The 288,358-nt window shown below is 36.1% G+C and overlaps 11 protein-coding genes and 3 non-coding genes across 19 annotated transcripts in view; 7 read left to right on the top strand and 7 right to left on the bottom strand.

Annotated features, from left to right (window-relative positions):
• Positions 1–3,178, top strand: part of LOC106056524 (uncharacterized) — a 118,341-nt gene extending 115,163 nt beyond the window's left edge. The window contains exon 15 of the mRNA XM_056006713.1: positions 815–3,178. Within this exon, the coding sequence (XP_055862688.1) occupies positions 815–1,317 (503 nt within the window). The 3' untranslated portion in view covers positions 1,318–3,178. The remainder of the gene's footprint in view (positions 1–814) is intronic.
• Positions 3,179–7,760: 4,582 nt separating this feature from the next.
• LOC106076670 (A disintegrin and metalloproteinase with thrombospondin motifs 7-like) lies at positions 7,761–25,388 on the bottom strand. Of its 2 annotated transcripts, none has more exons than XM_056006880.1 (16): positions 25,187–25,388; positions 24,345–24,547; positions 23,018–23,113; positions 22,777–22,897; positions 21,697–21,956; positions 21,401–21,478; positions 20,055–20,212; positions 19,532–19,581; positions 17,084–17,195; positions 16,226–16,396; positions 14,989–15,127; positions 13,321–13,449; positions 11,818–11,869; positions 11,022–11,174; positions 9,308–9,454; positions 7,761–8,646 (listed from the first exon to the last, which is right to left on the bottom strand). In XM_056006880.1, exons 1-16 carry the CDS (start codon positions 25,278–25,280, stop codon positions 7,916–7,918), a joined length of 2,694 nt encoding a protein of 897 aa, XP_055862855.1. In that variant the 5' UTR covers positions 25,281–25,388; the 3' UTR covers positions 7,761–7,915. The 2 variants fall into 2 exon arrangements, with proteins under 2 accessions (XP_055862855.1, XP_055862856.1); XM_056006881.1 differs by having other exon boundaries at positions 23,018–23,110.
• Positions 25,389–54,669: 29,281 nt separating this feature from the next.
• LOC106062356 (uncharacterized) lies at positions 54,670–179,558 on the top strand. The gene is made up of 9 exons (XM_056007082.1): positions 54,670–54,795; positions 59,203–59,252; positions 60,849–60,919; positions 62,397–63,289; positions 65,056–65,158; positions 65,652–65,739; positions 66,942–67,155; positions 68,337–70,754; positions 177,545–179,558. The coding sequence occupies exons 1-8, from the start codon at positions 54,710–54,712 to the stop codon at positions 70,363–70,365; spliced, it is 3,534 nt and encodes a 1,177-aa protein (XP_055863057.1). The 5' UTR covers positions 54,670–54,709; the 3' UTR covers positions 70,366–70,754; positions 177,545–179,558.
• On the top strand, positions 76,425–79,856 carry LOC106062352 (uncharacterized). Of its 2 annotated transcripts, none has more exons than XM_056007086.1 (3): positions 76,425–76,536; positions 78,278–78,713; positions 79,511–79,856. In XM_056007086.1, the coding sequence occupies exons 2-3, from the start codon at positions 78,294–78,296 to the stop codon at positions 79,838–79,840; spliced, it is 750 nt and encodes a 249-aa protein (XP_055863061.1). In that variant the 5' UTR covers positions 76,425–76,536; positions 78,278–78,293; the 3' UTR covers positions 79,841–79,856. The 2 variants fall into 2 exon arrangements, with proteins under 2 accessions (XP_055863061.1, XP_055863060.1); XM_056007085.1 differs by having other exon boundaries at positions 76,425–76,545; positions 78,228–78,713.
• Positions 95,587–108,730, top strand: LOC106069290 (uncharacterized). 3 transcript variants are annotated; one of them, XM_056007089.1, is made up of 3 exons: positions 95,587–95,735; positions 105,180–105,657; positions 106,496–108,730. In XM_056007089.1, exons 2-3 carry the CDS (start codon positions 105,190–105,192, stop codon positions 106,709–106,711), a joined length of 684 nt encoding a protein of 227 aa, XP_055863064.1. In that variant the 5' UTR covers positions 95,587–95,735; positions 105,180–105,189; the 3' UTR covers positions 106,712–108,730. The 3 variants fall into 3 exon arrangements, with proteins under 3 accessions (XP_055863064.1, XP_055863063.1, XP_055863062.1); XM_056007088.1 differs by lacking the exon at positions 95,587–95,735 and adding an exon at positions 104,519–104,662; XM_056007087.1 differs by lacking the exon at positions 95,587–95,735 and adding an exon at positions 104,562–104,687.
• On the bottom strand, positions 109,578–115,605 carry LOC106069289 (uncharacterized). The gene is made up of 2 exons (XM_013228908.2): positions 115,406–115,605; positions 109,578–111,752 (listed from the first exon to the last, which is right to left on the bottom strand). Exons 1-2 carry the CDS (start codon positions 115,440–115,442, stop codon positions 111,118–111,120), a joined length of 672 nt encoding a protein of 223 aa, XP_013084362.2. The 5' UTR covers positions 115,443–115,605; the 3' UTR covers positions 109,578–111,117.
• LOC106069286 (uncharacterized) lies at positions 117,656–123,075 on the bottom strand. The gene is made up of 2 exons (XM_013228906.2): positions 122,855–123,075; positions 117,656–119,652 (listed from the first exon to the last, which is right to left on the bottom strand). The coding sequence occupies exons 1-2, from the start codon at positions 122,889–122,891 to the stop codon at positions 117,923–117,925; spliced, it is 1,767 nt and encodes a 588-aa protein (XP_013084360.2). The 5' UTR covers positions 122,892–123,075; the 3' UTR covers positions 117,656–117,922.
• On the bottom strand, positions 127,579–131,718 carry LOC106069285 (uncharacterized). The gene is made up of 2 exons (XM_056007084.1): positions 131,540–131,718; positions 127,579–130,034 (listed from the first exon to the last, which is right to left on the bottom strand). The coding sequence occupies exon 2, from the start codon at positions 129,097–129,099 to the stop codon at positions 127,807–127,809; it is 1,293 nt and encodes a 430-aa protein (XP_055863059.1). The 5' UTR covers positions 129,100–130,034; positions 131,540–131,718; the 3' UTR covers positions 127,579–127,806.
• Positions 133,955–137,143, bottom strand: LOC106069287 (uncharacterized). Its single transcript, XM_013228907.2, has 2 exons — positions 136,941–137,143; positions 133,955–136,035 (listed from the first exon to the last, which is right to left on the bottom strand). The coding sequence occupies exons 1-2, from the start codon at positions 136,969–136,971 to the stop codon at positions 134,309–134,311; spliced, it is 1,758 nt and encodes a 585-aa protein (XP_013084361.2). The 5' UTR covers positions 136,972–137,143; the 3' UTR covers positions 133,955–134,308.
• On the bottom strand, positions 140,422–146,160 carry LOC129922171 (uncharacterized). The gene is made up of 2 exons (XM_056007083.1): positions 146,017–146,160; positions 140,422–142,617 (listed from the first exon to the last, which is right to left on the bottom strand). The coding sequence occupies exons 1-2, from the start codon at positions 146,048–146,050 to the stop codon at positions 140,888–140,890; spliced, it is 1,764 nt and encodes a 587-aa protein (XP_055863058.1). The 5' UTR covers positions 146,051–146,160; the 3' UTR covers positions 140,422–140,887.
• Positions 179,559–180,006: 448 nt separating the features above from the next.
• Positions 180,007–257,634, top strand: LOC106061575 (uncharacterized). 2 transcript variants are annotated; one of them, XM_056006536.1, is made up of 6 exons: positions 180,007–180,422; positions 227,737–229,321; positions 230,340–230,492; positions 234,719–234,859; positions 236,374–236,499; positions 249,807–257,634. In XM_056006536.1, exons 2-6 carry the CDS (start codon positions 228,272–228,274, stop codon positions 249,990–249,992), a joined length of 1,656 nt encoding a protein of 551 aa, XP_055862511.1. In that variant the 5' UTR covers positions 180,007–180,422; positions 227,737–228,271; the 3' UTR covers positions 249,993–257,634. The 2 variants fall into 2 exon arrangements, with proteins under 2 accessions (XP_055862511.1, XP_055862510.1); XM_056006535.1 differs by having other exon boundaries at positions 180,007–180,795.
• Trnat-ugu (transfer RNA threonine (anticodon UGU)) lies at positions 236,700–236,772 on the bottom strand. The gene has a single exon. It is a non-coding gene; the product is annotated as a tRNA-Thr (tRNA).
• Trnat-ugu (transfer RNA threonine (anticodon UGU)) lies at positions 239,604–239,676 on the top strand. Its single transcript has one exon. It is a non-coding gene; the product is annotated as a tRNA-Thr (tRNA).
• Positions 240,609–240,681, top strand: Trnat-ugu (transfer RNA threonine (anticodon UGU)). Its single transcript has one exon. It is a non-coding gene; the product is annotated as a tRNA-Thr (tRNA).
• Positions 257,635–288,358: the final 30,724 nt, after the last annotated feature.

The following is a 288,358-nucleotide window of genomic DNA, read 5'->3' as shown; positions in this document are numbered from 1 at the left end:
TGCTATGAGGAAATGGGGTGGCGATACAATACGTGTATGACTCTTTCTTGTAAATGTTTTACATGTTTCGGATGTTCCTTTAGAGTTGAAGTCCAAACCTCCCGCAGACGACGGGGGATGGCAGCGGGCATGGTATGAACCTAGGACCATAAAGAAGTCCAAACGACAGTCCAGCGCGTATAACGCACGACCAGGCAGCCATCTCGGAAGACAGTGAATGCGCCTAGATGAGTCATGGTTTTAGTTTCATCTTGAGACTGGGTGGAATCTGGAACGGCAGAGTTTGTCCCAGCTCGTGAAATGTGACTGCATCTTTTTTAGGGCCAGCTGATAGGACAGCTTTCTTTTTCTTGACTAAGGCAACTTCGTTTCTTTTGCTCTCGGCCAGGTTTTTACCAGTACACTGTCTGTCTCCGTGCTGTCTGATCCTATGCTATTCCCTCCCATATACTTTGATGCAGTTCTCATGTCTCGCTTGCAGACGTCTCTGTAAGTTAATCTCTGGACAAAATAAACAATGTCAAGGACGCCATATTAAAAGATCACCGTTGCCATCTAAATTATGCAAATTATCTTGTGCTACAAGGCGAATAGGTTAAAAATGTTAGCTTACAGTGATCACCTTAATTGTGCACAGAAATTAATATATGCTCCATTATAATACATTATTTATTAATACTTCCTTATTATATACACCGGATACAAAAAAAAACATGTCTATTTATAGATTTGCTGTTATGTATAAAAAATGCTTAATTGAAATGTAAAAACTATTGCATTATGTCCAATAATCGATGTTTCCCCCTACTTTTAGGTCACGTGGATGAGTTCCTCTGTTGGATGTACATCGACTCTCAAACGGTGATCGTCATCAGGACCTCCTCCTGCAACAAGCAGACCGCTGACGGGATTCTCAAAAGGGAGGACAAGTACCTCCCCCACCTGCACTGGCTCCTGCGGCTAGACACGGGGGACCCGGATATCAGGGACGAGTGCCAAAGGCTGCACCACGATCAGGAGGTCAGGTGGCAGGAGCAGCTCTGGAGCGAGGTCTACACCACCTCGGGGGAGGGCGACAGGAGATCCAACTCGAGAAACTCCAGTCAGGGCGCCCTGTACGGACATTTAGGCGCCATGTTTCTTTCACTATGCATAACAGTATCAGTGTTCCAAGTTGTAGATATTTTATTGACTTCTATTCAGGGTGTACATTTCTATAGGAAAACATTGACTGCTTGTTTAAGAACAACTCTAGGCAAGACCACATTACATCTACATTTTATAAATAAATTTTGGCCCGGAAGGATTCATTGCTAGCATTAGATGTCTTATGCACCTCTGAGGTCAACAATCTAGTAATGTGGACAACAATAAATCGAATTTGTGCAAGTCCAGATACTGCACGCTCATCAGCGCTGGCACTGTAGAATTTCGCACAATCACAATTCGAGTTAAGAAAGGACTTTCTCGTTCTGGCAAATGAGCTTTACTTGTATGACGCTAAAGCAATTGCATGCTCACTATAGACTTCCAACATATACTCGTAATTTCTATTATTAGAATGGGCTTATGAGGCTAACTGAGAAAGTGGACGATTGCCCTTCTCGCCAAATTTGAAATGAAGATAAAAAATATACAGATCTATAAATAGCACTACGCAAGGAGAAAAACTCTGGAGTTGACAGTAGTGCCTTGATTATTTAAAACTTGAAATTATGAATCAAAGTCGACTGTTATCTACATCTTTATTCAAAAGTACAGTAGCTGACACTAACTTATCTCCCTTTAATAGTTGTAAACAAATTATTTTAAAATGTGTTTACTTCTAGACGTCAATGAATATTATTGTCACTATAAGTTGAATAATGCTGGCGTTATGTTCTTTGTCTAGAAGTTCTGGAAGCTCCATGAATACTATTGTCACTATAATAAGTTGGATAATGCTGGCGTTATGTTCTTTGTCTGTCTAGAAGTCCTAGAAGTTTCATTCTTAGAACACTTTGACATCTATAAGGCGCTAGGTGTTTCATGAGTGCAAATAGCCAGGAGGAGATCGCTAGAGCTTAAAAGCTCAACTCACTAATAATAATCATCTCATTGAGATTTGTTAATATCTATTGAAATACTATTCATAATATCAATAGCATCAACATTTCAGTATTTTTTAAAATAATGATCAACTTGCGATTCGTACTTTTTATATACATTTGTATCTAATAGTGCTAACTAAAAAATGTCAATACATGATTTATTTCCCTTGTTGTTGTTTATTTTTCAATACCATAATGTAGCTGTTAATGCCAGTGTATGCTGGAACTAGGAGTGTAAGGAAATATAGCATATTCTCGGAGATGGACAGCTGCCTGGTCGAGTGGCCTGCGCTCCGGACAATCAACATGATGGACCCGGGTCCGAACCTGGGAAAAGTTTGAGCTGGAACCTAATATTTTCAGTTCTGAACACCCTTAAGAAACCTTTCAAAAAATTTGTAAAGACACATGAAAATTAAAGAAGGCTATTGAAAAGTTTTGAAGTCAGTATTAGTGCTATGATATTTTTATGATTGATGCAGCCTTGTTGTCATCCCGGTACCACATGCAATACATATGTTGTTGTGCTTTTTCATACTTTTTAAACATGGCAAAAACAAAGGGGGGAGGGGGGCTGTTGAGATAAAACTGTAACGTGAATTGTCACGTGATTGTGATCATGTGATGGGCATATCAATGTCAGTGACGGAAAGTTGGTGACATGCTTTGTCGGCTTTTAATGATTTAAGCCCGTGGAGTCTGGGAGCGCATGAGGCGCCCTGACCGCACTTCCCCGTGGTGGAGGCTGTCCAGGCCTGAGCAAGCTATTATAGCACAGTGCAGGACAGGCCACTGTCCTGTTGGCTCATATTTCTCGCGGTTATGGCCAAATTTCGATTCACGGTGCCCTCGCTGCGGGGAAGAAGAGGAAACCGTGCCTCATATTATGTTTGACTGCCCCAGACTTGCTGATCTCCGTCTCGACAGGTCTGGGAAACCCAAAATTCTCGACCTGTATGGCGACATTCATGCACTACGCAAGACAGCAGGGTTTCTGTCCAGGGCTTTTGCAAGAGAAGATTTGAGCCTCTCAAGCCCTCACTCTAATGGAGTTTGATGATGATGATGATGAATGATTTAAGCATAAAGGGGAGGTCGGTGCCCCCCTTGCAACCTGAAATCTGTTGAACCGCTGGGCGCCACTAAAGATCTGCGGACTAACTCACTCCATTCTTATTCCAACCTTTTCTAAGCCATCGTCCTGTAAAGGCTGTTCTCTTCCTATCTTCTCTTCACTTTCCTGGTAATGAGCTCTGGTTACACTCTTTCTCCATCTTTTCTGTGGCCTTCCTCGGGTGTGTATCTTCTAGCAGTAATGGTCTAAGCACTCACAACCTCAGCTACCTTCAACCTCTGACCTTAATAACTGGTGGATATATTTAACAATACACTTTGCACATAATTGTCTTGTGCAATATCTGTTAATGCATATCTATAACTTATTAATGTTTCGTTTTCAAGTCAAGCAGCCATACCCTGGATGTTCGAGGGTCACAATTGTGTCAGGTTTGAACCCTGCCCCTTGCTCTCTCCCCGCCACCCGTCGTGAGGTTTGGGCTTGGATGTAATTAGGGCTGAAGGAACATCTGGAAAATTTAAAACACCTGTCTGTACATTTGAAATGTATATTCTTTAAGGCTTCAATGCATATCGGTGTGAGTTCCGGTTGTGTTGGCTAATAAACTCAACTGTCTTGTAAATAGTCCAAGCAAAAATAAGTGTGTTGTTGATTTTTTAAAAACCTTCTAATGTTAATGACAACATAAGCGGAATATGTCTAATTCCTGAATATTGCAATCCTTGTTTCGTCCTACACAACAAAAGAAAATGTTGGTCTATTCTGGTTTTCTCTAGTTATAATGTTTTGTTTTGGTGTAATGCACTAATTGTAAGACAAATCCCTAATTAGTATTATTATTTTACTTCTAAATATTGCAATCTTTGTTTTGCCCTGCACGATGAAGGAAATTGTTGGTTTATGTCTTTAGCAATGTTGTGTATATAATATGTGTGTCTCATTAATCTGTGAAATTGTATCCCCCTTATATAGACTTTTATCCGGTGTAGATTTATTTGAGAAGTTTTCAGCACGGTCAGTGTTGTTGTTGTTATTTTGTAAGTAGCTGTTTGTTCAGAATGTAAAGCTCAGCTGATATACTTTTGTTTCTGTGTGACTCCAGCTTTAGTTTGTGTTCTATCCTTTCCAAATGCTCCAGTGTCTTTGTGGCATAGAAAAACTTTTATTTTCTTTTGCGACTTCTAAGAGCTTTTGGTGGGCTAAGGGGAGTAACCTATTATTTGATGTAACGTAGCAATAACATTTTTTTTTTTATAGGGAATCCGAAAAAGAATGTGTGCCAGTGTGTCGTTAAAAATTAACAAAATGTCCTTTTTTTCTAAATTATTTTAGACAAATAGCTAACCAGTGGACGTGTATTTAGACACATTCGTAATAGCTCGTCCAACGGCTCATAGGATGATACTTTATAGACAAATGCCAGACAGTATGTTTCTTGCAATACTCAAATTAGGCCTACGATCTGTGCAAAGTTTACTTCTAGTAGATACATGTTGGATAAGCGTTTTCTATTCCTCCCCTTTTGATTTAGTTTACACAACTTATATCAACTCACTCTGTCTGTCTGGTAAAAAGTTTGTACACGTAATTTCTCCCACACTAAATCTCGGATCAAGCTGAAATTTTGCACAATTATTTCTTTTACCTGACAGCACAAGAATCAATTTTAAAAAAAGTTAATTAATTATTGGTAATAAGTTTTTTTTGTTGGGTATCTCGAACAAAGGAGAGAAATTGTACTTTTTTTCTGAAATGGTGGTATAAGCTGAATTAATCCCCTTTACAGGTCATCGTCTGAGTCTTAGTGAACACAGACCTGAAAAATAGGACGAGACTATAGAAACAATCTTCCATGTTCATAAGCTCTCCACTTGCAGAGTGGTTACCGAGTTGGCTTGAGAAGCCTTGAGCCATGAGTTCAAATTCAGGTCGTTCCGTTTTTATTTTTTTATAAATGCTTTTTTATTAGTCTAGATCTAATAATAATAATAATAAGGCTAGTCTTCTCGAGTCCGAAGATTAGTGAGGAATGCAGTATTTCCCGTGGCTGCGCAGTCCCAGCTGTGACCTACATATTTTGCCACATCCAGAGCAAGCATAACCATTGTTCAAAGGTGGTCGATTTAGATTTTCTTTTCGCCGTCTGCGTTTGTCCTCAGTAGCAGATTTTCTTTTGGTCCCAAATGTGTATCCCGCGGCCTTCGTAAGTTGATTGATTTTTTATTTGAGGCACATCGGCACAATTTAGGCCATGTCGTGCCTGCAGTCCCTTAAGGACTACTCTCTCTCTAAACAACAATGGCCAGATTCTATACAGTCATATAATTAAAATCAAGGTCTATTCACAGTTAAAATAGTAAAGGTAGTAAAAATTTAAATATTTGGTAAAAATCTAATGTAAATAGTGCATGTTCACAAATTCAGAAATCAGATCTTCGTAGATAGCCCCACTTCCCGAATAAAGCCCAGTACCTTCCCAGGGTCGACATTATTAAATAGTGTTTTTAGATTAGTGGCTCTAAAATATTTCGTCCTGACATCCTGGTATCTGGGGCAATCAACGAGGATATGTTCCACGGTGAGGCGAGAGTCACAGTACTCGCAAAGTGGGGGCTCCTCTCTCTTCAGTACGAAAGAGTGCGTGATGTAGGTGTGGCCAATCCTAAGTCTGGACATGGTTGTGCTACCACGCCTTGTCAGACCCTTAGATGTGGGCCCGGCCTTCGTAAGTGACCTCCAGCTGTCTCGTTCTGAGGCCGCATGCAACCAGGTGCTCTCTTCTATGTCAGCCAAGGAAAGTTGACGCCTAAGCTGGTCTTTGAAGCGTTTCCGCGGGGCGCCTCTGTTACGTCGACCACCTTTTAGCTTACAAAACAAAAAAAAGACTGCCTTTGGCATACGTTCGTCTCCCATACTGTCCATACCGGCGTTCGCAAGGACATCGCTGTTTGTAGCGCGGTCTTGCCACCGAATGTCTAGTCTAGATCTATTACAAATTTGAATTATACGAATGATCCAAACGATTAAGCTCAATATAAGCTTTGTTTTTTCTTGTTTTGAGTGTAAGCTACTTAAACAATGTTTTAGTTGGCATGTAGCCTGTAGTCTTAAAATCAGCCTGTAATTTCTGCACAATGAATGTGATACAAATGATGTATTTTTAAGTACAAATCTGCCACGATCTTTTATTTATCATGTGTATAAAGTCTAAGACTTATTTGCGTATGTATTTTCCCCTGTGGCTCTTCAACTGTTACCCTAACCTACCTTTTTTTTCCAACTGTCATCCTACTCTGTGATATAGTCAAGTGCAACCATGAAACTTGTTTTCTAGGATTGCAGTTCTTCATACATCAACACATCTTATATTCTACACCTACTATGTTAACTATGCACTATATGTATGTGTGTGTGTGTGTGTGTGTGCTATCACTACAGAGTGCAGGGTGAACTTGAAATGTTTGGTGTGAAATACAGTTTTTTTTCCTCTCAAGTTTTACTAATAAATAAAAATAATAAAATTTCTATTAAGCAACTTTTTGTGTTTTTGTTTATATATATATAACCCTTTTCAATTCAAATTTGGCATAAAATACTAAAGCAGTTTTTTTTCTTTAGAAATATAATAAGAACATCTTGTAGTTATTGTCTAAAGCACATTTAAACCAAAGTCATGAAGGGGGCAGGGAAGAGGACCTAAGATATGATAAAGAAGCTAATTGTCAGCTTACTCATCGTCAAATTCAATTTGAGTCAGGGCTTGAGAGGCTCAAATCCTCTCTTGCTAAAGCCCTGGACAGAAACCCTGCTGTTTTGTGTAGTGCATACATGTCACCATACAGGTCGAGAATTTTTGGTTCTGTTGAGATGGAGATCAGCTAGTCTGGGGAAGTCAAACAGAATATGAGACACGGTTTCCTCTTCTTTCCCGCAGCGGGAGCACTGTGAGTCAAATTTTGGCCAGAGCCTGTCCTGCACTGTGCTATAATAGCTTGCTCAGGCTAGAAGAGCTCGTTTAGTGTATGCGAATCTTTGAATAAGAAAACACTCACTGTGTCTCTAGTGTCTCACTGTGTCCCTAGTGTCAGTGATTAATGACTACAATCTTATGATTAAGTGCAACGTGAGGCCATGTCTAGAAGAGATTGATAGTACCTACATTATATTATATTATAATAAGCTTGTACAAAGTCATTTATCCTGACCTATTACAGGCTAAAAATGCTCCTTCTTTCCTGGTGCTATAAGAGAATAGAATGGGTTGCCTGAATCAGCCCGGAAAACCAACGATTTGGCAGAGTTGATTAACAAGCATGACTAGATTGCAACAGGGGGGCATGGGTAGGATGTAGACGTAACCACCATCTCTTTTGAAGTCAGATCTGCAACTTTTAAGATAAAAGACAGAGAAGAATCAAGAAAGACTGTTGGCAGATCAAGTGTGGTGCCCCACCATCTCAATGGACTAAAGAATATATTCACGTGAAGGTTAGGTGAACTTAAGGACACAACATTACTGTAAGACTTAACCTAACTTTAACAATAACAAACAATAACAATAAGTAAAATAGAAAAAAAAAAACTACACTGAAGATAAATGTAATATTTTATCTCTAACAAACAATTACTTTCAGCCATCTATAAAAGTGTGCTACACTTTCTAAACATTCAAAACATGTATTAACATTAACATAATAGCATTCAATAGTGTTGAGGGAAGTAGAAGCTCCTACGGATGAATGGTTTATTAACCCTTGCATAATGTCTCCAATAAAACATGGTTTCGAAGATGCTCCTCCAGCAACGCTCGCTGCTGGCTCAAGTATTGATCGAGGAGGTTCTTCTGGTGTTGGAAGTAGTGCCGCAGCAGGTGCTTCAGGAGGGCCTGATGGTGTGGCAGTGTGTACTCCTGGTGCAGGAGGTCATGATGAAGGAGGCGCTCCATAGTTTGCTGTTGCTTAAGGAGGTGATGCTGGGTCTGCTGCTTTTGTTGAAAGAGGTACTGCCTTAACTGGGCATTGGCTTTGGATGGTGGACTTGTGGTGGTTTTGTGGTTCCAAAGTGTTGGCCCTGCATTCCCTTGCAGTGTTGTCTTTACTGTGCTTGTTGCCCACTGCACAGATTTCAAAGAGTTGGATAATGTGGTAGATGCTGGAGCTTGAGTTGTTGCATCAGGTATAAGAGTATTTACATGAGTTGTATGTCCCTGCTGGGCAGTCAAATGGGGAACGGATTCTTTTAAGTCTGAAGATGTTCCAGGCGCTGTTGTTGTTGAGGCAGCTGTTGTGGCTTCCATTGCCACTTCACTGGCTAATTTGCCTGTCAGAGCCGATGTCACAGATGAACTGCCGGATGATTCAGTAGTTACCTCTGAATTTTCTTGAACACTGCATGTCCCACAACAGTCTTTGAGATATTCCAAGTCATTCTTGCAATCAGCCTTCTTACAATTACCTACTTGGTCTCCATATTCACAGCCTGGTAACAGAAACAAAACAACGGATGTAAGTTTCATTTTGTTCATTACTATTTCACTACTCTGTTATGATTAATTCTCAATAGCTTATTCCCCTTTTGTTATCAGAAAAATGTTAATGTATGATTAAAGAGTCTCATCTGATCCTAACAGATATCACTGTGGATTTATCATTGGCTTTGATGCTTTTATATTTGAAGTATTAAAAATTAAATTATGGCTTTTATATAGCGCTACTTTCATGCTTATAGCATGCTCAGAGCGCTTTGGTCCAATCTAATTTGTGGACCAGTGGGGGAGGGGGTATCTGGGAGTAGGTTTTTCTATGCTGCCTTTAGGCCCTCAGTAAACACAACTCTGCTCGAGTCGGGTGTCGAACCTCAAGCCACCCTTCATAGGTAACCAAGCCATTTTCAAGCGTACTGGATTCAAACGTAAAACATAAATTCGCATTAAAATTACTTATTTCTATAAATTGCTGAATATCAGGATTACAGCACTGAAACAAATCACTAACCTTTATAAGACTTTCAATAATGAAACTGTTGAGTCTTTTACCTCCAACCAACCTCATCCCCTCCCAGACTCTCCTATGTTGAGGATACATATCATTATATCATTGCTAATTATCAAGTAGGTTGTAATGATGCTGATTGTACACACCTGGGAGATGGGTTCTGACCGCACGGCAAGACTCACAGCAATGCTTCTGGATTTGAGCATTGTAGCAGAAGTAGGATGCAAAACGGATGGCTTCTGGGCATCGCATGCCATTAAGATTCATATTTGGGTTGTCTTTCCCACATAAATCTTGAAAGTGTATGAAAAAAATATTTCTGTTAACTTTTTTACATAGCTTATATCAACTCACTCTGAATGTCTGGTAAAAAGTTTGTACATGTTATTTCTCCCACATCCATTCTCGGATCAAGTTGAAAAAAAAAAAAAATATTCATTGGTATAGACAAGACGTGAATGAATAAAAAGAATTAACCAATTAGTTAATTAATTACTAGTAAATTATTATTTTGTTTGGCACCAACAAAGGAAATTAATCCATCAGTATTTACAGATATGGCTTAATAAATTAGGTTGGGCCTCCTTATATAGTTGTACAGGTAATTTCTTCCTCACCCATTTTTGGATCAATTGGAAACTTTCCACAAATATTTATTGAACCTAACAAAACAAGAATGGTTTTAAAAAATGAACCGATCAGTCAATTAATTATTAGTAATTAATTATTTTGTGTGGTCATGTCAAATAAGGGAAATAACTAGTACATTATTGAGAGATATAGTTGTAAGTGCAGAGTTCTTCTCCTTAGATAAGCTTTGCCTTTTAAAAAAAGGATAAAAAAAAAAAAAAATTTACTTCTTATTATTATTTCATTCTACTTTGTGTTACAAGCATATTTCTAACCTTGGTAATCTTGTGACACTGTACTTAAATCTTTATTGTGCACTTGATAAATCATTTTGTTACAGATATTCCCATGTTCACATGAAAAACTTACTCAAGTTTACTAGAAAAAAAAATTATTTATTTTTTTCAGTGCTACATTTGTTATGACCTCTAGCTAGTGTCATAATAATAAAAGAAAAGATTAAGATTAACTTGGATTATTAATTTAATTTTTAGCATTTAAAAAATTTTGAACAGACAAATAATACCAAATCTTTATTAGTGTAAAGTAATGGATGGCTGCCTGGTCGTGCGGTTTGCACGCTGGACTGTCGTTCGGACTTATCGATGGTCCCGGGTTCAAACCCTGCCCGCTCCCATCCCCCGTCGTCCTGCGGGAGGTTTGGACTAGGAAGTAATTATCTTCAACTCTGAAGGAACATCCGAAATAAGTAAAAACATTAAACAAACAAAAACAAAACAAATAATTGCAGTTAACTGAAACAGCTATAAAAATTACCTCTAGCAGAAATAGCTACATTTAGCTCAAGGTCATGAAGACATAAAGATATAAAAAAAAAACAACTTATGAGTTATATCTAAATGTTACTATCAGAAGAATTAAAAAGAAAAACAAAAATAAAACCAAAAAAACAAAAACAAATGGTAGTGGTATTGCTACGATAATAAAGTTATAAAATAGAAATAAGAAAAAGAAATAAAAATGCAACTGATTTATGTTGAAAATCCAATTTATCAAAATTTAATTCATACTTTAGTTTGGTTTTCAGCTTTTTTTTTTAATTTAAATTATCTATCTTAAATTCATACTTTAGTTTGGTTTTCAGCTTTTTTTTTTTAATTTAAATTATCTATCTTAATTTTTTCATTAAAAAAGTTTTCCCCCCTCCTTTTTTTTGTGTGTGTCTGTCTCCAGTTACTTTTAACTGAGCACCATTTCCCTTGCACATACCAGGATTTGATTTATTGATGGCTTGGCAAGAGGCACAGCAGTAAGTAGCAACATCTTCATCTTCAAAGCAGTAGTATGGAGAGTCAGAGACTATCTGGGAACAGCTCTTGTTGTTGAAGTTGTAGCGTTGGTCGTCACCAAACATGCAGGTTTCTAAGAAGAAGACGATACATGATAAAGTAGCAACCTAAGATATAAGTTACCTAGTTGGCAGCTGTAATTTAACTTTGGGACTTCAAACATAATTCTGATAAGAAAAAAATATAAAAATAAAAAATATATAATGTTTTCCCTTTCGGGGGCGCTAAAAAAAAAAAAAGAAAAAAAAAAGCCTGGGTTTGGAGGCTGTAAATAAAAATGGCTTGCGCAAAGAAAGTTTGTGATTCGATACTCAGGTGCTCTCCCTTTTTTTAAATTTATACATTGTTTTCTCAAGCTATATCCAAAATACTCCCAGACTAATTATATATAAGGTTTGTCTTCCAGTCCAAAGATTAGTGAAGAATACAGTATTTCCCGTGGCTGCGCAGCCCCAGCTGTGACCTACATATTTTGCCACATCCAGGGCAAGCATAGCTATTGTACGCAGGTGGTTGATTTAGATTTCCTTTTTGTTGTCTGCGTTTGTCATTGGTAGATTTTCTTTTGGTCTCAAATGTGTATCCCGGGGCCTTCGTGAGTGACCTCCAGCTGTCTCGTTCCGATGCCCAGACTAATTAATGATAGTAGAAAGGATGTGAAGAAACTGATTTTGTGATGAAAGATAATGCACTAACAAAAAGAACATGAAGCTTACCATTGAGGACTGGGGCCAGTGGATGTGTCACACACTCACCCATCATACACACCTGGAACAAAAAATTAAAGATACTTGTAATTTTTAAATTAACATGGATCATTTATAATGTAAGACTCTTGTAACTTTGTGATTATTTCTACTATTATAAGAATCCTATTTACATTTGATGCTTTTAAAAGATTTATCTCTGTTATGATTGTTAGTTTTAATTTGTACTCAACATATGATATACATGACAAAAAAACTTATGGGAACAAACTAATTTGCCATTTTCACTTCCTGGTCTTTATTTTATTTTGTTTCTTGGCCCACAATTCCATATTTCTAGGGTTAGTATGAGATAGTTCAAAAAAATTACAATAAACTTGGTGAGGATAGATGAATTTTAAAGGATGTACAATGGAACCTCGGCTAGCAAAACGAATAATAGCCAATTATTGCATTAAAAATTAGCACCAGATACCGGAGACAGCCACTAGCCCCATTTAAAAACTTCAGATGTTAGCATGGAGATGCATTCCCATTCTAAGCTGTAATTCCAACTCTTTCCCCACACCATCACAGTGCATTCATAATGGTAAGTTTTGTATATTTACTAAATGTTATGTTTAAATGCTTTCTTTAACGTTTATACATTTAACTCCATTTTTGTTACTATATATATTTATATATATATCTATCTTTATCTCTCACCCTCTCTCTCTCTCTATATATATATATATATACATTGTTAAAACAGATGCAAAATAGAGCAATGATATTTTTAATAAACAATTACTCTTAAATAGGTAAATCCATTAGTAAAAAAAAAATATTTTTACCTAAATTTAAAGACTCTCCTGGACAGAAGACTAAAAAGTAAAGTAGCAATAATAAATAAAACACTGAACCATAATTTACAAAAAAAAAATCTAAACCTAGCAAAACCTATTCAAAAAGACAGAAAGATAAAAGCAATTTTCTTATTTTATTTACTAGGACAAATTTGTACAAGTGCTCCTTCTTCTCCAGTGCTATTGGAGCATGGAATGTGTTGCGCATTTTAACATGCATGACTAGATTGACACATGGATAAACGTGTATCTTCTCTTTTGAAGTAACGTCTGTAATTTAAAAAGTCAAACCAAGTATTAGGTTTTTATCAAAATAAATTTTTACAAATCAAACAAATACATAATACTAAAATGTTATTTAACCTTGTATAGGCCAATATATGGGACCCCTCAACTATTATCATTTAAAATAAATACCTATATGACCAGTTACTTTTTTAAATTGGTAAGTCAACAGTCAACAGGATGGAAGCCAATTAGATATATTTCCTTTTTTTTCTAATGGAGAAAACTGTTTCGGATACTAAACATTTTGGAAACTTACCAAATTACCAGAATGTATTGTGCTCATTAGCCAAGGTTCCACTGTACTTCAAAGTTTAATTCACTCAATTAATAGATATACAGAAAAAGATTGGTAAGAAGCAAGTTGTTTCTAACCCTTTACCTTTCCATTTCCACATACAGTGCCCTGGGCCGGTAAGGTATTGTAACAAGAGTCTCGCACCGGATCATAGCAAAACATTTGTGTGCAAATCTTGGCTGACTCTATGAATAGGTCATAAGACTTGATGCCCTGGAGGAAAAAAGAGAATAAGACAATTAGTAAAAAATGTTTTTCTTATCCGAGAACTAACTGACAGTCAAGTTAGAAACATTTGAGTCTCTCTTTTAAATATCAGATTTCAGTTCCTCAGGTTTTCATCAGGCACTTACCGTTATTGCATGCATTTTTATCATCATGCTTACTATATTTTCTTCCATTACTATTTGCTATATAGTTAATGCAAATCAACTCGCATCTCTGTTGAAACATCTTATTTAAATAGTGTTTCCTTGTTTCTTTGCAGAGTTGGCACTAACCATTACACATTTAAATTATTTTTGATGAAGCCATCATTACAATAACCAAAATATAAAAATTCATGGATTGCACAATTCAAGAAAAATGTATGCTATTATATGCAAGCACTGTACTTACATTGGATTGAATTCCAACTTTTAAAAAATATTTTTTTCCCAAGATAATCAAAAAAACAGTCCATCATGAAACTTAAACCAACTCATGAAGAACTCCAGTAATGTTAGACAACTCTGTCAAATGATTTTCTAGACTTACAACACTGTTAAGTCTTAACAGGCTTACCTTTTCTTTTTAGTACATTTTGAATTGCTAGAACTTTTCCAAAAGCTTATGAAAATAAACTAAAACAACAAAGGAAGTAACAATCATAAGACAAATTTCCTCGAGGATAATAATAATAATTATTTGTTTTATATTAGTAAGAAATGTTTTTTAAATATGTCTTAGGAGGTATATGGTCAATGAATGTAATTTTTAAAAGTATGTAATATTTAAAAGTATGTCTTAGGAGGGTATATGGTCAATGAATGTAATTTTTTAAAGTATGTAATATTTAAAAGTATGTCTTAGGAGGGTATATGGTCAATGAATGTAATTTTTTAAAGTATGTCTTAGGAGGGTATACGGTCAATGAATGTAATTTTTAAAAGTATGTCTTAGGAGGGTATATGGTCAATGAATGTAATATTTAAAAGTATGTCTTAGGAGGGTATATGGTCAATGAATGTAATATTTAAAAGTATGTCTTAGGAGGGTATATGGTCAATGAATGTAATATTTAAAAGTATGTCTTAGGAGGGTATATGGTCAATGAATGTAATATTTAAAAGTATGTCTTAGGAGGGTATATGGTCAATGAATGTAATATTTAAAAGTATGTCTTAGGAGGGTATATGGTCAATGAATGTAATATTTAAAAGTATGTCTTAGGAGGGTATATGGTCAATGAATGTAATATTTAAAAGTATGTCTTAGGAGGGTATATGGTCAATGAATGTAATATTTAAAAGTATGTCTTAGGAGGGTATATGGTCAATGAATGTAATATTTAAAAGTATGTCTTAGGAGGGTATATGGTCAATGAATGTAATATTTAAAAGTATGTCTTAGGAGGGTATATGGTCAATGAATGTAATATTTAAAAGTATGTCTTAGGAGGGTATATGGTCAATGAATGTAATATTTAAAAGTATGTCTTAGGAGGTTATATGGTCAATGAATGTATTCTGGTAAGCCTTTTCTATTTCTTACTGGACAGAGATATGATAAGTTCCCATAAATCATCTTGCACTGGTTGTCAGGTGAGTATTTCAAGCCAGGTAAGTTCTGATCAGACTTGTTAAGATGATCTTCTGCTTGCAGTCGCTCCAATAAACATTTCTTACCTGCACTGTAGATAAAAATATATTTTATAAGTATACTCAATACTACTGTAGCACTATAGATAGAAACATATTCTATAAGTATAATCAATATTGCTGTAGCACTGTAAATAGAAACATATTTTATAAGTATAAGGATGGCTGCCAGGTCGTGCGGTTTGTGCGCTGGACTGTCGTTCAGATTTATTGATGGACCAGGGTTCAAACCCTGCCTGCAACCATCCCCCGTTGTCCTGCGGGAGGTTTGGACTAGGAAGTAATTATCTTCAAATTTGAAGGAACATCCGAAACATGTAAAACAAACAAACAAAACTCAATACTACTGTAGATAAAACATTTTTACAAACAGATGCTAACCATCCTTTCCCTCTTATGATAGCAAGAACATTTATAATTTTAAATAGAGCTCACAAATATGTACAGAAGTGAACATCTTAAAACTTAATATTTGTAATTTTTGTTAATCTATCTTCGAATATTATGTGTCACTTGGTGACTACCTGGACCTCAGAATTGTACATTCTTACAGCTCATGTCAAAACTGCTTATTGAGCATACAAGTTTTTCTGAACTTAGCAATGTATTAAGGGCAACAGATTTATCTGTAATAGCTATCATTTCAAAAGAAGAATCTATAAAGACAAGAACTTTGAGCAAGAATGGCAACTACCACATTAACTTTGAAAAACTCTAGATCATTTAAAACAAACACATTTTAGTCACTAACAGGAAGATTGGATGTTTGGTGCTGAGTGGTAAACTGCTTGGCTTCCTAACCGGAGGATCCTGGTTTCGAATCCTGGTGAAGACTAGCATTTTAGGCAGCTTGTTGTACCCAGTGCTACAACCAGTCAGAACATGTGATGCAGATAATCCCAAACTGTATCAGCAGCTACCATTCCTTTCGACATATCAGCTGCACAGAAAGGGAAGAACTGCTGATTGGGCCACTTAAAAAAGTTCTGACGAAAGCTAATCCAAAGGGTTTCATTTCATTTAGATGAGACCATCCAAAGTCACTTCCCGACTGAGGAAGACCATATAGATTTTAGGTACATCTTCAGTGCTTCAGTCAAATGTTATCACAGGGTAATACATTATTTTACCTGGTATTTGACAAAGATGTGATATAGTCTATGATATACTTCTCACTGCATTCTGAAAATCTCCAAGGGTTCAGTTCTGTTGTGTTAGTGGCAGGTATTAGAGTTGTTGCCATGATGTAACGAGCAGATGAGTCACAGCTATTGCCGTACCCATCATGCTTTGCAGAAAGACTGAAAAAAAAAATTCAAGTAATTACAAAATAAAATTTCAATTAGCGAGTACTACAAGCTCAGAAATATTTGTAAATTGTTAATGGAAAATTCTTATTGTAATGAACCAATAAGTTACAAGTTGTGCTAACTTACACACTTGATGTGAAAGTTGTTCTTTATCTTATTTTATAGATAACAGACATTACTTCAAAAGAGAAGATAATTATGTCCTAAGCATTTCATGCGTCAATCTAGTCATACATGTTACTTAAACGCTGCTAAGTTGTTGCTTTTTCTAACTGATTCAGGCAATCCATTCCATTTTGTAATGGCACTAGTGTACAATTTTGTCCTAGCATATGAAATAAGAGATGTGCCTCTATCTTTTTTGTTTTTCTATTTTTTTTTTTTTCATGTTATAAGTTAATTATTAATGATGTTTGTAAAATGCATGCAAAATTCAAGTATTTACAAAATAAAATGTTTACAAGCGTCTGCAGGCTACAAACACAAAAATATTTGCATAACTTTTAATGGAAAATTCTTAACGTTGGAACACTTTTGTTGTATGAACCAGTAATATGACAGTTGTTATTTATTTTTTGAGGTAATATGTTATTAATTATTGAAGTGTATTGTTATAATTTTATCAAAGAGAAGGAGATTTCATTTAAAGGAATAGAATGATGGAAATTGTTGACCTACACATGACCTAGTTCATGAGCAGCAATGTGTACACTATTGAGGCCCATGGTATCTTCAACCACAGAGGTACTGTAGCCATTTTCATCACACAAGTTACTCTCATAAGCCCTGCCTGTAGAGGAAAATAAAATTCAGAAAGAAAAGAAAATACTAGCAAAATTTAGACTTCATTGGCAACAACTAAAGAACATTTGGGCAATATTCTAGTAGATAAAATAAGTCAGGGAAATGTCAAACTTTCCACAGATAGATATCCTACATTGAAACAAAGTACTCCTTTCACATCTTGAGATCTATAGGGCAGATGATGTTAGGCCATCTGTTTTTATGACTGACGGTTAATGAGGGTGTCACGTGATCAGCACAACAGCCAACCGCCTTTACTTTCCCCATCTAAACTAAGGTTCCCATAGAGCTGGGTGGACTTAGAGGTGTCATCAAAATCTTGAAATTCAAAATCCCAGTCTTCCCCAAAATTTGAACCTGTGATTTCTCAGTTGAGAAGCAAACACTTTACCACTCATCCCCCTCTCCTCAGATATCCTAAATGCATAACGTATTTCTAGGTCTAAGGCTATAGTATCAGATCAGGTGGACCAAATAGTCTTTAGACTATTTATTAAAATTATATTGAAGATTATCGTTACCTTTCTTACATCTAATAAATTTTATTTGAAAATTATGTGTTGGATATGTCTTAAATACAGAATTCAGATTAGCACTCATTTGCAGGTGAAAGTGGTACTTGTAAACAAAGTACAGTTTATTCATGAACAATTTTTTCTAAACTTTAATGTAGTACAGTAGAACGTTATTTATCCAGACATCAGTTTTCATGTTAAATAGTCAGACAGCCTTTTTTTTTTGGTTTTACTGTATGGCATCTAAATGGTATTACTAATATGCAGTGAAAGATCAGCCATTATTTCTTTCAATAATGTTAGGCTCTGCACCCCTGAATGTTTTACTTGAATTTTATATTTGCATACAGTGTGATGCCCCCATATGAATATTCTATATTTTTCATATTTTTGTGACATAAACTGTTTATAATATTCTCCATTCAGTTATCCAGATGATCAATTATCCTGACAGACCATGTTCCCAATTAATCAGGATAATCGATGTTCTACTGTATACGGAAATGACAGCAAGGTGAAATGACAGCAAGGTGAAACGACAAAGCGTATGATTTAGAAGCAGGCAGCACAAACTGTGATGATATCTAAACCTCCTAATCTAACAAGTCAACTGACTATGGACAGGTTAAAAGGTAATTAAACAAAAATAATGCTTCTAATTTGAGCCTATCTATTTCTCTGACTTCATACTGGCTAAAGTATACCAATACCATAAACAACTAGATGTCCTCTCATTATGAATCTCAGAAATGGGAACATAAAGCATGAATAAATTTAGCTTCTTGTAGTTTGCCTGTCAATAGCATGATATATAATAACAAGGGATATAGATTAAACTAGTTCTAGTCTCCTGAATTGATAGCACTAAGTATTAAAAACAAAAAGTCATTCAACTTTTAAGTATATAAGACCATCATTGTTTATGACTATTGAAATTCAGGAAATGAAAGATACTCCCAAGATGGTGAAAAAACAAACTTAGAATACAAAGATAGAATGTAGAATCCACAACAGTTCAAGATCTAAATCTCAAATTAATATCGAATTACTGTTTTTTAAGCAAAAAAGAATAGTCCATAGCAGACAACAAGAAGGGAAACAAACGCTAAGCTAACACATATTTTTAAAAAATTGTCCTTAAACTACTCTTGCCAAAATGTAATCAACTTTTAAGGTGAACATTAGCTTCACTATCAACTTTATGTACACAGAAACTGAGATTGTGGTCATCTTTAAGTACATAGAAGCTGAGATTGTGCAAATCTTTGTGTATACAGCAAAGGAGATTGCATGCATCTGAAATCACAGAGGAAGGGCTAAGCTCCATGGGTACTCTGGTAGTCACCTATGTACAATCTCCTGGTAGTCACCTAAGTACAATCTCCTGGTAGTCACCTATGAACAACCTCCTGGTAGTCACCTATGTACAATCTCCTGGTAGTCACCTATGAACAATCTCCTGGTAGTCACCTATGTACAATCTCCTGGTAGTCACCTATGTACAATCTCCTGGTAGTCACCTATGAACAATCTCCTGGTAGTCACCTATGTACAATCTCCTGGTAGTCACCTATGAACAATCTCCTGGTAGTCACCTATGAACAATCTCCTGGTAGTCACCTATGTACAATCTCCTGGTAGTCACCTATGAACAATCTCCTGGTAGTCACCTATGTACAATCTCCTGGTAGTCACCTATGTACAATCTCTGTGCATTTTTCTAAAACTTCTTAAGCTAAAACTGACAGAACAAATATCATAAAAATGTTTAAAAGATTGTTATGACTGGTCTAACTTGCTTACGAACCTGCATTTGCCTTTGAAACACCATTTAACTCTTGGCTTGTTAGGTCATACCTGAAACAAAGTGTTCGTATTTTAGTTTCAAATTTTGATTCAGATTTTTTTGTTTAAATACAATTATAAGAGAATTTTTTTTTAAATTGGTCCAAAGAAATTGAAATTCAGTTTGATTACAATTGTCCACCTCAACTCTACTACTGTAGCAATAACAATATAGACCAAAAAAACATGTACACAACAGAGAAAAAAGCAACAGACACACAAACACAACCAGCAATTTATGAATTGGGCTTGTATGTATTTCTTGGTGATGAGGAATAACCTTAAATCTCTCAGTTCTAGCCCAAATATAGATTTATTAATTTAGTTATTAACGCTAGTGTAGAGAATAAGTCCGTCCAGCTGGTACAATCATCATGATAATCTTTTAAATGAGTGACCAATAAAGATAATATTTTATAAAAGATATAATGCTTAAAACATTTCAAATAATGTAGATTGTCAGCAGTCAGTCCTATCAAACTGACCCAGTGAAGAGCATGACATGGTCACTGGGAAATACAGCCACTGAGCCAGGACCAACAACATATTCCCTCAAGGCATCCAGGGCATCATCATTGTCCACTGTGTTCAACGGAGTGTCCGGCACTTGATACTGTTCAGTGAAATTTGAACTTTCTTTTGTCTTGAGAAGAAAAGGAAAAAAAATAATACGGCAATATACACCTCATTTATAAAAGCATAAGAGTGTAACTAGCAATACAGACATTAATACCTTTTAATGAATTTTTTTTTAGATGTTTCTAAATATTGGCAATAAGTATTTCAAGTTGATTATCTCACTTTAAAATAAAAATTGATCTCATTTACTTTTTTGAAAAATCATTTTTAATTTTTATTTTAGTGCTTTTCAGTGCGCTTCGGTCCAAACTCTTCAGTGGACCAGATGGTATGCGATCTGGACTGTCATTCGGTGGTCACCAAGGTTCCAGGTTCAAACCCTGTTGACTTCCATCTCCAATCGTCCTGCAGGAGATTTGGGCTATCATGTAATCTTCAGAATCTGAAGGAACATCCGAAACATTGAACAAAATAAACAAAACAAACATCTTGTTTCTCAGTTTGTGCCTCTTTAGCTTCTAATTTTGTATTCAAGAAAACATGATCTTACAGTTGTCTAGAAGTAATCTGCAAGGAGTGATCTTTTGACAGAAATGCAGCCTATGATCATTAATCACAGCTCCAAAACAAAAATGAAGAAAGGACACTTAACAAGTTAAAAGTCTTTGGATATGAATGAGTTCCTTAACCAATGTTTACCCCTTGGGGCCAATGTCTTAAGAAATTTTATTTTTTTCATTTTCTTAATAAGAACACATAATTTAAAAGAATAATTCTCTCTCTAAAAAAAGAGGTTTTAGTTATTTAAAAGTGACATTCAATATTGAGTGTATTAAAGTAAAAATTACTAAATGTTAGAGCCAAATGATGTGCATGGCAGTTTTTACCATACTTACATCATTCATGCATCCTATATTATATATATATATATATATATATATATATGATGCATGAATGATGTAAGTATATTTATAATTTTATAAAATGTCTTCATAATTTCAATGCGTCTGTCATGTAAATTGTAAATTAGATGCAATAAAGGTTAATTGGTTTTTCATTTATAGCAATGGGTCAAAAAGATGTAAGAACACTGAAGAGCATTCTTCTTTAGAGAGTGTTACGTGACATATGATGAGTGTTACGTGACATATGATGAGTGTTACGTGACATATGATGAGTGAGTGTTACGTGACATATGATGAGTGTTACATGACATATGCCTAACTAGCCTCAGAGACATTAATTACCTTACCTCAGCAACTATAATTTTCATAAGATAAACACGAATCCGGAAATCAGCATGTTTAATATCTTGATATAACATATCCAACTGTTAGAATGGAAAGAACTAGACTGAAGGTTTCATGGAGTAGTCTTTCTTTAAAAAAAAAACTAACTAAAAGTGAATTACAAAATAGTTAATAGTTGTTTTTATTAATTAAAAATTTAATTAGCAAATAAATTAGTTAATAACTTCACAATTCATTTTCCATTACATAAAGAAAACCTAAATGAAATAACAGAGATAAATTAAGAATAGTTACTTACACCACTTATAATAAAACTGTAGTATTCCTTAATATTAAGCAATGCCAAGGATCTGTTTCCTCCAGCGTTATGATAGAATCTCAAGTACGCCTTGTAGTCAACAATCACCACAGTGTCAATACTGTAGTCAGTGGATGCTTGCCTTGGTCTTCTGTGCTTGTCCCTTCTGTCACCATCGGACTGAGTAGAAGAATGACTTAGATGCTGTCTATTACTCCTGATTACCTTGACATCATGGTCTGGCCTGATACGGTTGTTATCTTTGAATAATTTTGGATGTAGATAATTATTAATATTATTTATTTTTAATAAATATTGTGTTTTTTTAAGAGTTTAATACAAATTTAAAAAAAAAAAGAAAAAATCTATTACATAAATGTTATGATATTAAACCAAGGGTTTGTATATAAAATAAAAAATTACACACACACACCCCACCATCAAGACATAATGAGCCCACATGTTTTGATCCCAAGTGCATGAATGTCTGTTCCAGCTAAAACCAAGTACCCATAAATGTTTGATTGAACTGAGAATCCCCAGTGCAGACCTGACAGCATAAATAAATATCCTGCTGCCTCCATTAGAACTTTATAGGTTTAATTTTTTTATTAAAATCATGAAATAAAGTGTTAACACCATAGAAGTAAGTGTTTACGAGGCTTCTTAAAAGTATGTATTTTAAAAAAATTAACAAATTGATGTATTTTTAATGTTTTTTTTTTATATAATTTTAATTCTTATATACATATTTTTACAAAATTTTATTTTGCATAGAATTATCTTTCTTTGCTTAATAAGTTATATGACTTTTAAAAAACAAAAAAAGTTGATATTGGGCTAATAGCAAAGTTTTGACAAGCCTGTTTAGTGTTATCTCAAAAAATAATAAAGCTAAAAATTATAAGATTTTTTTCTTTTTAAATAGATCAAAGAACGTGGACTTTACAGTAAGAAAATACAAATTGTGAAGAAAATTGTTGCAAATCATAAGTGTTGCACCACGATTCTGTGTGTATGTTAGAGGACGATGAAGAAAACATGGTTCAAATATACAAGCTACAAAACAAAAAGACCTACCAGTTTTTTTAATATTCAAAGGATATTTTAAAACATATTGATCAAATGAAGATGTTGGACTTCTTGCAGCAAAAGCCTTTTCAAGTGTATACTGAATACCATCCATAACAAACTGCCCCATCTGTTGTGGAAAATTATTGTTTTGTTTTTTAAATTTTGATATGAGATTCAATGGGTACATTAGTAGAACTGAGAAATTACTGTTGATTATTCAATAATAAGACAAAATACAAAGTCTTACAAATGTTAAATGCTGCCCAGGTTTTGATGTATCGTCATACCTTGTGACCTGCATAGCTGCATTATGCTCTAAGTCTTGATAAAAAGCAATCATCTGCTGATACAGTAAAAAAATGCAATTGTTTAACTAAACAATAGATACCTAAGGCGTATCTTTAAAATAAGGTGGCAAGATAAGATAACCAATGAGGAAGTGCTACAAAGAGAAGGGTGCTAGGACATCCGCTCTGTTATCAGCAGCAGACGCCTTGGCTGGCTTGGCCACGATCGTAGAATGCCAGTAGGTCGACTTCCACAGGACATCCAGTATGGCGATCTAATAGAAGGCAGGAGAGCTGCTGGTCGCCCACTTTTACGTTATACGGATGTATGCAAACGCGACATGAAGCTCTTCAAAATCGACACTGGCAGCTGGGAAGAGATGGCACTGGATAGATCCACATGGAGAGAGAACATAAAGGAAGGGTCACGGATTGAAGATGTCATACACAACAGAAGCAGAAAGAAGGGTGAAAATGCAACGGCGCCTGGTGATTATATATGCCCAACCTGCAATCGCAGCTGTGTTATCAAGGATTGGCCTCTTTAGTCACACAATAAGTTGCAAAGGGAAAAGATAGTCTCTTGAGACGTAAAATGCCACAGACCGGTATAAGGATTTATTGACACTAAAGAAAAAGTAGATTAACATTAGACGCAAGAGATCAATGTTCAAAATATTTATTTTAGTATTCTGTAAAAACATTTTGAATGGATTCTAGTTAGTATTTCATAATCAAATTGACCATAACAATCCAAAATCCCTTCCTACCTGGAAGAAATGAAAAAATTAGAATAAATGAGAAATGGAGCAGCTCTCACCCAAATTTCAAGAAAAAAAGATGCATATTACAAGCTTTCCCGACATGACCAACTTATAGTATTTCGTCACAGAACTGAACACAATAGAATTTGGCAACACACGTTTCAGAAGCTAAATTCAGGGATTAGTGAGATTTGCCCTTGTGGAGCAAGAGAATGCTGACCATGTCTTTCAAGGCTTCATACTCTATCAGAGGCCCAAGCAAGACACTGGCCCCAAAACCCCCATAGGATGAAAACTATGGAAAGCTGCCAGATCTGGAAACCACTAACCAGTTCAATGCAGTTATAGGGCTGCTTGTCTGAACCACAACACATACATGAAAATAAAGAAGAAGAAAATTGACAATGTAATGAAATATGCTCGCAAATAAAGTAAAAGGCTATTATTTTCTTTTTCTGGTATATAGTCTATAAAGGGAAAACACAAATTGTGTACTTTAGTCATAATTTATACACACCCCTACCTGTAAATTATCAAGATTAGCTTTAGTATGAACAATCATGCCATAATCATCAACACTGAGAGTCAATACAGGCAGGTCATTTTGAATGTGCGAAACTCTGGAAAGATGCAGTTCTGTTGAAACTTTTGAGCTCATTACTTTAAGGTCCACAATCTCTGGCATGTCCTTGACATTGGACCATTGACACTTGTATTTCAAGATAACTAAGGATAAATGTAAACATTATCATTATTTTATAAATGCATTTTTGAATATAGATCTAGTTTAAATTTACTTTTATAAAACTGTACATTTTTTAAAATACAAAACCATAGATCTATATAGATAGATTTATTTATATTGGTCTTAGGTGACCTTTTGAATATTTGTCCTTCAACCCCCAAGTGAGTCATGACCCACAGGTTCAAGGTTGAGAACCCCTGGTCTAAGATACTCATCTAGATTAAAAACATTAGGCCTATATAAACTATATTGAGTTTAGAATAGATCTAGATTCAGCTAGATGTATCTTATCTTATTATCTTGAAATTTTCTCACTTATAATATAATAATAAATTAGATCCAGACTGTAAAGTAACACATTAAATCTTTATAATTATACTTATAGAGATCATTATATATGATTATCTATTCTAATTATTATTATTAATTATTATAGATCTAATATTTAAATATTTATAGTAACAGACAGTAGCCTGAGAAGACCTAAATAGTAAATTATCAATAGATCTAGAATCTTGCTCTAAACGTAGCATTTTATTTGTATTATGATAATTGTTATTTTATTAGATCTAGATCTAGTAGAAGCTTAGATCTAGACTATATAGCTCTAGAGTGCCTACCTTTCATCGACTCTCCAAAAGATAACAAATCAAAAATAAAAAGGACGAAGAGGCAAATCAGTCTCAGTAATGCCAGGTTTTTTACAGAATTCATTTGTAAATTTAGATCTCCTTTCAAAGCGATCAACAAACAGTATTTTTGAACAAGCGTGCCGAAATGAGAAATGTGGCACAGAAATAAATGTATAACGTTGCCGTACAACTGTACTCACATTTGAAAACATCCTGCCCCGTATCTTCTGAGAAAGCACAAGCAACTTCTACGTACTTACATTTAGCGTTATCTTTATCACGGGCAATAACCTGTGCCTTGTAAACAAAAGATTTTGAGGAAAGGGGAGGAAATTTTCGGAGGTTCTTAAGTAGCCTACCTTGTCGGGATACTGTAGTAGCTGTTTACACGGCTTCATGTGGTGTTACATGTATGTGTATTTATGTTTATGTATTGTGTGTGTATGTTTGTTTGTTTAATTGTAGTCTCTCTTGTTCTACTGTTCAGTATGTTCAGGTGCTCGCATGTTTTTCTCAAGTCTGTTATTAGTGTGGATTAAAGTCTCATGTTAGGTGTTTTTTTTTTTTTCACTTTCTTGTCGTGTCAATAAAATGAGTAGTAACTTAAAAAGCAGTGTTGTTTCTACAGCCTAATTGATAATATAACATGGCAGCGGTGGGATGCCATATTTAAGTTTTCTTATGGCAGTTTCTGCCCTAGTGTTCTCTGGGCGATCAACTTTGCAGTAGTTACTGTAGTAGTCCACAAACACAAGATAGTCTTTGCTGCCAAGCATGGGCGTAGCCAGGGGGGGTTTTGGGGGTTCAACCCCCCCCCCCGAAATGAAATCCCCCCCCCCGAAGGGGGGGAGTCGGAATTTAGTGATTGTTTTTTTGCTTTGATTTTGTTTATTTTAAGTGAGATTTTAATACTAAACCATCACTTGCCCCAGCACCAGCACAACCAATGGGGTTTTGAGTTTAAAACCGCCTACCAGGGGGGTTCGAGTTTAAAAACCCCTACCGGGGGGGGGGTTGAGTTTAAAACCCCTACCAGAGGGGTTCGAGTTAAAAAAAAAACTACTAGGGGTTTTGAGTTTAAAACCCCCTACCAGGGGTTTTGAGTTTTAAACCCCCTACCTGCAAACGAAAATCCCCTAATTGCAAGAGCACAGTTAAGGAAGATTTTGATTTTAAAACCCCGTCTAAAATTTACGATAAACCCCCTCTTTAATATAAAAAAAAGCAGCTAATTACTCACTCAAAATGTTATGAGCGTGGCTAAATTGTTTTGACTCAGTTTTGAGTTTAAACCCCACTTCAGCAGGGTTTGAAGGTAAAAAAAATATCTCTTTAATAATAAAAACAAAGCAAATTATACACTAAAAATGTTATGAGTGTAGTCAAAGGGGTTTTGAGTTTAAACTCCCCTCCAGTGGGGTTTGAGGATAAATTTTAATACATCTTCAGTGTAAGAAAAAAAGCAAATTACGCACTCAAAATGCTATGAACGTTGCCGAAAGGGGTATTGAGTTTAAATCCCCATTCAGATGGGTTTGGTGCTAAAAATACATCTTCAATATAAAAAAAAAAGCAAATTAAAAACTAAAATTATTTCAGCGTAGCCAAGCCAATCGGGGGTTTTGAATTTAAACCCTTCTTCTACAGATGGCTTTTTTTTAAAGTTTAAAACCCCTCCAGATGGTTTTGAGTTTAAGATCCCCCTACAGAGCATTTTGAGGTTGAAAAACCCCAACAGAAGATTTTGACGTTAAAACTTCTCTTTTCGATATAAAATCTAAAGCAAACTACAGTCACTTAATTCCAAGAGCGTATTCAAGAGAGGTTACACATTTTTACCAGTGGCAGGGCTCCATTAATAAACTGCAGTGAATAGTCATCTACCGAAATCGAAAAAAAACACTAAATGTAGCTCAACAAAAATGGCTAAGACAGATTTTAGGAGTCAGTTTTAGAGATCGGGTCTAAATCAAGGAAATCCTATGCCGAACTGGGAGTCGACCCCTTAGTAAAATTGTGACAGGGCGTCGCATGAGGTTTGCGGGACATGTTCTCCGACAAAATAAATTACGCATAATAAGAGTTGCGATGACATCCTAGTACAACTTGGCGCCACACATTCATGGAGGTCCTCGAAGCAGGTGGGAAGAGGCTTCAGAAATTACCAGTGACAGATTTTTGTGGAAACAGCTTGACGGCAAATGCGCCGAACGGCGCGGCAGGGTCTTAGTCAGTAAAAATAGCACATACATTTTTGAAATAAGACTTTTTAAAAGCAGGAAAATGCACTGTAGATACCTCAGAATATGCATTTTGTTGACATTCTATGCCAGAAATAGTGCTTGGCGGCGGGGCTCTGCCCCGCTCTAGGGTGAGCTCCTAGAGCTCCCCCAGAGCCCCTTGCTGGCAATGGAGGGGAGTCAATAATTTTTTCACTAACTCCAGGAAGAACAATAGGGCACAATAAACGTGTTCCAAAAGAATGAAGGGTCAGAATGTAATAAAGATTATGAACACACACACACATACATATATACAAATATTTTTTTTCGCGAGGGGGGGGGGGCGGGGGGGGGGGAGAAAAAATCCCCCCTAAACCCCCCCCCCCGAAAAAAAATCCTGGCTACGCCCATGCTGCCAAGTGTGAATAGATCGACACCAACCTTTTCCAAGGGGTGTGTGGGAACTTCATGATTTATTAAAGTCTCTTTCTGTTGATTGGGTTGAAAAGCTTGACATATAATATCGCATGTTGAAATATAATGCTTTATGTCACCGGTCATTCCTGGCCAGAATAAACTCTCACGAGCTCTTTTTAGACATCCTTCAATGCCTGAGTGTGTAGAAGGAACTTCTCTTTTCATTTCTAATCGTAGTAACTAGGGCACTACTACTCTTTCACCTTTGAATATAAGCCGCTCTTTATCTGACATTTCGTCTCTGAAATTATAACAAGGCGTTAGTCGATATGATAGAAGATGCTTGCCTTCTGGTCAGCCTTGATTAATTGTGATTAGAAGTTTTTGGAGCGTCCTATTTTTCTCGGTTTCTTCCTTTAATCTACGTAGTCTTTCTTCCCCTATTGATAGGAAACTGGCCAAATTTATGAACTCAAACTCTCCTTGACTGTTTAAATCCATCACACAGATTAAACATAATAAAAAACATAGCAGGAACATCCTGGGGAGCTGAAAAGAAAACTTTAAGACAGTTATACACTGTATACGTCAGATCTGTAATGGATAATTGTCTCTCCATACAAGTAGCTGCCAACAAAACCTAGACTTGCTTCTAATTAGTGGAGGTATGAGACCTACTCCCACAGCAGCCTGTGAAATAGACTCCAATATTGAACTTCTTAAGTTAAGGCGCAACAAAGTAGCATTAGAAGCTATTGAGAGATACAGAAGGTTGGAGGACGGTCATCCTAATAAACTACTAAAACAGAGAAATAGGAAAAACAACCAAAAAAAGCAAAGGACTCTGATCCAACTAGCCCTAAAACACCACCTACCCAATAACAGAAAAAAATACCAGATTTTCAAACATAACGCCCGGACCTACAAACAACCAACCATCAAAACAAATTTACTAAATAACAGCTTAACAAAGGAATCAAATCCAATGGAGCTCAAAGTAGGCTTGAAACAATTGAAAGCTATAAAAAAAACAGCTATCCATATATATACAGACGGATCGGCTTTCTAAGCCACCATCAATGCTGGTCTGGGTGCCTTCCTGGTCTTCCCTAAAAATAAACACTTTGAAATAAGTGCACCCTGTGCCGATTACTGCTCAAGCTTTCAAGCCGAAATTGAGGCAATTACCATAGCACTCCAGACAGTGGAAAACAAATTATATGAAGGAGTGCAACCACCATCAGATATTGTTGTCTTTACAGACTCCCAATCTATTCTGCAAGCACTTAACAGCAGAACCTAAAACAGCCCAAGAGAGTTGACTAATTGTGATAATCCACCAGATGATATCAAAATTAAATATCAACATCACACTACAGTGGATCCCTGGACACATTGGCATATTGGGAAATGAAAAGGCAGATAAGCTATCAAATGCAGGTTCATCTATGGAACAACCAGATGAACCATCGATACGTTCAAACGACAGTCCAGGGCGCAAACCGCACGACCAGGCAGTTGCGGCCTGGGAGCCTTTATATTGGATATTACTAAGGTGACCAGATATGTGGGGAACGAAGCGGGACACATATGTCAATCATGGACGTAGAAGAAACAGGCTTAGATTTTTCAAGCAATATTTCATTCAACTTAGACGTTAGTACAATCCATCACAATGTACAATCACACAATTTACACACAATTGCGTGTTCATACACACAATGATTGAAATAATTCCAAGCTTTCTCTAAAGTTTTTCCAAGATAGATCATCTTTCTGTGCGATCCATTTGAAAGTATTGACCTGTCGAATAAGTCACTTCTCACAGCGTACGTAAACTTGTGCGATTGTCGCTGCTACATCTCACTTTTGTAATCAACACGCGCCATTCAAAATAATAAGTCGTATGCGTATTTCTTTGGGGGGGGGGGGACATTTTCATGCTTCTTTTCGTGCGTTTCTGGCCCAATTTGTCGATGGAAGAAGATACTTCAAGAGCACTGACATTTTCTTTGCGATTGTATATGCATGGTAGGTGGTGTCAAATTTGAATAAAGTGTTACTATGACGCTTTTTATGTTATAAATTGGACCTTATAAGATGTATATCGTTTTCGAGAAAGGCGTCTACATCAAGATCGACTCAATATGTTGTTGTTGGGGTGTTTTTTTTTCGTTGAGAGGATGTATTAGTGTTTTAGCTAACACGATTCTATTCAATTTGTATAAGTCAGAACCATATAGAATACAGAACTAAATACCTAAAGTTGATGGCATGTTACGTCCTCTACACCCACCCACAAGCTATTATGTATTATCCCCCTTTTAGATATATTGTATGAAGAGGTATGCCCAAACCAAGATGGCTGAATAAAGAATCTTTTATATATGTTTAAATTATGAAAGTGTTTGTTGTTTCAATTCAGATGTTTATTTTAATACTTAAGACCTGTCGAATTCATCCTGGGTGTCCTGAACACGAAGGTGATCTCAAGAAGATAGCGTCCGTCACAGACGCGTGTGCGTTAGGTTTTCATGTCTGCTATTCTCTAAGCATTTAATTTAGGCTTACTTACAATATAAGTCTTTATGTAATGTTTTAAAAATAGTGTAGCTTACTTTTATGAAAAGAAAAGCTACTTGCATATAAAAAATAACGGTTTGCTTATAGAAAAAAAAAAAGAATCCTTTGCACCTGAACCATGCAAGATATCATTTTAAAAAAGTTTTTGATATCTAAACGTGACAGACGGATGGACAGACAGAAGTTCTATGTCATTCTACGGGCAGGTATGTGTTAATCTAGTTCATGTTAATTATCCTTTCTTTTCTTGGCAACAGAATATATCAAAAAATATATTTTAAAAATATATAAAAAATATATATAAATATTTTTTTAAAAATATATACAATTATATATATATATATATATATATATATATATATATATATATATAATATATAAGAAAATAGAGAAGGATTTAAAGTAAACAGTAGCATGTGTGTAAAGTGAAGTAACCCTTTCAGGGGCACGTCAAGATATAGTCTGTTTCTATGCCAGACGGTTAACGAGGGTGTCATATTGCCAGAATATATCTACCAACCACTTTTCTGTCTCCATATAATGTCAGATTCCCATTCGAGTTTGGCTGACTCAAGAGTTTAGCTATGGGTCAAAACATAGCAAAACAAAAAGAATGACAACAGATTAGCCTTTGCTTGTGATTTAAAAAAAAAATTATTCTCCTACACACGCATTACTTTATCAGCTCAGCTATAAGCTAATCAGCCATCTAAACAGCTGACATGTCTTGGAGGCAAGTGGAGTTATCTTTAAAAAAAAAAACAATAACAAGCGAAGGCATCGTTAACATATCTTTCTGGCATGCGGCATAACTCTACTGCAAGGATTTAACTCCCTTATTCAACCTTGCCCCTCCCCCAAAACAAAAGGGTTGTCTTCAGAGGCGTATTAGTGAGCATAAGTGGCGCCAGGGGCACGGCACTTTATCGGTGTCCCCTTTCTGACACACACTTTTCCTGAAACAACACATAGTAATATAGGGTTATACATAGAATGCAATCAATATTAAGATTAAAATACAAATAATCGAATGTATTACCTAGTTCAGAATGTGTACAATAAAGGCCTTTGCTTGTATTACAAATTGCAACTACCTAACTTTAAAGCAACTTTATTGCACCCCCACCCCCAATTTTCCATGAACAGCACATTGAAATATAGACTTTTAAATTATTATTACATACTTTTTATTTATTTCAAATAACCTTAGAATGTATTACCCCCTCCCCCCAAAAGTGACGCCCGGAGCATTGTGCCCCCTTGGCTTTATCTCACTACGCCTCTTCACTGTTTCTTTGTTGTTGTTCAGATTCACGTTTAACGCTTTTGTTAAAAACTATTTTTTTTTTAATGAAATGGTGATGCTGTGCCAGAATCAATTGCAACGAATATTAGCCTGCATTTATGATATGTTTATACAAAATCATCTCCATAGACGTGAATAATGTATGACTATCAGATGATAGGCCTACAACTGTAAAAAAAAACAACAAAAAACTTTGATCTTTACTAAAAGTTGTATTTAACAACTATCAAATCATTTTTTAAATGTCATGGAAACGCAAAAAAGTATTCTTACCTATCAGTACAAATTAAACATAAATGTATATCCTCATCTGGGATCCACACAAAAAATTAATTGTTACGCTTAGAATAAACATAGAAAGACTTTAAAGTAAAGTTACGTGTGTTAAGAAATCTGATAGCAATTTGTTCCTTGTGATAAAAGATTACTCGCCTATGCTCCTATATTAGCGTGCCTGGAGCTATTGTCTAAGATGAGGGAATGAAACTCGAATAGCACATTCGACAGCAGCCCTTTGAAAACTAAAAAAATATGGAAGACAATGGCTAAACCCTCGGCACGAAAATCAGACTGATGCGTTCCATGGTCATGGCCACATTTGTATATGCTTGTGAGTCTTGGACGCTGACTGCAGAGCTAGAGAGAAGGATCATAGCAATGGAATTGAGATGCTACTGAAAGATCCAAGGTATCACATTCAAAGCCCGCATCACCAGCCAAGAAATTAGAGACAGGGTTACTGCAGTGATCGGACCCCATGATGATCGTAAAAAAACGCAAGCTTACAATCTATAGCAGTGGTTCCCAAACTTTTTTGTCTCGTAGACCCCTTGCCATGTTTTCTGGTTTTCGGTAGACCCCCTGCTTAACTTATATTGCATTTATGCAGATTCATAAACTCGTTTTTAAAACTTATTTCTAACTGTAGTGTAGTGAGTCGAAGAGTGAAAAAGAAATTCAAAGATGCAGTAAAAGTTACATTCCTCGTCCCATATGCTAGGACAAATTTGTACAAATACTCCTTCTTCCCTAGTGCTATTAGAGCATGGAAAGGGTTGCCTGAGCTAGCCAGGAAAACCAGTGACTTGGCAGAGTTTAAGTCATTGGTTAATATGCATGACTAACTGCATGACGCGTAGGACGTAATCATCTTCTTTTTTGAAGTAACGTCTGTATTATATAAGATAAGATAAGAGATCTATCTTTTTTTTGACTGATAAAATTTAAATTTAAACCAAAAAAAAAAAAAAAAATAAATATGTATTGCTGGAATCACCAAACACACTAGAAATGTTTTTTTTTTTTTTTTTTGCATGTTCGTCATCCGTTATTACGGTTATTATGTTTCATATAGAATTTTTTTGTTCTATGAAGTAGTCCTTCAAACATTAAATATTAATTAATTAATCAATTTGCCTTAAATATCATTTTAAACGTTTTCGAAAAGAGCAGCTTCTAGTGTGTTTCTTGATTTTTCACATCTGGCTCAAATATTGGGCCCGCGGAGTTGTTTTCACTAACATGAGAAGGGTCAAAGACGAGTTACTGGTGCCTAAATCAGTAAGCTTTGGCACAAGGGACTCATTAGCCTTGACTTGCAGCCCACCAAGCCAAAGGAATACAGAATTCAATCCTCTGCTGCTTTGCAGCTATACCCAAACATGGGAAAGGTTTCGTTGGTCAGCCCTGGGGATAAATATGGAGGAAAGACCATTAGGCAGTTTGCAGCTTTAAGGCTCATCCCAACGATGTGCCCTTGAACTATAGTGTTTCTTAAAGAAATTTGTTGCATAATAACATATTTACGTTTATGTAAAACAATTTTTAAAACTACTTCAATGGCTGGTAAAATCAATGTTTTATCTACAGTGTTTTCCATATTTGGCTATAGGTAAAGAGATCTTATCATAGACACTCACAAATCACCATCTTTTCTATAGAAGAAAGATTGTGTGGGTTTATTCTGAACTTTATTTTTGAGTTTTTGAAATTTTTTATCACCATTATTTTTTTACGAGGGTAGCATCGTCTCAAATAATCCTCCAGTGTAATTGGTTTCATATGGTCATAAAAAGGCACTTAGACATCCGCTTATTTAACCAAGGAAATAAATAATCTATGATGTAAAATCTAGATTTCTTTTTGTTAAACATTAGTTACATGTAGACAAAAGTAACTATTTAGATATGTATTGAAATTAAATACAACAATTTTACATTTCAATAGCAGGACAAATATTTATAACTAAATTACAAATTAGTTATACCTGCTTGAAATAGTTACATTAACGGAGTGTGAAAATTAAAGTTATAACTTGCTTAAATGAAATCCACCACCGTAGACCCCCATGGACATCTCATAGACCCCCACTTTACTTTTTCACTTTCATGGACCCCTTGGAGGTCTTCGTAGACCCCTGGGGGTCTATATAGACCACTTTGGGAATCACTGATCTATAGCCATATTACAAGATCTTCGGAATCGAAGGCAAAAACAGCCATATTATCATTATACAAAAATTATGTCAAATAATTTGCAGTGATTACACACAAAAATTATCTCATTGTCATGACTTTCTTTCAAATCCTAAGAATAGTCCCCTTTTAAATTTTTGAATATTAGGGCCTACTGTTTTTAGGTTTAATTGTAATTTTTTTTTTAAACATTAATATTGCTGAATTCACTAGAAAAAGAAATTAAGCTCATGGAAACCTTGTGCCTCCTGCAGTCTGACAATATTAAAAATTTCAAGCTTTAAATTAGCCAAAGCAAGGCGAATAGGTCTCTAGTCGCTACATCCAGTCTATTTCTTCACTAAGTTTATTAAGCACTAAATCTAGTTTAACCATGTATGTTGATGGAAACACTTAAAACAATTCCATTTTCGACCACCGTTTTTTAATTTTATTGAAACATTTAAATGGAGCCACATCTCTTAATTGTGCCTGCAGGAGCGTAGCTAGGAATTTTCCATCGTTTGGGGGGCCCTGCATTTTGCGTTTAATTACTTTAACTCATTTAGGTCCCCCCACTTCAAGTGGGGACCAGGGTGATTTTTTCAAATTATCCCCCACCATAGCTACGCCACTGTGTACATCCTATCTTTACATTCTTTTTTACTGAAGATAATTTTGTAAATCTATTTCTTCCTGCAACTCAATTTGAACATCAGTAACAGATGTTTAATAATTATGTCATTTATATATATATTTTTATTTTTTTTAGAAGCGAATCGTAATTTCTTCTTAGAGCATTGTTATGTTAATTGCATAGATTAAATTTTATTATAGCTTAATTAGGGATAATCTTTATTGTTTTTCAATACTGTAGTTTAAAAAAAAATTCATTAGTGATTTTTTTTGTTAATAATGCTCTTTTTGTTCAGATGCAGCTCAATGGCTTAGTATGAGATTTATAACCTTTTACATAGGCCTACTATCACACTGATGATTTAGATCTAGCAATAGAATTATTTGACATAATTGTTTGGAAATTATAATGAATAATTGAATCAGTGCATTATCTCTATATACATCTAGCTATAATGTCAACATATTTATAAAGTAATGGACATGTTATATTACATTTTTGGTAATGTACTATATAAGAGTTGCATGCTCTGATCATTCATTCTTAAATCAAAGTTACACACACAATTAACGATTTTTTTTAAAAATCTTTTATTCATGAAATAATTAACCAACACAAAAGACAAATATAACAGTACAAACAAGATATCAAGACAGCATTTTCATTGAATTCGTAGCATTCTTTAGAACAGTGTTTCTCAAACTTTTTTGTCTGGCGGCACAGTAAAAAAACTACAAAAATTTCGCGGCACTCCACGAAAAGCAACAGTTGTTTTAAAAAAAAAGAAAACAATATTTTACCCGTTTTTAAGTATTACATTTAATGTGAAGGGTGTGCCTCTTTTTGAGAGCAAATGCGATCTAATCCAGGCTCCAGAGTTGACAAACAAACTCGCATTTCATCGTCTATTGTAAGAAATCTCTCTCTTTTATTAGATTTGATTTCAGTCAGTGCTGAAAATCTAAACTCACAAAACCATGAAGATGCAAATGGAAGAATTATTTTGATTGCTTTTAAACTGATTGCAGGATATAACTTGTTGATTGAAATCCAAAACACATCCAGGCTTTTCCCGGCAAAACTTGACTTAAGAACTGCATCGTTTTGTTTTTTAATCTATGAGCTGCTCTTCTTCTTCAGTTGTAAGATTTGTAGCTTCATTGTTTCCAAATGGAAAGCTGACCCATCCATTCTCATTACTTCCAACTGTTGCAAAGTAATGCTGCAATGCAGGTGTGTCAAAGTGTCCAGAATTTCGGGGGTGATTTCTTTATTTTAAGCACATTCATTGTAAGTAGGAAAGCAGTCAAGGACTCCTTTCGAGATCTTACTTAGCCACAAAGACAATTTTTCACCAAATGTCTTCAGTTTTGAAGATGCAGTGATGATGGTTTCTGATGGTCCTTGAAGAATAAAAATCAATGAATTTAATTTGTCAAATAAATCAGAGAGAAATGTCACCTTAACCCACTAGATCTCGTCATGAATAGAAAATCCAAAGTCTTTTTTTTTTAATGAAATCAGCTCAGCCTTGAGTTGGACGACGCGCTTTAATACTTTTCCCCTGGATAGCCAACGAATGTTGGAGTGATACAGCATCATATAGGAGACATTTGTAGTCTGAATCCATTGCTTCACAAAGCTCTGAGAAAAGTCGGGATGCAAGCGGTCGAGATTAGATGAAGTTTACAACTTCAATCACTTGATCCAGAGCAGACATCAAATCTTTCGATAAAGATTTGAAGGCAAGAGCTTCTTTGTGGATCATGCAGTGAACAACTAATACATTTGGATTTTCTTGACGCACAAGAGTGACGAATCCCTTTCTATTTCCCTGCATGGAAGGACAGCCATCGGTGCAAACGCTGACAGTTTTTCCACTGTAGTTTGAATAGCAAAATGTTTTCGTTCACCACTTTGAAAATATCTTCGCCTTTGGTCGTAGTTGGTAAGTCTTTTCAAAATAATAATTCGTTGACACATTTTTCATCCTTTATGAACCGAATAAAAGCTAGCAGCTGGGCCTTGCCGCTAACATCAGTGGATTCAACTTGAAGAGACCACAGCAGAGACACTTCATCGTCAGTCACGTCGAAGTGTTCGCAGATTTGATCTTGTAAATCTGACGATAAGTCTTCAATTCTGCGCGAGATAGTATCATTTGACAAAGGAACGTTTTTAACTTTTTCGGAGGCATTGGGTCCAAGGATAGTTTCAACAACTATTGCTAAAGCTGGTGCAATGACTGATTCAGCTTCTGTGTGTGCTTTCTTGCGTTTTGCTAATAATTGAGCAGCCTTATAACTTGCAATCAATCCCTTTTCTGGCAGCTTTTGGTACTTTGTAAGTTTCTTAGCTTGTTTATTTTGTTGAGCGTTGATGTTTTCAATGTATTTCTTCGGTTGCGCTTTTACAGCTGGATATTTTGTTTCCAAGTGTCTCTTCAATTTGCTTGGAACAAGCGCCTCATTCGACAGAGTTGCATTGCAGATCAGACAGAATGACAATGGAGAATCTTCAGGTCCAGAAGATATGAAACCATATCCGATGTACGCAATCTTCTTTGTACCTTCGTTTGGTTCCTTGCTTTTCATTGAACGCTTTAGCAGTTTCATTCTTGCTCTCCATGGATAACAATGAATAATGCTTATTGATAATTTGTTATTATTAGCATACACTTAACAAATTTACATAAAACACATCGCTTATTATTATCGTTACCAATTCAAGAACTGCTGTGCGTCTGCTAAGGCGGCCAACTTTTAGTCATTATAATAATATAACCTGAAGAGCTAACAGCCCTTTCCGTCACTATGGAGCGATCCACTACTATTGCTGGTCGTTGTAAGTGAGAATGTCATCGCAACGTAAAATAAACATTTACTAGTAGCCATGCCTGCGTAACGCTGCACGTGTGGCGTTCTGAAAACTCCCGCGGCACAGCTGCAAATCTTCTGCGGCACACTAGTGTGCCGCGGCACACAGTTTGAGAAACACTGCTTTAGAAGCTGACTTCAAGACTGGTGACAATAATTTATATTTTGACTTTCATGCAGAAGCTGGAACAAACAAACAAACAAAAAAATATTATAGTCATGTAACAAAACTATATATATACCTTCAAGCTGTATTAATAATAAAAAAAACCTAACAATTAAACATTAGAAGACCTTACATTTATCTATGTGGACATACTATTTAACGATTATATTTCCACCCCTTGATGATAAATGGTGCTAAAAAATTAGGTAATTGCTTCTAAACCCTATTAAGCAACACAAAAATTAATGGTATTTCAAAATTTGGAGTTCAATCTTCTCCTTAAATTAAATGTTATGAACTGGTGTCAGCAAATGTGGCACTGGTATTTGACTATGCTAAAAGTGCAATGGAAGACTAGATCTAGCTAGGCTTCAATTCATTCCATACTATATTTTGTCCAATTTATTTATATTACCTTTATCACAGGCTCTTAATAATACAACTATATTTTGTTGTAATTATAGTTCAATGGTAATTTTTAAAATAAGTTGGCTAAAAAGTTATTCTAGAATTAAAATAAACAATGATCACAGTGAAACTTCAAAATTAGGATAGCTTTTATTTATTTACATTTAATTAATTCCATCCCATTAACAATTTTCTTTCAGATTGCTGATCAGTAATCTAAAAGCAAAATTTAATTCTTCTTACCTTCTTGAGCAGGCTTGCTTATGAAAAGATGATGAACAGCATCTGTACTGCATGCATAGGTTATATTAACCTAAAAGATTAATGTCAACTTCCCTTAAAGAAAAATGTGTCGATCTGATAAAAAAAAAAAGCCCACAAAATGTTTAAAGAATGCAAACAAAAATAATATTACAATAGAGGCATAACACAAAATGTTTAAGGTATGGTATAGAAGAAGGATTGTTGCTATATAATGACATTAGGTCAAAAACAATTCTATGTAGGCCCTATTTTCATTGTATAAATGTTCATTATAATTTATTATGCACACAAACTCTGATAGGCTTACTAATTACATATTTAACATATGTGGATCATATTATGATATAATCTAGGTAGTAATTTACTGCTGTTTTTCTCAACTTCTTTCATCAAATTTTGGTGCTTAAATTGTATATACGGTATATATATATATATGATTTCAGGGTTTGTAAAATTTGGAAATTCAGGTTTCAGGGTTTACTTGGTCTCATGGGTGGCACCCCTGGAAATAATAGAGCTGTAGAGCTCAAGACTATAAAATACTGACCGTAAATACGGATAGCTATGTAGATTGAATAAACAACTAGGAATATACACTATTATTAGCAGTAGTTTTGAATAGGGGGAGGAGAGAATATTATATTATATAATTAATAGATATATTCTTATTAATTACATTTAAATTACAATAATTGCAGAAAAAATAGTGGATCTAGATGTGGCATTTGTATTTGATATATACTAGGACTAGGTATAGATTTTTTGGATTAAAATTTAATTTAATGTGCTGTCAACATGTAATATTTCTAAGTTCTAACCATCTTCTGAGTAGAACACAAAATATAGAGCACAAATGTGAATAACGAGAAATAATTTAAATTAGTACTGTTAAACATAATGTAGTCTCAATGTAGAAGGCACCCAAAGCCACATGTTTGTATCATCAAAGATTGCATAACCATGCTTGAGAACACTCAAGCTTTGACTACAGCAAAAATATGAAAAATTTATTTTATTCAATGTTCAATGTTAAATGTTAAATGTATGTGGAAAAAAGATTTTTTTTCTCATGAAGGAATGGTGCACTTCTTTTCCCACGCTTAAAATTAAAATCCTAGAAAAATTATCAAAATTATTAAAGATGAACAATACAAAATTTGTGATGTCAATTTAAAGTAAAAAAAACAACAACAACAAAATTTCTAGATTACTAGTCATAAATCAGATAATCAATGAGAAACTGAAACTAATTTGAACATTTTTAACTACAACTACAAAAGTTTTAAATAAATTCTTACATGAAGATTTTTACTACAACCTATGTAATTTCCTGCAGATTTCTTGTTTTGATTCATGCAAAACTATCCTGTAAATATTAAGCTAATAAATTACTTATGTATTTAGCCAGTCAGCCAAGACTGTTGCCCAGGGTGTGGGATTCGAGGAGCCATACATGAGCTAGTTAGTTGAGAAATGTAGGTGAATGACTATTCTTAAGTTGAAAGAATATGGCTGTCATTCACCTTACTCACTTAACCTACACCCCAGGTTAGAAGTTAGTAAAAACAAGTCCGTCCGCGTCGATTTGCAGTGGCATTTTATCCCATACGGTAGAAATCACTTTCTGCGAGTCACATTTGCTTCTAATTTCACTCAAAGCTCACAACCAAAACCAAAACTCAATCATAACCCAACATTCAATCCTAACCTCTGACTATCAGACAAGGCAAAATCTAAACAATCCATTTACCATTTCTCGTGGTCAGTCAGAATTAGTAACATTAATAACATGCAGAAAAAAAACATGCACAATAATAATTTCTTTTAGCAGAGAATTCTGAAAAAAAAAATCACATTTTTTTATCTGGTGTAAAAGAATATTCAAAAATATTTTCTATTATATCTAGAAAGCTGAAAAATAGATGAATTGTCATAATTGCAATTATGTGAATTGAAAGTTCCATTATATCTGAAAAATAAAATACACAAATATTTTAAAAAATAAATAAGTTATGGCTTTTATATAGCGCTACTTTCATGCTTATAGCCTGCTCAGAGTGCAATGGTCCAATCTCATTTGTAGACCAGTTAAAGAGGGGTATCTGGGAGAAGGTTTTCTGTGCTGCCTTTTAGACGCTCAGTAAACACAATTCTGCTTGAATCAGGAGTCGTGTGTCAAACCTCGAGCCGCCTTCATAGGTAGCCAAGCCAAGCAAAGTTCAAGCGTACTTAGCCTCTCGACCATGTTTCCGCACGCTATTACGAAGTGACACTATGCTAAACAAATGAAATAAATCAAGAAGTTGTTGACACTTCTACAGAAGTTAGATGTATCTTTCTTTTTATGCTTGTGTGTTTTAAAGGAGAAAAAGTTGTTCATTAACTTTTAGGAAGAACATTTTTACATTTCTAAGAAAAAATATGCAAAGGTAAACAGGAACAAATGTATAATGTATGATCCCTTTCAGTGATTATATGAACACATAACCAATTGTCTCATAAGTCTTATGTTGTACATTAGATATAATTATATAAGAAGATACATGACACCAATTACAAAAAAACTTGTTCCTTTGACAATTAAACCATTGAACAATATGTAACATTTTTGTCCATTTCGCATGTTATGTTAAAGAGAAACTGGGGTATCAAAGTATATCTTGGGTGCTATTGTACAATTGTTTGCTCAAATCATGTACTGTTTTATGTAATGCACTATTGTAAAAAAATATTTCCTCACGGATAATAAAGATTATTATTATTATAAAACTACATTTTTATACCCACAGAAACAAGATTTCACAATCATAATGCATCTCTCTCTTGTATGTAGCAACACAGAAAAGCAAACTAAATATTTTCTCACAGGAACACTAAAAGATGGTAAAGATACTACTTAGAAGTGATAGTACATTAAGAGGAAAGGGATTGTATAAAACTATAAAATTAGTGTAAGATCAAAAGGACTAAATGACCCAATGCTGGATCTTGTTATAAATAATTACTAGCATTGTCATACAAGAGGAGGTCCAGAAGTTTAGCGTTTTAAAATCAAAGTTCACGTGTTTTCTTTGGTGTTAATTGGATGCACTCATTTTGTTGATGTAGTGCAACATTTATCTTAAAACACGTATTAGCAAGTGATGTAATAAAAAGCTTCCGATTCAACAATGTGTTGTGTTTGTTTAATCAGACATGCTGCAGTAGTCAACAAAGCACATGATGTAAAACACCCAAAAAAATGCAAAAATAGTCCATTTTAGCATTTCAACTCAATTACCACATGAATGTTGTGTGCTTTAATGCAAAAAGAGTTATGTGCATAGCTCAGAGTAAATATTTAATCACACATGCCCCAATAGTCAACAAAGCACATAATATACAACGGTTAATAAAATCGCAAAATAATATTGTAAAGTTAAGCATTTCAAAAGGCATTATTACCTAATAAATGATGGGTGATTTAATGCAAAATGAGTTATTTGCACAGCCCAGTGTGAATGATTAATGACACATGCCCCAGTGATCAACAAAACACATGATACCAGTATACAAAGGTAAATGAAAATGCAAAAAATATGGTTCAGTTTAGCATTTCAAAACTTATTATTGCCAAATGAATATGTGATTTAATGTTTAATCACAAATGCTCTTCTTTTCTTTTCTGCCTTGATAGAGAACAACATCGGACAGATAAGTTAACTTAAGACTATTTTGTGTTATTTGTTTATTATTTTTTGTTTGTTTTGTAGCTGATGAAAGCCTCGTGGCCCAAACGTCCTTTGTTTTACTTGGTCCGGCAGGGTTACATATATGCATGTTTTTCGTATTTTCTATACAGTCGTTTACCCCTGCAGCAGTAAATCTTTGTTTTTTTGAGTCTTTAAACAACATTAGACATAGAAAGACTGGGCAGACAGCAAAAAAAAATGTATCAGACCACAGACCAAATGCAGGTCACACCTGAGGTCTATGTAAGTGAAATACTGTACTTTTACTCTAGCTCGATGTACGTTTTAGTTGATCAAAAGAAGCATACAACCAAATTGACAAATTGAATTTATTTTATAGAGTTCAATAAACAAAACGGTAGGCATAACTGTGTTTAAGGTGAAGCTTCAATACAAAAGATGTAATGCAAGAGTTTCATATCTTCACTACATGTATACAAAAGTTCACTGCAGTCAATCACTGGTCAAAAGAACAAAGAACCCAATCTCATGGGTTGGTGCAAGTTTGAATTTATTATGTCATTTTAAATCAAAGTAAATAGTCATTTGTATGTCTTTTATATAATGTATGGAAAGTATGGTACAGTAGAGGTGCAACATGTACCCCAGGAGTTACAAACATAGTGGTATTCTCACAAAGTATTTCAATGCAAAAGTAGTAGACAAGAAAATTGTTTTAATGCAAAGGGAGGTAACATAACTGTTGTATGAGTTTCAATGTAAAGGGAGGCAACAAGAACTAATGCATTTTCAATACAATACTCAAACTGTACGTTTTCAATGCAAAGGGCAGAAACAAAAATTACTGTACATGTTTTTTGATGTAAAGGGAGGTAACAGAAAGTATTGTATGTTTCAATGCAAAAGATGTTAACAAAAAGTTTTATTGTGAACGGAGATATCAAAACTTACAATGCAAAGGACAGCAGAAACTGTTTCAATGCTAAGGGAGGTAACAAAAAACAACTGTGATTCATAGCAAAGCAAGGTATAAAATTTTTCAATGCAAAACAGAAAACTACTATACGTTTTTCAATATAAAACTATGCACTTCAATGCAAGGGGAAATACTGAACATATGAAATGCAAATGAAAGTAAAACAAAAATACTCTAATTTTTTAAACAAAGTCCCCGGAGAGGTGAAATAGGGGTTTCCATTTTTCTATATAAAATTGCATATCAAAGACATTTAAGCGCAATAAAATCAAAGGCATTATAACAAAGAAGTATAGTCAAAACTTGATACAATCAAGATGCACAAACTATCTTTCTCTCTGTCTAAATAAATAATAAAATAGATGTGAAGTAGGTTCAGCTGTGTGGGGTGTGTATGTGTCCAAGTATAAGTGCCTGGGAAAAAACATAATAAGGTAGGTAGAGAAAAAGAGAAAACCCAGAAATTTAGTTCATGTTTTTGCTTCCTTTATTGCCCTAGTTGATACAATTGAACATTGGAAAAATAATGAAAGTATTTAAAAAAAATATAGATGAGCCAAGATACGAATGGACAATGCAGTGTCTCACATCTTTATTAGCCTTGTGAAGTTAAGAAAGCAAGAAGAATAAAAAGTCATCCATTCTCAAACAAAAAGAGCCCAGTGAGCCAGAGAGTGTACCCCATTAAACGAAATATCAACATTTTTTAACAAGTAAAGGCAAATAAAATAAAATAATGTAATGATTGTTGTGCAGGTGTACAATAAGTACAATCGAAGTCTTTTAGAAAGTTCACCAAAAATGCATCACTCTGAAACCATTTTAACCAAGAATTATAAATCCCTTTAAGATAAATTTCGCTAAGTGATAATTAGACCAAAAAAAAAGCCTAAAAATAGGAACTAAAAGAGGGAGCACAAATGTCCTAGTGGTAAACAGAATGATTTTAAAAAATATGTCAAGGAGATTACAGAAACAATGAGGTCCAGAGTAAAGTAAAAGTAGATTTTCAAATTACATTTTTGAAGTAACGTCTGTAATCAAAGTTTATACTGGCAGTTATGTGGAATACTTTTATCGTACAGGTAGTTAACAGAACACAAGCTACCCACAAGTCAACCAGATCAGAAAACAAGCAGTTTAATTTAGTGGACATTTTAAATTAACATAACACATTCATGGCTATGCTAGTTCATGATATCTAAAATGTAAGTAAACTCCAATATCTAGGAGTCTCTTTAATCAGCAAACTCTCCTGGGAAGACCATGCTGAAACTTTAGCAAAGTCAGCAAAGATCACCAATCTTTTAGTGTTAGAAACAAAACCAGTTAACTGGTGCAATATGCAATCAATTGGAAATAAAGAATTGGCTTATAGCTTGGACAGATTTAGAACTACAACACTACCTTTTCTGGATACATTTTTATTACAAAAGCAATCTTCCTGTCTCAAAGTAGAAAAAATGTTAACTGCAACAATTGTATAACAACTTTTAGATCTAATGTCACACTTGCTTTGCTCACTGACTAGGAAACTGTAACAAAATCCAAAAGAATTACACGTCCCAATGCATTACTCGTCTGACTGAATTCCATATGTAACGTTAGAAATATTCATTTAATCATGAAGATAATTAAAATCACATGAAGTCTGGAGTGAACATTTGAAAATAATGAGTATGAATTTTAATTACTATATTAGAGTAATCATATAGTATTGGTATTATATATATATATAGTGTATGCTTTTTTATGTAGTTTTATAGTTTAATAATTCTATATTGGATATATCTTCATACATGGCACTGGAGTATACACAAAATATTGAATCTCTAGATCTACATTTTATTCTCTGATGGGAATATAGTTTTACAAATTAACATTTTTCTGTGATAAAAAGTTGAATGTATGACTTTGGCTTGTGAGACTACTACCAGTTCTCAAAGTATAACAAGTCCCAGGATACACACTAGACACATATTAGGTCTACAATTTTAATAATTTTAAGATGGGAATGAATCATGCCATTTATAATATCCTATGCTTAAAAAACAAGTAACTTACTGAATATATAGGAAGCTTGCTTTCTTGAGACTTGTTCACCCATTATTTTTGTTTCCACAGGTACTGGTTCCTCCATCAAGCACCAAAGTATCAGCAGCATCTTTACTCTGTTGTAGGGCTGCTGTTGGCTTAACCAATATCCTAGACCAGTGTTTCCCAATCTTTTGACCTATATGTACCCCTTCTAGAATTTTCTTAACATTAAGTACCCCTCACCCCCCAAAAATGCATGTTTTTTGTAGGCCTGCATACACTAAATTATAACTATTACAATTAAGTATTCAATTAGTTTATTTTTGCAAGCTTCAGAGACACATTGAATGTTTTCGTTAAAAAAAGGAAATCTAGTTTTTATGTTGAAAAAGTGTGTGTGTCTACGGAAGGTTTTAACATCCCTATTTCCTGATCTTTGTAGAAATTTATCTAAAATAGTACCTCATTTAAGTTTGTAATAAGTTAAAATTGATAAAAAAAAGTATTTAAAAATTATATTTCATTCAAATTTATAAACTGAACCTAAATAGGTAGGGCATACTTATAAAAAATCAGCTCAGTTAATTATATGTAACTCATACCCCCTTCAAACTCTTACCATACCCCTGGGGCAACGTATATCCCACTTTGGGAAACACTGTCCAATACAAAAAATTGTTTTACTTACCAAATGTGTAGCAGGCTTTTGACTTTTGTCGTAGGGCTGCTGTGACAGTTTCTTTAACCAAATACCTTCAATTTTTTGAGTCAGCACCTCTTCTTAGCTTCAACGTGTTGAACAACTAAAGAAATTTAGGAAAAGAAAATGTTCAAGAATGTACAATAAAAAATTGAAATGTTTTAAAAAAGAAATATCAGACCTTGTGATCTATGGAGCAGATGACGTAAAGGTCATCTGTTTTTATGGGCACAATGACTAACTAGTGTCAGATACCCATTAAAACTAGGGGACTCAGAGGTGTCCTAAAGAACCTAAAAAAGAGAGAATCCCAGTCTTCACCCAGGTTCCAATGTGAAATGTCTTAACTCTCAGCCACCTCACCTCTGAAATGTTTTAGAATAATTCATTTTAGTTTTGAAACAGGTGATATTTTGAATTAATTCATACTTTATATTCATTTCTTATTAGTCATTAAAAAAAACAAACTACTGTAGGGTTCTAACCAATGGCATTTGCTTTATTAGTGCAAAGGTCTGTCAACTTCACCACCCAGCAATTGTTTACTTGGTGCGAAATATTAGCTAAAAGACATTTTGCCAACCAAAATCTAACTTTAAATTCAAATCTATCAAGAAAGTGTAACTAATTAAAATTGTAAAAAAAAAAAACAAGATCAGCTAAAAAAAAGGCTCTGTATGCAGAGTAACAGGAACAACTACTTAAGTTCCATTAAGTAGCTAAGAAATTTAATTTAAATAACTACTTACAAAAAAAAATTGCAAGGGATGTCCAGCATTAAACTTCTAGTTAAGGGTTTCTGTAAGTCTTGCCAAAATTTCTTGCAAGGGAATTCCATCATCAGGCAAGGGATTTCTGTAAATTTTTGTTCTTTCTTCCACACAAATACATCAGCTGAAAATAAAACAGGGACAGTATGCAGACTAACAGAAACAAAAAAAATTGTTCTAGATTATTAATATCTTAAAAATTTAATTTGAAAAACTACTTGCCAAAATATATAGCAAGGGATTTCCAGCATTGGCTACCAAGGTAGAAGTTTCTGTAAGTCTTGCCAAAATTTCTTGCAAGGGATTTCCATCATCACATTTCTAGCTTCTGGCAAGGGGATTTCTGTAAATCTTTGTTCTTTCTTCCACACAAATACATCAGCTGAAAATAAAAAAAGGGACTGTATGCAGACTAACAGAAACAAAAATGTTGATCTAGATTATTAATATCTTATAAATTTAATTTGAAAAACTACTTGCCAAAATATATAGCATGGGATTTCCAGCATTGGTTACCAAGGTAGAGGTTTCTGTTAGTCTTGCCAAAATTTTTAACATATTCTAAATTATTTAAAAAAAACTACTTTCCAAAATCTGTTGCAAGGGATTTCTGTATGTCTATTTTATGAGTATAGTTCCACTGACAAATACATCAGCTGAAAAAAAAAAGAAAACTATGCCAAGCAACATTAGAAAAAATAATTCAAGTTTTAAAATAATTTAATTGAAAAACTACTTTTTGCATACATTCTCTAACATTCCACAGAATGTAAAAAGCTGAAAAAGAAAATTAGCTTAATGTGGATTTACATTCGAATTTTTCATTTTAGAAAGTTGACTATATTATTGACTTTCAATGTCATTTGCTAAAAATAACCCCAAAAATCCTGCTGTTTACTGCCAAATCTAGTTCCTACGACTTGAGGCATCTAATATTTTTAAATACTTAAGTACTTACTAAAGATATTTTTAATTTAGTTTTGTGTCTCTCAGCTTCAATTTCTGCAATAAGATAAAGAAACAATCATTGTATTTGTCCAAACAAATGGACTTTACTTTGACTACAATTGTTCACCAAAAATTGGAACACATACACACAGAAATTGAGGTATATACAATGTTACAGTAATGTAAACAAAATTAAGCTCATTTTAAGTTATCTAATAATTTTGAAAAAAATACTTGCCAAATATATTTGGTTTGTGAATTCTACACCTACTGAACTTGATTCCAGAGACACCTAAGTATACAAAAGCTGCTTAAAAAAATGCATGTTATCCATTTAAAATCAGACTTGCCAATAATACTTTGTTATATATGCTGCATCTCTTTAACTTGGATTCCCACAGATTCCCAGACACTTTTCAAAGGCAACTTCAAAGTTGTACATCAACTGAAACAAAAATTACAAGGGAACTGCGCAAGTATACAAAGCAACAAAATATTTAAATTTTTATATCTATTTCTTTTTATTTAAAAAAAAAACCTGTTCACTGCACCTGTAGATCAAAGCAGGAGTTGATTGAGGCATTCCTATTTAATTCCAACAACATTTCTAATTAACATCAATATTTGATATGCTTAGTGGCCTGAAATAGCATTTCATTACAAAAGAAATAATGCAATAAAAAGATAAAAGAGTTGTTAGTGGCTTTCCTATTTTAGGAACATTTTAAATTAACATTTGGTATACATTAAAAAGTATCATGATACCATTTGATTACTAAGACTATAATACTATTTATAAATAGAAAACAAAGTGAACTAAGTTGATATAGATGTTGCAAACAATTGTAGTACATATATCAAGTAACCATGAAGTGTTTCAAGCACCTAATGTTTGTATCAAATATAAAAAGGTATTTTGTGATAAAGTAAAATAAAAGCAATAAAGTAAATAGAAGAACCAAGTACAAGTTAATTTTGGCTTTGTGAAACATCACAGTAAATGTATATTTCATTGCATTTGGTTATAAAGGAAACATCACGCAATAAACTTAAATGCAAATAAACAATGCATTAAATAAGAGAAATTAAGTAAGAGTTTATATTTGATGGATGTGTTTCAACCATCTAGTATTTTTTATACACGCTTCAACCACCTAATATTTGATATGTGTTAGAACTTCAACCATCCAATATTTGATATGCTTAGTGGCCTGAAAATAGCATTTAATTACAAAAGAAATAATGCAATAAAAAGATAAAAGTAAGAGTTGTTAGTGGCTTTCCTATTTTAGGAACATTTTTAATTAACATTTGGTATACATTAAAAAAGTATAATGAAAGTATTTGATTACTAAGACTATAATACTATTTATAAATAGAAAAGAAAGTGAACTAAGTTGATATAGGTATTGCAAACAATTGTAGAACACATAAATAGCAAGTAAATATCAAGTGTTTCAAGCACCTAATGTCTGTATAAATATAAAGAATAAAATATAAATAAAGGTAGTGTGTAATTAAGTATAGAGGCAATAAAGTAGATAGAAGAACCAAGCATGAGTTGAATGTCTATATTTCATGTGTATTTGTCTAAAACATCTCTTGAATTATAAATAAATATAAATGTATAATAAATGTTAAAAGCAATTAATTACAAAATATAAAAATGCAATAATAAGGAGATAAATGAAAACCCAAGACAAGTAAGAGTTGAGGTGCTTTGAGAACACAGACACAATTTTAAAGATAAATAAAAATGTATTGCAATAGAGAAATGTTTAAATCTGCCCTAAGAGGATCAAATTGAATGTTAGTTTATGTACATACATCATTTCATTGTTTTTGAATGAAATGTTGAATTTCACTGAAACACACAACACACATCATGCCAATGCCCAAGTGTGCATCTAAAGGTTAAAGTTGTGAAATTGATTATTAGCCTAAGTTAAAAATTACATTTAGAATTTTAAATTTACATTTGTAATTGTAAACTTACACTACTGTCAATACTCCTCAGCTTGCTGAGCACATTCATGATCGTTTCATGTTCTAGTCTCTACTAGATCTAGAGATTTCAGACTCTAGACATCTATCTAGATGAGATCTAGATTCTAGATCTAGTACAATTTCTTGTGTCTGTCAGTGTAGTGTTCCAACTCATCTTATCTTATCTTATATAATACAGACGTTACTTCAAAAAAAAAGATGATTACGTCCTATGCGTCATGCATTTAGTCATGCATATTAACCAATGACTTAAATTCTGCCAAGTCACTGGTTTTCCTGGCTAGCTCAGGCAACCCATTCCATGCTCTAATAGCACTAGGGAAGAAGGAGTATTTGTACAAATTTGTCCTAGCATATGGGACGAGGAATGTGCCTTTATCTTTGTGTCTTTCAGAGTATTTTATTAAATTTTGTTTTTGTATTTGAAGATTATGGTTCAGTGTTTTATGTATTATTGCTACTTTACTTTTGAGCCTTCTGTCCTGAAGGCTTTCTAAATTTAGTGATTTTACTAAAGGTGCTACTCTAGTCAAATGTGAATATTCGTTTGTTATGAATCGCACTGCTCTATTTTGTGTCTGTTCTAGTTTCTTAATGTTTTCTTGAGTTGAGGGGTCCCAAACAGAGGATGCATATTCTATTATTGGCCTAACCAAGGTTAAATAACATTTTAGTTTTATGTTCTTATTTGATTTATAGAAATTTCTTTTAATAAATCCTAATGCTTTGTTTGATTTTTTTGTAGTTTCATCAATATGTGGATTCCATGACAGTTTTTCATTTATTATAACACCTAGGTATTTTGCGTTTTTAGTCTGTGTTACTGGTTTGCCATGAATAAGATAAGTGGAATTAATTTATTTTAGTTTTTTTGTTACTCTTAACAACTGACATTTTTCTGGGTGGAAAGACATGCTCCAATTTGATTCCCATTTCTGTAATTCATCTAATTCTCTTTGTAAAATATCTGTGTCTTGTGTTGTTTTTATTGTTCTATATATTATGCAATCGTCTGCAAATAATCTGACTTTTGTTCCTGAACTAATGCAATTTGGTAAATCATTTATGTAAATTAAAAATAGTAGTGGACCCAAGACTGTTCCTTGAGGTACACCTCAGACACAAGGGAAGATCTTAGCGAGCTTCGAGGACCTTGATGGGCTTGACTTGTGACAAATGATCCTAATCCTACGTTTGAGAGTATGATTACTTTAGTATTTATCAGACTAGAATACGCACCTAAACCCTAAGGGCCTAGCCCTAACCTAGGCTTAAACTACTTTAACTTAACTTAAACTAAAGGCTTAAAAGACGAATGTAAAGAAATGTTTTTTTATGCTGCATTAATGTAAAATATACTAGAAACCTGTTTCTGCGTATCTAGTCAGGTAAACCAATTCCAATGTTTATAACTAGATTCTAGATCTGCATTTTCTATTTGTGTACAAAAATGAAATAATAGATAGAGTAAATTCCAGTAGATCAAGACTTCGAATACTTTAAAAAAGCGATTTGCACGGACTTTTCAGACAAGAGTTATGGAACTTTTCATTTCCTTCCTAAGTTATTTTTTCACTTCTCAATTTTCTTTGTGACTTAGGCCTAGATATAGCATATAGACCTAGATATAGATAATAGAATGAAAGTCTATTAGTTGAATCTTAATTTAAAATTCTAATCCATTCGATGAAAATGTTTACTAGTCTACTTAACTTTATTATAAATTCTAGCTTAAGAGGGAGATTTATTCAATTAATCAGTTATGAATGAATAATAATAAATAAGTAGGCTTACTTCATTGATAACGATTTAATGTCTAAATTCTTAATAAGCATAGGGTTAGCTTTACGCCTATCGGAAATTATTTCTTTATCTTGACTTATAATATTTTAAGACACAATTTTCTTGTTTAAAAAAAAAAATCCCTCGATGTAGAAAGCTGTAGCGCTGTGGGTCCGTGAAAATGTAATAACTTCGAGCGGCAAGAGAATTTCGAGATCACGTGACCTGTTTTTGTTTTTGTTTGTTTTTACATGTTTCGGATGTTCCTTCAGAGTTGAAGATAGTTTACTTCCTAGTCCAAACCTCCCGCAGGACGACGGGGGATGGGAGCGGGCAGGGTTTCAACCCTCGACCGTCGATAAATCCAAACGACAGTCCAGCGCGCAAACCGCACGACCAGGCAGCCAGCCTGTTGTAAGATCTGCTCAGGTTGGCTATTTATATTGATATTATAATCAAAAAGATGTCTAGTAGTGTCAGTACACATCAACATAGGCCTACACACTTACACACATTGACGTATTTAATAAAAAAAAAAAGAAAGGAAATAAAAAACTAAAAATAATTTGTTGCCGTTGTCAGTCTGTCGCACACATTAGACTATAGTTCCATGATTAGACAACACACTACCGTAGGCCAATGCCGAAGCAAGCTATGTGCGGGTGTTGCGGGCCGCACGGGCCATCAGATGGTGGGAGCATCAATCTGAGGACACACTTTCTTAGTAAAACTACACATTGCAATAGTTTGAAATCTCTTAAGGTAACCCAATTTTACACATTTTTTTAAAAGCATTGCATGTTGTAACTTCACTGTTCAGTGCACTGGTTATGAAAAAGTTTATGATAGTGGTTTTTTAAATTACTAATTAGTAATGGTCAAATCTATATAGTGGACCAGTGGAGGGAGGGGTATCTGGGAGAAGGTTTTCCAACCACTCAGAAAACACAACAATGATAGAGTCGGGATTTGAACTCAAGTCCCGTTGTAATGTGGTAAAGGCGTAGCCAAGCGGTTTTAGCCTCTCAGTCACACATCACTTGCTTGGAGGGAACATGAAGTTTGTCTGTGACTAACAACACTAATGACAACAATGCTAGAGATTTAAATAAGCAAGAGGAGAAAATGTGGAGATATTATCTGTAGAGAATCTTAGACATCGTGCGTTTTCTCTAAAAGCAGAATCTGAACGAGTTGAAGAAGAATTGGCAGTAGAAAATCAAGAAATATCCTGGGGTGAAATCACTATCCAATTAAGATCCATTGCTGAAAGACCGAAGACGTACATGTCTCAACAAAATTAAAACGAATTTATTGTAATATAAGTGTTCACAAAGACTAAAATAAGATCATACAGAAAGTTTAAATAGCAAAGATTTCTAGATTATTTTCAACAGTACACTTAACATCTAAGAATCTGGATCAAAATTTTATGGTACATTGGCATGCTGGGCTCAAAGACGTATTGGCCACAAGAAAAAAAAAATGCCAGGCGAAAAAAGATGAAGATATATTTTCTATCAACAAACAAGAAGAGCTAATGATGGAAATATCTTCCTTGGACCGTATTGTCATGAAATAATAACCCCATAAGAACAACGTCATGATAAATTTAAATTTTAGTCGCCTTTATTGAATCAATCTCGATGGTTATCCCAGCGACTTGACAAAAATGAATTTTGTCTGGGGGATTAGTGTCATTGTCGCAGTTTCTCTAGAAGTCTCCGAACTTCCAAAACAAGAATCTATTGAGCTTTAAAGTTAAAAATAAATAAATAAATATGTAGGCTAAGTCCCAGAATATTGCCATCTTAATTCATATATATATATATGGCTTGTCTTCGAGTCCGAAGATTAATGAGGAATACAGTGTTTCCCGTGGCTGCGCAGCCCCAGCTGTGACCTACATATCTTGCCATATCCAGGGCAAGCATAACCATTGTTCGCAGGTGGTCGATTTAGATTTTCTTTTCGTCGTCTGCGTTTGTCCTCGGCAGCAGATTTTCTTTTGGTCTCAAATGTGTATCCCGCTTCCTTCGTGAGTGACCTCCAGCTGTCTCGTTCCGACGCCGCATGCAGCCAGGTGCTCTCTTCTATGTCAGCCAGGGAAAGTTGACGCCTAAGCTGGTATTGAAGCGTTTCCGTGGGGCGCCTCTGTTACGTCGACCACCTTTTAGCTCACCAAAAAAGACTGCCTTTGGCATACGTTCGTCTCCCATACGGGATACGTGCCCTGCCCAGCGTAGCTGTCGGACCATAAGAAGTCCCTCTATACTGTCCATACCGGCGTTCGCAAGGACATCGCTGTTTTTTGTGTGGTCCTGCCACCGTATGTCCATGATGGAGCGCAAGCATCTTTGGTGAAAGCGCTCAAGAAGTCTTATTTGTTTTTTATATAGTGTCCATGTCTCAGAGCCATATAGAAGGGTTGAGAAAACCCCCGCCTGGTAGACATTGATTTTTTTAGACATCAGTTTAAGTTTCTCATTTAAAGATATTTAAGTAAGCTACCCCAGCATTAGTTTGGATAAATCTGTGATTGGGATCTTATTTAAACTTAAAGGGTTCCAATACTCATGCAGTCGGGAATATCCAAGTGAAGAAAGACTTCAAAACTTAAAAGAGCGTACTAGACATATTAAAAAGCAGTGCGTAGCGAGTTGATAGGCCTAATTATTCAAATTAGCAAATAGGATAAACTGTTTTTAGTGAACAAGTTATATTATGTTATACAATTTTTTTGGTTATTCGGGCTCTCTACGGTCGTCTCGACCAAAGTTTGAGAACCTCTGTTTTAAAAACACCTCTGATGCTTTCAGCCACTTTCAGGCATTATTCTTACATAAAATGCCTAGGTAATAAGGTATGCTAGAGAACGCAGGATTTCGAACTTTGCCGGCAACATATTTATGAATTATATTTTATAGGTCGATAGCATGGTCGATAGTCCAAAGTGGTACTCTCCTTAAGTGAAAATAAAAATTGTAGATCAAGTAGATCTTTTATTTTCTATGTAAATGTCTAACCGCAGACGTAAAATTCTAGAAAGCTAGACTAGTCTATAGAATACTATTACTATACTACTATAGTATGTGTATAGATATAGAAATATAGATCTAGTCCATCTAGATCTAGACAGTCACAAAGTGATCATCATAACATGTCCAGCCATATAGTCATGTAATCTAATACCTCCATATTGATATTGTATTTCTCCATTAGTAGGCCCTTATACTATAAATAGTATAATAATTTTATAGATTAGCAATGGCAATGATTGGTGACGAGACATTCTCTATGATAAGTGACAGCACAGATGGCTCATCGCCTTTGCTGTTTTCTGCTTTGTGCAGGTAACCCGAAACTAAAAATACACTAGATCTAAAGTAGTTTATGCTATTCGAACACCTTTAGGCCAAAATTTCAAAGCATGACTTTGACAGAGCATTATTTGACAATGGTTTGACATAGAAAAGAAAATGAAGTACCTTGCCTTAGGCTTGGCTTAGTACCAAATTTAAATATTCTTTAGTATAATGAGAATATGGATGACTACTTGTAATTGTAATTTTACCCCTTACCTATATTTGTTATTAGGCCTATATTTAAGGTCAAAGAGGCCTTGTGTTTTCATTTAATTCAAACAAATTTGACACATTATTTGATTCCAAACACCATATAATTTATTTCAAACAGTCTATATTTTGGCATCAATAAACTCAGATTTTAATTCTATATTAATATTAACTAAATTTTAAGATTCCCAGGCATAGCCCCTCACATGAAATCATTAAGATATTTTCAAACTATGCATAAATAAGAACAGTGGCGTAGCTAGGGTTAGGATGCCCAGTGCGGCAGCTCGTGATGATGCCCCCCCACCACCCCCCCAAAAAAAAACAAAACGAAATAAAACAGAGAAAAGTTATTGAAGTAATATGTAGGTCAGTGTTCAAGTACTGCTTGTGTATTCAGTTTTCAAGTACTGCTTGTAGTGTATTCATTGTTCAAGTACTGCTTGTGTATTCATTGTTCAAGTACTGCTTGTGTATTCATTGTTCAAGTACTGCTTGTGTATTCAGTGTTCAAGTTTTGCTTTTTGGCACACAAAAAAAATCATTTTAACAAAAAGATATCTGAAATAAATCCTACGTGCTATCTTGCTCACAAAACTATCAATAATTTTATCGAAATACATTTTTTTACATCAATTGACAAATTACTGAGTTGCACATTTTTCATCGTTGATCGCAATTGATTCCATGTGAGGATTCAATAGTTGGGATGGCGACAAAAATTCATGTTTATTTACTACATTATGATATTTTTCATATTGGGTGATTTCTTGAATTATCCCGTCCAAGGAAGAATAAATTTCCATCCGCAGCTCATTGTTGTGTCTTACTACAGAATTTTCATCTTTTTCGCCTCTCATCTTTTTCTTGTGGCCGATATGTGTTTGAGGTCTGATAATCTCCAGATCTGTGCACATGCTTTTAAATAAAGGTAACACTGGCTCCAGAAATGTCTTCCTGACTATTAGTTAAGAATGTGTTTAATGTTTACCGTTTCAGTATGCAGTCTCAAATCGACAATCTTTTGTTTTTGAAGGTAGAATTTCTTTGTCCATTATTTTAGATAATACAGAAATCAAAACCCCAGGGTAAGAACATAAATGTAGGCTGCATAGTAACTAACAAACCGCCTGCTTCAGATGTAGAAAAAGATTTTTCATCTGTGCTAGTCAATGTTTCTTGAGTTTCTATAATTTTTGAAAATTAAACTTTAACCATCTTGACAGCTTCTCCTCTGGCGCTCCAGTTGGTTTTAACTAAGTGTTTAAGGCTAGTTCCTGTTATTTTGTTGAGGATGTCCTAGAGGTGTGCTGAAGTTGATAAAAGGGTGTGTAAACGGTCTAGTGTACATAAAAATGATACTGAATTGATTACAGGTTCAGCAACCCGAATTCCTGCCAAACTCTGAGAATGGTTCAAGCAGACAAGGAATTAAGATGATGTCAATGAAAGAATTAGTAAACCGTCTTTATCCAAGACAACGTAGCCTTAAACATTTGGGAAATTATCTAGAAATATTACCCAATATTACAATAAGGTTCGTTTAGCAGTTTTGGGGAAATTTATATATTCGGACTGAATGCAGTTTGATTCGAACTACATGTTCTCTTAGGAGTGGATCTTACTTGGATAGTAATTTCACAAGCTCACAGAAATTACCTAGATTTTGTATTTGCAATTCTTCTTCAACTTGTTCGCGATGCAGATTGAGTGCCAGATTCTGTTTTGATAGAAAAGGAATGATATCTAAAATTCTCTCAGGTAGTAATATCAGATTTGTACCCTTTAGACCCTTTGATCCATACCGTCAACCTTTTCAACCAGAGATGACAAGTATTTTCTATATCTAGAGTGTGCCTCAGGAGAAAATGGGCATACATATGCAAAAGTATGTCACCTTAAGAAAATTTAACAAATATAATAAATTTGATACAACCTGGTCTACAGCCTACATTTAATTTAAGAAAAAACATTGGAGATGAAGAAAGTAGCAAAATAAACTTAATTTGTAGTTAACTTTTCAAATACAGTAGTTTGTGTTTTTTTTTTTTCATATATGTACAATGTGTTTTTTTACTGAGAGAGTTTATCCTTAGTTTGATGCCCTGTGCGGCTCGCACCACCCACACATTGCTAGCTATGCCACTGAATAAGAACACAAAAAATAAAAATATGAACTCACTTATTCTGTGTGTTGAATGTTTGTGTCTTTTGTTTAGTCATTTAATAAATTTCTAATGTCTGGATTAAATAAACTACTCTAGATCTAGTAAGTTATCTTATCTTATATAATACAGACGTTACTTCAAAAAAGAAGATGATTACGTCCTACGCGTCATGCATTTAGTCATGCATATTAACCAATGACTTAAATTCTGCCAAGTCACTGGTTTTCCTGGCTAGCTCAGGCAACCCATTCCATGCTCTAATAGCACTAGGGAAGAAGGAGTATTTGTACAAATTTGTCCTAGCATATGGGACGAGGAATTTGCCTTTATCTTTGTGTCTTTCAGAGTATTTTATTAAATTTTGTTTTTGTATTTGAAGATTATGGTTCAGTGTTTTATGTATGATTGCTACTTTACTTTTGAGCCTTCTGTCCTGAAGGCTTTCTAAATTTTGTGATTTTACTAAAGGTGTTACTCTAGTCAAATGTGAATATTCGTTTGTTATGAATCGCACTGCTCTATTTTGTGTCTGTTCTAGTTTCTTAATGTTTTCTTGAGTTGAGGGGTCCCAAACAGAGGATGCATATTCTATTATTGGCCTAACCAAGGTTAAGTTACTAAGATTAATTTTGAAATAAACTTTTATCTATATCTAATCAATCTAATCTAGATCTAGAGTCTAGATATTGAGAACAAAGACAGAGTTAAAAAGTTAGTCATGAAAGTATTGGACTCCTTCAGCTGTAGACTGTAGAATCAAGAAGGACAATGGATGGATGGATAGTGTTTGCACTATGACTAAGACTAATGCCACTAAGTGGTGACTAAGATGATTTACTAGAAATAATTCTTCATCTGAGAGGAAAGGGCTATTTGATAAAATAGTTTTACAGCCTACAATTTACTGACATCTTTTAACAAATTTGTTACAGTGTAATCCTAGTTTCCAAAGTCTTATTCTAATGTCCTCTTTGTGAATGGGTTGCCTGAATCAGCCAGGAAAACCAATGACTTAGCAGAGCTTAAGTCATTAATTAAAATGCATGTCTAGATTGACACATAAGACGTAAATATCTTCTTTTTTGAAGTAATGTCTGTAATATATAAGATTAGATAAATAAGAATCTTTGTCCTTATTTGGGTGTGCATGGTAACCCTAGATGATAATGAAGCATGCTTTTCAAATTAAAATTTTTATAAAATTCTAGTTATAAATATATTGATAGTCTTAACAAGTTTTTGCTGTAAATATCAATAACACAATTATTACACTTGTATTTCATACTAACTATTTTTCTCGTTAAATGAGTCCATTAGGTATTTATAAATGCTAGCTTAATAAACACGACACAGTTTGCCTTCAACCATTCAAGGTTTACTGCTCATGACCATTTATTAGCAGAAAAATGCTAACATTCATCCTGTTACATAGTTTTAAAATAAACTATGTCAGTTCATAACGAATTAAAAAAATAGAAGAGTAAGATGATATCATATGTATGTCACAAAATTATTACTATATTAAAGTATTACTATATAATATTGTAATAACCTAAGGAAGGCAACTCAACAATATAGATGTTTATTTATATGGGGACATCACAAATACATAGAATAACCTCTGCCTTGAGCACAGCAAGTTCTAGACTTGGGTAGAACCTTGTTCTCCTCTTTCTAATGTAAACATCCTTCCTAGTCTAATCTCTAAAAGTGGGCACCTTCTGCTCTATCTTGGATGGTGTGCATGGCAAGGTTAAAACAATATCATAAGTAGGCTTTTTAAAACTGCATCAAGGATAAGTAGAGCATAGTGATTGGGGGAGATGGAAGTATATTACCCCCGTGAATAGCAGAAAAAACTGTATCACATGAATTAAAATTTTCTATAACTTGGTGCTCAACTGGTAGATTGCCTCTGACACCAAATGTCTAGTTTAGTCTAGAATCTTGATAGTGATAATTTATTTTAGTATTGTCTTGCAAGTTTAAGCAAATATCTTTTTTTTTCTCTCATAAGGAAAGCAGCCAATGCGTGGAGAAAAGGTTCTCAAGGCTCATTGTGTGAAGGTATTTTTTTTTTTTACTTTAAACTCAGTAGTGTATATGACTTCTTGAAATGATTAATACTGATTGTTTGATGTCTGTGGAGTGGTTAAGCACTTGGCTTCTGAACCTTTGGTCCTGGGTTCAAATCTATGTGAAGACTGGGATTTTGATCTTCATGATTTTTAGGAGCGCCTCTGAGACCACCCAACTTTAATGGGTACCTGACTTAAGTTGTGGAAAGTAAAGGCGGTTGGTCGTTGTGCTGGCCTCATGACAACCTGCTCATTTTATGTAATCTATACTGATGATCAGATTGGTAAAGTATATTTATCTAATCTTATATATTACAGACATTACTTCAAAAAAAGAAGATAATTATATCCTACGTTCTTAGGTTATTATAGTTAAGTTTATAATTACAAAAATTTCTTTTTATTGTATTTCTATATTGATAATCATATTTTAAAGTACATTTTCTTTAGTTATTATAGTTAAGTTTATAAACTGCAGAATTTTTTATAATAATTTATTTGTATTGTTTTGTTAACTTTATAAAGGAATTATATTGTTATAATGCTATTTTTTGGAATCAGGATAACATCATTTGAACCTTACCACCTTACATTGCGAAGGTGCGGTTGCTGAGTGGTAAAGTGCTTCGTTTCGGAAGCACTTGGGCCGGGGTTCATATCCTGGTTGAAGACTAGTATCTTTAATTTCGGGATCTTCAGGCACCTCTGAGTCCACCCTGTTCTAATAGGTACCTGACATTAGTTGGGGAAAAGTAAAGGTGGTTGGTTATTGTACTGGCCACAGGACACCCTTGTTAACAATAGGCCACGAAACAGATGACCTTTACATCATCTGCCTTATAGACCACAAGGTCTGTAACAGGAACTTTACTTTTTTTTTTTTTACCTTAAATTGCATACTGTCATACTTATTTTACACATTTTTATTTACAGATGAAAACTGTGACTATCTTTCATAAAATGTTAACAATTTTTTTAATTAAAGTTTCTAAATTATTAAAAGATAAAAAATTAAGGCATCACAAAACTTTTTTTTTAATTGTCAGAATTTTCAGATTCTCTTGCCAATACTTGACACATTTGAAATAAAATTGCTTGACCTTTTAAACAATTACTTTATTTTATTTTTGCTTTTCTGCCAAAAAGGTAAATAACCAGAACAATTGTAAAGAATGCTCAGCTCCTCTGAGTTTATTCACCCAACATGAGTATTTTTCTATAAATCTTTATCACATACGACCATTGCAAGTGTTATAATAAAATTCAGATAGTGTGCATTAACAAAAAAATGTGTTGTTGACTATAGAGGTGGAGGTTTGAATTGAGATAAGAAATTTATTTATTTATTTAATTTAATTTGGTCTCTCAAAGATATGCACACACTTTGCAGGTATTTATGGGTAATAAGTAAGCCTAAATTCAATAGTTTTTTTTTTTTTTTTCTAATCTAGAGTAACTACCAACAACACGATAAAGTCTTTTTTATTTTTTATTTATCATTTTGTCTTAAACGATTGTAGTTCTGTATATAATGTAAAATTCTATTATTCAAAAATAATTTTTTTGTGTTATCTTTACATTGTAGGAAATTTGTCACCAGTGATTCCTTCCCAGAGCTTTGAAAGGACCAGTGTAGATGAAAATGTCATCACCACTGTAAGTCTCGTTTAGGTTTCAACTTCTATAGTTTTATTACGTTTTATTTAGAAGTTGATTTATTGCTTATAACCAAATAAGCTTATAAGCAAATAACCTAAAACAAAAATGTAAAATCTGTTCATTTAATTAAATGTAGACCATTGTGGTGCCACCTCTTTCTTGTTGACTAGTTCCCTCAACTCCTTCCTGTCCTTTCTGTAGGTTTCTTGATGTTCTCTTTTTCAGTTTCTTTTAGAAGACTTTTCTTTTTTTTTTTTGCTGCCTATACCATTTTAGATAATGTTTTAGATTGCATTGTTTAAAAAATATGCTGTACCTCCATCTACAAGACCTAGTTTTAGATTGCATTGTTTAAAGAATATGCTGTACCTCCATCTACAAGACCTAGTTTTAGATTGCATTGTTTAAAAAATATGCTGTACCTCCCACCTACAAGACCTAGTTTTAGATTGCATTGTTTAAAAAATATGCTGTACCTCCACCTACAAGACCTAGTTTTAGATTGCATTGTTTAAAGAATATGCTGCACCTCCACCTACAAGACCTAGTTTTAGATTGCATTGTTTAAAAAATAAGCTGCACCTCCACCTACAAGACCTAGTTTTAGATTGCATTGTTTAAAAAATATGCTGTACCTCCACCTACAAGACCTAGTTTTAGATTGCATTGTTTAAAAAATATGCTGTACCTCCCACCTACAAGACCTAGTTTTAGATTGCATTGTTTAAAAAATATGCTGTACCTCCACCTACAAGACCTAGTTTTAGATTGCATTGTTTAAAGAATATGCTGCACCTCCACCTACAAGACCTAGTTTTAGATTGCATTGTTTAAAAAATATGCTGCACCTCCACCTACAAGACCTAGTTTTAGATTGCATTGTTTAAAAAATATGCTGTACCTCCACCTACAAGACCTAGTTTTAGATTGCATTGTTTAAAGAATATGCTGTACCTCCACCTACAAGACCTAGTTTTAGATTGCATTGTTTAAAAAATATGCTGTATTTCCACCTACAAGACCTAGTTTTAGATTGCATTGTTTAAAGAATATAAAGAGGACCCCACATGTAAGACCAAATCTACTATTGAATCTGTCTCCATATATAAAAGTTCCAGTCATTAATGGTGATACTGTACATCTCCAGAAACGGATTGAGCAAACTTTCCTAGCTTTGTGCTTAATTTGTAGGATTGGCAGGGATGCCTTAAATATCATTAGTAATCTTTTCAATAATTAGAAAAAAAACAACAAAAAAACCCTCATATTTTAAATGATTTAAGTAAGAAAATTGTCTAGATTTAGTTGTGAACAAGAATATTTTAGTTCTGGCATTTGTCTCCCCTATATTTAACATTTGCATCTATCATGATAGAACAGCCTACTCATTCTGTCCATTAGCTGACTTAGTTTAATGCACTACTCTTTCTTAATGACAAAATAGCTTTGTACTTAATACATATTTCTTTTCTAGAATGTTCCATCTGAAAGCTCATCTTCACAACTCCTAATCACATATGACAGCCAGGCAGACCTGTTTGATTCACAGAAATCCTCTGACCACACTGACCAACTAAATAAAAAAATGAAGCTATCAGAGGATTCACAGTTTACCAAGGAGCCTTTGATTCATATTGGCTCTCAATCACCTGGGAAACTTAAAACAAATACAGTTCACAGTGTCGGTGGTTCTCAATCACCTGGGAAACTTAAAACAAATACAGCTCACAGTGTCAGTGGTTCTCAATCAGTAGAGTATGATAAGCTGCTTGTAGAGTTTCCGACTTGTACACAAAGCTATCAGGCTTTACCAGATAGTCGTAAATCATTACAGCCCATCAAATTAGATGATGATGCAGTCAGTATGTTTTCAACCAGTACTATTCCCCCAGTGCAAGACACATATTGCCCATCTGGTCAAGTTTTATTATTTTCTCCCATCCAATCAGGCCACAATTTGTCACATGTACCGCAACCAAAGAATGTTCATCCATGCAATATCCAAAATTCTTCATCATCATCATCGGACATCACAAATCCAAGTATGACCTCAAGAAATGTATGCCATGATGGGTCAGTCCATCCCTCAGTGGGGATGGCAGCTCAAGACATAACACAATCACTCCATGATGTCAGCAACAATTTCATCCAGCCAAAGTGCCAGTCTGGCGTTATGGTACACTCCTCTTGTAAGAACAAGGTGGACCTTCCCAGTGGTGATAATTCTAGCATGAAAGAATTGAACAACTCATTACACAGAAACCCGGAGAAAAGTTCTGCCAGTATTGTTAAAAGCACAAAGAGATCTGCTGATATTGTTGCAACTGCTGTGTCAGCTGCAGTCAAAATGGTAAATGGTGAGAAAAGGTTAGTTTTATTTAAGCCATTTATACATTTTTATTATCAGGATACTATGATTTAGAACTTTGCTGACAATATTTATTATATACAGATTTTGATTCCTAGTTTATATTTGTAGCTCATTTTATCGGCCTTGTATGTAGTTAAGTTTTCTGCACATTATCTGTTGAAAACATCTCCATACATTTTCAAACATATTTCTGAGTAAAAATGTGCACTTATCATTTGCAGTTGTGCTCATATAAAAATTACCTCCCTTAGACCATCTGCTTTTACAATATTGATAAGCTAATACACTTGATAGTCCAACACTTCATAATCCTTAATCACATTACTAGCATAAATTCATATAATTTATATACATTTATACAGTAGTATGTAAATTTTTAGAATATAGGTAGTCTTAAATTGTAATTTAGTACAGCGAGAGCCAAAATCATATGTTTTGTATTTTTAGATCAATAATTGTTTTTTTTTTTTTATTTTGTCTGTTTTTTTCTTATACCCTAAAAAGTCTAAGAGAATATATTAAACATCATACATAGAACTTTTGTGACATAAACAAAGCATTCTTTGAAGTACAGATAACCTTTGCTAATACAACAACTTTAGGCAATCCAATACCCCAGGGTCCTGTAGTCGTCGACTATCAAGAAAACTGTGTAATGTATATATAAATAAAGTTGTTTTCAGAGAGTGAATTCTTAGCATCATGAGAAGTTAAACCTGATGACCCAATAGTCATTTGCATACTGAGGATTTTAGTATTGGTGAAGAACTAGAGATCCTCTTGTTAAAAATGGAATAATTTAATTTTTTCATGTTGAAATTAATAAAAAGAAAAACACACAATGTACTTCCTGTAATAACACCCACAATTTAATTTAAATTCAAGAATAAAGGCAATTTAGTAGACTTCACATGAAGTTTGAGAATTATAGACTCATTCAACTTATCTGAGCCCTGATGCAAGCCAGACTCATCTTTTTATAGTATTTCCAAACTCTAAAATTGAGAGTTGTTAAAGTTTCCGATACTGGAAAGAATTATCTCCCTTACAGTATTTATTCTTCTGTGTATGGCTTGAAGCTGCCAGAAGTCAAATGTCTGAAAAATGTTCTGTTTACATTTCTCCGGCAACATTGACATGTATATATGGCTCCTTCTGTCTTTAAACTTTAAACAAAAAGTCCTGGCAAACTCCTGGAATTTCATATTGACTTTGGTGTAGAAACCCTGTTAAAGACATCGAGGACATGGATACGCCCAGATAAATTCATAGCTTTAGTTTCTTCTTGAGTTGGGGGTAGAATCTGGTGTGACAATCAAGCCCATTGTGAAGCGGCATAGTTTGCCACAGTTTTTAAATGTGAATGTACCTATTTTAGGGCTTTTGTAAGGCCACTTTATTTCTTTTGCCCTTGGCAAGGTTTATATCATGGGTCCAGTCTAGGAGAGGGTAACTCTGACCCCAAACCCCTGCTGCCTTGCAATACTAAAGCTTCAGGAGACAAACTTGAGGAGAAATCATGTAAAGCCCATTTGAAGTTGAGAGTATCAACTATGATATTCCCTCCAGCAACTTCTGCCTTCAAGTTAGTGCCAAATGTAATTGACAGTAGACAAAGATATATAAATGAAAGAATAAGTTAGTTTTAGTACACAATCAATGTGTTAGTTTGTCAATCTTTTTGGTTTGTCTCAGAACTAAGCTTGTTGAAACTCAGTTCTTAAATTGCAAAGACATTGTAAATCTTTTTGGTTTGTCTCAGAACTAAGGTTGTTGAAACTCAGTTCTTAAATTGCAGAGACGATGGGAAGAGGTCAAAGAATGACTCACTTCAGAAAGAGAAAGTATTGCTGAAATCCTCGCAGGTAATCTATTTGTGTAAATATAATATTATTGTAAATCCTTTGTGTTGCTTATTAATTAAACTTATTAATCAACAATAAGAATGGCCACCTTAGATATAACGTTTCATTACTAAAGAACTTATTAAAACAATGAACTAAGTAAGTAAAAGAAATAAATTATTTTAAGACTAATTTTAGTAAAGTGATAATTTTAATGACATTACTACTTGTATTGCTATGTATTAGATTGTACAGACAGGTGCAGATAATGGAAAGCAAAATTTAATTGACACCTGGCTGAAAGTGGCTTTGCCTGCATTACTTTCTGAAAAATATGCAGGTCATCTGAAATACTGCACTCATCCTTAATCATCTGAAGACAATGCTTATTATTATTATTATTAGATTCTATAGATTTAATAGTAAAATATTGCAGTTATGTGTGTCTCTTTTGATATTTTGATTATGAATATTAATTATGTATATTAATTTCCAGTGAATTCTCTTCTCTCAGGTTCATCAAACAGAGGTGGATACACTGAACAGATTAATTAATCTGTATAAAACAACCCTAGAGAAGATTCCAGAGAAAAAGCCTACTGGTAAGTTCCAACATCTTTTAAGTCTAAACATGGCTGCTCATATGTAATTTTAGAAAATAGAAAAATTTTATTCTTTGGATGCTCAAGAGAAATGTTCCCATCAGAAATCGCTACATTAATGGTAGTTCTATTTTTGGGATTACATTCATAAACGCAATAACTTCCATTACATTCCATGAACATTGCTGCCATTTGTTTATTTGGCATCTATGAAAAGACAAGCAGTTCCCAAGCTTTTTTGGGAATGTGGGCCATTTCTATTTTGATATGTGTATCGGCTGCATCTCCAAAAAATATGGATTCCAGTAGAAAAGAACCAGGCCTCAGAAGCTACATTACGAACTCTGCGGGTAAGTTTAGTGTGACCAAATTGCACTATCCCAGGGGCAGATATGCCTGGGGGTTGGGCATAGTTTGGGTGTCACCAAAAAAGACCGCTTTGTTGTTGCATAACATAATATTGGAACAGTAATATATTTTTCCTATTGCATTTATTTTTTGGTATTGTTGAAATGAATTCTTGTCCCAGAGCTTTAAAGTAACAGTTGGTTGTAGATAGTGAAACATTTAACACTTTACTGTATAGTTTCTACTTCCACTTAGTATTGTGATGAGACACATTATTTATTCTGAAATACTGTGTGGTCCAAAAGAAGGTGGATAGTATGTTGTTAAGTATCAGTCCTATTATAAAAATTATTCGTGCTATAAATGTTATCAATGACTGTTTTGCCATAAATGTTATTTACTGTTCACTTTACTGTTGGACCACCCTGTATAGTTTACTTTATTTGGAAATAATATGTTTATGTTGTGCTAAATCTTATTCTTAAGAAAAAGAACAACGTTGTGTGCAAGTTTTCCAATACTCTGTTTATGTACTCAGGGCAGCCTTAGGCATAGGCAAACTAGGCAGCTGCCTATGACCTCCAATGGGGGATGGTGGTGCACAGGACTATAAAAAATTTTTTTAGAGATGAAATAGGGAAACTTGTGCCCAATGTTATTTTTGGAGCCTGACTAGGTTTTAAATTAAGGGTGTAATTTTATTTTTTCGTTTTTTTTTTTTTTTTTTTTTCATGAATTGGGGGCTGCCAAATTCACTTTGTTTAGAGCCTCCAATTATCTAAGGCCGACCCTGAAATACTTTACTTACATAGTATAGAAAAAATTATTGCTGATGCATTTGATATTTTTGCTAGATAAACTTCTAGATAAACTACAGCATATCACAGAGAAGCTTATTCAAAGTCACAAGGAGGAGAAGATCAAATTGAAATCTTTCCACACAAGATCTGGTCACATAGACAGTACTAAAAGGGCCAGTAAAAGATATGAGACCCTGGTAAAGCAGTTGGAGGAGAGACAAGCTCTGCTGCATGCAGCTCAGTCACATCATCAGGAGCTTCTCTGCAGGTAAAAGCTGAACAAATTACTTTTAAGTTGCCCCCTTCATCTCTCTTATTTGTCTAGATATATGATTTTTCTTCAATTTATTAATATGGGGCAAGGCCTATAAGTTTCTTTTCTTTACAAAAGTACTTGAACATGGATGAATACCAGAGTGAAGGTCTTTCTAAGAAGGCTTATATTAAACTAAAAAAAAATTGCTTTCAAATCTGTATGATAAATCTCTGAAAACATCTGTTTTGAACTCTACAAATTTTTGTCATGGGCTTAGAAATAGTAATTTTTTCAAAGAACAATATATTTAGAATTTTTTTTCCAGCTCTTTCAAAAACAAAGTATATCATTCTTGGTTAATATTTCAATGGTGTAAATATCATTTGATGGGAACAATTCTTACTCTCTTTCACATAACTAAATGTCCTTTATTCAAAATTTTTTTCTCTGCACTTTCAGCTATTTAAGAAATGCTAATTTAGAAAAGTCTCAATGAAGAAGAGCTGTTTTTTTTTTGTTTTTTTTGGGGGGGGGGGGGGGGGGGAAAGCAGCAGCATTGATGTTTCTATCATATAAATATAATATAAATATTAGGGATTAAGACTTACAGACTGTTTATTGTTTTGAAGTTCAGAAATATTTTTGATACCATTTAATGCAGATTGAAATGTAATTTAGCAAGATACATAACACTGAACCATTACTTACCAATACAAAAAATCGTGTGAGAATATTCAGAGAGACACAAAACAAAAGGCATGTTTCTTATTTTATATTCTAAAATAACATTCATACCATATTTTCAAGTTGAACAGTCAAAATATCTGAGTTTTGAGTTATTTATGGTGTTTAATGCAAATTAATATATTCTTGCAAAAGTAAAACTCTATTAGCACCATTATAGGGCTGTCACTGAAATCATAAATGCAACAATGTAGAATTCTAAACTAGTATATGGTAAACCATGAAAGTTGATTGTGTCTCTTTTCTTTTCAACCCAGTTACTGATAAATGTTGTGTAGTGAATATAATAGTTTAATAGTGTACACCATAACAATACTTATCTTGAATATCCATACTTATGTGTAGACCATTACAAACTTTAACTAGAATATACATACATATGTGCAGACCATAGCAATACTTATCATGAATATCCAGGAAATCATTATTGTAAAATTTTTTGACCCTAGGATATCATCACTTGAAGACAAAGAAAAGCCACAACGGAGTATTGATATTCAGCTTGCAAGCAGAGAAAACATAGATGAAAGCCTAAAAGACATAACTACAAAAAATGATTCTTTTGGAGCTAAAGAAACAGGTTGTTATATATCCAGCAGTCGTTTGTTTAATTCAGCAATGAAACAACCTGCCCTTCAATCGTTTAGAGCATCACAGTCTTGTTCTACTGGAGTAGCTTCAGTACAGCTAAGTTCAGAAGAGCAAGAGATTCATTGCCTTAAAACTAGTCAGAATGTAGTAGATCAAAACTCTCATGACCAACACTGTCACACTGGCTCACTGCATGCAGAAGTATCTCTGTCATTACCCATGAGCACAGTAACCTCACAGACAGATACAGTAGTCTCTTCAAACAGTGCAGTGGATGAAACTCAATTGGACTTGGTCAAATTAAGTAATTCTGACTCTGTGTTGGTTAAAGACCATTGTTATAACAAAACGGAAGTTGTAGCGGATTCTTTGAATTTATGCTTAGCAGGGGGCGTACATAAAGGTATGCAGACGCAAATGACACAGACATGTGACCTGGAGCTTTTCGACAGCTGCAGTGAAGGCTCCTTACCTAGAATTGCTGGGATCAGTTCAGTGGTAGAAAATAAAGGATTGAATTCAATGCCAGGCTTGTCACAGCTTCAAGCTGGTGTTGTAATGCCTGAGATAGACCATGGTATGCAGAAGCTCTGCAAAGAAAAACATGTAGGTGAAGTGTGTGATGTTCATGTGAATGAAGTTGAGACTGCTTTAATTGATGATGTGGTCAATGCAGATCTCAGCTGTGACATGGTGGGCAGTAGGCATAGACATGAAACAGAACCATATAAACTAAATGAAATGCACTTGGAAAGTCTCGCACTAGGATCTGAACTGGAGTGCTCAACGCTAGGGAAACACATCTCACACATTGAAGAAGACAAAAGTAAGAACCAACCTTCAGCTGTCCTTAGCTGCATGAATTATCAGACTGGTACCACCCAGGAGGTCAACATCAATGCCGCTGATAAAATCAAAGGAGATGTTATAACACCAAACAAAAGTGTTAATCGCCCTCCCTCTCTCTGTTCTACCAACAGCAGCAGCGTATTCCCAGTCTCTTCCAAAGAAATAAAGAGAAGGATTGAGAGTAGGGTAGCTAATTTGAACAAGTCAGTTTCATTGCCACTATCTCTGAATCTTACAAACCCCACAGACAGGTCAGCCCAGCGGATTATACCCAAACCTCTTCTGCCAGATAATCATGTGACTGATAATTCCAGCAAAATTTATCATACAAAGAAAATGGCCATGAAAAATGTAGATCTCCAAAGCTCAAGCGACCATACTTTCTTGACACCCAGCTTCTCACCACAGTGTAAAACACAACAGTTAGAGGTTTCTCGTCTCACTGACCGCACAATGACCCATTCACAGCGACCAGTCACCTTAACTAGTGTATTGGCCAGTAAAACCACAGTGAAAGAAAAGCCTTGCAGAAAGAAGGGAAGGCCTAAAAAGTGTGACCTGCTCAAGGGAGACAATATGTGCTCTTCTAAAAAGAGTAAAAAAAACTTACAAATAAGTATTAGAGAGTATTTTCCAATAGTTAATGAAGATTCCTCAGTTCAATGTGCTGATACGTTTTTAAGTAAAAACAGTGTTCATAATGAACTGCTTGTTTTAGGTAAAAACAGTGAACAGAAGGATCCAGTCGGTCCATTTCAGTTTACTGATCGTAAAAAAACAGATATTCCTAAATCTTTAGATGCATCTGAACAAGCCTGTAACAGTGTAAGTTTTGATTCTGGACGAGATACTGAGGTACAAACATCACTAGCTACAGTTGGTCCAATATCTACCATAAAATCTATTCAAACCATAGCATTGATAGCGGACTCTGAAGTGACTAATACATCCCAAGACTTTCCTGACGCATTCTGGGAAGAAAGTTTCGCTGACATCTCTATGTCAAAAGCTTTCTGGGACAGCGTGGACGTGTGGTGAACAACAGATGTTATTAACTGGTGTTTCAGTTGTAATGTCTCTTATTATATGTGAAAAGTTTGTCTGTTTTTTTTCTTGGCACAGTCTGCAAAACAGCTCACAGCTCAGTAGCAAAAAGCTGGCTAGAAGAAGAAGACGACTTTGTGGGAAGTTGAAATTCTATTCTAAAGAGCTGAAGATAGTACTGAGAGCAGAAATGAATTGTTTTGACTGTTATATAAGTTGAAACTGACTTGAACCCTACATCTTGTGTTATGAGAGACAAAAAGACTACATCTTCTACACATAAAATAGTGTGTTTCAAAAACAGCTGATATGTGAAATGTGTTTTTTTTTCCTGATGTTGTTTATTCTGAAGCAATGGAGAAGAAGGATTATAATTCTCAGTGGTGAGTACAGATTTTGGTTTGAAACTTTTGGCAACATTTTCTCTTTCATACTTTTTGTTTTTTCTTCACCTTCACCCCCCCCCTTTCACCTATCCCTTTGTCTGTTTGGACTGTTGGGGGGCACCACACAAGATCTCTTGAGCGTCTTTCCCTATTCCTACCTGTCTTGAATAGAATCTCTTTCAATACAAGCCACTTCATTCTTTTATGTTGTCTTTCCATCGCTTTTTTTTTAATCATTATACTATATTAAAAACTAAGGCATTTAATACTGTTTGTAAAACAAGATAATATAGGACAGTGTTTCCCAAACTGTATTCTGCGAGGCCTGAATAAATGTTGCACGATCTACAGGAACAATTAACTAGTAAACCACGACATGAATTTATCTCTCTAAAAACAAATAAGCAGTGTTCCGCTAAATACTCAAAATTAGCAAAGTGTTCCCTTAAGGAAAAAGTTTAGCAAACACTATCTAGAAACATTTTAGGACATAATATTTTTTTCAAGGAATATATTTTAAACAATAATAAAAACTCACAAATGCAGAACAGTAACAAAATAAATTTGTTCACTCTATTGCTCAAACAAAAGTATAGCCAAAAATGAATTATCAATTTGATTTCATTTATCTTTCAAATAGTAAAAAAACAATGGTTCTTTTCAGCTAATTAGCATAGCTGTTGGTGGGGGTAGGACAGTATCACAAAATGCAAATATTTCCATGGGTAATTGTTGGTTAAGTGTATATCAAATTTTTTCTTTACCTAAGTGACTATTGTTAGTGTCCACAAAAGAATTGATACATATACATTTACTATTTTCATTGTTTGAAAAATTGAGGATCAAAGTTCTAATTATATTATTTATCATGAATGTCTGGATAGAGAGCTATGCAAGACCAACTTACTTGGTTGTCTGTTGTTAGACTTCGTCATGTGTAGATAACACATTCTCAATCCTTGAGGTAGTATATCGTTGAATCAGGTCTTTTGCTTTTTATAACTAGCTAATCCGATTTACCAGATTGAACTGTGTAATAGGATTTATTTTGGGACACATGCATTTGGTTTAAATAAGGGGCTAGTCCTATTAACCGGTTTCATCTGTATAGCAGGATTTGTCATTTGTGGATTTGTTTAAGTTGCTGGTCCGATTAACCAATGATCCCATTAACTGGATTCCACTGTATAATATGATTTTTTTTTGGCATTTATGAATTCGGGCTGATTGTGTGATTAACAGGTGGTCCTATTAACTGGAATCAACTGTTATTTTTCACTCTCATGACAAGTATAAAATGTTTTTTGTCCAATCACATTTCTCAAACATTTCAGAAGCACTGAATTTTGGAAGTGTATTAGTTATGTTTCAGAAATTGGAATTGTATCGGATTTTTAAATACGCAACAACATCTCTATTTCTTCTGTTTTGTTTTAAATATTCTGAAAATGTATTAGTCTTTTAGTCTGTTAGTGTTTTCAATCTAGTACTGTCAAACGATTGGGCTGTATTAATTTTAAAATGGGGATTTTAATGTCTTTACAGTCTGTAGTAGATTTTGATCGGAAATGAGAATAGTGTTCATCTTCGACTCGTAAGTCGGAGATGATATTGGTAGAAAGCATGGCTTGCATCCATCCATCCCAGGGGCGCTACAGCCCATGGAGGGCTCTGGCCTGCTTCAGCACATCCTTCCATTCAGACCTCTCCTGGGCCTTTCGTCTCCACGCCCTAACCCCAAGCTGCTGATCTGCTTCCACATCGTCAATCCGTCGCTCTTTTGCTCTTAAGTAAATGGTGGGTGCTATAAAATGCCCTGTTGCCTCCTGCTATTCTTTCCTTTATTTCTTTTAGTAGGTCATTTTTTAAATTAATAGTACTTCCTAGATATTTGAAAGTTTGGACGTTTTCAAATTCGTGGTCTTTGATTTTGATATGTTGTCTCTCTGTTTGATTGTCTCCTTGTCATTGCGATGTACTTGGTTTTACTGCATGGCTTGCACAGCAGTAAAATATTTAACTTTTTTATTAATTTCTTTTTTATAAATTAACACTGTCAGATTTTTATGTTTCTAACTGTTAAGAGAATGTATGCTTTACTTGATTTCGTTTTGGAGGAAAATTGCATCCTTTAGAAGCAAAACTATGAACTGAATATCCACTTTCTAAACGCTACACACTTTGTCTCTTAGTCATCTATAGCTAAAAGTGCTTTGTATTTGGTCTGGGCTCTACACCACATGCATGTATTCTTTTCCCTTTCCTCTCGGTGTCCTGCGTGTTTTTGTTTAAATTACGTTTTGTTTCACCAGGCCTTGTTCAATGGGAACATTCAGTGTTTGTTTTCCATTTACTGTCTTCCCATGTACTAGATGTAGTTACAGATTTACTTTGCGATGATCGTTGTAAGACCGTCAGAGATGTACGAGCTGAAAACACAGCAAATAACTCGATACCTAGACCACATAGCAGGGTAAGCTCATTTAGCAAGCGTCCAGCAAAAGGAAAACGTGTCTTCCTTCCGTCAGGCATTGTCCTAAAGTGTACTTTGTTTATATAAACATTAGGATATTATTTAGCAACGGAATTCCACCATTACTATCTCCTAGTTTAAACAAACAGACTCACCTATCATTGATGTCTTGTTATGCATACACAACCTAAAGGAATGGGCAGGACAGAGATGACTCGTGACAACTTCCTTCATAAACAGTGGTTTTCGTATTGGATGTTCCTTTATACTTTTTACAAACCTTATATAATCTCACTCTGTCTGGTAAAATGCTTGTACACGTTATTTCTCACATACTCATTCTCGGATAAGTTGAAACTTTGCGCAATTATTCATTGGAATGGAAAAAACATGAATAAAAAAAATATAAATTAATTACTGGTCATTATTTTGATTGGCTAACCAATAAGAGTAATTATTTCTTCAGTATTCACAGATATGGCTAAATATGTAGTGTTTTGTCTCTTTAGATAAGTGCACCTCGTTATTTCTACCACACCCATTCTCGGATCAAGTGGAACGTTTAAAGAATTTTTTTAAACTGTACTAACAAAACATACATCAATTAAAAAATTAACCAAATAGTCAATCAATTATTGGCAATTGATTATTTTGTTTGATAGTGATTAATGGAAATAACTTTTACATTATTGGGAGAGATAATAGTTGTAATTTTGGAGTTCTTCCCCTTAGATGACCTTTGTTTTTTTTTAAAAAGGATTCAAAAAAACATTGCTTGTTCTTTATTTGGGCGCAGCTGTCTGGGAACACTAGAAATATGTGAGACATTGTTCGCTGTTATGAAATTAAAACAAAAGGGTGGGGGGCATCTAGTGATGCTTTCAAACCTACGCTCTCGAGCTGTGGTTCTTGGGATTGGTAGCCCGGGACTCAATGAAGTCCTAGAATCCACCTCTCAGATAATTCGTTGTTGAAACTACAGATATGGCCTACACGTGATTCTTATCAGAATCTGCCCCATAGACCGCAATGGGAAACTTCTCTTTACGGTGGCAGTAGTTTCTAGGCTTAGCGCCCCCCCCTCCCCCTTTCATCGCACTTACATCTAGCCGAGAGGTAAGAAGCAAATGAGACATCAGTCGAGACCTCATTGCCTCTGGGATCTATCTTGGTTCTTTCTTGATAGTAATAATAATTTAATGTATAGAGCGCTGTTAACAAACCAAATGTAGGCTGACGGCGCTGAGAGAACATTACGAACATAAACACGAGTATTTAGACTAAGGCCAAGGGATAGTTTTTAATTACGTTTTGAAGGCTAATACTTGAAAGTAAACAAGAAACAACAGACCCAGGCTTAAAAGTGCTCGAGACACTCCAGAGATAAAAAAAAAACATACAGTAAAAAATGCGTAGATATCAGTGCGGACACATTGTTAGTAAAGAAATATCACATTATTGTTTTAGATATAATTCTTGACTTTACTCCGATAATATTAAAACATATTTAATACGTTTTGTGCCATGTGACTAAATGAACAACTATAGATGACGACTATTGTTTTGTTTGTTTAAAGGAGCTCGAGACTATTATTGGAGATCTTCGTATTTGGCGGTGAATTCTAAATATAGAGCTTTTTTTTTTAGTGTGTCCGATGTACAGAATATAGGAATTGCTGATACTTGTAAAGGTTTACGATCAATTTTGTACTTTTTTTTATTTAAGCACTTTAAATTCCCATTTCTTTAGCCCTCTTTCGGTTGTAGCGCAAGCTGATTTTTCCACGTCTCCTTATGTCAAAAGTAAAGTTTCCCTTTCAGGAATTGTGATCTATAGGGCAGTCATCAGTTTCTTTGGCCAACGGTTAACGAGCAGGGTGTCACGTGCCAGCGAAACGACCGACCGCCTTTACTTATCCCAACTAAAGTCAGGTACCTATTAATGTTGGGGGGTGGACTCCGGGGAGATGGGGGGGGGGGGCTGAAAATTCCGAAGTTCAAAATACCGGTCATTATGTAAATGTGAAAATCCGCCAATCATTTTGATTGAATGTAGTCTTGAATTGCTATGTTGTTGTCTTTAAATTTTACATCGGCACCTACAGAGATGTGCCTATTCAATATTATAGTATGTAAAGAAACTTCATTGGAGCTAATTAGAGTTATCAGTCCTCATTGAAATGCACAGGCATTGCCAGACATCATTTAGGAAAGCGATTCTCAAACTAGACTGCGAAAAAGGGGGGGGGGGCGACTTCCCGACAACGTTAGGGGGGGGGCACGTTTTTTTTTAAAGAATGATAAAAAATGTTTTCTTTTCATTGTAGTTATCAAAAATAAAATTCCGAAGATTAAGCACGGATGCAGTATCGCATTGTCGCATATTGACCAGGCTTCAACAACTAATGTAAATATACAATCTACCATCTTCTTACTGTCGCTTAACTTTCATTTTCAACTATGAGTAATTTTAAGAAATCTTTGTGTGTATATATATATATATATATATATATGCATCGAGTCAATGTAAGCCTATTATAAAATCACATGGTACGGTGTGCTAAAAGACAATTAGTAATTAATTATGACATAAAAACTTCTAAATGGGGCCAATATTTCATCCATTAGAAAAATAATTTATGATACTTTTGAACATAATGCCAAAGGTGTAAAGTATATTCTACTAGTATATTTACCTTCTTACAGTATGGTTTTCTTGTAAAAAGTTCACAATAGCAATAAATAATATTATAATAACTATCTAAGAAGTTCATTATATAAAAGACAATTGTTTCAAAAGTCAATTTCTTAAAAAACAAAGTGCTTAGTTCACTTATTGCTTAGCACAAAAATAAAATATGTTCTTCTTACAAACTTTTTTTTAAACAACTATTTTGTAGCGCAACTTTAATGTTTTATATATTATGCTCTATTGTCCATTCTCATTTAAGGACCTGTTGGGAAAAAGGGGGCGGGGGGGGGGGTTCTGCGAGTAGGGTTTTCCATGCTGCCTTTCTACCTTGAGGCGCTCAGTAAATACAACTCTGGTCGAGTCCCACTTATAAAGTTATTGTTATTGTCACTTCTTTAGTATGAGATCTAGTACTAGTGAAAACGCTGTGTCATTGTCCTATTACGTTTGAGATCCTTTTAAACACACTGTATCAGTGTATTCTTTAATATGGTTCTTTTTGTAACGCTACACTTTGTAAACACTAAGTGTCTTAACGCGTTATAGGAGCTTTTGCTGTAAATGTAAAGAGCTCATTGATAGTTCTTCTTTTGTAGGAGTTACAGTTTTCCGACGTTATTATGGTTTGTCAATTATCTTTGTTTTGTTTTGTTAGTTCGTATTTACTTTTTTTTTATTGGGGGCGCGGTGGCCGAGTGGTTAAGCGCTTGGCTTCCGAACCTTGGGGACTTGGGTTCTATTCTCGGTGAAAAATGGGATTTTAAAGGCGGTTGGTCGTTGTGCTGGCCACATGACACTTAACCGTTGGCCAAAGAAAAAGATGACCGTAACATCATCTGTCCTATAGATCGCATGTCTGAAGGGATAACGTTTTTTTTTTCCTTTCATTTTCTAATTTGTAAGACTGAAGTTATCTAGTTGTGTTTCGAATGTGTGTATACTGTTTCTCTCGACTGTCTCATTCCTCTACATTCCATGACTTAGCGGTGCATGTTATCTTCGTCTTTCTGAAGCATGCAATATGATAGTTTTACATTCTCGATTGCGCAGTGAAAGGAAATCAATGATAGGAAATACAAGTTACAACACTACACTCGAGACACATCATTGGTAGAGTTTTCTCAAGCCTCACTCTTTTCACACATTACTTACGCATCTTGTATCATTGTCCAGATTAAGAACAAGACTCACACTTTTTAATTATCACCTTAACTAAATAAATCCCACTCACTCACCCTACTGCGACACTGCGCCCACTTTTATGAAACTGAATCATATCCTCTGTACATGTCCCATTTTAATCCACCCTAGGCAGCCCCTACTACCACAGCATCCCAGTATAACCAACACTCTGTATGGCAGTGCTTAACAACAGAAAAACAAAATAAGCACGCTATTTTTCCTTGACACGAACTTGCAGCTCAGCAGCCAAAAGCTTGGCTAGAAGTATCATTGCCCAGACACAATGTTGTTAAAGAAGCTTTAAATCGTGTCTAAAAGCTTATGACCCGCGGCTTGTAGTTTGGGTCTGTGACAACAAGTACATTTCTGATGATTTGAAATGTAGGATAGCATTTGATTTTTTTTTTTGTCCAAATGCATAAACAAAAATAATTGAATGTTAGTGATTTGTCTAATTTAATTACGCTGTTGGAACCAGGTCAGCAAACACCTTTAGTCTGTTGATAAAGAATAAGTTAATACGAAATAGTTTATATTTGTTATTTACCTACTATGTGTGACTTTTTGTTGAAGATAGCTGCTCATCGCAAAGCAATACTGCGTAGTTGTAGGATCAGATACCAGGTAGAGTTCCAAGCAATGAAAACAATAAACTAATGCCTGAACTGATAAGTCGAGACACACTGGCCAGCAGTGATAAACGTTATCAATTGTTACTACTAGCTTACACTTTTTTTGTCAACTAAGTCACAAGTCACAACACTTAGACCATAGTGGCATAGGTAAAACAAACACATTTATTATAATTTATGTCGAGCTGAAATTTTGGCACATAGCCGTACAGTTGCTTAGTTAAGCTGATAGAGCGTCTTGCTAATAACGCAAATGTGGCGGGTTCAATCTCTATACTGGACATTTAGGTTTCTTTTTCTTTCAATCACAAATATGAACGTTTTTTGATAACTGTATTATTTGAACATAAAGTAGGAATTTATTTTTTATGTTTAAAATTATACTTGAATTTTGTATTGTCTCGTAATATTTCAATGTCCTGACAATTTCTTTGTTTCAACTTTTTAAAACACCTCGTTTCTCTTCGTTTTTTTTTCTTCTAATGTTACAGAGTAGATCAACAATGGTTCTCATTTTCACTTCACTTTTGGTTTTCATAAGTCTAACCTCTGCTGAGATGACCGTCCCTCGACGTCCACTTGGGTTCGTTTACAAAGATGGCCAACCCACCGCTTCAGTTAGACTAGCTTCCTTTCTTGACCTGACATGTCCGGACTCTCTGGAAGCATTTAAAATCTTACTCCAGGTGGCCGACTCCTTCAGTGACCGCAGTGTCCAGCTGCGCTTGTATCTCTTCCCTCTACCTTATCACACCAACAGCCATCTTCTGTCTAAGGCTGCGCGCTTCCTTGACGACTTCACGAAGGTGTCTCCTTCCAATGCTACCGTTTTTGACTGGATCCAGCTTGTGTTCAGCAACATGAGATATCTGAGCACCAGGGCTACATCCAACAGCACCGAGGTTCAGGTTGTGGACTATGTGACGTCTCTTGCCCAGTCACTTTTCCCCGTATCTACAGAGCAGTTTAAACAAGGAGTAAGTATACTCAAAATATAGTCGATACAAACTAAAGGAGGACTGTTTTTTAAGTCTAAGTTCAATTCGGGGTTACAAAATTATAATTGATATCTATTGAATTGGAAATCAAAACTTGATAATAATGACTATATCTGTATTGAGCAAAATGCGCCGGCAGAAGTACTCCAGCGTATTATGTAATTTAACCAGTTTTTATTTATTTGTATATGACTCCACGCTACTCTAAAAATAAAGTTTTGGTCTAAGCCTCCCAGTTTCTGCTGTTCTACAGTACTAGGGTATTTATCCACTTATCACCTTATAGTGATTAGGCCTCAACACTGACGTGCTACGTCGCAACATGTGGGCTGTGGAGACCAGCAAGTCGTTGCCACGTCGTACAGACTTGTAACGTGACAATGAGCTATTGGTCTAAACTGCAAGCATGTTGCGGACGTTGCAGGCCAGAGTTCAGGCCTTTTATGACGATTGGTCTCTGTTTAACTCTACATAAGACTCGTCAATAACATGACTTAAACCTTAAAGGAAGTAGTGTATGAGGAAAATGTACCTTTTTCTCCTGGCTTTTCTTGGTGCCTCGGCGGCCTGGTCGTGTGATATGCGCTTGGTACTTTTATCACGATGGTCACGAGTTCGAACCCTACTTGATGCAATCCACTGCTGTCCTGCAGGAGGTTTGGGTTACGAGGTTTGAAAGTCCATTCTGACCCTTTCTGTACATCGCTCCGCTATTTCCAACAGGAACCTAATTGCTCACGGTTTCACAGTACAGTAATTGTGTTTCTTGCCCACAGATCTACAACGCCAGTATAGACGGAATGACCAGGCTGGAATGGAAGTACGGCGCTACGCGTGGCGTCTACGCCACCCCAATGTTCACCATCAATGACGTATTTGTCAATGGGGACGCGTGGAACGTGTCCGAGTGGACTGCACGAGTGGACAACCTGTTGCAGGACAGTGTACACAGCGGCTGTGGAGCGAGGCTTGGGGCTGCTACTGTTGTGAACCTGTTGAACATTTTTGGAGATCCCTTCGGAGCGCTCAGTGGCTTAAGTCATATACATCTAGCAGTCTTTATCACTGCGTTACAATGTCTGTTGTCATACATGAGTAGGAATTAAATGACCCTGCTAATAGGATACTTGTCATCTTTATTATTGTTCATTTTGCACTAATACAAGTTGTGTTCATTTTTTTTTTATGAATAAACCGTCTCGTATAAATTAGTTACGTTCCTCTAATCATATTCTTGTGTTAATCGTGCTTGCTAATTGGGTAAACTCTTCTAATTCTTATGTTTTCCTAGCTGATTCAGGAATCCCATTCCCTGCTGTAATGATACAAAGGAAGATGGAAGGGGGATATGTACCAATTTGTCCTAGATATGGAATAAGAAATGGCTAGTCACATCTTCTAAACATTACCATTTTTTTAAAATGTCGCCGCAGCTCTTTCACTTACTCAATAATTTTTAAATTAATAGTTGATTATTAACATAAAAAATTTTACAAAAATTCTAATAACACAATCTTCTTGGTGTTGTCAACAAAGTTTTTCTTATGGAATATATAATAGAAATATATTTGTAGCCGAACATAATTTACAATTACATTTTCATAATTATTGCTGTAGCAATGAATTTTGTTTTTGAGGTGTGACGTAAGCAGAAGAGAATCACCTACTTCTGACATCACCATTAAATCACCTACTTCTGACATCACCATTAAATCACCTACTTCTGACATCACCATTAAATCACCTACTTCTGACATCACCATTAAAAGCCATCCATGCCAAGTTTAATTGTTCATTGTGGCATTTCAGTGTGACTAGACCTTTCCGCTGGCTCGGACACCCCGTGGTTACTTCGTTAACGTGGATACATAGTACAAAGGAGACGTCGTGTTTACTCAGATGACTGAAATGAAGTTTGCAAGTCTTTCCAAAAGCGTTCCCACTCATCACACCTGCTCTACCTTTTTTTTTTGCAAACACTTGTAGTGATCTTTGATGACTAGGAATGAAATTTGGGATGTTTCTTTGGTCTCATAATCTGTATAATTAGTTATTAGTTGAAAGTGATTGTTATCACGATTAAATAAAACAGTATCTAATACTGATTTTTACATGATGTAACATTGACTGGGCCTTGTGAACACATTGAATAAAGGCAGGGAACTGTCCATACGCATTACGATACCTTATAACTATACTATTTTGCTTGTTAAAAGTATTAATTTCTCTCTCTCTCTTTGTCTGGAAGTAGAAATAAAAACTGAGATATTTCGACCTAAATATCCCGAGGTTTTAAACCTTAGTCTTCACCAGGATTTAAACCTGTGACATCTTGCTTTAGAAGCCAATGGCTTAACCTCATAGCCACCTCGCCACCTATAAAAAAAAATGAGCTGCTTTGTGACTTCTGACATCATTTATATCTAGGTCAGGTTCAAAAATATCAATCGTGACGTATTTACGTTAGTAAGTGACAAGAAACTGTGACAGGGAATTAACTGTGAAATAATTGAAGAGTTTAATTTTGACATTGAACCCTTTTCTTAGATTAAAGCTTAAAGCAATATTGTCTTATAGAGATATGTGCCGGTGAAGAGGGGGAGACGCCTTAAAACAAGTTCACTCTTATTTTAACATGCGGTATCGTGACTTGCCACAAAAAGTGAGTCGCTAATTGGAAAGTGCATGAAAGATGTGTAAAAAAAGAAACGTGGCCCTCGCCACGTCTATACAAAACATGTTAACAAGTCTTCACTATGCACATGTCCCTTATTCTTTCTACGATTAGGGGCACCAAACGCGATCCGTCTACCGTCTTTCCCATCGCTCTCTGTTATCTGCCAGGATTAGATTGCCGCTCTTTGACAGGGCCGTGCAATTCATGTCTTCACATCGCTTCTTTTGTCTGCCTCTCCTTCTTTGACCCGGGGATGTTACCTGCAGAAGTGTCCTCGCTAACCCCGTGAATCTCGTACTATGGCTGTACCGAAGCCATTCGTTATAGAAAAGCCTGAAGACTGACCTGAAACGTGACAACCTGTTGACAGTTTAGACTAATAGCTCGTTGCCACGTCCGTACTAAACCAATAGCTCGTTGCCACGTCTTACAGACCTGTGACGTGGCAACCAGCTATTGGTCTAAACTGCCCACATGTTGTGACGTTTCAGGTCAGTGTTCAGGCCTTGTATAACGACTGGTCTCGGCTGTAACACGTCCTATCTTGCATTTGTCGACAACGGTCAGATGATTTGAAGTGCGGTAATCGAAAATCAAGACATTAACAATAGCTTCCTAATTAGGGTTATACAAACGTGAAGATCTACATTGGAAGAAAAAAAAAATCACATCTACCCCGTTTCACCAGTTAAAACTGAATCATTCGCTACTCCACGACACTTTCAGCAGTGTTGACTGTAAAGATGAGAATAAAGAGGTTTGCAAGTCTGCGCCCAATTTAAAAATGTTCTTGTAATTTACACAATGTGGCCTGCTAGTATCAGTTTAAGTAGCAACAGCACACCGCACGTTGTGAGACTATGTCAACGCTTCTTCTTGTCTGTCGCTGCGCTTACATTTTGTATTTAGCTACTGGGTTCAACGTGTAAGGCCTTAACCTTGTGTGTGATCAGTTTCGACTTTGTAAAACATTTTATTCAGTAACTCACTAATTACGGTTATCAAATATGTCTTTATATATAATTTATAGCGTATTTTTTGTTTTTGGTTTCATAAGTCTATTAGACAACATGATAATTGCTTTTGGATGCATTTAAAAAAAAATCAATAGAGATCAGTCGCTCTGCACATTTACTTTATGTGTTGAATTAAATGTGTTCAAAAGACAATGACCTTTTAACACAAGCAGGTGAGAAAATCGAAATAGAGCTCAATACGTTTGGCCTAAGCACCTGACGTAAGGTAGCAAGTTGTTTTTATTTCTTTTGTTAAATGTGTGCACCGGTTGTGATTTTATTTTCTATACATTCAATTTTTTTTTCTTATATATAAAATGTGAGTCTCTCCTTAAGATCTGGAGTAATTTAAAGGTTTTATCAGAACTGTAAGAATAGATGTCTGTGTTAAGGGCGTGTCTTAATCACAATGCACTGTTAAAGGAACTCGGCCTATCTTATCTTATATAATACAGACGTTACTTCAAAAAAGAAGATGATTACGTACTACGCGTCATACCTAGAAAAAGATTATATATCCTAGTACGTATAGGCCGAGTTCCACTAACTGTGTATTGTGTATGTCAGTGATGCCCAACCTAATTCGACTCCCGGGCCATTTTAATTAGCGACACTCGTGTCGCGGGCCGCGTCCACAAATATGTACACAAAAAACGAAATAAAATTGGCTTGAAACTCCTTAGAAATCCGTAGATCTAGTACTTACATTAAATAATGGGATATTTGAAAATTTTATCCTTTATCTTTTTAAACATTCCCATCCATCCTCCAATCTCTAGGCGTAGTTTAGCAACCTTTTATTCGCGGCACAAACCAAGAATGCCGCCATATTTGTTTCATAGTACCGATTATATGTTGTTCTTTTTTAAAAAAAAAAACAGCCCACATTTTATTTACAAATTGAATACGTTGGCTTATTATCATGTTCCAATAGAAAGTAAAGATTCGTTCATTTTTACCTTAGATTCTTTATAAGTTCTAATTCATAAAGGCACAAATTTTAAAGGTCTTGGTACCAATCCATCAGGGAAAAATTGAGGGCCCTAACGTAGGTAAAAATAATATACTTTTTTGTTATTGGAAAAAAAAGGACGGGGGGATTTTCTACACTTTAAGCCGATATTTCGGCGGGCCTGATGGGACTACGTCGCGGGACGGATCTCGCCCGCGGGCCGTATTCTGAGTATCACTGGTGTGTGTTATTGTGTTTATTCAAAGTGAACTATTACGTTGTATCATAATCCAACAGCTCCGTGTAGTCATTTGATTTCTGATTTGAATGGAGCAGACACTGGCATGTTTAGACTTCCTATTGACTTTGTGTTATGATAGGGAATATCCAATATTGCGGGTCAGTTTTTGGTAGGATCTTAAACGTGACAGAAAACACAAAGAAAATGACGTGTTTTTTTTTTACTAACATGCTTAATCAAACACGCACACACAATACAATAAAAGTTCCATTAATTTATAGCTTTTATATAGCGCTACTTTTACGCTTTGTTGATGGTCTATTTTGTTGATGAGTATATATATGTTAATGGTGCATGCGAGTCCATATGACACAACAACAGAATGAATCAAGAATATACTTAATAACGCAGGCTGATAACTTCAACAATTTAATAAACAATAAAAAGGGCACAGTCCTCTGTCGTCGCTAGCCTAGCGTCGTCCTCTAAGGCGTCTTGTCCGTTATTCTTCTTGTTCATAATCCTACTCTGTTCTTACTCGTCACATTACTTAGGAAAAACCCGATTCACATCAACTTCTACGCATCTTGTGTCATTACATATTTCCTCCCCCCTTTATCAAAAAAAAAAAATTTTGTCAATTTTTTTTTTTCAGTCTAAAACACTATCCCTACTGTCATGTCTGTACAATTTATATGGCCAAAATTTTGGGGAAAGACAAAACAAACATATATCTTGATCTTGATGGACATCATAATGTTTCCCATCTTCATCAGTTCCCTGGTAAAATTGTCCATGTTCCTATGTCACAAAGTTCACACTGTAGTTGAATGTTGACACCAAGAAAACAATACAGTTCCAATACAGTTATTGGTAAGAAAATATCCGGTATATAGTGTTCTAATCATCACTCATGTCATTGACGATGAAATAGTATAGTACAGTGTAATAGTTTCACCAACCAATAGTATTAAGTCCATCAAGACATGTATACAGTCCCCATACGACGATGCCTTTGTCGATTCCACAGACATAAAACAGTTTTTCAGAGTAAATACACATGTATATAGTCCACATACGAAGATACCTTTGCTGACTCCATAGGCATAAATCAGAGTTTTTCAGAGTAAATACTGTCATTGGCTATATGTTCATGGCTGGTCGCCTCACATCACACCAAACTTTTCCTGTCAGACAAAATGTAATATTTGTGTCAAAACAGCTTTCCAAATTATTCTACTTAACTTTTTTGTTGGGTACCAATAAGTATATTTTCTCTCCACTTACCATTTCCAAACTGACCTAGCCTTTTACTAATGGATGATAATGATTATATAAAAAAATAATGACTGTAGATGATCATACTTACTTTAATTTACACCTTTGACTTCAATTATTGAAATTTTATAGTTATCTCCCTTGATTTAATAAAATTCCCAAGTTATATTTTACTGAGTTATCTTCCTTTAAAGGAAATAAAATATATAGTCCATATATAAACAACTTATTCATACCCATTGACTAAAACATATACATATATATACATGCATAAACAAATCAAAATGAATAATCATTATTTACAACAGTTTATCTCACGGTAACTCTTGACAACATGTCAGCTACAATATTAATTTCTCCCCTAATAGCCTCCAATTGAAAATTATATTCTTGTAAAATTAGAAACCACCTGTATAATCTACCATTTTTAATACTTTTTTCTTGCATAAACTTTAGAGGCCTGTGATCAGATAACAATATGAATTTGTTTCCCAGTAAATAGCTTTCCAACTTAGTTACAACCCAAACAACAGCTAAAGCCTCCTTCTCTATGACACTGTATCTCTTCTCAGTATCAGATAATTTCCTACTTACATAAATTATTGGGTGTAATTTATCATACTGTTGCATCAAACAACCTCCTATAGCACTACCAGAAGCATCAGTAGTGACATAGAATATTTTAGAAACATCTGGTAATCTCAATATCAAATTTGTAGAAAAAATATGCTTAACTTTCTCTATAGCTTCTACACACTTTCTATTACAAGTCACTTTTCTAGGCTGTCCTTTCTTTAATAACTGGTTTAATGGATCAACTATCTCTGCTAAATTTGGTATGTATTTTCTATAATAGTTTATCATCCCTAGTATTGATTTAATCTGTTTTTGTGTTGTTGGTATTTCTATTTCTAATATCTTCTTTACATTATCTTCAATGGGACTGATAGTATTATTTTTAACTCTATGTCCTAAAAATGTGATTTCTTCTAAGCCTATCTCTACCTTTTCTGCTTGAACTGTTAGACCATTTTGTTTAATTAACTCAAAAATCTCCCTAATTCCTTTTAAATGTTCTTTCCAATCCTCATGAAAAATGCATATATCATCTAAGTAACAGATTACATTTTTTCTATGACCTATAACTGATATCATCATCCTATTAAAGGTAGCTGGAGCATTTATAAGCCCAAAGCTCATAAAGTTCCATTGGAATATTCCATAAGGAGTGATAAATGCAGTATAAGGTTTAGCTCTATTGGTTAAAGGAATTTGCCAATATCCTTTTGTCAGATCCAATTTTGTAAATACTTTAGCATTGGACAATTTGTGTAATATGTCATCAATGTTAGGCATAGGGTAAGGATCAAATTCAGTTATCTTATTTAACTGTCTATAATCTATGCATAACCTTATATCCCCATTCTTTTTCTTTGCTATAACTATTGGTGAAGCATAAGCTGAATTGGATGGTTCTATTATTCCTAGTTTTAATAAGCTGTCTATTTCATCTTTAACTTTTCCCTGTAAGTGTAATGGAATCCTATAAGGCTTCATGAAAATAGGTTTGTCACTATTTAACTTTATGTCATGCTTTATGATATTTGTTTTTCCTGGCAAACTGGAAAAAATTTCTTTAAAATCACTGATTACATTTATTATGTCTTTTGTTTTTTCTGGAGATAAATTTTCTAGATTCAGTTTTTCCCATGTTTGGTTATCTTTAGTTTCTAGTATAGGAATATTTTTAATATCATTTTCATTAGTTTCCTCATTGATTAAAACAATTAAACATTCATCTACCTGATTTTCATTTTCCACAGTTTCTGTATCTAACTTTTGAGTTTGATTTTCATTGTTTACTTCTGTATCCAAATTTTGAAATTGATTTTCATTTCTCTCATTGTACAACTTCAAATTATTTATATGATATGTTTTTATTTTTCCATTCATATTAATCTTATAGTTTACTTCACTTGTTTTATTTGTAACAACAAATGGACCCTTCCACTGTTTTCCTAATTTGTTTTTTAAGTCAATTACCAAAAGTAATACCTTGTCTCCTACCTCCAATGTTCTTAATTTTCTTTTTTCATTTAAGTTCTCATGTACTGTTTCTTTATATTTCATGTTATTCTCAAAAGCTTCCGCCCATATTTGTTTTAAATCTAATGCTGTTTCATTGTCATTTTCCTTTTCTATTTTATTTAAGATCAAACTTTCTTTAAAAATTTGTATTTCATCTCTAGGTTTCCTTCCATGTACTAACTCATATGGTGAAAATTGAGTTGCCTCATGAATATTATTTCTAATAGAAAATAGAACAAAATTAATATAGTGATCCCAGTTTTTCTGATTATTTTCTACAATTTTAGCTAAGGATCTTTTTATAACACTGTTTAGGCGTTCACAAAGCCCGTTGGCTTCCGGGTGGAATGGCGATGATTTAATGTGTTCTATACCATATTTTAATGTCCATCTTTTAAATAACTCAGATGTAAACATAGAAGCATTGTCTGATAGTAATGTTTTTGGTATCCCATGTCTGACTATGAACTTTTGATCTAAAGCATTAATAATATTTTCTGTGTCTATATTGGATAATACCACTGCTTCAGGATATCTACTGAACATGTCTACTATTGTCAATATGTACTTATTATTATGTTCTGTTTTAGTTAAAGGTCCTATGATGTCTATTGCTATTTTTTGAAATGGTTTATTTGGTTCATCCATTGACTGTAATGGAGCTTTACCTAATTTACCCTTAAGTCCCCTTCTTTGACACATATCACATGATCTTATGTATTTTGATATAGTTCCTTTCATTTTAGGCCAAAATACTTGAGTTGCTAAATTTCTAAAACATTTCTTTATACCCCTATGTCCACTTAAATTACTGTCATGTGACAGAATCATGACATCCTTCCAATACTTTTGTGGTAAGACTAATTGTTTTATTTCTCTATCATTTATTTTTGTTTTCCTAAATAGTATTCCTTCTTCTATGACATATTTCTCCATTGGGTTATTATTTCTCCTATCACTAATTCTGTCATATGTTTTCCCAATGATGTTATCTTGTTTCTGTTCTTGAGCCAATTTGTTTATTCCTTTCAATTCTTCTGTTTTCATTTCTTCAGTTCCATCTTTCTGTTTTTCTGCTTGCGTTTCATCTTGTTTTTGACCTTGTATTTCAACCTCTTTCTCTTTATCTTCTTCACCATTAACTATTTCATCATTCACATCAATAAATTCCTGAGTTTCTTGTTTTGGCTTGTTCTTAGATCTGGTTATTACCATATTACTAATGTAATTTTCTGTTTCAGTATTCCTATTCTGCTGTAACCTTTCATATTTCTTTTCCCATGCTTCAATTTCCTGTCTTGAACATTCCTTCAAACCCGTTAGGTTTCCAATTAACATATCATGTCTCATGTTAGGCATGGCTACTCCCTCACAATGGCCAGTGTAAAAAGGTGTCTCAATAAACACTTTAAATACTTTAAATTCCTTTATACTGCCATCTGCCAACTCCACTTTCCTTGTATATCCCCTATAATATTGCGCCTCAATGAGATCAGCCCGAACCACGAGTGTGTTACAGCCACTATCTCGGATTGCCTTTATTGGAACATTGTTAATAAAAGCTGGGTAGAAAGCAAAATTGTTTTTATTTTCCCTAACAAAAAACACTCTGTCAGAATCTCTATTTTTATATTCCCTGCTTTTACTCCTATTGTATGTGTTATTATTGTAATTGTTGTTGTAATTGCTGTACCTATTCCTACTGTCTGCTCTGTAATTATTTCTACTATCTGTCCTATTGTAATTATGTGTACTACTTGATCTATTATAATTATTCCTACTGTTTGACCTGTTTTGTGTTCCCCTGCATCTCATAGCCATATGTCCTTTTTTCCCACATCTATAACATGTAACATCCCTGTTGTTTGACCTATCTCTACTATTGCTATATCTAAAATGTTGGCTATCCCTACTTCTATTTCTACTTCTTTCATTGTTTTCCTGTGTATATCCCACTAGATCAATATTCTTTTTATCTTTACATGAAAAAAGGTTGTTGGGATAGGCATTTTTATATGTTCTTATTATCTCAGTAACATCATCCAAAACTTTGGGATTCCTTTCTTTGATAAATGATTGTAATTGCGGGTCACACTTAGCTACAAAATTATCAAGTAATATAAAATTTTTTAATCCCTCAAAGGTACTGTCAATCTTCTCAAATCCCAGCCATTTATTAAAATAGTCTTTTTCCAAATTTATAGTGGTTTGTGGTTCTATCTGATTGGAAGGTGTGTTTTCAAAATATTTTTTTCTGAATGTGCTGGCATTGTGTCCATATGCATTCAGCAATTCCTTTTTTAAAATTTGGTAGCTATTTTGTACAGTATGATTATGGTTTTGACAAATTGTAAGAGCTTGCCCTTGTACAAAGTCTAACAAAATTTGAGACCACTCTTCCTCCCTTATATTGCAATTAACCATTTTAATTTCATATCTCTTTAGGTAGTCTGAAATACAATCTCTAGCCTCCTGAAAGGGTTGTAGTTTTTTCCTCAACCAATGGTTGTTATCACTTGAAATATTAGTGTTGTTTGTGTGATTATTACTATTATTGGTTTCAATGTGATTGTCTGGGGCATTGGTAGTATTAGTATTAGATCTATCATTAGTATTATTGCTATTAACTTTTTGTTTATTTTGTTCAGCTTCAATTCTCAATTTCTCAAGATCATATTGTAATTTCCTATCTGCTTCTTCTTTTATTAATTGTGCATCTAGTTTATTCTTTTCCATTTCTATCTTATCTATTCTATCTCTCTCTATTGTCACCATTTGCTGTACATAGCTAGTTAGGTCCTTTCCTTTAAGTTCTAGCTGTTTAGCCTCAGCAATAATTTGCTGGCGAAAAGTCTCCATATAATCAAAGTTTGGAGCTGTTGCCATTATGCTTATTTTATTTTAAACAATGTCTCAATATAGTTTTGATATGACCTCCCTATTGGCCTAAATATCACAATTTAGTTTTCACAAAAACTTTCTTTCAAATACTTCTTGTAATATATATATATATATTTATATATTTAAATACCTTTGCTCAATGTTATATCAACAAATATTACCTCAGTGGACTTACTCACAGCCACAATACTTGAATACAACTCCAAATTTTATATCACCTTAATTCAGTGGACTTACTTTAGGCCACATAAACAAATATCAATACCTCAATACTTAATTCAATGGACTTACTTCTTGCCAATAAATACCCCTAGGACTATTCTAGTCACTAGTCTAGATTCAATACAACTTCAATACAACTTCAAATAGATAAATCAATATTATACCTCCAACAGTAAATCACAATCCAGTGATACTGACAAAAAATTTTATTCTGACCAATTAGACTGTGTTTAAACACATCTATAAAATAATGTCAACCGATTAATCGGGGCAAAAGATCTATATATAAATAATTACTCCTTAGACTCAGTTGTCTTCAGGATAAAATAGATCAAAGGCTCTCATAGGTATAACAATTTAGTTACTACCTGGAAACAATCTAGAATTTATAATCTAGATTAAACGTGGCTTACCTTATCTACTTAAGATAAAATTACTAATATATAATAAGAATAATGTAAAATAAACGTAATAAGACACAAAAAAATAAATCTATTCTAATGAGATGAGACTTTTTAGAGGAAGTATACACTGAAAGAGACAAATAAAGATGACTTCACCTGACTTCTAAAAAAAAATAAAATGTACGTGGATACGAACAAAACAAGACAATCTAAACAATCATCGAGACTTTATTAAATGGAGCAGGTCCACTTTCTAATGTGTCCTATAATGACGCCCTTATCAGGCAACCTGCTCTTAACAAAGATCTACTGTCCCTAATAGACTTAATTTAATAATAATGGAGAGAAAAAATAAACTTATCTTTAGTTAGATCCCCTTTGTTCAGTCCACGGAGCTACAACGGTCAGTTCCACACAAGTTCCCCACTGTCTTTGTCTTAGGCAAGGCAAGGTGTGCTCCCACAATGGCTACTCGACAGGCAGTACTGAGTTAGGCCAATCTCTCCTGTTGCTGCCACAGTATGGTACGGTTCTCAGATAAAGTCCTCTGGTCAGGTTCCAAGGTTCCGGTTCCACTTGATGATCTGTTGGTGCTGGCTTCTGTCTTCAGGTCAGGAACATAAGTCAATATTGAGACAAGCTGGTGGTGCTGTCTCAAGAGAGGTAAAAAAAATGACACAGTCCAACTCTCTCTTTTGATGAATATAAATTAGTCAACTTTACAAGTTGAATAGATGGTCACGCAGTGTGGTAGTAGGGTATACCATCACTCGTGTGTAGATTAGATTGTAAGCTCAGCAACACTGCAACAGTCAATTAATAGCTTGAAAAACAAACCTGACAAGGTGACTCCAACGGTCAGCTTGTAGATACTAGATATGTAGACTCAGATGACTTTCCGTACTCACAATAAACAGATAAACCTGACAAAATGAGGTATCTTCACTCTTGAGGTATATATATTTAGATAGAGGTATACTGACGACGGACTGCCCTAGATCACTTACACGGACGAAATAGTTCTGGATTCAGACACAATATAGTCAATATAGATCTATATATAGATCCAGGTTCAATCTAAAAATATCTAACCTGGCTGACAAAGCTAGACGCTGGTAACGGTTTCGAATTTTCTCTAATAGAAAGTCTAGATCCACTGGAACAAAGATGCCAAAATCCAGCTGCAGTCCAGATAATTAGCACAGACGTAGGGTAGATCTAGTAGAAATAAACGAATGTTAATCCAGTACTTCTCCAGTGTACTTCGCCAAGTGTAGAATTGTAGATAGATATATCCAGAACACGAAGTTAACTAGATCGTAGATCAAAATGACGCCCTGGCCGTCGTGGGTCGCCACATCTGTTGATGGTCTATTTTGTTGATGAGTATATATATGTTAATGGTGCATGCGAGTCCATATGACACAACAACAGAATGAATCAAGAATATACTTAATAACGCAGGCTGATAACTTCAACAATTTAATAAACAATAAAAAGGGCACAGTCCTCTGTCGTCGCTAGCCTAGCGTCGTCCTCTAAGGCGTCTTGTCCGTTATTCTTCTTGTTCATAATCCTACTCTGTTCTTACTCGTCACATTACTTAGGAAAAACCCGATTCACATCAACTTCTACGCATCTTGTGTCATTACAGCTTATAGCATGCTCAGAGCGCTATGGTCCAATCTCAGTTGTGGACCAGTTAGGGAAAGGGGATATCTAGGTTTTTCATGCTGCCTTTAGGTGCTCAGTAAACACAACTCTGCTCTAATAGGGTGTCGAACCTCAATCCCCCCTTTTCATAGGTAGCCTAGCCAGGTTCAAGCGTACTTGATTCAAACGTAAAACTTAAATTCCCATTAATTTTTTTCCCACTTTTTTTTTCTCTTACGTATTGTTTTGAGCATAGTTTCCGATTTCCGGCTTATTAGCTTTTCGTTTTGTTTCAATTTTCGTTTTCAAAGTTTGGTTTTCTTTAATTCCCTTGAGCATTGATAGCATTATCGTTCAATGACTCTTTTATTTCCTTTTTTTTTGTCACGGTATCGAAAGTGGTAATTTTATTACGTAATTACCCCATGCTAGAATATCTGTACCGTACGTCCATCCAATCAACCCAATGTCTGAAATACGTATACATTTACACCAGTGGTCTTCAACCTTTTTTGGCCTACAGCCCCCTTTTCGAATTTTTGGCCTACAGCGCCCCCCTCTAAGAAAAACAGTTATAAAGAAGCGTGAGAAAGCAAGTTTGTACAAAATATCATCTATCTATTAATTCTTATGCTGTCAATAACACTTATCCCGCTTGGGAGACGACGCATGCCAAAGGCGATTGTTGTGAACTCCTTGGCCTATGACTGACGAGCTTTGAGGAGGACTGAGTTACAGAGGTGCCCCCCTCCCCCGTGAGCGCTGTAAAGATTTATTCAGGCGCCATTTCGCTCTCACTGGCATAGAGGAAAGTACCTGGCAGCATTCTCTGGCAGCAGATAGCCTCTGAGAGAAACAGTTCGAGAGCTCTTACAAAAACTGCTGGACAAACATTTGATACTCAAAGAAAAGCCAGCATACAACGGCTTTGTCTGCATTTAGATTCGGGAAAATATGTAGGTCGCAGTTGGGTTTCCGTAGTTATGTGAAACACTGGACTCAGCCGTAATCTTCGGAATTAAAGGCAAAAAACAGCCAATATTATCATTATGCAAAAATTATGTCAAATAATTTGCAGTGATTACACACAAAAATTAATTGTAAAGACTTTCTTTCAAATCCTAAGAATAGTCTCCGTTTGAAGTTTTGAATATTAGGGCCTACTGTTTTTAGGTTTAATTGTAAATTTAGTTTTAATTTTAATATAAATATTATTATTGCTGAATTCACTACAAAATGAAATTAAGCTAATGGTAACCTTGTGCCTCTGTAGTCTGACAATATTAGAAATTTCAAGCTTTAAATTAGTAAACGCAAGGCGAAGGTCTCCTCTAGTTGCTACATTCAGTCTATTTCTTTGCTTATTCATTAACTTTGTTACGCACTAAATCTAGGTTAACCATGTATGTTGATGGTTAAGCTAAAACATAATTCCATTTTCGACCAAAGTTTGGAATTTTACTGAAACATTTAAATGCAGCCACATCTCTGTTGTGCCTCTAGGGGCGTAGCTAAGAATTTCCATCGTTTGGGGGCCAGGGGGCTTGACATCTTTGGAGGCCTATGCATTTTGCGCAATATTTAATTTAATTAATTAAAAAAGCAATAATTTGCCCCCCCCCCTTTTAAATGGGAGCCCGGGGGATTGTCAAATTTCCCCCCACCCTAGCTACGCCACTGTGTGCCTCCTATGTTTACATTCTTTTTTTACTGAAGACATGATTTTGTAAATTTATTTTTTCATGCAACTCAATTTGAACGTCAGTAACAGATGTTTAATAATTGTCATTTATAGGCCTATATATTTTTTTTTTATTTTAGAAGCGAATCTTAATTTCTTCATAGAGCATTGTTATGTGAATTGCATAGATATCGGTGTCCTTCATTTGTCAACAAACAGGTTATGTGTAAAACTCTTTAAAATAGATTTAATATCTCGATAAAAGAGAAAATGAGACTATCAATAAAAGTCAATCTCTTTCCTAGCAGTCGGAGGTTCGTTTCATTCATTTGTGTTAGATGCCTTCCATGTAAAACATTTTTTTTAGCCTGCTTTAAGTCATCGCCAATCGTTGAATCTTCCCGTTTCTAAAAAAAAAAATTATTTAAGAGCTTAAAAAACGAGCCATAACCATTTACAAACCCCTTTCGAAATCCAGCGAACTTCAGTTTACAACAAGAGTCTAACACCTTTTTCATCATCACTTGTTTCATAAAACTGTTGAAAGATGCGCTTATTTTCGGCATGGGTTTGTATTTTATTTACAGTTTTATAATTAGATTCCAATAGAAATGAAATTGCGGGCTAAACTTTTATTGTGTATCACAACTCACAATGTGAATAGTGAATAGATTTGTTCTTTATTCTATATTACCTAATAAGTCATTGTAGCGTCCAACCACTGATGGTTTTCTATATGTCCTCATAAGCTACATAACTAGACAATTTTGAAATAATATTTCATCTCTAACAGTAAAAAAGTCTTTATGTGTTACACATGTTTTAAAATAAATTTAGATTTAGTCAATTTTTCAACAACATCATGTGAATTTTTAAAAAGCTATGCATTTTTCTAAGAAGCCACTAAAACATATCCTGCTTTGCTGTTTTTAATATTGTTTTAATTGTAGATTTTTATAATTGTTCATGAGTAATCTTATATTATTTTTGGATATCGCAATATGTTCGTGAAGCCGACTTGGTTTCATAACCTCATCTGAAAATGCCATCAAAGTAGAACTTACTATTCTTCTAGTGGCAATTCCCTAAATCTCAAGGAAATATTACATGACATACCAGTGAGTTTTCGTAACATTTTATCAATGTTTTTTGTTTAAAAAAGTAAAATTATTCTATTAAATGTTACCTGTAATGTTTTTTGCAATTAACATTTACATATTAATATATCAACATATGTAGATTAAATAAACTATAACCTAAAAGGCGTATTACCTACTTTGTTTCTCAAATCTTAAACGTTTATATGCGCGAGATCCATGGACAATAAATAATCTTCAATCATAACAAAACTGTAAGAATTTAAAAAATTGAAAATGGGATTCCCGAACTCAATTTCTAACGCTGTTCCTATTCTTAAATTAGAAGCAAGTTAATTATAATTTGTCTATATTTAGTTTAATGTTGAAGAATTTTAAAATTTGTTTTGTTTCAGAGCACCTTTGGTTTCTTTTTTCCGCCTTTATGCCCAGCGCCCCCTTACCGCCCCATTTTGTGCCCAGCGCCCCCCTACCGCCCCTTTGGCTCTCAGCGCCCCCCAAAATCTTGAAAACGCCCCCTAGGGGGCGATATCGCCCCCGTTGAAGACCACTGATTTACACTGTGGTTAGACGTGGTTGACGGCCATTTTGACGATGGGAGTTAATCAGGATTTGTATTGTCTAAGCCACTCGCTGACATTTACGAGAGCACACCGACACACTTGTAAAGGGGAAGTTGTTTTTTTAATATACAATTCACTCTGTGTAGTGCTTAGTTTTGTATTACTCTACTTCTGGGTGTGAGTCGTGTGCTATTTGGGATATACTGAGTCATGATTGTTGAACTCTAGGTCTGTACATTTTGTTTATAAATTAAAAGACATGTAGTAATCAGTACTTTCATTCCATCGTATATCACATGCATGGGAGACGCTCTCTTTGAAGGTAGTAATAAGACTCGATTGGCTAAATACTATATGTACATATAACTGCTCACGCACCGTTGCCATTGTAATGTTATAAGGTACCCTTGCGACTAGTAGGGGAGATGTGTTTGTTTTTATTCCCAACGAGGATGTCATGTGACAAGCACAGCGTATTGTCAGGTACCAGTTAGAGCTTGGGTACTCTGGCCCCTGGGGCATCCTAAAAATCACAAGCTCAAAATCCCTGTCCTCACCATCATGTTTTGAACTCAAGACAGAAGCCCAACGCTCTACCACCTGGCCACCTTGTCCTACATCGTAATGTTATGCTCAAATATGATGTTACCCGATATCAATATTACGGCTATTTACTCTCCACACGCAAGCATTGTTGTATAGCAGAGGCGTTGTGAGGGGAAGGGTGTCAAGGGGACACGATGCCCCGGGCGTCACCTTTAGGGGGGGGGGTGTCACACGCAGTCTATATTCCTATTTGATGTTCATGGAAAAATTGGGGGGGGGGGCAAATGTTTACCTTGCCACAGGCATACGTTTTACTCACTACGCCTCTGTTTTATAGTGAAATAATTTGTAATATTTCGATGATGGACAAGACCGATAAATCTTGCATAAATCTTTACTATGGTTGAACATCTCAGACCCAGACAAGAAAACACTACATAGATGTTGTGAACACAGTCTTACGACGTTTCACAACAAAAACATTATCAATGATTTCACTATATTACATCACAGCGATACAAATTTACTTCTAGACTAGCGATGAGTTTAACTTTGTTATCCGCGAAGTTTGTTTCTCTCTCTCTCTTTTTCTCTCTCGCATTGTCGTGTTTACGGACAATTTCAATACATTCCAGCGCTCGTAGGGCCGGCCTTACACATAGGCAAACTAGGCAACTGCCTAAGATTTCGATATACGGGGGCCTCGCACAGGATTCGTAAAAACTTTTTAGAGAAGAAATAGCGAAACTTGCCCTCAATGTTATCGTTGGAGTCCACTGTGTTCTTGATAAAATTGCATCACTTGGATCCCAACCCTTCCCACACCCTAACTAAGCAAGCTCCTATTTGGCAGTGGCTTTTATTTAATCATCAAAAAACCGCTTGACCTTTTCTGACACCGCACACTGGTCGTTGAGAGGTCTCCAAACTCTTCTTTCAGATGTTATTAATCTTTAAAACATTGACTCCCCTTTGTTCATCAAAATTATCTCTTTCTATAGACCTAGCCATGTAGGCCAGCGAAGTAAGAAAATTGTAAAAAAAAATACTTAAACAACTAATATTAATCGTAGTAATAGCAATTAGTTTGGACCAGTCATATGATTTAATTTAATAGATCTTGACTAAACAATACTAAATCTGTTCGATTACAAAATTTTTTTTACCAATCGTATTTGTTTGGCTCAATTTCATGCTTTTAGCTTTCTTAATGCTCTATGATCCTATCACTTGTCTGGAACGGGTGGAAAGGTATCTGCTAATGAGAATAAATGGTTTTATAGTTACTATTGTTAGTTTCAAACTTTTCTCTCTACAACGTATAATGGGGACTAATTCAACTTATACCACCTTGTCAGTCAAGTACTATTTCTTTCCCTTGTTCGAGATACCAAAGCAAAAAATAACGTGTACAGACTTTTTACCTGATAGACAGAGTGGTTGATATAAGCTTTGTTAAGATCAACATCAATCTACATGGCTAACTGAAATGTGTTTGTTCATCTTCTCGCTTGCGTCTCATTACAGCTCCCCATTTAGTCGGCCATATTGATTCACTTCACCCGCATTGTCGACACGACTTCATCAACTTGTTTCACTCAGGGCTCCACCTGCTTAGTACTCTCTTATGATACCTGCGAGGCTTCCCCCCTGTACAACAGACTAATGACAATGTCATTTCTGCATTTCCTCCTCTCTTGTATATAAGATATGGGTTTCCGCGTGTGTGTGTTGATGTCGGTCTTTCTGCTATGTGTATATTTGGAAAGAATGTCATCTTGAGCTCTCTGTATTATAAAAACAAAATACTATTTATGCATTTTTAGCGGCCCCCGAAAGGGGAAAAGACGCTATTAGTTTTGTGCGAAATGTCTGTCCGTCTGTCCGTCTGACCGTCTGTCCGTCCGTCCCGTTTAGATCTCGTAAACTAGAAAAGATATTGAAAATACGACATCACAATATTTTAGACCATTCAAAGTTCTGATGCAACGGCTACTTTTTTTTTTCTGAAAGCGAAAAATCTAATTTTTAAAATCAGTTATGCAAGCAGTTTTTTAAAGAGAAAAAGCTAATTAGTATGCATTATAAGTTAGACCTAATTTAAAATGAATAGTAATCTTATAAACTTCATTTTTATGAACATATTTTTTATTGATGATAAAGCTAAAACTGAATAGCGCGAATTCTGAGGTTTTTTTTTTAAATAAGAGAAAAAAAAATATCTTTCGTATTTGTTTAACTCTATATGACCGTATTTGATTTGTCTCGCTTGCTAATGCATATGTACCGTACTAGTCTATTCTATCGTATTAAAAAAATTACATAGATATCTATATAAAAAAAAGAAAAAAAAAGAACAATGTTTTAACCATAATTGTTGTGAAAACATGGAATTCACAGTTTTGTCTTATGTTTTTATGGCAATATAATCTTATAAAAAAAGACTTATATAACAAAAAAAAAAAAGGATTCGAATAAAAGATTGAGCCTTTTCAAAACAATTGGATCAATTATAAGACATCAGTTAGGCCAAGGGAGGCTGAACGGTAAAGCGCTTGGCTTCCGAACTGGGGGTCCGGGTTCAAATCCTGGTGAAGACTGGGATTTTCAACTTTGGAATCTTTGGGCGCCTCTGAGTCCACTCAGCTCTAATGGGTACCTGACATTAGTTGGGGAAAAGTATAGGCGGTTGCTGGTTGTGCTGGCTACATGACACCCTCGCTAATCGTAGGCCACAAAAACAGATGAACTTTACATCATCTGTCCTATAGACCACAAGGTCTAAAAGGGGAACTAGTTAGGCCAGGTTCACATCTAACTTTACATTCACTTTCACCTATACTTTGATCTGCGGGACCGTTGGGGCACTACACAAGATCTGTTAACCTTCTTTCTCCATTCTTATCTCTCATTTGTCTTTGATATAATTTCATTTGCATGTTCTTTCTGAAAATATTGAAGCCTGCCTGGATGGACCTTTTCGGGGGCCGATTTTGAGTTTGTGTTTCCACACAAACTGTCTTTTGTAACCTTGTTATCTTATAAGTTACAGACGTGACTTCAAAAAGAGAAAATAATGACTTCCTACGCGCATTCTTGTGTCAATCTAGTCATGCGTGTTAATTTGAGACTTAAACTCTGCTAAATCGTTGATTTTCCTAGCTGATTCAGGCAACCCATTCCATTAAACTCTGCTAAATCGTTGATTTGCCTAACTCATTCAGGCAACCCATTCCATTAAACTCTGCTAAATGGTTGGTTTTCCTGGCTGATTCAGGCAACCCATTCCATCCTCTAATAGCACTAGGGGAAAAGGAGCACTTGTACGATTTTGTCCTAGCATGTGAAATAAGAAAGATGCTTTTATTTTGTGTGTGTGTGTATTTCTGTGTATGTTATTAGGCTGTGATGTTGTGTTTGCAAATTATGGTTCAGTGTTTTGTGTATTATTGCTACTTTAGTTCTTTAGCATTATACGACTACATTTTGAACTGCTTTGCAGAATGAGCTATCTATGTCAAATATTATCAAGCCATGACTAGGCATTTTAATAGATAGTCCTTCTTCACACGGGGTCAACTTGTTAAGTTTGTTTAATTGGCGACGGCGTTAAATTAGCGTGTTTAAGAGTGCTTCTCAAAACTGTTGGTATCGAGATACATTTACAGTCGTGTCAGCCTACCCCCTTCTTTTTTTGTACAATACCTATACTAACTCTGTCTGTCTGTCTGTCTGGGAGGATTATTTTACACGTTTTATCTCTCTTTTCCCGTTCTCGGATCAAGTTGTTTTTCAGTTGTTCATAGTCGAAGACAATACGTGAATCATACAAAAAAAATGAGCCAATCGGTTAATTAATTAGTGATTAATTAATTGATATTATATAGAAAAGGGGAGATAAACATTGAAGTATTTTGAGATACGGCATTTATTGTGCTGGGTTTTCTCTTTTATAAGCTTTTTTTTTTTTTCTCTTATTTGACACAACTTGAAATTTGATGTTTTTAGTCAGGTCACGAGACTTTTATGGAGTGATGTAATTTTCTCTTGTTTCTTCTGTTTAATCTATCAAAGTCGCTTTCATTGACCCTTCAAACCGCTAGAGTGATGCAAGTGTTGTGTCTGTAGGTGTTAAGTCTATATACAGGCACAGAACCTGAATACTACCTTTCCATAGCTTCTAATGCCTGTTTCTCTTGGTGCCATAACACGTGCGAAGATATTTGATGTGGACAAATAGCACATAAACACTTGCTTTTTAAGTACATAAGCTTCAAATGGTAAACTTTATGGGTAAGGTTGTCATTGCCGGAATTTGTTAGGGATATAAGCACTCCACTACCTATAAAATGCTTCCAATGGCATGCATCTCAAATAGCCTCTAACAAGCAGTCCAACTCCTGGTCTTCTCGTGTGGCTCAGATATTGGCCCAGCGGAACTGTTCATCACTAACATCAAAGCGGGTAAAGGTGAATAAACAAGAGTAGAAGGGCTCGTAAGCCTTGGCTGGCTATCCACCTAGGAGGAGGAAAACTCTTGAATTCAAGCATCTGCTGCCTTGCTGCTATACCCAAACATGAGAAAAACTTTGGGAGTCAACCTTGAATAAAAATTAGGAGCCGAAGAACCTTAGGCAGCTTGCAGCATACAGTTGGCACAGCCTGCGCTGCAGCTGATCTTAAACTGTATCGGCACTTGCCGATCCTTTGGATAGATCAGCTGCGTGGAGAGGGAGGATCTGCTATGTGAGCGACATTGTTCCGTCCACAGCCACTGCCCAGGCATTAAATCAATCTAATTCCCATGAGATGTTCCATAGTCGTTTCGCGACTGAATGAGGCCATACAATATAAACATTTAAGAAAATATCGTCTAATAACAGATGATTGCCAATTAGCACGATTTTTCTTCAGTTCATTATAAAATTGTGTTAGAATTAATAGCTGTATTTAAACCAAAATCTTTAAAAATAATTATACACTAATCATGTCTTCTTTTATGAGATATCGATCAGAGAGAAAAGTGATTGGGAATAATATCGGTATGTCTAAGGGAAAAACAACGTATTTCAGTGGGCACCACACGAGAACCTCTGACACAAAGTTGTCCGTCTGTTTTCTTGTCTCAGTTCTCTTACTTGTAATTTTTATCTTTACACACAAAAAAGTAGTAATAATGAATAGAATGAAATAATAACAATTTAAAAATTAAGTGATTGTAGATATAAGTTTGTTAACCTTTGTTTTTTTGTGTTATTTTCTTCAAGACAACTTCAGATGACGCAATATGTTATCTAGCGACAATCTAGCCTATTTCTTTTGATTCTTTATCTTTTCGTGCTTCCTGTATTTTGGTAGACTACTTGTCACTTCTAGATCTAGGGTCAGCGCGGCTTGTCGTCTCTTGGTTCAAAGTAGAATGTGTGGCCGAGGTGGTATAAACCGCTTTGGCTATTTAACCGAGAAGGCTAGGGTTCGACTCGGGCAACACCCCCACCCCCTCCCTAGAGCAAGCATGTTCACAAAGTGACACCGCGATTGCCCATATGGCTCCCCTACTCAAGGACTACTTACCTTTTTAGACCAACAACCAATAGTGCTGTCATTGGTGTCCTTTAACAGTGCGATCCTATGTATCGAACTCTTTACAAAATAGCTCTGTCCCTATCTTCTCGTGGGCTTCCCCTCTTTCACTTTTTATTCCGCTGCTTTTCACTTTATTTATTCTTACTTTTTGATCGGTTTGTCTGTTTCTCCATTTTCTCTGTAACTGTTTACGCTGTGAACTTTAAAAAAAACAAAACAACTTTTGTTCAACAAATCAACATTTAACCAACACCCACTGATAATTTATATATATATATATATATATATATATATATATATATATATATATAAACAACCTAGCTTTATTTTGGAGGTTCTATGCTAAGAAGTCGCGAAAACCCCTCTACTAGAAATTAGTGATACTATTTAGATGGTTGGATAAATGCGTATTGGAAATTCTCACGATAAAACTAAACGATGTCTAGGACGCTCTGTTGAAATTTATTTTTTGTCTACCAAATAAAAGGTACTCGTGGAGTATGATTCTGTATTGCTAAATAGTGCAGAAAAAGAACCCTATGCTTTAAAACTAAAACAACATAGGCTATTAACTCTTCCGTTATTTTATACACCGGATACACCACATGGCTAGCTATTTATGTTGTTGTTTTCATTCCGCCATAAATGAACATCTCTAATAGTGTACAAGAGGATACCTACGCTTTACTGAGTAGTTGATACCGCGTTGATCTAAACCGGTGATGCCCAAACTACGGCCCGCGGGCCAGATATGGCCCGCGACGTGGTTTGGACCGGCCCTCCAAAATATCGGCACAAAATGTAGGGAAAAAAAGGTAGCCTTTTCTTTGATGGATTTCATTCTAATCTATTTTCTTGTAATATTCATGTTAATTTTCTTTTCTATAAGAACACAAGGTTTTTTTTTTTTTCAGCAACAAGAATTGACAGTTGTTTGAGAGTCTTAGACAATACCGCGGCTAGCTCTCATATGTGTAATACAGCGCATCTTTTCTGCATCATTTTGGTTCGTGTACTTTTGACATCAACATGATTGGTGCCGTGACGTTAATGCAATGGGAGAGCTGAAGAAGCGAAAATTGGATACTGAAACTTACAGGAAAAGTGGACAGATCTTTTTTTTTTGTTGGTGGAACATAATTAGCCAACATGTTTGATCTGTAAAATGTGACTGTTTTTAAGGAACATAGCATAAAAGGCATTATAAAACAAACCATTACAAAAATATGGTGGCATTGTTGGTTGAGTCGCCAAGAAAAGATCGCAAAGTTACGTCTAGAGTTAAGCGATTGACGAAAATATTTACCAAGAAGTCAAGGAATGAGTATACTGTAATGGAGGCTACAGAGTTGCTCACATTAACAAGAGAAATGAAGCACAAAAAAGTAATGGAATAAAATCGGCCTAAAAAAAAAATGAAGCTGTGCCGCCTTTCTAGCATGACAATAGCAAAACGTGTCGAGTAGACGATGTTGGTGAAAATCTCCATTCAAAACTAAATGACAGAGCAGCAGATTTCGAAATCATTACTATTGCCGCTGGAACTGATTGACTTACAAATCCAGATTTCGAACAATAAGGACAATAGATTTCTATGCCAGGTTGTCTACATAAGCCTTGCACATTTGCGAAACAAATTGATTTTATGATCACAATGTTTACAAGTACTTAGTAGTAGTGGCCCGCGACACGAGTGCTAGAAATTAAAATGGCCCCCGCAGGCCGTGTAAGGTTGAGCATCACTGATCTAAACTGTTCAAGTTTAAACTACGTGCTACATCAACTCAATTAACCAGCAATCTTAATTATCCCTAGCACCTTAAACACGACACTCTTTAATGCTGTGTGATATTTATTTATCAATATTTCTTTTGTAATAATGTGTTGCCGGGGACTAAGGGGGAACAAAACAGGCCATTTTCTGACTTGTTCGCCTCATTGAAAGCGTTGATAGCTTTCAAGGACATGAAGTTTTAAAACAACATTCTTCGAGTCATTCTGAGTATCTTATTAAATTTTCTTTTTGTATTTGAGGAATATGGTTCAGTGTTTTATGTATAATTGCTACTTTACTTTTAAGTCGTCTATTCTGAAGGCTTTTTAAATTTAGTGATTTTTACTAAAGGTGTTACTCTAGTCAAATGTGAATATTCGTTTGTAGTGAGTTAGATTTTGTTTTAAAAATATCATTACTGAACATTTATTTTATTTTATATCAAGTTGATTTTGTCTTTATTATAATAAAAGTTATAATTAGTACTGTTCACAAAGAAGTTACTCAAGTTGTTTCAAGTTTCATTAGTTAAGAGACAATTCAGTTAAGACAGCGGTTCTCAACCTTTTAGGCTCGGCGACCCCTTTTTACACCCCCCCCCCCCCACTCTGCCGCGACCCCCCCCCCTCCAGCACACACACACAGCTATAGAAGAATGGACAAAAACAATCCATTTTTCGATGGTCTTAGGCGACCCCTGGGAAATCGTCAATCGACCCCCAAATGGTCGCGACCCACAGGTTGAGAACCCCTGAGTTAAGATTTAATGCGACTACAGTTTAGTTGTCTGGTTTGGTGCTAGAAGTCAACGACCGTCAGCAGCACCAGTCATAAGTACACTCTCATTAAAGACTTTTTTTAAAATTTGATTATCGACCTGTATGGTGACATGTATGCACTACGCAAGACAGCAGGGCTAATGAAAGAGAGGATTTGAGCCTTTCAAGCCCTCACTCAAATGGAGTTTGATGATGATGATTTGAAAAAAGGATGAACTAAAGAGAAAAACGAGATTTCGGTCGAAAAATTCGTGAATTTATGTTTCCAGTTAGGAGAACCCCCTAGCGACGTTTAGAAGCTGTAACTAACTAAAAGTAGCCCGAAGAACGAATGGCAGTTAGAGAAAGATAACCAAGACACTACCTTCTCGCATGATCTCCCTTGCGTTGTATTTAAGTAGGATCTCGTGATGACATTATTTCAAAAGGTTCATTCATAAACTCTGGGATTATCCTCTAGGTCTGTCTTGGTAAGTTGCAACTCGGAGGGTAACGGTACGTAATAAACGGTATTACAAATCTATTGTTTATAAACTGAATCAATTTAGAATAAAATTATTAAGTAAACTCAGAAAATCATTTCTTTGAATAACATTTACTATTTCAGTAGCGGTACTGCTACACCACTAGATATCATTGACAATATCCAGTCATGATACTTTAGGGAAATAAAAGTTTTTCTCTCTGGAAATGTGCAGTATGATACATCTATGATAGGAAGGATACTTTCAACACTAACATAGTTGTATGAAAGAGATGTATTCAATGTTGAATGTTTTATTTTAAACAAATATTCCGTACAGGTAAAATCAAAATAGATTTGCATTCATTCACTAACGTAAAACAAACGACTGGCAGGAGTGGGAAATATTGGTTGCTCGCTTCTACTAGAAAACTAATGGTATCCGATAGAGATTATGATGTATATTTTGCAAGCTATTTAAAATCACTAGTTACTATTCGTAGTCTTATCCCTTAATTTCTTAGAAACTCTGCCATGAAGATCTTCATTGCCACTCTGCTGGTTGCTTACGCCACTGCGCAGTTAAGCATCCCTCGCCAGGAGCTTGGATTCGTCTACAAAGATGGACGCTCTAGCGCCTCGGTAAAACTGGCTTCCTACATAGACCTGACCTGCCCTGACTCCCAAGCGGCCTTCCCCACCTTGCTACAGGTGGCCGACTCCTTCAGCGGCGAGGACGTCCAGCTGAAGTTTTACTTGTTCTCACTGCCTTACCACCGCAACAGCCATCTCATCTCCAAGGCCACCCGCTTCCTGGACGGCTTCGCCAAGAACTCTACTGCCAACGCCACCGTCTTTGATTGGATCAAAGCCATCTACAACAACATCGACTCCCTGACCACAACGGCCACATTGAACAGCACCGAGATTCAGGTGTTTGACTTTCTGACCAACCTCGCCAAGACGCTCTTCCCAGTCAGTGCTGACCAGTTTAAAAAAGGGGTAAGCTTAGTTGTATTTATGTTCAGCTTTACTAGACCAGGCTGGGAAACCATCAGAGGGGCCTTCACTACCACTCAAAAATAAGCATACAATGTTTTGTTTGTAAAATGTTTTACATGTTTCGGATGTTCCTTCAGAGTTGAAGATAGTTTACTTCCTAGTCCAAACCTCCCGCAGGACGACGGGGGATGGGAGCGGGCAGGGTTTGAACCCTCGACCGTCGATAAATCCGAACGACAGTCCAGCGCGCAAACCGCACGACCAGGCAGCCATAGCATATATAAAATAATTAGATGGAAATGCTGGGTCGTCCTAATTCTACATAAAAGTATATTGTCAAATTTATCGTGCATGTGAAAGAAAACCTTCACTATTGGAATCTTTTTTTAAATTTAAAGGATACTTAATTATTTATAGCTATAAAAAAAAAAAGAAAGACATTGAAAGAAAGATCAAAATCTAGTATATCTTTAATTATTAATTTTTAAAGCCCGTATCATTTTAGAGCACTATGTCTCTTTCTCTTATTCGCTCGCTCCCTTTCTATCTTTTTCTCTTTCTCTTTTCTCTCTCTTTGTCTATCTTTTTCTTTCTCTTTCTATCTCTCTCTCATTCTCTCACACCCTTTTTCTCTTTCTTTTCTCTCTATTTTTCTCTCTTTCTCCCTGTCTTTCTCTTCCCTACTCTCTCTTTCTTTCTCTCTCTCTCTCTCTATCTCACTCTCTCTCAGAGGTAATTGTATCGTGTTCAGTTAAAAATCAATGTCCAAATGTTGACTTCAACTTGTTCATTTCACGTCGACATTTAACTATAAACATATGAACGGATCCTCTCCCAGGCTTACAGCGCTGACATTGACAGTGTCACTAGGCTGGAGTGGAAGTACGGCTGCACCAGGGGCGTCTACGGCACCCCTTTGTTCACCGTCAACGATGTCTTCGTGAACGCCGACCCAACATGGCCGGCCTCCAAGTGGATCGAGCTCATTAAAAGTGTGTTGCCTAGCAACAGGTCTAGCGCGCAACAGTTGCTGATTGGACGGAATCTCAAATAAACCCTACAATTAAAAATTTGACTGTAATTTATTATTATGTTTTTATGTTAATTCTATTAATTTTAATTAATGCATGAGGGATACACTGTGAAAAAAAGAATGACATGCATTTTTTTTGTTTCAATAAATATTTGTGATGGTTTTACAATTTCAAGTGTTCAGTAATTGTCGTTAAGTCATTGAGGTACTTCATCCATTTTATATTATTCTCATCCTATTAAATTTTGTTTTATTTCTTTAGGAAGTAACTTCCTGCATCCCGTTTTTTTTTTTAAATCAGGGGGAGATACTCTTACGCATGCGGCTCTTCACTTGGTAGTTATCTTCCTCCAAGAAAGAACGTTTGTAAATTATAAGACGTTTTAGAGTTAATAAGTTAACTCTTTCTCTCCGTCAATATTTTCCACGCTCCGACGGAATTATTCATTTTTCTCTTTTGTGTTTTACAACGTTGTCATGATTAAACTTCAATTAGTTTTTTGTCTGGAATAGGGAAATCATAGACATAAATAAATATAGACTGGAAGTAGGAAGTTATTTTTATTTGGGGGAAGTCAAATATGTTTTATGTACTCTATCTATGTGAAAAAAAAATGGCGGCAATTGAGCTATAAATTCTAGGACTAACATTTCAGCCAATATATAATTATGATCTTTAGTTTTGAAAAGTACAAAACTGCCATATTCCCAATATTTTGCATTTGTTTCATAATCATAGACATAGGCAAATATATATAGGTTTGTGATGTGGATCTATGTTTGTTGACATGGCTTCTTTATTAATGTATGGCGGTCGTCTTATCGATTCAAATTGTTAGAATTAGTTTTTAGTCTAAAAAGTCAAAGAAAATGAGCAGAACGTGCTCTAATGATCGTAGTACGATAGGCCAAGGATAAATTCTAAAGGTTGAAAAAAAAAATGAATATTATACACAGTAACTTTCAGTTTCAGTAAGTCAGAATAATTCAGTATCACTCAAATCACTGTGACTGTGACTAATTTAATATTGATAGATCTAAATCTAAAAAATATGACTAATATTTGTAATAACTAGGTCTAATACTTTTCATACTTTTTACTACTAACTATTAAACTAGTCAGTCTATCATCTATGCATGCAGACTATAGACTAGATCTAGTATAAGTCTAGATTATAGATCTAGTGACAATCTAGTCCTAGACTATTTATATACTAACTATAGACTAGACTATATATACAGATTACAAGTATAGTTTATAGTATAGTAGTATAGTACTAGTAGTAAGTAGTATTTTTTTACTATAGTATTTATATAGACTAGATCTAAATCTAGTATTTAAAACTATTTATAATTATTTTAATTATAGATTTGGTAGGCACGTTTAGAGATATAATAATACAGAAGGGGTTCTATCAATTATATAGGTTATGGCTGAAAAAAAAACTATAAATACTTTTAATTTTACACTGCTCATAACTGCTGTAAAACTCATACAAACTTATCTTTTCCCAAATGTTTCCCATAATAATTTTTACTTTATCGTCCAGTCTATATATATATGTCTATGAGGGAAATGCTATATTAGCTACATAAGTATAGAAAAATGCATGTTCTTTTTATTTTTTTTTAGCACAAATTTAAGTTTATAAACTAAAAATGTATTTTTTAATGGGGGTCAAATCAGCGTTGTCATCTTCAGTTAGGAGAGAAAGAGTTAATATAGTGTGTTTGTCATCCGCTATGATCATTGCAAGTTGATGCTTGTTTGCACCGCAGCGTTACGATATGGACAAGGGAAGTAAGACGGAAATTTTTAGAACACATAGCTCATGCATGATTGTCTTTCTTTTGATGTCACAACAAAATGATTATCTTGACTCACGATTGGCAGAGTTAAGGGAAGGTAGAGGAGTTGTTTTGGTTTTAAAAAAAATATTGTGTATATTATTCTGTTGCATTTTTAAATGCCTTTTTTATAATGATGAATATAAATATAATGTATACTTTGAGACACAATAAATTATTTTGAGACCTCAATTAGCTTGTTCCAGTTAATACATTATTAAAATGTATAAAGCGGGGTTAATAAACAAAACGTAGGCTGAATGTTGTATAAGAAAATAATGGACTTATACGCAATAGATCAATGGCAAACTAGTGTACATCTGCAAAGACAGCTCCTGTGATAATCCTATATCAGCCTCTCCAGAGTTGAACTCTAGCCCTTGCTAACAATCAAGGCATCTCACTAAGCTTCCTAACGTGAGAGCCTTAAGCTCTTGACAAACTGTTTGGACTGTTCTCAACTCGTGAACAGCGTGTGTGACTTTTGTAAAACAAATGAAGAGGTAATGTGCATACACATTATTAAGGTATGAGAGATGAAAAAGTCTACTTTATTTGAGGCGTTAAAACGCTAGGGCGCTGACATTAACAATGTATTAGCAATTAGCATAGTAAAAGTGAAACTCATCGTGCTTCTTCTCACAGTTTAGCCTTAAAGTGAAATCATCAAACAGGAAAGACTACAGAACTGATTCAGTCCCAGTGACTCCTAATTGCGGGTTACTTGTTTGCTCATGTAAGACTAATACAATTTCAAATATGTTGATGTAGATGTATTCAACTGTCTTATAAACAAAAGGTAAAAAGAGCCTTCTTAAAGCCAACGTTGTGCGCTGGTAAAGAGATATGGAGTTTCTTTTTCCAAGAAAAATGTTAGCCATGTTGTATCCCAAGCCGTCGTATCAACTCGTATGTCCCACTTGGTGACTTAACTATTCCCACTTTTATGCGTGGCAGAATTGTTATAGATAGCAAAGAAAACTCCAGAACTGTTTGATGAAATAACTATACCCACTTGGAAGCGTTGCAGATTTTTTAAAATAAGAAAGTCAACTAAAAGCTCGTCGATAAAATACTTCATCTTGAATCAGTTTAAACTACAGACTTTGGAAATTTGGTTTAAACCTAGATTACGAGTATTACAAGCCGACAGAAAAGCGAATAAATGTTATTCATTTAAATAAATTCTCATTTGATTTTTTGTAATTTAATTATAATTAGAAATATAGACCTATATTAGACAAAAAAAATAATATTTAGCAATGCATATGAGATAGTTGCATTTTTATTACGATTGTTATGACGTTTACCAAAAGCCTCAACATTTTGCTCTTTAACAATTTTTGTCGATTTCTCTGATTACTACCTCCACTTCAATACATTTGTTAGCTCATAATTATAAATAAGTTTTACAGATCTCGTTAGAAAGTCGACACATCGTACACTTTGTTAGGCCCCTAACCCTAAATATCCACGAACTCACACATAAAAAAAATCGAGGAGTTGCATCACATGACTTAATCATCGTCAGGATCGAAATCTGGCTCATTTACCAACCGTAAACTAAAAACATCATTGTACTTATGCATCAACACTGTCGCAAAGTTACACGCCTTTTCTTCCTGGTACATGTAATCCGTTCTCCAGAACAAACCAAGAACTCCATGAAGACCAACATTCTCCAAGGGAGTATTTGAAAAAACGTAAAGAATGTCCCTGTAGATGAAGGCACCACGTAGAGCACTTTGAATAGACCACAGACGTTGAATGAATATAAAGTCAATGCTGTCATCTTGTTTTCTCAACACTTGGCTTAACGATCCATCTCTTTGTAGGATAAAGTAATTTGTTTCATTTCTAAAACCAACCAAATTTTTAGCTGACCCTTCAAGATGTCCGCAGTCAGTCCATTTATGTTCAGGTACGTCTAAAGAAATCACTGCCGACTTTTCATCAGAGTCAGTGGAACAGAAAATCAAGATACTTTTGTCAAAGTCTAAAGCACTCTCTGGAGTTCTCATCATGTCAGGGAACTTGATCTCGCTGTGAAGAACTGGAGTCTCTCTCGGCGACACACATTTGACGCTTCTGCTTGTGCCGTCTATGGCGTAGATAAAGCTTCCTTTGGAGATGACAATGAAGTCTTTATTTGGAAGATCTATAACAAATTTCCATTTTCGGTTTCTAAACACAAATATCAAACTTTCGTTATCTGTGCTGGTTATAACATACAGTTCATTGTCAAAGACTGTAACATTTTCTATTTGAGTATGTAAGGGACATCTGGGAAGTCTCTCCCAGGTCACTATTTCACTGGTTTCAAGATACGTAATACTGACTTGATTATTGTCAGCTAATACACCCACAAGCTCGATATCACTAAAGCTTCTAGGATATGCGAATGAAGGCCAGTATCCATGAGTATTTCTGTCTAGCTTGTAGTTGATGGCCTCAGTTATAACGAGTTTCGCTTCTTTGTCTTTCTGACACAACTGATGTTTGGAGAGCTCTCGAAGACATTCAATGCTCGCTAACCCATACCTTGAGGCTCTTAACAGCTGAGAGAGCTCAGAAGTGTTTTAATTTAACTCATTCTCTTCCTTGCATGGCACATTACAGTCCACTTTTTTTTTCGGACACTGCTGGCCATCCTCGCTTGCCCCAGAACTTCCTTCTTGTTTTTCAGCCCATAGGAAAATGGACCTTAAAACAATGTCCTCACTTTCCACTTGTATACAATCATCTTTAATTATGCTAAGAAAGTCTTTGAAAGATAAAATACAGTAGAGATGCATTTCATCATCTTTTATATACAGACGTTGCAGAAAGAGTCTAGTTTGCAAGACGACGGCATGTGACTGATAGAGATAGGCCATCCCATAAATTGTCTCAATATTGTTCGCGCACATTATCCGGCCAACCTTTTTCTCAAAGATTGCTATAAGTTCGGGAATCTGCAGATCTATAACAGTCTTCCAGAGTTCTAAAATGATTGCATGTGTCCACATGTGGTTGAAATCATCACAGAAAAACTGTGTAGTGTCCAGGAACTCAGTAAAAGTATTGACTGAAAAATTGATTATGCGCGTCTCCTTGGGCTCGCGCTCAATCCTTTTGTTACAAAAGTAGTATATGGCCGAAGTGATTGGTTCATTTTCATTTAAGTTTAATTTTCTTCCTTCTAATTGAACTTCAAGGTTCGTTTGGAGGCTTTCTGAAGAATCAAAAATTTTAAGAAAAAAAAGATAAACATAGAAAATACTTTTAAACAAGAAAATAAAAAAAAACTTGAAAAAAAAAAAAAAGTTTTATATTAAGTTAGTTGCAGTGGCGTAGCTAGGGTATATAATGCCCTGTGCGGCGGCAGCTCGTCATGATGCCCCAACCCGCCCCAAAAAATAAAACGGCGAAAAATATTTTTTTTCCGAACTAATGTGATTTCATTGTTCAAGTATTGCTAATATTCAAAGCAAACAAAAAATCAATTTCACTTTCAATAATTTTATCGAGATATATTTGTTTCCATCAATAGGCAAATTAGGGAGTCGCAATTTTTAAATCGCTGATCTCAATTAATTCTTGATCAACTTAAGTCTGAGAAAATTTCGATCGCATATTATCGCTACACTTACCGCCATTGTTAGAAATATGCCAATAAAGACAGTATTTAGAACTGCATCATCTAGCCAAAATTCATCTAGTTTTGAGATGTCATGTGTCAAAATAACTGACAAATATTTGGCTCGAAATCAATATTACAATAAATTTGTTTTGTATCTGTGGGGACATGTGCGTATTCGGGCTGGAACTAGCTTGGCTCACAACACGTTTTCTCAGAGATATTCATTTCACAAACTCCTAGAAATTAGTTAGATTCTGACTTAGCAATTCTTCTTCAACTTATTTATAAGCTCTAGATCTAGATGAAACAAGCGTAGTTGTAACCACATGTATCGTGTGCTCCAGAAGAAAATGAGCGTGCCAAATTGCGTTGCCTTGAACGATTTAAACAAATCTAGTAAATTTGATACAAGCTGGTCTACAACTTACAATTAATTGAAGAAAGAATATACAAGATTAACGAAGTAGCAAAATAATTCAATTTTTCTTAACATTTCAAATATAAAAGTTTGGTTTGTTCATGTATGTATAACATGTTGTTTTTACTGAGAAAGTTTATCCTTAGTTTGATGCCCCTTAACATTTGATGCCTTGTGCGGCCCGCACCTCCCGCACATGACTAGCTACGCCTCTTGGTAGTTGTATCAATAAGTTTGGATTAGTCATGTACTTAAATTTGCAATAGATCTAGACTGACAATAATGCATGTGTGCGATCAGAAATATTTTAAGCAATAGTTTTTGTTTAGCGCAATGTCATGCTTTTAGCTTTCTCACTACACTATATGTCCGGACCAGTTGTGAAATGAGGGTGGGAATGGGGAAGAAAGAAGAGGGTCTCTAGGTAAAGTTAGCGTGATAGCTTATTAAATACCTTCATTTACACAAACTTTTAAGACCTGAACTCGAACTCAAAGGCTCAAGCCTCCTCAAGCTAACACTTAAACCACTATGCCAGCGCATACGAATCGCTTATGAAAATAGAAGGTTTTATAGTTGTCTATTGTTAGCTTCCAACTTGAAGTCGGCGACCTACAAAAGTGGGATAATTCAACTTACACCACCACATCATTTAAGTACAATTTCTTTTCGTCGTCAGCTAGCAAACAAACTAATTAACAACCAATAGTAAAATGACTAATTTTTATTGATTATTGTTTTGTAAAGTACACGAAATAATTGTGCGAAATTTCAGCTTGGTCCGAGATCAGGTGTGGGAACAATAACGACCGCCGGCGGTCTATTTAAGTTTTCTTTCCGTCTTCTGCGCATGTCTTCTATAAGGGCTTCCCTTTGGGTTTCCAAAGTTTGCCCCTCAGCCTTTGTGAGAGCTCTCCAACTGTCTCTATCAGAGACCAACTGCTTCCAGCTACTTTCCTCCATGCCATTGAAGGCGAAATGACGTCGGAGTTTATCTTAATAGTGCTTACGAGAAAGACCTTTGTTATGTTGTCCTCCTGGCACGCGGTCGTCTCCCATTCGGGATAAGTGTTCGACGCAGCACAGATGTCACAAGGTAATAGGTGCTTTTATACTGTCTCACCTTACATAGCGTCATTACATGAAACTTTATTGCATAAAAGCACAAAGGCATGTTCTATAATGAAAGAATGACGTCGAATTTCATAGCTTCAATTCTATACTGTTTACACTTCTTGTTAGCGTTTATATTCTATTTACATAAAAAAAAAACGGAACAACATATTATTGATCATGTGTTTTTGCAACGTTTAAGCACGGAAATTAAATGTAATATAAGTTAGAAGAGCAAACAAACATTCGTTGGCATTGATTTTTTTAAAATAAAAACATATAGAACTATTTATTATAGATGCTTAAAACTATCGAGATGTTTCGGAAGGAACATTAAAGGTACTATCAAATTTTCAATAGCCTTTAGTGTTCTTTTTTTTTTTTATCTAAACGTGACAGACAGACCTACCAACAGTCAAAACGCACAAAAAAGCGTCCTTTATCCTGATGAAGCCACTAAACAAAAAATAAATAAAATCTGATTTTTTAAAACTTATGTATTGTTTTAGAATTGGTGTATTTTTTTTAATGAAAAAATCGCCTCTATAATTAATTATATAAACTAAACGGTTTGCTTTTAGAAAACCAAAAGTAGCCGTTGCACCTAAACTTTGCTAGCCGCATCGCTTGGTGAAATAATATTTTTCATTTCTTTTTTAGTTTTTTTTTTTAGATTTGAATGGGACAGACGGACATTTTGCACAAACCTAATAGCGGCTTTTCCCTTTACGGGGGCCGCTAAAAATAATGCACTTCTTTATTTTGCACCAATTCTAGAAAGGTAAAGATAAAAAATACACACACACAAAAAACAAACAACAGATCCTGTTTTTTTTATAATAAAAAAAAATGAATGTATTTTTTTTTAAATTAAACATGTAGCATAGGGAAAGGAAAAGAAAAAAAATGTAATAGTGGCAGCAATTGAGGGATACAATGATTCAGGGGCAAGGGAAGGTTTTCAGCGTCGGGGCTCTATTTAGGCTTTTCTTTCGTCTTCTGCACCTATCTTCTCCATGGCTTTTCTTTAGGCCTCAGAGGCCTTTAACCTTTAATACGCGTGAGATAGTTTAGCATCTATTTTGTATGCACTCATTGTAAAACAGCTCAGCACTTTAAAGGTTAAGAAGGGAGACGAAACAGAAATAGCCCCGCCCCCTTCCTCAACGAAAGCGCTATAAAGATCAACTAAGGCGCCATTTCGCTCTCTCTAGCACAGAGAAAAGTAGATGGCAGGAGATGGCTTCTGAAAGAGACGGAGATCTGGACACATAGTTTAGATCTAATTTGATTTGATCTATAGACGCCTGCTGTTTTGGTCTACATTATTTTAGACTTTCCTTGGCTGACATAGAAGAGATCACCTGGTTGCAAGCGGCCTCAGAACGAGACAGCTGGAGGTCACTCATGAAGGCCGCGGGATACACATTTGAGACCAAAAGAAAATCTGCTGCCGAGGACAAACGCAGGCGACGAAAAGAAAATCTCAATCGACCACCTGCGGACAACGGTTATGCTTGTGGTTGTGGCAAAATATGTAGGACACAGCTGGAGCTTCGCAGCCACGGGAAATACTGCATTCATCACTAATCTTCGGACTCGAAGACAAGCCTTAAATATATTTTAGACTTCAATCTAAACATTAAAAAAAACTTAGTTTAAATATCGATGTCTAAGTCAAGATCAGCATCTAAGACTAAAGCTCTCAATGTACCTGTGTTGTTGACACCTCTTCTTTTTGTCCCGTCCATTTCTAGAGCTATGATGTTGATTTCTAGATTCCAAATGCAGATTTTGTTTTTTCTTATCAAAGAAGAAAAGTCTTCAAAGTAGATCTATTTAATGTTAATAGTATCTAGATCTAGATGTAAATTTAGTCTAAACAGAAACAAATCATAGTGTATTTACAAGAATATCTTCTTTAGAACAAGTGTTATACGGTGCACTAGTCTACAGAGGCTGATTATTTCTAGTGCCGCGCATAAATAAGTGGCAGATAAACCTTTTAACGGCAAGGAAAAATTTATGATATAGTTCCAATTTCAGGGTGGCTGCCTAGCCGTAAGGTATGCGGTCTGGCCTGAATGTCGTCTCCATAGTCCGGGGTTCAAACCTAACCCGTTGCCCCCCCCCCCCCCCCCACCCCCCGGCCGTCCAGGTCGAGGTTTGGGAATCTTCAACTATTTAGGCACATCCTAAACATGTATCCAAAAAATAAAATAAACTTCTTAAAAACCTCATTAATATATGCTCCATATCGGAATATCAAAGGCTACACTAGATTTTTTGTTTGTTGCTCTTTCAAGACTTAAGTATTGCATTGGTCCTCATTGGATATTTTTCATGACATATTAATCCAAGTCATTCTAATGACAAAATGTATTTGAATAAATCGTTCTTTTTTTTCTAAACGGGAAACGGATTGGTCGGGTTGTAAAAAAAAATGTTTATCTTAACCTCGATACACTTAACTGGTCAAGCGGCTGAAACTTCCTGACCCTCTTCCTCCACGACCTTCTACAAAAAAAAAATTATAATTATGGAATATATCTTGTCGATTTGTTACTGTACCAGTCAAACTTATTAACATGGCACCGATATACACGTAGAGCCAATGAATAACAGTGTGGTTCCCATGGAAACTACACTTCCCGCCATTCCCATTGCTTTTTTGATGTCCACATTAAAAATTGGCTTTGTTAGATCTCCTTTTGAACCAAGATCAATCTGAAGACTTGTTAGACAGAGTCAAGGATTTTGAAAAAAAAATCGGAAAAATAATCTCTGAAATAAACGGTGCAAATATCCAAGTGTTTTTGTTTGACTCGTATCTGGTGTTATAAAATGTCTTTAGTCAAAAAAAAAAAATTAAAATAAATAAAAATGTTTCTGTGCTATCGACGTAATGCCCATTGTTACGAGGTTTCTGAATCGCTTTTTGAAGGGCTTCTGGATGGGCTGACGTGCGCGAAGGGAACGAAGGGGCAGCACATCCATGGCATAGATATTTATTTATGTCTATGATCCATGGTTATTTTTGGATTATTCGTTTCATTATAAAAATTAAGCTGGCAAGAGAAACGAAGCAAATACAAGAAACAAAGACACAGCATTGAGAATGTAAAATGAAAGAAATTTGACATCATTGCAACCTTGGCTAGAAACAAGTTTTTAGAAACAGTTTGATAGCAACAGTTTAATACGAATAGGTTGCTACGTGTAAAAATATTTTGCTAGCAAAGTTTTTTTCGAAATATGCGGTTAAAAACAGTTCGATAGAAAAAGTTCTCTAGTAGTATAAACAGTGTGCTAGAAGTAGGTTGCTAAAAACGGGTTGTTAAAAACACTTTGCTAAAAATAGTTCGCTACTAATAGGTTGTTAGAAACATTTTGATAGAAATAGGTTGTTTGTAAAAAAAAAAACTTTTCTAGAAATTAAAACATTTTGATAGAAATTGGTTTTTAGTAGTAAAACCATTTTTCTAGAAACAATATGTTAGAAACAGATTTTTAGAAACGGCTTGTTAGAAATATTAATAATAAAAGGTAATATAAGTTAAATAAAATTTACAAAATTGTGCACAAGCATCGGACACTTATTTACTAAATGAATAGGCCTATATGCAAGCTCTCTTAGAGCGGTTATAGACTCACATTCTTGTCGTGTTGTAAGACTATGCACATCTCCCTATCTTGCAAGCACCATTCCGCCAAGAGCAAAACTGTGTCTTTTTTCCCCCACTATTAAACTGACCGTTCTTTAAGCCCTGTGTGTCGCTCTTATAGAGCCGTTACCTTATTAAAACCTTTTCTTGTCAAGTCTTTTAGAACGATTGTACCACTTGTCTAAAAAGTACAAATATATTTAATAGTTCAATGTCATGTCCGGTAACGTATAAAAAAACAACAACTCGTAATATTGACAAATATTAACCTAACAGAAAAAGAAACGCAAAGACAAAGAAATTTCTTACAATTTTGTATTTAAATTTCTTCCCATGTTGACCTGGCAAAAATCACTAGCGGTTGAATAAAATGTCTTGAAATAGTTTGCTGGTCATTTAATCTTCACTCTTGTCTTGAACCCATTACCCAGCACTCGTGGCTAAACACATTGCGGTTTGATGATTATTTTGTGAACTTCCCCGATGACTTCATTTCCTTAAAATATTTTTTTTTTGGTTCGAAACTATAAATAATTTGCTTAGAAATTCTAAAAAAAATCTTACTTTCAGTTTTCATCCTCATCTTCCATATCATGATCAGAGTCCTCTTCGAATCTTAAATCATCGTCTGTAGGCATGAAAAACTGGACAAACTTACACGCCCCTTGTTCCTGGTACCAATACTCTGTCCTACATGACAAGCCGGAGACTCCATGAAGACAAACATTCTCCAAGGGCGTATTTGAAAAGACGTACAGAATGTCTCTGTAGATGAAGGCACCACAAAGAGCACTTTGGATCGACCACAGACGTTGAATGAATATAAATTCAATGCTGTCATCTTGTTTCCTCAACACTTGGCTGATTGATCCATCTCTTTGTAGGATAAAGTAGCTTGTTTCATTTCTAAAACCAACCAAATATTTTGCTGACCCTTCAAGATGTCCACAGTCAGTCCATTTATGTTCAGGTACGTCTAAAGAAATCACTGTCGACTTTACATCAGAGTCAGTGGAACAGAAAATCAAGATACTTTTGTCAAATTCTAAAGCACTCTCTGGAGTTCTCATCATGTCGGGGAACTTGATCTCGCTGCAAAGAACTGGAGTCTCTCTCGGCGACACACATTTGACGCTGCTGCTTGTGCCGTCTATGGCGTAGATCAAGTTTCCTTTGGAGATGACAATGAAGTCTTTATTTGGAAGATCGAAAACAAAATTCCATCTCGTGTTTTTATAAACAAAGATCAAACTTTCAAAGCCCGTGCTGCTTATAACATAGAGCTCGTTGTCAAACACAGTTAAATTTGTTATTTGCGTATGTAAGGGACATCTGGGAAACCTCATCCAGCTGTCTAAGTCTGTTTTAAGGGGTTCCAGGCTTAAAACACTGACCTGATCTTTGTCAGCTAATACACCCACGAGGCAGAAAAGACCGGGGTTTCTAGGATATGCGAATGGAGGCCAGTATCCATGAGTATCTCTGTCTAGATTGTAGTTGATGGCTTTAGTTAGGATGAGCTTTGCTTCTTTGTCTTTATCACACAAATGATGTTTGGAGAGCTCTTGAAGACATTCAATGCTCGCTAACCCATACCTTGAGGCTCTTAACAGCTGAGAGAGCTCAGAAGTGTTTTCATTTAAAACGTTCTCTTCCTTGCATGGCACGTTACTGTCCAGTTTTCTTCTTTTCGGACACTGCTGGTCATCCTCGTTTGCTCCAGAACCTCCTTCTTGTTTGTCCAGTTTTTCAGCCCATAGGAAAATGGACCTCAAAACAATGTCTTCACTTCTCACTAATAGGCGATTATCTTTTATAATGCTAAGAAAGTCTTTGAATGATAAAATGGAATAGAGATGCATTTCATCTGCTGTCATAAGCAGACGTTTCAGAAAAACTTTAGCTTGGCAGACTACGCCATGTGACTGGTAGAGTTTGGCCGTCACATAGATGGTCTCAAAATATTCTCTGCAGATCACACGACCAATGTTGTTCTCACAGATTACAATAAGTTCTGGAATCTGCAGCACTCTCACAGTCTCCCAGATTTCTAAAAGGCTGTCAATACTCCAAAAGGAACGGAAGTCGGAATCGTAAACACTGATAGTGTCAAGGAACTCCTTGAACTTCTCTTCTGAAATATTGATCACGTGACTGTCCTTACGTAGGCTTTCAATCGTTGTATTTTTGGTATAAAAGTTGTAGATAGTTAACGTTAGTTGCTGGGTGAGATTCATTTTTCTTCCTTCTATTTGAACATCAAGATCAGTTTGAAGTCTGTCGCAAGAAGGACAATCTTAAAAACAACAACAACAAAAAAAAATATAGTCTTTTAAATATTTCAAAATGAGTGAAATACTAGCTCATTAACCACACAGGGAAAACTCTTAGTTTGACCGTTATAATTTTTCCGAGTGTAAAAAAAATATATTTAAATTTCGATATAGAATTAGAAAATCTTTATCTTGAACAGACCAAGTCTTTTGAGTATTTCCTCATCTACATCCTATCTCATTAAATAGTGTAATATATTAATTTCCCAGAACATTTTACGAACCATCTTCTAGTCTAAATGTAAAGGCCTATCTTTAAAATATTATAAAATCTAGTAGATTTACCTATATTCGTTTAACCTGGATATTTCTTTTTTGGAAGGTAAGGGGGGGGGGCAGGGGATGGGTCGTGGTCAAAAACCGTTCAGAGTCTTCTGGCAAAAAGTTTGTACAAGGTTACTTCTCCCACATCAAATCTTGGAGTAAGCTAAAATTTTGCACAATTATTTCTTTTACCTAAAATACACAAGAATAAAAAAAAAAGAATTACCAATTATTTTGGTAATTAATTATTTTGTTTATTATCATGAACAAGGGAAAGAAATCGAACTTAACAGATGTTCTATAGGTTGAATTATTCCCCTTGATGACTCTTGAACCACTTTATTATGAGAACGTTGTCAGTTTCTGAAATTTCTACTTTTCTAGGCCTGGTGCACTAATAGGCTTGATGGGAAAATACAGAGAATCAAAAATGTTTAGACAGAGTGAGCTAATATAAGCTTTGTAAATATTAAGTCAGCAGTGGTCCCTCCATCGACCCGGGGGATACAGAGAAAAGTAAAAGTTTTGAAAAAATACGAATCATGGTTTTAGTTTATTCACTTCGTCGCTCACGTGAACGTAACAGGATCAGCAATTTGATAGAGTACCAGGTGGCCGAGACTCGCTCGGTTAAATAATTTCTTAAGGAAGGATATATACCCGAAGTCATTTTGGGAATATTTCTGCAATTACGAAAATGAACGATCGGGTAAAGACTGTTGAGAGTTGTTTTAGTGTTCTGTTAGTTCTAACTGTAATTGTACATGGCGACTTAAACATAACGTCTCTTAAGTTCTCCTACAGTCTAGACAAATCACAGCTCACGTTGTATCTTTTTAAAACTATTGAGCTTTTATTGGCTTGGAAGAAAGTCTTTGCAGTTTAACTTCTACTCTGGTTACGTTCTTACATTTTATATTGCAATTAGTTGATTCATTATGGCTTTAGTACGAAGCATCAAGTGATGCAAAATCTCTACGTTATAGTGTAAGACAGGCACTTTGTGACAAAGTAAAATGGCGCATTTGTTCTTAATAGACTTAAATCATTGCGTTAGTTTTCTAAAGAAACGTTTCCGTTGGGCACCTCTGTCGCCAACCACATTGCCTTTGGCATATGTTCGTCTTCCATACGGGATACGTGCCCTGCCTAGCCTGACTGTCGGACTATAAGAAGCACATACCGGCTTTTGCCATCCATCCATCTCAGTGGCGCTACTGCCCATGGAGGACTCTGGCCTGCTTCAGCACATCCTTCCATTCCATCTCTCTTGGTCCTTCTGTCTCCACGCCCTAACCCCAAGTTTTTTACCGAGGTTTACAGATGAATCAAAAGAGGCTGCAGCGTACGCAAACTCGTTGACCGCAAGCTAGATATCATGTTTAGTGGGAGCAAGTAAGCCGTAGAGAAGCTGTGCTATGACCATTTCCTTTGTTTTGGTACGGGACAGTAGACTTCGAAGCTTGAACACACCGTGATACTTACCAGCAAAATAACAACAAAGCAAAATCACCTACATGTCTCTACGCTATTAAAGTGTAAACAATTTATATAGCACTTAAAACACTATAACTAATCATACATCGGGAAGTTAAATTTCATTATTTTTCTTCCATAGTTCCATAATAAATCAATCTACAATAAGATGGTGCGCAAATGTTTAATTAGGCCCATTGATTCATTATAACTTTATTCTTGTTTGCAAAGAAATGTCTTAGTGTACTGCTGTAAGCCTAGTGACGTAATCGTTTTTTCCCCCGTTTGACTTCATGGAAAATTTTCATTCATAAAACATTCTTGCCAAAATTAATTTTTCGATAACGAAACATTTTTAAACCTATATAACGGTCGAGCTCGAGTTTTCCCCTTATGACCAATGAGTTGAGAATTTTTTTCTCATTTATTTAAATATACCTTAAAATTTTATTGAAAATCGCTAGAGCCGTTTTCGAAATAAAATTTCTCTCTATATATATACAAGAATTTATCGCTTGAGAGTATAGGTATAGGATTTAATGATTTGGTACGTTACACCAATTATTTTGTTTTCTACGCGATGTCGAAGACGTTACTTTTACCCTCAATTTTGTTCATTAAATTAAAAAAAAAACTGAACTAAAGTTTTAAAGATTCGTCATTAAGTGGCAAACTATGTTCCTAGTAATTCACCGTTATCTTATCTTATAAAATGGGAGGCGCGGTGGCTGAGCGGTAAAGCGCTTGGGTCCCGGGTTCGAATCCTGGTGAAGACTGGGATTTTTATTTCGGGATCCTTGGGTGCCTCCGATTCCACCCAGCGGTGCCTCTGATTCCACCCAGCTCTAATGGATACCTGACATTAGTTAGGGAAAAGTAAAGGCGGTTGGTCGTTGTGCTGGCCGCATGATATCCTCGTTAACCGTAGGCCACATAATCAGATTACCTTTACATCATCTGCCCTATAGACCACAAGGTCTGAAAGGGGAAACTACTTTACTTTTTATCTTATAAAATTCAGACGTTACTTCAAAAAAGAAGATGATTACGTCCTACACGTATAGCATCTAGTCATGCATGTTAACCAATGACTTAAATTCTGCCAAGTCACTGGTTTTCCTGGCTGGCTCAGACAACCCATTAAATGCTCTAATAGCACTAGGGAAGAAGGAGCATTTCTTCAAATTTGTCCTAGCATATGGAACGAGGAATGTGCCTTTATCTTTGTGTCTTACTGAGTATTTTATTAAATTTTGTTAATGTATTTGAAGATTATGGTTCAATAAAAGGATTCATCTTCCAAATAGAAGATATTGCCATTATTAATCTATTTTAAAACCTTACTCTTACTAAAATATAGATCTAAATATGAAAGGATAGATCTAGCTAGATCTAGATTATCTAGATCTAAATAGTTCGACTTACCTGTAATGTTATAACTTTTTCTTCTATTCCTGTCCATTCAAGAATGATTTTGTGGATTTCTAGATTTATCTGTCTGGGGATTTTGTTGTCCTTGTTTCTTGTTAAAGAAGGAATGTAGATTTAGTTTAATGTAAACAATATCTAAATGTGATTAGTAGTCTCACCAGAAACCAGAAACCAAGCATCGGTGTCTATAACTAGGACGTCAAGTAATAGCAGACGTGCTATACAGTGCACTGTCCACAGAGTATTGATTACTTTTAGAGCCGCGCATAAATAGCTGGTGGCGCGGTCGTTAAGGTTAAGCGCATGGCTTCCGAACCTAAGGTCCTGGGTTTGAATCACTGTGCAGACTGGGATTTTGAATTTCAGGATTTTTAGGGCGCCCCTGAGTTCACCCAACTCCAATGGCTACCTGACTCTAGGTGGGGAAAGTAAAGGCGGTTGGTCGTTGTGCTGGCCACATAATATAATTAGAGATTGGAATCGAACCCAACTTTTAAAGTTCGGGTTCGGTTCAGTTCGGTCAGATTTATGTTCGACTTCGGTTCGGTTCGATGACGAGTATAGTTCGGGTTCGGTCAGGTTTAAAGTTCGAAATCGGCTCGGTTCGATGTTATGAAATTATGTAATAGCAAAATTAAGTTATAAGGTTTAATGCAATTTTATAGTTAAAACACTTTCACTTGAAGTTTTACATAAAATAAATACTTTGCAACATATAATAGACCTATGGGCAATACTCTTTTTCAATATAATGTTGCCTACATAAATTTTAAGCGTAACAATTTTTTTAATGGAGATAGTATTGAAGATGCGGCAGGTTTTCCCTCAAGTCGGCAAGGTGTTTAATTCCGGGCGGGGCTCGGCGCTAACCTTTTTCTTTTTACCTCAGTGGCGTATCAAGGGATTTGAGGACCCAGGGGGCTTGACCTTTTCAGGAGCCCCTGCATTTTGACATTGGAAACCATGGCATGATATAATGTACTTAAAAAATATATGTCTAAATTCCAATTGGTACATTACATAACTTTTATTTGCCAAAAATAATCATTAAGACTCTTTTATTGAATTATACCGTTGTTTATTGGTGAGAAAATGCACAAGTGACAAATCTTAATTCCTATCGCCACAGGTCTTTCATTAAAGGCATCTATAACATCATCCTTATCAATGTTGTCTAGTATTTTTGGCTCCACGTGAATAACAAGATTGCATGGCGGTGGCGTAATATTTAATATTTAATGTAAAAAAATAATTAGGACATTCATTTGTGGGACCTCTTATGAGGGGTCCCCGGTGTGAGAAACTTTCGAATTTGGACCCTGAATGACCTATGGTGGGCAATTTGTATTGTGTAAGGAAAGAGACATATTTTTTTTTACAAAGCTTATATCAACTCTGTCTGGTAAAATGTTTATCCTCTCGTTTCCCATTATAGGATCAAGTTAAAACTTTGCACAATTAATCATTGAACCTGACCAGACTTGAGTCAATAAAAATGTGTTCATTAATTATTTTGATTGATTTTAAAATAAGGGGAATAGATATTACTTAATGAGAAACGACCCACAGGTTGAGCACCCCTGTTGATTTCTCGACACTCAAACTTAACAGTGTAATACGATTCTTGTCACTACTGTTGTTGAGTTTTACATTTCTGAATGTTTCACATAATGAACTCTCATACTTTCAATATATTTTTACATGAAAAATAATAATGACAATGTCTTCGATTCCTAAGATTAACGATGACTACGCAAACCCACTTGCGACCTGCATATTCTTCCACATCTCATGCAGACAAAGCCGTTGCCCACTGCGGTCTGTTTAAGTTTTCTTTCCGTCCTTTGCGCCTATCTTTAATAATGGCTTTCCTTTGGGTCTCAAATGTGTTTCCCGCCGCCTTTGTGAGAGCTCTCCAACTGTCTCTTCCAGAGATGGTACAAGATAATTCTAGTCCCTATGAACACGACACTTAAATACGATTCACACTGTCTTGAATTACACAATAAACGGATCAACTTCAATCCATACCATTACTTGGTACATACTCCTATCGATATTTCTCACACGGCATCTCTCACATTAGTTACTTTACATCTTCTTCTTCGTTCTCATTGTTATGTTGGAGTGTTCAGATGAGTAGACCAATACATGAGATGAACTGCCCAGTGGTTTCCAAATCAGGGAGCTCTCCATATAGTTTTCTTTCTGTTGATGTGTTTTGGGGCCAGTGTCTTATACGGGCCTCTTGGTAAAGAGAGCAGTTTTGGAGGACGTGGTCGGCATTCTCTGGTGATACTCCACATGGGCAGATTTCACTGGTTCCAATTTTGAGCTTCCGGTACATGTGTTAGTTACTTTACTGAAACATCGGATCAACTTTCCGGTCGATTCACCAAATTCACCCATTCAGTAGTTTGTATGACCGTTACGGCACCACACATACTTTGTTGGTCGTTTTTCTCATTCCAAGATGATGACATTGTGATTCTCCATGACTGACTGCCAACGGTACACCACATAGTTTCTTGATCTAATACTTAAAACTCGATTACTTGGCTAGCTAACTTAACCCGACATTGCTACCTGCTTAGCTACCCTACTGCTACATGACTACTTAGTTAACTAAACTTCTGCTACATGTTTGCTTCGTTAACTGACTTGTTACTATATGACTGCTTTTTAAATACCTTACGCTACATGAGTACTTGGTTAACTAACTTACTGCTACATGACTACTAGGTTAACTAACTTACTGCTACATGACTACTTGGTTAACTAACTTACTGCTACATAGTTACAAGGTTAACTTCCTTACTGCTACATGAGTACTTAGTTAACTAACTTACTGCTACATGACTACTTGGTTAACTAACTTACTGCTACATGACTACTTGGTTAACTAACTTACTGCTACATAGTTACAAGGTTAACTTCCTTACTGCTACATGAGTACTTAGTTAACTAACTTACTGCTACATGGCTACTAGGTTAACTAACTTACTGCTACATGAGTACTAGGTTAACTAACTTACTGCTACATGACTACTTGGTTAACTAACTTACTGCTACATGACTACTAGGTTAACTAACTTACTGCTACATGGCTACTTGGTTAACTTCCTTACTGCTACATGATTACTAGGTTAACTAACTTACTGCTACATGACTACTTGGTTAACTAACGTACTGCTACATGACTACTAGGTTAACTTCCTTACTGCTACATGAGTACTTAGTTAACTAACTTACTGCTACATGACTACTAGGTTAACTAACTTACTGCTACATGGTTACTAGGTTAACTTCCTTACTGCTACATGAGTACTTAGTTAACTAACTTACTGCTACATGACTACTTGGTTAACTAACTTACTGCTACATGACTACTTGGTTAACTAACTTACTGCTACATAGTTACAAGGTTAACTTCCTTACTGCTACATGAGTACTTAGTTAACTAACTTACTGCTACATGACTAACTTGGTTAACTAACTTACTGCTACATGGTTACTAGGTTAACTTCCTTACTGCTACATGAGTACTTAGTTAACTAACTTACTGCTACATGACTACTAGGTTAACTAACTTACTGCTACATGGCTACTAGGTTAACTAACTTACTGCTACATGAGTACTAGGTTAACTAACTTACTGCTACATGACTACTTGGTTAACTAACTTACTGTTACATGACTACTAGGTTAACTAACTTACTGCTATATGGCTACTTGGTTAACTTCCTTACTGCTACATGATTACTAGGTTAACTAACTTACTGCTACATGACTACTTGGTTAACTTACTTACTGCTACATGACTACTAGGTTAACTTCCTTACTGCTACATGAGTACTAGGTTAACTAACTTACTGCTACATGACTACTAGGTTAACTAACTTACTGCTACATGGCTACTTGGTTAACTTCCTTACTGCTACATGAGTACTTAGTTAACTAACTTACTGCTACATGACTACTAGGTTAACTAACTTACTGCTACATGGTTACTAGGTTAACTTCCTTACTGCTACATGAGTACTTAGTTAACTAACTTACTGCTACATGACTACTTGGTTAACTAACTTACTGCTACATGGCTACTAGGTTAACTAGCTTACTGCTACATGGTTACTAGGTTAACTAACTTACTGATACATGACTACTTAGTTAACTAACTTACTGCTACATGGCTTGCTACATGACTGCCTCGTTAACTGACGTACTGCTCCATGACAACTATCCAGGACGCCTCAGAGACCACCCAAATCTAATGTTTCCCGACTTACATTGAGTAAGTAAAGACGGCTGGTCGTTGTGCTGGCCACATAATGTCATGCTACATGTTCTACTGACTCTGATGAAAGGTCGGCAGTAAGTTTGTTATGAAGTGCCAGAACATAAATGGACTCGACAATAGAAACAGACAGGCTTCCCAATATCTGTCTCCCATGGACTACAAAGTCTTGAATGGATAACTCTTATCTTGCATATATATGCAGTCTTAGTATCTATAAACACCGTTACAGGTTTTTTTGCAGAGTTTGCAACGTTATAAGAGGAACTGAATAAACAAATATTTACATATTTCATTACAAAAAACACCTGATACTAACAAACAATTACATAAAAACAAAAGCAAAGCCAACAAAAAAAAATCATTAATACATAAGAGAATGTTAAATCCACCCAAACAATTAATAGTATGAACATTAGTGGTTGAATGAAATAGCTTGTGCTAGTTTGTTAGTCATGTGATTTTCGCTGTTGCTGTCAACTCTTTACCCAGAACTTGTATGCATATTTTCGTCAGTTTCCCCTGTCGCGCCCTCCTCTTCAAATCACTTTTTTGCACATAAATAGAACAAAGGTCTACAGATCTCGTTAAAACTTTAAGAAGCTCTCATAATTGCAAAACAAAAAATCGTGTCATTGCATCGTGTGACTCAGTCATCCTCTGACTCGGAATCGTCGACACCGGAGAACTCTGGCCTCTTATATTTTGAAGGCATCAGAAAAGGCACAAAGTTGCGCACCTCTCTTTCCTGATACCAATATTCCGCCCTCCAAAACAAACCTGAAACTCCATAAAGACTTGAACTTTTCAAGGGCGTATTTGAAAAAACGTACAGAATGTCCCTGTAGATGAAGGCACCACGTAGAGCGATTTGGATAGACCACAGACGTTGAATGAAGATAAAGTCAATGCTGTCATCATGTTTCCTCAACACCTGGCTTAACGATCCATCTCTTTGTAGGATAAAGTAATTTGTTTCAATTCTAAATCCAACCAAATTTTTAGCTGACCCTTCAAGATTTCCGCAGTCAGTCCATTTATGTTCAGGTACGTCTAAAGAAAACACTGTCGACCTTTCATCAGAGTCAGCGGAACAGAAAATCAAGATACTTTTGTCAAAGTCTAAAGCACTCTCTGGATTTTTCATCATGTCAGGGAACTTGATCTCGCTGTGAAGAACTGGAGTCTCTCTAGGCGACACACATTTGACGCTTCTGCTTGTGCCGTCTATGGCGTAGATACAATTTCCTTTAGCGACAACAATGAAGTTCTTATTGGGAAGATCCAAAACAAATATATATTTTTTGTCTCTAAACACAAAGATAATACTTTCGTTGTCTGTGCTGCTTATTATATAGATTTCGTTGTCAAAGAGAGTGACATTTATTATTTGTGCATGCAAAGGACATCTGGGAAGTCTCAACCACTTCCAATAATAATTGGTTTCAGGATACAGCACACTGACTTGATCTTTGTCAGCTAATACACCCACGAAGCAGAGAAGACCGGTGTTTCTAGGATATGTGAATGGAGGATAATATCCGTGAGTATTTCTGTCTAGCTTGTAGTTGATGGCCTCAGTTATGACGAGCTTTGCTATTTCGTCTTTCTGACACAAATGATGTTTGGAGAGCTCTCGAAGACATTCAATGCTCGCTAACCCATACCTTGAGGCTCTTATTAGCTGAGAGAGCTCAAAAATGTTTTCATTTAACTCATTCTCTTCCTTGCATGGCACATTACTGTCCACTTTTCTTCTTTTTGGACTCTCATCCTCGCTTGCCCCAGAATTTCCTTCTTGGTTGTTCAGTTTTTCAGCCCATAGGAAAATTAACCTTAAAACAATGTCCTCACTTTCCACTCGTATGCGATCATCTTTTACTATGCTCAGTAAGTCACGGAACTTTAAAACACAGAATAGATGCATTTTGTCAGCTGTCATAAACAGGCGTTGCAAATAAAGTCGAGTTTCGGAGAGGACGACATGTGATTGATACAGACTGGCCCTGACGTAGAAAGTCTCAAAACAGTACGCGCTGTTAATGGTCTATTTTGTTGATAAATATATATATGTTAATGGTGCATGCGAGTCCATATGACACAACAACAGAATGAATCAAGAATATACTTAATAACGCAGGCTGATAACTTCAACAATTTAATAAACAATAAAAAGGGCACAGTCCTCTGTCGTCGCTAGCCTAGCGTCGTCCTCTTAGGCGTCTTGTCCGTTATTCTTCTTGTTCGTAATCCTACTCTGTTCTTACTCGTCACATTACTTAGGAAAGACCCGATTCACATCAACTTCTACGCATCTAGTTTAGAGAGTAGGTTAGTTTTGTTAGTTAAATATATTGTGTATAGTTTTAGCGACGGTAAAAGTAATGACGTAGTAAGACAGACTAATGACGTAGTAGACTTAGGCGAACAAGAGACCAACATGGCGTTATGTTAGAAGTAGGCTGTTTTGAATAGTAATTGAATAACAGTTAGATATAGCGACGTTTTAGAAAGACTGGACGGATTTCCCAGTGCTTAATAAAGTCCCACAACAGCGCACATTAACCGGCAAATCTTCTTGTCGACTATTACAATTAGTTCAGGAATCTGCAGAGCTACGACAGTCTCCCAGAGGTCCATTAAAATTTGAATTGTCCACAAGTAATTTGTGACTGTCCAAGTTAAATTTAATAGTGTCCAGGAACTCCACAAATGTGTCTGCTGAAACATTGATGACACGAATATCTTTGGGTTTGGCCTCAAACTTTGGATTCAAACAGAGATAGATGGCTGACTTTAGTGATTCATTGAAGTTTAATTTTCTTCCTTCTAATTGAACTTCCAGGTCAGTAAGATGACTCTTACGAATGTCGCAGGCTGCAAAATAAAATTGTATTTTATTATTCTTTTCAAATATTTTGTAAATGGGTGAAGTATATACTGAATTTACAACTATGTTGATTTGGATTTGTAAGCATATCTAGGTCTGTGTTACACAAAATTTTGCGTACATAAAAAATTTCACCCGTTTATCACGGAACACAATACCGTAATTGTCGAATTCACTGAAATAATTTGTCTGTGGTGTTATTATCCAATGTAGGCATATGTTTTGAGGGGCCAACTAACGCAGCAAAGCTGGCCTTAGCAGTACGCGGGCCCTGTACCAGCGTCATGTCAGTGCAACGAATATAAAAACGGTGGGTTGACGGTAACAAAAGATTCTCTTTATCAAGGGGGCCTGAACGAGTTCCCACTAGCCATCCCATAAGGCCGCCTCTGAGCATGATGTCATGGGACAGGTGTGGCATTTGTCCGCAGTAAAAAAAAAGGGGGCATTTTAATTATATTCTAATCTTTTTCTACTTTAATACTATTATTTCTAAATCTTATCTTACTTTCTTATACATTACAGACTTTACTTCAAAAAAAAAAAAAAAAGAAGATGATTACGTCCTACGCATTTCATTCATCTATCTAGTCATGCATGTTAATCAATGACTCAAACTCTGGTAATTCGTTGGTTTTCCTGGCTGATACAGGCAGCCCATTCCATTCTCTAATGGTACTAGGGAAGAAGAAAAACTTGTACGAATTTGTTCTAGCGTATGGAATAAGAAATGCGCCTCTATCTTTGTGTCTTTCTGAGTATTTTATTAGGTTTTGATTTTCTATTTGTAGGTTCTGGTTCAGTCTTTTATGAATTATAGCTACTTTACTTTTTATTCTTCTGTCCTGAAGTGTCTCTTAGTTTAGTGATTTTATTAATGCTGTTACTGAAATCAAATTGGAACATTCGTCTGTTATACCTCTTACTGCTCTAGTTCGTATTTGATCTAGTTTCTTTATGTTTTCATGAGTTGAGATACTGACCATGTCCAATTCGATCAGGGAAAAAAAAAGTTTTACCCGAAATGTGCCAGGTTTGTGTTTGAGTTTTTGTCACAATCCTTCAAGGGTTACTCTCCCTTCATATCACAAGAGCTAACGTTTAGGTCATTAAAAGCAAGGTCTATTAACAGATAAGATAGTAAAAATGTATTAATTTAATAAAAATCTGTTGTCAATATTGTATGTTCACATTTTTTTTGCCCTTTCACAAATCATACATACTTTTTATAGAGTCAGCAGTGCTCCCCCAATCGATTCAGTTAACTTAGTCAGTCTTAGTTAAGGGATACAGAAGACAGGAAAGGTTTGAAATGAGTATGAATTTTATTTTTGTTTTTTTGCATTCACAGCGTCTCTAGCGTTAATAATTAATGAGTAACGTGATCCATATGAAACATATTTATAACCTTATTTAAATCTATATAGATCTCAATATCTAAGTCCAGATCGATATCACAACACATTAAGTCTATATAGTAGTATTACTGTACCTTTACTGATATCATTTTTCTTAGCACTCCTGTCCATTCAAGAAAGATTTTGTAGATTTCTAGATACAGGTTTAACTGGATAGAGGTTTTCTTTTTTCTTGTTTCTAATAAATATTCAAGTAGAAAAGTTTTGTATAACTTTGTATATCGAATAAAAATTAAAAGTCATATGTCATAAAAGTCATAATAGTCTAAAAAAAGAAACAAAACAGCAATGAAGGTTTTTGCCATTAGAACAAGTGCTACACGGTGCAATGCCTACAAAGTTTGACTTTTTAGTGCCGCGCATAAATAATTGGAACATGATGTACAAACAAACAGTCAGTTTCAGATGGTCGAATGGTCGTGTAGTATATATGCTCTGGACTGTTGTCTCTTTGGTCTTTGGTTCGAACCCTGCGCGTCATTATCCATCCGTCGTCTTGCGGGAGGTTTGGGTTAGGATGTAATAATCTTCAACTTTCTCTAACTGGCATAGAAGAGAGAGCACCTGGCTGCAGATGGTTTCGGAACGAGACGGAGATCGATTACAAACGCCGTGGGGTACAAATTTGAGACCTAAAGTAAATCCACTGCCGTGTGACCGATGGTCGGCGGGAAAAGAATTTAAATCGACCACCGGCGGACAATGTGTGTGCGCTGGATGTGTCACACGTTACCTTGACCTTGACCTATCCCTTAGACTGTTGGTCCGTTGAGGCACCATGCAAGATTCGTCGACCGTAGTTCTCCATTCCTCTCTATCTTTTGCAAATGCATGACGCGTAGGACGTAATCATCTTCTTTTTTGACGTCTGTTTATATAAGATAAGATATGGCGCCCTTAAAAAAACGAGTCATTAATCTCTTAACAATGATCATCACGCAGTTAGCACAGGAAGACATTTTGTTTTCTAACAGGAAGACATTTCATGACACAAAGGAGAATCAGGCACAGCACTTTTGCTATTTGCTCTTTAGTTTCATAGTACAAATCAAGCGGATTCAGAACATGGGAACAAAGAAAAAAGTAACAAAGGCATACCGTTGAGAATGTAAAGGGCAGGGAAAAAAACAAAGTGTCAGAAACAATTTGCTAAAATCAGGTGTTGCTAGTTTGTTCTTTGTTTTACATGTTTCGGATGTTTTTTAGAGTGGGTAATCTTCTTTCTAGTCCGAACCTCTCTCATGACGAAATGGGTTTAAACCTGGGACCATCAAGACGAGCCTGGGCCACAAGCTACTTCTGTTAAAGTAGAACTTAATTATTGAAACATATTGCTAGAGGTAGAAACATTGTCCCAGAAATAGATTGTGAGAAACTGTTTGCTATTCTTCTTCTTCTTCTTCTAGCCAGCTTTATTGCTGCTGAGCTGTGAGCTCTTTTGCAGACTGTGCCAAGGAAAAATAGTGTGCTGTTTTCTTCATTTGTTCAGCAAAACTATTTGCTATAAACATTTTGTTAGAACCAGAATGATAAAAATTCTGCTATAAACACTTTTCTAGAAACATGTTGTTAGTAGTAGAAATAAGTTGTAAATAACAGTTTGCTATAAATAGGTTGTTTAAAAACTTGTTATTTAAATAAACACGCTGCTAAAAATTGTCGCATTAAAACTTACTATAAGTAATTGGTATTAAATAAAATTGTATTCCACTTTTGGACGCTAATTACTAAATTAATACATGCGAAAGCAGTGTCAATCATTCTTGTACTAATATAAGACAACATACAATTGTAGTTCACTTTGCGAGTACTCAAATCGTCATTTAGTCTCTTCCGAGCGAGAAACAATGTTTTTTTGTTCCAATACAAGAAAGTTACTTCATTAAGATCTATGTATGCTCTTAATGTTGGCTACTTCAATACTAAAATAGCCAAGCTGCCACGTAGTCAGAACAACGCCGCACGAATAGTCCTTAGAAAAACAAGACGAGATTATGCTACTTTGCTCTTGGGCACGCTCCATTGGTTTCCTGTGAAAGCGAGAATCGACTACAAGGTGACCACACTTTGTCATCAGTGTATCTATAACAAAGAAATGCCCTTGTATTTTAGCGAACTGATCACTCCATATGTCCCTCAGAGAGCCCTGCGCTCAATGGACTCCAGGCTTCTAGTGGTGCTACATTTCTCCCCTCAAAAGCTAGGTCTGCAAGCTTTTTCAGTGCACGGACCAAGGATATGGAACTCACTCCCCATTGATCTCAGACAGACAACATGCTACACTACTTTCAAGAAGAACATTAAGACTTACCTGTTTAAAACTTTTTTAGATTAGTTTGTCATTTTAGCTCTCCTATTTGTGCTAGTAATGTTATCACAGTGTTTTGTTTCTTAACAGCGCTTTATAAATAAAATTATTATTATTTGCAGTACCACAATTAAGTCTTTTAAAAAGGATTGCCCAACGTTTCGAAATAAAAAAAAAGAGATGTAATGTATACATTTTATTATCAAAATCATGCATTACTAGCTAAAATGTATCAATAAAAAAAAACCCGCAATGACCACGATATACTATGTTCAATTTTCTCTTGTTGACCAGGCAAGAGCACGAGCAAATAAAGGAAATGTCTTTAGGTAGTTTGTTAGTCATGTGATATTAACTTTTGCTATTCATTAACAAGCAATGTTGGCAACTTTAAAAAAAAATAAAAATGACAAATTTCGCTGCAACATTTTAGGCGTTTGCTGATTTTTTGTGAACTTTCCCAATTACTCTTTTATCTTTCAAACACTCTTTTGGCTTATAACTCTAGCTACGTTCTATTTATCGCATTAGAAACTTAGTCTTCGTCTTCGTCTTCCTCGGAATCTGAATCAGATTCATCTTCTGTCCTTAAAACATCATCCGTAAGAATGGAAAACTGTAGAAACGTACACGCCTCTTGTTCCTGATACCAATACTCCAACTTCCAAAACAAACCGAATGCCCCATTAAGATATAGATTCTTCGAAGGTGTATTGGAAAAGATGTAAAGAATGTCCCTGTAGATGAAGGCACCACGTAGAGCGCTTTGAATAGACCACAGACGTTGAATGAAGATAAAGTCAATGCTGTCATCTTGTTTCCTCAACACTTGGCTGATTGATCCGTCTCTTTGTAAGATAAAGTAATTTGTTTCTTTTCTGAAACCAACCAAATTTTTAGCTGAACCTTTTAGAAATACACCGTCAGTCCATTTATGCTCAGGTACGTCTAAATTAACCACTGACGACCTTTCATCAGAGTCAGTGGAACAGAAAATCAAGATACCTTTGTCAAAGTCTAAAGCACTCTCTGGATTTTTCATCATGTCAGGGAACTTGATCTCGCTGTGAAGAACTGGAGTCTCTCTCGGTGACACACATTTCACGCTGCTGCTTGTGCCGTCTATGACGTAGATCAAGTTTCCTTTTGAAATGACAATGAAGTCTTTATTTGGAAGATCCAAAACAAAATTCCATCTCGTGTTTCTATAAACAAAGATCAAACTTTCAAAGCCCGTGCTGCTTATAACATAGAGCTCGTTGTCAAACACAGTTAAATTTGTGATTTGTGTATGTAAGTGACATCTGCGAAACCTCATCCAGCTGCCAATGTCTGTTTCAATGGGTTCCAGAGTTAAAACACTGACTTGATCTTTGTCAGCTAATACACCCACGAGGCAGAAAAGACCGGAGTTTCTAGGATATGCGAATGGAGGCCAGTATCCATGAGTATTTCTGTCTAGCTTATAGTTGATGGCCTCAGTTATAACGAGTTTCGCTTCTTTGTCTCTCTCACACAAATGATGTTTGGAGAACTCTTGAAGACATTCAATGCTCGCTAACCCATACCTTGAGGCTCTTATCAGCTGAGAGAGCTCAGAAGTGTTTTCATTTAACTCATTCTCTTCCTTGCAGGGCACATTACTGTCCAGTTTTCTTCTCTTCGGACACTGCTGGTCATCCTCGTTTGCTCCAGAACCTCCTTCTTGTTTGTCCAGTTTTTCAGCCCATAGGAAAATTGACCTCAAAACAATGTCCTCACTTTTTACTCGTAAACAATCGTCTTTAATTATGCTCAGAAAGTCTCTGAAAGTTAAAATACTTAACAGACGCATTTTGTCCGCTTTTACAGACAAGTGTTTGAGAAAGCGTCGAGCTTTGTAGAGAACGGCATGCGACTGGTAACGATTGGCCCTAACATAGATGGCCTCAAAAGCGGCCTCGGTCATTCTGTGGCAAACCTTCCTCTCACAGATTGCGATTAGTTCGGGAATCTGCAGAACGAAGACAGTGTCCCAGAGTTTTAAAATGGTTTGTAGAGTCGACAGGTTATTAAGATTGCGATAGTTGGACTTGATCGTGTCCAGGAACTCTGCAAACGTTTGGGCTGAAAGATTGATGACTCGGATATCTTTGGGGTTTCTCTCAATCATTGGATTGAGAAAGTGGTAGATAGCCGAAGTCATTGTCTTAGTGAGCTCAATACGTGTTCCTTCTAATTGTATGAGCAATTCAGTCTCATGACTCTCACACGAATCACACGCTGAAATAAATAGAACAAAACATTTAGTATATATTTGTTTAAATATTTTCAAAATAAGTGAAGAACATACTATGTACATATTATACTGGTTGCAAGTATTAAAATTAATAAAAAAATGTTAAAGGAATATAGACATGTTTGACATTGATCCAAATTCAATCAAGGCCCGCAAGCCGCGAGTCATATTTGGCTTGTAATAAAAATTAGTCAAGAAATGTGGAGCAAACATTTTGAGGTTTCATTACTGTTTTTTTTTGTTTACATTTTATTGCAGATGTTAATTAAATAATAAATACAAATAAAGCACTAACTCTACGGTGAGTGGTAAAGAGCTTGGCTTCCGAACCTGAGATTGAGATTTTAATTTTGGAATTTTTAGAGCGTCCCTGAGTCCGGTTATCGCAGTGCTGGTCACATGACACGCTTCTCGTTAACCATTGGCCAAAGAAACAAAACATTTTACAAACGATAGCTACCTGCCAGCACCCTTCTTCTGAAAGAGACAGCCGGAGAGCTATCCCGAAGGCCTCGGGATACACATTTGAGAACCAATTGGATCTACTAGAATTCAGCATCACCACATCACAAGGGACTCAGTGCTTGCAAAGACCTTCCTTCAGGGAACAATACCAGGAAGAAGAAGATGAAGACAGAGGAAGCGATGGGAAGACAACATCGAAAAATGGACAGGCATGTCAGTGAACGAAACTCTATCCAAGGCAAATAACAGAGCTGAATGGAGAAACACGGTTAGCGGATCTTGTGTGGTGCCCCAACGGTCCAACAGACCAAGATATAGGTGAGGTGAGCTGTGAGAAAAGTCTAGCTTAATTTAGATTTAAAATAGTTTCCATCTTGAACTTGAAATATCAAAGTCTAAAATAAGATATACACATTGAATGTACCTGTAAGGTTGACACTTTTCGTTTTGTCCATTCAAGAATGAGAATGGTCTTTGCATCTAACTTGATTTAGATTCTCTTTTTCGTATTACTTATTACAAAAGTGTTTTGGTAGATGTGCTAAATGTAAACTAATTAAATCTAGATCTAGATATAACTGATAGTTTTAAAAGAAGCAAATCATAGATGTATTTAAAAACTATTTATAAGACTATCTTCTGATAGTGCAAGTTTTACACGGTGCGATGTCTCTCTAGTTTGACTATTTCTAGAGCTGCGCACAAGAAAGACTACTCTCACAAAGAAAACGATCTGTAGGAATCAGTGGCCGCCTGGTCGTGTTGTATGTTCTAAGGCTTGTTGTCTTGATGGGCCAGTGCCTCAAACCCTGCCCCACACCAACCCGCGCCGTTACGCTAGATGTTTGAGCTTGAATATAATAATCTTTAACTTTGAAAGAACGTCAGAAACAAAAAACAACAGACATGCGCACTTTCTTGGCTATTTCTTCTTCTTCTAGCCAGATTTTTTGGCTGCTGAGATGCAAGTTCTAGACTGTGCCAAGGAAAAATACACGGTTGTTTTCTTCAGTTGTTAAGCACTGCCGTATAGAGTGGAGCCTTCAAATATGTTCATAAAAGTGGGCCTAGTGTCTACATAGAGATGGGCGTATGACATTTATTTAGTTAAGGCGGTAATTTAAAGGTAACGTCTGTTAATAAGATACTAAGATAATGTTTCACGTTCTTAGTTCTTTGCGGTGGAGGACATCGATGCTAGACACTTTATTTGGCGTACTCGCTTCTTTGTACATAGCTCTACATGTGGCGCAGTCATTTCTTTGTACATAGCTCTACATGTGGTGCAGTCATTTATTTGTACATAGCTCTACATGTGGCGCAGTCATTTCTTTGTACATAGCTCTACCTGTGGCGCAGTCATTTCTTTGTACATAGCTCTACATGTGGCGCAGTCATTTCTTTGTACATAGCTCTACCTGTGGCGCAGTCATTTCTTTGTACATAGCTCTACCTGTGGCGCAGTCATTTCTTTGTACATAGCTCTACATGTGGCGCAGTCATTTCTTTGTACATAGCTCTACCTGTGGCGCAGTCATTTCTTTGTACATAGCTCTACATGTGGCGCAGTCATTTCTTTGTACATAGCTCTACCTGTGGCGCAGTCATTTCTTTGTACATAGCTCTACCTGTGGCGCAGTCATTTCTTTGTACATAGCTCTACATGTGGCGCAGTCATTTCTTTGTACATAGCTCTACATGTGGAGCAGTCATTTCTTTGTACATAGCTCTACATGTGGCGCAGTCATTTCTTTGTACATAGCTCTACATGTGGCGCAGTCATTTCTTTGTACATAGCTCTACATGTGGAGCAGTCATTTCTTTGTACATAGCTCTACATGTGGAGCAGTCATTTCTTTGTACATAGCTCTACATGTGGAGCAGTCATTTCTTTTTACATAGCTCTACCTGTGGAGCAGTCATTTCTTTGTACATAGCTCTACATGTGTTTCCTGTCACAACAAGGTCATTAGTACACAGAGTAATTATCTAAGGGAAAGAACTCTGTACTTACAACTATATTTCTAAATAATGTACAAGTTCTTGTGCTTATTCGATAAGAAACGAAAGAATTAATTAGAAATAATTAATGGACTGATTGGTTAATTTTTTTTATTGAATCTTTTTTTTTTAATTGAATCTTGCTTATAAGTTACAATAGATCAAAGCTTAAAGTTTCTACTTGATGCGAGAATGGGTGCGGAAGAAAGTGATTAATTATCTCATGGGACGAAAGCCAATGAATTTATCGTATCTGTGAATACTGAAGGATTAATTTCCCTTGTTGGTATCAAACAAAGTAATTAATTACCAGTAAATAAGTGGTTAATTTAATTTTATTGATTCATGTCTTGTTTATGTCGTGTAATTGAAAAGATTCAACTTATCTGAGAATGAGTGTGGGAGAAATGACGTGTACAAACCTTGTACCAGACAGGCCTGATATAAACTTTGTTAAAATGTGTAAACAAAGGAAATGATTCTAGCCACTGTTTTTGTTAGGCTAGGGTTGACATAATAGGCTCTCCTCTTTCTATCCGCCCTCTCTCTTTCTCTCATCTTTCTTTCTCTCCTCTCTTTCTTCTTTTTCTCTCCTCTCTTTCTCTTTTCTCTTTCCTTCATCTCTCTTTCGCTCGACTTTCTTTCTCCCTCATTCTTTGTTTCTCTTTATCGCTCTCTTTCTCTCTTGATGTATTGGTCAGCAAGTACTCTCCATGGAGATCGGCCACTGGCAACGTCTGCAGCCCCCTTGTGTTCGCCGCTCTGATGTCCTTCATGAAGGTGTGGCGCCAAGCTATACGAGGACGTCATTGTTTTGCGTTGACCACGTTTCGACCTCCATATCGTACCAAATCGAGCATAAAAATCTCCATTTTAATATATAGATCTAGGTGCTCGGTCTTCGGAATGTTTGTTTAAATTCCCTCTCACAAAGCTTGGAAGAATCTGTCTTTCTCCATTTCCTCAGAGGTTAGACTTACTACTCGGAAATTAACATTGACTTTATTCTTTATTAGAACACAGATCCATAAGAAGTCTCGCTGAATAAAATAAATCTCTACAGTCAATGACGTAACTGTTTTCGGATTCTCCTTTTGTGATAAGAAACGTCTTCCCTGAGAACAAAAAAAGTAGTTTTGACGCTACCGTCTGTGTGACCTTTCTTACGAGCTGAACTGACTAACTTTGCAAAGGGCTCCCGACTGGGGTGACGGTGTGCCGCGGGCACGATTCAGCGCTGGTTGCTTTCGGGCTAGAGGTTTATTAGTTTCATTATTAAAATTAAGATCGTGAACGAAACAAAACAAGAAACGAAACAATGCTTTATTTATTAGGACAAGAGGAAACGGTGATATGAGAGTGTATCATAAGGCTGGGCATTAAATTAGAAAGTCTCTCGTTTACATAGCGAATATAAGATTATGAGATTATATTACACTATTTTTATAACACTTATTTTATGATATAATAGTAACAGGGGAGGTAAAAACTTATATTTATCTAAAAAATGAGAGAGAGACCGAGAGACAGACAGACAAAGAGAGACAGAAGAGAATGAGACAGAAAGAGACAGAGAGACAGAAAGAGACAGAGAGAGGCAGAGAGAGAGAGAGACAAAGAGAGACAAAGAGTGAGACAGGAGACAGAGAGAGACAGAGAGAGACTGAGTGAGACAGAGATTGAGACAGAGAGAGAGTCTGAGAAAGACAGAGAGAGACAGGCAGAGACAGAGAGAGAGAGAGAGACAGGCAGAGACAGAGAGAGAGAGAGAGAGACAGAGAAGACAGAGAAAGAGACAGGCAGAAACAGAGAGAGAGAGACAGAAAAAGGTAAACTATAATGATTGAAGTTACCAAAGAAGTTATTAAGTGTGCTGACATTTTTTTACATTAAAAATACTAACATTTATTTCAAACTTGAATTTCATTTTATTATTTAGCGTACACTGCTTGACAAGCTGTACAACTTTTACACAACTGTTCTGTCCTAAATAAAGAAATGTTTGACTTAGCAAACAAACAAACAAAACATCCACGCAAAGACAACAGTTACAATTTGTAAGTATTGTTTGCTCAATGTGATTTTCACCATTGAATGTCGTCGTATCTTGAGCTGAATATCTATCGACTTCTCAAAGTTGTTTTCTTGTCCTGGGATGATTCCGCTCTTCCCTTCACCCACTACCGACAAGCCCTAACCTCAATTCAATATTTTAGTCTTGTGCTCATTTTCTTCCGACTATTTCTTAAAATCGTTCATACTAACTAAAAAAAAAAACGAGGTGTTGAAATCACAGTCTCTGCTGTGCCTATTTACTATTCTAATAGTCATAGAATGAATTGTATCAAAAGTTATTACAATCTCAATGCATTATGTTGATTCTTCATCCTCGGAATCGGTTTCAGATATACTATCTGCCCGGCATATGTCATTAGTGGGCATAAAAAACTGAACAAAGTTGGACGCCTCTTGTTCCTGATACCAATACTCCGTCCGCCAAAACAAGCCGGATACTCCTCGAAGACATGAATTCTCCATGGGAGTATTTGAAAATACGTACAGAATATCACTGTAGATAAAGGCGCCCCGTAAAGCGCTTTGAATCGACCACAGTCGTTTTATCATTGTAAATACAAAGTCATCATCTTGATTCCTCAGCACTTGCCTTACCGTCCCGTCACTTTGTAAGATAAAGTAATTTGTTTCATTTCTAAAACCAACCAAATTTTTAGCTGAACAATCTAGATGTCCACAGTCAGTCCATTTATGTTCTGGCACGTCTAAACAAAACACTGCAGACTTTTCATCAGAGTCAGTGGAACAGAAAATCAAGATACTTTTGTCAAAGTCTAAAGCACTCTCTGGATTTCTCATCATGTCAGGGAACTTGATCTCGCTGTGAAGAACTGGAGTCTCTCTCGGCGACACACATTTCACGCTGCTGCTTGTGCCGTCTATGACGTAAATGCCACTTCCTTTAGCCAGAACAAGTAAGTTCTTATTGGGAAGATCCAGAACAAATTTCCACTCTTTGTTTCTATAAACAAAGAGCAAACTTTCAAGGCCTGTGCTGTTTATGACATAGAGCTCGTTGTCAAACACAGTGACATTTGTTATTATATTATGAAGTGGACATCTGGGAAGTCTACTCCAATGAAATTTCATGCTTTCGAGAATTAAAAAGCTGACTTGATCTTTGTCAGCTAGTACACCTACGTGTCTGAAATACCGAGGGTTTCTGGGATACGCGTATGGAGGCCAATATCCGTGCGTGTTTCTATCTAGCTTGTAGTTGATGGCTTTAGTTATGACCAGCTTGGCTTCTTCGTCATCCTCACACATAGGATGTTTAGAGAGCTCCTCAAGACACTCAATGCTTGCTAAACCATATCTTGTGGCTCTTAACAATTGAGAGAGCTTGGAGCATTTGTCTTCCACCAGCTCGTCATCTTTGCGGGGCGCATCACTTTCCAGCTTCCTCTTTTTCCGACGTTGCTGGTCCTGGTCGTCCTCGCTTGCTTCTGAATATCCTTCTTGTTTTTCAAAATGTTCAGCCCAATGAAAGATCGACCTCAGAAGAACGTCCTCGGTGTCCACACTTATAAGATCTTCTTCTATGATGCTAAGAAAGTCTTTGAACGTTAAGATACAGTACAGATGCATTTTCTCTGCCGTTATAAACCGGTGTTGAAGAAATATTTTAATTTTGTTGAGAACTAACTTTGACTGGTAGAGTCTGGCCTTTGCACAGATTGCCTCAGCATGTTTCTCGTTAATCATCTTGCAAACTTTACTTTCGATATTTTGAATGAGATCTGCATTCTGCAAAGCTCTGGCAGCTTCCCAGAGTTCAAAAATGATGTTGATTCTCCATAATTTGTTAAAGTCGTCATAATTCCATCTGACCCTGTTCAAAAACCGTCCAAAAGTCTCGGCTGACAAGCTGATGGTCTGAACAGCTTCAGATCGTCTCTCTATCAGCTTGAGCTTCTCTCGATAAAAATGGTAGATCGAGGCGTTGAGTATTTTAGTGAACTTGAAGTTTCTTCCCTCTATTTGAACTTCTTGGTCAGTTTGGAGACTCTCACAAGATGGGCAATCTTAAACAGAAAAAAGTAGGAATAATATGACTCTCAGTATGAGATGTTACTATTGCTAATTATATGCTAAGTCTTCCCCTTTATATAAAAATGTAATATTATAAGAATGGTATATGCTCTATGGACTAACTCTTCTGAAGACAGATTGGGTCTAGAAGGTATTTGAGAGAAGGTTTCGCGCTTCCTTTAGGTACTCAGTAAACAAAACTCATCGCTTTATTTCTTTTCAATTACAGAATGTCTTAAGCAGGTGAAAGAGAGGATATATCTTGTAATAAACTTGTTTTCTCTGTTAAAATGTTTTAGATTTAAAATCGGGATTTGATCCCCAGCTCCTCAGTTTTACACTCACTGTATGACTTAAGTGATGATTACAATTCTTCTTATTATCTTGCAAACTTTTTATGGGTGTAATCTAAAACGTGTAACCCGGACACGCATTTCGAAAACGGCTCTAACGACTTTTCCTAGAAATTCAACAGTTTATGTGCATCTTTGGGAAAAAAATACTAGCTGTTTGATTATTGGTAGTGGAAACATAATTAAAGACATCTCCACACTGTAATAAAAAAACAAAAACGCGATTAATGTTGTCCCCTTAAAGCGTGACTATACCTGATTTTTTTTTCTTTAAACAAATGTCATCAATGCCAGAGAATACATTCTTTCCTACTTATGATTACTGTAAAACTGATATTTGGCATTATTTATTACCCTCGACTAAATCTGTTTCACTTGTTCAGAATGTATTAATATATTATTTCATTAGGCCCGAAGCAGTGTAGTAATTACGATTAATGTCTCTTGTTATAGAGCTCAGGACGTTGTCCCAAACTGATACCATGGCGGCTGTTTGGAAGTGCATTACGCGTAACGGGGCTATCATCACGGTGGCTCAGAGCTCAAAAACTGTCTACTGCTATTCCCCTTCCATTCCTACGTCTATTTCCATTCCATTCTTACGTCTATTCCCATTCAATTCCTACGTCTATTCCCATTCCATTCCTACGTCTATTTCCATTCCATTCCTACGTCTATTTCCCTTCCATTCCTACGTCTATTTCCATTCCATTCCTACGTCTATTTCCATTCCATTCCTACGTCTATTTCCCTTCCATTCCTACGTCTATTTCCATTCCATTCCTACGTCTATTTCCATTCCATTCCTACGTCTATTTCCCTTCCATTCCTACGTCTATTTCCATTCCATTCCTACGTCTATTTCCCTTCCATTCCTACGTCTATTTCCATTCCATTCCTACGTCTATTTCCCTTCCATTCCTACGTCTATTTCCATTCTATTCCCTACTTCTATTCCCATTCCATCCCTACATTTATTCCCATTCCATTCCTACGTCAATTTCCATTCTATTCCCTACTTCTATTTCCATTCCATCCCTACGTCTATTTCCATTCTATTCCCTACTTCTATTTCCATTCCATTCCTACGTCTATTTCCATTCTATTCCCTACTTCTATTTCCATTCCATTCCTACGTCTATTCCCATTCCATTCCTATGTCTATGCCCCTTCCATCTCTACGTCTATTTCCATTCTATTCCCACGTCTATTTCCATTCTATTCCTACGTCTATTCTCATTCCATTTCTTCGTCTATTTCACTTCCTTTCTATATTTATTCCCCTTCCATTACCTACTTATATTCCCCAGACTGCAGTTCTTCAGATGGATTGGGCTGAAATGTAAAAATCTTCATTTCTGAACTTGAGAAACTAATTTTTAAAAATCAAAGTCTAGACTTTATACTGAACGCAATCTAAACTGGACTACTAAGATATAAGAACCAAGGTCGCTGAACAGGGCCGGCTTTACACCGACTTGACCGATTTCTCCCAAATGAGCCCTCCCGGGCCCCGTAATTTAAATTTAGCAAATCACTATCATGGCTTTTAAAGATGTAGAACTTAAAGGGTTAACATATTTAGTGTATCATACGACTGAAGTAAATTTAATTAGCCACTGTCTCCTATTGCGTTTGATTTGCTTACTATGCATGCTGTATAATAAATGTTGATAAGACTATCTATGTTGGGCCCCCCCCCCATTTGTAAGGCCCGGCCCTGTCGACGCTGAGGTTTGCTGTCAGTGGCGACATCTTGTCTCACAGTGTGATCTAGGTCTAAGTAGCCTATGCAGACTAAAAGTATAGATCTACTCATGATCTACAGACATATCTAAACCTAGTCTAGATAGATCTCTGGTCATTTCTGTCGATCGAACACGTTAAGCCCTGCCGCTGCAATTTTCACGTTTGAATTCGTATAGCTCCGTAATGGTTAGTCCTAGGAAAAAAAAACTGCAAACATCTATAAACTCGTCATCCATTTGACAATACAAATAGATATGTTGTTTTGTTATGCTACGTATAGTTACTATAAAATATGATGTCAAAGAGGGTCAGTTCGATGAGGTCCAGCGCTGACATTAACGAAACCTTTCCTCCGTTTTTGTAGCTTAGTGAACACTCTCAGTGTGCTAGCGAGTTATTGTATTATTATTAGTGTATAGTTATTGTATTTAAAAAATGTTACTATTTTTAATTTTCTTTTTTTTTTATATTAATTTCTTTTTACATTAACCAAAGACAGACAGGTCAGTGTAACTTTTCCGCCCACTCTCGAATGCTTCCTTCTCTGTTTATAACGGACGCCACAGCAAGGCCATTAGACACTAATTTTACCTATACTGTGTACTGTAGCCTACCTAGGTCTAGTTGACCCAAATAAAAAAAAAACTGCTCGACCCCCCGCTTGTCTAGCCCGCCCACTCTGCTCACTGACTGTAGCCTTATTGTAACTCCCTCTACGTTTTTTTTTATTTTTTACATTTGTAGAGCATTAGTGATGAGTGGCTAAATTGTAATAAAATAGTGTAAAAAAAAAAAGGGTAGATCTAGCGTTCGTTAGTGTCATTGATAATAATAAACCAATATTAGTCAACACCCCCTATTTACTAAAAGGTTATGACATGTATGTGTTTTACGGCCTATTTAGAAGAATTTTAGATATGTCTTGTTTATTTGGTACCTAAATCTAAAAAAAAAAAAATCTCCTTCACCCCGGACCTACCCTCCTTCCGTCCTAGAAGAAAAAAAATGGCATCGTCCTACCAGTGTTCTTTGAACCCGTGTAAAACCCTTGTTTTTCAGAGTAAACGAAACTAACTGTGTCTGAACTATATAAAGAAATGAAGTATAAACAAAAACAATAAACTAGTCTCGTCAAAGCTATCAAAATAAAGGCCCTTTTTAAAACAAAGATTGTGGGGTATTCGCTAATATCAGAAAATAGGGGGTGTTTGTTAGACGGAAATGACAATATAACTTTATATATCTAGAATAATGGCTTCATGTATGTAGATTATACATTTAGATCTTTACCCTTTTTGTTGCCGCTTCTTCTTTTCTTGTCCATTTAAGAATGATTTGGTTTATTGATAACTAGCCAAACATTTTGTAATATTTCTGGGTTTTGGTCCCTGATTCTATGTTGATCTGCTAAATCTAAATCCTGTTATCTGCAGAACAAACAAAAGAGTCCAGTAAATTGATAGAACCAGTGCTATACGGTGCTTTTGTTTACATGAGAGTGACTGTTTGTAGTGCCGCGCAGAAATGTGTGCCATCAAAAGTATGAGAAGGCACTTTACAGAGACCGATGATTGAGGATGGTTGCAGTATTTCACGCGACAATTAACGGAGACCCAGTGGCGACCTGTATATTTTGCCATGGTCCGTGGTCAGTCTATGAGAAAGAAAGTGATATAATACCTACAGCTATCTGACATTTCACAATTCTCTTTTTCTGTCATCACTAAAATTATTTATAAAAAAATTTAAATAACTAAATGTATGCTTAAACATATATAGTAGGAAGCGTGGTCGAGAGGCCAAGTACGCTTGAACTTGGCTTGACTTGGCTACCTATGAAGGGAGCTCGAGGTTCGACACCTGACTCAAGCAGAGATATGTTTACTGAGCACCCAAAGGCAGCACGGAAAACCTTCTTCCAGAAACCCCCTCCCCCCACTGGTCCACAAATGAGATTAAACCATAGCTAATAAAAGCATAAAAGTAGCGCTATATAAAAGCCTCAAATTATTATTATATTTTATTATATATAGGCCTAGTTATTAAACTTTTATTAGAATTTTTTTTTAATTAGGTACCGGTACTTTGTAGTTAAAATTTGCATGTGTTCCATTAATAGGCTTACCAATTTCATAGTCATCTAAATGTCAAAGAGTGTGTAAAGTTCATTCCGGACTCTCTCAGGCTGTCTTCAAGCATGTCATGACTGGAAAAACAAGAAATAGAAAAAAGCTTAATCTAAGGGAAAGAACGCTAATTACTGCCATTTTCAGAAAATTACAGGGTTTAGCTCTTTCTGTTAAATAAAACAAAATTAATTCATTAGTACTAAATGATTAATCGATTTGTTAATTTTTGGATTGATTCGTGTATAATCATGGACAATGAATAATTATGCAACATTTTAAACTTGATCCGATAATATGAATTGGAAGAAGAAACGCGTCAAGAGTGACAATGGGATTAAATCCATACATACATCCACAGCTCTCATTAAGTAGCATTTATTCCCATTGTCAGGTTTAATGAATAATTGTGCAAAGGTTTAATTAGATCCGAGAATAAGACATAGGATGAAAAACATGTTCAAACTTTTTACCAGACAGACAAACAGAGAAGGTTGATATAAGCTTTGTAAAAAACAAATGGGGGAAACCAAAGTCTGTGACTCCATTTTTTGTCTTCCGAGATTGAAGGAGCCATATAATAGATGTCTTTGCTGCACAGAAAGCACGATGAATTGTAATTTGCCACAAGTGTATTTTCTCGCCAATAAACAAAGGTATTATTCAAGGAAAGAGGCGTATGATTAATTATGATTAATTGTTTGTTAATTTTACTTATATACTGTACCGATTGGAATTTAAACATATATTTATTAAGCACATTATCTCATGTCATGATGCCGAATGTCTAAATGCAGGGGACCCTAAAAAGGTCATGCCCCCGCGCCCTAGTTTTTATATTCTGTTTGTTTTTCATTTATAGTTGTTGTTTTTTTTAATTATGTGAGATGATGGTTCAGCGATGTCTATAACAATTTTGTTTTTTTGTTTCTTTTGGTCAACAAACAGTACATTTGAAATCCATTGTCTTATCAGTCGAAACAGGTTTATCCCAGTATAGCAAGTAATTGGTTGTGATCAGTATTTGTAGTTAGAGATCTTAATTCTTTATCTTGTGTCAAGACCTGGTGCCACTTGATTGTGGCGACATAGGTAGTAAGATTCTGACAAATCTGGAAATCCTGTCATTATGTGTTCAATTAACTCACCGATTTGGCCACATTTTAGCCATTTGTCAATATTACCTAGTCCCTCGTAGGAGGTTGGAAGAGACTAAGGTGAATGTCTGTCCCTCTCTAGAGTTCCTTGAATCAGACTAGGGGAATATCTTATCCCTCTCTAGAGTTCCTTCGATTAGACCAAATTCATTGCTTTCTGAGTTACCCTTGGTAAAAATTTGCCGTCAAAAGATTTCTGTGCAACGAATGGATTGAAGATTCAAATGGTTTTCATGCCCTCGGCCGCCCTCCCCCCTCCCAGCTATCATGGATTGATTTCATTCCTGATATGTAAAAATGTTGTCAAGCTGACCCAGCAGAGGGACACATGCAAGGGAAATAATCGAAATTAAATCACTTCATTCTCAATCTGCTCACTCTACCCGAATACAAAAAAAAAAATCAATTTCATAGCAAAGAGTTGTCTTTCTTTTTCTTAAGTTCAGTTTCTTCGTTTCTTACCAACAAACATACACGCACACACACACACACACACACACACACGCACAATTCCAGTTCATTTCTTACAAATAAATAAACTCTGAATCTGGACCTAAAATATTAATGCGATAATAGCTTTGGAATTTTTATCCCTTGGGAATACATTTTATTTTATTTTATTTTTTTACACGCGCATTTCCATAATGCATAAATTCTGCAAAGCGTTTACAAAAGCACGCGCGTGGGGATTTAGCTGAAATGTCAACAAAAACAATGTCAGTGTACTCTTCCAAACGATTCAACATCAGTTTTAAACCCAGTTTCCCGCGTAGACTCCAGGTCTTGAAAGTCTTTAACGAACCAAGATTAAGATTTTTGAAAGTTTTTTGTTTTTTTTAATTGTCGTGATGAGTCCCTGATATGTTTTAATTTGGTATCTGGTTTAGTGATTCCCTTTCACCTGTCTCTTTCGGTCCTTTGAACAACTACAAAACAAAACAGTCTACCGTTTCTTTCCACTCCTCAGTCTCTTCCATTGGCAGGCCTGCCCATTCCTTAATGTTCTCTTCTAATTTCTTCTTTAGTCTTCACCTATCCCTTTGTCTGTTGAACCGTTGGGGCATCACACAAGATCTGTTTACCGTCTTTCTCCATTCCTCCCTTTCTTTGGCCTATATAAAATTTCTTCTAATGACAGGCCCGTCCATTCTTTCGCTTTCTCTGTCTGCCTCTTCATCTTTTTCCCGGTAACTGTTCCCTGAAGAAAGGTCTTTGCAAGTGGACCTGAGGACTTTGTGATATGGACATACAATTCAAGTTTGCGTTGTTTGACAGTAGTTAGCAGGTGAACATGGGGTCCAATTGCTGTATTAATCATGTTTCTTCTCTTCTTTGTGGTGCGGTCTTTCTTTAGTTTGCCTCGCTTTCTTTGCTTTAGAACTGTCCCCCGCTTAAATGTCTTTGCGAGTCTTGCCGGTCTTTGATAAATGGGAGGAATATTAAAAGAAGATGGTGATTAGTATTTAGATATAAAGGGGAAGGGGTGCATACTCCATGGTATAAGCATTGAACTCGGCGCAATGTACTCCTTGGCTCGATACAATGTGCTTCTTGGCTCGGTGCAATGTACTCCTTGGCTCGATATAATGTTCTCCTTGGCTCGGTATAATGTTCTCCTTGGCTCGGTACAATGTACTCCTTGGCTCGGTACAATGTACTCCTTGGCTCGGTACAATGTACTCCTTGGCTCGATATAATGTGCTCCTTGGCTCGATATAATGTGCTCCTTGGCTCGATATAATGTGCTCCTTGGCTCGGTACAATGTACTCCTTGGCTCGGTACAATGTACTCCTTGGCTTGATATAATGTGCTCCTTGGCTCGGTACAATGTACTCCTTGGCTTGATACAATGTACTCCTTGGCTTGATACAATGTACTCCTTGGCTCGGTACAATGTACTCCTTGGCTTGATACAATGTACTCCTTGGCTCGATACAATGTACTCCTTGGCTCGGTACAATGTACTCCTTGGCTCGGTACAATGCACTCCTTGGCTCGATATAATGTGCTCCTTGGCTCGATATAATGTGCTCCTTGGCTCGATATAATGTGCTCCTTGGCTCGGTACAATGTACTCCTTGGCTTGATACAATGTACTCCTTGGCTTGATACAATGTACTCCTTGGCTCGGTACAATGTACTCCTTGGCTTGATACAATGTACTCCTTGGCTCGGTACAATGTACTCCTTGGCTCGGTACAATGTACTCCTTGGCTCGGTACAATGCACTCCTTGGCTCGGTGCAATGTACTCCTTAGCTCGATACACTGTGCTCCTTGGCTCGGTGCAATGTACTCCTTGGAGATTAATAGCCCGTTGCCACGTTGTTCAGACCTGTGACGTGGAAACGAGCTATTGGTCTAAACTGTCCGCTGGTTGCGACGTTGCAGGTCAGTGCTCAAGGCTCTATACTCTATAACGATTGGTCTTGCTACAGCTTCAATAAGAAATTACGTCACTATTTCTGTCACGTTGAAAGTCTGTCTCGTATGGTCGCTAACCTTTTCTAATGCATAATGAATCACTCTTCTAGACTTTTCTATTTCTCTAGGTGTGATCGATACTCCGTGTCATTTGAGATTCTATTAAGTGAAACTTTGTTTTTCTTGTTTTTTGTTTGTTTGTTGTTGTTTGTTTGTATGCTAGCCAAATATGAGGATGAGGAGGGAGGTATGAGAAATGTAGGGCATGGATTTCAACGTCGATTCGTTAAAACCTTTAATTGAAAACGTCGCTGGCTCATTCATTTTAGTGATTACATCATGGTGTGGCCTTGTCGAGATTCTTGCGCATTTTGAAAGCTTAATGGAGCTACACTCGTCGTAATTCTTTGCAAAATAAAAAATTGTTTCGTGTTTAAAGCTTAGTTTTTTTTTTTTTATTTGTGTGTGGAAACAGAAAATTTAATGCACAGTCTTGATGAATATAGGTCATGGTGACCGCGTATTTGTAACAAAATTAAGTTTGGAATTCTGGGAAAAAGTGAGTTATGTTTTTTGGGTGTAGAGCGATACTCTGCGTATCTTTGGGACAGAAAGAAGCATATCTTAATATTTGATTGTATAGATCAGTGTTTCCCAAACTTTTGACCTATGTGTACTCCTTATATAATTTTTGTAATACCCCTCGCCCCGTTCCCACCACACTTTAATTGATTAACAGAACATAATACATGGATATTTTAAAAAACAACAGCATTTTTAATAAGGTGCAACGCGTACCCCTCCAAAGTCTTCCCGTACCCCTGAGGGTACGCGTACCCCATTTTGGGAAACACTAGTATAGATCAATGATGGGCAAACGTTTCAAGAAGCGAGCACAAGTGAAAACTTTGGCCGGCCATATTTTTTTGTTTACCGGTACCTAGAAAAATACAGAAATTTAGTATTAGATTTCCTGGTGCCAAAATGAAACTAAATACGAAGCAATGGCTGTGATAACAGTTAGTCGTAATTTGGTTCAAACTTAAACGTAATTAACTATGGTAAATCTATTACATCAGTCACACACTTTTTTCAGTTGTATAAAGATGCAAGATGGAAGAATTATACTTGTTAACTCTTTTCAATTTCCGGTTTCCCGAAATTCTTCCGAGTATGCATCTTGCACTAGGTCATCTTGTTCGTATGTAGTAAAGAACAAAGTGTCTTCAGATTGCATGGAATTAAGAAACTCTTCACATTTTCTGCAAGTCCCAAAACAAAAGTACTGGATATATTTGCCTGTTTTTAGGAGATGTGTTAATGTATTATTCTGAGATTATCTTGCAGATAACAGACGTGGTTTGGCTTCTCTTTGGAACATTGTTCCCTTTATCCATGGATTATAATTCGGTTTATCTTCTGGCTATAGTTCAATGTATAATTGGAAGATAGTTTGATGTAACTTGGAAAACTAGTTCGGCATATCTTTAGAAGATAACTTGATGCCAATTTAAAATATATCAGCGCGGTTGTTGAGTGGTAAGGCGCTTTTGTTCCGAAAACAAAAGAGGTCCCGTGTTCGAATCCTGGTGAAGACTGGGATTTTTATTTCGGGATCCTTAGAGCGCCTGTGAGTCCATCCAGCCCTTATTGGTACCTGAAATTAGTTGGGGAAAACTAAAGACGGTTGCTCTTTGTGCTGACCACATGACACTCTCGTTAACCGTGGGTCATCGACAAGTACTTTTAGACCTAATCCTATTTCATTGACACGTACTAATAAGATAAGACCTAATCCTATATCATTGACAAGTACTTTAAAGAACAGAGAATCGAAAGAATCTAAATCTAAAGACAGTTTTATTTACATTAACGCCTCGGTAGTGACCGCTAAGTTGTTTTTTTTTTTTTTGGGGGGGGGGGGGAGGGGGTCTAGCATGTACTGTCAACAACATTTGCTAAGTCCACAGACACCCTTGAAGTAAAACCTACTTATGTCCAGTTTCCTGTTTCCGTTTGCGTGAGAAAGCTTCCATTTCTTGCGCTCGTCTGTTCCGGAAGTCGGGGATGGGGATGTTTCCATTAGCCTCATCCCCCCCCCAAGCTACCTTGTTAAAACAAGTAATGCACTTCTTTTTCTTTTTTTCAGTGCATCAATATACTCAACAGACTAACATATCTGAATCCAAATCTTTGAAATATAATCTGGAGAGGGAATTAAGGTCACTGTGGTCTAACCAACATTTACTTTTTTTTTTAATTTCTACTAATCTGGTTGTACTCAGAGTAATACTTCAAGTATATCACCTATTCAGAGTAAGCTTAAAAATGATTCGATGAAAGAATTATATATATATAAGGCTAGTCTACGAGTCCGAAGACTGTTGAGGAATGCAGTATTTCCCGTGGCTGCGCAGTGCCAGCTGTGACCTACATATTTTTCCACATCCAGGGCAAGTTTAACCATTGTCCGCAGGTGGTCTATTTAGATTTTCTTTTCGCCGTATGCGTTTGTCCTAAGCAACATATTGATATGTTCCACTTAATGAGCGCAGGTTAAGGTTTAATTGTAGTACTAAATAAAGTACTCCTGTCGGTTAACGAAGGTGTAATGTGGCCAGCACAACGACAAACCGTTTTAATTTCTCAACTTATGCTAGACATCCATGTGAGTCCGAAAAAATTTCCAAAATTCATAATCCAAGTCATCGTTGAGATTAGAACCCAAGAAGCCTCGGTTTGGAAACCAAGCGTTGAACCACTCAGTCACCACATCCTACCTCCAAATCTTAGATCGCGAATTTTCAGCTCGTCGGAACGAAAAGTTTAATGTTTTGACGTTTTAGCCTACCAAAAAGGCTTTTACTTTAAATAGATGTTCATATCTAAATTTATACTCTTAAGAAATAACTGACCCCTTGATGTTTGTAGTGAATGATTCACGCCAAGCGACAACGCATTTGTCACAAGCGATGTTAATAGCAATATTCTACCCTGCCAATTCCTTCGCTCTCTCCCTCCTTTTCTCTCTCCCTTTCTACTCCTCCCTCCCTCTCTCCCTCCCTCTCTGTCTCCCTCTCTATCTCTCTCTTTCCCTTCACAGAGTTGGTTCAAAAAGGTATAGTTGGTTTTCTTTCCTGTACACTCTGAAACATTTATTATTTAATTCTAGAGCGTATTTGTGTTTACATTTCCTTGACATTTTCCATAAGAGTTTAATATGGAAATCCAATGGAAATCTCACGCAAGAGAACAGATTTAATCCTAGTTTTATTTTTTCTCCGCCCTTGCCTCTTTCCCTCTTTCTCTCTACCCCCTCTTTTTATGTCTCTCTCTCTCTCTCTCTCTCTCTCGCTTCGTTTTTTCTTTTGTATCCTAGTCCGTGTTTTTTTTTAAAGCTTATATCAACTCACTGTCTTTGTGTCTGTCTGGCCAAAATATGCACACGTTATTTCTGCGACACAAAATCTCGGATCAAGCTGAAACTTGGCAAAATTATTTCTTTTACATATCAAGACACAAGAATCATTTAAAAAAAACAAAAACAAAAAAAAAACAACAATTAGTTAATTCACTATTAGTAATAAATTATTTTGTTTGCTATCTTAAACAGGGGAAAGAAATAGTACTTGACTGAAGTAGTAGTATAAGCTGAATTAGCCCCCTTTATAGATTCTCGTTTGAGGCTAGTTGCAAATGTAATCACATGACTGATACAAACTGATGGACCTCATTCACCAAAACGAACGGTCACGTGATAATATTGATAAAAATAAAAAAAACTGTCACGTGATAAACATTGTTAATTAAAATTAGATCGTAATTTGTATAGAAGAGATGGAGAAGCAAGTGACTCAATGTTTTTTTTTAAGATTGGTGAATGAGGTCCATTGATACAGTTAATATACGCTATTTTTGTAAGGCTATTTTTTTTTTAATTTTGGAATGTGAATTCTATCATATGTGTTCATCTATCCATAAAGAGTTGTTTCACTTTGGTTTGGCTCTTTTTTTTTTTTTTTACTACTTTCCCTAACTCTCCTCGTTTTCTCTTTCAGCTCCTGTCTCTCTCTCTCTCTCTCTCTCTCTCTCTCTCTCAATTCTCTTTCTTTCAGTACCACGTCTATTTCTGTCTAAATAAGCCTCTGTCTCAATAAGCCTCTGTCTCAATCGTAAAATATCTCTTTCTTTACAAAAAAATAAATTTTTCTATCTCTGAATTCTCTCTCAATAAGCCTCGCTTTTTCTCTCATTCTCTCTCATTTCTTCTCCAAAGGTCACGAGTATGGACACGCACTTACATAACTATTGTCCTGAAAAAAAAAAAAAAAGGAATTTCCGTTTCTCAATGGACATAGCCTCCAGCAGCCTTGATGTTTAACTGGAAAAAAATTGTCACAGAATTTTTTTTCCGCTTGAAGACATTTCTTAATAGTTTATTCGCTTTTTTTTTTCTAACTTCCGGTATTTATTTTTTTTTTCAAGGCTTATAGGTTGATGTAGTGGCGGATGAATTGTTTCAAAGGTTATTGTTATAGGCCGATGTAGTGGTGGATGAATTGTTTCAAAGGTTAAGTGCTAGTTGTCGATGTAGTGGTGGATAAATTGTTTCAAAGGTTATGTGCTAGAGGTCGATGTAGTGGTGGATAAATTGTTTCAAAGGTTAAGTGCTAGTTGTCGATGTAGTGGTGGATGAATTGTTTCAAAGGTTATGTACTAGAGGTCGATGTAGTGGTGGATAAATTGTTTCAAAGGTTATGTGCTAGAGGTTGATGTAGTGGCGGATGAATTGTTTCAAAGGTTATGTGCTAGAGCAGGGATGCTCAACCTTATTCGACCTGCGGGCCATTTTAACTTTCGAAACGCGTGTCGCGGGCCACATCAACAAAAAGGTACGAAAAATGAAATCAAAATTCACCTGAAACTATTTGAAACTATTGGATCTAGTACTTACATTAATTAATAGGATAGTTAAAGTCTATCATTTTTACGCGTCTTAAAATGGTTTCATTTTTCTACTTAAATGTGAGCAACATTGCAGCTACCTTTACCACCAACTTATTTTCTTGTCTCTTTTCGGCAAATATTCTCCTCGGTCCTCCAATCTCTAGGCGTAGTTTAACCAACCTTTTAGACGCGGCTCAAACCAAGAAAGCCTTCATATTTGTTTTACAATGCCGCTGTATATGTTGTTTTTGTTTGAAACAGCCCTGGAGACTTTCTTTACAAAACAAATATGTTGGCTTATTATCATGTTCCACAAAAAAGATCCATTCACTTTTCCTGGGAGATTCTACATTCAGATTTCCATTTCATAAACTCATAATCGCACACTCGTTAAAGGTCATGGTATCAATCCATCACAGAAAAAAGTGAGGGCCCTAACGAAGGTAAAGATACATTTACAACTATTTTTAAGGGGGGAGGATTTTCTACTTTTTGTGCCGACGTTTCGGTGGGCCGGATGGAACCCCATCGCGGGCCGGTTCTGGCCCGCGGGCCGTACTTTGGGCATCGCTGTGCTAGAGGTTGATGTAGTGGTGGATAAATTGCTTCAAATGTTAAGTGCTAGAGGTCGATGTAGTGGTGGATAAATTGTTTCAAAGGTTAAGTGCTAGTTGTCGATGTAGTGGTGGATGAATTGTTTCAAAGGTTATGTGCTAGAGGTCGATGTAGTGGTGGATAAATTGCTTCAAATGTTAAGTGCTAGAGGTCGATGTAGTGGTGGATGAATTGTTTCAAAGGTTATGTACTAGAAGTCGATGTAGTGGTGGATGAATGTTTCAAAGGTTATGTGCTAGAGATCGATGTAGTGGTGGATGAATTGTTTCAAAGGTTATGTGCTAGAGGTCGATGTAGTGGTGGATAAATTGCTTCAAATGTTAAGTGCTAGAGGTCGATGTAGTGGTGGATGAATTGTTTCAAAGGTTATGTACTAGAGGTCGATGTAGTGGTGGATGAATTGTTTCAAAGGTTATGTGCTAGAGGTCAATGTAGTGGTGGATGAATTGTTTCAAAGGTTATGTACTAGAGGTCGATGTAGTGGTGGATGAATTGTTTCAAAGGTTTAGTGCTAGAGGTCGATGTAGTGGTGGATGAATTGTTTCTAAGGTTATGTACTAGAGGTCGATGTAGTGGTGGATGAATTGTTTCAAAGGTTAAGTGCTAGAGGTCGATGTAGTGGTGGATGAATTGTTTCAAAGGTTTAGTGCTAGAGGTCGATGTAGTAGTGGATGAATTGTTTCAAAGGTTTAGTGCTAGAGGTCGATGTAGTGGTGGATGGTTTCAAAGGTTTAGTGCTAGAGGTCGATGTAGTTGTGGATGAATTGTTTCAAAGGTTATGTACTAGAGGTCGATGTAGTGGTGGATGAATTGTTTCAAAGGTTAAGTGCTAGAGGTCGATGTAGTGGTGGATGAATTGTTTCAAAGGTTTAGTGCTAGAGGTCGATGTAGTAGTGGATGAATTGTTTCAAAGGTTTAGTGCTAGAGGTCGATGTAGTGGTGGATGGTTTCAAAGGTTTAGTGCTAGAGGTCGATGTAGTGGTGGATGAAATGTTTCAAAGGTTTAGTGCTAGAGGTCGATGTAGTGGTGGATGGTTTCAAAGGTTTAGTGCTAGAGGTCGATGTAGTGGGGGATGAATTGTTTCAAAGGTTTAGTGCTAGAGGTCGATGTAGTGGCGGATGAATTGTTTCAAAGGTTTAGTGCTAGAGGTCGATGTAGTGGTGGATGAATTGTTTCAAAGATTTAGTGCTAGTGGTCGATGTAGTGGTGGATGAAATGTTTCAAAGGTTTAGTGCTAGAGGTCGATGTAGTGGTGGATGGTTTCAAAGGTTTAGTGCTAGAGGTCGATGTAGTGGGGGATGAATTGTTTCAAAGGTTTAGTGCTAGAGGTCGATGTAGTGGCGGATGAATTGTTTCAAAGGTTTAGTGCTAGAGGTCGATGTAGTGGTGGATGAATTGTTTCAAAGATTTAGTGCTAGTGGTCGATGTAGTGGTGGATGAATTGTTTCAAAGGTTTAGTGCCAGAGGTCGATGTAGTAGTGGATGAATTGTTTCAAAGGTTATGTGCTAGAGGTCGATGTAGTGGTGGATGAATTGTTTCAAAGGTTAAGTGCTAGAGGTCGATGTAGTGGTGGATAAATTGTTTCAAATGTTAAGTGCTAGAGGTCAATGTAGTAGTGAAGAAATTCACTGAGATGAATAAATAGAAGGAGATTGAAAAAAACAAAACAAGAATAGATCTAAAATAAAATAACGAATTGACTTTGTATAGAATTGCCTACATTTCATTACAATAGAAATATAGGCAGAGAGGCGGTTATAGAAAGAGAGAAAGAAAATGAAAAAAATAAAACAGATATGAGAGACTAAAGAGAACGCAAGAGAAAGAGACAGAGGGTGAAAACATAAAAAGAGCGGAGAACAGAATAAAACAAAAATATAGATAGATAGATAGATTAGATTAGATAGATAGATAGATAGATAGATAGATAGATAGATAGATAGATAGATAGATAGATAGATAGGCAGGCAGGCAGACAGACAGATAGATAGATAGATAGATAGATAGATAGATAGATAGATAGATAGATAGATAGATGACGATTGATTGATTGATTGATTGATATAAAGGGAGCGCGAGAGATATAGATCTTGTCAAGATAAATAGAGAGAGAGAGAGAGACAGAGAGTAAGGGAGTTGAAATAAAATGAATAAAGAGTAAGCCATCACTGAGTCACTCACCCACACACACACGCGCGCGCATTTTCTTAGTTTTTCGTCCTCAGCAAGTGGGGGAATTAAAGATGTATCAATTAATCAATCAGTCAGGGTAATTGCGCTTATAATATAGATTTCTTTATTTATTTATGTACAAAGTAACTTTTTTTTTCATTACCTCCCTTTGACATGAATTTAGTTAAATTTAGTAATAGTGTTGTTAAATATTTAAACCTCTCTAATATCAGCTTTGTGAATAAAAATGCAAAATCTTGCTCAATTTCTTTGCTCAAATCAAATAAATGATTCCCACTATGTATAATGCATTTTCAAATTAAAAGATCAGATAGTGATATATATATATATACATATCAATTCAACTGCCGAATGGTTTACAAATCAGACAGTTAGCCATATAATGTATCTTTGAAATGAATATGTGGCATCATGATGAAATTCCAACCTTGCTACAATATATTTGACATTATCACTTTCTGTCGTGGCATTTCAATGTCTCTTTATACCTTCAAAGCCGATAACATTTCAATAAAATGCAAATGTAATTTATATTCGTAAGTCAAAGGAATGAAGACATACTAAGCAAGATCAAAACTCTAAATGTCAGATTGTAGAAAAAAACAACAAAAAAAAACTTTCCTGATAAATAAATAACGAAACACAATTGTCTAGAACAGTGGTTCCCAAACTTTTTTGTCTCGTAGACCCCTTGCCATGTTTTCCTGTTTTCGGTAGACCCCCTGCTCAACTTGCACATTTTTGCAAATTCATAAACATTTTTTAAACAAATTTCTAACTGTAGTGAGTTGAGGAGTGAAAAAGTAATTTAAAACTACACAACTTAGGATATTATGTTTATTATACGAATTTTTCGTTCTATGAAGTAGTCTTTCCAACATTAAATATTAATTAATTAATTAATTAATTAATTAATATGCCTTAAGTATCATTGTAAAAGGTTTCGCATAGAGCAGTTTCTCTTGTATTTCTTGATCTTTCACGTGTGGCTCAAATGTTGAATCTGCTGAACTGTTTTCATTAACAGGAGATGGGTCAAAGGCGAGTAACTGGAGCCTAAACCAGTAAACTTCAAGCAGGAAGGGCTCATTAGCCTTGGCTTGCTACCCACCTAGCAGAAGGAAAACTGAATTCAAACCTCTGCTGCCTTGCTACTATACCCAAACATGGGAATGGTCTCGTTGGTCAACCCTAAGGAAATATAAAGGAGACGGTGACCAATAGCGCCAGTATTTCTCTTTCTCTTTCCTTGGGGGTTCCAGGTTAGGGCTCGCCTTGTTATGTTGGATGCAGGCTTGCGAAGGGTGTGAACTATCCATCTCCAGCGTCTCTGAAGGATATCTACTTCAGTGGGCTTCTTTGCCACAGTTCCTCATTCAAAATCTTGTCTGGCCAGCGGATCATAAGAATTTTCATCAGGCAGGTATTGATGGATTGCTGGATTTTTTTCATGGTGGTGATGGTGGTTCACCAGGTCTCTGCGATCTGGAAGCAGATGGGCAAGACGTGGCGACAGTTGGAGAGACTCGCCCAGAACCGAGATGCCTGGAGGAAGCTGGTTGGTAACCTATGCCCAGAAGGGACTACAGGCATAGATGAGATGAGATGGTGACCATTAGACAGTTTGTAGCACACAGCGCTACACCTTGTCAGACCAAACTGTATCTTGTAAAGATTTACATAAGAAGCTTTTAATTTTATAACTCATGTCACCGAAGCGACCTTGAACTGTATTGTTGCTTAAAAAGAAATTCTTTTATTAATAACAAATGTAGGTTTGTGCAAAACGGCTGGTAAAATCAATGTTTGACCTTTGCGTTTTTCCGTATTTTGCTATAAGAAAAGAAATCTTGTAAGACTCTCACAAACCACCATCTTCTCTATATGATGTCGAACTATGATTTTGCGGGTCTATTTTGAACTTTGAGTGTTCGAAAGTTTTTAAAATCTTTATTTTTGTCAGGGTAGCATTGTCTCAGATGATCTTCCAGCGAACCTGGTTCATATCGTCATAAAAAAGTCACTTAGGCTTGTTCGACAAGGAAGGAATGAATCCCAATTTTATTTTTAAATAATTAATGCTGTACTGTCTACATTTCTTTTTTTTTTGTTCTAAATATTAGTTACATGTAGACAAAATTAAGCTATTTAAATAAGTATTGAAATAGATTACAATTTTTCATTTGAATAGCAGAATAAATATTTAAAGGATTTATGAATGTACAAATCATATATTAGTGTATGCAATAATTACATTAGTGGAATGTGAACATTAAATGAGCTTAAATGAAATCTGTTATCGTAGACCCCCGTGGGCATCTCATGGACCCCCAATTTATTTTTTTACTTTCGTAGATCCCTTGGAGGTCTTCGTAGACCCCTGGGGGTCTATATAGACCACTTTGGGAATCACTGGTCTAGAAGTTATGTCCCTTTATCTTATCTTATCTTATATAATACAGACGTTACTTCTAGTGTTTTTTTTCTAAGTGTTTTAATTGTATGTGGTGTAAATTAGCCACAATTGACAAAGACATTATTATGGAACCTTTACCAACAGTTGGACTATTTTTTGGTATTAAGTCTTGCTCTTCAGATCCTTTTAAAACAAGACGTGCTTTTGGTGAACCATTTTTCATTGTTATAACCCAACGTGTAGAAATAGCATTTTGTCCACAGTCTTCAACCTCTTCATATGTTTCAAACTGCTTTAATTTCAATAACTCCAATTGTTTGGCCTCATCTCTTTTCTTGATTCACCATTGATAAACATACATCATCGCTATTGTCTCCCCTTGAATATTTCCACTCAATCCGTTCAAGGTCTACACCTTTCTCTTTCTTTGTCCACATTATTTGTTTTTGTTATATCAATTTTTATATTTTCCTGTGGCTTTGCCGAGAATGGTAGCTTTTGTTCATTTTTCTGATTCGTCCATTCTGTATTCTATTTGTTCATTTGGCTTCAGACAAGTTACAGAATGAATGTCTGTCTTTGTGTCACTTTCATCTCTAATAAGTTCACGATCTCCATCAAATATTTCGCTTACACTACTCTTGACGACGTCATGAATCTTTTTTGTGTTCTCCTCATTATCTTCTATACCAGCGGTTCTCAACCTTTTAAGCTCGGCGACCCCTTTTAACAATCCCCGACCCTGCCGCCGCCCCCCCCCCCCTCCGGGCACATACACACAGCAATAGAAGAATAAATAAAAACAATCCTTTTTTTCGATTGTCTTTGGCGACCCCTGGCAAATCGTCAATCGACCCCCAAGGGGGTCGCGACCCACAGGTTGAGAACCTCTGTTCTATACTCTCTTCCTCATCCACGCTCACTTTATTAAGTCTGTTTGGTGCCACTCTGACAAATTCACCGCCATGTCTCACAAAAACAACTGTTCCATCTTGAAATACCACCTTTCCGGGCCCTAGCCCTCTAAAGCTGGTTGTCCCTTCAATAAAATAATGCGACACATTTCTCGCCTCCAAGTGGCGCGCACTCCAGAGTTTTAGAAACACTCTTGTATTGATTGTCACAGTGTACTAGGAATTAATCCGAGAAAAATGTATATCTGTTAGACACCGATCTAAACCTGGCAACAAAGAAACAGATATGTTGCATAAAGGAGGTATTGTCTTTTTTTTAAAAAGTATTTGTATGTTTTTATTTTTGTTTTGTTTTTTATTCAGAATCAATCAAAAATAACTATTTACCATTAACCTTTGTAGCGTTATTCACCATTTTTGTTTCGACTCAGGATGTTTACTTTCAAATCCAGGCTTTAAAATTCTGAACGGTCTCATTTCCTTGCTATCATCTTTCCGTCCCTTTGCTTGTAGGCGTCTGCACATATTGATTGCCTCCCCTTATTTCCGTGTACTTACACTCGGAGAAGAGAGAAGAGGTCTCAAGATTACTCACCGGAAATGAACTGTGAAAAGAAAATGTACGTGGGGGGAAGTTCAAAAAAAAAGATGAATGCAAAATGGTCCCCTTTTTAAAAAAGAAGTTTTCAAAGATATTCGAAATTACACAAAAGTAATAGGGAAGTAGAACCAAATAGACAATAAATGAACTCACCCAATTCCAAAACCAAAATTTTAAATTGATCAAAGGTCAAGGTTCCATTAACGAATTATGACTCCAGATCTAAGAGATGACTTCTCCCTAAACTATAGGCCTACAATTCATATTTTTGCAAAAACTTGTTTTACTTCAACAATTTTGGCTTTAAAATTCCACATTCATGCTCTCGTTTATTGCAGTAGCATTGCAAGATTATTGGAAAGAAAGTGGAGATAGAGAGGAATTTTAATTTAGTTGATGCTTACAGGACACTAGAACCTATGGGTCGTGACACCACCATGGTGCATAGGTCATACCCCGTCTCGACGCGCTTAGATAGAGTGTATGCTCCTAATCATTTCTATATAAGTCGGGTGTCACATCTGGAAGAAACACTAGAATACACAGACCACAAAGCGGTGTTAGTTACTTTGGACATAAAAAACAAAGAAATTAAAAGAAAGTCATCCCACTGGAAATTTAACAATTCTCTGTTGGAAATTCCCCTTTTCGTGGAGTTAGTTTCTACTAATCTAAATTCTTACTTACAAGATATACAAGATCCACATTTCGATTTAACACAGACATGGTCTCTCCTAAAAAGTTCTATCAAGCAGCAAAGCCAGTTAATATCTACATTAGCTCAGGGACGTAGGAGGCAAGAATATGAACAACTCAAATACACATTATTACACACGGATGATGAAATCGTTAAAACAGAAACTCTTTTAAAACTAGAAGAATTAAACAAGTATACTTATAGGGGTGCTGAGATTAGGTGTAAAAATGAAGGTGTAAGTAATGAAGGTCCTAGTAAACTATTCCTATCGTTTGAACAGAATGTGCAATCAAGTAAAATAATAAGCAACATCATAGATAGTGAGGGGAATAAAGTAGATGATTATGAAGATATTAAGAATATTTTTACAAAACACTTCACTACTATATACAGTGAAGAGCCAGTATATACTGATGCTCAAGATAATTTTCTAAAATTTTGCAACCAGCTGGACAAGACAGATGAAGATCTTTTAGGGAGTGCATTTACGCTAGACGAACTCAGGACTGCCCTGGACTCGACTAAGAACAATAAATCACCCGGTCCAGATGGCTTAACATTTGAACTCTATAAAACCTTCTTCCCCCTGCTTGGTCCTCTCTTACTGCGACTATATAGCGACGCCATTAAACTGGGACATTTTCCTCCAAATTTTAACGAAGCATACATCACACTTTTACCTAAGAAATCTGAAAATAACACTTCACCTAGCGACTATAGGCCCATTTCACTTCTCAACACGGACTATAAACTTCTCACAAAAATGATTTTCCTAAGAATGAAACCACTCATAAACCAACTTATCGGACATGACCAGTACTGTTGTATCCCGGACAGAAACATTGACGGCATGACGCATTTTTTACGGGATTTTATCATGTACAGTAAGGATAAAAACCTCAATGTGTCTCTTTTATCTGTAGATCAAGAAAAAGCCTTTGACCGAGTAAGCCATAGCTTCCTGTTCAAGGTGCTTGAGAAATGTAAAATAAGTTCCCTGTTAATCAGATATATAAAGCTTGTCTATACCAATGCAACAAGTAGATTGATAATTAATCATTCTCTCAGTAGGAGTATCCTCATACAAAGGTCTGTCAGACAGGGCTGTCCCTTATCCCCCTTCTTGTATATCCTTTGCTTGGAACCCTTCTTGGAATCTGTAAGATCTGACCCATCCATTATTGGGATAAATATACCGGGTCGTTCCTTCTCAACCATCAAAGTCAAAGCCTATGCGGATGATACAACCTTTTTTCCATCTTCAGAGCAAGATATTGAGAATATACTAAAGAAGTTTACACTTTTCGGAGAAGCTAGTGGTTCAAAAATAAATATAAATAAATCCTCTGTAATGGGACTAGGGAAATGGAAATTCAAAGAGAATTGCGCTTTCAGAATTGTTGATAAAATCAAGATTTGTGGTATTGTCTATACCTGTAATCCTTTGTTCTATTGTAAAGACCAGTGGGAGAATATTTTTGTCAAAGCCTCAAACTTAATTAAACGTTATCAGCACACAGGTTCTACAATATTTGGTAGAGCTGTATTGATAAATAGTTTGGTCATTCCAAAGATTGTCTATTTAGCTAACATTACAGAGCCACCTCCTAAATTCATAAACAAGCTGAACAAGTTAATTAGAAGCTTTATATTTAAAAACACTATTAGGAGCATTAAGCACACTACACTCATTCAAAACAAAGAGGATGGGGGGATAAACTTGCAAGATGTTAAAACAAAAATACAGTCACTAAGGCTAAAATTTGTAGGTCAAGTAGTTAGAAACCCAACAAACTTTCCCTTGACAATTTACTATTATGGTTTAAGATTAAGTAGTCTTCTTCCAATACACAATGATACTCCTCACTATTTTGGTACAGTCACTCATTCATTTTACAGATCTATTTCAAGAGTTTTACCTGGTAATGAACATTTAATACACAACAAAACCAAAGAATCATACATAACACTTAAAAAGCTGTTACAGGAAAGCCTAGTGAATAGGATTAAGTGGGGGAGAGTTCTTGGGGTGACAGAATTCAAGGACACATTCATAAACCTACACAGTAAACATATCCCACCAAAAGCTAGAGAGATTAGCTATAGACTTATCTTTGGGATGACCCCTATGGTTAGAAGACGGGCAAATGACCGTGAATGTATATTATGCCACCTTGAAAATGCTGATAACGAAAAACACATGTATTTGGAATGTCCATTATTCCTTCAAGTTAGAAGTACTGTAATGGACCTATTGGAAGCAAACTGTGGCAATTATGTAAATGTTAACTTGTCTATTATTTTAAACAAGCTGCCAAAACTAAAAAATAAAATGATACATAACTTTAACTTGATTATTGTTTCCGAATACAGGAATCTTGTTTGGGCTACGTGGCTCAAATGTCTACATAATAATAAGGTGTTTGATCCTAATCACTTGGAATTAACGTTTAGAAAAATAATGGACTTTAGGGTAGAGAATTATCTAGTTTGATTTTCATATACCTGTATAATGCTCATGTAGTTTTTCAGAAATAGGGTGTTGGGGGTCAGGGATATCTGATATTGTGTTGATTGTTCTGGAGTAAAGTATACTTGTATCATTTTTCTGTCTTTAGGGGGTTCATTGGTTAGGTAGTATGTCTTTGATATTAAATAATATTTCTATTACTGTTATTATATTTTTAGGTTAATCACTTTTCAATTGTTTATGATTTAATACTTGTGAATTATGGTAACTTACAAATAAAAACATATTAAAAAAAAAAATAAATAAAAAAAATAAAAAAAAAAAAAAAAAAAAAAAAAAGCCCACAAAAGAGGCAAGATGGCCCATAAAAGAGGCATATAAAGCCCAAAAAAGAGGCAAAGAAAAGAGGCATAAAGCCCAAGGATTCCTATGATGATAAAGCTAAAACTGAATAGCGCAAATTCTGAGGTTTCCTTAGTGGAAAATAAATTAAAAGAATCACAAATTCGTTGTGTGTTTTTGGCAATGTAATCATCTACTGATTCAGAACAAACTAAAACGATGTTAACACTTGTCTTCAGCAGGAAACAAAGGACAACCAAATGAACTATGAACATTTTTTGAAACGAGTGTCACGGGTTCGAATCCTCGGATTTTTTTATTTTAGGATCCTTAGGGCGCTTTGGGGTCCAGCCGGCTCTAATGGGTACCTGACATTATTTTGGGAAAATAAAGGCGGTTGATTGTTCTGTTGGTCACATGACAACCTACTCGTTAACCGTTTGCTAAAGAAACAGAGGATTTACTTTTCAAAGTCAGCATGATAATAGGCCAAATAGTAAAATTAGGATGAAACAGCGAATAACAAGAAACAAATACTTAACAAGATTGCTAAAACAGTTTGTGTGGAAATACAAACTCGAAATCGGCCCTCGAAGTGGTCCACTAAGGCATGAAAAAAAAATGCAGGTTTCAATATTTTCAGAAAGAATATCAGAATGAAATTTTATCAAAGGCAAATGACAGAGAAGAATGGAGAAAGAAGGTTGACAAATCTTGTTTGGTGCCCCAACGTCCAGCAGACCAAGGGATAGTTGAAAGTGGAGATTCAGTGCAATGCAAGCCTGGCCTAACTGATGTCATATAATGATTATATAATTGTTGTAATTGTTTTGAAAAGGGTCAAGCTCTTAGAGAAAGCCTGAAGAGAGAAAAAAAAACATTTCTGTAACCAAAAAAAATTTACTTTAAGTGTCTTTTATATCTACTACGCATTACGCGATTTTTTAAAACACTACTTATTAATTGTGGTTTTAAATTATCTTCCATTTATATGTATATTAAATAGATTTTTCTCTTTAAAAATTAATGTTAACATTTTTTTTATAAACGTAGTAGTTAGTATGACAGAACTTACTTGACTTAGCTACACATTTGTAAAAAAAAAGTTTACAACAATCTAAAACCGTTTGCATAAATGCGTTACAACTATGATTTGAGAATCGCCCCCATACTATATAGTCTCCACTGTTTGTTACTGTTAATAGTGAATCGTTGTAAAAATGGTGTATTTTTTATGAAAAAACTGCTTGCATAGTTGATTTAATAAATTAAATTTTTCGCTTCAGAAAATAAAAAAGTAGCTTTTGCATCAGAACTTTGAAAGGTCTATAATATCATGATGTCGGAATTTCAATATCGTTTCTAGTTTACGTGATCTAAACGGGACGGACAGACCACACAAAACTAATAGCGTTATCTATTTTTAGTAAAGAGATGACTGATTCTTTGCCCAAAGTATAAAGGGGACTAATTCAACGTTTAAAGGGGACTAATTCAACGTTTACCACCACATATGCCATGTGTGACGATGTATGTGCGAGATACAGTTAATGTATTTCTGCAGTACCTTGATCAGAAGTTTATGTATTTCTGCAGTACCTTGATCAGAATTGTATGTATTTCTAAAGTACCTTGATCAGAAGTTAATGTATTTCTCAAGTACCTCGATGAGAAGTTAATGTATTTCTGCAGTACCTTGATCAGAAGTTAATGTATTTCTAAAGTACCATGATCAGAAGTTAATGTATTTCTGCAGTACCTTGATCAGAACCCTAGATGCTTGACTGTACTGTTCGCGGAATCATAAGTTCAAGTTAAACATTTAACGTTCACACTACTACAAAGGGTCGATACAGAATAACCAATATTGATATAACCCTATAAGGAACTTTATTACAGAATGGGCCATAGTGGGGTCGGTAGCTAAAGATGATGTCATCACCAGAGTCCACAAGTAACTAACTAAAAGTCTATATCAATAATGTCAAACCCACTAACTATTTCGTCACCAAAATATCGCGTTCGAAGTCCGTCCACTAAAGTGCATCTGTAAACTAAAGTAAATGCTTAACAGATATATCCTTTCTTTCCCCATGGTGGATACCAAACAAAATGATTAACTACCAAATTAACCATTTGATTTCTTGATTTGTTTTGTCAGTTACATGAAATAGTTATGCCAAATTTCAGCTTGATTCAAGATTCGCTTTGGAGAAATAACGTATACTAACATTTAGCTTTGTCATCATAGGAATCCTTGGGCCTTGCGCCTCTTTTCTTTGCCTCTTTTTTTTTTGGCTTTATGTGCCTCTTTTTTGGGCCCTCCTGTCTCTTTTGTGAGCTTTATAAAATGCCGGACCTATTATTTATTTCTATTTAGGTTTTAGTAATCATCAATTCTGAACGAACATCCCAAACATGGGAAATAAGCAAAGAGATAATGAGAAAGTTATGGGGACTGGTCGTTGTGCTGGCCACGTGATACCCTCGTTAGCTGACGGACAAAGCAACATATGATGTTTCCATTATCTACCCTATGGATATCAAGATTAGAAATGGAAACTCAATGTCTTCCTTTAATTTATTACAATTTAAGTCTCAAGTACGCAAATTTCGATTCGGTTTCCAGATTGCATTGAACTATGCCACAGTTTCTGTAAGCCCTTGTGACGGATCATCTCCCCTTGATCTGAGCTGGCTGTAAAAATCTGAGCTCTCAAAATGCTGGTAATTTACTCTCCACGAGCGGACACCATTTGGTCTTTATTAACCTCTAAGTGTCTGGCAGCGTGTCTAGTCCATCAAGCAAACGTCTAGGTTTCACTGGTCACTTAATGGAAGTTGATGGCCTCATCCTGGACACTAGGAGAAGTCTGAACTTTTTTTTTTTCTTTTGTCAACACTTTCTACTCCATCCCTCCTCCTCCTCTCCCCACACACACATTTACTGTCCTACCCCCACAACCCACACACACATTTACTGTCCTACCCCCACAACCCTCCACACACACATTTACTGTCCTACGCTCAAACCCAACAAATCACTTTGTACATTGCAACTGTTTCGCGTCGTTTGCATTTTTTTTGTGCGATGTCCAGCGAGAACATGAATAGTCCACTAGGTGGCGTCTGTTACCAGCCTCCTGGGCGGTCATCACTTTCCAGAAGGCCATTTTTATCAAGATGAAAACCAGGAAAGATCATATAAGACTTGATGGAATTACAGGGTTAAAATGTAGAGATGAAATTGGTTCCACTATCTCTGTAGATGTATCAATCATTCATCTCTCTCTGTCATTGAAGTTCTATCAATCATTTAATCTCTCACTGTTATTGTAGTTATATGTCATTCATTTCTCTATGTTTTATTTTAGTTCCTTCAATCATCCGCAAAATACCTAGGTGTTATAATAAATGAAAAACTATCATGGAATCCACATATTGATGAAACTACAAAAAAATCAAACAAAGCATTAGGATTTATTAAAAGAAATTTCTATAAATCAAATAAGAACATAAAACTAAAATGTTACTTAACCTTGGTTAGGCCAATAATAGAATATGCATCCTCCGTTTGGGACCCCTCAACTCAAGAAAACATTAAGAAACTGGAACAGACACAAAATAGAGCAGTGAGATTCTTAACAAACGAATATTCACATTTGACTAGAGTAACACCTTTAGTAAAATCACTAAATTTAGAAAGCCTTCAGGACAGAAGGCTCAAAAGTAAAGTAGCAATCATACATAAAACACTGAACCATAATCTTCAAATACAAAAACAAAATTTAATAAAATACTCTGAAAGACACAAAGATAAAGGCACATTCCTCGTCCCATATGCTAGGACAAATTTGTACAAATACTCCTTCTTCCCTAGTGCTATTAGAGCATGGAATGGGTTGCCTGAGCTAGCCAGGAAAACCAGTGACTTGGCAGAATTTAAGTCATTGGTTAATATGCATGACTAAATGCATGACGCGTAGGACGTAATCATCTTCTTTTTTGAAGTAACAACTGTATTATATAAGATAAGATAAGAAGATCCATTTCTCTATGTTTTATTTTAGTTCTTTCAATCATTCGTTTCTCTATGTTTTATTTTAGTTCCTTCAATCATTCATTTCTCTGTTTTATTTTAGTTCTCTCAATCATCCATTTCTCTATGTTTTATTTTAGTTCTATCAATCATTCGTTTCTCTATGTTTTATTTTAGTTCCTTCAATCATTCATTTCTCTATGTTTTATTTTAGTTCCTTCAATCATTCATTTCTCTATGTTTTATTTTAGTTCTCTCAATCATCCATTTCTCTATGTTTTATTTTAGTTCTATCAATCATTCGTTTCTCTATGTTTTATTTCAGTTCCTTCAATCATCCATTTCTCTATGTTTTATTTTAGTTCTTTCAATCATTCGTTTCTCTATGTTTTATTTTAGTTCCTTCAATCATTCATTTCTCTATGTTTTATTTTAGTTCCTTCAATCATTCATTTCTTTATGTTTTATTTTAGTTCTATCAATCATTCGTTTCTCTATGTTTTATTTTAGTTCCTTCAATCATTCATTTCTCTCTATTTCATTGTAGTACCTTCAATCATTCATTTCTCTCTGTTTCATTTTAGTTCCTTCAATCATTCATTTCTCACTGTTTCATTGTAGTTTTATCAAATATTCATATCTCTCTGTCATGGTAGTTCAATTTCTAAGTGTGTAAACCCAGTTTTTTTTTTTAAATCTAAAGTTGCCCCAAACCCTAGTTGTCACGTGACCTGCTATCAGTTGACCGTTAAGGTTAACATTGACCAGATAACTGTCAGGACAAAAAGGTCAAGCGTGCATTGGTCAATCGACAGAAATGGGGAATTAACTGAATGTTGAGCACCAATTCAGAGTACTGAAACAGTTACATTATCAGAAATACCAGTTCTTCACATCCTCCACTGCCATTCAACATTTCCACGTATCCTATTGTTAATGCTGTATCGATATGACGTCAAATGCTAATTATGTAGTGATGGCACACCTTAAGTCAATGATGTAGTGATGTCACGCAATAAGTCAATGATGTAGTGTTGTCACGCAATAAGTCAATGATGTAGTGTTGTCACGCCTTAAGTCAATGATGATGTGGTGTCACGCCATAAGTCAGTAATAAAGTGGTTTGAGGCATGAATAAATGATGTAGTGATGTGACGTCAGAGGTTAATGACAAGCATGTGTGACGTCATAAGTCAATGATGTGATGTGGAGGTCATGAGGCAATAATTTAGTGACGTCACACTACTTCATCATAGACCAAAACTGTCAATTCTCGATGACGTAGTGATGTAATGTAAAGAGTTAATGATGTAGTGATGTGATGTCATTTTTTATGAGGTAAGAATGCGATGTCGTGTGTTGATGGTACGTTGATATGATGTTATTTGTTGATGAAGTACATTTACGGTGTAAAATGTTGACAAATTTATGTGAAGCTGATGTTGTTATATCAAGTGGTGAGGATGTAGCGACGATCTTTTGTTTACGTGGCAGTGTGATGTCTTGGGTTGATAATGTGGCCTTGATAATTTAGCGATGATATTCGTTTTATTTGAAATGTGTTTTCGAGTGTTGATAAAGGTCATGAGATATCGAGTGTTGATAAAGGTCATGAGATATTGAGTGTTGATAAAGGTCATGAGATATCGAGTGTTGATAAAGGTCATGAGATATTGAGTGTTGATAAAGGTCATGAGATATTGAGTGTTGATAAAGGCCATGAGATATCGAGTGTTGATAAAGGCCATGAGATATTGAGTGTTGATAAAGGTCATGAGATATTGAGTGTTGATAAAGGCCATGAGATATTGAGTGTTGATAAAGGCCATGAGATATTGAGTGTTGATAAAGGCCATGAGATGTCGAGTGTTGATAAAGGTCATGAGATATTGAGTGTTGATAAAGGTCATGAGATATTGAGTGTTGATAAAGGCCATGAGATGTCGAGTGTTGATAAAGGTCATGAGATATTGAGTGTTGATAAAGGCCATGAGATATTGAGTGTTGATAAAGGTCATGAGATATTGAGTGTTGATAAAGGCCATGAGATGTCGAGTGTTGATAAAGGTCATGAGATATTGAGTGTTGATAAAGGTCATGAGATATTGAGTGTTGATAAAGGCCATGAGATGTCGAGTGTTGATAAAGGTCATGAGATATTGAGTGTTGATAAAGGCCATGAGATATTGAGTGTTGATAAAGGCCATGAGATATTGAGTGTTGATAAAGGTCATGAGATATTGAGTGTTGATAAAGGCCATGAGATATTGAGTGTTGATAAAGGCCATGAGATGTCGAGTGTTGATAAAGGTCATGAGATATTGAGTGTTGATAAAGGCCATGAGATATTGAGTGTTGATAAAGGCCATGAGATGTCGAGTGTTGATAAAGGTCATGAGATATTGAGTGTTGATAAAGGTCATGAGATATTGAGTGTTGATAAAGGCCATGAGATGTCGAGTGTTGATAAAGGTCATGAGATATTGAGTGTTGATAAAGGCCATGAGATATTGAGTGTTGATAAAGGTCATGAGATATTGAGTGTTGATAAAGGCCATGAGATGTCGAGTGTTGATAAAGGTCATGAGATATTGAGTGTTGATAAAGGTCATGAGATATTGAGTGTTGATAAAGGCCATGAGATGTCGAGTGTTGATAAAGGTCATGAGATATTGAGTGTTGATAAAGGCCATGAGATATTGAGTGTTGATAAAGGCCATGAGATGTCGAGTGTTGATAAAGGTCATGAGATATTGAGTGTTGATAAAGGCCATGAGATATTGAGTGTTGATAAAGGTCATGAGATATTGAGTGTTGATAAAGGCCATGAGATATTGAGTGTTGATAAAGGCCATGAGATGTCGAGTGTTGATAAAGGTCATGAGATATTGAGTGTTGATAAAGGCCATGAGATATTGAGTGTTGATAAAGGCCATGAGATATTGAGTGTTGATAAAGGTCATGAGATATTGAGTGTTGATAAAGGCCATGAGATATCGAGTGTTGATAAAGGCCATAAGATATCGAGTGTTGATAAAGGCCATGAGATGTCGAGTGTTGATGATGTTGCGATGTGATGTGAAGTTCAAGGGTTAGGGTGTCAATGTGGTGTCATTTGTCAATGTGGTGTAATATAAAGATGAGGAGGAAATGGTGTGTGTGATAGTCAAATATAGCGATGTCAAAAAAAAGAAATACAGAACTAAAGAAAGTTTTGCAGTCGTTCATTGTGTGAACATAGACAGTTTCACACACACACAGAGGCGTAGTGAGCAAAATGTACGCCCTGGGCCAAAAACTTTATTGGCGCCCACCACCCCATTTTCCATTAGCATCACGTAGAAATATAGGCTAATAAATTAAAATGTATTTTATAATAATATAATACAAATACTCTTAGAATGTATTACCTAACTAAAATATCTACAATAATCTTTTTTGGCACCTCTCTGAGTATGGTGCCCCCTCACTACGCTTCTGCATACACCATAACATTTGTAAAAAAAAAAAAAAAAAAGCTTCCAACGGTTAAAGTCGTTAGAATGTTATCTTCTTGTTATCGAAATTGGTTATTTTCGTGTAACGCTGGGCAGGGTGATGGATTAAACACTTGAAGATTGATTGTGCACCGTAACACAACACTTGGAGGCTCTCACTCCGGCCGGACACGATGTTTGATCTCAGTCTGAGTGTGAAGATTGCGTCTTGGCCAAGTCGCCTTTTGAGAGAAAAGATCGGGAGAGATGAGAAGGGGGGGGGAGGGGGGGGGTCTGAACTAAAGTGAAATCAAATACATCGATTGTCTTCACCCCCACCCCCTGCAGAAAAATGATAAATGGAGGCACAGTGAAGAGTGGTCTAAATTGCTCTCAATCTTATACCAATATACAGTAGGTCTAAAGATGTTACATTAAAAAAAAAAAAGAAAATGTACAACTCTTATCTTATAAAATACAGACGTTACTTCAAAAAAGAAGATGATTATGTCCTACGCGTCATGGATCTAGTCATTCATGTTAACCAATGACTTAAATTCTGCCAAGTCATTGGTTTTCCTGGGTGAATCAGGCAACCCATTCCATGCTATCTCATATGGAACGAGGAATGTGCCTTTATCAACTCAAATCAGTTTGCACCGAAATTCAAGACCGGGGGGTTGTTTCTCATCATTATTGGAGATTTTTCATGTCTGAAAACCTGTCAATACATAGCTTTTTGGTGTATCGGGTGTACAAAGTAAAGGGGCTGTGTTGAACATCTTTTTAAAAGTTAGATAGCGCTTGTTTTTCTATGTTTATTACTGCAGTTGTTTTTTTTTTATTTTTAAATCTTCAGTTTGTTACTATTTTTTAGTTGGCAATGTTGAAGTTCAGTTAAGCGTGAAAACATCCAAAAGTCTAGACTACTTCATCGTTAACAGGGGCGTAGCTAGGAATTTTCCATCGTTAAGTTGCCCCGGGTGGGGGGGGGGGTAACCTCTTTGGGAGCTCCTGAATTTTGCGTGATATTTAATTTTTTAATGTAAAAAACACTCATTTGGGGGCCTGGGGGGATTTTCAAATTCTCCCCCTCCTCCCCCCAACCTAGCTACGCCACTGATCGTTAACAGATGTTTTAAGTTCTTCATTAAAAGTTTACACATTTATTCTGGAAAATAAAGAAAAGGGGTGGGGGGTGAGAGAAGTGATAAAAGTAATCTTGGGTTTTGGTCAAATTTGACAAGTTTAAATATAATACGCCTACAGCGGTTTAGTTGTCTACCAGCAGTTTGGGGCTCCAAGCTAACGACCGTCCACAACGGTTAGTGTCGGTTAGGTACAATAAATAATTGTGTTAAGTTTTAACATGATCAGAAAATGGATGCGGGAGAGGTAGTATCTTTAAAGTTTTTGACCAGACAGATAGAGTGCGTGAATATAAACTTTGTAAAACAAAAAGTTCATGCAGTGTGAAACAAACGTTTTTATTTCCCTTTTTTCTTTTTGGAAAATATAAGATTTAGAACAATATGACTGTCAAAATCTTATTTCAATCAACGCATTCTTCCAATGAGGTTCATTTGTCTATACACTTTCACGGTCTCTCTGTCTCTCTCTCTCTGTCTTACTCTCTGACTCCAAGAAAACACACCAAACACATACACTTTTCTTCCCTTTTTTTTTACATGATTCATACACACAATTTTCCCTTTTTCTCTGTCTCTCTCTCTCTCTCTCTGTCTGTGTGTCTCTCTCTGTGTCTTTGTCTCTATCTTTCTGTCTCTCTTTCTCTGTCTCTCTCTTTCTATCTATATCTCTGTCTATCTTTGTCATTGTCTCTCTTTCTTTCTGTCTCTCTCTCTTTCTGTCTGTCTGTCTGTCTCTCTCTCTGTCTCTCTCTCTTTCTCTGACTCACTCTATGTCTCTGTCTCACTGTTTCTGTCTCTTTTTCGTCTCTCTGTCTCTCTCTCTCTCTGTAAAACGCCTATTAGAACCACCCTCCTTACTTTTCATCCTCTCGCATCTTTCCTGACATCGCAAATGTCATTCCATATGACATCTCCAGGTTCATCAATGCCAGGTGTTTACACCACCCATGGTTCTCTGCATTCCATCATAAATGTAACCATGAAACCAGCGTTTATGTTCTGTCTGTCCCAACATCTGGGGAATACCGACCGGAAGTGGATGTCTCATAAAACCTCACATTGGCATGTTTATGCTGCTCTGTCGTTCGGTTATTATTTTAGCAGGCTGTAAAACGCAAGCTACTCCGCCATGATTGTTTTGTGTTGCGTATCTGTTATATTTAGATGAATAGATTTAAAAGCGCATGACCCAAAACCTGATTTGGTTATGACCTTCTCCTAGATGGGCAGCCAACCAAGGCTGTCGAGCCCCTTCTGCCCTAAGCTTACTGATTTAGGTGCCAGTGGCTCACCTTTGCACCTTTTCCTGTCGGTGATAACAGTTCCGCCGGGCTCAGTATCTGAATCACACGTGAAGGCCATGACTTGGACTTGTTGTCAGAGCATCTTTAAGACCCATGCCATTGGAAGCATTTTATAGGCAATGGTGGGCTTAGAACCATTACCACTATATATATATATAAGAGAGAGAGAGAGAGAGAGAGATAGATAGATAGATAGATATAGATAGATAGATAGATATCTATTCAATAATTACACATAATCACCTTGCTACTGCTACCAAATTGTCGCCATGGTTTCATAGTAAACCAGAGGCTGACCGATTGACGTCACAATACTGTCGACATCGGCAATGATAGAGTTAGACCTTAACTGATTCCCAACTGGCCCGAACTGTTGTGTAACGGCCACTGACACTCAACGCCGTCAATAATCGCCAGTCTGACGAAGACACTCAAGACTGTAATATATACTTCCTAGAAGATAAGCGACGCCGACACTGGCATAGAATCGAGCTCAGTAAATACAACTCCAACACTGGCACCCTATAAGACGAAATAAACACAAAACTCAACTTCTTCTCTAAAACTAGAAATAGTGACAACCTCATATAACATATAATAAGAGATATCACAAACGAAGTAACTCACCCTAAGCAGGGGTCCAAAAATCCTACAGAATAATAAGTCCAAGGAACTAGTATTTGTTTACACAAACTAATAATTTTTTTACGGACCAACACACCGTCCGTTTCAACCATATTTGGAGCGTGAACTGCCTTATGACAAAGAATGACCAATAAATGTCACCGGACTTTGTGACATAGCAAACACTTCAAAACAACAATACGCACTCTCGCCCCGTACAAGGATTACGAGTAGATGTGGGAGAAAGCAAAAGACACTTGTCTAAACTACGTGACAATGGTAAAATACAAAATATCCTGACTAAAATCCTTTTAGCTTTTTTATGCATTTTTTTTTTCTCAAACAGCTGTCCAAATGTTGTTTTTTTTTTGTTGTTTTTTTTTGGGTTTGGGGGGGGGGCATTTGCCATTGATCTTACCAGCTGCATTTAGGCATTTATTGTTTGTTTTTTTATTTTTAATGCTCAGATTGCCATACCAGTCAGTGATATTAAAACTTAAAATATTACAGATGTGAGCGTGATAAAACATAGCTAAGGCCTTTTCGTTAACACTGCAACATTACTGTAATCTTTGCTACCCTTTAGTGCTGATACAATCAGTATTTGCAGTAACATTTTAGCCTTCATATAATAAGATACATAAACATGAAAAAAAAACATAATAGGTAACTCGTTTTAATAATTACGAGTAATTAATCGACAATTGATTATTGATTCATGTCAATGAATAATTGAGCGAAGTTTCAACTTGATCCGAGAATGGATGTGGGAGAAATAACGTTTACAAACGTTTTACAAGACAGACAGAGTTGATATAAACTTTAAAACAAAAATGAGGCTTAGCGAACTTAAATTATCGGGATTCGAACACTAGACGTACTTGCTTGCGGTCTTAGTCTAACTCCTCTCCCCTTGCCAAACTAAATAAGCAAACTGTTTGCTCTCATCTTTTTACTTTTTCAATTCCTGCTTTTTGCATATGGAAAACGGCTCTGACAATTTTTCTATAATTTTAACAGTTTATTTTAATCATCGGGAAAAAAAAATCACTAGCTGATTGGCCATGTTTATAACCCCATTATAATATTTCAGATGTATTTAATTACCTTGAAATTAAATTTTGGCTTGAAGTATTACAAGAAATGAATAGATTGAGAACTCATAGACCACTATTAGCTTCTTAAAGAAGAAATTGAAGTAGAAAATTAAATCTATTTTTAAATTTTTAACAAATGTTATTTCCCCTTGACGTAACCAATCTCTGTATTCTCTCACATGCATACATTTGTGCGAAATATAATTTTGTTTTGTTTCCACAGATTTTTGGCTTATTTCATGGAGACTTCTGTTTGTATTTTGATTCTGCCAGGAAGAGAAGAGAAAAAAAATCAGCCCAACCAGTCACTTCGGGGGAAAACGTTGGGAGCCTGGTACGCGGGGAGTCGAGGACAACTGCAGGGCTGGCCAATCGATACTTTGTCTATCGATCTTTCATCGGGAATTCGTGGTGTGCGGGGACACGTCGGCTGCTGGACCGGACAAATCTCTATTTATCTACAGGCTGCTGGACCAGACAAATCTTTATTTATCTACACTGACAAAATTATAGTCATCTTCATCTTCACGTTTTTCCAACTTTTTGGGATTATTGAAGGCAGGAGTGCAACTGATACGATCAGGGCCGGACTTACAATAGTGCAGATTGTGAGGCTGCTCAGGGCCTAACTCTTAATGGGGGCGAAGCCTCCACAAACTAAAAAATTAAACATTAAAATTAAAAATAAATAAAAGCACAACAACGGGATTTAATTTACAAGAACTTAATTCTCCTTTTAAAAAAAAAATGGCATGATTTCAAAAATAATTCATATAATTTAAGTGTATTTTTATAGGCACTTGAACAATAGAGTTCGGACTTCCACACTCTGTTCAGGGCCTCCACCTCTTTAAATCCGGCACTAGAGATTTATTTGTGCTGCAAGTTTGCAATTAAGGCTATTATATTATAATAATACTAGGGCTTGTCTTCCAGTCCCAAGATTAAGGAGGATTACATCATTACACGCGGCTACGCAGTCCACGCTGTGATCTATATTTTTTTGCCAAATCCAGCGCAGACTTAACCGATGTCTACAAACAGGGCCGGCCTTAAGCTTATTTAAACTAGGCAGCCGCCTAGGGCCTCCGATTGGTGTGGGCCTCACACAGGAATCAAAACAGTTCTTATAGAAGAAATAGCGACAGTTGTGAACAATTTTATTGTTGGACTCACTACGTTGTTTTTTTTAAATAAATAAATTATTATTTTTTTTCACTGTTTATTTTTTTTTTCTATTTCGTGCACCAAATTCACTTCGCCGAGGGCCTCCAATAATCTTATGGTCGGTCCTGTTGCTGTTGGTCGGTTGAATTTCTCTTTTCGCCACCTACATCTACAGCTGTCCTTTGGCAGTAGATTTGCTCTAGGTCTCCGAAGTGTACTTAAACAGTAGAATGTCAGAATTGTACGAAACTTAAGTCTACATAAAAACTGTGATCTTCTCGTCGTCTGCTTTTTTTCTCGTTTGACGTCATGCCATTCAAGAAAGATGCCAAGATTCTCACCGCGATGTGCCTTTTTTGGCAGAAGTGTTCTCTTTGTTGCCATTTTGATATTTTTATATCGAGTCAACAAAATGAATAAAAGCAACAACAAAAAAAAAATAATTTAAAAAATGCAGTAACATAGAAAAAAAGAAGATAAAGCGAAATGGGGAAATGCGACTGCCATATAAGGGAACTAAAAGAACATTAAAAAAAAAAGTAAGAAATTGAAAATAGGAAGATTATGGGAGACATAAAGTAAAGTAACTTTTCCATTTGAGACCATGCAATCTATATTGCAGAGGATGTTAAGGTCATCTGATTCTTTTGTCAATGGTTAACGATCAACCGCCTTTGCTTATGCTATTTTCAATACGCCTAATTGTAAGATCACTTTTGCAATCTAAATAGCTAAATAGTAGTTACTTATTTATATAAGTCAACACCCATCTTGCCAGTGGCGTAGCTAGGGTGGCTGAGAAGGAGGGTCCAAATTTGAAAATCTCCCTGAGTGTCCGAAATTTTATTTTACATAAATATTACGCCACTATCTCATTTCATCATGTCGAGTTTTAAAATGCAGGGCCCCCCTTAAAGAGGTCAAGCCCCCCTAGCTCCAAAATCCCTAGCTACGCCACTGCATCCTGCTAACATACATAAATCTGAAAAGAAAATGATTCTGTTATTTTATATTAAATTTCGATTACAATTTTCCTTTGTGTTGATGGAAACCTGTAACCGATACATTCTACCAAAATTAATTTCTCTTTTTTTTTTCTACGTCAGAAATAAAAAATATTTTACGAAATTAAATTTACAGAAATAAAAGAAAGTTCTATAGTTAATATGTTAGTTGTTTTTTTTTAAATAGATCCATTGATATTGCCAAAAATACTTGTCCGGCTGAGTAGCCAAAGTAAGACATTGAAAGAAAAAAAAATTAAAGGCTGTGAGCAGACGTGAGCGAGAGTTTGGGCGGGAAGAACAAGCCGTGAAACATCAGCAGCAGACGCGAGGGACAGTCGCTCGGTAAGACGGAGAGGGTCGGACGTATTAACACACACACACCCGCTTTGGCAAATAGGACGACCTGGTCCTTCCCCTCTATTACACACACACGCACGCACGCACGCTCTCGTACGTCGGGCTCATAATCTCGCTTGTCGGTGTGAGCGTGTGTTTGGTATAAACAGATAAATACAGCAACAAACATACAACAGTCCGTTTGACAAACCAGCTAATAGAGATGTCGAATTGAGGTTTCATTCCAGTGTTGCATTCTTGTGTAGTGGGTGATTCCCAGCAATCACTATCTCCCCCCTCTCACGCGCCTATTAGAAAAGAAAAAAAAAATTAGGCGCCGTTCGCATCTTTCAAGTATGGGCGTGTGAGCGACTCGTGATCCTCTCATTCAGCTCACCAAATAAGGGACACTGTTTACCCCCCCCCCCTCCCTGCCTTCTCATTTCTTCCCTGTTTCCATATATATGCATGTATTCATCCCTCTTTCGTCACTCGAGAGAGTAAGGCAGTCTTGGCAGTCCACGAGTCACGTCTGGAGGCTTGACACGGGAAGCGACACATGATTTCTCTCCCCCTTTGCTTCAGTTCTGTGTATGCGTTTTGTTTCTCTTCTTCTGTTCATGTTTCCCCCTGCCAAATTTAGAACAGCAAAGTGTTCGATCAACTAATTCTACTATCTATCTATTTTGTTATCCTAATAACAACTGCAGACGATCGCTAAAACAGTCATAACATTGCAATGTAGTCGTGTTGTCAATATCAGACGAGAAACCCTTTGAGGACGACTTCACCCGCGCGCTAACGTGTAAGCGGATTCGATCAAAATCATCCTTGCGTTGTGTCTGTGTCTACGCTAGTTCTCGGTGCTTTGATACGCATTCATTCTTTGGAAGCACGGACATGTATATCTTGTGGTTTATTCTGGCAATCATTCTGCTAATGAGACTTCAAAACCTTGGATGCAGTGAGTAGCCTTTTCCATATTCTTTAATCCTGTGATTCCTGTGGAATCTAGGCCAGGTCATTCTCGCGATGACAAGTAGGTCACGGTTTAATTGATTTTTTTTTCTCAAACATGTGTTTGTTTATTTTGACATATGATGCTCCGATAGTATCGCTCCATTTTTGTTATTTAGGCGTTTGGTTAGCAAGCTGGGGCACTTATAACCAGAGTCTTGATAATCATGACACCAAATTAGTCGCCTCGACGTTTGCTACTGTAGTAAGATGCAGAGATTAAGCCTGTCAATTTTTACCGAAAAGGAAGGGGGAGGGGGCTTGGGAGGTCATCGCTATATTGCAAAGATCGTGATAAATCACTTCCGGGGCAGTTTCCTTTCTGACTAGAAAGATTTTCAATATTTTAATAACTTTGATTCATTCACGGGGGACTCTACCTACACGACCACAGCCTCGCACACACACACGCACCCTCACATGTACCCACACACATTCCCTGGCCAACTCTTCATATCCGTTGCGTAGGGATTAACTGAAATAATGTAATCCACCGTTCCTTACGCTCGCTTCAGTTATGATTTTATATGAAAGATTAATACGATTAAACACAGTTGATAAAATACCGGATCTCCCTCGCCTTCCTATAGGCACAGGAATATGATATTACAGTGACCCTAATCAGTTTCACGGGCTCAAGAAAACGATCGTTCATCCCTCCAAGAAACCCGAAGATTCGAAGTGGGAAAAACACACACACACAAAACCGGAGTTATCCTCTAGACCTATGTATCAGTAAATTAAAAACAAAATAGCGTCATGACATTCCGTAATAGAACGCCTTCCTCAAATTAATATACGATTCTCTTTCCATAGCTTCATATGTTCTTTATTAGTCGTAGATAGGGGCGCAATGAGCCCTTCGCGTCATGGTCGCTACGCCACTGATCCTAGAGGCCTAGATAAGATGTATAAATGGCATAGGCCTAGTTTGTATTAGTAACCTATTCTGTTTAAGTTCTATCACTAACTTATTTTGTATAAGGTTTATCATTGACTTATTCTGTATAAGGTCTATCACTGACTTATCTTGTATATAGTCTATCACTGACTTATTTTGTATAATATATATAAATAACTTATTTCATACAATGTCTGTATAATATATTATTATATTATTATATTATTATGTTATTATATATTTTATATATATATATATATATATATATATATATATATATATATATATATATATATATATATATATATATATATATATATATATATATATATATATATATATAAGTGGCTTATTCTGTCTAAGGTCTCATTTATTTAAAGAGTCAGCTAATACGGCTTCTTCGAAATATATCAGACATGCCCTATATAGTTACAGACATTATTTCCTTTGTTTCTTGTTCACAAGCACGCTTTTATTCAAGTATTGTATCCTTTCGCTCTGTCATTCCCTTACGATCTTACTCATTAATCCTTTCTATTTCAATCTTATTCTCCTGAAAACGGACCCACTTTAGTAAGTATTCATCAGACAATTTATCGCTAGTGATACTTACCGATAGGAAAAACAAAACATATGCAATAAAATCAAGTTAGCACCCAGGAGGCGCTGTGGCTGAGCGTTAAAGCGCTTGGCTTTCGAACCGGGTTCCAATCCTTGTGAAGACAGGGATTTTCTATTTCGGATGTTTGGGCGGCTCTGAATGGGTACCTGAAATTAGTTGTGCTAGCCACATGATAACCTCGTTAACCGTAGGCCACGGAAACAGATGGCATTTACATCATCTGCCCTATAGACCACAAGGTCTGAAAAGGGAATTTTACAACTTAACTAGCACCCAGCGGCAATGGTGAGTCTTTTTCTTAGTGTGTAGATCTACACTGTGAAGGAAACTATCAGTATGAAGGAACACAATGTGTAGACAAGCATCGGCGGGGCAAAAAGGGACTAAGTCTCATTATGATATACTAATTTGTAGATCTATTGATGCGTGATATGAAACGCCTCTGTCATGATATCAATACTTGGAGGGGAAGGGCTAGCATAAAGGAGGGATCATGAATCGCTGACCAGGAGCAAGAAAAAGGCTCCAAATTTGTGCACCTCTGGTGCTTTGAAACGCTCAGATTGTGACCTTACATGTAACTCTAGGATTTGTTTCTTTAGTCACAAGCGATTTCCCAAGGCTCAACTATCGTCTATCTTTCGAATGAAGAGTGTAAGCCTTATTTAAAATTATTTCAAGAAACGGGCACCTCTTCAGCTGTAATATCAAACAAACGCTCTTGCATATTTCTATTCCCTTTTCCCCTTTCTAACAAGACAATACATTGGAAGTAAAACCCGTTTCTTTCACACTCTGTGCGATCAATAAGGCGGCAAACGGATTTCTTTGAACACCCCCTCCCCTCCTCCCTCATGTATTCTTGAAACGCTTTCTGCCTCGTCCTTCCATATTTTCTTTCTTTGACCTAGTTACTCGCCTTAGTCACAGGGCCTTTGTGGCTTTCTTTAGTCCAGACTAATCGCCATAGTGGTTAAGGTGTAAACGCTTGGCGTCCGAAACGGGGGTATTGGGCTCGAATCCTGTGGAAGACTGGGATTTTTACTTTCAGAATATTTAGGGCGCCTCGGAGCCCATCCAACTCTAATGGGTACCTGGCATTAGTTGGGAAAAAGTAAAGGTGGTTGGTCGTTGTGCTGGCCACTTGACACCCTTGTTAACTGTGGGTCATATAAACAAATCATCTGCCTCATAGATCACAAAGTCTGAAATGGAAACTTCACTTTTTTTTAATCGTTATAGTAAGCCTGAGACGTGGCAACGTGGTTTACATTCACCACATGTTGCCACGTCACAGTTCCGCTTACTATGAAAATTAGTCACGCTTTAGTCCACTTTTCTTCCGCCACTTAGGTCCTTCAGTGTCACACTGTCTGCATACACGAAAGCTTGTCACTGATTTCCTTTCAAAATCTGACCTTATCAACCGGGGTCAGAGAAGAAGAGATACCTGACCCATATTTCACCGAATTCATTAAATTTGAGAAATCGATGCCATTTCTAAATTTTATAATGATTGAATAATTTGTCAATGTACAGCTAACATACATAAATTCGTAATTACTGACTTAACACATTTTTTTTAATAACAGCAAACGTAATTTTAACTCATGATTTTAGTTTAAAAGTTAAAACGTAAATTCTAAGGTTTGTCTCTGAATTCTTTGTTGTTGTATTTATCACACGAGATTGTCCGCAAGGCGGATGTAGCTGGTGAACTATCCGAGTCTGGATCGGGGTTATAATCTCTAGTATAGTTGCGATATAACTTCTGTCTGAGGAGCTTTATCAGACCATCTTTATCTGACCAGCTTTATCTGACCAATTTTATCTGACCAGCTTTATTTTACAAGCTTTATCTGACCAGAATTGTCTGACCAGCTTTATCTGATCAGTTTTATCTGATCAGCTTTATCTGAGCAGCTTTATCTGATAAGCTTTATCTGACCAGCTTATCTGATCAGTTTTATCTGACCAGCATTATCTGATCAGCTTTATCTGACCAGAATTATCTGACCAGCTTTATCTGACAAACTTTATCTGACCAGCTTTATCTGACAAACTTTATCTGACCAGTTTTCTTTGTTTAGAGTGTGAAATATCTAGAAATAAATTATTTAATACTTTACTCTTTCTGTCTCCGTCTCTCTCTCTCTCTCTCTCTCTCTGTCTTTCTCTCTCTCTCTCTCTTTCTTCTCTGTACAGTGTTACGGCCTGCAGGTCATATCTTCCTTCACTTCTCCCACGTGCATGAACCGGAAGTAAAAATCACATTCATGATTCATTTGATGTACACGTTTGGGGCTTTAGAAATAAAGAGTATTACGTCCTAGACTTAACCACCTTCAGGTCGAAGAGATGTGAGCAGGATTCGAACTCAGAACTATCGTGATGACAATCTGAAGGACATTCCACCAACCATGTGGTTAAAGCACATTGGAGACATCACATCTGCAAAACTTTTTTTTTTCATTGTGTATAATTATAATAATAATAAGCCTTGTCTTCGAGTCCAAAAATAAATGAGGGATGCATTATTTCCCGTAGATACGGATCCCCAGCTGTGACCTACAAATAGTAATATAAATAATAGAAACGCATAAAAATAAAAAAAAATAAAAGTAGGATGAAAAATCTTTCTTTTATGTATAAAATAAATGGATTCATTCTTATGACTAATTGCTTTAATTAAACTAGAAATAGTTGCCAAGAACAGAGGCTAGTGTTCATGTGATTTTCATTATCGGCTTACGTAAATCTGAATGAAACAGGATTGCCTACTTAATTTAGGTAGACTAACTCTTAACGAAACAAATAGAAAGCAGGCTCCCTTAAGAGACGCACAATAAGAGAACTCAACAAACTGTCTAGAAAAAAAAACAAGATTTTTTTGTAGTCTTTAATACAAGAAGACGCTATATTCAAGTAACCGATTTCTTTTTGACGCTTATAATATGGATTGTTATTTCTTGATTGCTATGCTATTTATTTGTTGTTTTTTTTTGTATTAAGATTGTTATCACATGTATTGATCTGTGTTCTTTGTTCTACCTTTGCCTTAGAAATAATGACATCCATTAGTGCTCCCATTAATTAGACAACGTAATGAGTTTACTCTTATTAAATACAGAATTTTTTTTCCCGTTGGCGTTAAGAAACATGTGGAACATCCAACTCGCCAGCCCTCCCCCCACGGTGAAGACCCCCCACTTTTCCATTTCTATTTAAATTGTTGAAAACATCTGTGTTGATTTGTGGCCAATAGTTAGCATAATGAAGAACTGTTAATGAACATTGTCAGGCGAATAATATTGAATGATATTTTGTTCCTAATTAGCGGACAAGAAAGGTTCTGAAATAAGAGAGATGTGTGAGAGAGAATGAGAGAGAAAGAGAAACTAAGAAGATTTAGACTTTATAAGGCCCTAAGCTAGTTTAGAAATGGGCCCTAGTCCTAGCATATGGAACGAGAAATGTACATTTATTTTTATGTCTTTCTAGACCCCCACTATGTGGAGAGAGATTGTGACCAAAAAAGCTATGGAAAGGTAAAAAGCATTGATCTCTGCTCTGGAAGAAAAGCGTGCTGATTTTTTTGTTTACTTCCAAAGCCAAAGACATCTTAGCCAGGGATATATGTGAACGGGTGTGTCTCTCTGAAATAGGGCTCCACAGTCACACCAAAAACGTGTTCTACAAGATGAACCAGTGGCGGACTGGCTAAATGGGCATTCGGGCAAATGCCCGGTGGGCCGGTACCCAACTGATCTGGTAGGGCCACGAAAGGGCCGCATAGATGCCACGCATCAAATTGTTAAAGTTGTTATAAAACCTAATAAAAGAGCCCTCTGCGCGTTGTGTTAAAAAAACAACGTTCACGGACTCTACAGTGTAATACTATTTTAATATAACACATTTTCCTAAAATTGTGATAGCCTAGGCCTACATCCTTAGACAGTGCTACTAGTAGTAGGCTTCATCCTTTTAGGGTCTACACATTTAGGGATTTAAAAGCAACGCAAGGCCTATATTTCTATAAAGATGTAGAGTTCACTGTATGGATGCATAGCGATACCAACTTAACATAATGACTTTGAGGACAGGTAGGCCTAGAATTGGATGCCCATCATATGGTATAGAAATCATGGGCCGGATTGTATAGAAATGCCCGGGTCGAGATCGACTCCCAGTCCGCCCCTGAGATGAACCATACTCGCACTACGCCTCTGAAGGAGGCCAACTCAAACAATATAACTAATAATTCAACTCCCACAACAAAATGTCCAAGTATTCATTCTCTTGATGTCTTGACTGTTTTTTTTTTTTTTCTGTTGCAGTGTGTTGTCAAACTAATATTTTTTGGTGAGGCGTCCCTAAGTTTAATCCAGGTCATAACTACTAACTGAAATTATTCAGTGTACATGACCTTATTAAAGTAATTATATTTTATATTTGATCTATGAATATAGTCTAATCAAGAGTCAACGATTACACAAACGAAAATTAGAAAATACCTTAAATACCTTAAAAATTGTATATTTATATATCAGGGTACTTTAGCTCCATTTCTCTAAATAAAACAAAAAATAATTTCCACTATATGATCAAGTAATATTTTGAAATTGATTCGTGTATTGTCATCGACTAGTTTACAATTTTAACTGGATTCGAGAATGAATGTGGGAGAAAAAACGTAAAAAAAAAAAAATCCTCCCAGACAGACATACGGACAGACGGAATCCAGATAAGCATATGTTAGTATAAATTTTGTAGAAAAGAAAGTCACTGGTCGAAGACGACGAATGAGTTGATGATCCCTGGGATCGTCCCCTTTAGGTTTTAGTCCTTGCTCTACACACTCACACACACGCATACAAACACAGTCCTCAGACAAAAAAAATCCGTGTCAACATTGGCTTGTAGTCCAAGAGATGTTTCTTCAGCCTTCTCTTGCCCGGAACCTAATTAGACCAAGTGATGGGTCATTATGTGGACACCTGATTAATTATGTATGCACGTACGTGAGGAATGTATTCTCTGGGGAGGGGAGGGAAGGGAGAGTATGAGAGGAGAAAGTGGTCGTTTCATCTCTGGCGAGCTCGGATTGTTTGGGGTTTTGATTTTTGAAGGGAAAAACAAAACAATCTCAGTAAGTTGGTGTGAAGGAAAGATGAAGGATGCGTTGTTTGTAGTCTTAGCGCGTGATGTGGCAAAGAGCGTCTTCAGCTGTTGGATTAATATTGTTGTCTGGAACAGCGACGTGAAGTTATTGTTTTAGGTCGTGCTGTGCCTGGAGTTATGATTTAAAATTACATTTTTTTTTATTTCTTTTTTATTTTGAGAAATCGTTTAAAAGACAAGAAAAATATATTGCAAACTACATAAGGCAAATTTTACATGTTTGATACAGTGGTGTAGCTAGGGAGGGGGTGGGAAAGGGGGGATAATTTGAAAATACCCGCGGGCCCCCCAAATGATGGAAAACTCATAGCTACGTCCCTGGTTAGATATAAAATAAAAATTCCCATTCTTTAGGGCAGATGATGTAAAGGTCATCTGTTTATATGGATCACGGTTAACGAGGGTGTCATGTGGCTAGCACAACGACCAACCGCCTTTACTTTTTCCCAACTAATGAGCTGCGTTGACTCAGGGGCGTCCAAATATGCCAAAATTAAAAAGCCCAGGATTCGAACCAGGGAACCTCGGTTAAGAAGCCAAGCGCTTTACCACTCAGACACTGCACCTCTGAGTGAAATCATCGACGTCATAAAAATCTCAGATTTTTTAAAAGTCACAGTTTTCATTTTACTGTCTCTGTCCTGCGTTTTTCCAACCTGCCCCCAAGAAATATTAAGAACTGACCATATAATACAGGGTGGGGCATAAAGATCTCCCACATTTGGAGTGGGCACCGTATGGGCTGTAGTGGCAATAGAGAGGCAGGACATGTTCCACTCGGTAAGCTAGGTTCTATCTTTTTTAATTATTATAACAATATTTCTTCCTTGTTCATATTACATTAATTTTCATAAACATACGTATTTTGTTTTCTCTAGATAGTATAGTTATTGTGGTTGCTACATTGGAAATTGGTGTGATTTTTATGCCCCTCACTGTATCTGAATTTATAAAAAGCCCCATATCTCGATTAGCTTAGGGCCTTTTAAATTAAAAATACGTCCCTGCTGTTGGATGTAGGTTAATTTAATAACAAGTTTGGTCACCCAAGACGATAAGTATCGTTATATAGCCTATCGTTACTTAGTAGTAACAAAGTGACATGTTACTATGGAAACGTAAACGAAGAAAGAAGGATTCTGATTCTCGTTATGGAACAATCTCGATCTCATTATAATATCAGTTGATGTTTTAATATAGAATTATATTTTTTTAGAAGCCCACGGGGACAACTGGGGAATTAAAAGTTTTTTTACTTTTGATTTCATTTAGTGTGTGTGTGTAAACTGTGTGTGTGTGTTGGCTGTGTGCGAGTGTGTGGGAAATATTTTTAGCATATCATGATAGAGATTTATAGAGCTAGCTCTGTAACTAGGCAGGGGGAGAGGTTATTCCTTTGTTTACAGGTCATCTCCTAGGAGACGTGAAGGGCCGTCACTCCCATTTCACAGTTTGTGTACAACTGTAATTAATGTTTTCGTTCTCTTGCGCGTTGTATTAATAAATTTCTGCGACATCTCTTAATTTGCTACTGGACACAAGTCACTGGTATACAAAGCTCAGGCGTCGACCCCCAGGTATTGGACTTGCTTCGGTGTAATAGGAAGAATTAAACAAGTGTAAGTGTCGTGTAAGTTAGCATACATACAAACTTATGTAATGTCACGTCTACTATTATGACGTGATTATCATTGAACTACGTGACCTTTTGTGAGAGATAACCACGTGGTCACGTGACACGATGAGATGGTCATCTGGCTGCAGGTCAAATCACGAGATCTCATATGGCTACTGGCCTAATTACGAGATGGTCGTCTGGTACTTGTCTAATTACGAGATCATCGTATGGCTACTGGCCTAATTACGAGATGGTCGTCTGGTACTTGTCTAATTACGAGATCCTCGTATGGCTACTGGCCTAATTACAAGATAAAATCTGTCTAATTGCCTTATTACCAGATAATTTGCCAAATTACTTATTCAGAAGTAATTAGACTTACATCTAGACAGTGACGGGTTTTGGCATGGAGGTTCTCCAAATATGCGACGCATGTGTCACTGACCGCGTTACCACAAAAAAAATATATATTGTCAGTTCCAATCATGGGCGTAGCCAGTATTTTTTTTTTTCGGAAGGCGGTTTTTGGGTGGTGCACATTTTTGTGTGTGTGTTGTTGTTGTTGTTGTTTTTGCTCACACTTTGCAACTCGTGACTATATTTTTTAGTTTAAAAACAAAGAACTTAGGCAAAACTGATATATATATATATATAAAACGCAGGCCTTAGTTCGGACATCACGTGACTGATATATCTCAAATAAACCAAGCATAAGTTTTAAGGATCGCATCAATAATTTCAATGAAATAGAGATGTTGAATCTTAATCACACCAAAACTCAGCTCATTTTGAATAAGCGTATACGAAATTGAACAATTTAAATTAAACAATTTTTATTGCCCCCCCCCTTTTTTTTTTATAGACATGATTCTCTCTCTTGTTGTCCTGAAAATGTATATTCTAGTAACTTGGAAATAACAGTATACCACAGTAAAAAATAAAAAGTAGGGGGTTATAGGCTGATAACACAAATTATTTAGAAAAAAGAAGACAGTCGGGGGGGGGGGGGTGGAGGGGGAGTTGAGATATGGAAACAGCATTGAGTAACGATTTTTTAACAATTCAACACTTTATTTTTATTTTGCCACAAAGCTCTAGCGCTACAAAGGCTGAAAATTAAAAATACAAATGATATACAATTAAGTTTAAGTATTGAGCATGCAATCACACCCACATTCAAAGACCGCATCACCAACCAAGAGATTAGAGACAGGGCTACTGCAGCCATTGGACCCCCATGATGCCCTGCTAGCTATCGTTAAAAAAAATCGCAAGCTAAAAATCTATGGCCCTCGGGGCTAGCAAAGACCTTCCTTCAGGGAACAGTACCAGGAAAAAAGAAGAAGAGGCAGGCAGAGAAAGCGATGGGAGGACAACATAAAATAATGGACGGGCCTGCCATTGAAAGACGTTCTTACGAAGGCAAAAGACAGAGAGGAATGGAGAAATACGGTCGACGAGTCTTGAATGGTGCCCCAATGGTCCAACAGACTAAGGGATAGGTAAAGGTAAAATCACAACGATTAAGCATTGGCTTACCGAGGGTGTTTTTATGCTTATTGGGTACTACCTACACTCCGGCGCCCCGGACGGCCAGACCACGTCCTCTCTCCGGTACGCCACTGGTATAAATAATAATATCTAATGATACCTTGTGTATTGTTTACTGTGCAGTACTGCTAAAAAAAACTTTACTGATCAATTATCATAGACAAAATCAATTAATTGAAAAGTTTTACATTTAGAAGCCCTATTACATTTTAGACAGAACTGGACATTACTCCAGTTTTATGACCATCGCACACGCCCTCAAAGATAAACCTGCATGTCCAAGCGTTTCAAATATGTCAACACCGTCAGGGCGTGTGGGCACCCGTTCAGAAACAGCCACTCGATGCCATGATCAAGGGTCATCTCTTACACCCCACCCCCTTCTGATCGTCTTCCACGACCACATGTGGCGGATATCAATCACCCCCTCCTATCACTCCAGAAGTGGTTGTCCCACACCGAGCGACGACTGGCAGGCCCGGTCACAAGATTGTAATTAACTCCCTAGGAACTGTTTATTTCTGCTATTTCCTTGTCTTTTCCCACGTCAGGAGTGTCATTTCGGCCAATAGATTCATTGGACAGGCTGGAGATCTTGCAGAGCCATCAAATTGAATGAAAATGGTGGAAAATTTCCCCCAAACGTTAAATGCAATGGGGCCAATTTAAAATAAATGACATTTAAATACTCGACAAGTTAAAAACAAAAATTTGCATAATTAATTTCATTCTCATGTGGGAAGAAATAAAAAAAAAAGAACTTCATAGACTCTGAAACCAAATAATAATAATAATTGGATTAATAAGGATAGGATTCTAAGGATACTACTAATTACAAATACTCGCCACAAGAGGTTCTCGAGTCAACCGATCTTTTTTTATACTGGGATAGACCTATTTTGATTAAAAAAAAAACGGTGACTTTTAATCGACCTGATCTGCTGTTTTTTATTGACTAAAAAAACAAGAACACTACAGCCTTTGGCCTCACCGTACAACTATCCCATAATATAAGGAAAATCGAAATTGAAAACAAAGAAAATATGGGAACCTAAGCTTGGAGATAAAGCGGTTATGGGATAATGACAAGTGACCTCACAGACCTTCAAGGTCCTTAACATCCCCAAGAAGATTCTCGTTGCCTGTCAGAGGGCGGTACTTCTGCAGACCTGCCACATCACCAGAAACTTTCCTCAGTGGGCAATGTTAAAGGAACTACAATGAATTTTAGTTTCTCATTTACGAAACTGGACCCTGGCAGTGCCAAAGAATGAATATTAGTTAGTTTTTCACACAATACTAATTATAGAACATTCTTTTTAGAAAGAATTATAATAAACTACATTGGTTATTATATAAACATCAGTGTTTGTTACTTAAGACTTTCATACTAAAGGTAGTTCATGTTTTCACTTCTAAACTCAGTTTTCCCCTGCTGGATCGCTTTGTCATTATCTTCCATGCGTCTTTTTTTTTTATACAAAGATACTGGACCACATTAATTAATTTTCAAGCTTGTAATTGGATCTGAACTAAATTCTGTTCTAAAATTAGTTTTGGACAAATTGAATAGGATATTTACTTGCACTTCGTCAACGTCGTGGATTTTTGTGTAGTCTGTCAAATGTAATTAGAGCCACGGCATAATTAAAACTGACTGAAGTCTTCGGTGTATGAAATTAGAAATTTCTATTTTTAAAAATTCAATTAAAATTTACCGTCTGTTAGGACTCATATGACGTCATAGCAACGAGACTCGCTGAAATCAGACCAGAAATATGTATTTACGAAGATGCTCATTGCAGGACATATTGTAACTAGATGGAAATAGCACTGAGAAGGTCTGAGGAGGTTGAAACATATCTAGATCATTCACATTTTGAAATGTATCTTAAGGCTACCTTCAAAGGTTGAAGAGCATGACATAGTCTACAATGTGCCAATGTGAAAAAAACAACAACAAAAAAAACAACAACACCTAAATCAACTCAAATCAAACATTGAAAGATATCTAGAGCTACACATTTTGAAAGCTGTTTTGATCTTTAATTCAAATTTTTTAAATCGTAAGTTTTAAAAAAAATTGTATAATGATGTCCAAAGCTACACTGAAAGTGTGAAATATGTCCAGAGCAACTTTCAATATTGTTCTCGAGAACTTTAAGCAAATAGGACGACTTCGGGAATTGAAGACCAATGTTTGAAAGCTATTTAATTTTTATTTAATTTTGATATATATTTGTTGGACTTTGATTGACGAGTCTTATAAAAATCCCATATCATGTGCTACACAAGCTGCCTTTTGTCAATATGTTCTAGCAAGTATTTTTGTTTGTGTGGTTTGTGTAGCGGGGTGGTTAGAGACTAGGTTAAATCAACTTGTGATCAAGTGAAATAAATGTAGTTGACTTCAGTAATATATTTTTATAACAAAATCTAGCTCACTGCAATAACACAACCTTTCAGTCTCGCGTTCTGGAGTCCTATTTAAGAACAAATGACGACAATGCCATCTATTTTGCGTCATTTACAACCAATCGCTAACCTCTTCCCACTGTCACCATAGAAACAAACACACGCACACACTCCATAACAAGACTATTCATACTGTTTGTTTCTAACTGCAAAGTTTTTAGCTTCCAATGTTTTACTTGTTTTAATATCAAGCGACTTCAAAAAAAATAATAATAATAACTTGTATGTAACATTTTATGCATCATTCATACTCTAAGGTATACGGTGTAAGATGTGTCGCTGAGCGGCAATAGTCGCTTGGCTACCCATCAAGTGGCCTCGAGTTCCAATCTCTACTTGAGCAGAGTTGTGTAATCTCAACGCCTAAAAGCAGCACGGAAAACCTTCTCCCGGATATCCCTTCTTTTCAATGACCCGAATAGGATTATTGAACCATAACGCTATGAGCATGCTATAAGCATGAAAGTTTGGCTATAAACGGTTACTCAACTTTTAAGTTTTAAATAGCAATTCATAAATATTCGTCGCTTTTAATTTGTATTTTAATAATGTCTTTAAAAAAAGATTTGAATTGCTCTTCCAAAATCTACTAACATATTTTTTCTACCTATAATTTTTTTTCGCTCTAGGAAATATACGCGAGTATTGTAATTTTGATTCAACTCAATGAGCACCACTATTACAACACATATTATATAGATTATTTTGTTATCGAAGAAAAAATGAGATATAGAGCATGCATCTATCTGTCATGTTTTGCGTGATTTATTAATTGTTTACATTTTAAGTAAGGAGAGCCTTTGTCACAGAGTTATTTTATATATTATGAATGTGGCTGTGGTTATCAATGTAGGCGTGGTGGTGACATTGGGTTCTTGTTACAAATCACTGAATAATGAAATGACGCTGGGTGTAGCAGATACAATAAGTTTAATATAACACCACATAGTGAATACACCATACAATTCGACCCAGGAATGGTCAGTATTAATCCAACAGTAATATACGAATATCACAACTTAGTACTTATTCTATAACCAACTACTTTAAACATCTAACTCTACTGCTTATATCTTAAGTGACTCAATACAAGTGCTTGCTACAAGATCTCTATGTGGACTGACTGCCTTTAACTCTCTGGTTCACCTAAGGTCAAAAGTGTTCACCTTAGTGCAACATGGGTTGTGAATAAGATTCACAATATGGAATTAACATACACAATACAGAATTAGGGTTTCTACTCTATGGCACCAACTTTGAGGTGGTGACATTACCTATCACCCCCCTTTTGAAAAAAATTTTGAAGAAATTTTTTTCAGCTTGACGACATAATTATCCTAAGTAGGATCAATTGGAATTCTTGGGGTCTATGAAATGTACAATTGCAGAGTTCAAATAGAACTACAAACTTGCAATAAAATATATAATATGACGGTGTTACACAAAATATTTGCTGAATCAAAAAAATTCATACAAGGGCAAAATTCTCTAATTCATCATATTCTTGTAAGGCAATTCAAATAATTCTCTGAGTCAAATACTTAACATCCCAAATAATTCTTTACATGTAGTTCTAATATATACATCAATATTCAAATGTGTTCAATATTTACAAGTCTTCTTCATAATAATATGTGCAAAGTGTGACAAAAATTTCAATGACAATCTCCTATGTCACAATGTGAAAAATTAATACAAGTTTTAATTCACAATATCTATTTATAAAAAAATCTTTGACACTATAGAAATGTTAGAAGTCTGGTTTTTTAACACCAATAGTACAATATGTACAAATCATGTAGAAAATGTTACAAGTAAGTCTCAATATGTAAGTGATAAGTATAGAAAAATTCAATATATGTGTCAAAATTCAAGATCAAATTGATTAATGATCATTGTTACAAATTCAATGTATCTGTTTACTTCAATATGAGGTTTGATATCTCCATAAAAAATTGTTGTGCATTAATATTACACAAGTAAATATGTATAATTCAAGTATCAAAATATTGTTTGCTCAAAAGTATCAACATGAAATCAAAGTAATAAGTATCCTTCATAGTGCTTGTTACATGCACCTTATGTTTCAATTAAGTATTTCTCCATATGACAGTTCAAATAATTTGTAGCTAGTAATGGCAAAAGTTTAATGTTACATTGTTTATCAAATAATTATTGAGTACAAAGTTCAAAAAAAAATATTTTGTCAAAAAGATTCAACTGAGAAAATGTGTCAGTTGTGATACAATCTTTGAGGTTACATTAATTTGTTCAAGCATATACATACAAGCATAACATCATAATGGTTTAGTTGTATTTATTTTAATCTGTTGTGAAAAAAAAATGCAAGTCCAATTTAAAAAATAATATCAAGTGTCTCTTTCAGTACTTGAAATATCAAAAAGTTTGTACAACAATCTTCTTGTTTACATCAATGATTGTTACAAAAAATATAGTCCATAAGAATAGTTTGACAAAAATGTTTTCAAAAAAATACAAGTGTATGTCAATATTTAATTACACTAATTGACATTGAATAAATAAGTTACATTATGAATCAATCTCCTTTTTCAATAGTATTGAAAAATGTGGCTAAGTTATATAATTGTGATAAATGACATAGTAAAAAAATTCCAATCTTGTTTACAATAGCTGTAGAAAAAAAGTTTGTCACAGTTGTTCTCAATACAATGAGAAAAAATAATGTTTACATTGCATGGAAAAAATTAAGCTAGGTGCTGAATAAGTTGGGAAAAAATTCAATGTTTGTTTACATTGTTGAGTACAAAAATGTTATTCTTGTTGACAAAAGAATGTGAAAAAAAAATTGTTGGTTACAATGTAGTAATCAAATTCCAAAGTTTGTTTACAAATAGAGTTTTTTAAAAAAATGAAGTCTTAGTTCTAGTTCAGTGTTTAAAAATAGTACTCATTGTTTACAAATAATGCTCAATGTTTACAAAATAATACTCAATATTTACAACATGACATCATAGTTGGTTGTAAAAATAATTGTGTTTACTTTAAGGTGTGAATCTTAAATCTTTGAACTTTAGCAATTGTGACTTTAATTCTATGACCTTGAATTTATGCTAGCTTTAAAGTGCATTACTCTAATATATCTTCCTTGAAATAAAGTATTATCAAATGAATTGACAATTTTGTTACAATCTCTTTGTGTTTTCAAATAGACTAAAGCTATTTTGTTTGATTTGTCTTCACTTATTTTGATGTCTACCCATTTTACAAAAGCTGTGTTGTTAAAATAATTCATAATAGTTTGCCATCTAGTATTTCTTGAAAGATTTTCAACTTTAACTATATGATGTGTATAATTATTTGTTTTGTTTGCTGCTTTGGTTCTGTTTGTTTGATGTGATCTACTGTTAGTTGGACTGTAGCTTTGCCATGTTCTTCTGTTATATTGTTGTTGATAGGATCTATTATAGTTAGGACTGAAGCTCTGGAAAGTTCTGTTATCTCTTCCATATTTATGGTTTCTATTTACATATTGCTGTTTTTCTGATGCCATTCTCTTTCTGCACTCTGCTTTGGTGTGACCCAATATGCCACAGAAAAAACATTGTATGCTCTTGGCATATTTAAATTTATTTGTAGATCTCGGATGGTTTTCTGTCACTGTTGCAGCTACATTGTACAATTCCCTTTTGTCAATGGTGATGTTTGGGTGTGAGTCTTTGTATGTTGTTAAGTTTGATATCAATTCAGCTTCATTTTTTATTTTTCTCTCCTTCAGGAATGAAAATGCTGCATCTGTAACATTAATTAGCACATTCTCAATGAGAAAAAAATCTAAGATCTGTTTGTGGTCATCTAAGTTACAGTTTGCGAGTTGTAGCCACTTTGTCATGTTCTGGCGCATGTCATGTATTGTTCTTTTTAAATCTGTATTCTTTGCTAGTTTTATTTCCCTAAAAAGTTTTCGATAGTGTTCCTCTGTCTTGCCAAAATGTTCAATAAGTCTTTGCTTTACTGTGTTGTAGTCTTTTCTTTGCTCCATAGTTAGTGTGTCGATGATGTTTAGTGGTTCACCTCTTAGGTTAGCTAGAAGTTGTTGAGCCATTTGTGCACTATTCATATTTGCTGTTTGACAGATGTATTCAAATTGAATTATGAAATTTTCCAATGTGTCTTCTTTTGGGTCAAAGTTCCTAAATTTGCTATGATACTGATGATGAGATGAAGTTTGACTTGCTGAATTGTCTTTATTTTCTTTTGCTAGCTTGGCCATTTTTTCTTCATGTTCTTTTAATTTTATTTCATGTTGGCGTTCTTTTTCTTTCTCTAAGTTTTCTTGTTCTTTCTCTCTCAGTCTTCTTTCATGTAGCCTTTCTTCCCGTTGCTTGTCTTTTTCTACTCTAATTCTATCTATTTCAATTTTAATGAATGCAGCTCTATCATCTTCTTTTAACTTTAGTTTATCCACTATCTCTATTAGTTTCTCATACTCAGCCATTTTCAAAGATTCAAATTAGTAATATAGTTTAGTAATAGATATGTGTACACTAGGTAGTTGTAAATGAATATTGTACTATAAATACTTATTATTGCTCAAATAGTAATTACAGGTAATAGTAGATATATATTTTGTGCGAAACAATTGAGGTTATGAGGTATCTTAAGTTATTCTTGGTACTTTGTCTAGTTCGTAATGTAATACTTTACTGATCAAATATGTGATTATGTATTTTTAGTATCTCAACTTGCAATGTAAAAGTTTATTGCAACAAGTAATTCACAATTATGTGAGCCTTATTAGTCTGATAAATAGTGATCAATGTATCAATAGTATCAAAATAGTTCAATGTGCTCAAAGTATATATTATATACAATCAATCTTGTCACAATCTCAAAATATATCCCATAGTGTATCAAGTGTGTAGTGTAGTGTTGATAAAAAATAGGTTGAAATAAGAAGTAAAATAAATATATATATTAATAAGTAATTAGACAAACATAAATACACTATAGATACTAAACAGTCTGCTTTAAAGAGACATTACAAGATAGTAGAAATAGTAGACAAAAGAATTACAATGAGTAATAACTATGACGCAAAAGAAATTCAACAGATGTAAACAAGACAATATCAATACAAGAGTTTAACAATATGATAGATACTTGACGAAATACAAACTTAACTAATACAGCTATACGATCAAGTATTTACTTTATCTAAGGAGTCCCTACCAATACCTGGATGCTGATTTTGAAAAAAAATATAAATGCTCAGACTCAATAGATAATGAAATTTAGTCCCTACAGGTCAGGTGTATATATAAATACAGATGTAAACAATGAAAAAAATTGTGGTGTAGTTCAAAGAGAACTAATCAATATTCATTAATACTAAAGGGTAATTAAAGTTACTTCCCTTAAATATTCACTTGATGCTTGACTTGTCCAGAAAGTTCCGGTGATGCTCCACATAAAATATGTCCACAGTACAGTTCATAAGTAATCCACTTGCTAAATCCGCAGCACAACGGTACAGTTCATAAGTAATCCACTTGTTAAATCCACAGTACAATGTTACAGTTCATAAGTAATCCACTTGTTAAATCCACAGTTCATAAGTAATCCACTTGTTAAATCCACAGTACAATGTTAAATGATACGGTACTCAAGTTCTTGAACAATAGTAATCCAATAAATACTTCATATGTTTGACAGATAATCCATTAAACAATTCATATAGTTGACAAGTAATCCAATAAATAATTCATGTGCTTGATAGGTAATCCACTGTTTCGTACAGTTGCTGAAACAAATATAAATAACTAAAAATGACCATAAGTAGTGACGACAAGAGAGGTCTAAGAGTGAGAGCGCTCTCTTATTAACTGTGCTGTTAGACAGCGACAATAGGAGTGTGTCATTAGAATTATGACGAGCACTCGATGTAGATGATTCTTGAATATGTCAGCTACTTCGACTGACCATATATCAGCTGTCTTCAAACGATGACTTGAATGACTTGTAGTACTAGATTTTCACCCACACCGGTTGTAGTATCACGGTTGTCTAGTTTCACCCACACAGGCTGTAAGATCAGGGTTGTCTAGTTTCACCCACACAGGTTGTAAGATCAGGGTTGTCTAGTTTCGTCCACGCAGGTTGTCTCAGCATATCATGTTAAAGTGACTTTGAACAATGCTGTCATAAATGTCGTTTTCGGCCGCTTCTGACACCATAAAATGTCGTTTTCTGACAGCACTTCTGACACCAAAATGTCACAGAGTTATTTTATATATTATGAATGTGGCTGTGGTTATCAATGTAGGCGTGGTGGTGACATTGGGTTCTTGTTACAAATCACTGAATAATGAAATGACGCTGGGTGTAGCAGATACAATAAGTTTAATATAACACCACATAGTGAATACACCATACAATTCGACCCAGGAATGGTCAGTATTAATCCAACAGTAATATACGAATATCACAACTTAGTACTTATTCTATAACCAACTACTTTAAACATCTAACTCTACTGCTTATATCTTAAGTGACTCAATACAAGTGCTTGCTACAAGATCTCTATGTGGACTGACTGCCTTTAACTCTCTGGTTCACCTAAGGTCAAAAGTGTTCACCTTAGTGCAACATGGGTTGTGAATAAGATTCACAATATGGAATTAACATACACAATACAGAATTAGGGTTTCTACTCTATGGCACCAACTTTGAGGTGGTGACAGCCTTGTTAGTGACTTTTACTTTGCTGGCAAGTCAAATAGAACCTACAATAAGATGGTGCACAAATGTTTAATTAGGTCTGTTGATTGATTCAAACATGTTCATGTTTGCAAAGAAATGTTTTAGTGTACTTCTGTAAGACAGTGACGTAAGTGGTGTCAAGTATTTTTCTCTTTGACGTCATTCGAAACTCTTTCATTCATAAAAAAGATGTGTAGCCAAAATGAATTGTACTAGAGTACTAGACTATAATTAAAAAAAATATCTATAGATCAAATACAATTTCTTTGCATGAAGCAACGACTACATTTCATCATGAGAAAGAAAATCTTCTCCTGCCTCTTTAAACAAACTAGTACATTGAAAAAAACATTCAATTTTCTAATTCTAGCTTTTGTCCTTATGTCCTTTAAGGACATGGACTCCTCTTTAATCAATTTCATTTCTTTTTCTGACTTGCCCTGTTAGAGGAAATGTAACTTTGAATTAGGCTTCCATTGAAAAGATCTGATGTATTATTTGTGTGTGTGCACACCGGTGAATAATGTTTTTTTGTTTTTTTTTTCAGAAATGTTTTCCTCACGAGTTACTAATGAGCTTTCAGACATTGAGAAGTCGTAGTATGGAGGTAGGGAAGCGCCCCTGTCCACCCTAATTTAGAGTTGGCTATTGATTGATACAGTAGACGGCTCTAAAAACGTTTATAATAAACAAACAATTTTGCAAAATATTTTTTTTTTAAACTTATCTCAGGGAAAAAAACGAAAAAAAAAATCTTAATGCTGCAAGGTTTAGCTCCCTTTTTATATATTAAACAAATGTAATTAATTACCCTCTAATTGGTTAACTGTTGATAAATTTTTTATTGTCACTGACCTGGACTAACTATGCCAATTTTCAACTTGATCCGAGAATGGGAACGTGGAGAAAAACGTGTATATATGTAATAAGCGGAGTAACTCCTCATATACAGCCACATTTCTCAATACTGTAGGATTTATTTTCCTCTTTCACTAAAAAAACAAAAACAAAAAATGTTTAAATAATTTGTATTAATTTTTTTTTACTGAGTCATGTTTTGTTAATTACAATAAATACATGTGTAAAATTTCAACTTGATCTGAAAATAAAATTGTACCATACAGACAGACAGAGTTGATAAAAGCTCTGTAATTATCAAAGCAACATTGAGGGGTGGGCCCGAGAAGCGCGCTTTTATCTGTTTTGGGACACTTAGGTCTTCCCTAGTGCCATTAGAGAATGTAACGGGTTGCCTGAATCAGCGAAGAAAAACAACGACTTAGCCGAGTTTAAGTCATTGACTAACATGCATGACTAGATTGACACAGGAAATGCATAGGGCGTAATTATCTTTTTGAAGTAACGTCTTCGATATATAAGATAAGATAAGATACAAACTGACCTAAAGAAACTCCCAAATGTTTGCTTCCCCCTTGCTGTTCTGAGTACTCCACTGCTTCCTCCTTGCTGTTCTGAGTACTCCACTGCTTCCTCCTTGCTGTTCTGAGTACTCCACTGCTTCCTCCTTGCTGTTTTGAGTACTCCACTGCTTCCTCCTTGCTGTTCTGAGTACTCCACTGCTTCCTCCTTGCTGTTCTGAGTACTCCACTGCTTCCTCCTTGCTGTTCTGAGTACTCCACTGCTTCCTCCTTGCTGTTCTGAGTACTCCACTGCTTCCTCCTTGCTGTTCTGAGTACTCCACTGCTTCCTCCTTGCTGTTCTGAGTACTCCAGTAATGACTCACAACACAGTAAGGAACGGAGCCAGAGTATATTGTATCAGAAACTCATAACTCATCGGCCACACGAGTAGGTTTACATCCATCAGTACTCCGGGTAATGCGATACACGCTGCGTTCTTAAGTCAGCGTTCATTAGTTAGGATGTTACTCAAACTTGGAAGTCGCTTTCCTCAGCGGGCTCGCAAATAGGACCATCAAAAGATATTTTATACTGTTAACTGTCTTCGTGTTTCTTGACCATTAACTTATGACTTAAAAGAGCCACGGCTCGTCCGTATCTTTCCTCTCTTTTAAAATGGACCTTCATTTATTTTTTTTTCTAAAAAAAAAAAAAAATGCGCCGGATGTTGTCCGTGGGCAAGCTACAGTTATTTTGAAAGGCTGTCATCAAAGAAGAAAAAGATGAGCAAAATTTAACGCGATTGGCCTACGAGAATCTTGCAAGTACCGGCATTATAACTTGGTGTAATTACCAATGTGTGTTGGATTTCATTGAAGAGTGTGTTGGTTTATTATTGTTAATAATATTTCTTAACAAAATCTAACTCCCTACAATTAAACAGGAGGTGCGGTGGCTGAGCAGTAAAGCGCTTGGCTTCCGAACCGGGAGTCCCGGATTTGAATCATGGGGAAGACAGGTTTTTTTTTTTATTTCGGGCGCCTCTGAGTCCACCCAGATCTAATGGTTACCTGACATTACTTGGGGAAAAGTAAAGGGGGTTGGTCGTTGTGCTGGCCACATGACACCCTGGTTAACCGTAGGCCACAGAAACAGATGATCTCTACATCATCTGCCCTATAGACCGCATTGTGTGAAAGGGGAATTTTACTTTTTTTTTTACTTTTACAATAAAACAACTTTTCAGTCTCCCGTTCTGGAGTCACTAAGTCCAAGTCACGACAATGCCACCTATGTTGCATCGCTCACAACCAATCGCTATCCTCTTACCACTGTTACACACACACACACACACTCCATAACACATTATTTGAAAATAAAGTCCTTGTTGTTCGGCGAGGGGGGTGGGGGCGTGGTGGCTGAGTGGTTAAGCGTTTCGCTTGCTGTGCAAAAAATGTTCATGAACTTCTATTTATTTGTACAGGCTCTTTACTGAAAACAACAAACCCATTGAAGTCGAGTGCGAGAATAACAGTTCAAAGTGTATTCTAAATAAACAATTTAATGAGATAATGATATTTAAAAAAAAATTATAACGTATACAGTGTGGCGATTAGCTTGTTATTTTTTCCCCAAACATATAAACTGTCCAATTTATATTAAATTGTTTAAGAGCTGTTTTCGAGATCACTGCTCAGCACCCATGAAGAAGACTTAAAAAACTAAAAATGTCCTACTGAGAGTTCTGTATTTCTCTCTCTCTTTTACTTCAGCACTGGAAGAAGACGCTATTTTTATATTTACATATTGAAATATATTTGTTTCATATTTTAAGAAATCGAAATGACTACATCCCAGCCCAGACCTCTTGTAGGATGGCAGGGCACAAGCCTGGGACCATCGTGACTAGCGTTTGAATCCCATATTACACGACCAGGAAGCCATTCATAGCATTGGAAAAGTATTTTGTTCTGTTATGTATGAAAGAATTTTTTTATTTACTTTTGTAATTCAAAGAAAAACAAATTACATTAAAAAATTGTTATGCTATTATTATTATTTTAAATCTCATTTTTACTTTTATGTCTTACGAAATGTTAAAGTGAATCTTTTTTAGAACGCGCTCTGCACAAGAGACTTGAGTGTGTATAATGACGTACTGACAGAGACACCAGATGACATAAGACGGTTTCTGACACCTTAGAGAGGGACATTCAAGTGTAATTAAAACAATAAGGGAGATTGTGTATCAGACGAGAGATATCACGTGGTCGTGGTTCATTGGGGGCGAGCTAAAGGTGAGGAAGAGCTCTCCAGGGGCGTATCATTTTTCCAATGTGGAGAGTTTTTGAGACGAATGCAAGTTTGATTTAGTAGAGAGAGGAAAGAATTACTCGAAAGGGAGCGAGAGATTTAGTCGAGAGATTGAGAGATTTAATAGAGAGAGGGTTTGATTTAGTAGAGAGAGATTTAGTAGAGGGATTTAGTGGAGAGATTTAGTAGAAAGAGGAAGAGATTGAGTTGATGGAGAGATTTAGTCGAGAGATGGAGAGATTTAGTAGAGAAAGGGAGAGATTTAGTAGAGAGATGGAGAAATTTATTCCTGAGATGGAGAGATTTAGTCGAGAGATGGAGAGATTTATTAGAGATAAGGCAATACAACGAAATAGTGAGAAAGAGGATTTAAACAGAAAGTGTATGTTAGATAGAGAGAGAGAGGGTGGGGGAGATCGAACATTAAATAAAGAAATAGTTTTAGAAAGCAATAGATTGATAGAGGGTCACACAATGTGAGTGAGAGAGAGAGAGAGAAATCATAAAAAAAAAAAGTTGTATACAGAAATGAGATATAATTATCAAAGAAGCGGCGATTTACAACGAAACAAAGTAACTTGTTAGACTTACTTATCAAAAGTTGTAAATAGGAAAATTGTATATAATGGTATGGTACAATGAATAGACTCAATCTGTTGTTTTATTTAACACTAAAGAAATAATTCCCAAAACAGGTTTCTGTCAATATAATTAAAATGAAAATGTCGAAAAGAATATCGCTAACAAAGGAACATATTATTCAGATATAAAAAAAAAAGATATTAACTATTTTTGTTTTACAACGCTATCTGTAAGTAAGATATCATATATAACTTTATAACAACTATTTTTATTGATAACAACCTTTATTTTTATCATATTTTCCCTATTTTCCAATAGTACATAGCTCTATAACATTAAAATATAAATATGGATAGAGTTTGTTTTTTAAAAGGAAGGAAAATAGAAAACAAAAACTTATTTTTTTACCTACCAGTTATGCTTTGTATAAATTCCTTTACTTGTAATGCTATTTTTACTCCTATATTAAAACGCCCCGTTAATACAATTTGGGATTACGTTTCAATAGTGTTATGATCAATACATAAAAATAATAATAATACTGAAATACAGACAGACAGACGGGGTTGGTATAAGCTTTGCAAAAAAAAAATAATAATAATAAGCAATTGCCAAATCCTTCCTTAATTTCGTCCCTGCCGTTTGGTTTCCAATTCCAGCATACGACATTGTGCTGACGTCACGAGCTGCAATAAGAGAAATGGCGCGCGCTTGTGTGCACGTGGCTATTTATGACAAGTGCAGCGTGTGTGTGTGTATGTGTCAGTGTGTTAGAGGCGCGTCCTTCATTAAGACTTTCTTGTCTTTCTCATCGATAACAAACAGGTAATTAAGTCCCTTTGGCATCTGTAATCATGACACGCTCTAATTAATGCCAGAGTGAGAGAAAGACGTAATCGCGGACGAATGAAATAAGCAGGGCGGTGGACAGTAAAGCCTTCAGCGAAATAGAATTAGCGCCAACAAATGATTTCCAAAATAACATTCTCCTTTTAGCGCGTAATTTCATTTTTTATAGGTCATTTTTCTGCCTGGCCGAGTGGCTCGTCTGTTGATACAAAGGAAAGGGGCAAAAACATGGAGACTCCCTTTAAGGTTCCTTGCACACTATACGGTTTAGACTTTAGTCCGTAGTGGCTAAATTTGTAATAGATATCAATGAATGGTAATAAGTATGTGTGATTACAAATATTATTTACCAATTGTTTTTGTTTAGCGCAATTCCATTGTTTAAGCTTTATCATTACGCTATGGTCCTATCACTTGTCTGGATTACTTGGAAAGGGTTGGATGAGAAAGAAGAGGCTATCTGGGAAATCGCTTTTTAAATGCATATATAACAGAAAAAAAATGAACGACTTCAATTCGAACTCCAGGGCTAAAGCCTCTTCAAGTCTTCATACTTACCACTGTGCCAGGAGAGTGCTTATGAAAATAGAAGATTTTATTGTTATCTGTTGTTCGTTTCAAACTTTTCTCTCTACAAAGTATAAAGGGGACTAATTCAACTTATTCCACATTTCTTCCTCTTGTTCGAGATACAAACAAAATTATTAATTACCAATAGTTAATTAAACTTGTTGATTTTTTTTATTGATTCTTGTATTTTCAGGTTAAAGAAATAATTGTGCTTAATATCAGCTTGATCTAAGATTAGGCGTGGGAGAAATAACGTGAAATAAACTTTTACCAGACAGACAGAGTGAGTTGATATACGCTTTGTAAAAAAAGGAGCAGTTTTTGTCCGTCGCAGCTTTCACATTGGACTGTATTTTGAAACAAGATCAATTGCTATAACGATTGGTCTCTATTTTGACGTACCATGTCTAGATATTCGATATGTGTGTATTTATGCAATAATTTTGTGAGTGTTTGTAAGATGAATCGAAAACAAATGTCCGCTTTGTTATTGATTTTGTTCTCGTGGCCACTTCATTAATGAAAATCCGTCAAGTTTGAAATTTATTTAGTTTCGTAGATCACCAGAGGCGGCTCTAGGGGCTGGCGATTGGGACTACCAGTCCATCCCGCGATAAAGACAAGCTTTTGTCATCCTGAGCCCATCCTACCAATATCCGTGGCTCTGATATGACACGACACTACATCCAGGGCCCCGCGCACTGCTATAGGTCGCCTCGGATCTAAGGAGCCGAATAATATGGGCTTTTTAATAACGTTTGATTGAAGTAGGCTTGTATTTCATAATTATGTCATTATTCCCTTTTGTAGAAACTTTTAAAATTAATCTGTGGAAGCAAGCAACAACAAAAATAATTCATTGCAAGATAATGTGTGTTGATTTGTTTTATATATGGTTGTTGTTTTTTACATATTTCGCGTGTTCCTTCATAATGGAAGATTATTACATCATAAGAATGGAGAAAGAAGGTTGACAGATCTTGTGTGGTGCCCCAACGTTCCAGCAGATCAAAGGATAGGTGAAAGTGAATGTAAATTTAGATGTGAACCTGGCCTAACTAGTTCCCCTTTCAGACCTTATGGTCTATAGGGTAGATAATGTAAAGTTTATCTGTTTTTGTGGCCTACGGTTAACGAGGGTGTCATGTAGCCAGGACAACGACCAACCGATACACACACACACACCAATAGGATGAAAGGGAGGGTGGCGAAGGGCAAGGTTTTTAACCCGAGTCTAGACGACAGACCAGAACGCATAGCACGCGAGTGGTTGTTGTCAACTGATATCTTAAATCAGCATTGTGATCAGATTGATATGCTTGTTGTTGATACATGTCACTCATGAAAAGTTTTTGGTGTTATTTTTATTTTTAATGTTATTTTCAATACGTTTCAATTACTCACTTAGTTTAAGTTTCAACTGACTTCTCCGAGTTATTTTGCTTGAACTCATGTCAATTTAACTCACCTCATTTAATTAACTATACTTTATTTCTTTTTTACTTAGCCTAGTTAATTTAAACTCAGTTTACGTTGGTGAAATTCAACGCGTTTTAGATTCAGGTTCTGCTATGTAGGCAGACTAGAGTAACAAGATTATTCTTTCATTTTCTTTCATTGAACTCATGTAGAGATTGTCAGTTTTAAATGACGCCTTTTTCCCTTCTTAATATCAGCAATACAAACTTAAGCTCTGACGCTCTCTTCTCCACGATAGCTCTTTATTTTTAAGAGGAATGCCTCTGACAGCATCAGTGATGACTTAAAAGCAAAGCTTAGTAAGTTGTTGTTTTTTTTAAATTTGGCTCGAGGTCAAAGTCACGTGCCAATCTTAAAATAGAAACATCATTTGTTGTGACACAAGTTAAAGTGCGTCAGCAGGCCCTTGCCGCTGGTGTCTCTCTCGTAACAGACACAATGAAATACAAATAGTACAAGCGAATTTTTTTTTTAAACAAAGCTTGTCTAAGGGGAAGAACCAATATAATTCTTATAAAAGGGAGGCAAATGTTTTACGAGACATTCATTTTTAGCATTGCATTGTGATCATCTTTTACTACGAAAATAATTCTTATTTGTTGTTTTGTTGTGTGTGAGGTATTCTGCTTTTCCGCGTGTAATGATTAATAATGATTAAGGCTTGTTTGGTAACCATACTATGGCGTAGCTGCCTGGTCGTGCGGTAAGCGCTCTGTACTGTCGTTCGGTTGTCTCGATGGCCCGCTGCCATCTCCTGTCAAACTGCGGGAGGTTTGATCTAGGAAGTAGATTATCTTCAACTCTGAAGGAACATGCAAAACATTGTACAAACTTTACAAACATTTTTTTAGGATGCCTCGGTTTGGCTGGTGACATCAGTTGTCATGCTGTTTACATTTTTGGAATCCTTGGACTTTTTCTTTTGACTCTTTCGTGGGCTTTCTTAGCCTCTTATTTGCTCTCTCTCTCTTTTGGGTGGCTTACTCTGTTGTTCTTCATTTTGAGTTCAACTCTATTTTGATGAAAGGGAAATCACTCAGTTTAAAGGATTATCAGACGTGGGTTAAGAAATTATGGCATAGGAAGATCGATTTTGTAGACGTTGAGAAAAGCGGTCATTTCTTTGTAGATATAATAATCATAAGTATTGAGTCTAGAAGTTATCTTGTGCAGCGAATGTATATTCGCTAGCGGGAACAAATGGAGCTAAGCAAATGGCCCATGTTGTCAAGGACAAAGGGAGCTAAGAAGAAAAATTCAAAAATTTAAACTATATCTCACACTTACGTTAAGTTCATGTGACTAGAAGTTAGACTTAGTGAAACATATTTGTGAAAAACATCAGACGGATCGACTAACAAAAATACTATGAATATTCAACACCTGATTATACGTTGACTATTCCAAAAGGTCAGAGTCCATCTCTGGGTGCAGTGTACCGAAACTTCAACCTAATTAATCAGTCAAACATACTTTTTTAATGGTATTAGTTATACCAGAAGCGTCGCTAGGTTTCTTGACTCCCTGTTCCATGAACGAGTAGTGTTACCTCCCTCAATCACTTATTGCTCTTAATAGAAACCTTCCAAAAAAAAAAAACTAAAATCAATTATGAGTTTGTTCCTGTACTGCTAAGTTTGCATATAGTAAGTTCTCCCGTCGTAATAAGATGACCACTTTTGTTAAACCAGAAGTTGAGTGCCTTGCACTGCATTCTTTTGCGATCTTGGGGTAGTCTGGTTGCTATGAAGACCCGCTCTTTCGGGAACCTCTGTGTCTCTTGTCCTGCACTTTACGTTCAGAATTTTCCTGAGGGAAAATGATTTAAAAGTGGTTCAGCTTCTTTGCATGCCTTCTATATACTGTCCACGTTTCAGAGGCGTACAACAAAGTCGGGCTGATGATAGCCCAATAGACCTCATCCTTGGTAGGTGTGGCAATACCTCTTCTGCTCCCAACAATTGCCTGGCCCTATGCGAAACGTTTTGCGGGATAAGCATAATGTCATAATTAAGATTTTGTATTAGAAAATACATTCGTCTTTGCAATAAATTTGTATTTAATGAAAGCTGACAAAGTCGATTTTTTTTTATCGCACATACAATTGACACCTCAAAATGAAAATTTGGTCTCTTTTCAGGAGATTTTTTGATGAGTTTTCAGGGGATTTTAATAATTTCAGGAGATTTCCTCGGACTTTTTCGTTTATTTTGGACTTGAAGAGATTTCAAGGAGGCCCTTGAATATACTGAGGCCGCGGAAACCCTGTTATTGTATGTAAGTTATAATGGTTTAATTTAATAATTTACACCTATAATTAGAGCGGGCCTATGAAATTGCTTGGCCCACTGCGGCCGCATAGGCTGCAGTGGCCTAAGGCCGGCCCTGTCTGTTCCTCACATTTCTGGACAGTCTACCATAGGACCGGGGTCGGCAACCTGCGGCTCGCGAGCCACATGCGGCTCTTTGGATGTGAAGCTGCGGCTCTTTAGTTCCATACGCAAATATTATTTATTTTGTCGAAACATTTAAAAAAAATAAATCTGAATCTTTTAACGAAGAATAGGCTCCGATTCTATCTCTCAGCCTTATACCACCCTCACCTCCCATTACACGCATCGTCAGTGTCGTCAGTAGCTCTTAAATGACGCCATGGTCGGATGTTTCTATGTAGGTTTTAATTCGCTTTAGACGCAAGACGAAACAGCATATTCACTACATGCTTTGGCTGTGACGTATAGTTTGTTGTTTCAAGTAAATGAGTTATAAGCGAATGATCTTCTCAAAGCTAGAAGCAATAAACTAGTAATGCTAATCTGGCAAGCTTCGTGGTACCAATAGAAATTGTACAAAAAGGCAAACCATTTTCAGATGGTGAGTATGTCAAAGACTGCTTTCTACGTGCATCTGAAGAACTGTTTCGTGATTTCAAAAAAAACAACAAAAAAACAGAAACCTTGAAAAAAAAAAATCAAAGATATGCTACTACCCGCTAAAACAGTACAAGATAGAATAGCTAAAATATCTTCAAATGTAACATATTTCCAGGTGGAAGATATTCAACTTTCTTCTGCCTTATCAATTGCTAGTCTTGCGGCATAAAAGGCATGGCACAAGTTGCCCATTTTGTCTGGTATATGTCTTCCCAAGGTCCAAAAGAAGATCTTCCAGGATTGCTACTCTCATGACAAACTAGAGGGGAAGATAGAGTGAATGCCGTGCAGAAATACCTTGAAGACAATAAGATCGAGTTAAATAAAATCGTTTAAACAGCAACTGATGGAGCCAGAAGTGTGACAGGAAAAATTAAGGAGCCACAACGATTCTTCGAGCCTAATAAACCACCAAATTCTTACATGTTTCATACACCAAGAAGCGCTTTGTGCCCAAACATTTATGGCAGAAATAGTTGAAGTCATACATTTGATAATCAAGATTGTAAACATCCACTTATCAAAAGCACTCTACCATATTCAGTTTACTGAACTCTTTAACGAGATGGAGACACAGTATTCCTACATCCTTCTTTACAATTAAGTGCGATGGCTTGAAACGTTTTGCTTTGTGCTTGAATTAAATAAATACATTCCTAAATGAAAAAAGCAATGATCACCCTAAATAAGAGAACGATAAATGGTCGCAAAAATTGTACTTTATGGTGAATATAACAGCGAAAGTAAATGAGCTGAATCTAAAACTGCAAGGAAAGTAAAACCCAGCCTATGTTTTGGTAGAAGAATTAGTTTATTTTGAAAAAAAAAATATTATTTTTTTTTTGCAGAAGATATGCACTTACTTCATTTTAAATGTCTAAAGCAGTATCGAGATAAAACCAGTGCAAATATTGACACAAATTACTTCAGCACAGTTATAAAAGAAATCAAAAATGATTTTCTTGACAGATTTGAGTAGTTCAACAAAACTATTCTAGCATTCCTAATAAATCCTCTCAACACAAATCGTAACGTAATCCACATTCAACCATTTGAAATTAATACTGGATCTCTAGAAATTCAATTGGTCGATTTAGAAACTAAAGATTTGTGGAGTTGAAAATTTACAGAGTCAAAAAGCAAGTTGAAAAAGTTGGAGGTCCAGAAATATATGTACATTACGCAACAAATTATTATTATAGTTTTTATATAGCGCTACTTTCATGCTTATAGCATGCTCAGAGCGCTTTTGGTCCAATCTCTTTTGTGGACCAGTGTGGGGGGGGGGGGGGTATCTAGGAGTTGGTTTTCCGTGCTGCCTTTAGGCGCTCAGTAAACACAACTCTGCCCGAGTCGGGTGTCGAACCTCGAGCCCCCTTCTAGGTAGCCAAGCCAAGTTCAAGCGCATCACCTCTCGACCACGCTTCCCACAAATGTGACAACTTTAAAAGAAATGTCTCGAGTTGAGGCACTTAGCTTATATTTGACGCATGGAATAGTCTTCCAGAATGCTACAGTGAGGTGAAGTTGGCATTTTAGATACTGACTATCTTCGGATCGACATATAGTGCGAGCAAGTGTTATATTCATATATAAATAAAAGTACAGTAAGAAGTCAACTAACAAATGAAAATTTAGAGTCGTGTTTGAAACTAAAAACAAGTTATGAGCCAAATGTATCCAGACTTTCTTGTGCTAATACTAGAAGATATTACGTCATTGTTTGTTGTTTATGTTTTATGCGAAAGCAAAGAATCGGACGGAAATAAAAGTTAGTTGATCAAGACAGTCTCGTTATTATCATTATTAATTAGTAACGTCTACAGTAATTTATTATTAATCTGTGACTACAGAACATGGTGTCAGATTTGGTTTCAGATCTTGTGTCAGATCTGGTGTTAGATTAGGTGTCAAATCTAGTGTCACATTGCTTTAAAGTGCTGGTAACAGGTAGATCTCTAGATCTAGTGGTTTCTAAATTGCTAAAAGTACATTTTATTTGTGGTGTCGTTAGTTCATGTTGTTAGATCTAGATCTAGACATAGAATCTAGAATCTGTACGAATAATGGAATTATTCGATCCTCCTAAACCGTTGTCACTAGACGGTAATGTATCTGAAAGATGGAAAAAATGGAGACAAAGTTTTGAACTGTTTATGGTCGCCACTGAAAAAAATACGAAGCCCGAGCCAGTGAAGAAAGCTTTATTGTTACACCTGATCGGTGAACCCGCTCGAGACATCTACAATACTTTTCAAGTATGTGAAGATGAGACTGTAGACAAACTCATTGAAAGGTTTCAGAATTATTTTTTGCCTAAGTCGAACACTGTGTATGACAGATTTAAATTCTTTTCAAGAAAGCAGAAAGACGGAGAAACGTTTGAACAGTATCATACTGAGTTAAAGAATTTGGCAAAAGAATGCAAGTTTGACAACCTTCGAGATGAACTCATCAGAGATCGATTGGTATGTGGCATACAGTCGGATCGAGTGAGAGAGAGACTTCTGAGAGATGTAGACTTAACTTTAGAGAAGGCAGCAAGCATAATTCGTGCTGACGAGCATACCCAGAACCAAATGATAGATATGAAAGGACTACATGGGGATGCTGCTAATAAATTAAAGAAGACAGAAGATAGAAAGCCAGTCAAAACCTCACAGGGAAAAATGGCAAAGAATCATGTCACAAGTTTCATTAGAGATTGCAGATCTTGTGGTGGATCTCATGGAAAATACAATTGCCCAGCATTTGGACAGACATGCCGAAAATGTAAAAAGAGAAATCATTTCGCTGTAAAATGTCGTTCGAAACACTTCAAAGCTGTGAAGGAAAAATTGCTACCTCATGCTGTACCAGACAGACCATGGAAAAAGATTGCGACAGATTTGTTTGAATGGCGAAACAATGACTACTTGCTTGTAGTGGACTATTTCTCCAAATATCCTGAAATAAAACGACTAGAGAACAAAACAGCAGAATGTGTTATCAGGGCATTGAAAGGTATTTTTGCTAGACATGGCATACCAGAAGAAATAGTGAGCGACAATATGCCATTCAATAGCTATCAATATAGAGAGTTTGCTTCTGAATGGGGTTTCAAGATAACAACATCAAGTCCCAGGTACCCTCAATCAAACGGACAAAGTGAGGTGTATGTTGGTATCGTAAAGCAGATATTCAACAAAGCATACAAAAGTGGGAAAGATCCATATCTCGCTATGCTCGAGTATAGAAATACTCCGATAAGCGGACTGCTTTATTCGCCATCACAACTGCTGATGAGTAGAAGACTCAGGGACATCATTCCGACTGATCCCAAACTATTGAAACCATCGGTAGCTGAAAATGCAGAGACATTACTCAACGAACGACAGAGGAAAAGCAAAGCGAAATACGATTCAAAAGCAAGGTTACCTAAAGACTACTCTGTCGGGGAGAAGGTGAGAGTTCGTCTAGGACAAACATGGCAGAAAGCAGTCGTCATTAAGAAACATCCATCACCCAGATCTTACATCATAAAGACAAATGATGTGAAAACATACAGACGAAATCAACGGTTTTTAAACAAGAGCTACGAAGAAGACATCTCTGGGTACTATGACACCGACGAAGACAATGAACAGCAAACTGTTAGAACTAAAGAAACAGACAATTATAAACCAACATCTAGAGAACTTGCTGTGCCGGTCAAGACAACCAGAAGTGGTCGAGTTGTCAAAATTCCTTGTAAATATAAGTATTAAGAACTTTAAAAGGAAGGATGTGATTATAGCTTCAAAAGGAAGATGTGCTAATATTAGAAGATATTACGTCATTGTTTGTTGTTTATGTTTTATGCGAAAGCAAAGAATCGGACGGAAATAAAAGTTAGTTATATATGTCTACCTTGATCAAGACAGTCTCGTTATTATCATTATTAATTAGTAACGTCTACAGTAATTTATTATTAATCTGTGACTACAGAACATTTCTAAAACCATGCAAAGCCCATTGAATTTTCTTAATTGTTTGTTATTGAAGTACAAGTTAGTGTTGTAAGTAACTCCCTTAGCTGCTACCGAAAGAAAAATAATTATCTAATAAAACCATATATATATATATTATCTAATTTGGTGTGAAAAACGCGAATATATGAAATAATATATTCGTTTTTTAAATAAAAAATTAATTGTGTGGGTACTATTTATTGTTGGGGGAAAAAAAGTTTGTGGCTCTTTAAATACTTTAAAAATTGGTAAATTGTAATTTTTGGCTCTTTCGACTCAAAAGGTTGCCGACCCCTGGTCTATGGCGTAGATAAAGCTTCCTTTGGAGATGACAATGAAGTCTTTATTTGAAAGATCTATAACAAATTTCCATTTTCGGTTTCTAAACACAAATATCAAACTTTCGTTATCTGTGCTGGTTATAACATACAGTTCATTGTCAAAGACTGTAACATTTTCTATTTGAGTATGTAAGGGACATCTGGGAAGTCTCTCCCAGGTCACTATTTCACTGGTTTCAAGATACGTAATACTGACTTGATTATTGTCAGCTAATACACCCACAAGCTCGATATCACTAAAGCTTCTAGGATATGCGAATGGAGGCCAGTATCCATGAGTATTTCTGTCTAGCTTGTAGTTGATGGCCTCAGTTATAACGAGTTTCGCTTCTTTGTCTTTCTGACACAACTGATGTTTGGAGAGCTCTCGAAGACATTCAATGCTCGCTAACCATACCTTGAGGCTCTTAACAGCTGAGAGAGCTCAGAAGTGTTTTCATTTAACTCATTCTCTTCCTTGCATGGCACATTACAGTCCACTTTTTTTTCGGACACTGCTGGCCATCCTCGCTTGCCCCAGACTCAAAAGGTTGCCGACCCCTGTCCTAGACGAACTCTCACCTTCTCCCCGACAGAGTAGTCTTTAGGTAACCTTGCTTTTGAATCGTATTTCGTTGCTTTTCTGTGTTCGTCGTTGAGTAATGTCTCTGCATTTTCAGCTACCGATGGTTTCAATAGTTTGGGATCAGTCGGAATGATGTCCCTGAGTCTTCTACTCATCAGCAGGTGTGATGGCGAATAAAGCAGTCCGCTTATCGGAGTATTTCTATACTCGAGCATAGCGAGATATGGATCTTTCCCACTTTTGTATGCTTTGTTGAATATCTGCTTTACGATACCAACATACACCTCACTTTGTCCATTTGATTGAGGGTACCTGGGACTTGATGTTGTTATCTTGAAACCCATTCAGAAGCAAACTCTCTATATTGATAGCTATTGTATTGAATGGCATATTGTCGCTCACTATTTCTTCTGGTATGCCATGTCTAGCAAAAATACCTTTCAATGCCCTGATAACACATTCTGCTGTTTTGTTCTCTAGTCGTTTTATTTCAGGATATTTGGAGAAATAGTCCACTACAAGCAAGTAGTCATTGTTTCGCCATTCAAACAAATCTGTCGCAATCTTTTTCCATGGTCTGTCTGGTACAGCATGAGGTAGCAATTTTTCCTTCACAGCTTTGAAGTGTTTCGAACGACATTTTACAGCGAAATGATTTCTCTTTTTACATTTTCGGCATGTCTGTCCAAATGCTGGGCAATTGTATTTTCCATGAGATCCACCACAAGATCTGCAATCTCTAATGAAACTTGTGACATGATTCTTTGCCATTTTTCCCTGTGAGGTTTTGACTGGCTTTCTATCTTCTGTCTTCTTTAATTTATTAGCAGCATCCCCATGTAGTCCTTTCATATCTATCATTTGGTTCTGGGTATGCTCGTCAGCACGAATTATGCTTGCTGCCTTCTCTAAAGTTAAGTCTACATCTCTCAGAAGTCTCTCTCTCACTCGATCCGACTGTATGCCACATACCAATCGATCTCTGATGAGTTCATCTCGAAGGTTGTCAAACTTGCATTCTTTTGCCAAATTCTTTAACTCAGTATGATACTGTTCAAACGTTTCTCCGTCTTTCTGCTTTCTTGAAAAGAATTTAAATCTGTCATACACAGTGTTCGACTTAGGCAAAAAATAATTCTGAAACCTTTCAATGAGTTTGTCTACAGTCTCATCTTCACATACTTGAAAAGTATTGTAGATGTCTCGAGCGGGTTCACCGATCAGGTGTAACAATAAAGCTTTCTTCACTGGCTCGGGCTTCGTATTTTTTTCAGTGGCGACCATAAACAGTTCAAAACTTTGTCTCCATTTTTTCCATCTTTCAGATACATTACCGTCTAGTGACAACGGTTTAGGAGGATCGAATAATTCCATTATTCGTACAGATTCTAGATTCTATGTCTAGATCTAGATCTAACAACATGAACTAACGACACCACAAATAAAATGTACTTTTAGCAATTTAGAAACCACTAGATCTAGAGATCTACCTGTTACCAGCACTTTAAAGCAATGTGACACTAGATTTGACACCTAATCTAACACCAGATCTGACACAAGATCTGAAACCAAATCTGACACCATGTTCTGTAGTCACAGATTAATAATAAATTACTGTAGACGTTACTAATTAATAATGATAATAACGAGACTGTCTTGATCAACTAACTTTTATTTCCGTCCGATTCTTTGCTTTCGCATAAAACATAAACAACAAACAATGACGTAATATCTTCTAGTATTAGCACAAGAAAGTCTGGATACATTTGGCTCATAACTTGTTTTTAGTTTCAAACACGACTCTAAATTTTCATTTGTTAGTTGACTTCTTACTGTACTTTTATTTATATATGAATATAACACTTGCTCGCACTATATGTCGATCCGAAGATAGTCAGTATCTAAAATGCCAACTTCACCTCACTGTAGCATTCTGGAAGACTATTCCATGCGTCAAATATAAGCTAAGTGCCTCAACTCGAGACATTTCTTTTAAAGTTGTCACATTTGTGGGAAGCGTGGTCGAGAGGTGATGCGCTTGAACTTGGCTTGGCTACCTAGAAGGGGGCTCGAGGTTCGACACCCGACTCGGGCAGAGTTGTGTTTACTGAGCGCCTAAAGGCAGCACGGAAAACCAACTCCTAGATACCCCCCCCCCCCCCACACTGGTCCACAAAAGAGATTGGACCAAAAGCGCTCTGAGCATGCTATAAGCATGAAAGTAGCGCTATATAAAAACTATAATAATAATTTGTTGCGTAATGTACATATATTTCTGGACCTCCAACTTTTTCAACTTGCTTTTTGACTCTGTAAATTTTCAACTCCACAAATCTTTAGTTTCTAAATCGACCAATTGAATTTCTAGAGATCCAGTATTAATTTCAAATGGTTGAATGTGGATTACGTTACGATTTGTGTTGAGAGGATTTATTAGGAATGCTAGAATAGTTTTGTTGAACTACTCAAATCTGTCAAGAAAATCATTTTTGATTTCTTTTATAAGTATGCTGAAGTAATTTGTGTCAATATTTGCACTGGTTTTATCTCGATACTGCTTTAGACATTTAAAATGAAGTAAGTGCATATCTTCTGCAAAAAAAAAATAATATTTTTTTTTTCAAAATAAACTAATTCTTCTACCAAAACATAGGCTGGGTTTTACTTTCCTTGCAGTTTTAGATTCAGCTCATTTACTTTCGCTGTTATATTCACCATAAAGTACAATTTTTGCGACCATTTATCGTTCTCTTATTTAGGGTGATCATTGCTTTTTTCATTTAGGAATGTATTTATTTAATTCAAGCACAAAGCAAAACGTTTCAAGCCATCGCACTTAATTGTAAAGAAGGATGTAGGAATACTGTGTCTCCATCTCGTTAAAGAGTTCAGTAAACTGAATATGGTAGAGTGCTTTTGATAAGTGGATGTTTACAATCTTGATTATCAAATGTATGACTTCAACTATTTCTGCCATAAATGTTTGGGCACAAAGCGCTTCTTGGTGTATGAAACATGTAAGAATTTGGTGGTTTATTAGGCTCGAAGAATCGTTGTGGCTCCTTAATTTTTCCTGTCACACTTCTGGCTCCATCAGTTGCTGTTTAAACGATTTTATTTAACTCGATCTTATTGTCTTCAAGGTATTTCTGCACGGCATTCACTCTATCTTCCCCTCTAGTTTGTCATGAGAGTAGCAATCCTGGAAGATCTTCTTTTGGACCTTGGGAAGACATATACCAGACAAAATGGGCAACTTGTGCCATGCCTTTTATGCCGCAAGACTAGCAATTGATAAGGCAGAAGAAAGTTGAATATCTTCCACCTGGAAATATGTTACATTTGAAGATATTTTAGCTATTCTATCTTGTACTGTTTTAGCGGGTAGTGGCATATCTTTGATTTTTTTTTTTCAAGGTTTCTGTTTTTTTGTTGTTTTTTTTGAAATCACGAAACAGTTCTTCAGATGCACGTAGAAAGCAGTCTTTGACATACTCACCATCTGAAAATGGTTTGCCTTTTTGTACAATTTCTATTGGTACCACGAAGCTTGCCAGATTAGCATTACTAGTTTATTGCTTCTAGCTTTGAGAAGATCATTCGCTTATAACTCATTTACTTGAAACAACAAACTATACGTCACAGCCAAAGCATGTAGTGAATATGCTGTTTCGTCTTGCGTCGAAAGCGAATTAAAACCTACATAGAAACATCCGACCATGGCGTCATTTGAGAGCTACTGACGACACTGACGATGCGTGTAATGGGAGGTGAGGGTGGTATAAGGCTGAGAGATAGAATCGGAGCCTATTCTTCGTTAAAAGATTCAGATTTATTTTTTTTAAATGTTTCGACAAAATAAATAATATTTGCGTATGGAACTAAAGAGCCGCAGCTTCACATCCAAAGAGCCGCATGTGGCTCGCGAGCCGCAGGTTGCCGACCCCGGGTCTAGGACAAACATGGCAGAAAGCAGTCGTCATTAAGAAACATCCATCACCCAGATCTTACATCATAAAGACAAATGATGTGAAAACATACAGACGAAATCAACGGTTTTTAAACAAGAGCTACGAAGAAGACATCTCTGGGTACTATGACACCGACGAAGACAATGAACAGCAAACTGTTAGAACTAAAGAAACAGACAATTATAAACCAACATCTAGAGAACTTGCTGTGCCGGTCAAGACAACCAGAAGTGGTCGAGTTGTCAAAATTCCTTGTAAATATAAGTATTAAGAACTTTAAAAGGAAGGATGTGATTATAGCTTCAAAAGGAAGATGTGCTAATATTAGAAGATATTACGTCATTGTTTGTTGTTTATGTTTTATGCGAAAGCAAAGAATCGGACGGAAATAAAAGTTAGTTATATATGTCTACCTTGATCAAGACAGTCTCGTTATTATCATTATTAATTAGTAACGTCTACAGTAATTTATTATTAATCTGTGACTATAGAACATTTCTAAAACCATGCAAAGCCCATTGAATTTTCTTAATTGTTTGTTATTGAAGTACAAGTTAGTGTTGTAAGTAACTCCCTTAGCTGCTACCGAAAGAAAAATAATTATCTAATAAAACCATATATATATATATTATCTAATTTGGTGTGAAAAACGCGAATATATGAAATAATATATTCGTTTTTTAAATAAAAAATTAATTGTGTGGGTACTATTTATTGTTGGGGGAAAAAAAGTTTGTGGCTCTTTAAATACTTTAAAAATTGGTAAATTGTAATTTTTGGCTCTTTCGACTCAAAAGGTTGCCGACCCCTGCCATAGGATGCACTAGCATTGGCGATTCGCGAATCAATTTCATTATCAATGTTTCTTCTTTGGGAAAGTGAATTTCCGAGATATGCTAATCTATCCACAGCATTAATTGTATGTTCGTTTATTTTTTATTGTTGGGTCAGTGTAAGCTTTTCCTGGAGCTGGTTGGTACAGGACGTCCTTCTTTTTAGTATTTATTGTCAGACCGAAACTGCAGATGCTTTTGAGAAGTTACTGACCAATATTTTAAGTTTAGTTTCGGAGCAGGCATTAATGTTCATGTTAGTAAAAAGTAAAGTAAAGTTCCCCTTTCAGACTTTACAATCTATTGGATAGATGATATAAAGGTCTGTTTTCTGTGGCCCACGGTTAACGAGTGTGTCATGTGGCCAGCACAACGACCAACTAACTTTACTTTTCCCCAACTATTGTCAGGTATCCATTAGAACTGGGTGGACTCAGAGGCGCCCAAAGATCCCGAAATTTAAAATCCTGCCAGGATACGAACCCGGGACCCCCCGGTTCAGAAGCCAAGTGTTTTACCCCCCAGCCACCGCGCTTCCTCATCTTAGTAAATATGTATGAAACCATGCAAATTAATAACTTGCTTTTATTGGGTTTTTTTTTTCAAATATTTTAATTAACTTAACTTACACATGTGAACTAGCAAAAAAGAAATTAATTTAAAAGTGTATATAAACAAAAATTGAATTTGTTGATAACTCCCCCCCCTCCCCAAGGATCTTTTCCTCGACGTCCACCATCCGATGTGGTCCGCACTCCTCACGCCCCCTCCCTTTAATGGCTCCACTGACACATATATCTCTAGCACAATGTCAAACAACTGCAATACTTTCAAATCTCATCAAATCTTCTGATGCTGGACCAGTGTCCAGTTGCGAGGTCTCGAGACTACAACTACAGAAACAACTCTTTAGACTACAACTACAGGAACAAGTCTTTAGACTACAACTACAGGAACAACTCTTTCGATTTAGAGGCTTTTCTCTTCTTACTTTCCGCTGTCTACAGCACAGTACAACGGAGGAGCGCGAGATTGATGAGGCTGGAAGAAAAAAAAAACTTGTTGGGGGAGGGAGTGTCGAAGGAGGCGCTTGGTGATATGAAAAGGTTGGTCGTTAGTCCACCATTAGTAGGGCTTTTTCTTCCTTCTCCATTCTGTCTTTTCCTCTGGTACCTCCACGGTATTGTACTCGTGGCGTTTGTTTAAAAGTAGCTTCATCTAGGAACTTTGTCCACGTGCTGAGAAGCTGATCCAGTGTAGGGATAATTGTTGTATTAAGATATAGGATTCTTCTTTTTTGAAGTAACGTCTGTATTTTATAAGATAAGATAACTAGAGGAAATTGAAAGCTGGTGATATGATTATGAAATTAGAAAACATTTATTGGCCTACCATAGTCATTTTTAACTGTTGTTGAAAGGCTTAACTCTAAAGAGCGTTACCTTCCAGATATCAACCTAAGAAAACGGGGTCATTCTTTTGAGAGCCTTATTGATGATGATTTCAATTCAATGTGGAAAACATATATAGATCTTGATGTGTCTAGCTAGTTATTTGATTTCAGACTTTAGACATCTAGATCTACTCACGCGCTTTATTTTTGTTTCTCAGAATAAGATTATCTTCATACACAAATCGTAGTGTGACATATTGGGCGCATCTTCATACACAGAGTGTAGTTACATATTTTGTTTTAAGCCTTGTGTCTGTGCCCAACTCATTTATAAAATATAGACATACTGAAACAGTCCGGACATTCATTCTGACACCAATTATCACTTTGTAAGAATTGGCGTTTCATCCCACAAATCTGCACTGAACGTTAATCAAATTGGCTTCAAGTTTTTAAGTCTTCAACTTTAACCTCTTGCCCTCTATATCGTGTTTTTGTTTCTAAAAATAAATAAGCCTACAGCTTATTCACTCTATCGCCTAACAGTTTAAACCAAATATTGTTAAAAAGATTCACTTTCAGCTCTTCCTTCTAGTCAGAGACTCTACCTTGAGCAGATACCCGAGTCGGTAACGTGACTGGAGTCTTCAACCAAATCCACTGAGGAATTCGTGCAAAAATAGTCTCAAGAAATTGTTATTTTCTCTGTCCCTACTGCCGTTTGTGTAACTGCCAAACTAGTGATCGGCTTGTTGTCAGGCATTACGTTGCTTGTAGAAAGTAGCAACAAACCAATACTATTAAGGACGAATGCAAACTGCTGATTAACGATTGTATTGTAAAAAAAAAATGGCATACGATGTATATAGCTCAAAGAGATCTGATATAAGCTTGGTAGCTATCTGGTCAAAAAAGGTTTAACTATTAAGATCATTTGAGACAACAAGTTTTTAATGCAAAGTGCTGTATAGAAAATGCAGAAGGTCAAGTTGTTAGTAGATACTAGGTAGCAGAAGTGGTTTTTTTTTCAATGCTTGTATAGCCTTCAAGGACTTTAACCTAGACCAATCGTCATAGGAGGCATGAACACTGACCTGTGACGTGTCAACCTATGGTCAGTGACCAATTAAGCGTTGCCCCGTCACTGGTCAGTGTTCAGGCGAGACTATAGAAGGCCTGAACACAGGCCTGCAATGTCACAACCTGTGGGCAGTTTAAAGCAATAACTCGCTGCCCACGTCACAGGTCTGCAACAAGCTATTGGTCTAAACTGCCCACAGGTTGTGACGTTGCAGGTCTGTGTTCAGGTCTTCTATAACCAACAGCCTTGGTTCGGGACTACTATGACGATTGGTCTTGCATTAATCTCGAGGGCCCAGAGTTGTTCTGCAGATTGCTTCATTAACTCTTTCTCTCCTAACTGACGATACCAGCGTTGATTCCACCAGAATGTGATAAATAATTACGGAGAGAAAGAGTTAAACATCGTTTCTCTTCTCGCCATTCTGGAATAGAAAAAAAAAAAGAACCAAGATAGACACTGGAGGGCGCTGACACCCGTGCTTCTGACACCCGTGCTTCTGACACCCGTGCTTCTGATTCCACTCACGGCCCTTGTCTTTAAAAAGCTACTTATTAGCTCGTGCATGAACGTGCGAGTGCTAACACACTTTTGTCCCTTTCAAAGACATGTTTGCACGAGCTGAGCACGAGACAACACTATTTGCGTTCCCGATAGTCAATTCGGCATTCATTTCTCGCCCCGTGAGACAAAAGAGTCCTTTCATGGGCCAGCCAGTGTTGGATCACTTCTTCTGGCATTTATCACTGTCTATGTACGGGCAATAAAACACCCTCTGAATGCTTGCTTGACAATAAAACGTCGCCAGACAGATAAGCAAATAAAGCAATTGAATATTCCTTCCCCGGGTCCCGGAAGTGCGTTGTCCCAAAGGCATTGCTGTAAAGTCAAAACACACTTACACGATTGGAAACATGGCATTTAAAAGCTCATTTATCAGCTGTCCAGTAGAAATGGGTTGTTTTCCAGACATCAAATGGGGTGGAAGGATAAGCGGCTATTATTTCGTTAGCGTTTAAAAGCAGCACATGAAAATGTCCTCAAAAGTTCCATCATTCGACTGGGGCAACAAATGAAGAAAGTAAACTTGATTTTTACAAAGCTTATGTCGGTTCACTCTACATGTCTGTCTGTTCAAAAGTTTGACTTTTCCCCTCCCCCCCCCCCCCCCCCCAATTTTCTATTCTCGTATCAATTTAAAAATTTACCCAATTATTCATTGAACCTGAGTAGACTTTTTCTGTAGTATCGAAATAAGAGGAATAAATGCTACTTAATAAGAGATGTTGATATATATATATATATATGGTTTTAGGATGGACTGGACAGGTTTTTTCTCTCATTTCCCATTCTCAGATCATGTTAAAACACATTTTGCATAATTATTCATAGTTGATGACAATACATGAATCAATCCCAAAAATTACCAATTAGTTAATCATTTAGAATTAATTATAATTATTTTTTTTAATAAAGCAGAAAGGGAGATAAAGCCCGTAATTTTCAATTGAATGCCAGTAGTTAGCAGTGCCTTCCCTTACCTAAGCTTTGTTTTTTACAAAGTTATCTTTTTTTCTATATTTTTTTTTTCTCTCTTTTGATTCTCCTGAACAACATTTGTTTTCTTCAAATTTCGCGACTGTTTGTGTCTATCGACAAGTAACATTCTACCTCAGCAGAAAGTATAGTTCATTAGGTTGTCTTATTTTCCAACTGTAGACATCATGGCTATTATTCTTTGTTGTAGTCACATGTACGCATACATGACAAACGATGAACCAGGGATTCTTCCTAAGGCAGCCGCCTCCAGTTTTCATGGAAGCCTGGAAGACAGACAAATCCCGGGGGAATACAATGCTAAATGTTTTTGTTGATGCGCTTACTAGTTGACAGATCAGCGTGAATCTTTATTGTTCTAATGTTGTTATGTCCAACACTATATACTTAAAACTGGACTAATCAATAATAGTAATAATAATCTTTATTGTCCGTATGGAAATTTGTCTTACAATTTGTGCATTACACCAAACAAAAAACATTATAACTATAAGAAACCAAAGTGTACATTCACACCAGACTCACTCATAATTTACATGTGACAAAGTTTATACCAGATTGTTCTTATTTAATGATTTGATTGCCAGGGGAACACTGTTCCTGGACATCCCATACTCATCACGTTTTGCCATTGTATACAGGTCCGGGAGCTCTTTTTGTTTTATTCAGTATTGAAGAGATGACATGGCCAACAATACATAAGACACGAACGTAAGTTCACGGTTTACACAACAACAGTGTTCATGAACTGTCCAAACTAGGCTGTTTATTGTCCTCTGTTGTAGATAAACGAAGATATTTGGAATCTTTCGGATGGGTCTGTCCTTATTTCCAATGGAAGCCCATAGGTTTCAAGATATATATTTTTTGTTGGTCTATTTGAATTACTGTTTTTACCACAAAGTGGGCTAATCAACGCCAAAAACTGTTCATGTGCATCACTCAGTTATAAGTCCCACGCCATTGTTTACAGGCTGAAAGGTCCAAAGGAACTTTATTACTATGATCGCTTCCCCAAATCACTAGTAGAGAAATCTCCATAAGTTGACAGGCCGGTAGCGGTTTCCAGAAGTAACTTTTCGTCAACCCAAGAGTGAGGCCACACTGCATTGTAGTGAACTCATGAGGAACTTAGAGGACTGGATATAATCTAAGATTAATTATGCATTCCAGTATGTCTGGTCTGGCGATAATTTCTTCCCCAATGAAGTCCCCGTGACAACTAATCTCCACCAGTTGACACTTAGAGGTCCTGGAGTTTTGGTAGAATCACCACAGACTCAAATGATAAAATATAATATATGTGAGCAATTTTTTGTTAAAATAGTCCCCAGTCAAAATAAAGCTCCACGAGCCAATCCAGCCTTGATGATAAATCTCACACCAAGGAAATTTAAATAAAAAATAAAATATTTTTTTTTACTTTGTAACGCCTTCATTGGTCAAACCCATACCTTACAAAATTATAATAATACAAAAAAATTACTTTTAATGCAAAGATAAACTAAATAAATATTGAAACCATCAGAAACAGAAAAATGGTGCAAGAATTGACATAATTTTTGAGTACAGACACTTTAACATGTAAAATTATTTACGAAACGAGTAAGCGAGAAAAAAATAGTTTTACGTTGATTTACATAAAAAATGTATCTCTCTGTGATATTTCCATATCGGTGTGCACATTGAAAGTTTTGAGTCATGTTTTTAGTTAAAACTATAACTATTGATAATGTTTTTAGTAAAAACTATTGATATCGTATAATTAGTACATGTTTCGGTTCATATAGAATAGATCGCTGAGTTACTTGTACTCTTTCGGAGTGTCAAAAGATGAAAACCTCGAGAAAAGTAAAAGGAAGTATGTTTCGCGAGATAACAATCGTATCGAACCAAAGTCGGGCATGCGTACACAAGCTGAAACTAATGGCCCGAATCGAATGGAGAGCCTCGCGTTTAATTGCCGCACAACGACACATGATACGCTTCATTTAACAAATAACCAACCAGAGGATTTGGTCAATAGCCCAGTGACCGAGTGCCAAGAGAGATGGAACTTAATCCCTGCACGATTTATGAGAGGGTTTGTTTTTTTTTTGCCGTAAAATGTTTAAAGTGACCTTAGTTTTTCTTCATTCTTTAATTTTTATTTTTTTTTCATTATTCCTCCTTTTAGCTTGCAAATCTGGTCGTCATGGTTTTACGGATGTGGACGGTTATTTGGACAACGGCTGTAACGAATGTATTAGAAATTCGACAGTTTATGTAGATCTTTAGGAAGAAAATCAATACATAATTGCTGACACATGGAAAACTCAGGTTTCAGCGTAAAATTAAATTTAGCTTCTAAAGCTCTTAATGTCAACAATGTTTGTTGTATTATTTTTTTAAACACTGCCTCAGCGGTTATAACCCACTCGACTGAAATGTATCTTTGTATTTATTAAAGAGCTTTAACAAAAATGTTCATGAACTTAGTGAAATAGTTATTGTCATGTTTGACGGGTGAAGGATACAAAGCTCTGAACAATGCAATGCCGTTGTCCTTTAAAACATATTTTCAAATCCTCTGGTGGACGCCTCTTGACTCGTTGCTTCTTCAAGCTCATTTGCGTTTTCTAATTTACTTGCACTATTTGGTATTTGCTTGGTGGGGGGGGGGGGGGTTCCACCGACTATCATTTAACATTTTGTTTGGCCATCTAACATCAATTATGTGACGCACATATTTCTTATTGAATGCTTGGAGCTTGTCCGAGTTATATATACATAATACTACTACTACCCATATCGCTTGACCTATAAAATCGCAAAATGTGTACCACTCTTAGTTATCAGCCACTAGAGACGTTGGTACTTTTCCTGGCGGCCACTTTGAAGGGTTCAAGATTAGGGCATATCCAACCTTTATTCCACACGAATAATACCGTTTGATTCCCAAACTAGAATTATACACTCATTTTTTTTTGGCGAGCTGAAAGGTGGCCGACGTAACGGAGGTGCCCCTCGGAAACGCTTTAAAGACAAGCTTAGACACTAGTCGACCCACGGCGTAGCATACGCCGCTATTTTGCAGGGCCGGCCTTAGGCCACTGCAACCTTTGAGACCGCAATGGGCCCCGCACTTTTATAGGACCCGCGCTAAATGTACACGTTATTTAATTAACTGTTGGTAATTAATTATTTTATTTGGTATCTCGTACAAAGGGAAGAAATTGTACTTAAGTGAAGTAGTTTGAAGTGGTGGTATAAGCTGAATTAGTTCCCTTTATAGGTAGCCGCTCTAACTTATATTAAACAATATATATATATATATAATCTTCATTAGTCATACGTGGTTAGCGCGTCGGTCTGAGGAGGCGTGAGCCACGAGTTCGAATTCACGTAGTCACCCCCCCCCACCTCTTTTTTTTTCCCAACTGGTCCAGATACCTGATGGGGTTATAATTTATTGAGAAAGTCCAAGGAATGACATAGCAATAAAAGAAAAATAGGTAAGAGCATTTCTAATTAAACAGATTTATTTTTGTTGGTCTACAGATTTAATTACATGACTGATCCAAACTAATTGATACAATTACACTTCGTATAAGCTTTGTTTTTTTTTTTTTGCTTTTTAAAGTATTTTTTTTTTGTTGGCGTTGACTTTATCTAGACATGTATGCATACAATGCTAGAAGTCCCAAAGTTGGATTGAGTCATTCCCAGAATCCAATATTACAAATGTTCTACACATTTTGTTTATAACATTCAAAGCTTATTTCCTTTTGGCCTCTCTTCCCTACGGCTTTGGCTTAAGCGATAAACACATAACAGCGGAGCCCTTACCAAGAGAAATTTGATTCTTTGAAGTCATAAGCCCTTTACTTAACTCCGTAAGAATATTCAATAAACATTTGTCAATTTTTTTTATTTGCTTTCAGAGAGAGAAATCGATTTCCCTTCCAAAAGTGGACCATTTTATTATTATTTTCTCTTACAGGAAACCAGCAGACGATCATCTCATTGATTTACCAGACCATGATTTAAGGACAAGTCAGTTTTTTTTATCAGTAAAACTATTCACTTTTTTCCCCATTGGCTGGGATGACGATCACGTGATGGACTTTTTCCACCAATCAAAGCCTGTTAATGGATGAAAAGGCGCGAAGATCCTCGAGCTTACTAAGCGAGGTCACGTGATTGCTATTGACGTTGTGATCTGAACTTTCTAGACACGAGACAGTCTCCCGGGAAGGAGATTGATTCTTTTGATAGAGATCAACCGAGTGGTCAATGCATTGACCATTTTCTCTATCGTTAGATCTCTCTTTCGACTTTGAAATAAAAAAAAAATATCGTTCTCTTTTCACAAACATTATATGTTATTATACTCAGAGACCCCAGAGTTTCCTCTTTTTTTTCAACTCCTATTCAATGTCCAATCAGCAAGCAGTTGTCGCCATCATCAAAGAGGACCACGTTTTATCTGATCCTACTCTGGCGCAGTCAAGTGGGTAAGGCGAGATGTGAGTATAATGACTATACCGCAGGGCGAGATCAGAGGGTCCCAGAGTGTCTCCGACCGCAGAAAAGTTACGTTCTCCAATGAGAGCTCCGTCGTGAGTCAACTGGAGCCCACCTCTAAAGCCAACTCCTGTAGGGGGGAGAACCACCTCAGTGCCAACTGCCTAGCCAGCGGTGACTCGATTTGCGATAGCAGAAGCGAAGAGCCGCTCTCCATTTCCGGCTTTCAGGGCGCCCGCTACACCACAGGAAAAAGCAACGCGAACGACAACTCATTGGAAACGGAATACGTGGAAGCAAAAGTCACAGTCGTCGCCCCAACCGAAACTAAAAGGTCTCCATTACCACTGTTAAGATTTTTGAGATCGAGCGAAACCTCGTCTTCCAACAGGTCTAGAAAGCTTTCTCTGAACCTGCCAAAGTCTCTTCAAAACCACATTTCAATCTCCCAAGCCTCTGACAAACTGAGGCGACACTCCCAGCCTCAGAAGGCCTCTTACCAAAGAGTCCCCCAGGACGACTTGTCTCCGCCTCCTCCAGACCAGCAACACATCTTCACCTTGCAGCAAAAAGAGACGTCCGAGAGTGAAGAGCTTGATGCGGACAGCGGCTACGGGCAGCGCCTCTCCACCCACAGCGCCCAGGTTCACGCCACTTTCAACGACAGAGATCTGGAGCGCAGCATTGTGACTTCTTCTCGGGGCTCTTCTGGATCTAAGAAGGTTTTCTTTGGGAAAATTCGCCACCAGAGCCCGTCCAAAGCTTCCTCCTGTAAATCTCTGGACGATCTCTCCCTTGTTCACCACCACCACCACGGGGAAGCATCGGGAAATCCCAAATCGATTTCAGCACACAACAGCGCCTCGTCTGAAGACTTATCTTCGGCGTCCAGGAGGAAAAGGCTGCTTCCTCAAGGAGAAATTGGCGGAAGCAACCCGCGCCGCCACCCGCCCGAATCTCATACCTCCCCTGGGTCCCCCTCTCACTGCTGCTTGGTGTCAGTATCACGAGTCCCTATGGCTGCAGCTACAAGCCACCTTACACTGGATTCCGAATACCAGGTAACGTCGAGAATTTTGTTTAGAGTAGCAGCAAAATATTGATTCGTAGACTAGTTCTAAGTGTATCACATTTTTATTTTTAAAGATAATTTAGCTTTTTTATTTACCAGCGAAAGCTTTCTAAATCAGTATGATTTATTTATTAAAATTGGAAACTAGATCTTTAATCAAACACAATGGGAAATCAGGATAGAAACACTGGAAATAGCCGACTAGTAATAATGTAGACTGAAAATTTTTACAATTAACAATTAATTTGGAATTAACATTTCAAAAGTGATATTGAACACAATAAATAATTAAAATGTGGGGTATATTAGTTGAAACAGCCGTTAATATAGTTTTATCTATAAGAACTATTAGATTATTAGTTCTATTACTGCTCTACTGTGGCTGAGTAGCCGAATAGCTAGGATCTGAACGAAAGGTCTTGAATTGTAGCTCTATATATGCCTTCTTTTTAAAGTCTAGCTAGATCAAACAGGTTTATGCCATTTGTGGAAGGAAGTAAAGCCGAAAAGTCATTGTACTGACCACATAACACTCTCATCTTCTCGTAGTCAAAGTGACACGCACATTTTCAAGGAAAAACCTTAACTTTCTTTTGCAAATTAAAGGCAGCACGGAAAACTTTCTCCCAGATACCCCCTTCCCACTGGTCGACAAATGAGATTGGGCCATATCACTCTGGGCGTACTATAAGCATGAAAGTAGCGCTATATAAAAACTATAATACATACATAAATTAATCTTGTAGGCCTTTTACTTCCAATTTAAGTAAAGATTTGGGGTATATGAAACGAATTCTTAGAATAGGCTACTGGATCTGCGACTTCATATAGTGAGAGAATTTTAAGTGTAATTTCCTCTTATATCAGCTAAAGATTGATAAAGTCACATTTCTGACCTGGCATATAGATTACAGATATTCTGCTAAATGTTCACAGTCTATTTGGGTCTTGCTACATTTTCTACCCTAGTCCTGCCTTCAGTTTAATCCAATAAAACTCTGTTTCAGACGGTCCGACTAGCCGTGCTCGGCGCCCCAGGGGTGGGCAAGTCCTCCATCGTCCGCCAGTTTGTCATGCAGCAGTTCCTGGAGGAGTACGTCCCGACGGAACAGCGCCAAGTGTTCTGCCCCGCGGTGATCATTAATGAGCATCTCTACGAGGTAATACAATCCTCTATGACACTCCCGTCTCTATCACATTACCCCGCCCTACTGTCTCCTCTCTCTCTCTCTCTCTTTCACACACACACACACACACACTGGCCTCACTCACCCACTTATTCTTCAATCTAAGTGGTTCTCTGAGTTGTACTGAAAGACTATTTGTATCTATCTATCTATTTATCTATCTATCTATCTATCTATCTATCTATCTATCTATCTATTTGTCTGTCTATCTATCTAGCTATCTTATTTTATGTCTCATCTATCTATCTATCTATCTATCTATCTATCTATCTATCTATTTGTCTGTCTATCTATCTAGCTATCTTATCTATTTTATGTTTTATCTATCTATCTATCTATCTATCTATCTATCTGTATATATATATATATCCATCTATCTATCGATGTATCTATCTATCTATCTATCTATCTATGCAGCGACTATTTTAAATAATATGAATTCTTCAAGATATTAGTCAATAATTTTTTTTTAAACATCTTTGAAATTATTTTTATTGAATTTATGATGAATATATGAGTATAGTTCAGAAAATAAAAGGTTGTATTATCCACGCCTGACCCTGTGCTAATGAATGAAATTATATTCTAATTGCTAATTATAGTGTTTGATTTTTTTTTTTAATAAAATGTTTTAAAAATATAATCGATGATCAGAAAAGAAAATTGGCTATTTATTTTCATAACGACGCAATTTCTTTGTTGTTATCGGGTGTGTGCGTCTTTCTGTTGTACCCATGAGAAAAGGTGGGCGGATGTTTTTGGTTGTGTAGGCTTAATAGATCTAGATTTTGATGAAATCACGAGGTGGTCGGTTCGGTTTGTCTTGTTCTGTCGTAATTCTAATTCAAGAGATGAGGACTAGCGAGATGCGTGTGAAAGAGAGACGTGTGTTTTTTTTTTTTTACAAAGCTTATATAAGCTCACTCTGTATGTTAGTCTGGTACAAAATTTGAACCTATTATTTCTCCCACACCCATTCTCGGATCAAGTTAAAACTTTGCACACTTATTCATTAGTATAGACAATACATATCAATTTCAGCATTTGGTATTTTGTCTTGCCATTTTACATTCAGTATTCTTTGCATGTTTTCTGTACACTGTCCACGTTTCTGAGGCATAGAGCAATGTAGGGAGGATGACGGCTCGATAGATCCCTAGCTTTGCATTTGTGGTGATACCACGTCTGTTCCAGACATTTTTAGACAGTCTGCCATAGGATGCACTGGCCTTGGCGATACGCAGGTCGATTTCATTATCAATCTTTCCGTTTCTGGAGAGTGTGCTGCCAAGATATGTGAATCTGTCCATTGCGTTTATATCATGTCCATTTAAATTGATGCTTGGATCCGAGTAGGCTTTCCCTGGAGCAGACAAATATAAGACTTCAGTCTTGTTTGTGTTAATGGTAATGCCAAAGTCTAAGCAAGCTCTTGAGAAGTCACTGACGATGCTCTGCATATCATTTTCAGAGCAGTCATTTAGGGCACAGTCGTCAGCAGATAGCAAGTCCCTGATTACTGCTGAATTTGTTTTTGATTTTGCTTTGAGCTGCCACGGGTTGAATAGGCCACCATCAAATCTGTATGTTATATTTATCCCGATGTTTTCTCTATTTGTGAATGCATCTGTCAGCATAGCAGAGAACATGATACTGAACAGTGTAGGTGTTAGGACACAGCCTTGTTTTACCCCGTTTGATACTTCGAAGGGCTCTAATGGTTCTCCACATTCTTGGACACGAACCTTCATGCCATTATGAAATAGTCTCGCCATGGTTATGAATTTTCGTGGACAGCCATACTTTGACATAATCTTCCAAGAGTCCTTCTCTGCTAACAGTGTCGAATGACTTTGTTAGGTCGACATATATTGAGAAGAGGTCAGCATTTTGTTCTTGGCATTTTTCCTCGAGCTGCCTTGCCGCAAAGATCATGTCAATGGTACCACGCTCTTTTCAAAGAGCGGGTTTGCAAAACATCATACAATTCTGATACAGTCCCATCTGCGATGGGCAGGACATGTCTGCAAAATGTACGACACCGCACCCCTCTTGTATGGCCAACTAAGCGAAGGAAAGCGCTCGCAAGGGGGTCAAAGAAAGCGCTTTAGGGACCCCTCAAAGCTTCTCTGAAGGCGTTCAGCATAGACCCAGCCACCTGGGAGACAGAGGCGCATGACAGAGCATCATGGGCTTAGTTTGTGAAATACTAATCTAGTGGATTCGATTTATTTATATGTCAAACTAAGATAATGTCCCTTTCAAGTTTTTCTCTTTCGCCACGTAAATAAAGGTAGTTTTGCGAAAATGGGTTTACCCGTTAAGCCGATACATCTATATCTATTAAAAACGAAAGAAGCGCGAGATGAATGAAATATAAAGTACAATTAAAACGGGTTTACCCGATTTGTTAAATAAATGGGATTATAAAGTACGTCAGGACTTCCAAAATCGCAGATATAAGGAACCAATTTATGTAAAAATGCTTTTGAAACACAAATTTGAAGGTTAATTTTATTAAAAAATGAAATCATTAGACAATATTTTGTATTTTCATGTGTCAAAGTAAAAAACCAATTATGGAAAGTGTAGTTCTTACATTTAGATCTGTATCTAGATCATTTCAATCTTCTCTCATGTAAACATGGCCTCGATCCATGAAATAGTAATACTTTCATAGAGTTGGGCAACTTTTTTTTTTTGAGGGTCTTAAGTTGTTTTAGGGCTACTATACATACGCTACGGTTCCAGTTATCAGCCAAGGAAAATTTATGTCAAGTTTTATCAATATTGGTCAAACGATTTTGATTTTTTATAAAGATCATACATACGCCTTACTTTCTGCTTTATATAAATTCTTTATTTTTAAATCTATTTTTACGATTTTTAGTTTATTTTTCCAACATAAACTTTCTTTGTAACCTTGTTAGTTATTAATTTATAAAAAAAAAAATTGGCCAACTTTAATATGTTGCAAAGGTTATTATTTCTTTTTTTTTTTAAATAGTCAATATCTAGACCCACAAATATCAAGAACTTATATGTTACAATGTGTTCTATTTAATCGGAATTGAATCCAATTGTCCAAAAGTTCTAATTTGATCCGTGAATGGGGAGCCTTTTTATCAGCCTAACCTGTCAGAAATCTATAGTCATGCACTGGGAGACCGATCGAGATCTAGCAGCCTTATTTTAACAATATTTATGAATTGAAATCAGTTTTGACGTAAACTCTCTGTTGTCTTGTACCGAGTTCCGGATTGTATAGGATACTTAAGTTTGGGGGCGGGGGGGGGGGGGAGAGAGGTCATAAAGGGTACGAACGATGTTAGGTTTCTGGTCAAAAGAGGATGCCTCAGTTTTCAGCTCTGCTCCTGTAATGATTTGGGCACCTTTCCAAAGACCGTCCTCGTGATGCAATGATGGAAGCGTGTGTATGACTGTGTTTTGTTTTGAATATATGCATGTGTATGGCTCGCATATGTGTGTTTTCTTATGAATATATGCGCGTGCATGACTCGCGTAATGTGTGTTTTGCGTATATCAACCGTATTGCTTTGTTTGAGCGCCGCACATTGTCAGCTGTAGTAACGGTCAGGCTAGAGATGATGAAAAATCATCTTAATATCAACAAAATATCAATATGCCTTTTCTTTCTTCTTGTATTTTAATTATAATCATAAACAGCAGGTTTTGTTTTGGAGTTAATTAAAATCGTTAGTTTTTGCTAATATTTTAAAAAGTCTATATTTATCCATCTCTAATCCAGCATCCTTCTAACATTGGCTGAGTTTAAATGTGATTTTTTTTTTTTTTTGAAAGCAGAGAATGGTATCAAATGTTAGCTGCGTTAATAATGCATTAATATATAAAAAAAGAGACATGTCTATTAAGACAGAAGTAAATCAAACAATATTGTTACTGACTTTTATGTCTGTGCTTTTATTACCAAGCTTGTATCTAACTCCATTTGTCTGTCTGGTACAAATTTTTAACACGTTATTTCTCGAGCTCCCCATTCACGGATCAAATTAGAACTTTTGGACAACTACTATTCATTGTTCCAAACAAAATTAGTCAATTTTATTTGATATAAGAAAGGAATATAAATCTTACAGTATTGAGAGATATTGATGTAAATGTGAAGATCTTCCCGTTAGATAAGCTTTCTTTTTTTAATACTGCTTTTCATTGGTCAGGTCCGGATCATCGACTGCCCGTACATCCCCTACTTTCCAGTGAACTCTCTCTACGAGTGGACAGACTTTCGAGGGTATGGTTTGAGAAACGCCACTGCCTACGTCTTGGTGTACGACATTACGTCAGAGGAGAGTTTCGAGGTGGGTGTTGTCATTTCTATGTTTCTTCCTTTTTATTTCTGTGCTGTGACTTGGTTTCTTTGTATCGCAAGGTGGCTGTTTCTTTAGTTCGGTCTGCGTCTTGGCTTTGGTTCCAGTATACTAAGACACTTTGTCCTTCTTTAATGTTGTTGGACTAAAGAAGCTCTATTTATAGCTATGTTCCACCCCCCCCCCCATTTTGTGTTCATTCGTTGTCATATATTTTAGTGTTTAGTCAGCGGTTGTATAATTTACTCATGGCTTATAGGGCGGTGTGCTTTAACGCAATTTTTTTGTTTATTTCGGTTGGCTTCTTTTTTTACTTCACTCTTGTTATTGTGGCGCTATGGCTGAGGGGTTAAGCGCTTGGCTTCCGAATCTTGGGTCCTGGGCTCGAATCTCGTTGATTGAGTTTGTGAATCTCGGGATTTTTGAGTCCACTCAACTGTAACGGATACCTGACTTTAGTTGGGGAAATTAAAGGCGGTTAGTCGTTGTGCTGGACACATGACACTCTGCTCGTTAAGCGTTGGACAAAGAAACAGATGACCTTAACATTATCTGCCCTATAGATCGCAAGGTCTGAAAATGGAACTTTAATATACTTTACTCTTATCATGAAGCCAATTTATAATTTATTCCTTTTTTAATTAGCTATGTTTCATGATTATAATGATTATAATGCTCTAGCAGATACATTTAAATGCCATGATCCAATTCTATTACGATCGTAATTGAAATGGAAAGAATACGACGGACATTAAATGATCATGTATTATAGAAGTCGTCTACTAAGAAAGCGTCTTTGAAAATAATAAAGATTTTAATGATATCATGTTATCGATATCTCAATGGAAATAATTATATGAGGTTAAAAGATGTTGCTATGGTTACAAACAGTTCACACCCAGAACATAAATGTCCAATTTCAGACAGGAAGGATTGCGGGAATAGAGAGTCAGACATCTTGTAGCATTTATTTTTTATTTTATTTTATTTTTTTAGACACCAGAACAAACGCAGAGTAGAGCCGTGAGATTTTTAACAAACGAATATTCACATTTGTTTAGAATAACACCATTAGTAAAGTCACTTCCAGACAGAAAATAAAATTAGCTATTATACATAAAACATGAACCATAATTTACACATAGAAAAACAAAACCTAATGAAATACTCAAAAAGACACAACGATAGAGGCACACCTCTTATTCCTTAATTCTCTAATCGATTGCTCTTTTTTTTTTCCTTCTTTTTCTAATGGGGGTGTATTCTATTTAAAAAAAAGTATTTTGAGAATCCCATAATAGTTGAATATAAGCGAACGAAATTATTATTGTTAAATTGTATGTGACACAGAAATTTTCTAGGAAGCAAACTTAGAAAACTGTTGAAATATTTAAGGCGAGGTGAAAAATGATCTAATTTAGCAGCATCGTGAGACTTTGGTAGCAGTCTTCATTTCTCACTCCCCATAACATTTGGCAATACATGATTCTTGTTCACTCTTTCAGTACATCAAAAGTCTGAGACTTCAGATCCTCGAGTCCAGAAACTGTCACGATGTCCCAATATTTGTAGTTGGCAACAAACACGATCTAGCAGACGAGCGAGGCGTTCCACGCCGGGAGGTCAGAGAGGTGAGTTGCTTGACCTAAATAAAATACTTTTATTTTGGTTCAATATTTTTTTTCTTACATCACATATAGATCTAGAAAGAAAAGGAAAGTGTCTCTGTGCGTGCGCGCTTGCGCACACTGGTGTGGATTTGGGGGGGGGGGGCATATATGCATTTTTTGTTATAACATATTTAAAGGGAAAAAAAGAAAAAAAACAAACAAGCCCCTACTGAGGATCGAACTCAGGACCCCTAGTTTACAAGACTAGTGCTCTAACCACTGAGCTATAGAGGCTGTTACTCTTCGCATCCGTGATCCCGCTTAAAACGAGCATATCAGCTTTCACACATGGGTCTACGTATAAGTGTTTGGTATTGATCTGTTTACAGTTATAAACCAAATGCTACTTACAGATACTAGTTTGGCTTGAATATATCAAGGTTATAGAAAATATAGGGCTTACATTGTTGTCTCTACATCTAGATCCTGGTACTGAGATAACCAAAGCGTTAGGTGTGAATTTCAATTTAAATTACACTCTTATGTAGGCCTACGTTAAAAGAAAAAAAAACGGATCATATTTAATTTTAGTTGAACAATAATGTTCTCTTTCACAAGACGGAAACCAAAACGTAGCAATAAGCTCCGGGCGATGGGGAAATGTTTTTTAAAAAGTTGTCAATATATAAGCGCTCTTGGTTTTTTGTGTTTTTTTTTTTGTTTTTTTTTTTTTTGTTGTTTTTTTTTAATCTAAACTTGACAGACAGACAGACAGAGAAACAGGTCAGAAAATAAAACGTCATATTTAGATTTAGTTGAACTTGGACTTAGAAGCCTACTTAGATGAACCAGGAAAACCAATGACGAGAGTTACACATTTAGCAACATCACTAAATTTAGAAAGCCTTCAGTATAATATAGATGTAGCAATTAAACATAAAACACTGAACCATAATCTTCAAATTCAAAGACATAATCTAATAAAATACTCAGAAAGACACAAAGATAAAGGCACATTTCTTGTTCCATTTTCTAGGACAAATTTGTACAAATACTCCTTCTTCCCTAGTTCTATTAGAGCATGGAATGGGCTGCCTGAGCCAGCCAGGAAAACCAATGATTTGACAGCATTTAAGTCACTGATTATGACTAGATTGACACAGGAAATGCGTAGGAAGTAATTATCTTCTTTTTTTTTTTTTTGAAATAACGTCTGTAATATATAAGATAAGATCCTCTCCCATTGATCGTCTTATTGGGAGGTATAAGTTGTCTCCAAAGAAATCGTATCCCCGAGTAGATTTACAGCACCTTTATAACTGGTGTTGGCTGATCTTAAGTCTTCCATTAAACTAATTATACGTCATGTTATATTACGACGGACATGTTTTTTGTTTCCTCGTATCTGGCACATCTCTTATTGAATTATTCCTTATGCTAGAACTAAGTCATACAAGTGCTCGCCGCCTTCTTCACTAATGCCATTAGAGAATGGAATAGGCTGCCTGAATCTGCCAGGGTATCCAGCAACTTATTATAGTAGAGCTAAAATTAAGTCATTGATTAACATGACTAGATAGATACATGAAATTATCTTTTTTTTTTTTAAGTAATGTCTGGAATATAAATGATAAGAAGAAATGATCCACAATCTTATCTTATCTTATATATACAGACGTTACTTAAAAAAAAAAAACGATTACGTCCTACCAAAGACTTAAATTCTGCCAAGTCACTGGTATTCCTGGCTGGCTCAGGCAACCATTCCATGCTCTAATAGCACTATCTTATCTTATCTTATATAATACAGACGTTACTTCAAAAAAAGAAGATGATTACGTCCTATGCGTCATGCATTTAGTCATGCATATTAACCAATGACTTAAATTCTGCCAAGTCACTGGTTTTCCTGGCTAGCTCAGGGAAGAAGGAGTATTTGTACAAATTTGTCCTAGCATATGGAAATCTGGTAAGACGTCCGGTCTTGTGCTTGTCCGGCAGGGTATTTCTGTTGGTGACCCGATCTCTGTGTACGACACTTAGCTGAAAAACTAAATGTATATATATATATTCAAAGTGGAAAAGGTAAACTTAAAAATGTGTTTAATTCTGCGAATAAAATGAACATTGAACGGAAGTTTATGGCAATGCAAAGTCAATGCCTTGATATTATGGAATGACTTGAATGTTAAATTTGTGAATCTGTAATATATAATAACATTCCAAAGTAAGTAGGCTGACATTTTTTTTCTTTACTAGAACCAAAGGTTTTGTTTCTAAATTTCATAGTAATATGAATGACGATTATTTTCTATAAGAAGAAATATTAGAAATCATACATATAAATATGTTTAGGTTAAAAAAAATAATTAAAAAAATCGGGGTACGATTACTAGATTCTAAAAGTAAACTAATTAGGATGCTAGATGATTCTATATGATACTATATGATACTATATCATACTATATCTATAATATTCCTCTTTATTCTAATTTGGTATGTCTATATTTATTAGACATGACATTTGATACATTTTAAAAATGTTTTTAATCACGGTAAAATATTTGGTTTCAGTCACCCAAGGTAAAATAAATATGTCAATTCAAATAAATGCGATCTAATCTCTTCCTTAGGCATATAATAAAAATATCAAAATCATATCTAGTGAACGGTCCGTAAAGTGAAATGAATGTCGTCATAGATCCCGCGATTTTTCTTTGGCTTAGGCTTCAGCTCAACTCCTTGGCCCGTGAATCTTTCTGCACTGTGTCTGTCCAGGGCCCAAGGTAAAAGATACATCGTAGATGTCTCAGAGCTAATAAAGTAACGGGCTATAAAAATATCTATGGATACATTAATTAACCTTCTTTCGGCGACAACGTACCTATAGGCTAGGTCTACATTTTAGTCATGGCCGCATTGTCGAAAATAATCATCAATGCATTATGCACTGCGGGCAAAGTCTCGAATGACCGAAACTGACCCACCGGCCGAATTTAGGGCATCACGGGTCTAGATCGAGCTATACTAATTTGAACAGACATTAACTCAAGCACTTGTGTTATACTGGTCACTAAACCAAGCGGTCATAAGCTTTTTAGCCATCAGACACAGATCAATATATAGCCTCTATAGCTCAGTGGTTAGAGCACTAGTCTTGTAAACTAGGGGTCCTGAGTTCGATCCTCAGTAGGGGCTGTCGATTTTTTTTTTAATAAAATATAGCCAAGTATTTTTTATTTTTTGTTTCCTAACCTAGAGAATTAGAGTAAGACACTATTTGATTTCTAGTCAAAGTGTAGGCTACCAGGAACTCTGAATCGCTAAGTAGGCCTATAGAAGACTCTATAATTATAATGATAGGTCTAGGCCTAGGTCTAGGCCTACAGTTTATTTTATTTTAATAACTTTTTGGAATAAAAATAACACTAATACTTATATTAGTAGACTAAGCAGAGTTAGATCTAGATATCTAGATTTTAGATTCTATTTAGATATTTTACATCGATACTACATAGTAATACTAGTGTCTCTAGAATACTCTAGATGAGAGGGAATAGTAGGTCCTACTGGAAACTAGCTAGATCTGGTGTAAAAAATAAACCAGGGCTTTGGGAACAGATAGATCTAGATTTATCTCAAAATTACGGTCTAGATATGTAAATTCTAGATTGCAAATTCATAAGTAATGTTGGACTATTCTCAGTCTCAGTAGAGGTTTGTTTGTTTTTTAGTCAAGCTAGTTAGTATTTTTTGCTATGATTTAGTCTTAGAATTAGATTCTAGTTGGCAAAAAAAAAACTATCGAACTAGACCTAGACTACATCTGGACAGATCTAGAGTTAGAGTCTAAATTTAAATCTATACGGTTACTGAACAGACGGCATTAACAGCTGTTACGTAAACTTATCTAAATCTAGTGAATTTGGAATATAGTTCAGATTGAAATTAGATCTACATTTCGATTCTATATAAATCTGTGTAACAGTGTCAATTCAATGTTCAGGAAGTGGACATGACCTACTTAGCAGTGTCGCTGGCTGCGAGGCAGTAGGAGAGAAAAACAGCAAAGGGGAGAAAATCTTGCTGAAGAAAGATCATGTATATTAATATCAGCGAGTTGTCATGCAGCCTCTATAGCTCAGTGGTTAGAGCACTAGTCTTGTAAACTAGGGGTCCTGAGTTCGATCCTCAGTAGGGGCTTAATTTTTTTTTATTTATTTTTTGTTATTAAATATATTACTGGGATTCAGTTATTTTTCCTTTTATTTTTTACAATGACAATAGATATATATAAGCAACTTTACTAAGTCCTCGTTATTTCTTTCCGATTCAGACAAACCTTTCTGAAGTGACACTTGGGAAATTTTTTTTTTTTTTATGCAGCCTAGCATATTAAATCTGAAATGTGTCTTTAACGTCATGTGTGTCTGATTATTTTATCAAGTTGTGTTTTTGTAAGTTATGGTTCAGTGTTTTTGCGTATTATTGCTACATTATTTTTCTATCTTTTGTCCTGAAGGGTCTCTAAATTAAAGTGATTTTACAAATGGCGTTACTCTTGTCAAATGTGAATATTCGTTAGTTATACGCTCAACGGCTCTATTTTGCGTTTTTTTTTTTATAGCTTCTAAAAGATTTCTAGAGATGATGGATCTCACCAAAAAAAGAGGTCGGATATTGTAATATTAATCTAAGCCTGCGTTTTTTTAAATGAATGTGATCACATACTACACGTAGCCTAATCTATAGCGCTGTATTCTAGTACTATAAGTACTTAATACTGCTAGTCTAGTCTTTAAAATATATTTACTGCTAGTGCAATGCTATTAACATTTCTTGCCAATTTAAAAAAAAAAATCTTAAGCCATTAATGTGTGAGCTCACTGCTTCGTAGTTTGGCGAGGGAGTTTAGGGTACTTCTTCTTCTATCCAGCTTTTTGCTGCTGAGCTGTGAGCTCTTTTGCAGACTGTGCCAAGGAACAAAAGGGTGCTGTTCCCTTCAGTTGTTCAGCACTGCCGTACAGGGTGTTGGTTATGTTGGGCTGTAGTGGTAGTAGGGTCTGCCTAAGGTGGATTAGGGAGGGGCATTCAAGTTTAGGGGACATAATGAGTCACCGTTCTTTATTTGGTTTGTATCCTCTATAGGTTATCATCTTCACCACCTTCACCCTTCAAGTAGTCTGTTGAACTGATGGGGCACCACACATGATTTTCAGCCGTTCCTCACCATTCCACTTTGATCTTTTACCTTGTCTATAATCTGTTTCAATATAGGCCCGTCCATTCTTTCACGTTCTCTTCCCATCGCTTACTCTGTCTACCTGGCACTGTTCCCTGAAGGAAAGTCTTTGCGAGCCCCGAGGACCGTGTGATCAAGTTTTTGTTTGCGTTTTTTTAACAGTTGTCAGCAGGTCATCTTGAGGTCCAATCGCCAGGGTAGAAGTTCTGTTAGTTATTGCACAGAAATAGACGTGTTCACACATTATCGGCTCATATATGTGACTCCCTGTATTTCTTTTAAACTAAATGAAAATGGAAAACTATGAGACCAATTTTCTTTCTTTCAAGTTTTACGAAATATTGATTAAAAATGAAAGTGAGATGGATTTGAACCCCTCTTGTTCCCTTACACCTACTGCCAACAAAATCTGGAGTTCAATTCTATTCGTCTATTCATTAAAAAAAAGCAGCAAGAACAACAAAGAATATGAGATTACATCTGGCGCTATTATATTTTCAGTACCCTTGTTGGACGCGTGTGACGGCCAAAGTCACTTTCCCGTAAACAGATTTGGCCAGGAACTCGCCAGGAGCCCAGGGGAAAGCCTGATTCAAAACCTTTTATTTTAACGTGACATTGATTGCAGATGTCAGCTGAAAGAAGATGTTCATCGATTCTTGGTCTTTTTTTTTTTTTTAACATTTTAGTTTTAATGTATTTCTTCTGCTTTGATGTTTTTTGGTTCATTTCACAATGTCGTGGATCAATGGTGGCAGCTTCCTTCCAATTATCTGACATGCGCAGTGGATGAGCCGTCAACATAATAAAGATTTGTGTACAGTTTTCACAATGGTATTTCTATATGTTGTGAGACGACATGCTAAACCTGAATACTACAGCTAAAAGTGGGAAGAGATGACCCAATCATGACTATTGAAATATACCCTTGTGAAGTTTCTTCAGAGAAAGCTGACCAAGAACTTTATTGAGAGGTCCCACGAAATCACTTCTTCCGAATAGAAACTGTATGGAAAGCCTTATCTGGAAATCACTGCACAGTTCATCTAAAAAAGTCGGACTTGTATCTAAATTCAAATTGTTAATGTTGAAAGTAAAATCCCTTTTAGACCTTGTGATATATAGGGCAGATAATATATAATTGTCTCAATGGCCGACGGTTCAGAAAGGTGTCAGGTGGCCATCACAACGACGACCGACTTTTATTTGCCCAACTAATGTCAGGTACCCATTAGAGTTGGGTGGACTCAGGGGCATCCTAAAAATCCCGAAATTCAAAATCTCTGTCCTCGCCGAGATTCAAACCTGAGGCTCCTCGGCTCGGAAGCCAAGCGCTTTAACCACTCAGTCATCAATCCCTTCACTTATTCATGAGTAAGCAGAAAAATATTATTTTTTTTTCGTAATTCTCATCACCATCAAATTTCATGTGAGTGAGGAGTGAGTGAGAACCCGAAGTTTGATATCGTAAAGTTTGGGCAGTGCTAGTAGGTCACCACACAATGTATCTAGGCAAGTATTCGTCTATTGGTGTATGCAGAAAATGTACACGTTAGACTTTTTTTTTTCACGTGGTGTACGCTGCAATGTCCCACGAGAATTGTAAACAGGAAATTCATTTATACATTAGCTTCTCGAAGCTGTTTCTACATAGAAGAGTTAATGAAGGGAAATAATTCGTTTCCGTTAGGATTGTATTCTTGAACTTTCGGTTTGACAGCCTAATTTAATACGTTACAAAATAATTTTTAAAATATACTTCATCATCATCATTATCAAGCTCAGTTTGAGTGAGGGCTTGAGAGGCTCAAATCCTCTCTCCCAATAGCCCTGGACAGAAACCATGTTTTGCGTAGTGCATAAATGTCACCATGCAGGTCGAAAATTTTTTGTTTCCCAGACCTGTCGAGACGGAGATCAGCAAGTCTGGGTCTTAGGCGACCCCTGGCAAATGGTCAATCGACTTCCAATGGGGTTGCGACCCACAGGTTGAGAACCCCTGCTATAGAGAGTACAAACCAAATAAAGAACGGTGACTCATTATGTCCCCTAAACTTGACACGGTTTCCTCTTCTTCCCCACAGCGGGGGCACCGTGAATCAAAATATAATTAAAACTATTTGGAATATCTTTCATTCTTTTTATCTTTTAAAATAGAAGTTTTGACAGAGAAGAAAAGTTCTTAGTGGAATAGGTTCGTTGGAATTAAAAAAAAAAAACAACTAAAAAATGTCAGCTTATAAAGCAGATTTACCTTTTTTTTTTAAAAAAAAATAATAATTTTTAGCTACATTAATTAGTTCTCTTTAGCTTACCGCTACCTTTTGTCTAGCGTCGGTAGCAACAGCTGTGTTGATAGATTGCGTGACAGTGCACCATTGATCAAGCGACAGCTCGCGCAAACACATGTGTGTAGATAGATGATAGATCAACAGGGGGATTATGTTTATCTCTGTAACCTGTGACACGGTGAGCAGGTCAAGGACACACTCACGAGTAATGAAGCTGGGGTCTAGACATCTATCGCCAACTTCCGCTGGTAATGTTACTCTGATCTGCATTGTCCGGTCTGCCGTACAATCTAGCAGAAGAGACATCCTAAACTAAGCTAAACCAAACAGAATATTGGAGAGGCTGTCGGTTTTTTTTTTTTTTTTTTGTCTTTTATGAAGCTTAAATCAACACAGAGGGCCGGATTTTAGGGAAGGCACGCGGGTCTACAGCCTCGGGGGATTTTACAAGAAAGAGGCCCTCTACAACGTAGGGGAATCCTATGTCCAGATTTCGACGGGTCAGAAATAATTATTTTTTTTTTGCATAATTACTCATTATTATCATGTCTCCCAGTTCATTGTCGCGTGGCTTTTTTTCCATTACTCTTCTTTAGATGTCTGCAACGCTTCAAATATTTATCCATAACTTAACAGTTAGATAGACGTGCAAAAAACAACAACAATTTAACAAACACAAAGTACCCGGTACCATTTGTAGAACTAATAAATTACTCATAAAATGTGCATGGTTAATAACCAGACTGAAGTGCACGCGTCATGAAATCTCATTGTCGTTGGTTGTAACTTCAAAACGAGACTTGGTCTGCTTCTTCTAATGGCGTGATAAAGTAGAGAAGTTGAAAGAGCGACGCTGATTAGTTTGTAGAATAATTAAATTTGATATGCGCAAACTATAATTCTATCACAGGTCTGAAATTAATCATTGCTATTTTCTTATACAATTTTCTTTTTCTCTTTCGTGAAACTCTCTTCTGTTGTCTCGATGACCCCTGTGGATCCGCGGACCACAGTTTTAGAGCACCCGCAGTGTGTTTTATGTGTCACCGTACAAGGAACAACCCGTAGACAAACATGATCCATTTGTTCCTCTTTCAACTTCTTGTCCAGTGTCGTGTAAGACCCGACATTCTGCAAGAATGTGTTCAGTTAGTGACGCCCTCTCTACAAATAATCACTAAACACTGCGGCGCTTTCAGCCTTTTTTTTTTCTGCTTGTGTGTTTACCATCTGCGATTCCGGACACCTCATTGATGCTTGCCCTCCTTATTCCTTTATCTTGTACTTACATGTGATTGCATATTTAATTATTTATGCATACTTATATACCCTCTATGTTTTTAAAGTGATCGATATAGTTTTTGACCCTTTGAATATATGAATTGAATATGTTTGGTTTAACTTCCCATCTTGGAATCTACCACCTTTAGATTTTGCATTTCTGATTTTTTTTTTTTTTAGGAAACGTCAGTATTTGAGTTTATTCAGATTATACTTTCATTTACACTAACACACAAGACAAACAGGTTAACGCATCCACGTTCAGACCATATAATACTGTTGAGCAGTCAAGGTTATTGAGAAGTTGTATATAGTTCATGATCAAATACTATCTTCATTGTAATATACTCGCTGGAGTTTATCAATTATAGAGTCAATAGTCCCAGATATAGGAGCATAAGCGAGTGGTCAAAACAAGATCAGTTTTTCATGTTCTTTACAAAGAGCAAAGATCCACAATTATTCATAGTTGATGGTTGCGTTTAGCAGCTGACAGGTCAGCTTGAATTCCTATTGTTCTGATGTTTTTATGTCCAACACTATATACTTAAAGCTGGGCTAATCAACAATGTTCCTGGACATCACGTTGCGGATAATACATGAGTTCGGCGCCATTGTATACAGGTCCAAAGGAACTTTAGTAGTCTGACCGTTTTTCTTCATCACCATCGGAGAAATACTTAGTGGGCAGAACTACACCGGCTTCCAGATGTTAAACTTGTCATCAAATCAAAGATTAAAGCCAGACAGCATTGCAGTGCTCTAATGAGGAATTTAAATATGTAGATTATGAATACAAGTATGTCTGGCCTGACGATAATATTTCCCCCAATGAAGCCCCCGGGACAACTAATCTTCACCAGTTGACACCGAGAGGTCCTGGAGTTCACCACAGACTGAAAAGATAAAATATAATATCTGTAAGTAATCATTTTTTTTTTATAAATAGTCCAAGATCAAACAAATCTCCACTTGCCTCTCTAACCTTGTTAATAAATCTCACAACAAACACAATTTAAATATACAAATCAATATCATGTATCGCATGTGATTGGAGATCTTTATTTGGGATCTCTGACTGTTTTGGGCTTTTAGATATGAGTTTCAGCCACTACGGAAAGTGCTTTTGTTGCCTTATTTAAACGCGTCTCTTTTTTTGTTCAGGATTAGTTTATATCTTTGTGCATACTTAATGCATATGTAATTCATAAAAACATGCTCATGAAAACCATAAAAAAGTCCTTGCATGTTTCGATGACTACGAAATTCTTATTGGATTTTGAAAAACAAAACTGCATAAAGATAGGAACTGACATCTATACAAGACACACTCAATAGGTGCTCCCCCCTTCTATGCCGCTAAAAATAAAAAAAATACAAACCCTTGTTTGTTGTGCCCTCTCTCTCAATCTGTTAATTAAGAGACTGACTGGTCGAGTAGTATGCTTTTATCACTTTAAAGAGCTGTGTTCAAATCTTCTGATGTCCAGCCTTTAATATGGATAGACGCCATGTTACGATGCCATGTTGATTGTAAATTGAGTCTTTTAAAGACATTATTTAAAAAAAAATATCATGGGATGAGAAAGAATGAAAGCAGTTAACTCTTTTTCTCCTAACTGACGATACCAGCGTTGATTCCACCAGAATGTGGTAAATAATTACGGAGAGAAAGAGTTAAATATTGTTACGTCTTTCAAACGCCACAGTCAACTCCAAGGTCATACAAAGAAGCCAAGTCACGTGGTACTTTACATTTTAGCTACAATGGGTCACGCGTCACACTTGATCGCCCATTGGCACCTGGCCTCGGTCACATGTGTTGGTCAGTCTTGCTCCGCCGCCCCAGCCCGCAACGCCGTTTCATTGACAGATCTAGCATTTGTTTTTAAAAGAACGATTAGTATTGCTATAAACAAAATTATAGATATGTTTGTAAGATCAAATATAGAATCCAGAACCCTTATTAGTACGTACATTGCATTTGTCAACCTGTTTTCCAGATTTTTTGTTTTTTTTTCCTAGACCAGTGGTTCTCAAGCTTTTTCCTTAACGGAACATTTCGCACATTCTGAGTATTTAGCGGAACATTTGGCTTTTTTTTTTAAAAAGTTAAATTTACGTGTCTTGGACTTCGAGTTAATTATTCCTGTAGTTTGTGGAACACCTATTCAGGCCTCGCGGAACACTAGGGTTCCGGGGAACACAGTTTTGGAAACACTGTCATAGAGCTACAGAATATGGTGTTAGTCTTTGCTATCAGGTCATTTCAGTGTTATATTTTCTGGGCATTTACTTAATAGGGCCGAGGAAGAAAAGAATTATGGCGCATTCTTTGGGGGGGCCCCTGCATTTTGCATAATATTTAATTTTTTAATGTAAAAAAGCACTAATTTGGGGGCCTCACAAGTGGGGGCCCGGGGGGATTTTACAATTCCCCCCCCCCCCGTAACTACGCCACTGCTGATTGGTTGTCATAATGTTTCTTGAAATCAATTGTAGTTGTAGATGGCCAATTTGTAGCGGTTGTAGCCGAACATTGCAGGCTTAAGCCTAGACAGCCTCAGACTGATGTACACAAAATGAAGTGCCAAGCCGTCTGCTCCTTGGATGGCAGAAGTGTTCGTCATCACTATCAAAGACAAACTTGAGAATCGATACTACACGTTAAATCTTTTGTTTTCATTAGAAGAATTTAAGAATCGATACTAGATGCCAAATCTTTTGTTTTCATTAAACGAACTTTAGAATCATTTGAAGTATTTGAGAATCGATACTAGTCGCCAAAGCTTGTGTTTTAGTTGACAGATTTGAGAATCGATACTAGACACCTAATATTTTTTCATTAGAGACGAATATAGAATTGAAAGTAGTCGCCGAAGCTTTTGTTTTCATTAGACAAACCTAGAATAGATACTAGACGTAAAATCTTTTGTTTTCATTAGACGATCTTGAAAATCGATACTAGACGCCAAATCTTTTGTTTTCATTAAACGAACTTTAGAATCGGCACTAGACGCTAAATTTTGTTGTTTTCATTAGTCGAACTTGAAAATTGATACTACAATCCTTGATTCCAGTTCGTTTGTTTTTTGTTAGAGGAACTTGAGACTCGATACGAGCCACCAAGACACCAGATTATTTGTTTTCTTTGAGAGAATTCGGCTATCTACACTAGATGCCAGCTCGTGGTCGTCTGACAAACTTGTGAATCGATACAGACTCCAGATCGTTTAGTTGAGTGTACTAGAGAATCGATACTAGTCTGCATATCGTATGATTTTATAACACGGAACTTATTGAATAAATACTATAATCCAGGCCGTTTTTCTTTTGAGTGGCTTTATTTTGTAACTTGTTTTATGCTAATCGTAAACTCGTTTAAAATGTAACTATTCCTTGTATTCACACCATCTATCTTCGGGCTTAATGTTATAACAATCCCCCCCTCCCCCTTAATTCGTGTGCCATGCGAACTACAATCCCTAGTCGCTACATCTTCCGTTATCTCATTTTTTTTCGTTGTTTCTGCCGTGTCTAAATGAATGTGATGATTAAAAAAAAACAACCCAGCCTGACATCTTCATAAAATGCCTTATTACCCAGAACACGCCATCACTTGTCAGTTTGATGAGGCCAGTTGAGATCTTTTTTTTTTTTTTGATCGATGAGGTGTGTGGGGGGGGGGGGAGTGTTTCTATTATATGCATTTATGGGTGGTAGATTTGTTATGAGGGGCACTTTCAGAATCGCAGGGTAAATGGCTGCATGCAATGGTTTCATAACCATATAGATATTTATACACGCACGCGTTTCATTATGTCATAAAATGTATAGAATTTGGGGCTTTACGTGATTTATGAATAGAAATGTTTAAAGTATTAGAAGGTCTAGAATCTAGAATGTAGGAATATATGATAGATTTTTGTCTTATGTATGGTTATTTCTTAGCAGGGTCTTGGCTGCCTCCGTCGATTTGCTATCTTCTATTCTAGATGGCCCCAATTTTGTCTTTTGTATGAACTTAAATCCCATGTAAAAGTTAAGAAACTAGCTGCCTACGTAGAGAAAAAGAGTCTGAAAACATAGGGAAGCAATAATGTATTTAAAGTGGTTTTGAAGACCCAGCTTTGACCTACATATTTTCCCACATAACCACTCATGAAACTATATATATAATACATTAAATCAACAACTCTAAGAAATTATCTTATCTCTAAAATACGGACGTTAATTAAAAAAAGAAGATGATTACGTTCTACGCGTGTTCCTAGGTCAATCTAGTCATGCAAAGCCACTGGTTTTCTTGGCTGACCCAGGCAACCCATTGCATGCTGTAATAGGAATAGTAAAGCAGGAGCATTTGTACAAATTTGTTTTAGCGTATGGAACAAGGAATGTGCATTTATCTTTGTGTCTTTCTGAGCGTTTTATTAATTAATAAGGCGTTGAATTTTAGGAATTAGGGAAAACATGATGTGCTTATAATATATTTTTTTTTGTTTTTTTCCCAGGTGGCCAACATGGTGAAGAAACAGTGGAAGTGTGGTTACATCGAATGCTCGGCCAAGTACAACTGGCACATCATGCTTCTCTTCAAGGAGCTTATGAAGACTGTGGACTACATTGACTACGGCCACAAGCCCACTTCCATGAGGGTCCAGGACGCCCTCAGACGTAACCGGTGCCTGATCTTGTGACCAAACAGTACTCACGACCCTATGCAATAAATGCTTTTATTCTTTTTGTTTTTGATGGCTGGTCGACGCCACTGGATAATAACTTTTTTTTTGCTGAGACTGAAATAAATGTCATTGAATTTAGAGGCGGCGCCCGAGTTTAACCTCTAACTGCTAAATTTTAACCAAATAACGTGTAATATATGCTAAAAAATATGAGGACGCTAGTTATGTTTGTTGCAGATTTTAGGTCATAGAGGCGTGTTTTAATCGAGGTCTAATGTGGTTGTTGGACAGATCTAGTCAATGGAGGGGGGCCCAAAAGAATAAAAAAAGAAGGGGGGGGAGATAATGCAGCTATAATATCCAGACCGTGTTATCTCACAACTTGGTTTCTGACAAGCTTTTTCGCAAAAGAGGATTCAAAACTATTAAGCCCTCGCGGAGTTTGAGATGATAACACGATGAACTTACTCCCATCGCTTGATCCCTCTTCTTACAACCGGTCCTTATGATTGTGCTAAATTTATTTTCCGTCGTGTTTTTAAACCTTTTAAAAAAAAAGAGCGAAGACTTTACTGTGTATTAGTTTCTTGATTCCAAAATTTGACGAAAAATAGATTGAAACAAAAAAGTTGGCTATTCTTAAATGGCCTGATTGGCTGAAATTAGGCTCGGCCAACAGCCTAAATTCTGAAACTTTTGTTCAAGTAGCTAAACCCTAAAGAAAGCCTGACTGGTCGTACGGTATGCGTTCTTTACTGGTTTACACGTGTTCGGAAGTTTCTGCAGCCATTTCCAAACGATCTGAAGGAGTTTTGGGCAACAAATATACAGCACGAACAAGTCTCGTCTGAGAAAAGTAATCACATCAATCCGAATGATACAAAAAGAACAACGGTTTGAGTGTTGGCACAAGTCTTAAAAAGTCTTGGAGCACATGAGTCACCATGACCGTGCCTTCTTGTAGTGGAGGCTGACCAGGCCTGAGCAATCTGTTATAGCACAGTGCAGGAAGGGTGAGAGTCCCGTTGGTTCTTATTTTGGGCGGGTCTGTCACGGTGTCCCCAGTGTGGGAAACTTGTCTCATAGCCTTTTCAACTGCCCCAGACTAGCTGACCTTCGTCTCGACTGGACTGGGAAGCCCCAAGCTTTTGACCTGCAGGGTGACATAACATACATTACACACGACAGCAGGGCTTCGGCCTTTTCTAAGCGAGGATTTCAGCCTCTGGAAACTTAACACTCAAATGGAGTTTGAAAGGATGATGGTGATAATGATGATGGTGATCATTTTTTTTTATTAATTTGATTAAACTGAATTTGTTTTTATTGGAGATTTTTTTTTTATTCTCTGAACATACTATATTTGATGAGATTGTGTTAAATTAGTTTCAAATTGAAAATGAATATTGTCAAAGATGGTAGCAGTATCTAAGTGTTTAACCTAGAAGACAAGATGTTTAAAACTCTTCATCTTTTGATCTCTGTGCATGGTTCCGGTGAATGTTTTGAATTTTTAAAAACTTTAATCAGTCTGATTTATTTAATACTCCAGTTTACTTATAACTGAACTCAATCTTCTGTGCCAAAAATGCCAGTGTAGAAATGTATCGACTCGTTCTTTTTTCTTTGGGCCTACGTCGTGTCTTTATTTGGAATAAGAAAGAGAGTTGAAAGGTCATGAGTACGTAATTTGAAAATGGCTTTTTTGAGAGTGGTTGTTTATTGTGCTAGACTTACAACACCCTCGTCATCTTTTGGTCACCAAACAGGCGAACAAACAAGTTACAATCAGATCCATAAAGGAAGCCCCATTGCAACTTGAACGACATTAAGCTTTCTTGAGGGCTGGGAGATCTTCCGTGGTACTTAAATCTCAATCCCAATAGGGATTTAGGCCCAAGACCAATTGGTTCAGAAGCCAAGTGGTGTGATTTAAGCTTTGTAGGCTTAGCGGTCCACCTGTTGGGTCAGTGGCTCGAGTGTTGGCTCAGTGGTTTATGTGTTGGCTTAGTGACTTATGCGTTGGCTCAGTGGCTCATGTATCAACTCAGTGTTTCATTCGTTGGATCAATGTTTTTTTTTGTTGGTTCGGTGGTCCACGTTTTGGCTCAGTGGTCCATGCATTGACTCAGTGGTCAAAAGATTCACGTGTCGGCTCTGTGGTCAATGTGTTGGTTCAAAGGTCCAAGTGTTGGCTCTGTGGTCCATGTGTCGGTTTATGGTGTCCTTCCTTTTCAGACTAGGAACCATTTACATTTCGGACAGAAAAGTGCTAAAAAATCCAGTACAACCTGCGGCCTTATCATGAACTGTGGAAGAAGTTTTGAGCTGCTGAATAGCACCACTTCACGGGATGGATATGGCCCGCTGGCCTTAGTTTAGGCAACACTGTGTTAACTTATTGATTTATGTTAGTACGGCGAATTTCCAGACTGATTCTTTAGTTATTTAGGCTTTAGATTTGTGTGCATCGAACTATCTTCCGTAATTCTGGGCAGTATCGTCCATTTATGTGGTGGATATGGTATCGACTATGTATACTGGTACCGGGTATCTTATACCGTTCATGTAGGGATACAGTATCGTTCCTGTATTGAGAATCGATTATTTTCCATAGTTTGAGGACCTATAGTCGTCCATTTGATGAACACAGACCTTGCATGTTTCTGCCTCTGAGAAATAAAAAGAAAAAAAAACAAATTCGTAGGTATCAACATCTTTTGATTCTATATACGCGTGTTGTTATGTTGATTGCTATAACAATCTTATTGATCTACATCATGATGTTAATTCCATAAAAAAAAAATTCCTGGTATTTTTTTTAGTTTTTATATTCTTGTGACTTTTCAATGAAGCAATAATTGATGAATGCTGGTTTTAATTTGTTTCACCCTCACTATTGTATGCTGATTGTTCTTTGTGAATTTTAGGATCTGATTTTGGTCTTTTTACTTAATCTCAGTGGCGTAGCTAGGAATATGTCATCATTTGGGGGCCCGCAGGGCTTGATCTCTTTGGGGGGCTCCTGCATTTTGCGTAATATTTAATATTTATTGTAAAAAAAAAACACACTCATTTTCAAATTCTCCCCCCTCCCCTAATCCTAGCTACGCCTCTGCTTCATCTATTAAGTCCAGACTTAATTTAGTCACATAGTTTTATTATAGTTATTGACAGCTTATTGATCAAGTTACTCTTTTTAAAGTGATTTCGAAGGCGCCCTGTCCTGATGGGACATTTCATTCTTAAGACTTGAGACAACGATGGCTTGTTGTGTGTTGACTGGACAATGAATCTCACCCCCAGCACTCAAGTGTGGACACTTTATCAGGTGGACTGTTGATCGTTACTTTAATGAAAAGCTGTTTAAATGGATTCCCCCTCCCCCCAATTGTGACATTAATATTAATTTATTTTGATTACTCCTGTGTAAATATATATGGTTCCTTCTGTATCGGAAGACAATGGATGCGCCCAGATGAGTCACTGGCTTTGGTTTCGTCTTGAGATGGGGCAGAATCTGGAGTGACTGATCAAGCCAATTCTGGAGCAGCAGAGTTAGCCACAGTTCGTGCATGTAGATTCATCTGTCCTAGGGCTAGCTGACTGGGCAGCTTTCTTTCTCTTTCTCTTGCCTGACGCAGGAGTAAGTGTGCTAAATGAATGCCAAATCTTCCTGACGCTGACAGAAGAGGTAATCATCGGGGGGTTGGCTTGACGTCATTTTCTAAATCTTTCTTTTAGAAGTTTCTTAAGTGGTCTCTGCTGTTCCTCAATATTTCCAGTGAATGTTTTCGATTGACACAAGTCAAACTCCAGGCCCAAACTCATTTCAACATTCCTTCTTTTTTGTACATGCCAAAGATGAAGTCTTGATTAATTAATCCACTTTTTTTTATTTGATGCAAATATCTCAAGCTAATTAAACGTCTTGAGATAATTATTAAAATGTAACAGCTTTTCCACTTAATTAAATCTTTATTCTTTTGTACACAACTCAAAAACTCTTGAGAGAGAATTTTTGCTTTAATTTTGCTTTTCTTTGATTTTTTAAGTACACATGAATCCAGTTTTTTGTTTCTTCATTGTAAACCAGGATTTAGAGAGTTGCTCAGGAAATTCCACAAACATGACAATCTGGTTCAAAAAATATTAATCTTATATTTACATAGATCTTTTTCTTATTAAAGTAGTTAATTCAAAACATGTAATTTAATGCAAGCCAAAAAAAATATATTCTCGTTTTTTTTAAAATTTGCTTTTAAAAAATTAACTTGACTTTAAAAATGTTTAATTTTAATCAACATTGAGCATTGGTTCCATTTCTGAACTGATTGCTTTAGAAATTAATTCCAGAATTTTTTAAAAAATTCATATATTTTTTTTTCAGCTGCATTTATAATAAATCCAATAAATTTTAACTTTTTTTAGCAAATCGAAATGAAAAATGACCATTGCTTTTATGTCTTTTTTACTTTTCCATTTTCTAGTTTTCTTGTTTTTTTGTTGTTTTTTTTTAAATTTTGAAAAAAATGATGTTGCTATTTTACATGAATACCTTATATCACTGAACTAACAAATACATGAATTCTATTACCATTATTAATGCTAAGATTTACTGTATGTAGTTATATTGTGGCTTGTTTTGTAGAACCTACACAGCACATAACTTGCTGGTGGTGAGCTATGGGCATCATACTAGTCCTGACAGTCCCAGGTTTGGACCCCTCCTTCATCTCTCAACCATCCATCTGCTAGTCTGGGCTGGAACATTCCTAAAGAGTGTCTGGAAACCTACAAGCCAGGAATGTCATATGTTCGATTTAGGTCAATCAATGAAAAAAAAAAAGGTTTAAAAAATAACTTTAAAAAAAATCTTATGCAAGGGAAAGAACTGGACATTGACAGCCATATATCTCAATACTGTAAGATTTATTTTTCCGTGTCTACACAAAACAAAATTAATTATTACCAAAAGTAAATTAATTAAAACTTTTATTTCTATTACAATATCTCTATACAATTCACTCCTTCATGGAACCTGGGTAGAAGGATGGACAGCTGATCTCAAAAACGGCTCTAACGATTTCCCTACAAATGTAACAGTTGATGTATGTCGCTGAGAAAAAAAATACTAGCTCGTTGGCCACAAAAACTATAGTTCGACAGTATTAATTTTCAAAGTAAAAAAATATATATAAATTTGGCTGGAGACTATATTTAGGTCTAGTGCCAACATGGCGTAGTTAGCCGTATTACTTTAATTATGCCATAACAGTAATTCAATTTTATTGAAGTTTAGAAGCCATCTGTATACGTGGATCAAAGTCAATTGTGTCTGGTTAATCAGCCTTGTAAAGTAATTGCCTAATTTCCTAGTTTAGTTAGTACTGATGATTGACCTATTACTTCTGGGGGAGGGGGGCAGTTAAAACCAGCGACGACCTCCAGGGATCCCGCTCTTGATAGAGGCCCCGTGCTTACTGAATATATTTACACCAAGATTTATGTCTAAATCGACCACCTGCGGACAATGGTTATGCTTGCCCTGGATGTGGCAAAATATGCAGGTCACAGCTGGGGCTGCGCAGCCACGGGAAATACTGTATTCCTCATTAATCTTCGGACTCGAAGACAAGCCCTATCATTATTATTATGTCGAATACAAAACTCTTTTTAATTTAAGGCGTCGCACCTATTTACTTTCTCCTACCATCATTTCTCAATGATAATTGTACTCGCCTCATTGTATTGTAGCTAGTGCCGTCTTGTTTGGCAGCATGTTCTTAGCGTGATGATTTGAACTGAATAAATACTCCAGGCTTCTCCAATTATTTCCAGAACAGACACTCGTCAAAGAGACATAGAAATGTTCTTGTATATTAATGGTCGATAAAGTCGTTTATCGAGAACGTTGTCACCGCGTTTTGGTTTGATATTAGCTTACTTTTTTTCTTAACTACTACGAAGTGGGTAGATCTAATCGGTACCTGACATAAGTTGGAAGAAAAGTAAAAGGCGGTTAGTCGTTGTGCTGGCCACATGACACCCTCTTTGACAGTGGGCCACAGAAACAGATGACCTTTACATCATCTGCCCTATAGATCGTAAGGTCTGACAGGGGAACTTTACGAAGTGGGTAAGTGGTATTTAAAGTGTGAACAATTTCATTTTCTTATGAATTAACTAATGTTCCTTTGATTAAAAAACACTTTGAACGTTCCGAGCATGGCCATTCCGAACTTAGAGTCAATTCTTCTATTTAATAACTTTTAAGATTATCATCGTAAGTTTCTGATACAGTCAGAACAATTTCCAAATCATTTCTGTAAATACAATTCTGGCCTAGTTCCAGAACTAGACTGAAGGTCAACCTAAGACGTGAGAACAGATCAATATGAACCTAAAGTAATGTTTGATGGTTTACTAGTGATCTCAACATCATCCATCTAGGACTCTATGTCCTTTTCTCTTACGTTGAGATGTTTTATGATTATCATTATAGTTTTGTTTCCAAATTAATGTTTTTATTATATGAAATATACGTTGTTGTTTTTTTTTTGGTTGTAAATATTTGTTTACTCGATAAACTGTAATCCATATGTCAAGAAAATAGTTTTTGGAGATAAAAGTACCATAGTACATAAAAGTACTGTTGGTATGAATTTGGCACTTCTGTACATATAAATATATATGGGATTGATTTAGGACAATAAAGTAGTCATCTAAATTTTTTTTGGGGTTAAAATCTGAAGTATAATTGGCTTACTATGTGAGTGTGTGTAAATGTGTGTGTTTGTGTTTCTTCTTTTCTTTATTTTTTAAATTTAAGTTGTCTGAAATTTGAGTTCGAGTACTGGTGTATATGTATGTGAACAAAGGACGCGGTGGCTGAGTGGTTAAGCCTTTGGTTTCCAGATCTGGGGTTCTGTGTTCGAATTTCGGTGAGGACTAGGATTTTAAATTTCGGGATTCTTAGGGCTCCCCTGGGTCCACCCAGCTCTAATGAGTACTTGACTTTAGTTGGGAAAAATAAAAGTACTTAGTTGTTGTGCCTGCCACATAACTCTCTGCGTGTTAACCGTTGGCCAAAGAAACAGATGACCTTTGCATCATCTGCTCTATTGATCTCAAGGTCTGAACCTGGAGTCCTGGACTCTAATATCGGTGAAGACTGGGATTTTGAATTTCGGGATTTTAAGGCGGTTTGTCATTGTGCTGGCCACGTGACAGCCTGCTCGTTGAGCATTGGCCAAAGAAACAGACGACATTATCATCTTCCCTATAGATCGCTAAGTCTGAAAGGGGAAATTTGTTTTTCTTTAACTATATGTGAATATATGTGAGTATGTGTGTGTTTCCAACTTACATGCATGCATCAAAAGCGAATGATGGCTATTTATGTATGCAAATATTTCATGTACATGTGCTAAAGATGTATAAATATTGGGGTTTGTGATTTTTAAAATATTTTTTTGTTGAGTAAATTTCCTAGTCGATGGGTTTTTATTTCTTCTCTTTCAGGTTGCATTTCTTTGTTATATTTATTTGTTTGTATCAGATTCTACATTGCAATAACAATAACACGAAAATGGTGAAAATCGATGGAAGTATGTGAGTGATGCCCCATCAAAACAAATCAATGTACCATGGAATAAATTATCGTCATCAAGTAAATCGAGTTTGTCCAATTTATCAGTGAATATGAATCTTATTCTATCTATCTATCTATCTATCTAGCTATCTATCTATCTATCTATCTATCTATTGATCTATCTCTCTGTCTGTCTGTCCGTCCGTCCGTCCGTCCGCCCGTCTTTCGAACGTCTGTCTGTCTGTTTGTTTATCTATCTATCTATCTATCTGTTCATCTATCTATCTATCTATTGATCTATCTCTCTGTCTGTCCGTCCGCCCGTCGTTCGTACCTCTTTCTGTCTGTTTGTTTGTCTATCTATCTATCTATCTATCTATCTATCTATCTATCTATCTATCTATCTATCTAAGGAAATGTCTTCGATTTACAATATTAAGGAATAGTTCAGTATTTCACGTGACCACGCAAACCCACTTCCGACCTCCTTATTTTGCCACACCTAAGGCAGACAAAGACGTTGTCCACCGGGATTTCTACTGCACATGTCTTCGGCCAAAGATTTTCTACGGGTCACAAATGCCTCTCCCTCACCCTTTGTGAGTGCTCTGCAACTCTTTTAGTGACCATCTGCTGCCAAATGCTTTTTTTTTTATTATTGGTTTGTATCGCCCTATTTCATGCCTTTCACTTTCTACATACGCTATGATCCAGTCGCTTACCTGGAACAATTGGGAAAAATGTTGGGGGGGGGGGGGGTGGGGGGAGAGAAAGAAAAAGATTTGTGAATTTCACAGTAATCGTTTTTGAAAAGCATTTACACAATTAAAAAGGAGAACAAAATGAATTCGAACTCAGGACTAACCCTAACTCTAACCCTAACCCCAAGCTGATATTCTAATTGCTGTGACTGTGAGGTGCATATGAAAATAGAAGACTGTATAGTTATATTGTTTGTAACAAAATTACTTTAAAGCGGCGACCTATAAAGGGGACTAATTCAGCTTATACCGCCACCTCAGTCAAGAACAATTGCTTTCCCTTGTTCAAGATACCAAACAAAATAGATAATTACAAATAGTCATTTAGCTTACTGGTTTTTTTTTGTTTTTTTTTTTTGTATTGATTCTTGAGTTGTCAGGTAAAAGAAATAATTGTTCAAAATTTCAGCTAGATCTGAAATTGGGTGCCCGAGAAATTACGTGTACAAAGTTTTAACAGATAGACAGAGTGAGTTGATATAAGATTTGTAAAAACAAGGATAATGTAGTTGTTTCATCCCTAACATCCTCTTCCCGACAATTTAAACCTAGATTTATCTCCATCAATTTATTTTAACCCTCATGGCTACATACAATTTTGGCGCAATGTTTCTGGGTTTAAAATAAAACACCAGCTAGTTTCCGAGTCTAATGACCTGTCACGAAAACTGCTTTTAAGAAGAGGAAAGCGCCGGGTTTAAAACCAACCATTGACCAGGCAAGTACGTGCTATTTAGGGCGATGGTGGGCACGCCGGGAGAGAGAAAATAAGATATAATCAGGGTGGAGGGATGTGGGTGTTTCTAGATATCAAACAGCCGATGTTGTTGGTCCGTAGAAACAAGAGCCATTCTAGAAACACCCATATGTTCTTAACATACTTCCAGACCAGGTAATGGTAGGGTTGCGATGTGTTGCTATTTTTAAAACATAAAATAAATACTTGCCTCGTTAAGTAAGAAATGATTTTGTGACAGAAAAAAAGGGGGGTCAGCATTTGAGAGTGAAATCCAGGTTCTCTCTTCGTATTGGTCAAGAATGCAGGCCTATATAAGTGACAACTGGAAAAAGTAGATTTTTTTTTTAAATGCGCATTCGCATCTTTTTCTAACGAAAGGTTTAAAATGTATGCTAACAGTGGCCAACATAAAACTTTGATCTCAGTAGCGTCAATTAGCACATTGCTAATTTCGACTAAATCCTATCAATTAGACATCAGTCATATTATATCATGATTTTTCCAGAAGCCATGAGTGTCAGCGTTTTTCGGGAAGTCTAAATACATCTTTTTCTACGTTCTTTGTCAACCAAAATGTCGCATTTGATAAACCCTTTCTTTGTTAGCTATGTCAACAAAATGTCGTATTTGCCAAAACCTTTTCTTTGCCATCTTTGTCGAAAAAATGTCGCTTTTGCCAAGACCTTTTCTTTGCAATCTTTGTTTTAAAAAATGTCAACCAAAATGTCGCATTTGATAAACCCTTTCTTTGTTAGCTATGTATACAAAATGTCGTATTTGCCAAGACCTTTTCTTTGCAATCTTTGTCCAAAAAAATGTCGCTTTTGCCAAGACCTTTTCTTTGCAATCTTTGTAAAAAAAAATGTCGCTTTTGCCAAGATCCTTTGATGTTAGCTATGTCAACAAAATTTCCCATTTTCCAAGACTATTTGTTTGTTAACTAGGTCAACAAAATGAAGTACTTGACAAAAACTTTTCGATGTTATCTCTGTTAACAAAATGTGGTATTTGGCAGTATTTCCCAAGAAACCATTCTTTGTTATTGCAGTAGTCTTTGTTATTTCAGTGGGAGACGAAGACTTACTTGTGTAATTACTGAATACCAATGTGTGACAATCTTTCTTGAACCAATACTAAATAGTTAATGCACCAACCAGGGTGGCTAAGCTACAGGCACATGAGAAGTAAAGTTCAACTTGTAGATAAGATTAGAGATTTGAACCCAAGACCTAAAGACGTATATGATTTATTTAATAGTTTAGCTTTCACTCCATCACTTGCAGGCACCAAAAAACCACACAAATGAGTTCTTTAGTCTATACAGCGACAAAATGTCTGCCGCCGACATCCTTAGCAAACCGACAATAGCTGCAAAGGAAGCTTTAGCAGCTGACTTTCCCCCTATTTTTAACAAAAGAGTGCCTGGAGAGTGCAATATCCCTCCATCCAAGTCCTCATAGGTAACAAGAAATGTTGGAATTGATATTCCAAATGACTATTTTATAAAGAGCCGGCAAAAACAAAATGGCTAGAACGAAAGACAAATGACGTCACAAACGAAAACGAGACGACGGCACAAAAAAATAAATATGACAAATGACGTCACAACCGAACACGAGACTACGACGCAATCAAAACACAAACAAATACTTCCCTTAGTAATGTCTAGATCCAGATCGAAAATAACAACAACAAAGAAAAGAGCGCCAAAAGCTTTCTTCCAAGATCGATATAATATGCTGATAAGAACAGATGTGACACTTTGATCTTAGCCAAATTAACATCCAAATCTAACTTTGACTCCCTTTCGTTGGCTCGCTTAATAAGATTCACAATTTTGTTTGATGTGGTCAGTGCTTAGCCATATCATTACACCATAAGGTCAGAACGACCGGGTTATCTAGAACAACCAGTAAACTATATATAAAAAAAAAACAACACATTCTTTTTATTGGCAGATTGCTTTTTAAAAACAAATCTATTTGATTTATGAGACTGCCACCAGGTTTAAAGCTTCACTGTCAGTGGTCTGAAAAATTGTACAAAATGAGTCTGGGTTAATGACTTATTGTTTTGTGAGCGAACACGTTCTTGTATGATGATTTAAATCTTTCTAGTAAATAAAAAAAGCCAAGTGGTGTCTAGCAGTAAACAAAAAGGTTCCCACCCCAAATTAAAAAACAAACAAATTATATTTATAACAGAATTGCTTTAAGACGTAAGGGAGTCAACTTCGCAACGAGAAAAAAAAGTAAATTAACAAAAGTATTTGAATAGATTGGTTTATGTATTGTATTGTTGGGAGGAAAAAAAAAAGGGAAACGCAGAGGCCATTTCTACAAAGTACATTGTATACATTTTAGGTTAGATAAATTTGAATTCGATGAACTTATCAACTTATTCTTAGGTTTTGTGAACTCCTGACATGGGGTTTATCAGAAATTGATTACCAAGAGTAAATACCATATTTAATAAAATAATCAGAGGTAAATGTTGGCCTCTTTCAGTCGTAACAAATATGGGTCATGTGACTATGGAGTCCTATTTTCCGTCCACATATATCGCAGATTTAAGGTGGCTTTCGCTTTGGTGGTGGAGGAGCCGGCCATTTTTCGTGTGGCACGCTTTTTTCCAGAGCTGACGCCCATATTTTTTCGCTGTCCATAGGTTTCTTGGTCACCATCTCTCACCGTGTAGTGCGGTCTAGGACTATGTCTTCCTAATAGTCAGTATTAGAGGTCCTATTTGATTACATCCACATAAGGAACTTGGGGACAACAGTTGTCCATAAAAGATGACTTTCGGGATGAAATTGTTTTCAAATTAGGTAAAAATGACCAAGCCAGCGCAAGGCGTCGTTGTCAGAGGATTGTAAAGATGCTGGGAAGACCCGTTCGTTCAAGGATCTTAGTAATGCACACTCTCTCTCTCTTGCAATGGGATTTCCAAGATACTTCGGAGGCAGCGCAAGTGGAATGTGTTTAGTTTTCTCTCTTGATTTGCATAAGTATCCCATGGCTCACTGTCGTAGAGAACTCATGCCTTGTAGACCTCCATTTTGGTCGCTGCATTGAGCTTCCGGTTTTCCCAAACTCTTGGCCTGAGTCTAGAGAAGGTCAAGGCAGCCTTCCCTAAGCGTCTTTTGATGTCCTCTTTTAGATATAGGTCATCTTGAAATGTAGATCCAATTTTAGCAGAATTCATTTACGGCAACCAGCTTGTTATCGTCTATGAGGACGGAGGGTGGTGCTGTAGCAGGTGGCCCCATTACATTCGTTTGTTTCGTCCTAATTTTTGTATTCTTTATAAGTAATTGAAAGTGATGTTCACTAAAGACCCCAAGCTTTGAGGAAAAGTCCCTCTTCCTCTTCCTTTTATTTTGTATACCACAGAAGTACAACATAAAAGTAGAGTGCCATCTGCAAACATTGCAATGACCAACAGGTTACGTAACTATAATATAGCAGCCCACGGATGACATTGAACTGGTCATAAAACAAAGTACTTGGAACTCTAAGAATTGAAAAAGTAATGCAAGTGCTTAAAATTCTGATCGATTTCCCTTTTTCAGTCGTTGCAATATTTAAAACAAGCAAAGGAAAAAGATACTTTAAAAAAAAAAATAAAGCTTATGTAAGGGAAAGAACCGCAAATTGCTGCAATTTATTTGAAAATGGAAGGGTTTAGCGCCCTTCCTGCCATATGAAATACAATTAATTAATAAGTACAAATTGGTTAATTTTTTGATTGTTTCGTGTATTGTCATCGACTATGAATAATTATGCAAAGTTTCAACTTGAGCCGAGGCTGGGAAATGGGAGAAAAAAATATGTTCAAACTTTTTACCAGGCAGATAGTCAGACAGACAGACAGAGTGAGTTGATATAAGCTTTGTAAAAATACATTTTTGAAAAACTAATGGTGAAACCAAAAAAAAAATTTCACGCTTGACTGATTCTGAAAACCTCGTCTGATTACATCGCGAGTGCTTTTTCCCATTAAGACTTCTTGAATTTTATTTTCAAGTCCATTGCACTACTTCCCACCCCCCCCCCCCCAATGCTTTTTCAGCTTTTTTAGTAAGATCATATTAGCTTCCCCCGTCTGTCTGTCTGGTACAAATTGTGTACATGTTACTTCTCCCACTTCCCATTCTAGGATCAATTTGAAACTTTGCACAATTAGTCATAGTCCCTAACAAAACGTAAATCAATCGAAAATTAATCAATTAATTAATTAACTAGTGGTAATTCATTAATTTTATTTGATACAGAAAAAGGTAAATAAATATAAGGTAAATAAATATTACAGTTTTGAGAGATGTGGATGTAAATGTGAGGGTCGTTTCCCTTATATAAGCTTTTTTTATAAACATTTTTTTTTTAAATATTTTTTTCTTGTAAATATAAACACATCATTTTAACATATTCATAATGTAAACATTTCTTGGAAGCGTAAACGTACTTGGAAATCATACACATCTCTTGGAGACATACACATCTCTTGAAAACATACACATCTCTTGAAAACATACACATCTCTTGAAAACATACACATCTCTTGAAAACATACACATCTCTTGAAAACATACACATCTCTTGAAAACATACACATCTCTTGAAAACATACATATCTCAGGCAGTTTTCTTTTTCTTCACCTTTTTTTTTTACATACACTTTCTCTCTCTTTTAGATCATTCTCCCATTCTCCCCCACCCCCTACTCTTAGCTAAAAGTTGTTTTTAACCCTAAACTCTTCTTAACACTTGAACTCTCCACGGGAGACAACTCATGTTTGCAACACAAAATTGCATTCTTGAAAGATTAAACATTTGACTTTATTGATCAGTACTAGCCTCCCTTAGTTTTAGTTGCTTTTTTTTTTTAGTTTTCTTTTATTGATGTCGCAATAGTTATTAAATATATTTAAACTTTGCATACCAATTTTAAGTATATATGGAGTAAAAGAAATTCAATCAACAGGTACGAATCCAAATAGCGGAACATAGACATCAAACATTTACAACAGCCTGTTTGAGAAAGATGACATATTGAGACCAATCATTATAGTAAACTTGAAAATTCCTCGGAACAAGTTGCAGACGTCCCACGTGATAATTTAACTCCTCAATATACTTTATTTGTAATAACATAAACTGTTTTCTGTTTAATTAGTAATAACAAAGAATCACTTACAAAAAAATATCATGTAAAACTTTGATGTACCAAAGTACAAGTATCCGTACTGACAATGGAGAGAGAGAGAGAGAGAGACAGCAGACAGACAGACAGACAATTAATGATAAAACGTATTTCTATTGAAATAGATGACATACAAAAAACAGCCTGGTCAATCTACATTTAGTAAATACCAGAGACGGGACGTGAAGGTCGCCTGTCTGGGTCTGAACAAAGCCTCATTGAAACATCTTAGAACCGGCCTGAGACCTAAGTCTGGGCTGAGCTAGAGACGAGACTGAGGAGAGACGCTGTTATTTAACGATATTTAGTGTTAATGAGAAGATTGGGAGTTCTCGTTGAAGTGGAAGCAGTGGCGTACCAAGGGGGTGGGCGATTCGGGCAGTCGTCCAGTGAGCTGGAGATTATGGGGGGGGGGCGATTTGGGCAGTCGTCTAGTCAGCTGGAGAGTATGGGGGAGAGCGATTGGGCAGTCGTCCAGTCAGCTGGAGAGTATGGGGGAGGCGATTGGGCAGTCGTCCAGTCAGCTGAAGAGTATGGGGGGGGGGCAATTTGGGCAGTCGTCCAGTCAGCTGGAGAGTATGGGGGGGGCGATTTGGGCAGTCATCCAGTCAGCTGAAGAGTATGGGGGGCGATTTAGGCAGTCGTCCAGTCAGCTGGAGAGTATGGGGGGTGATTTGGGCAGTCGTCCAGTCAGCTGGAGAGTATGGGGGGTGATTTGGGCAGTCGTCCAGTCAGCTGGAGAGTATGGGGGGCGATTTGGGCAGTCGTCCAGTCAGCTGGAGAGTATGGGGGGGAGCGATTAGGCAGTCGTCCAGTCAGCTGGAGAGTATGGGGGGTGGCGATTTGGGCATTCGTCCAGTCAGCTGGAGAGTATGGGGTGTGATTTGGGCAGTCGTCCAGTCAGCTGGAGAGTATGGGGGGGGGCGATTTGGGCAGTCGTCCAGTCAGCTGGAGAGTATGGGGGGGGGGCGATTTGGGCAGTCGTCCAGTCAGCTGGAGAGTATGGGGGGGGGGCGATTTGGGCAGTCGTCTAGTCAGCTGGAGAGTATTGGGGGGGAGAGCGATTGGGCAGTCGTCCAGTCAGCTGGAGAGTATGGGGGGGCGATTTGGGCAGTCGTCCAGTCAGCTGGAGAGTAGGGGAGGGGACGCCTAATATCAAAACACTACATTCAATTTCATACATTTCTGTCTTTACGTCGTCTAGTCCGTCACATTAGTTGTAGATATTTATACGTCCTGGTTCAGATCTCCTCTAGGACCGGACACTGGATCTTTGTGATGAGGAAAGCGATTACAACATCAACCAACAATTAACCTATGATAAGTAAGCAATATAATAAGAAGTAAACAATTTATTTCTCTACAGACTAGGCAAGACAAATAAACGTCCCTTGAAAAACGAATTCTTTGTGTTAAGTTTTGTCTGTTTATTTGACAACATAAACATGGGGCTGAATTATTAACTGGTCTTTAGAGCAGAACTTAGTTTTTCCATTTTTAAGATTTATGAATCTATACGCTCGCGCTCTTCGCATTTAACTCTCCCGTTTTATTTAACTCGGTATTCGTCTCTCTCTGTCTCTCTCTCTCTCTGTCTCTCTCTCTCTTCATAGCATTTTAATTATGTATCTCTCTTTCTATCACACTTTTTCTCTTTATATTTCTCTTTCTCCGTCATTCATCCCACTCTCTTTTTAGTTCTTCTCTCTTTCATTCTCTTTTTCATTATAAACATTCCACGTTTTTATTGACAAATTTAATTTCAATTTCTTTCTTTCTCTCTTTTTATTTTCTTCCTTTGTTCCTTTCATTCTTAAAACCTTTGTTCCTCAGCTTTCTACTAAACAACAATCTCAATACACTTTCTCTACTGCACACACACACACATACATACACACACATACATACATATGCATTTTATCAATCCACTTTTTTTGCAGTCTACTTTCATAACATTTGAAAGCGTAAACACATTGCAATAGAAAAAAAAAAGTCAAATCTTCAAAGTGAATGTGCAATGGCTTGGATCAAATTGTGACTTTAAAAAAAAACAGAGTAATCAAATGTCACATTTAGTTTCTTTGTTAGGAAAAGGAATACGTTTTATTTTCATCAGATTGATTTACTTTCATTGAAAATAATATTTTTACAAAGCTTATATCAACTCACTCTGTCTGTCCGTCCGTCTGGTAAAAAGTTCTCACAACCATTCTCGGATGAAGATTAAACATCGCGTAGACAAGACATGAATCCATAAAAATTCAATCAACCAATTAATCAATTATTTACTTGAAACATATGATTTTGTTTGATACTAACAAGGGAAATCCTCCAGTATTCACAGATAAGGCTAAATCTGTAGGGTTTCTATTTCTCCCTCACACATTCTCAGATGAAGTTGAATTATTTATTGTACATAAAAAAATATGAATCAATTAACAAAAATTAGTTAATTAATTATTGGTAATTTTTTTTCTTTGATACCCTAAAGGGGAAATAACTTGTACATTATTGAGATATATTGTTGTAGGTGCGGAGTTCTTTCCCTTAGAGAAGCTTTATTTGGTTTTATCAATGTGCTATGATCCAATGGGCTATGATCCAATGAGCAATGATCCAATTACTTGTCTGGACCAGTTTGAAAAACAAAAGGACAGGGGTGGAAAGAATGGTTCATCCTTGTAAGTGTTACCATGATCGCTTTTTAAATGCATTTATAAAAGAGCATGACCTACATTCACACATTAGAGCTCAAGCATCTTAAAGTAAATACACTAACCACTGTGCTAGCGATGGGGCTTGTGAAAAGTGAGTTGATTTAAGCTAGTCTGAAGCCTACAGTGGGTTTCGATCATGAGCCCTTCCAATTATGTGTCAGCCAGACATGCCGTAGCATTGAACGCTATTGAGAATGCCACTAGCATTAATAACAAAATTTCTGTCAGAAAAAAAAAAATCTAATAGCGGGATTGTACCTAATAGCTGTATCATTATGTGGACAAGATCAAAGCAACTGGACCAGGTCTGGAAATAAATCAACCTCAAGCGAGAAGTTCACCATCTATAATTGAACGTCTCCTACTTGCACGAGGACGGCACGAGAGTTGCACGCGGATTACCTCAAGATTAACTCCGTGAACTTTTGCATATAGTTCTCTGGTGTGTCTGTGTTATTGCTTGTGTGCAGTACATAAATGAAGGAATACATAGATACATGAGAGAGAGAGTGAAGAAGAAGAAGAAGAGAGGATACATGTTTAAGAATGAGCTAGTAATCATCTTCTTTTTTTGAAGTAACGTCTGTATTATATAAGAATCAGGGGCGGACTGGCTATATGGGCATTTGGGCAAATGCCCGGTGGGCCGGTACCCAATTGGGCAGGTAGGGCCAGCGAAAGGGTCGCATGAATGCCAGTAAATTATTTTAAGAGATCTTTTACAATTTAAAGTTGAACAATTATCTAAAGCAATCATATGGCTAACAATTTGTGGGCCGGATTGTATAGAAATGCCCGGGCAGATTTTTACAACCAGTCCGCCCCTGATAAGAATCCAATCCAACTTTCGGATGTAAACTTTTCTTGTAATGTTTGAATGTAACTGGTGTCAAGTCCGGCCTCTGGCAAACTAAGCAGACGTCTAGTGCTTCCAATTCTTGGGGGCCTCGTACAGGACTAAAAATAAATGAACAAAAAATGGCGTAGCTTGAATCATATTTCAAACATTGTAGAGAAGCATGAATCTGTTTACTAGTCTCTGTCTATACTACGGAAATAGCGATTTATACTTTTTTTTTTGTTTTCATATGGACGTGCAGGTTTTTGATGAATTGCGTCATTTCGGGCCATCAATTTCACTTCGCCTAGGACCTCCAAGGCCGGACCTCCAAGTATCCAAGGCCGGACCTCCAAGTATCCAAGGACGGACCTCCAGGTATCCAAGGCCGGACCTCCAAGTATCCAAGGCCGGACCTCCAAGTATCCAAGGCCGGACCTCTAAGTATCCAAGGCCGGACCTCCAAGTATCCAAGGCCGGACCTCCAGGTATCCAATACCAGCTCTGGTATATTTCGTTTGTTGACTTTATGATTCGTGTCATAATGTATTTGGATGGTTATTTTTTGCATTTTTGTTATTTTCAGAAACCATGCCTGATGACCCGACATCCAGTGTTGCGGGAGGTTTATCGGTCAGCACGACGACCAACCTCTCTCGACGTCCCAATTATGTATTTGATCTGTATTTAAATATGAAACGTCACCAGGAATCATTACAAAAACTTACATAACTAAGTTAACCAACGAAGAATGTCTAGCGACAGAAATATTTGGATCCGATTTGCGATAAATAATCGATTACGTACCTTATTAAAGTCAATTACGATACATTAACGAAAGGAACTTTGCGAGCTTTTTTTTGTCTCTCTTGTGGAATCCCCATGGGCAGTCCGCTTGGCCTCCCCCTAATCCGGCCCTGTCGGCGCCCCTACGCTTTTGTGCCCGAGGCAGCTGTCCCTCTCGCCCTCTCCGCTACGCCCCTGAAGTCTTCTCCACAAACAAACAACAAAAAACCTCCTTCTACCCTTCTGTTTTAAAATGAATACTTCAATGAATGGGCCAGTATTGCCAAATACTACGGACTGTTATGCGACTTGGTGCTCTCCGGACCTTATTAAATTCTTTACGATGTGCATAAAAAAGCCAACCAAAAATCGGTTCTGTTAGAGCAGGGGTTCTCAACCTGTGGATCGCGACCCCTTTTGGGGGTCGATTGACGATTTGCCAGGGGTCGCCTAAGACCATCGAAAAAAATGATTTTTTTTTGTCTATTCTTCTGTTGCTGTATGTGTGTGTGTGGGGGGGAGTCTCGGCAGAGTGGGGGATTGTAAAAAGGGGTCGCCGAGCCTAGAAAGCTGAGAACCGCTGTGTTAGAGGTTGTTTTGTTTTTTTACGGTGATGCGGCCAGGGACACATTTTTTGGAAATGGAAATGTCCCCCAGTACCAAAAAGGTTGGGAACCCCTTATCTAGCCTTTTGTTTTTTTAATTTATTTATTGAGTCTGTCCATTTACTTGAATATAAACAATTTCCTGTTTATGTAGTTGTATTATGTCGGTTTGACAGTTTGATCATAAAACGAATCCATTCCTAGGATGTAAACAAAACGGTCAGTTTATCGCCAACATTAAATTGAAGCAATAAATTGCCCTCGCTAGAATACTACCAGATTTATGTTAGCAATGAAAAACAAGGGAGACAAGGCTATAAAAAAAAGGGGGAGATCATTATTAATTTGTATTTGGACCATAGCAGTGATCAGTAACCTGCCCCTTGAGTCGTGACGGCGTTCCCCAACAATAAACTATACCGGTGTTTCGATATGGGTTGATATTTGATCGACTTAATGTTATGTAATAAATTAAAATATATCAGGGTTGTTGTTTTTTTTTAGTTACGTCTATTCCAATAGTAACTGATAAGTTCAGTTGGAACGTATCAGGGACACTACTGAATTTTATGAACTCACTCTGTCTGTATTTTGTACACGTTATCTCTCCCAAACCCATTCTCGGATCAAGCTTAAACATTACACGATAAGCCATTGCGCCTTATCAATCCAAGAACAAAAAAAAATAGTTAATTTATTAGTGGTAATTAATAATTTTTAATTGATATCGAAAAAGGGAAATAAGTCATACAGTATTGAAAGATGTTAAATCAAAATAAAAATTTAGTTAATTATTTAGTGGTAATTAATATTTTGAATTGATATCGAAAAAGGGAAATAAGTCATACAGTATTGAAATATTTAACCCATTGTTCGCCTTGGATAAGCTTTGTTTAAAAAAATCTTTTATTTATTTGTTTCATTATTTATTTTTTTGTTGGTGCCATAGAGCACTTAGAGAGACCTAGTCTTTATTGCCTTGCTGCTAATCGTATTTCGTCTCAAAGATTGTAACTGCCATCCTCCCTCCCCCCTCCCTTTACTAGTAATTGTATCTGGTGAAGAATGTATCTACTCAAAATATTATAGCATTTAATCATATTACAAATCACATTATCTTTCTTGATCCTATTCCACACAAACCAATCGGAACTCTTTCTTTTTCTCCTCTCTTCTCTTCTACTTTCTCTCTCTCTCTCTCTTTCTCTCTCTTCCTTGTTTATGAAGTGAACATGTTTTCGTATTGTGTGTCTGTATTGGAAAGCTCTCTCTATTGTCCAGAAAGTTAAGTTTATAGTTGTTTAAAAAGAAATTTGTGTACATTCTGTGTAAGTTCCGCATTAAGATAGTGATACACCTACTACGGTTTAGATAGTTTGACGATACATGTGTCAGTGCCAGATGACAACGACACGCTGACCTTTTGTTGATCAGACAATGCGTGTTGCAATTTTGATTTTAAAGTGTAAGTTTGGAAATATATGAACTGTCAAAATTATCTGATGCCGGAGATACTACTTTAAAATATAAACTCGAAACTAAAATCTTCTTTTAAATAAATACATAAGCTTTAAATCTAGAACTAGAAATCACTCTAATACTATACACACTACTTAAATGAACAATTCATTTTAAACTCCTTAACTCTAGTCGTCGCTCTCTCTCTCTCAACTGAACATATCCGTCCCTTACATACTACCTTTCGCCCTCTTTAGTGCTCGAGGAAGAACCGTCATCGTTTTAAAAAAAAAGTGTGTCATTACTCGTCAACAACATACAAAGATGACCTTGCGCTGCAGGAATACAATCTAAAAATAAACTGAATGCGATAGCTGCTTTATGCTACGGGTCAGAAGCTGTCTGAAGCTACAGCCCAACAACGGCTTGTAACAACACTAGGTTACAAAGAATGAAATGACTTATTTTGCACCCTCAAATACTCCAATGGGTTGCAAGAGTTAGCCAGGAAAACCAGTGACTTGGAAAAATTTAAGTCATTGGTTAACATGCATGACTAGAAGTAACCGTTGCTACTAAAGTGGGCATGCTGCCTGTTACTTGAAACCAGATCTGTATATACCTGAAAATAAAATAAAATAGATCTAATGCATGATGGCTGAGTGGGTTGAACATAATGTGTGCTGGATAGTCGTTCAGCTGTCTTGATGGTCCAGGTTTCAAACCCTGCCCTGTCGTCTTGCGGGAGGTTTTGGATAAGGTGTAGCTTATGTTCCACTGTAAAGGAACATCCAACAAAAAATTATAACATTTTACAGCAAGCATGATTTTTAAAACAATCAAACTATATAAAAAACAAAGCTTTTCTAAAGATGAAGAACTCCAACGTTAAAACGATATCTATAATCAATGTACAAGTTATTTCCCTTATTCGATATAACAAAATAATTAATTACCAATAATTATTTGACTAATTGAGTATTTTTGTTTATTCATTCATATTTTATTTAGGTTCAATAAATAATTGCTTAAAGTTGCAACACGATGGGAGAGTGCGTGAAGGAGAAATAGCGTTAATACTTATTTAAGGGGACTAAACCCAACAAATTAAGCCTTATCTGTGAATACTGTAGGATTAGTTTTCCTTGCTGGTATCAAACAAAATAATTAATTTCAAGTAATTAATTGACTAATTGGTTACTTTTTACTAGACAGACAGACAGACAGAGTGTGTTGATTTAAGCTTTTTAAATATGAACATGGGATTATAAGAATTTAGCATTGCACAACAAAATCAATTATCTAGAGGCGATTTAAAATCTCAAGGTTGTGAAAAAAACAACCCAGGAACGTGTTTGTAAACAACTTAGTTTTATTTCTTTAAAACAAAATCTTGGACGTAACAGTTAATGGATATAAAACAACAAGCAGAAAGAAAAACAATTTATCTTCTATTATTTCGAGGATTTGTTCAAGTTTACTCTTCGAAAAAAAAATCAATTTCACGTCTCTATAAAAATTAGGTCAGTAGGTCACATAATTAAAACTGTTTTATCAAAGCTTATCTTATCTTATGAAATACAGACGTTACTTTAAAAAAAAGAAGATGGTTACGTACTATGCGTGTTCCTAGGTCAATCTAACCAAGCGTGTTAATCAATTACTTAAATTCTGCCAAGTAATTGGCTTTCCTGGCTGGCTCAGGCTTATATTAACCCATTCTCTCCGACTGGTAAAAAGTTTGTACCCGTTGTTTCATCCACTTTCCAATCTCGGATCAAGTTGAAATTTCGCACAATTATTAAAAATCCAAGACAATACATGAATCTATAAAAAAAATTAACCAATTATTTGATAATTTAGAGGTAGTTAATTAAATTTTCATTTAATTGAAAAAGGGATTTAAACATTGTAATATTGAGAGATATGGCAGGGAGTTTCGCGTTTCTTTGCCTTAGATTAGCTTTACTACTTTTTTTTTTTTTTGAAGTATTTTTTTATATTCTTTTCTCTTGTTAAAGCTGATTTCATATGCAGACTAAAAGATGCAGAAACTCAAAATACAATTAGACATTAATATTCAAACACAAACGTAGCTGGCGAGAGTTTATTAATTTTGTTTTGTATTGTATGTATATCTAATGTCTAGTTTCCAATACCATCGGGCAATCTGTGCACACATTTCAAGCGATGTTGCCTCGTGTCCATGAAAGCTAACGCTGGAGAGTTCCAATATTCATTCTACTATTCCAACAAACACACACGCATTTTTAATAAAAATACATACAGAGACATCGACACACACATACACATACAAGCCGCCATAACTTGTGCATACACACACACACACATACTTAAGAGTACTTTTTTGTTTCAGACAGTAAACCAACAAAACAGAAATTGATTATTTCTCAAGGCGCGCTTTCTCTGAACGCGTTGCATCGCAAATCGTTGCCATGAAGTCCCTAGGACAGACAAACCTACTTAGCTAATGATGTGTGATGTTTATGAGCTTGAAGGCATCCGACATGTTGTCTTGTTTGCATTTAACTTAGACGCCAAGTAAAAAAAACATTCCATTTTGTGCAAGGCTTCCGGTTCCGTTACAAATGATCTCCTTGAGTCTGTAGTTTAACGAGAATATGATTTAGAGTAATTTGTTTTTATTGTACAGTAGACTGATTGATTTTAGGGGGTCAGAGAGAAGCTATCAATCAGGAATACCACGATATCACTGGAGCTACCTTATACATTTGTGGGCCTAAATATTTAGAATTTCAAAAAGCAGTCATAGAGTGAAAGCTATTTTTTTAACTTTGTTTACTGCTATAAGATAAGTAACGTACAGTTAGTAAGCGGCAAGAGTATACTCTAAATAATCACATATCTTATTTGTCTACACAATCTCAATTTAGGTATATGTATTTCCGAGTATGCTACCACCAGACTAAGCCGTCCAAAAGGTTCTTAGTCTCATTTCCATAAAATAGTTGTTTACAAAAGTAACGCCCCTTCTTTAGATTAAAATAGATTTTCCCCTAGACTAGCTAAACCTTTAGTTCAGAAAAACATATACAAACTGCTATGTAGTGTATATGCGTGTTTTTTTTTTGATGCCACCATGAGTAAATGTGAGCGAATGGTTTGGTTGTGTAGTCTGGTTAAATCACGAGGTGGCCTGTCGTAGTTTGCATTAATAAATAAAGGTCGAAGCTGAAGAGAGAAGAACAAAAGCGAGATATATGACAGAAAGACGTGTATTTTTTTTTTAGAAAACTTATATTAACTTACGCTGTCTGTCGGGTATGTTAGACACCTTATTTATATAGGTTAGTTATTTTAGTTATTTAGCGACGCACCATAGTAGACGCATATTGAACGGGACTAGTGACGTTTGGGATATGTTGGGTTAGAGACCGGAAAATCAGTTAGCGATATAAGATTCCAGGGTAACGACGTGTTTAGTGACAGAGACTTCTACTGTGGCCTTTTATCAGAATAAATCCATGTACAATTGTTCATCAGAGTCGACTACATCTCTTCACTAGTTAAAATAGATGTTTGTCTCGTTCTATCTGGATTGTTGTTCAACTACAACTACACGTAATACACCCGAACAATTACACCCAAACGATTGCAGAGTAATTGGTTGACTTCAAGACAGCCTGAACAAGCAACATCACAGTGGCGACCCCGAACCTCGAAGCCGGACCCCTGATGAAGCTGAACATCGAACCGGACCTCGAAGCAGAACGTTTACTCAGGTGAGGGTCGTGCACTCGAAGATATAGGATTTCATCGGAGTACGGCTGAACACGGCATCATCGCAGAGTGACTTTGTTCTAGATCTACAAGCAGTCGTCGCCTGTTTGATCGCACGTTCAACGAGCCGTTAACTCAGGGTGACCTTCGTCGGGACAGTAATCATCGCAACGTCTGGTCTACTTAACCAGTATAGTATCAAAGCCTGATCTTCATATGCTGTATCGACCTACAACCAGAGAAACCGTTCATTCATAACGGGTGAGAGATCGTTAGTGAACCTGTTGGACATATTTTTTCTTCGTCGTAGGAGCCACATCGAGTATCAAGTTTTACCTCGTCAGTTTCGAGAAGGACAGTTTGCCCGCTGTCAGAAGTATTGTGAGTACTACAAGTTTGGTAGCTAACTAAATCGAAATCGCTCTGTCGTCTTACCCTTGGAGAGATTCTTGTGGAGCAGTTTGCTCATTGAACCGGTTGCTTGCCACGTTTATAACGGTCACTGTGTTTAACCTTTGGAAGGTTAGTGATATATTTAGTATTCGTCGGTCTAGACCATACCTAGACTTGGTAGCAGTGAAGTTGTGGAAACAGCTACATCCACTTAATTTCGTTGAAAACAGTTAATCGTCTAACGGAACGTCGTCGGAGGTGACCTTGGTCTCACCTAGTCTACATTGGACAGTTTGGTCTAGTGAAGCAGAGTACAACAGCAAACTTCGTCGTACTACCAGAGTAGCAGCAGAAGCTGTGAACTATTTTAGAGAACCGTTATTCGTCAGCCCAGATCAAGTCATCGTCAAGAAAGTCGTTATTCGTCAGCCCAGATCAAGTCATCGTCAAGAAAGCCGTTATTCGTCAGCCCAGATCAAGACATCGTCAAGAAATTCGTTATTCGTCAGTCGTCCAGATCAAGTTGCCGTCAAGAGACTGTTATTTGTCAGTAGTCGTCTACACAAGTCAAGTCATCGCCAGAAGAACCGTTAACCTATTCGTCAGTAACTGTGTACACAAAGTCGTCGGAACTACACATACGGTCATCAACAGTCGTCAAAGAAACTGGAACATTTTGCTGTGGCATATCAGGACATCTGTGGCATTACGTGGGATACTGGTAGCACCGGAGAACAGAGTCAGAACTGGAAGAGAGGCAGTGGAATTTGTTGTGATCTAGCATATTCGGGAGTCCGAACAAAGGGATCTTTCTTATCAAAAGCTAAGTGCCATTTTTCTTATTAGTATATGTTTAGATTGCCCTTAGAAATAGATTTTGTCTAAATTTGGTACGTTAGCCTGAGTAAAATCAGGTGGTGCGCCTTAAAACCCGTCGGGGTAGAAGACGTAATTTAGATGAAAAGCTATATTATACGTTTAGAGTTGTAATTTGTTTTGTTTGTGTAAACGTCATATCCGTTGTTGCCTGGTTACTTCGTGACGTCATCATTGTGTGCCATATTGTCATATCCCAACCCATAGCGATAGTCTCATTTAATTATTTCATTTGTTTATATTATTTTAAATTATTTATTTTTATTAATTTAATTAGATCTGTATTTTTTTTCACTTAATGATAGAAAGTGCGGGTAGGATTCTTTTACTGTGAATCAGACTAAAATAATTTTAGTTTGAGCGGTTAAAATCAAATATGATTTTGCCATGAGAATAATGCCGAAACTGGCTATGTAGTCAAACACTGTCGTCTGGCTAAATATAGATCTACAAATTTTGTACATCTCTTTGGTACAATTTAATTATCTAGACTCTAATTTGAAATATTATTAATTGAAAAATGAATGAAGGTAGTACATTCTAGATATATATATCTTGTTGAAGATATATTTGACATTGTATACACATATTTGTTTCGTATGGTTAAATAGAACCATAATCTACTCTAGATCTAGACTCTAGACAGTCTTTGAATTTACTCTAGACACTTCAGTCATACCAGATTTTAAAATTGATCATAGTTATTCATACTAGATCTAAAAGTCATAGTGCTCTTGATAACTATAGATCTAAATGGTATTATTATACATACTATAATATACTAGATTTAAATTTGTGTGTAATACTGGACCTAATATACAAATTTGAATATAACCATAATAACTCAGACTAGATTTACACATTTACTAAATCTATAGATAGAGACATAACACTTAAAACTTATATAAAAGTGTGTAAAAACCTAAATATAAAATAAAGTTAAAGTATAGCCATAACCAATATAGGCTAAGTAAAAATATATATAAAATATAAAACACAATGGCTACATCATCATATGTGGACCTTAAGGAAGTTAAGGAAGCAGCTATGCAGGATGGAAAGGCCATGGAGTTAAAAGGAAAGGACTTAGCAGCTTATGTACAGCAAGTTGTGAAGGAAGAAATGGAGAGACAGAAAGAAGAAAAAAGACAAGAGATAGAGAGACAAGATAGGATCAGAAAGGAAGAATATGAAAAGCAAAAAGAGGACCAAGAAAGGCAGAGAGAACATGAAGCTAAAATGGAGAAGATGAGATTGGACGCAGCACAAGCCAGAGCTCAAACTGAACAAGGAAATAACACAAATAACTCAAATAATCATACCACTCAAAGAGACAACCCTAATTCGCAGACATGGCTAAAGAGGAAGATACAAAGTTTTGATGAACAGAAGGATGACATTGGTGATTTCCTGAAAAGATATGAGGCAAAAATGTCTACATTTAATATGCCTGAAGAAGAATGGTCTGAAATACTGATAGACTTTGTTCATGGTCAAGCTCTAACAATATGCCAAAATCATGACCATCATATTGATGATAGCTATCAGGTTTTAAAAAGAGAGTTATTGAATGCCTATGGTCATAATGCTACAACTTTTAGAAAGAAATACTTTGACAATATACCATCATTAGGAATAGAACCCCAAACTACCATTAATATGGAAAAGGATTTTTTCAATAAGTGGGTAAAATTAGAAAAAGTGACAAACTCTTATGAGGGATTAAAAAATTTTATTTTAGTGGACAACTTTGTAAATAAATGTGATCCTCAATTACAATCTTTTATTAGAGAAAGAAACCCAAAAACTATAGATGAAATAACAGAGATAATGAGAGTATACAAAAATGCATATCCAAATAAACCATTTTCTGATAGAGATAAGAGCAAAGTAGATTTAATAGGATACACCAAAGAAAATGTTGATAGAAGTAGAAATAGAAACAGATCAAGTAGTGGAAATAGAAAATATAGTGAAATAACCTGTTTTAAATGTCAAGGAAAAGGTCATATAGCAGCTAACTGTAGAAGAGGGAATAGTAGGTCTGGAAGTAGAAATAGATACAATGAACAAAATAACAATAGATATAGGAGTAGAGATAGGAATGACAGGGGAAATTATAGAAATAGGAGTTACAGTAGGGAATACAAAAATAAAGGTGCAGATAGGGTATATTTCATGGAAGGAAATAGGAACAATTTTGCAGTGTACCCAGGGTTTGTAGATAGAATTCCGGTGGAATTAATCAGGGATTCAGGTTGTAACACTTTGGCAGTAAAAACTAAATTTGTCAAACCTCATTGGTATAAAGGGTTTACTAAGAAAGTAGAATTAGCAGATGGCACCGTAAGGGAATTTAAAGCTATAAGGGTATACATCGAAACTCCATTTTTCACTGGTTATTGTGATGGCATTGCAATACCAGAAATGAGATATGATATGTTAGTAGGAAACATAAAAGGAGTTAAAGAATGTTCTAGAAAAGAATTAGAAGACTGGCAAAACAAATACAAAAACATAAGACAAAATCATGAAAACATAGAAACACAAAATATAACAAGTATGATAATAACAAGATCAATGAATAAACAAGATGAGAAACAGGAAAATACAATAAATGTAATAAGTAAGGATGAAGAAAAAGAAACTAGTAATGTAATACAAATAGAAAATACAGATGTTAAGGAAAGAGAGATAGAAAATGAAACACAAAATAGTCTTGAAACACAAATATCTCAAAGTGAAAAAGAAACAACACCCACATTTGCATTAGAACAAATGAATGATAATATTATTGGGAAAATTTATTCAAGAATATCAGATAAAAACAATAATAATCCAATGGAGAAATTTTGTATAGAGAATAAAATATTATTTAGACAAACAAGTAATGATAACAAGAAAATAAAACAACTTGTCTTACCACAGAAATATTGGAAAGATGTTTTAATCATGACACATGATAATAATTTAGCAGCACATAGGGGAGTAAAGAAATGTTATAGGAATTTGTCAAAACAAGTATTTTGGCCCAAAATGAAAGCAACAATCAATAAATACATAAACTCATGTGACATATGTCAAAAGAGATCTAACAAAAGCCTAGTGAATAAAGCACCTATTCAAGAAATGGATGAACCTACAGCACCATTTCAGAAAGTATCTATTGATTTAATAGGTCCTTTAATTCAAACTGAAAATAATAACAAATACATTCTAACAGTAATAGACATGTTTAGTAGATACCCAGAGGCAATCCCATTATCAAATACAAGTGCAAAAAATATCATTAATGCCATAACTCAAAAAGTAATTACAAGACATGGTATACCTAAAATTATATTGAGTGATCAGGGATCTCAGTTTAAGTCAGAACAATTTAAGAAATGGACTAAACAATACAATATACAACACATATACTCTTCGGTTTATCACCCAGAGAATAACGGTTTATGTGAACGATATGGTGGTTCATTAAAAAGATCACTAACAAAAATAATTCAGAATAATCAGAACAAGTGGGATCATTACATTAATTATGTACTATTTGCTCATAGAAACAACATCCATGAAGCAACACAATTTTCACCATATGAAATAATACATGGAAGAAAACCTAGAGATGAATTAGATGTTTTTAAAGAAAATATAATAAGCAATGAGAATAAATTAAACAATGACAGTGAAACAATAATTACAACAGAATTGAAAGAAATATGGACTCAAGCATATAACAACAACAAGAAGTACAAACAAAGTGCTCATGAGAATCTAAATAAGAAAAGACAATTGAAAACACTAGAAGTAGGAAACAATGTATTAATATTGATAAATGACCTGAAAAATAAAATTGGTAAACAATGGAAAGGTCCATTTAAGGTGATAAAACAAATTAGTGATGTGAATTATCAAATTGAAATAAATGGGAAAATTAAAACATATCACATAAATAATTTGAAACTGTATCATGATAGAGAAGATGAGTTAATACAAAACATTCAGGAAGAAATAGAAAATACATTTTCAGAAAGAGAAGAATGTTTGATGATAATAACAAATGAAAATCACAATGAAAATGATATTAAGGAAATACCTGTAATAGAAACAAAAGAGAATCAAACTTGGCAAAAGATTAATCTTAATAATTTAACTAAGGAAAAATCAAAAGATATAACTAAAATAATACAGGAATACAAAGAAATTTTTTCCAGTATACCAGGAAAAACTAATATTATTAAACATGACATTAAAGTAACAGATCCAAAACCTATCAAGCTTAAGCCATATAGAATACCGCTACATTTACAAGACAAAGTAAAGAAAGAAATAGACAATTTACTAGAATCAGGTATAATTGAGTCATCAACATCTCCTTATGCTTCACCAATTGTGATAGCCAAAAAGAAGAATGGAGATATAAGGTTATGTATTGATTATAGGAAACTTAACAACATCACAGAATTTGACCCATATCCAATGCCAAATATAGAGGATATTTTACATAAATTAAATGGAGCAAAATTTTTTACTAAATTAGATTTAACTAAAGGTTATTGGCAAATACCTTTAACAGAAAATGCAAAACCTTACACAGCATTTGTAACACCATATGGTATTTTTCAATGGAATTATATGAGTTTTGGATTAGTAAATGCACCTGCCACATTTAATAGAATGATGAACATGATAATTGGAAACAAAGAAAATGTTATTTGCTATTTGGATGACATATGTATTTTTAATAATAGTTGGGAGGAACATTTGGTAGATGTAAAAGAAGTATTCAAAATAATAAAAGAAAGTGGACTTACAATTCAAGCAGAAAAAGTAGAAATAGGATTGGAGGAAATAATTTTCTTAGGACATAAAGTAAATAACAACATGATTAGCCCTATTGAAGATAACATAAAGAAAGTACTTAATATTGAAATACCTACAACAAAAAGACAAATTAAAAGCATATTGGGAATAGTAAATTATTACAGAAAGTTTATAAAGAACTTAGCAGAAATAGTGAATCCATTAAATGACTTACTTAAAAAAGGAAAACCTCAAAAAGTAGTTTGCAATGAGGAATGTGTGAAAGCTATTGACAGAATTAAAGATGTTTTTAGTCATGAACTAATATTAAGACTACCTGATAAAGACAAAATATTTTATGTCACAACTGATGCATCTGGTAATGCTATTGGTGGTTGTTTAATGCAGAACTATGATAACTTACATCCTATATTATATGTAAGTAGAAAATTATCAGAGGCAGAGAAAAAATATAGTGTCATTGAAAGAGAAGCCTTAGCTGTAATATGGGTAATTACTAAGCTAGAGAGCTATTTAATAGGAAGGAAATTCATATTATTAACTGATCATAAACCTATTCAGTATATACAGCAAAAGAGCATGAAAAACAGTCGTGTTTATAGATGGTTCTTAGCACTACAGGAGTATAAATTTGAAGTGAAAGCTATTAGTGGATCTGTGAATATTGTAGCTGATCTATTGTCTAGAATGACATTGAAATGAAATAATTTTGTAAATAAACTATGATTATATTGAGTATGTAATATATATTAATATATTGACACCATTTATATGTTATGGAAAAGGGAGATAAGTAAAGTTGATATTAAGCATTTAAAAGTAAGTATGGATATATTTTTTTTTGTGTGAATCATTTCATATATCATTGACGAAAGTTAGTTCTATGGAAAATGGTGAGTATAAAAGAAAAATGGACAAAAGCGTATAAAAGGGTGGTAAGAAAAAAAAAAAAAAATTATTGAATGTGTAAATAAAGTATATAATTGTTTTTTGAAATGTTGTATTTTATCAGATTACTGCCAGTGAAGAACACTTGTGACGTGTGACGTGCCCATAAGATGCCACATTTTCTTTTATGATGAACTGTGTACTAATGAAGATGATTTTGGAATGTTATGAACTGTTATGAACATTGACATGAATATGAGAAACTGTCAAGATGAAGATGTCAAGATGAAGAGATCAAGATTTTATGTTTGTGGTCTTCCCCTTAAATTGAAAATGCCCTTGTAAGACTTGACAGTAGTGGAAAAATATTGACATATTTTTTTTTCAAGGGGGGGAGGAATCTGTTAGACACCTTATTTATATAGGTTAGTTATTTTAGTTATTTAGCGACGCACCATAGTAGACGCATATTGAACGGGACTAGTGACGTTTGGGATATGTTGGGTTAGAGACCGGAAAATCAGTTAGCGATATAAGATTCCAGGGTAACGACGTGTTTAGTGACAGAGACTTCTACTGTGGCCTTTTATCAGAATAAATCCATGTACAATTGTTCATCAGAGTCGACTACATCTCTTCACTAGTTAAAATAGATGTTTGTCTCGTTCTATCTGGATTGTTGTTCAACTACAACTACACGTAATACACCCGAACAATTACACCCAAACGATTGCAGAGTAATTGGTTGACTTCAAGACAGCCTGAACAAGCAACATCACAGGTAAAAGATTCTAACATGCTTTTTTCGCCCACACCCATTCACGGGTCAAGTTAAAACTTTGCAGATTTATTCATTGGCATAGACAAGACATGAATCAATAACCAATTAGTGAATTAATTATTTTGTTTGATACCAACAAGGGAAATTAATCCTTCAGTATTCACAGATGCGGCCAAATAAGCAGGATTTCGTCCCTTTATATAACCGAAAACGTTATTTCTCCCACACCCACTCTCGGATGAAGTTGAAACTTTAAACAATTAATTATTGTACCTAACAAAATATGAATCAATACAAAAAAATAACCAATCAGTCAATTAATTATTGATAATTATGTTAATTAATTATTGGTAATTAATTATTTTGCTGGATATCGAATAAGGGAAATGATTTCTACATTATTGAGAGATATAAATATTTTCTCTACATAAGCCATGTTCTTCTTTAAAGGATTTTAAAAAATATTTTGCTTGTTTAAATCATTATTTCACTTGTTTTTCTACATACATCTGTTGTTCAATTGAGTCTGTGTATATCTATAAATAAAAAGTTCTCGTGTCTTCAAATGTGAAGTTTCCTACCACACATTTCGTAGTTAGGATCTAGACATTTCAGTACACACTCGTATAACCATTGACTATTAAGTCAATCACTCCACTAGTTCTCAAGAGATGGCTAAAGTAGACGCTCTCAAATGTTTATCCTACTAAGAATAATAAACGAATGCTACAAGGGGACAAATGGTCGGGAATGGAAACCTAAGCGGATGAATTACAGTAAGTAATAGTTTTAACCGAATCTCTGGGGGGGGGGGGGGGGGGAGACCCAAGACATAAATCTTCAGACGGTTCCGTCCAGTCTCCCTTTGTCTGCTGGACTGTATTGTACTCTTTCATCCTCACATTAAAACTGGATCGTTCGGCACGGGTTCGCTCCCCTTGAGATTTGAGTCATTGCCAATGAGGCAGGAGGAGATGTCATTCAAGTCTAGAAGTTACCCCTAACTGACCACAACATTCAGGTTTGAAAACAATTTAACAGAGAGGTTCTTAACTTATACGGCAAAGTATTCCCCCCGGCGTTACTATAACAAGTCTAAAGCTTGGATGTAACTTAGCAATAAAAAGATAAACAGAGAGGTTCTAAAGAAATACTGCAAAGTCCCCACCCAGGCGCTACTATAGCAAGTCTAAAGTTTGAATGTAACTAAACAATAACATGTTAAATCTAAACCTTTTTATCAAAGACAAACCTCTCATATTTATTGGGATTAAAAAAACAACAATCCACGCATTGAAGACATTGTCAGGTTCTTGTGTTCTTGTATTTATCAAACTAGTATTAGATATTTCAAATGTAAATATTTATTAATATTAAATATTAATTCAATTTGTGTTATTGTTATTATTTTCTGAACTTCTAATATTTTGGCTCAAGTTCAGCCTGACAAGCACACCATACACATATAGTTGTAGATAAACTAATAAACTACGTGTATGATGTTAAATAACAATAAAATTTATTCTTGTGATATATTTACAAATGACTGATCCATGATGAATGATAATAATAGTATGAAATATCAATATGTAATAATATGTAATCTAAAATGATCCAGTTAATCTCTTTAGATAAATAACATTCAAATAATTATGAAATACATAATATATTACCTTAACTATAATAGCTAGTTCAATGGATCACATAGACCTTCAATCTCAAAAAAACAACAACTGGTAATATATGTAGATCTAGCCTCTAGATCAGGCACTATCCACTGACGACAATTCCAAAAGTAGAAGTTCATAGTTGATACTACACCATCAGGTCTGACCAATGCAACCCGCAGTCCGGAATATTGAACCTCAGACTCAGGTAAAAACCAAATTGCACACCATATGACCAACTGAGAGAAAGACCTCAGTCCTGTAGACTGTAGACCTAAAGTTGTACTCTCAATATATAACTGAGACTGGATAAACAAGTCTTGACACTGAGACTTGACACAGAGTCTAACACATAGACTTGACACCAAGCTAAGATCACTACTTAGACTTGACGTTAATACTTGAAATAGAGTCCTGGACTGAGACTACGACTAAAACTTAGTCTTGACGCTAAAACCCTATAGAAGATAAAAGAAAGGATTCTTCTAATCATCTATATCTAGTCTAATTATAGACTTACAAATACGAACGAATTCAAATAGAAAAACTATACAATGAAAAATAAAACTCACTTTAAACAGGGGTCAAGATAATCCAACAAGAAAATGTCCAAGGCAAATGCTAAGGCTATCCAGTAACAAAAACCATGGAGAAATTCAAGAGCTCTCAAAACACATCTATCTGTACCAACGTACAAAACAATGGAGAGACTGTGCTAGAGGATAAATGACGCAAATCACACACACACTAAATTTACGTCACTAGAAGTTGTGGCAAGCAACAAAAGCTCAGTCCTCTAGTCTACACAGAAAATATTAATATTGTAATGACGTCATCAATATAGTGATCAACGCCGCACTATCAATTAGAGAAATAATTCTACTAAACAGTTACATAGATAACTGCGACAGACATATTAACTATACATTGACAGACGATAGGTAAGAACGAAAGGAAACTAAAGAATGTATCATAACTAATTTTCTTTAGTCAAATTACTGTAACCGTCAAAATTTACATGTCCTACATTTCATTCCCAAAGGGACACTATCATATTCCCAAGTTTACGTCCTAGTCAAAGAAGATAGTAATCAACTAAAAAAAATAAAAATAAATAACCGTCATATATACATTTATTTTTTAATTAAGAAAAAAAAAGGGGGGGGGGCTAAGAATAGATGTAGAATTACATCTATATTGAAAAATAAATGCACGAACAGCTCTCTGGGGCCAGGTAGGGATAACAAAAATGTACTACTTACAGCTAGTTAGTTACAGTTAGTTAGTTACAGTTACAGTTAGTTAGTTACAGTTACAGTTTGCTAGTTACAGTTACAATTAGTTAGTTACAGTTAGTTACAGTTACAGTTAGTTAGTTACAGTTACAGTTAGTTAGTTACAGTTAGTTAGTTACAGTTACAGTTAGTTAGTTACAGTTACAGTTAGTTAGTTACAGTTACAGTTAGTTAGTTACAGTTAGTTAGTTACAGTTACAGTTAGTTAGTTACAGTTACAGTTAGTTAGTTACAGTTACAGTTAGTTAGTTACAGTTACAGTTACAGTTAGTTAGTTACAGTTAGTTAGTTACAGTTACAGTTAGTTAGTTACAGTTACAGTTAGTTAGTTACAGTTACAGTTAGTTAGTTACAGTTACAGTTACAGTTAGTTAGTTACAGTTAGTTAGTTACAGTTACAGTTAGTAAAAAACAGAGACAAAATCTCATTTATTTTCCTACCAATAAAGTTCATTGATAGCATTAGTTCAGATAACTTAAGCATTTCACGTGTAAAGTTTAAGTGAAACTAGTGTGATGTGAATGTATATTCTGTGTCCTAAGTTAGAATGTATTTTTTAATGCTCAAATTTTAAGACAAAATTTCCTCTTGGACAATAACGTGAAACGAACGAGTATTCATTTTCTGGCGCTGCCAGGGTCGTGTTTCGTTAAAGAGAAACAAAAATTATCGTACCGCCCTCTGACAGTCGACGAGAATCTTCTTAGGGATGTTAAGGGCCTTGAAGGGTATCAGTGAGGTCAGTTGTCATTATTCCCTCAGCTGATATAACAACAGGATATATTGTTATTTTAGACAACTTCCATAACCACTTAATCTAAAAGTTCATTTTTAAAAATTATTATTATTATTATAACACAGATAATACTTGGTCGTAAAAATAGTATAAGTTTTTTTTTTTTGAGCTATGAAAAAGGAAGGTCCTATCCTTCAGTAGAGAAAAAAAAAATCCATAAAGTACATGGGGATGTTTGGAAAGAACAACAAGCCTGAAAGCGCGCCCCTCCCTCTAGATAAGCCCTGTCTAGTCCTGTATGCACAAACTCGCTTCCGTTATTTACACCTCGCCTCCTGATTCATGAAAGCAATCTTTGCGACATCCCTGCGAAACCATGTCCTGTAATATCGCCCGGCCATTGAATGTAAAACAAAGTCTCCAGACACTGCTCGGGCTGAGACGAGAGTAAGTGGGTCTTCAACGGACAGGTCAACTGGTTCGTCAAAGTTCCAGGGAAGATGTCATGTCAGCGCAACAAGTCAATCAAGGGTGTTTAGGAAAGAGATTAGTTCTCTGTTCCAATTCTTTATTAAGTTGAAGGAAAAACTGAGTCTTCATTTCCTTGAGACCATGTGTACGTACTTATATGTGTGCTGTAATGTAATATATTGTGTAATGAGCTTTGTAAGTGTACGATGGTTAAGAAAGGATAATGAACATATAGAGCAAGACAACACAGGAAACAGGGTACGCGATGTCTGAGTGGTAAAGGCAAGGCTTTTGAACCGAGGGTCTCGAGTTTGAATCCTGGGGCATACTTGGATTTTTATTCGGAATCTTTAGGGCGGCTCTGAGTCCAACCCTACTCTAATGGGTACTTGACATTAGTTGGGGAAAACTGGTCGATGTGCTGGCTACATGACGCCTTAGCTAACCGTGGACCACAGAAACAGATGACCTTTACACCACCCCCCTCAGAGTTCGCAAGGAGTGTAAGGGAGGCTTTTAACACACGAAACAGTTTAATATCTGCACAGCAATCATGTCCGTCTTTCATTTGTCCACTATAACAAAACAGGGTCGTTCAGGCAAAATGAGATTGCCAGAGTCAAATCAAGATTTCTAAAGACCGGATGAGGTTACGAAAAATCGTCAGAGGTAGAGAAATTCGCTAGAGGCAAAGTAGGAGCACCGGGGGCAATTAGACTAATGAACATTACTTCTGCATCGGTAGACCGCCAAGCTGAAATAGAATCGAGTAAGCAAAGAAATGTTGCCCAAGCGAGACTACTCGTTAAAGAAGCCCTGTGCACTGACCCGCGACGTCACAACTTGTGAGCAGTGTAAACCAATAGCTCATTGCCACGGCGTATTGGTCTCCACTCCCCACAATTTGCAACGTTGCACGTCAGTGTTCAGGCCTTTCTATGACGATTGGTCTCGGCCCAAGTCTTTCGGAAATTTACAAATAAAAAACACACAAACACACCCGTTAAAACATGAGGCAAACGTTTATATATTTACCACTGATTTCAATTGCTGATAAAAATGTTCAATAAATGTTTTTAAAATCAAAATACTTGCTAATAAAATCTATTGTCAGACGAATATCAATGTTCTAATTGAAAAGAAAAATTGGTTACAGAACACTGTATGTTGTTGGTTTTGATAAAGATTGATGATTCAGTTATTAAAAAGAGATGACTCAAAACTTAAGGACGAACCCCCCTGCCCCCCACCCCCCAAAAAAAAAGAGATATATAGAACAAGAGAGACAGAAACGCACCATACATATATATAAAGAGAGAAAGAGAGTTAAGAAAAGAGAGACAAATGTAACACGCTAGAAAGAGTCGGGGAGGGGAACAAAGTTATGGGGAAGAGAGCTAAGAGAATTATTGAGAAACAAAGAGAGAGAAAGAGATATAGAGAAAGAGGAAGAGAGAGAGAGAAATATGTTGATAAAAAAAGAGAAACAGATAGAAAGAGAAAAGGTGAAACATAAAGAGTTGGGGAGTCAAAAGGTTAGGCAGAGAGAGTGTGACAAAGAATGTTAAGAGACATCAAGAGAGAGAGAGAGAGAGAGAATTATTGATAGAGAAATAAAGAGAAGGATTGAGAGAACGAGAGAGAGAGAGAGAGAGAGAGAATAAATGACAGCGTGAAAGGGAGAGAAGAACGGAAAAAGAGCTACTGAAAGAGTTGTGTTGTGCAAAAATATTGGGCGGAGAAATAGAAAAAGAGACGAATAGACAGAAGACAAGAGAGCGAGAGAGAAAGAGAGAGATAGGACAAGGGTTAAGGAACTTAAAAAAAGAACTAATCCATTTCTTTTTTCTACTTTCTAATCACCAATCGCTTCCATCTTATCTCGATACTTGGTGAGAACCTAGCCGCTTTCTCTGAAATTAAATTGCTTATTTGTAGGACTGGGAATTCCCTGAATAAGCCCCAAATTGAAGTCTTATTCTAGTTCAAA

The sequence above is a fragment of the Biomphalaria glabrata genome, chromosome 12 (assembly GCF_947242115.1).
Source record: "Biomphalaria glabrata chromosome 12, xgBioGlab47.1, whole genome shotgun sequence".
In the NCBI taxonomy this organism is placed as follows: domain Eukaryota; kingdom Metazoa; phylum Mollusca; class Gastropoda; family Planorbidae; genus Biomphalaria; species Biomphalaria glabrata.
This window is presented reverse-complemented; position numbering and strand designations above follow the sequence as displayed.

Excerpts from the sequence above, each read along its gene's own strand:
- LOC106076670 (XM_056006880.1), bottom strand. The coding sequence starts at position 25,280 with ATGAATTCTGTAAAAAACCTGGCATTACTGAGACTGATTTGCCTCTTC. Across the intron at positions 13,450-14,988 it reads ACTTATCATATCTCTGTCCA|GGCATCAAGTCTTATGACCT; the intron begins GTAAGAAATAGA and ends TTTTTCCTCCAG. Across the intron at positions 8,647-9,307 it reads GGTCAGAACCCATCTCCCAG|GCTGTGAATATGGAGACCAA; the intron begins GTGTGTACAATC and ends TTCTGTTACCAG.
- LOC106062356 (XM_056007082.1), top strand. The coding sequence starts at position 54,710 with ATGGCAATGATTGGTGACGAGACATTCTCTATGATAAGTGACAGCACA. Across the intron at positions 59,253-60,848 it reads TCAAGGCTCATTGTGTGAAG|GAAATTTGTCACCAGTGATT; the intron begins GTATTTTTTTTT and ends TTTACATTGTAG. Across the intron at positions 63,290-65,055 it reads ATGGTAAATGGTGAGAAAAG|AACTAAGGTTGTTGAAACTC; the intron begins GTTAGTTTTATT and ends GGTTTGTCTCAG.
- LOC106062352 (XM_056007085.1), top strand. Across the intron at positions 78,714-79,510 it reads CAGAGCAGTTTAAACAAGGA|ATCTACAACGCCAGTATAGA; the intron begins GTAAGTATACTC and ends TCTTGCCCACAG.
- LOC106069290 (XM_056007089.1), top strand. The coding sequence starts at position 105,190 with ATGAAGATCTTCATTGCCACTCTGCTGGTTGCTTACGCCACTGCGCAG. Across the intron at positions 105,658-106,495 it reads CTGACCAGTTTAAAAAAGGG|GCTTACAGCGCTGACATTGA; the intron begins GTAAGCTTAGTT and ends ATCCTCTCCCAG.
- LOC106069289 (XM_013228908.2), bottom strand. The coding sequence starts at position 115,442 with ATGGACGGGACAAAAAGAAGAGGTGTCAACAACACAG. Across the intron at positions 111,753-115,405 it reads AAGAGGTGTCAACAACACAG|AAAGCCTCCAAACGAACCTT; the intron begins GTACATTGAGAG and ends TTGATTCTTCAG.
- LOC106069286 (XM_013228906.2), bottom strand. The coding sequence starts at position 122,891 with ATGGACAGGAATAGAAGAAAAAGTTATAACATTACAG. Across the intron at positions 119,653-122,854 it reads AAAAAGTTATAACATTACAG|ATTGTCCTTCTTGCGACAGA; the intron begins GTAAGTCGAACT and ends GTTGTTTTTAAG.
- LOC106069285 (XM_056007084.1), bottom strand. The coding sequence starts at position 129,099 with ATGACAGCTGACAAAATGCATCTATTCTGTGTTTTAAAGTTCCGTGAC.
- LOC106069287 (XM_013228907.2), bottom strand. The coding sequence starts at position 136,971 with ATGGACAAAACGAAAAGTGTCAACCTTACAG. Across the intron at positions 136,036-136,940 it reads GAAAAGTGTCAACCTTACAG|CGTGTGATTCGTGTGAGAGT; the intron begins GTACATTCAATG and ends TATTTATTTCAG.
- LOC129922171 (XM_056007083.1), bottom strand. The coding sequence starts at position 146,050 with ATGGACAAGAAAAGAAGAAGCGGCAACAAAAAGG. Across the intron at positions 142,618-146,016 it reads AAGAAGCGGCAACAAAAAGG|ATTGCCCATCTTGTGAGAGT; the intron begins GTAAAGATCTAA and ends TTTCTGTTTAAG.
- LOC106061575 (XM_056006536.1), top strand. The coding sequence starts at position 228,272 with ATGACTATACCGCAGGGCGAGATCAGAGGGTCCCAGAGTGTCTCCGAC. Across the intron at positions 230,493-234,718 it reads TTAATGAGCATCTCTACGAG|GTCCGGATCATCGACTGCCC; the intron begins GTAATACAATCC and ends TTCATTGGTCAG. Across the intron at positions 236,500-249,806 it reads CACGCCGGGAGGTCAGAGAG|GTGGCCAACATGGTGAAGAA; the intron begins GTGAGTTGCTTG and ends TTTTTTTCCCAG.